This window comes from Anomaloglossus baeobatrachus, chromosome 2, assembly GCF_048569485.1.
Source record: "Anomaloglossus baeobatrachus isolate aAnoBae1 chromosome 2, aAnoBae1.hap1, whole genome shotgun sequence".
Classification (NCBI taxonomy): domain Eukaryota; kingdom Metazoa; phylum Chordata; class Amphibia; order Anura; family Aromobatidae; genus Anomaloglossus; species Anomaloglossus baeobatrachus.
Window position 1 is genome coordinate 32303268 of NC_134354.1, and position 288358 is coordinate 32591625.

Sequence of the window (288358 nt, forward strand, 5' to 3'; positions counted from 1 at the left end):
CAGGACCGGTGGCCATCCTCCGGGGATCAGGGGTCCCCCTGGACGTGGGGTCTCTGAAGTGACAGCCGGGTGCGAGACACCGTACCCGTTCCCGCTCGGGTAACCTGGACCTGGACTGGGGTAAAGAGGTGCTGCCCGTTTCTTAGGGGCAGCATCAAGGATCAGGTTATTTGGGTGGGGGAGCGGATGACTACGAACCCGTCCGTTTTAATAAAAATGTTTCAAACGTTAAAGCACCGTGCCTCTCGTAAAGGAGGACTTGAAAGCATACTTACGTTGAAATGTTTAAATGTTAATTTATCTTTTGCAGTTTGAAAAATAAAACCGGTGATGGACGGGCAGCCCGCGGACGGTCTGCATTTTACCAAGGGGGAGTGTGACGCCCTGGACTAGCCAGGTAGTCACATACCAACATACACACACCCACCCTAGACAGTTACAACAGTCAATCAAAAATCCTTGTTGCCTCCCTCCAGGGCCTAATGTCCACACCAGGTGGGGCGGAGCCCCACCCACCGAGGAGTTCACAGGCCTGGAGGCGGGAAAAGTGTCAGATCAGTTTTGGAGGTGAAAGTGAGAGGAGTAAAATGTCTGCGTGTGATTGGGTAGGAGCCCAGGCACTGACAGCAAGGTTGGCAGACGGTGGTGGCCGTCTGCAGGAGTTGGTGGAACTCTGTGAAGCCGTGAGGACCGGGGTCGGGCGTTGGCCCGCCGGTACCGAACCGGGGAGCGGAGTGAAGCTAAGCACACAGCCAGGGCCATTGGACCCCGACCAGGCTTGGAACCGCCGTCAATAGTCAAATCCGTGTGTGACAGGAACCCCAGGGGTTCCCCAACAACCAAGTCCCGACAGAAGGCAACAGTCCACACCGTAAGGATATACGGCCAGTGCCTGTGGGCAAAACGGGCTCCTACGGCACCTATACGCTGGGGAGCGGACTACTGGTGAGCAGCCACAGGAGTCAGAACTTTCTAAAGGTGCAGGGAAAGACAGCCACCATCAGCCGTCCGGGTAGAGCACAACAACAACACTGCAGCTGGCTGCGGGACCCGTCCATCCGGCCGCTTTGGTTTACCAGCGACTCTCAGTGATTGTCTGAGTGAGTACATCAGTGCCGTCCGGCACCGCGCCGCGCAGTCCCTGCACCCCAGCCATCCAGCCTCCCCGTTACACCACCGGGCCCCAGGATCACCAACCCCCCTACCCACGGAGGGGACAACATCCCAGCTGCACCCTACCATCTCTCCCGGGCATCCCGTTACCAGCAGTGGTGGTGCCATCATCACCACGTCTTGTGGGTGGCGTCACGGACAATTTCCCTAAACATACCACCCCTTTTCACTCACGGGCGAGGAGCGCCGCTCGAGTCCCCGGGTCCGGCCCACCACTTGAGCCACCGAGCAGCAGCAGCAGAAGCCCCGGACCCAAGCGTGGCGAGCGCGTCCCCTCCGCCCGCGACATATCCGTCCCCGTCGGTTGTGCGTCACGGGCAAATCGCTGCCCGTGGCGCACAACATCGCTTACACCAGTCACACAGACTTACCTTCCCTGCGACGTCGCTGTGGCCAGCAAACCGCCTCCTTTCTAAGGGGGCGGTTCGTTCGGCGTCACAGCGACGTCACACGGCAGCCGTCCAATAGAAGCAGAGGAGCAGAGATGAGCGGGGCAGAATATCCCGCCCATCTCCTTCCTTCCTCATTGCCGGTGGGCGCAGATAAGGAGATGTTCGTCGTTCCTGCGGTGTCTCACGTAGCGATGTGTGATGCCGCAGGAACGATGAACAACCAGCGGCATGCACCATCAACGATATTATGAAATGAAATGGAGCGATGTGTCAACGATCAACGATTTTTGACGGTTTTGCGATCGTTGATCGGCGTTCCTAGGTGTCACATGCCTCTATGTCGCTAACGACGCCGGATGTGCGTCATTAACGACGTGACCCCGACGATATATAGTTAGCGATGTCGCAGCGTGTAAAGCACCCTTTATTGGACTGAGTGAGTACGCAGTGACCCTCTCCTTCCCAACGGCGTTCCCTTCTCACCATCACCGAGCCCCGGGGCATTCCCCCTACCCACGGAGGGGTTAAACACCTGGCTGCCATCCCATCTCCCAACAGCAGCTGTGGTATTCCGCCTTAACACATATCGTGGGTGGCGTCATGAACTCTAAACATCAAAATCCCCTATAAATACCCCCTTTTATTTCGAGTGTCCACGCGACCCCTCCCAGGTCCGGAGACCCCTCGAGCCACCGTGGCTCCTGATCCAAGCAGCAGCCCGGCCGCTGACGCTGGGGCGGTATCCTTATAGGTCCCGCCATTGTGCCCCTTCCTTTTCTCCCAGGGATTAGGTCTGGTTGTTAGCGCAGAACGTCAAGCTCCGGGTTGAGTCAGCCAAGTTCACGCCTCGTTATCTGGACCCCTAAAAGGTCCTGGAGCAGCTCAACCTGGTAGTTTATCGTCTCGCCATTCCTGCGAATCTCCACACATCTGACACTTTCCATGTGTCTATTCTGAAGCCAGTCTGGCTCACTAGGTTCTCTGGAGACTTTCCGTCCCGCTCCGACTCCCCTGGTGGGGATCGGTCCGTACGTGCGGTGGTTGGATCCAAAAAAGTCCGGGGGAGGATGTTTTACCTGGTGGACTGGGCTGGCTTGGGTCCGGAGTACAGGACCTGGGTGCCGGCTGAGGAGGTTTCGGCTCCCGACTTGGTGGTGGCGTTCAAGCATTGGAGTGGGGAGGGCGGTAGACGAGTGGGTACTGTTACATTTCGGGGTTCTCCTAAACCTCGAACCACCCCTGATCCATCTTCATCCCCTGCTGTGGTGATAGCTGACTCCTACACCACCTGTCCGCCGTTCCAAGCGCTTGGCTGCTAGGCGTCAGGTGTCCAGGATCTTCGTGCATTCAGAGGCTAAGTCCCTGTATAGCACTACCGTGCATGCACGAGCTCCCGCTGCCTCTCCTGGCTCTAAGTGCGGGATTCACGATACTGCGCATGCGTGTGACGTCACCAGTGACATGGCGGCCACTGATTGGCCGTCGCTGATGTCATGGGTGACGCGGCGGCCACTGATTGGTCATCGATGACGTAATTGGTGACGTGGCGGTCCCGCATTGGCCGGCGCCATTGCCATCTGGTGCCATCTGGTGCTTGGCTTGGGGTAGGGCTTATGCGGGCTTTACACGCTACAATATCGTTAATGAATTATCGTTGGGGTCACGTTGTTTGTGACGAACATCCGGCTTCATTAACGATATCGCAGCGTGTAACAGTTATGTGCAACCTTAAACGATCGCAAAAGCGGCCAATATCGTTTGCCGCGGAGAGGTCGTTCTAAAACAAAAAATCGTTTTCCTCTCATTAGGGATGTTGTTCATCGTTCCTGCGGCAGCACACATCGCTATGTGTAACACCGCAGGAGCGACGAACATCTCCTTACCTGCCTCCATCGGCAATGCGGAAAGAAGGAGGTGGGCGGGTTGTTTACGTCCCGCTCATCTCCGCCCCTCCGCTTCTATTGGCCACCTGCCGTGTGACGTCGCTGTGACGCCGCACGACCCAGCCAGAGCGACGTCGCAGGGCAGGTAAGTCCGTGTGACGGGGGTAAGCGAGGTTGTGCGACACGGGCAGCGATATGGCTGTGTCGCTCAACCGACGGGGGCGGTTACGATCGCTTGCAATCTCGCTAGCGAGATCGCAGCGTGTAAAGCCCGCTTTAGTCTTTAAAAGATCCTGGACAACGCACATCGCTGGGCGTGCATCATTTTGGCTCTGAAGCTATAGCAGAGCAGTGCAGCCATATTGCGGCCACAGCACCATTTTGGGGTGAATTCTCATACAATAACCACGTAAACGAGGTCTCAGCAAAATCTCTTTTTTCATTGTTTATGGTCAGTAGCTTAAAGGGAACCTGTCAGCAGAAATTTTGCCCTAAACCTAAAAGATTCCCCTTCTACAGCTCCTGGGCTGCATTCTAGCAAGCTTCCTATTGTTATTGTGCCCCCTTTTAGACCAAAATAAATACTTTATAAAGTGGTACCTTTTCGTATGCAAATCTTGTTAATCGTACACGGGGGTTCTGCGCAAGCGCTGGCCCCACGTCACCACTTTCCCATCTTGGTAAGAGGTGACGTGGGTTCATCTGGCCAGCGCTTGCGCAGAACGGTGGAGGCAGAGGGGAAAGCGTGGGCACGAGATTATGGGCGGGTACTTGCTGATGAAAATCACAGCGTCGCCCATAATCTCACGCCTGCGCAACACGTCACCAGCGGTCACACTGTGCACAGTCCCGCTAGACTGGCACGGCGCATACATGAGACCTTGGGAGCACTGGACGGCATCATGAGGTATGAAATTGAGCGATGGGGGACGGCGTAAAGCAGCAGGAGGCAGAATAACGGGCACCAGACAGCCCACCCCCGTGTACAATTAACAAGATTTGCATACGAAAAGGTACCACTTTATAAAGTATTTATTTTGGTCTAAAAGGGGGCACAATAACAACAGGAACCTTGCTAAAATGCAGCCCAGGAGCTGCAGAAGGGGAATATTTTAGGTTTAGTGCAAAATTTCTGCTGACAGGTTCCCTTTAACATCCCTTTTCCGGTGTCGACCACTTCTGGTATCCCTGCTGCCGATGCTTTCACTAGGACTTTCTCCAATACCTGGGAACACACAAAAACAGGTCTTAAGAAATGTTTCGAGAGGCTGAAGAAACAAGCAGACAAAAGGCACAGAGATTCTCCACTTTTCTGTCTTCTCAAAATACATTCTTTTTAAGATTCCGTCTTATAACTTGGGTCCACGCTACATCGGTCCCTTCAAGGTCATCTGTTGGATTAATGCTGTGTCCTACAAGTTGAAGCTTACTGCATGCCCAACTCCTTCTATGTGTCCCTCCTCAAGCCAGTCATCATGAGCAACCTCTCCGAGGACCCTTGTTCCACGCCTACTCCTGTCAGCTCTGAAGATTGCTTTGAGGTGAAGAACATTCTGGCCATTAAGATTGACTGGAAAGAATTTAGTCCTGAAGAGAGGTTGTGGGAACCCGAAGAGAACGTTCATACCCTTCTTCTCCTGAAGAGATTCTTGTTGGGCCTAGAGAAGAGGGGGTGAAAAGATGGGGATATTGTAATGTCAGCGTCACTGCACTGCTCCGCTCCCTGCACCAGGCAGGGATGCTAACATACTCCCTACTGTATCTCGTTTGTTCATACCTCTGCTCCTCCTGTGGTCGTCTTGCTCCAGGGTCTGTCGCGCAGCTCTCCTGACAACTTCCTTAGGGCATAAGTGTGCATGTGTAACGCCGCTTAAAGGGGGCAGCATGCTCACTCAGAAAGTGTTCCCCAGCCTGTGACTGGGAGGCAATGACTATTTACGGCATCTTTCCCTATTAGAAGGTGCCTGAGCAATTCGGTTCTAGGATTCCTATTCCTGTCAGTGCTGTAGTCTGTATCCCGTCCTGTTTGACTCTGGTTCTGTCCTGCAGGTTCTGCCTGTCTCCTGTTCTTGAAATTGACCCACCTGCCTCCTGGACCTGCACCCATCCTGCCTCTACTTACCTGTACTGTCAGTCTCCAGTTCCTAAATCTGTCCAGTCTGTTGGTGTACCTGCACCCGTCCTTTCCATCCAGCCTATCTTCTGAACGAACGCCATTCTTTCAGCCTCCACTGCCTGCACCTTCTTGCCTGACCTCCGTATCTGCATCCCTGAGCTTGGGTCAGCTTCTGAATTAACGGGGACTGCCCTGGATTGGTACCTGGTGTCTACTGGCAACCCAGTCCATCCTCACTAACATAGGCTCTGTGGAAAACCCGGTAGGGATTTAGTCAAGCCCCTCCAGGGTAAACCTGGTCCGTGGTGCAGTGGATCCACACCCGCTAGTGTGACAGTCATCATTCATCATTATATTCATCAGATTTTAGCAATTACGTATGCATTCAGGCAAGTTTGTGAAGCTAGGTCAATTTTGCTGAAGTCCCTAGGGGTGTGATTTTATTATCCTCTCTATGAAAAACTGGAATAAAAAAAGCTAAATATTTACCTGATGTGACATTGGTTACCCAAAATTTAAAAAAAGAGGGTGTGACCAAAAAACATGCAAGTTCTTTATATTGTGGCTGAAATATATGCCAGTTTATGGCTATCATAGATTTCATTTTCTGGAGAGCCCAAAAAATGGACCACATTATGTTATGATGGATCACCTTATTCCAGTGAGCTTCTACGCGATCAATTCCTAAATCCACCCTCATCTTCCCCTGACAGAACAAAGTACTAAACCAGTGTAGATGCTTGTTGTTACATTTATTGCGTGGACCGGAAGGAAATGTCTTTTACTGTAGTCCCATCTTCTCTTGTGGTAATGATTGGAAGACTGGACCAGGGAAGGTGGCGTCCATACTGCTTAACCACTACTGTTGAAACTGCTGAGATCTTCTTAATGGACGGCATCCTATGAAAATGAGTTGCAAACGTTACTGCAGGCTAAAAATAAGGCACGAGAAAAAGATTTTGTTGTTGTTAAGCCCACCTAATACAAGAAACTTGTCTTCAGCTGCCGCTGCCCCATGGGTTACAAAGAGACGCAATGGCCAAAAATAATAAAGATGCGGAAGTGAGTGGAGCTGGAGTAACCCTTTAAATTAGTCTTTAAAATGCTTTTTTAAGTCCACAAAATCCAATTTAATGTCAAGATCAATTTTTTTTAGCCTCCTCTGAACAACGTCCTAGGTTCGAAGAACTCAGTTACTTCTTCTGAATCTGAGACATTGCATGAGAATGACTTTACAAAGGATTTTTGTAGCCTGGGAGTTTTCACTAGCTTCATAAGTTGGGAAAAAAATGAGTATTCCATAACCTATATGGAACATACCTGCTTAGTGTCTTCTCCTGCGCCTCGTTCTTCTTCTACGTCTACTTCTTTTGGATGGAGAACTCTTGAATCTGTAGGAGTAGTCCGAACCACAGCTGCTTCTGTTCCTTCTGACTCTTGACATGGCGCGGCGGGTAAATCTTTCCATGCACATTTTTAGTTGAGCTGGATCTTCAGATGGTAACTGATCCAGAGTGAGATGAAACTGAGAACTTTGACTGGAACCTTCTATAACCTGTTCTCACAGAGCCTTCTGTGACGTCACCTAGAACTCAGTGACATCACCTAGAATCCAATGACATAATCTATAACACAAACTAGAAACATTTCCGGCACTTCCTAATCTCATAATGTGAACTTGTGCATACTGAACATGACATACAATATTCAAAATAGCAGTTGCACTCAAGTAAAGGGAAGGAGAAAAAACAAGAATATAGATGGTGAACATTGGAATATGTATATGCATTACTGCTAAGAAAAGAAGAAAACATTTTTTTGAAAAATAGTTACTTAGCAAGTAAAGATGGCCAAATTTACTTGTGCCCAAATACCACGTCAAGGTGTAACGCTCAGCTGGTGCCTACTCTTATTTTTATGCCTCTCTTATCCAAACTGACCTTTTATATGGGCTAGAATAGAACCTGCAAAAGGAAAAGTAAAACACCTGAAATAACTGGGAGGAGTACGCAGACAAAGGACATAAAAATTAGAGTAGGACCCAGATACTCCAACATATATATATATATATATATATATATATATACATCATCCTACCTGCGTCCACTAGAAAGGAGGAAGGAAGGAGGTGGGCGGCATGTTCCGGCCGCTCATCTCCTCCCCTCCTCTTATATTGGGCGGCCGTTTTGTGACGCCGCCATGACGTCGCTGAACAGGTATGTGCGTGTGACGCTGCCGTAGCGATATTGTTCGCTACGGCAGCGATCACCATATATCACACAAACGACGGGGGCGGGTGCTATCGCTCGCGACATCACTAGCAATCGCTAGCAATGTCACAGCGTGTAAAGCACCCTTAACAGTGTAGTGTCATTGACTCTCACTAGGGCCTGTGTCATTAAATTATTACATAGTTACATAAGTTAAAAAAAGCCCTCGGTCCATCTAGTTTACCCTTCTTCCACCAATTATACATTTTGTCATTAAGTCATTTATAACCGTCAGTCCTGATATAAAAGCTGTTGTAGTATCTGCCATTACTCTCTCTTGTGGTCGGCATTTCACAGTCTGACTGCTCTAACTGTGAAGAACCCTTTCTTATTTAGCTGCCGGAATATCTTTTCTTCCACTCGCAGTGAGTGCCCCCTGGTCCTTAGTATTGTCTTTGGAAGAAATAAGTCATTTGCCAGTCCTTTTATATTGACCACACATGTATTTATACATATAAATGGGATCTCTTCTGAGACGTCTTTTTTCTAACCTAAACAAATCCAACTTTTTCCACCTGTCATCATATGTGAGGCCTTCCATTCCTTGTAGTAGTCTAGTTGCCCGCCTTTGAACCGATTCTAACTTCCAAATGTCCTTTTCAAAATGTGGAGCCCAAAACTGAATTCCATATTCTAGATGTGACCTTACAAGTGATTTATAGAGGGGTAACACTACGTTGGGATCCCGGGATCTAATCTCTTTTTATACACCCTAAAATCTTCTTTGCTTTAGCAGCTGCTGCCTGACATTGAGCGCTGCTGCTCAGCTTATTTGTAATAAGAATATCCAAGTCCTTCTCCTGTTCTGTATTGCCAAGTTTACTTCCATTTAATGTATACGCAGTTATAGGATTACTCCGTCCTAGGTGCATTACTTTACATTTATCAACATTAAATCTCATTTGCCAAGTATCTGCCCATTCTGACATCTTATCCAGATCTTTGTGTAATATTGTACTATCAAGGTCAGTTTTTAATATCCTACATAGTTTGGTGTCATCAGCAAAGACTGACACTTTACTAGCAATCCCATCCAAAAGGTCATTAATCAAGAGATTAAAAAGGATCGGTCCTATCACAGATCCCTGCAGCAACCCACTGCTCCCAGTACAGATCCCTGCGGTCCCCAGTGCTCCCAGTACAGATCCCTGCGGTCCCCAGTGCTCCCAGTACAGATCCCTGCGGTCCCCAGTGCTCCCAGTACAGATCCCTGCGGCACCCCACTGCTGACTATAGCCCATTTAGAGAATGTACCATCCATGACTAATCTTTGTTTCCTATCTTTTAGCCAATTCTGTACCCAGTTGCATATACTTTCCCCTAGTCCCGGCTTCTTGAGCTTTAGTATACGGCTATTATGTGGTACAATATCAAATGCCTTTGCAAAGTTACAATAAGTCCCATCATCATCTGCATTACCAATATCCAGATTTGCACTTACCTCCTCATAGAACCCCAACAGGTTGATTAGACACGACTTATCTTTCATGAATCCATGCTGGTTATCAGTTATTATATTACTAGAAGGTGGCCCGATTCTACGCATCGGGTATTCTATAATTTACGTATTGTGTAGTTCATGTATGATTTTTGTTATATATGTTGTTGTGTGTAGTTACCAAGTGTTTGTGTAGGTGTGTAGGGGCTGTACATGTTCTGGGTGTTGTCTGGGTGTGGGGGGGTGAGGGCGGTGTTGTATGTGTGTTGCGTGTGTTGCGTTGTTTGTGGAGCGCTGTGTGTCTGTAGCGTTGTGTGTGTGTGTGTTGCGCGGTTTGTGTGGGTGTGGTGTGTTTTGGGGGAGGTATGTTTTGTGCAATGTGTGTGTTGTGCGGTATGTGCGTATATTTATGTATGCCGCGGTGTTTGTGTGTTGGGTGTGTGCGGCGTTGTCTGTGTGTGTGGGTGTCTGTGTATGGCGGTGTTTGTGGTTCCCAGTGTGTGTGTGGTATGTTGTGTGTGTGTGTTTGGGGGAGGTGTGCACCTCCCATCGTGCTCCATCCCCCATGCTGCGCACCCCCATCATGCTCCATCCCCCATGCTGCGCACCCCCCATCATGCCCCATCCCCCATGCTGCGCACCCCCCATCATGCCCCATCCCCCATACTGCGCACCCCCCATCGTGCTCCATCCCCCATGCTGCCCATCCCCCATCGTGCTCCATCCCCGATGCTGTGCACCCCCATCGTGCTCCATCCCCCATGCTGCGCACCCCCCATCGTGCTCCATCCCCCATGCTGCGCACTCCCCATCGTGCTCCATCCCCCATGCTGCGCACTCCCCATCGTGCTCCATCCCCCATGCTGCGCACTCCCCATCGTGCTCCATCCCCCATGCTGCGCACTCCCCATCGTGCTCCATCCCCCATGCTGCGCACTCCCCATCGTGCTACATTCCCCATGCTGCGCACTCCCCATCGTGCTACATCCCCAATGCTGCGCACCCCCCATCGTGCTACATCCCCCATGCTATAATAGTTCTCATATTATACTCAGAGAGGAGTATAATAGGAGGACTATAATAGGAGGAGTAGTCCTGGGGGGAGAGGAGTATAATGCCGGCTCCCTGCACATGTGTACCGGGAGCCGGTGTACGCTGGTAACTATGATACACATCGGGTAACTAAGGGACCTTAGTTACCCGATGTGTATAATGGTTACCAGCGTTCACCGGCTCCGTCACGATCCCAGCAGCGCAAGGTTATGTCTGGCAATGCGTGCGGAGGGCCGGGGCGAGCGGCCAATCCATGCGGAGGGCGGGGCCAGGCCGAGGCGAGCGACCAATTCGTGGGAGGGCGGAGCCGAGGCGAGCGGCCAATCCGTGCGGGGGGGCGGGGCCATGGCGAGCCCAGCGGCCAATCAGCTTTGTGTCACCGTCAGGACACAATTTTGGAGACAGACAGACAGACAGAATAAGGCAATTCTATATATAGATTTTCTGCAATATATTTTTGCATGTCATCCCTTAAAATGCCCTCAAAAACTTTGCACACCACTGATGTCAGACTTACTGGACAGTAGTTGCCTGGATCCACCCTCTTACTTTTCTTAAATATCGGTACCACATCAGCAATCCTCCAATCCTGAGGCACCAATCCTCTTACAAGCGAGTCTAAAAAGATGAGAACAGCGGTCTGTCGATTATTTAGCTCAGTTCCCTCAGTATCCGTGGATGAATACCATCTGGCCCGGGAGATTTGTCAATGTTTAATTTACTCAGACGCAGGCGCAATTCTTCTTGTGATAAATTAATTATATCAGGTAGTGAACTTTGATCTTTGCCTTGTTGAATGATCCCTGGAACAGTCAGTTTCTTGGTGAACGCGGATGATCAGATTTTTTTTTTATTATTCTGGATAGAGTTCATCTATATTTTGAACTTTCTGAGTTTACCTTCCAGATATGTAAAAGGAAACACACCCTTCTTATAGCTTAACAAATAACAACATACGGTAATTGATAGTTAGCCGGTGTTTGCCAAGTCCTCGAATGATATGAATATAATTTCAAGTGAGAATTACTACATGTCAGCTTAGATGGCGTCATTATTAATCCAAGGTAACATATCCCAGCATCTGAACTTGGCCTACAAAGGCAATTAAGTACTTAATGACCATTGTTCAGTTAGCTTACGTGGAGGTACAGGTGTAACTCAGAGATCTTGCAAAAACAAGTCATACAAGTATCACTTATGTAAGTGACACCCACTGAGTGACTAGTAATAATCCAGGTCACAAAAATACAGATATTTTTCTTTTTTTTATGGATGGACAGTTACCAGCAGTTCCACCCCAATTTTTACTGAAACTATCCCTCTTTTTGGCCCAGGACACTTTATATTTGCCAGAACTGCTGCTAAAGAAATTCTCACTCCACTACAATGGCCAGTATCGGAATAGACTCAGATTCCAGTTGTTCAACCCCTTTAGATGCCACAATTAAAATTAAAGCGGTTTAGACAGGCCCCAATGACACCCCAACAGCGATCCACTGCAGCTGCGAGCAAATGACATCTTTACACTCCTATTAGGTCCTGCCAAATTCATGGGGTTAAAATTCTTACCTATGACTGTCTGTCCTCTGTCTCTAACATCATGTCCTCCCTCTATTTGAAAGTGAATCTCTCCAAAACTGAACTTCTTGTGTTTCCTCCATCTACTTACCATGAGTACCCGGAAGCATGCTCACTGTTTTGGGGTCATATCTGACATAGAACGTTTCTTTATTCCCTGTATCCAACCACTCTCTCATGTCATCTGTAGCTTCAAAGAATGTCCCCAGAATGTGACCTTTCCTCACCTCACTCTTATTCATTGTCATCTGAACAACTGCAATTCAAGAGATGATCAGTAAAGATAATTTCCAACCCGTCTTAAATTTAGCAGCTGGGGTATTTCTGTCCAGCTGCTACACAAATGCCTCCACCTTGTACCAGCCATTGCACTGGTTACCCATCCACTACAGAGTATAATATAAATTTATCTCTCTCACCCACAAAGCTCTCCACAGTTTTGTACCACCCTACATCTCCTCCCTCGTTTCTGTCTATAACACTACCTGCTCTCTCCATTCTGCAACTGATTTAATCATAATCCAAACCTCCCACTTCCATCTCCAAGACTTCTTCCGTGCTGTGCCAGTTTTCTGGAATGCGCAACCTAGAACAATCCAATTAGTAGCCTCCATATTTTTAAGCTTGCTATAAAAACACATCTCTTTAGACAATCCTATGACTCTAAAATGCCCATGCAGCTGTGTGAGTACACTAGAAACATGACCCTTTACTTCATAGTAGATAAAGAAGAAGGGTGTAACACTTGTCACTACCTTACAGCGTCGCATGAAAGGAAGGGTAATCAGGAGAGCCGGGGTCTGGTAACAGGAGGTCACTTATAATCAAAAGGGGTAAAAAGAGACGTAGTCAGGGCACAATCCGAGGGTCACAATACCAGAAGAGCACGTAGTAGTAAAAGGGAACAAGCAAAGACGTAGTCAGATAAAGGTCCAGGGTCCAAGACAGGAAAGCACGACAGGAATAGAAAGCAGGCAGAGGGAAGTCCAATAACAGCCCGAGGTCAGAATACTAAGATCAGCATACTAGCAGACCCACAAACTATGGCATCACAGCAGAGCCAGAGGATACAACTGGAAGAGTTCTGGAGGAGCATGTGTAGTGCCCCTGAACACCTCAGGGTGCTACAAGGTTCTGCATCCCCACAAGGATGCAGGGCCTACCCCTGTTGGTACCCAGAACCCCAGTGCCGGTACCAACAAGAACCCAGGTAATCCCAATTTTCCCCAACAAATCCCCCATACAATGGTACCCAGCTAGGGTGGGGCCAATGGATGGCCGGCTAGAGGTGGAGCCAATCCAGTCCACTAGTTGACCAGGTGGGAGGGGCAGACTGGAGAGTAGTCAGAAAGTGTCAGACAGTGAAGGTGAAAGGAGTGACTGAGCAACGTCCTGACTCGGGTTGATGGTGACCTGGTACCCAGGAGAGGTGGTTGCCGGTGGAGTATGGTGGAGTACTCCTGGAACTACGCACCGACGGGGTAGAGGACCCTAGGACAGGAAAGAGCTTCAAGCCGACCTGTTAACACCTGCACAGCAAAGGGGACCATCAAGGACCTTGCTGACCCTAAAGAATCCAAAGACTCAGTAGCAAAGGAAGAACCGGGGACAGGACCAGAGACTCCAACCCCACAGGGTTCACGCTACCGTCAGGCGGACAGAAGTGGACAAACCACAGGGCAGGGACCCCCAGTGTTCTATACCATGGGGATTCACTTACCAGAGACAGGTGCAGGGGAAGAGGGTACCAGAGAACCAGACTGGCACTGGGACGAAGGGGACCTGGAGGCGAAACCAGCCAGCCTTGGGCAACCAGTTAACACCCGAAAAGTGAGTAAACCAGTTGCACTGAATACCTGTCTGGACTCCTTCTTCCGACGTCCACCGCACTATACACCCACTGGGGCAATAGCCTACTTGCGGAGGGACTACCATAATAGCTGCTCATACCATCAGCCCCAGTAAGGACATTCTGCAGCGGCGGCTCCCTACACATAGCCGCAACACCGCAAGTGGCGTCACAAATAACTTTATTCACAAATCCTCTGTAAATATCCCCATTACAAAAAGGGCCCAGGGCACGGAAGTGGGTAATGGCCACCATCGTGACATTCCCTGTAGAGACACTACCCAGAACCGAATACCCCATATCCTGGGTGCTACACATAATCCGTTAAGAAGCCCGAGCAATTACCCAGAAGATGGAACAGCTGACTAACCAGCACTTCCCAGAACCAACCTGGACTGCAGTATAGTGACCAAGATGCTAGTTCATTACCAAGGACGGCGCCGGAGATCATCTCCAAAGGCAAGATGCTCTGCACACGGAATGGACACACTGTCAGATCTGTAAGCGCCGCAGACCATCTCCTGGTCTGTGAGATTTTCTGCACAGAGAATCGTGACAAAGGGCCTCCTATCGTTAGGTGGAGCCTAAGGCCGAGTTAGAAACAGCATTTAAGCTGACATTACTTCCATGTCCTCTTTTGTAATGATGAATGGCTTTCTATCCAACGAATCATACAGGAGCTGCAGAGAATGCCTAAAACTCATTTTATGTTCTCCTTAATGTGGGTGACGTGTGGCTGTCTACTCTTAGAGGAAACAACGGATGAAGTTGAATAATATATTTCTCTCTTACAAACCCCATATTACTCCTCCCGTGCCACTGCATCATACGTTGTGGCCACCCTTGGTCTGGCCGCCTTTTCCCTCTAGTAGATTCACTTCACCTGAGATGATCGACGTCTATTCATCCATTATTCACACTAATGAGTTTCTGTAAACAACAACCCAAAAAAAAACACATTAAAAACCAAAAATATTGTAAAAATAATTCTTCTAATCTGCGATGATATCATGTTGTAGACTAATTATTAAAATATATCCATGATACTGCAGTTTGTGACAATCCTTCACACACTCCTCTACACAAAACCTGCATGAAATTCCCTTGAACAGTTTGAACAAAAAGTGCCCAGATCAGAAAGGAAACTTAGGAACCATTCTTTTATCACTGTATTTTTTCACTCTACCTGTTTTTATTAGCCGTTTGAAGAAGATATGCTACTCTACATATTGTCAGTTCAAATTAGCAGTAAAAAAACCCCACTACTGACCATGGCAATGAGCACGTCTCCATTACACCACAATCTGGAGCGTCCAATCTCTCATTCTACTTATCCTCTCCCTCTTAGAATCTCACGTACTTTGTTCCCCTCTTCCACTTCATTCTCTTCAATCGAAGAACTTTCATCTCTCTGGGTCATCCTCCGGTACTTCATGTTCAGACATCACCCTCTGGCATACCCAAAAGATCCTATTTCCATCTGCCCCACTCTCCACACTGGCCCCTTCACGCAGATTTTTGCTCAAAACTCACACTGATTGTCATGGCTGCATCAGACGTTCACACTAAAGATTTTATTACTCCACACTATGGTTTCTCTGGTGTTTCTGAGTTACACAAGCTGGCTCGGGCATCGACCAGCTGTGTGCTCATTCATGGTCAGGTTAGCAAGAGTTAACCTCTGCTACCCTGCTGGTTACCTCTGGGTTCACATGTTGTTTGAAACCTATCACATTTGCTCCCTGCCTTTTTAAGATGGTGGAATCTGACTTCCCATGGCCACTATAGTTTATTGCTGGGTTGGTCTGTGTGCTGTTGTGCCCCAGTCCTGCTGTTGATTGTATTGCGTGGTGCTTGGAGTTGTTGTAGAATTCTCTCTTCATCTTGTTTCCTCCCTGTTTTTATTTTCCTCCTTACCTCTTATAGTCTTACATCTGTGTGACCGTGCACCGTGATAGAGTTTTGCTTTCTCCTGCGTGTTTTTGTTGGTTTTATCACAGTCTTTTCCTGGCCCTCCCCTGAGGTAAGATCAGGGCTGGTCCGAAGCAGGGCCAGGAAGGTGGCTCAGACATCCTTTCCTTCAGAAGTAACTCTGAGATCAGGGATAGCTAAGGTTCCCCTAGCCTAAGGGCCAGCCTAGGGGCCCCTGTCCCCAGCTTTCTTCATGACAACCATGACAGCCCTGACTAGGTTCACCGCAGTCTTCCACCTTCCCTTATCGGAAGAGTATCCTTCACCTTGATAGGTACCTCGAACCGCCGACTGACTTGGCTCCATTGGGCTTCCAGAAGAGGTGGTCAGGTTCTTTCAAATCAATGTGTTCCTTTGTGTCAGCCTATTGGATAAAATCTAAAATTCTGTCCATTACTGATTTCTATTCCTCCGATCCTTTTCTTCATCGGTACTGTCTTTTTCAACTCCAACACACATAGTCCAGCCTAGGCTACTCTCTAACCTGTATTTTATAATGATATATCTAACTCCACCATCTTCTGTACCCCACTCTCTATGACCCAAGCTTTCTGGCCATGCCGTTACTCCACACACAACACCCATACATCCACCGACGGGAAGTGCCTTGAGAATCTAAAGAGTCAACAAGTAAGTGACACCTGGACCATGGTCAGCACAAGTCTGTAGAAATGGAAAAGTAAGTTATCTGGTGTTAGGAAGTGGCCGGTCAGAGAAACAAAATACACACGTACGGTGTGTATGTTTACAGTGGGTACAAAAAGTATTCATACCCCTTTACATTTTTCACTCTTTGTTTTATTGCAGCTATTTGGTAAATTTCAAAAAAGTTCTTTTTTTTCTCATTAATGTACACTGTGAACCCCATCCTCCATCTTGTCAGAAAAAAACTGAAATGTAGACATTTTTGCAAATTTATTAAGCAAGAAAAACTGAAATATCACATGGTCATAAGTATTCAGACCCTTTACTCAGTATTGAGTTGAAGCACCCTCCTTTTGAGCTAGTAAAGTCATGAGTCTTCTTGGGATCCTGGTTTTGGGGATCCTCGACCATTCTTCCTTGTATATCCTCTCCAGTTCCATCAGGTTAGATGGTGAACGTTGGTGGACGCCATTTTATGGTCTCTCCAGAGATGCTCAATTGGGTTTAGGTCAGGGCTCTGGCTGGGCCGGTCAAGAAAGGTCACAGAGTTGTTCTGAAGCCACTCTGTTATTATTTTAGCTGTGTGCTTAGGGTTATTGTCTTGTTGGAAGGTGAACCTTCTGCCAAGTCTGAGGTCCAGAGCACTCTGGAAGAGGTTTTCTTCCAGGATATCTTTGTACTTGGCCGCATTCATGTTTACTTCAATTGCAACCAGTCGTCCTGTCCCTGCCCCCATAGCATGATGTTGCCACCACCATGTGTCACTTTTGGGATTGTATTGGGCAGGTGATGAGCAGTGCCTGGTTTTCTCCACACATACCACTTAGAATTATCACCAAAATGTTCTATCTTCATCTCATCAGACCAGAGATTCTTATTTCTCATAGTCTGGGAGTCCTTCATGTGTTTTTTGCAAACTCTATGCGGGCTTTCATATGTCTTGCACTGAGGAGAGGCTTCTGTCGGGCCACTCTGCCATAAAGGCCCAACTGGTGGAGGGCTGCAGTGATAGCTCACTTTGTGGCACTTTCTCCCATCTCCCTACGGCATCTATGGAGCTCAGCCACAGTGATCTTGGGGTTCTTCTTTACCTTTCTCACCAAGGCTCTTCTCCCACGATTGCTCAGTTTGGCTGGACAGCCAGGTCTAGGAAGAGTTCTGGTAGTCCCAAACTTCTTCCATTTAAGGTTTATGGAGGCCACTGTGCTCTTAGGAACCTTGAGTACTGCAGAAATTCTTTTGTAACCTTGGCCAGATCTGTGCCTTGCAACAATTCTGTCTCTGAGGTCCTTGGGCAGTTCCTTTGACCTCATGATTCTCATTTGGTGTGACATGCACTGTGAGCTGTGAGGTCTTATATAGACAGGTGTGCGCCTTTCCAAATCAAGTCCTATCAGTTTAATTAAGTACAGGTGGACACCAATAAAGGAGCAGAACCATCTCAAGGAGGATCACAAGGAAATGGACAGCATGTGATTTAAATATGAGTGTCTGAGCAAAGGGTGTGAATACTTATGACCATGTGATATTTCAGTTTTTCTTGTTTAATAAATTTGCAAAAATTTCTACATTTCTGTTTTTTTCTAACAAGATGGGGATGGTGTGCAGAGTGTACATTAATGAGAGAAAACATGAAAGTTTTTGAATTTACCAAATGGCTGCAATGAAACAAAGAGTGAAAAATGTAAAGGGGTCCGAATACTTTCCATACCCACTGTAAGTAGGTCTCTGGAGGGGTGAAACCAAAGATAAAGAAAATAAACCAATAAAATTACATAAATCATATAATATACATATTTGGTTATTATTTACATTATCTATTACAGAAGCATGTAATTTATTGTTGATGTAAAAAGCTTCATTAAAAGGAACCTGTCACCTGTAAAACACTATTAACCTGCAGATATAAGGTTAATCCGCAGGTTAATAGCATTTGAATCCTACACATTTAACCCTTCTGCTGGGTAGAAATGAACTTTAATCCTTCCAGCAGTGCTCGGGTTTCAGTCACAGGTGTGGCGCCGGCGTGGGTTAAGTCACCACTCCGTGTATGGAGAGCGGCAGTAGTGACCACATTGCCCGCAGTGACTGACAGCCACATTAGGGGAAGCTGTCAGTCGCTACAGTTACAACCACTTCTCTCCATTCACAGAATTGTGACTGAACGCACGTTGGCGTTGCCCCCGAAACTAAAACTGGAACGTTGCCAGGAGGATTAAAGTTAATTTCCTCCCAACATTGAGGTTCAATGTGCAGGATTCAAACGCTATTAACCTGCAGATTAACTCTATATCTGCAGGTTAATAGCATTTTTACAGGTGACAGATTCCCTTTAAATACATTTTTGGTTCTATTTGGTTGGGTTGGTTCTCTGACTATCAAGCAGTGTGACACAGTTTCTTGGGATGGAGAGCCTAGACTGGCCCTCAGGCTAGGGACCCTAAGCTGTCCCTTATTGCAGAGGTACTTCAGATGGTGAAGAGGTCTGGACTACCAGCGTAGCCCTAACTCTTGAAAAGCCCTGGCCTAACACTCCGGGGAAAGTTGAGACAGGAATGATGAATCCCACAAAAACAGGCAGACAGGGGACAACCAAAGCTCAAACTCAGAGCAAGTACATACAGGGGAAAGGACAATACATGCCCAGAGAGAAATAAAGTACAGAGAGGAAATAAACAAACAACAAGGATGTTTCCACCACACACCAAATAGCATAGAACTGTTCACCAATAACTGGATCATCACACACAAAGACCGGTATCGCTGGAGCAAAGCTAGAGCTATAATCAGCATATAGGACCAAGTTCCACCATGTTTAAAAGGGCGGAGGCGGCTGTGATAGGTTTTTAGCGACCTGTGACCCCAATAGCAATTTACAAGCCAGCAGGAATTAACTCCTGCAAGACTGATCACAAGTGAGCACAAAACAGGTCGCCGCCTGGCTCTGACTGAGCAATTTAAACGGAGAGCAGCGATGCCCGTCAGACCAATCAGCCCCCTAGGTGATTGTTATAAAAGTGTTCATATATACAGTATTTTGGAATGCTATATATAAGAGCTCACTGGTGGTGGCCGCAGCTTATAGGGGTCAAATCTGGTGACAGGTTCCCTTTAAAAGCACCAGGTGATGTGTCAGACTCTGCAGTGTGAACAGGGTCTAAAGTCCCCATGACACATGGTGAGTGTAGAGGAGAACACCTCATGGCACTGATAAGTAATGCTGTGATTTCAATTTTTCCAGAAAGCTGAATTACTGTAAATGTTTTAATATCAAGTAGCAGAACTGAATAAGTTAAAGTAACAGTCTGAACTAGATAAGTACACTGCCTTGAAAAAGTATTCATACCCTGTGAACTTTTCCACATTTTTAAATGTTACACCACAAACGTAAATGTATTTTATGGGGATTTTATGTGATATACCAATGCTAAGTAGCAAGTATGTGTGATGTGTAAAGGAAATGAAACATGGTTTTCTAAATATTTTAAAAATATGAATCTAAAAATTGTAACGTGCATTGGTATTCAGTCCCCTGTAAGGCTGGTTTCACACTACGTCTTTTTAACATCCGTTGAAAACGTTATTTTAGCGGAAGTACGGATCCAGTGCAAATGCGTTTTCATTTCAATGCATTTGCAATGGACTCGCGTTAACATGCGTTCACCTGCGTTTGCGTGCGTTATAGTGCGGATCCGGTGACCTGCAGTTTTTTAACATGTTTCAAAAACGCTACTTGTAGCGTTTTTGAGCTGCGTCAAAATACTGCAAGTCACCGGATCCTGACTAAACAGCACGCGAACGCAGGTGAACGCTGGCGTGCTGATAGACAGGATCCTGCTTTTGTACTGAGCATGCCCAGAAAGTACTGAGCATGCCCAGAACCAGTCTCGCGTGATCTGTCTCTCTCCTCCTCCCTCCCTCACCCTCTCTCTCTCTATCTATGTCTTTCCCCCTTCCTCCCCTTCCTCTCTCTCCCACCTGAGAGCTGCGGACACTCGTAACCAAGGTAAATATCGCGTAACCACTTCTCTTAGTTACCCGATGTTTACGTTGGTTACGTGTGCAGGGAGCCCGGCTCCTAGCAGCTGCAGACACTCGTAACCAAGATAAATATCGGGTATCCAAGCCCGATGTTTACCTTGGTTACCAGCGTCTGCAGCTGTCAGAAGCCGGCTCCCAGTCTAGTTCCCCTCACTCCCGATCACATGACTCCAATGCCCGCCCCTAAACATCCAGTGCAGGATCCTGCAAAATAACATATGCGTTTGCATACGTTATTTGCTGTAAAAGCAGGATCCGTATTTCCGCTAAAATAACGTTAAGGACGGATGTTAAATAAACGTAGTGTGAAACCAGCCTAATCTGATACCCCTAAGTAAAATCCTGAGTGATCAATTGCCTCCAGAAATTACATAATTAGTAAATTGAGTCCACCTGTGTGTGATTTCTTCTCGGTATAACTACAGCTGTTCTGTGAAGGCCTCAGAGGTTTGTGTGAGAACATCAGGGACCAAACTGCATCATGAAAACCAAGGAACACACCAGACAGGTCAGGGATAAAGTTGTGGAGAAAAGTAAAGCAGGGTTAGGTTATAAAACTATGGCCCAAGCTCTAAACATCTCACAGAGCCCTGTTTAATCCATCATCCAAAAATAGAAGGCGTATGGCACAACTGAAAATCTACCAAGATGGCTGTCCACCTAAACTGACATCCCAAGAAGGAGATCATTAATTAGAAAGCAGCCAAGATGCCCATGGTCACTGGAGGAGCCACAGATATCACAGGTCAGGGAGTAGAATCTGTCCAGAGGACAATAATTAATTGTATACTCCAAAAATCTGGCCTTAGTGTGAGAGTAGCAAGAAAAAAGACATTTACGAAAGCAAAAAGCCATAAGAAGTCCCACTTGTAGTTTATAAAAAGCCATGTAGGAGACACAGCGAGTATGTGGAAGAATGAGCTATGTGTTGTGGAAAACTAACCCCGCACATCACCCTGAAAACACAATGCCCACTGTCACACATGGTGCAGGCAGCATCCTGCTGTTGGGAGGCTTTTCTTCAGCAGGGGCAGGGAAGCTGGTCAGAGGTGATGGGAAAATGAATGGAGCTAAATACAGGGCAATCCTGGAGGAAAACGTATTAATGGCTGCAAAAGACTTGAGAAAGAGGCATAAGTTCACCTTCCAGCAGGACAACGACCCTAAACTTTGCTAGGTAACTACCGAGTTCTGTGCCACAACTCTGATGTGTAACCACCAAGCTCCGTGCCTCAGCTCTGATGTGCAACCACCAAGCTCCGTGCCTCAACTCTGATGTGTAACCACCAAGCTCCGTGCCTCAACTCTGATGTGCAACCACCAAGCTCTGTGACTCAACTCTGATGTGTAACCACCAAGCTCCGTGACTCAACTCTGATGTGTAACCACCAAGCTCTGTGCCTCAACTCTGATGTGTAACCACCAAGCTCCGTGCCTCAACTCTGATGTGCAACCACCAAGCTCTGTGACTCAACTCTGATGTGTAACCACCAAGCTCCGTGCCTCAACTCTGATGTGTAACCACCAAGCTCCGTGACTCAACTCTGATGTGTAACCACCAAGCTCTGCGCCACAACTCTGATGTGTAACCACCAAGCTCTGTGCCTCAACTCTGATGTGTTTCCACCAAGCTCCGTGCCTCAACTTTGATGTGTAACCACCAAGCTCCATGCCTCAACTCTGATGTGTAACCACCAAGCTCCGTGACTCAACACTGATGTGTAACCACCAAGCTTCGTGCCTCAACTCTGATGTGTAACCACCAAGCTCCGTGACTCAACTCTGATGTGCAACCACCAAGCTCCGTACCTCAGCTCTAATGTGTAACCACCAAGCTCCGTGACTCAACTCTGATGTGTAACCACCAAGCTCCGTGACTCAACTCTGATGTGTAACCACCAAGCTGTTTTTATTGGACAGCACATAGACTCATAGTTTCATAGATCAATTCACGCATCTGTGGAAATCACACATCCTAGAATGAGATCTGTGACACTCAAAATATATCCAATTCTGATCCAATTTTGAGACTCGGAATAGGACATAATAAATCTGTGTGTTGTCTGAAAAAATATTGGGCAGCACACCGACACTTTACACAGTTGTGTGAATCTAGCCTTATTACGTATAGCACCGTTCCTTAGTATATAACATACTCTCTTGTTATGCACAGTGCCATCCCTTATTACGTAGCATCTTCTGCTTCTGCTTCATGCTGTCCCTTAGTACATAGTGTCCTCTCTTGTTATGCACAGCGCCATCCCTTATTACGTAGCATCTTCTATAGTTACTGTATGTATGATGCTGTCCCTTATTACATAGTGTCCTCTCTTGTTATGTATGTCTCCATCCCATTATTACATAGTATCACATCTTATTATGTATAGCATCTTCCCTTACATAGTATTTTCTCGTTATTTTTGTTGCTCTCAGCGTCCTCTCTTGTTAGATATAAAATAATTTGACTGCTGATGGAGCAACATCTGACCAGAATACCAGTCCATTGGCCTGCTCCATTCGAAAAAAGCTTTCCCATATTCCATCAGCAGTCATTTTATTTTATATCTAACAAAAGAGGACACAACATAATAAGAGAGGGTGGTACGAATAAAAAAAAATAAAATTACTCTGTAAGGAATTGTGCTTTACATAATAAGAGAGGGCACTATGTAATAAAGGACGGTGGGATAAATAACTAGTGAGGATGCTATGTAATAAGGAACGGTGCTATACATAGTAAGAGAGGAAATTATATATATATATATATATATATATATATATATATACTGTATATACCGTATATATAGTGTGTATGTATATATATATATATATATATATTTATATATACTGTATATACCGTATATATATATAGTGTGTATGTATGTGTATGTGTATATATATATATATATATATATATATAATATATATATATATATATACCCACACATAGTATATATAACTATTATTAAAGTGAAATGTATAGTGGGACTTACACATTGCTATATCTACAGCGGCATTAACTTCCTGGCTGAGCCATTTCAATACTATAGCCATCAAAATAAAATTTTTATTTCTATGCTTTGATGTTTTCACAATTTTCAAACCATTCCAGGGGACAAGCTGTACATACAAGTGACAATGCCAGTAAAATAATAAAAATGACTATAATTTTAAATGATAATGATAGTAATAGCAAATAATGATATTAAAAATATACAGTAATATTATTACTAAAAAATGTCATTCTCTCTCCATAGAACCCAGCAGCAGACAGTGACCTCTGCTGGTTACAAAGGGAATTACATGTGTAACTTAACTCAAAATCATGTGAAATGGGTCATTTGTTGGTGCTTTTTTTTCTATTTTTTAATGATTTAAATTTTTTTTTAATATTAACCTGTGCAACTGTTTTTGTATTTATCTTTAAAACAATCTTCAGTACATATGTGGAGCCCCATTACCTTCAGGTCGCCTCAGGGTCTTCAGGTACTTCACGTGTTGGGAATCTTCTGGCCACAGGTAGGTCAGGTTAACTTCAATGGGAATCGTGACGCCACTCTCGGTAATTGCGGTCAGGGGGTGACCGCCACTGCAGTTTAGGGAGCGCCTGGGGCTGATGGTAGATGCAGTCGGTTGTGGTGGCCTCCCGAGAGTGAGGCTGGCCCCAGGGCCCAGTGTAAGTGTGTAGTACCACAGGTCGCAGAAGAACTCACACACACAGGCAGCAATTTCTTTCAGGGTTTTTACTCACTTTCATATGGTAGCTGTGAGTCAACCCGGGCGATGCTATGATGAACCAGGTGGAACCAGGTATCTCTCCGGCTGATATAGGGGTGACTGCTGACTCGCCTTCCTAGCCCTTCTTGTTTGGGGTGACTCCTTACTTGTAGTACTGCGGGGATCACCCAGGGAAGTCGCAACTGCCGTTCTCCCCTTTCTGGCCCATTTTCTGGCAGCGTGGACCAAGGTTAAGATGGCTCCAGGCTCAATCCTCCTTATGGGCCCCCTCGTTGCTGCTGATGTGCGGACTCTGTGTGGTTCGGTGAGGTACATCCAGTACCCTCACCAGCAGGTTTGGCAGGCTGAATAGATGGGTTCCTGCTCTGGGGACCTGTTTCCCCATGCGGGCTTGGCCTACCGGTAGTCTCCTTACTCAGCCACCTCTTCACTAGGTGGATTTCAGGCAGCACCACTGGGTAGCCGCTCTCCCCCGCCAGCAGCCACTACAGGTGCAGGGTCTGACAGGGTCCTGCTCCTCTGCTCTACCCTTCAGACGCGGCTGCTCCTCTCCTACTCCTTTGACTGCCCAGGGGTTCCCTATAAGGTGTGTGTGTGTCCTGGTTACTAAGTGTCTGCGTGTCCACACCCTAATCAGCCTTTGGGGTTACCTGTTTTGTACTCACTCAGCCTGAGTGCAGTACTCAGTGGTGCCTGACCAGGTCAGGGGCGCCACATTCCCCCTTAGTTATCAACAGCACGTGTTTGGGCTGTAAAGACAAGAACATTTAAAGTGCAAACTTGTAAAACATTTAAAACAGTATAAAACATCATAAAACATTCAACCAGGTATCATACATCCCCACCCTCCACTCACAAGTCCTTAACCCACCCAAAACCCTCTGATCTTCTTTCTTGAGGTTGGTAGTTAAAGGGTAAGCTCCTTCACAGTTCAGCCGCGTCTTCGGCCACTTCTGGCAGGAATGTAGAGGCGGCGTTCTTGGTCAGGGTCGCTTCAAGCAGGGTACACACTTCTTTGTGGTGGAGAGCAAGGCCCCATAAACAGGCGTGCTCCCTTGTTGTAGGAGACCCAGGCCCCATAAACATGCATGCTCTTAGCTTTTGGATAGCAAGCGCCATCACAGGCGTGCTACCAGGTGGTGCAGAGCCAGGCCCCATAAACAGGCGTGCTCTGGTGTTGGTACCTCTTGAGGTAACTATACACACTGCGAGAGTTTGTGGCTATAGCCAGTTCATAGCCTTATGGTCCGGCTTGTGGTACGGCTGCTCCACTCCTACTCCTTTTACTGCCACTGCACAACTCTCTGTCTCCAGTCTCACTACCCACCACTAGCTGGGATGCGAGGGCTATGCCCCCTCCCTGGGTCTGCCCAGGGGTCCCCTCTAAGCTGTGTGTGTGTGTGATGGATACTAAGTGTCTGTGTGTCCACACCCTAGTCAGCCTTTGGGATTACCTGTTTTGTACTCACTCAACCTGAGTGCAGTACTCAGTGGTGCCTGACCAGGTCAGGGGCGCCACACATGCCATATTAGAGCTCATAACTCCATGTCACTCAATTAGCAATCTGGTGTTCTTTGACAGCTACATTTTACATTTCCTCTGAAATGGATTTTTGCATAGCCTGGGCTATAAAGAGGCTGATATCATTGAAGGGAGATCCACGGAACATGTTCCCATTTATACAGGTTCTTACAGTGCCCGACTTTGGTTCGTTCATGCCCAATATGGTTTTCCCTTATGATGTACTCAAGTAAAACGGCCATACAATGCACAAATAACATTACTCGGACAAGGAGATATCCTAATTCTACCCCGGGGATTTTTTCCCATAGATGTTAGCTCTCTCGGGGGCCTGCTCGGATCCGCGTTACTGCTGCGGCTCGAGTGGTGACCGGACCCGTGGTGACACGTACCCCCCCGCGTTGGGCTTCCGTTTCGCTCTATCTGGGCAGTTAATGGGACAAAGTCTGGAACCTTGTCCCCGGCAGGTTAATTGGAGAGGGGCTTGCAACCTTCCTCGCCCTAGGGTCCAGGCACCCCGACTGTGCACGGCCTCCGGACCGGATTCCCGCTGTCGCTACTTTTTAGAAGACCACCATCACTGATGAGGAGCAATACCCTGAAACAGCTGTCTGTGGATGGATACCTGGCCTTGGTATTTCCCTTGTCATATCTTTAAACTTGTCAAGAGCTGGATATTGACTAAAAGGGCCACTTAATATGGTGGTCTCCTAAAAAGAGCCACTCCTTGGCTAAGGCCTTCCTGGAGGGATATCTGGCTATTTTCCGTGTCGAGGCTCCTAACAGAGGCTCCATGGACCTTTTTGATGTGCATACTTCCCAGGGGGCAATGCACCTAGGATTTTATTGTGTTGAGCGACCTCGCTGGCTGACGGCAGTGTTTTCTCTGGCTGGTCTCCCAGAGATCAGTGATTGTTTTGTCTTGCTGGTCTACTAGGCATTGCTCCCACCTAGCTAGAATCCTACTCCACACTGATGAGAGGCAATACCCCGAAACAGCTGTCTGTGGATGGATACCTTGTCATATCTTTAAACTCATCAAGAGCTGGATATTGACTAAAAGGGCCACTTAATATGGTGGTTATGGTGGTCTCCTAAAAAGAGCCATTCCTTGGCTAGGGCCTTCCCGGAGGGATATCTGGCTATTTTCCATGTCGAGACTCCTAACAGAGGCTCCATGGACCTTTTTGATGAGTATAGAACTATTCATAAATACCTACTTTAGGGTACGGACGTATTTATATTGCATTCTCCTATAAATATGGCCACCAGGACTCAAGTCTGGTTTTTCTAATTCTTTCTCTATTTTTACGCCCACGGGCCACTATATTTACAGGTCTACTGCGTGTGTAGGCCAATCTGCAGATGCTGAGGAATAAATGATGAGGGCAGCTCAGGCTGAAGGTGGATGACATTGGTGTCTTTGCTTTGCCTGCGGCTGTTGTTTCTGCTCCTCATAGGTGGAGCATTAGGTACCAGCCCCTGCTTAATGCTCCTACACCAATTACAGTGCAAGCTTTCCAGAAAAGAGGGAAAACCACTGCATCGGCATCAGAGTTTTGTGACATGTAGTGATTTTATGTTTACTAGGGAAGGTTATTTACATGTTTCACTTGCCACGGTCTCAGGATAAATGTCACGCTGGGTACAGTGAAAATACAAAGCAAATGGCGAAAGGGAAGAGAAACCCTGTGTCTAGGTAAGGGGGAGATGGGGACCCCTGACCAAGCCTACCACTGGGCCCTGGCTTCCCTCACCACCTATGCACTGAGTCGGATACCTGACTCTGGGCAATCGGGTAGAGCTGGGTAAACTTCTGGGATTGTCGCATCTAATAGATGCTGCAATCTTGGGCTCTGCAGGCTTCTTTTTTTTAGGTTAGGGGGCCCAATAAGTGTGAGAATAGCAGCCCCCAGCTGTTGGGCTTTTTCTTGGCTGGGTATCAAAATGGGGGGAGCCACACGCCATTTTTTAAAATTATTTAATTAAATAATCTACAAAAAAGCCACATGTGGTTTCTCTTATTTTGATACACAGTCAAGATAAGCACATCGCTGGGGGCTGCAGCCTGTAGCCGTGGGCTTTATCTGTGCTGGTATCAATATTTTTTAAATGTATTTATTTATTTTACACCCAGTATAAGGATACAGACAGCATGTGTGATTTCAACCATTCACAGATGCTGTCATCGAGGGTGGGGGTGCGGTTCTGATTGCAGCCAATCAGAGACGCCGGTGGGTGGGGAAAGCTGTGACTATATATGAGAAATAATGAGCAGCCCCAGAAGTATCATTTCAGCTGCGGGAGCAGTTACAGCCACGCCAGAGACTTGGTACGTATGTCCTGTTTTAACCATTTTGCTGCCATTTTTTTTACAGTGATTTCTCTGGCCAATCACAGCCATGCCAATATTTGATATGGCTGTGATGGGGCAAGGAGAGGATGGTCTTTGCAACCCAAACATGTACCGAACCATTTCCGACTTTTCAGTCAAATGTTTGGTTTTCCAATGCTGACCCGATCCCGCCAAAGATTGTACAATTTTGAAATTTTCCAATCTTTTTCGATTAAGATCGCTCATCTCTAGTGATGACTTATGTGGTTGTGTTAGTGAGGACAGGCCTTCATGTGACACCCATGTCACGATATGAGAGGACTCAGGTGAGTATAGGTATAGAGAAATTGCCCTGGAGGAAACACAAAAAATATATATTAAATAAAAAAAACACATTTTTTACGGCTCCTTGAAAAAGAAAAGAAGTTTTATTTTTAAATTTATTACAAATCACGTCCACAATAGACAGTGGAAAAGAAATCCTGTGGACATCCAGTGCAAATTTCACCACCGCACATGACTTATTCCATGTGAAAACCCCTGGTGGAAAGGAGAGTTAAGGTGCCGGGAAGGGGCCGAGCGGAGCCGCTCTTCGGCCTCGTGGAGAGGCGTCGGATCAAACGTCAGAAAAAAATTTAGTGGAAACAAATTGCAGATTAGTGGTTGAGTGCAGTTCTCTTCTGAGATCATTATTTGTGGCCTGAAAGAAAAGATAACAGATCGGTTACAAAACTAAAAAATACTTCTATACAATACACACAAATTACTTCCATACAGTGCTAATTACTACTTCTATACAATACATATAATACTCCCATACGGTGCTAATTAATAATTCTATACAGTACACACACACACACACACACAATACTGCCATACGGTGCTAATTACTACCGTATACAATACACACAATACTGCCATACGGTGCTAAGTAACAATTCTATATAATCCTCACACAATACTGAAACACGGTGCTAAGTAATACTTTTATACCAGGCCTGCATAACATACGGCCCACGAGCTGCACGCAGCTTGACAAGGCGTTTGTTGCAGCCTGCGACATGATGAGCACGCTTGCTAACGTCATCACCAAGCTGCTTAAGCCAACACTGCAACACTTTACAATATTTAGCAATCCATAATGTACTTCATGGCTATTTTAATACTTAAACATATTCAAAACTTAGATTTGAGATTCTCAGGAAGAGTTAAGCCTGCTTTACACCAGGCAATCTATCGTGCGATAGATCGTCGGGGTCACGGTTTTTGTGACGCACATCCGGCATCGCTGGCGATGCCGGCCTGTGTGACACCTCCTAGCGACGCAGTATCGCTCACAAATCGTGAGTCGGGTACTGCTCGTTAGGTTCCATAATATCGTTTACTTTAGTCGCCCATCGTTTCCGTGGTAGCACACGTCGCTCCGTGTGACACCACGGGAACGATGAGCAGCTCACCTGCCTCCCGCGGCCGCCGCCGTCTCTATGTGGAAGGAAGGAGGTGGGCGGGATGTTTACGTCCCGCTCATCTCCGCCCCTCCGCTTCTATTGGCCGGCGCCCGTGTGACGTCGCTGTGACGCCGAACGTCCCTCCCACTCCAGGAAGTGGACGTTCGCCGCCCACAGCGAGGTCGCACGAGAGGTAAGTATGTGTGACGGGGTTTAGTAACTTTGTGCGACACGGGCAGCGATTTGCCCGTGACGCAAAAAGGACGGGGGCGGGTACGATCGATTGTGAAATCACACAATCGGTCGTACCGTGTAAAGCAGGCTTTAGTGAGTTTCTACTCCAAAAACTCAAGTTTAAACTATCATGCGTCACTTTGTGTGTTGACACTTTTCAATTCCTCTTAAAATACTCAAAACGTGGTTCTTGTGATGTATTACTGTACTGATGATGGTTCTAGTGCTGCATTTATGTACTAACGGTGATTCTTGCACTATACTTGTGTACTGATGGTGGTTCTGGTGCAGCATTTATGTACTAATGGTGATTCTTGCACTATACTTGTGTACTGATGGTGGTTCTGGTGCAGCATTTATGTACTAACGGTGATTCTTGCACTATACTTGTGTACAGATGGTGGTTCTGATGCAGCATTTGTGCACTGAAGGTGGTTATGATTCTGAACTCATGTACTGACAGTGTTTCTGGTGTTGCATTCATGTACTGAAGGCAGTTCGGGCATTGTATTCAAGTACCGATGATGGTTCTGACACTGCACTCATGTGCTGATGGTGGTTCTGCTTTTGTTCTCATTTAGCAATCAATAATGTGATTCATGGCTATGTTAATACTTAAAGATCCTCAAAAGTTAAAGATTTGAGATTATGAGAAGGATTTGGCAAGTTTCTGCTCCAAAAACTCAGTTTAAGATATCGTGTATTTAAACTTGTCAAATCCTTTTAACATACTCAAAACATGGTTCTTGTAATGCATTAATGCACTGATGGAGGATTTCATGAAGCATGTTTATAAGTTCCCCTTTGAAAAAATTTGAGGCCCTTGGGATTGGTTTAGTATGGCAATGTGGGCCTTGGAGCAAAAAAGGTTGTGCACCCCTGTTGTATACAGTACACACACGATACTGCCATACGGTGCTAATTAATACTTCCATACAATACACACAATACTGCCATACAATGATGATTAATATATCTATACAATACACACACAATACTGCCATACGGTGCTAATTAAAACTCCCATACAATATACACACAATACTGCCATACGGTGCTAATTAATACTTATATACAATACAGACACACATAACTGGCATATGGTGCTAATACTTCTATACAATGCACACAGAATACTGCCATATGGTGCTAATTAATACTTCTATACAATACACACAAAATATTGCCATATGGTGCCAATAAATACTTCTATACATTATACACCCAATAATGCCATACGGTGCTAATTAATACTTCTATACAATACACAGACAACTGTCATACAGTGCTAATGACTACTTCTATACAGTACACTCAATACTGCCTTATGTTGCTAATTGATACTTCCATACAATACACACAACACTGCCATACAATAATAATATATTTATACACTCACACAAACAATACGGCCATACAGTGCTAATTAAAACTTCTATACCATATACACACAATACTGCCATAAGGTGATAATTAATACTTCTATACAATACAGACACACATTACTATAATACGGTGCTAATACTTCTATACAATACACACAAAATACTGCCATATGGTGCTAATTAATACTTCTATACAATACAGACACACATTACTACCATACGGTACTAATTAATACTTCTATACTATACACACAAAATACTGCAATACGGTGCTAATTAATACTTCTATACAATACACACAAATACTGCCATACGGTGCTAATTAATACTTATATACTGTACATTATACACCCAAAAATGCCATATGGTGCTAATTAATACTTCTATACAATACACAGACAATTCTGCCATACGGTGCTAATGACTACTTCTATACGGTACACACAATACTGCCCTACGGTGTTATTTAATACTTCAATACAATACACACACACACTACTGCCATTTATGCAATGTGTAAACAAGAGCGCCATACAGTATCCATAATTATAATCCCATACAGTGTGTATAATACGGCCAATAATTTCCCATTTGCTATACCGTAATCATTCCCAGACTGTTATAAAGTAATACTGCCTTAAAATGCCTAATCGTAAAGAGGTAAATGGTAAACTTTGTGGTGGTCTTGGACAGTAAATGCACTTGACTGGGGCAATCAATGAGTTATATAGTAGTGGTTCTAGGAAGTGAAGGTTTATGTGCTCCACTTTTCTGGTGGCTTCTGGGAGCTAAGTCCTTGGAAACCTCTTAGGAGTTGAGGGGCCTTTGCAATTTCCCAGTTTGCTGCCCCCAAAAAACTGTCTCTATAGTTTTTGCTTCACTCTTATAGACACAACAGGGTACAGATATGATCAGTGACTCCAGGTTATCTGCATTGTCTATTGGGAGTCTGCGGTAGTCTGATCAACATCTTATAAGATGCTGTCTTCTCCCCATGCTTTACACTGCAGCTTTGCTTTCGCATGTCTGCCAACACAAGTCTAGATTGCTAATTAAAAGAGTTATAAAAGACAACATAAAAGCAATGCTGGTATAAGAGTCACCGAGCAATACCTGAGTAGTACAACAGAGACAGTTCTGGTCTCTAGGATTCTTCTTCCTCTTCTTCTTGTCCTTCATCTGCTTCGGCCTCCACCTGTTCCACCTGGAAGAATAGAAACATTCATTAACAATGGTGAACAGCATCGTAAATATAAAACTAGTGGGCTGCTGGGGGGGGATTATACTGGACATTATTAGTTTTACCTGCCCCTGTCAGCAGGGGGCAGTATAAGTCTCATGCACAATGCCAAAAACTACTCAGTGTGAGAACATAGAGGTGTGGTCAGTATTTGGCGGCGTATGGGCAATTGCTGGCGCTACGTTGGTGCATTCTGGCACTATACTAGATACTTATGACACTATTTGATCTCAATATGACACTATATTAGTATCTTAAGGCACTGTGTGGCACAATATGGCCCTATATCAGTATCTTATGGTACAATATGGCACAGCAGGGCACTATGTTAGCATCTAATGGAACTATGTAGCACATTTTGACACTGTATAAGCATCTTATGGCATATGGAAAAATATAGCACTTTCTGAGGCACTATATGGCACAATGTGGCACTATGCCAGCAGCTTATGGGTACTGGGAGAGCGTGATTGTATATTAAAGTGATATTCCCAAAATCAAAACTTGCTGATCGTTGGGGACTTGAACAATGGGGCCCAAACAATCCCAAAAACGAGTCTTTGGATCCTGGAAATTGTACTCAGCAGAGCCCTGTGCACACCCAATCTCTGCTCCATTTATTGCTGGAATTAGAGGAGCGATCTACTTGGTTTTCTCGGGCAGTCTCATAGTCAATGAATGGCATGAAGTTCGGGCGTGCACTCCTCCCCCCCCATACAAGACGGAGTCCGATTTCCAGAATCCAGACCCCTGATCTCAGAATCGCTGGGGAGCCCCCATGGTGATATCATCTGCAATTTGGGGAATGGCTTTCTATCCTTAGAATACCCCATTAAATCTCATACTTGTGGTCTTTTATAAAGCAGGTTCCGTTGTTATTGGTCTTATTTTACCTCCTCGACCTCTTCGACCACTTCTGCTTCTACTTTTTGTTCTCCTTCTGCTACTGTTGTTTCTGGTTCTTCCTGCAAAAGATTAAAAAAAAGCAAAAAGTTTAGTGGCGTTTCCAGATTTTGTAAAAACTGTCGTCTTCTCCCCAAAACAGCTCCTCCTTTCTTTATAGGTTGTAATTGGTATTGCAGCTCAGCTCATTTCCACTGATTTTCAGCCATGCCACGAAATGACCTGCAAACAACATTTCAGTAATCATCTCATTAGCACAGGAGAAAGTGATAATGAGGACAAGGCAGCTGATATCACTCAGCCATGTCGATTGAATTATAAGAGCAGACTGGTTGCTTTAAGAGGGGGTTGGTGCTTGAAATCATTGACATTTTCTGTTAACCATAGTTACATCCAAAAAGAGAGTGCAGTCATCATTGCCTTGTATCGAAAGGGCTTCACAGGCAAGGACATTGCTGCTTGTAAGATTTCCCTTACACCAACCATTTATTAGATCATCAAGAATTTCAAAGAGAAAGGTGAAATTCCTGTGAAGAAGACTTCAGAGCACCCAAGAAAGTCCAATAAGTGGTAGGAATGTCTATATAGAGGAATCAACTACCAGATTGGTTCAACGCCAGTGCAGAGCTTGCTAAGGAATAGGAATGTACAGAGAGGTGAAGTCTTTTGGAGGATGGCCTGGTGTCAAGAAGGTCAGCAAAGAAGCCACTGCTCTTCGAAATCATTGTCATCTTCTGATAACCATAGTTACATCCAAAAAGAGAGTGCAGTCATCATTTCCTTGTATCAAAAGGGCTTTACAGGCAAGGGCAATGCTGCTTTTAAGATTTCCCCTAGACCAACTATTTATTGGATCATCAAGAGTTTCAAAGAGAAGGGTTAAATTCCTGTGAAGAAGACTTTAGCACACTCAAGAAAGTCCAACAAGTGGTAGGACTGTCTCCAAAAGACTAGCAGATTGGTTCATCACCACTGCAGAGCTTGCTCGGGAATGGCAACAGGCAGGTGCCAGTGCATCTGTGTGGACAGGACAGAGAGGTGAAGTCTTTTGGAGGATGGCCTGGTGTCAAGAAGGTCAACAAAGAAGGCACTGCTCTTTGAAATCATTGTCATCTTCTGTTAACCATAGTTACATCCAAAAAGAGAGTGCAGTCATCATTTCCTTATATCAAAAGGGCTTTACAGGCAAGGACATTGCTTCTTGTAAGATTTCCCCTAGACCAACCATTCATTGTATTAACTCATCAAGCGTTTCAAAGAGAAAGGTTAAATTCCTGTAAAGAAGACTTCAGAGCATCCAAGAAAGTCCAATAAGTGGTAGGAATGTCTCTATAGAGGAATCAGCTACCAGATTGGTTCAACGCCAGTGCAGAGCTTGCTCAGGAATCGCAGCAGGCAGGTGTCAGTGCATCTGCATGTACAGAGAGGTGAAGTCTTTTGGAGGATGGCCTGGTGTCAAGAAGGTCAACAAAGAAGCCACTGCTCTTTGAAATCATTGTCATCTTCTGTTAACCATAGTTACATCCAAAAAGAGAGTGCAGTCATCATTTCCTTATATCAAAAGGGCTTTACAGGCAAGTACATTGCTGCTTGTAAGATTTCCCCTAGAACAACTATTTATTGGATCATCAAGAGTTTCAATAGAAAGGTTAAATGCCTGTAAAGAAGACTTCAGAGCATCCAAGAAAGTCCAACAAGTGGTAGGACTGTCTCCAAAAGACTACCAGATTGGTTCATCACCACTTGCTCAGAAAATGGCAACAGGCAGGTGTCAGTGCATCTGTATGGACAGAGAGGTGAAGTATTTTGGAGGATGGCCTGGTGTGAAGAAGGGCAGCAAAGAAGCCACTGCTCTCCAATACAAATATCAAGGACGGACTGACATTTTGCAGGCAGTGCAGGGATTGAACTGCAGAGGATGGGGGTAAAATTAGTTGTTTCTCAAAAAAGCCCCCTTTAAATTGTTTGCGACATCTGGAAGAATGATTATCCGGAGAAGAAAAGGTGATCACTACCATGAGTCCTGTGTCCTGCCAACAGTAAATCATCCTGAGATAAGTCATGTGTGGGGGGCGTCTCATCCATGGAGGGGCTCACTCAGAATATTACCATGAATAAAGAATGGAAACTAAACGTCCTCCAAGAGAATCTTCTCCCATTATCCAGGAGCAATTTGGTGATGAACAACGATTCTTTTTCCAGTATGGTGGAGACCATGTCACAAGGCAAAAGTTACAAGTAAGTGGCTCGGTGAGCAAAACAGTGACATTTTAGGTCCACGGCAAGGAAACTTCCCAGATCTCAATCCCATTGAAAACCTATGGTCATTCCTCAAAAACAAAGAGGACAAACAAAAACACAGAAATTGTGAAAAACTCCAAGTAGAAATGTATCATCAGGGCAGAATTGTTGAAAAATAAGGGTCAATGCTGTAGATACTGAGCAAATATTTTGCATAAACTTCATGAATTTGTTAATAAAAGTTTAAAAACTTATGAAAAGATATGTGCCCTTGTTGCGCTTTTATGTGTAGAAAAATGTGCACATAAAAATGGATGTTAAAAAAAGGAAAAAAAGCATCTGAAAAAACACGCATTTTTTATTGTGCCGTACCCCCACAGTCGCTGCCGGGTCACCGGCTGATCTTACAGCCAGGACATGGACCTTGCTGTCAGAAGCAGTGCCAGCGCCGCTCCTGGCAGTTTAATCCCCTGAATTCTGCGATTAGTGCATTTGCAGCATTTTGGAGGCAGGGAGCGGAATCGCTTACCTCTGCCTGGCAATAGGGTCCCTGTAATACGATCACAGGGACCCGATCACTGCCATGGTAACCCTGGGTCAGCAACATGATGACCCCGGGTTACTGAGGTACAGATCGCCTCACAGACCAGGGCACCAACGTCTCTAGGGTTCCCTGCAGCCATTTCCTCATCTCGCTGGTCTGCAGAGAACCCCGGTGACGTCACAAGGTGAACAGAGTTCATGGCGGCAGATCTGCAGGAAACCCCGATGCCGGAATGAACTCGATTCACCTTGTGACATCACCGGAGTTCCCTGCAGATGCCGAGATGAGGAAATGGCAGCAGGGAACCCCAGTGACGTCAAAAAAGCAGATAAAAACAGAAGCAATGTGGGCGTTACACATGAGTTTTTTCCTGCGTTTCTCACTGCCTCCATTGAAGTCAATTGGTGAAACAAGCAGAAAAAAAAACGCAGAAACAATTGACACGCTGCTCCTTTTTTCAGCAATAAAAAAGCAAGGAAAAAAGTAGCAACGTGGGCACCGCAAGTCAGGATTCTCATAATTTGCTGGAATGATTTTTCTTTGGTTTAATTGATTAAAAGAAACAGGGAAAAACGGCAGAAAAAATGCAAAAAAAAAAAACGCACCAAGGGCACAAGGCCTAATGCTGCTAATTATAATTAAGTAACCATAGAAATATTTGAGTAAAAGAAAAAACTAAAACCAATGAAGAAACAAACGATGTGAAAACAAAATTTGTGTCAGTCTCAAAACTTTAGGTCACAAATGTATATAAATTTATACACACATGGACAAAATTGTTGCAACCCACAATGGTCATTGGACTAACTGGGAAACTGACAAAAGTCATTTCAGATTTACTGAGTAAGAGCTGATGAGATCAGACTTTGTTTTTGAATTTTGGAAAAGAACTAACCTGGACAAAAGTGATGGTTCCCTTAACTTAATATTTTCTTCCCCGATCTTCAGAGGCAGCGATCCACGCCAAACGATTTTTGTGACTTCTGACAAATTCCAGTTTACTTTCAACAATGGCTTCCTCCTGGGTCATCTTCCTTGAAGTCCACTTTGGCCAAGACAGCGACGGATGGTGCAATCTGAACTTGTAATTCACTAAACAGACGTCATCCACATACCCAGGCAAAGTCTCTCGCCTGGGCAGAGACCTCCTTGGTTTGCGCATGTGTAACACCCAGGGATATGGGGTTTCGCCTCCAGGTCCCCTTCGTCCCAGTGCCAGTCTGGTTCTCTGGTACCTTTTTCCCCTGCACCTGTCTCTAGTAAGTGGGTCCCCGTGGTATGGAACACTGGGGATCCCCGGTCTGTGGTTTGTCCACCTCTGTCCGCCTGACGGTAGCGTGAACCCTGTGGGGTTGGAGTCTCTAGTCCTGTCCCCGGCTCTCTCTTTGCTACTGAGTCTTTGGATTCCTTAGGGTCAGCAAGGTCCTTGATGGTCCCCTTTGCTGTGTAGGTGTTAACAGGTCGGCTTGAAGCTCTTTCCTGTCCTAGGGTCCTGTACCCCGTCGGTGCGTAGTTCCGAGTGTACTCCACCGTACTCCACTGGCAACTACCTCTCCTGGGTACCAGGTCACCGTCAACCCGAGCCAGGGAGTCACTTCACTTCCACCTTTACACTTCCACAGTCACTACTCAACTGACTACTCTCCACAGTCTTCCCCTCCCACCTGGGCAACTAGTGGACTGGAGTGGCTCCACCTCTAGACAACCATCCATGGTCCCACCCTAGCTAGGTACCATTGTATGGGGGATTGTAGGGGAAAACTGGATTTACCTGGGTTTTTGTTGGCACCGGCACTAGGGTTCTGTGTCCCTAAGGGGGTAGGCCTTGCATCCTGGCGGGGATGCAGAACCTTGTAGCACCCTGATGGTCTCAGGGGCACTACACATGCGCACCTATGTATTCGTCTCTGCCTGTAGTAGAGTAGAGTGAAGTGCGCCTGCGCAAGCCGGTAATGTCTCTGTGCAGGAGCAAGATTTTGCTCAGCGATGTGGATGTTGCAAGAAGCATCATCCACATCAATCATCACAAGAGGACAGCGATCAGTGCGGAGAGGAGGGACAGCAATCAAGTACGCCCATCGGACCGGACCCAAAAATTTACATACAGCGCGGGAGATTTTCAAAAGGTATTTGTGGGTTCTACAAAGGCAGTCTGGGCAGTACATACACCTTTATGCAATGTAGCACAGGTGCTACTTAAGGTACTAGTTTTGGTTTATACCTCAAAAATCTGGTGACAGGTTCCCATTAACATGTCCCTAAAGTCAAATTTTTTTTCAATCTTTTCTAGAGTTATCATCATTCTTGTCCAGGTACATATTTAATAAAGTTAGTTCCATTCACCGAACACGCAGCAGAAACACAACTGTTGTGAATGTCAGTTATGCTTTTGCTGCTGTGAGGCTCCCTCTTGTGGCCAGGAATGGTTTGGACAGAGACCAGGTGTGTTGAGCAATGGGCGTTTCCATTGCTAACTCTCTGCTTATTTAAACCCTGGTCTGCTAGCAGGCTATGCCGGATGTCAGTTGTTCTTTGTTCACCAGCCTGCTTCATTCTGCTCCAGACCACATCTACCACAGATTATTGCTTGGCTCTTTATTTTTGTTTGGTTCTTTTTGTTCTTATCTGAGTTTGTCATTTGCTGTGGTTGTTTTCAGTTTATTTGCATGCAAGGATCTTCCCTCTCAGTTGCTTAGCTGGAAAGCTCCCTGCAGCTATGTTTGGAGTATTGCTCCTATATGTCCATGTGTTTGTTGCTTCTTGAATTTGTAATCATTCCTGCTTTCTGTTCATTGGTATGACAAGAGCGCCTGGTATAGGACGGAGTTCAGATCTAGTGATCTGAGGGCTTTTTGTACTATCAGGTTTTTGCAGGGTTTTTCTCTGGCCACCATCAGTCCCTTTTTTGTCATATTTAGTCAGTGGGGGCCTCACCATTTGCTAATCCTATCATCTATCTGTGTATTGTGTTTTCCTATAATACCGCAGTCTTTAAATGTGGGGGGCTTGCTATTCTTTATCTATTTTCTGAGGCAAAGAGTTATTCATCTTTCCTTTCTTTAGGATAGTTAGTTCTCCGGCTGGGTTCGCGGTGCACAGGATGTTAGTTCACCCCTCGGCTACTTCTAGTGTTGATGGTTAGTAAGGGGATGGCGGCCAGATCAGTTGCCAATGCTCTTGTCACCTTTTACCAATGATTTATGGTGGTCTTCCATGGTTCCGGATCATAACACACAGCGGTTGCGTTTTTGCACTTTGTCATTGCTTTCTGTGGTAAAAAAAAACTGCAAAAAAGCTGAAAAACTTTACATGCTGCAGTGCAGCAGTTTTCCAATTCAGTCAGGAAAAAAAAGCAATTGTGTGCATGAGATTTCTGAAATCATCCCTTTTGCTGGTACTGTAAAAAGCAGTTTTTAAGTTGCATTTCAAAAATGCTGCAAAAAGCAACGTGTGTACGTATTTTTAGTGTGTTTTACCTGCTTCTCTTCAGGAGGATTAGCGACTGGTTCTTCTTGATTTTCCTTTTCTTCAATTACAGCAGGGGTGTCACTAATCTAGACAGACAATATAGACCAGTCAGATAAAAAGTTACATATTAAAGGGAATCTGTCAGTAGGATCAACCCGTCTATATGGACATGGAGATTATAGTAACTTGATAATAAAATTATACCTTGTCAGGCCTTCGGGGGCATTGTAAAAACATCTGTAGGTTTATTGTTTGCCATCAAATGCTAAAGATATGACCAATTTCTCCTAAGATGCCTTAATGGTTTCCAATTGGAACAGGATGTGGCGTCACTATACACGTCTATAGCTCTTGACCACGGGATCACCACTTCTAAAACTTTTCATATGACTAATATGGACAAAGACCTTTTTGAAGTTCATTATTGAACTATTACATTTTGCTTTTATAATTTTTTATTTTCAAGGATCTCTTCTTCCTGCAGCTCCAGGGCACAGCTATGGGGGTGACTTGCACACCCTCGTATGCTAATTTGTTCCTGGGGCTGTGAGAAAGAGAGTTAGTCCAACATATGGATGGATTTCATGCATTGTTCTTGTGATCTAGGTATATTGACGACATTTTTTATATCACAGGGTTTCGGCACATTTCGTTTTTCTTTTTTTTGCAAAATTTCAACAATAATTGTTTAAACATTGAATTTTTTGGAAATACAGTAGAGACAAAGCCTATTTTGTTTAATATCCTCATTGAGAAAGATACCTAACCACAGATATCTTCCGTAAACCCACTGCTACTGATACATAGCTGCATGCAACCTCCTCTCATCACCTCAAGACCAAGAAGGCCATCCCAGAAGGACAATTTTTTAAGAATGAAAAGGATATGCTCGGACCATGCTAATTTTGAAAGACAGGCCATCATCCCAACTGATAACCTTAAGCAATGTGGTTATATGTCCCAAAGCAGTTTTCTCAAGCACTGCATACTGTCATGGCAATGTCGGGGTTTGAGGAATCTTAAAATATCTGCACGTTTCCTGTTAACTTCAATGATGGTTGTGTTCAGTGCAGGGAGATATGGGTGTCAATACAAAGACTAGTTGATCTCCAGTGGATTAGCAAGAGTTAATTCTCTGCTGACCTATACCCCAGTGATGTGGTTGCGTATAATTGCTATAAAGACGAAAGAGGGTGGTATGCCTTAAATGTGCAGCACCTAGACGTTGCACAGGATTGTGCATCTGACTGGGAGGCTGCCAACTAAGTTGATCTTTTTTTTGATAATGTATAGTATTTGAGTTAAATGGAGAACTGGGTCACTGGACTATAGGTGACCAGGACTTTGCATGTAAATAGTGGCGCTTATTACAGCGCCCTCTAGCAGAATTCGGAGATCACAGGAGATAAAACCCGTCTGGTGTGGTAGAAGTAACGAAGCGTGATCAGGAACGCTCTGTTGCCCACCCAGAGCCTACGTTGGGGGTTTGTTGGTGGCGGGTCCCCCACTTTGTTCTCTATGTGGTTGCTGATTTTTGCACAAATCAGGAGCGGTGCAAGGAACTTTGGCATCATGGCTCCTCAACAAAGTTTACAGTGAAAATGATGTTTATTATTGTCAATGTTTTATATGCAAAAGTTTATCATGTTGGTAACGTTCAAGATAATGCCTCCCATAAAGGGAAGAATTATGTTATAATGTTTACAGCATACAAAAATTTGCATGTCATAATACCACTGTATTTTTGTTTTTTTACAGCTCGAGAACGTGCTGGGATTTGCTGTGGGGGAGTGTGGTGCCCCTGAGGCTTCAGTCACCACAGAGCACCTCAGCCGCCAGAGGTGTGGTATTCCATCCTGGGTATGGAGGAAGTAATCTCCGGTTCACACAAAAACACAACACTCTCACTCAGCAACACCTCATCAGACATGGTAAGGGCGTGATTATACCCTAAGCCAAGATGGGGGGTGGAGTCTTTGAAGTGGGGACATTCAGTCAGTCATGGAGTGTGGAGAGAGATGGAAGAGAGAGGAGCAGTGGAGGAGCGAAGACCCGTGGCCTGGAGCTGGTACTGCTCGGCCCGGGCACAGACAGAAGGGGTCCTAGAGACCACGGGAGTGCCATAACCTCCCGTCGTCTTGTTCCACATATAATCTACAGGTGGAAGAACTTGGCCACAACACGGTGACTGGTCCCTAGGTTAGAGGAGAAGAACCTACAGTGCCTACAAGTAGTATTCAACCGCCTGCAGATTTAGCAGGTTTACACATTCGGTATTAACTTGGCATTGTGACATTTGGACTGTAGATCAGCCTGGAAGTGTGAAATGCACTGCAGCAAAAAAGAATGTTATTTCTTTTTTTATTTTTTTTTTAATTGTGAAAAGTTTATTCAGAGGGTCATTTATTATTCAACCCCTCAAACCACCAGAATTCTGTTTGGTTCCCCTAAAGTATTAAGAAGTATTTCAGGCACAAAGAACAATGAGCTTCACATGTTTGGATTAATTATCTCTTTTTCCAGCCTTTTCTGACTAATTAAGACCCTCCCCAAACTTGTGAACAGCACTCATACATGGTCAATATGGGAAAGACAAAGGAGCATTCCAAGGCCATCAGAGACAAGATCGTGGAGGGTCACAAGGCTGGCAAGGGGTACAAAACCCTTTCCAAGGAGTTGGGGCTACCTGTCTCCACTGTTGGGAGCATCATCCGGAAGTGGAAGGCTTATGGAACTACTGTTAGCCTTCCACGGCCTGGACAGCCTTTTTATAGTTTCCACCCGTGCCCAGGCCAGGCTTGTCCGAAGAGTCAAGGCTAACCCAAGGACAACAAGGAAGGAGCTCCGGGAAGATCTCATGGCAGTGGGGACATTGGTTTCAGTCAATACCATAAGTAACGTACTCCACCGCAATGGTCTCCGTTCCAGACGAGCCCGTAAGGTACCTTTACTTTCAAAGCGTCATGTCAAGGCTCGTCTACAGTTTACTCATGATCACTTGGAGGACTCAGAGACAGACTGGTTCAAGGTTCTCTGGTCTGATGAGACCAAGATCGAGATCTTTGGTGCCAACCACACATCTGACGTTTGGAAACTGGATGGCACTGCATACGACCCCAAGAATACCATCCCTACAGTCAAGCATGGTGGTGGCAGCATCATGCTGTGGGGCTGTTTCTCAGCCAAGGGGCCTGGCCATCTGGTCCGCATCCATGGGAAGATGGATAGCACGGCCTACCTGGAGATTTTGGCCAAGAACCTCCGCTCCTCCATCAAGGATCTTAAGATGGGTCGTCATTTCATCTTCCAACAAGACAACGACCCAAAGCACACAGCCAAGAAAACCAAGGCCTGGTTCAAGAGGGAAAAAATCAAGGTGTTGCAGTGGCCTAGTCAGTCTCCTGACCTTAACCCAATTGAAAACTTGTGGAAGGAGCTCAAGATTAAAGTCCACATGAGACACCCAAAGAACCTAGATAACTTGGAGAAGATCTGCATGGAGGAGTGGGCCAAGATAACTCCAGAGACCTGTGCCGGCCTGATCAGGTCTTATAAAAGACGATTATTAGCTGTAATTGCAAACAAGGGTTATTCCACAAAATATTAAACCTAGGGGTTGAATAATAATTGACCCACACTTTTATGTTGAAAATTTATTAAAATTTAACTGAGCAACATAACTTGTTGGTTTGTAAGATTTATGCATCTGTTAATAAATCCTGCTCTTGTTTGAAGTTTGCAGGCTCCAACTTATTTGCATCTTATCAAACCTGCTAAATCTGCAGGGGGTTGAATACTACTTGTAGGCACTGTACATACTTCACTAGTAAAACCAGCGGCTGAGGTGACTGCAAGCACCAAAGCCACATCCGCACACGATTTCGCTGGAAAGTGACCCAAAAGGACCAAGGGAGAGAGCTTTACACCGCCCAACAGGGCCCACGGGCACTGGCACAGGGTTCAGTGAGTGAGGGCGCAAGGCAGGAGGGAGAAGCAAGCGCAGGAAAACGACCAGGGAAGGTACACTTAAAAAAGGTGCACCGGACTCGACCTCCGAATTACCCGTGATCGGCTGGAGCCCATCACAGTGGAACCCAGCACTCCAAAGGCGGTCACTGGCATGTTGTGTTACCTTGGATCCTGCTACAGTGAGTAAAAAACCTTGACACTGCTTCCCTGTGTCGCTCCGTTATTCTCCTGCGCTTCCAGGTGAGCTATCCCCTCCATTACCTACTACTACCATCCCCATCCGCCCTGGGGCCCATCTCTACCTGTGGAGAGCTGCACCATCTAAGCTGCGTCCCCATCTGCCCCGGGGAGCCCCATTTCGCAGCGGCAGCACCTAACGTGCCGCATACCACAGGTGGCGTCACAAATAAACTGTCATTATCCCCTTCCTCTTCGCTAAACGACACCGGCGGGGTCATTTAACTGGGCCTCACCACCGCGGCGCACCAGGAGCAGAACCGCTGCCCGGTAACGAGTCACCCCAGGCTCCGGTGCGGGCGTATCAAATGCATCGAGGACCTGTGGTGGAACGCACACACACATTCGGTAATACCGTACTGCTCTAAGGACCTGGGACGCTGTGGATCAAGAGGATCTGTGGTAGAATGCATCGAGGCCCTGCTGTGGAACACATCGATGCGTTCCACCGCAGGTCATAGATTCGTTCCACTGCAGGTCTTCGCGTTTCATAGTGTCCCGAATGCCCCTGTTGGCCGAAACCAGTACGTTATCAATGGGTGTGTGTGTGATGTTATTACGATCTGATGTGTGTGTGAGTGTCGGACAGAAGCAGAGGACCACTGATGAGCATAGAAGGACCTGCTAGGAGCTCCTGCTGTGCATCGCAGGAGGACCTGGGTGCGACATAGATGTCCGGGGTCTGGTAAGCACGATTCTCCTGGGGGGTGTCTTCCTTTTTTTGGGGGGGGGATAAAGTTAAAAAAAAATATTGATACAAAGGTTTGTTTTGTTATGTAAAACTATTTTTCGCCCTATAAGATATTCAGAGGCAACAGAGAGAGGATCTACAAAGAAAACGCCTCCCTGGAGGCCCCAACCTGTCCTTACACTGCACATGTAGAGCCGGATTCATCATTGCATTTGCCCTTTTTTTTGTCTAATTTTGTTGGCGTTTTTCGCCCATTTTTTATGTCCACTTTTTTCTTCTTATATTATACGCTTTTTTATACGTTCACCTCATGTTTTATGTTTATCATTGTGGACAGAGTTCGGGGTCTTCCAAATGTTTTCCGCTGTCTCATTGTTATTATTATGATTATTATTATTATTATTTATTTATAGCGCACCATTGATTCCATGGTGCTGTACATGAGGAGGGGTTATATACAGAATACATACACAAGTTACAATAGACAGACTAGTACAGAGGGAAGAGGACCCTGCCCTTGCGAGCTTACATTCTATAGGATTTTGGGGAGGAGACTTTACCAAAAGTCTCAAAACTTGTGCGTAAATGTACGTTTATGTATTTTTTTGGGTGCAAATATTGCGACTTTTTAAGCGGAGAGTATAGATATTTGCTATATTTGCTACAAAGATTCACAAATAGGTTAAATATGAAAATAAAGAGCATTTTTGTTGTCACACAATTCTGCATATCAACTGTCTACACAAATATAGATTTTTTTTTTCAATTGACATTTGCATGGCTCATTTTTTTTTTTTTTTTTAATTTTGACTCCATTGTCCTCATAGATATAAAATAATTAAAATGTCCAGTTCTAGGTGCTGATGTAATATCCACATGCAGCCACATGGGGGCGAGCTTGGCTGTAGATACAGAAGACGTTGAGGTCATGTATGATACATAGTGAGCGGCGGTTTATCGCTGGCTGTCTGACCTCGCCATATTTAATCAGTCCCAAATAGACGACCCATTTCATACTGGAATGTGACATATTGGTCATGACTGCGGCTAATCAGGTCTAAGCTGATCTGATGGAGACACATGACAGCGGCCATCTGCTCGCACTGATACATGCATATTATATGACTTATACTGCTGTATATCCGGGCGGTGCTATTAGCGACGCTGCGCCCATCATACCGTGTGCTGTGTGCTCAGCCTTGTTTAATAGGATAATGGGAAAGCCGGGAGAATACACGTACATGTTTGCACTCAGCGAACAGCGGGGAGGGAATCTGCTTAAAGGACCGGTAAACCTTAGGTCGGCACTTTATAAAAAGATCTGGTCATATAATCCGGAGACATTTATACAGATACAGGCTGAAGGCATGGCCGCTATAATGGTGACGGTGTGCACTGTGCAGGATTTAAAGGGGATCATCCCAATTCGGAGGTGAAAGGCGCTGCCGGTACCAGCAAGTACTGGATCCCGCAGCGCTTGGGGAGCCCCACTCTGCTGAGGTTGCATTAGCCATATTTCCCCTATATGTACAGCGGACTGCATGTCATAAGGAGATTTTGCAGGCATCACCAACTGTCATGGCGGCGTCAGGATCTGTGGAAACTACAGATTCTGGCACTCTGATTGTTAACTTCGCTTTGGTCTGTGATCAGCACAGGGAGACTGAGGTGTTGACCCACCACAGACTTAGGAAGGCTAGCAAGACTTAATCTCTGCTGGTCTGCTTGTTAGTCTCTTTGATCACATGCTGTGGGGGAGCCAGTCACATTTGCTCCCCTGCTATATATGCTGGCTGGACTATTTCATTAATGCCAGCTATAGCTAGTCTATACTGGTATGGTGTTGTGATTAGCGATGAGTGATTCCGTGGAGGTTCGATTCACCGGCAGCAAATGAACTGAGCCTCCACTGGTTCGAGCTTGACCCAAACCCCGGAGCAAGCCACTGATTGGCAGTTTGAGTCTCCGTCCAAATACAGCCAGCCATACAGCCATAAGCAGATCACTTCCGGGGTAGGATGAGCAGGCTTTAGCAAAAAATTACACCTAATTGTGCTATTGTTACCCCCAGTGTGAGCTGTTCAAACACTGCAACCTGCTCGCACAGGGCTGAGCACCAAGTGTACCTAAGCACAGTGTTGCTCGCGCAAGTGAAGTTTGCATGTAAAGCATCCGAATGCTAAACCTTGATTTTTCAAGTTGGTGTTTGGTTCAAAAACCGAACCTCAGGTCCTCTCATCTTTAGTTGTGATCCAGACATACAGGTTGTTGTTGTGCATTATTGCTGTGAGTGGTTGTGGTGTTAACCCTTGTTGTCTTTTTGTTGTTGCCTTCCTGCTCTTGCTTTCCTCCATAATCTCTTATTGTTTATTTATGTGAGCTTGTAGTTTGTCTGAGTTTTCAGTTTTCCGCTGTCTGTCTTAATCTGTGTTTCCATCACACTCCTGCCCCTTTGCTTCCCTGAGGGGACAAGACAGGTTAGATCTGGTCAGGAGAATAGTAAGGAACGGGACTCTGGCATCTTCACCATCATTGGTAATCCAGATAGCCTAGAGTCCCCCAGTGCTTACACAGAGACTATCCTACAGTCACATTGTGACACTGGACGTACGTAGCAGGACCTGAAGTAAACCCGATACAGCCCTGGTGCCGGCTGTGTTATACTGCCCACAGCGACCGTTTTTGCCTTCTCTGTGTGTTGTCATCATAGAAGATTTGTACAAGCGATTGCAGGTTCAAGTGCTCTGGGAGGGCCAACAAAAACCTAAAATATTTTTCAAAATTTCAGTTTTCGGTATGGAAATAAAGGTGCGGCTGTAGAGGTGTATGACTGCCTTCTCTGTGGAGATCCGAGGGAGAGGAATTCTGCACTTTTGAGTATTTATATGCTTGTATTACGTTTGTATAATCTTGTGCCTATTTTTAAATATGGAGTTAGTGAAGAGAAGATGGACAAGTCTATACCCATGGTGCCCACAAGAGGGCACTAAGCTCAATCAGAAATTAACAGTGATACAAAGCTACGAACAGCCAAAATAATGCAAAATACAATATTTCAATTAAAGTGATAGTCCTGGGATGAAATATGACATTTCTATTTTAGATCACATAAAACATAACTTTTGTTAATTTATGGTGACCCCTGGTGTTACATATTTGTTAGAGGGCGCCATCACAAGTATGTAACACCAGGGGGCGCCATAACAAGTATGTAACACCAGGGGGCGCCATAACAAGAATGTAATTCCAGGGGGCGCCATAACAAGTAACACCAGGGGGCACCATATCAATAATGTAACACCAGGGGCACCATAACAAGTATGTAACGCCAGGGGGCACCATAACAGGTATGTAACATCAGGGGGCGCCATAACGAGTATGTAACACCAGGGGGCGCCATAACAAGTATGTAACACCAGGGGCACCATAACAAGTATGTAACGCCAGGGGGCACCATAACAGGTATGTAACATCAGGGGGCGCCATAACAAGTATGTAACACCAGAGGGCGCCATAACAAGTACCGTATATAACACCAGGGGGCGCCATAACAGGTATGTAACACCAGGGGCACCATAACAAGTATGTAACACCAGGGGGCGCCATAACAGGTATGTAACACCAGGGGCACCATAACAAGTATGTAACACCAGGGGGCACCATAACAGGTATGTAACATCAGGGGGCGCCATAACAAGTATGTAACACCAGGGGGCGCCATAACAAGTATGTAACACCAGGGGCACCATAACAAGTATGTAACACCAGAGGGCGCCATAACAAGTACCGTATATAACACCAGGGGGCGCCATAACAGGTATGTAACACCAGGGGCACCATAACAAGTATGTAACACCAGGGGGCGCCATAGCAGGTATGTAACATCAGGGGGCGCCATAACAAGTATGTAACACCAGGGGGCACCATAACAAGTATGTAAGAGAAGATACTACTGTAATATGTTTTTCCTTCTAAAGCTCCAACTTATTCGGCAGCATTTTACAATTCAGAGGGGATTTGTACAGACTGTATAAGACAATACAGAGTAACACATACAGTGACGAGCAAAAGGGTAACAATGTTTTGAACTTTTGCCTTTCAAGCTCCATATCTCACTATCCACTACAGCTCTGAGCATTACACGACCTTCATTTTGGCTATCTCATATATAAATGTGACTTGCAGCTATGTAGCATATGATTAGTCATGCAGAATCTTGTCATGTCACTGCATTGTTACTGTTTTGCTCCTTGTGGTGGAGTAAGCTTTTTCTTCCTGTATACTACAAATTACAACCTATTCTCACATTCTCTAATAGCTCATGTGTTATTAGGTTGATTTCCAAGTGAAAGGTTAGTGGTGCAAATCGAGGAGCCGCCATGAAGAAGATTTCTCAAGAAAAGAGCAACAGCATCATCCAGCTCATCGATAGTCTCTCGGACAAGAAAATTGCCAAACTGCATCATGTGAGGATGTGTGACAGTAGGATGAATACAAAATTAAGTCCGTCCATCCACTCAATAGCCAAGAGTTGACGTCCAGGCAAAATATCGGAGTCCACACGTCGCTAGTTCTGAAGACAAACCCGGCAGTGCAGGCGGCTCATCTGCTTCATAATAGTGAGATCACAGACGTCCATGCCAGCACCGAGCGACGCACGTAACACAAGTTTGGAATGGTGGCCCGAAATCCTCAACTTCAAAATTCTGAAAAGAAGCATCGGCTCGAGTGTGCCAAAAAGTATGAAAAGTCGAAGACTGGAAACGGGTGATTTGGAGCAATGAGATGAAAGTCAATAGATGGCTCTGATGGGTGTAAATTGATCTGGAAGAAACCAGGGAAAAAGGGGCGAACAGATGAGAAATTGAAGGAATTTTCAACTTTGGTGGAGGAAGCCTGATGATATGGGGATGTTTCACAGCCAAAGGCGTTTGACACTTGACCAGGAGGGATAATGTGACGCCCTGGCGCCGCCAGGTGGTCACACAAAATAGGCCCCCGCACAACACCATCCCTCACAGGGTTACACCAAAGCCGACAAAACCCTAGTCACCCCCCCAGGGTAGGAAAGGCACACCAGTGGGCGGGAGCAGGTGGATTGGGAACGCCCACCTAGGGGTCTAGAGAACCCGGGGCGGGAAAAAGAGCAATTAAGTTCAGTCTGAGTTGGAATTTGGAAGTCAAGTTGAGAAGAGTGAAGAGAGCAGGGTGGACATTGGAAGTGGAAGTCCAACTGCAAGCCAGAGAGGAATGGCGTCGGGGTTGGAGCCCCGGAGTACTGGCTAGGTGGCAGACGGTGGTCCGTGGCAGACAGTGGTCCATGTCTGACAGGAGACGGGAAGACGGCTGCCGGAGATCCGAGGTGGACCGGGACAGGGTAGGAGCCCGCCGGTACCGACACCGGAGAACCGACCCGGAAACCGTGCACAGAGGGGGTACCTGGACCCTGAAGCAAAGAATGGAACCACCGCCTTTGTTAATTAACCAGTTGAGGACAGGATTACAGGTCCTGTCACACCCAAAGTCCCAAAAGCAGACCGGCAGACCACCGCGGGGGACAGGGTATCCGAAAACACCCACTGAGATCCCAAGGGTCAGCGTCTGCGGGCAAGGCTCCCACTTGTAGTTCTGGGAGCGGGCTCCCGTGTTCCATACCGAGAAGCCCAAGGAGAACTAAAAAGTAGTCCAGAGGAAAGTGACACAGACCATCACCCCGGGTGAGGGACCAGAATACACCTGGCCGCGGCGGCCGGCCACTGGCAATTTGGTTTACCAAAGAGACTCTGTGTTTATTGACTCACCACATCAGTGCAACCTCATCCAGCACCACGACAACCAAACTGTTAGTTTACCGTTTCCCTGCAATACCACATAATACCATGGGCCCCGGGACTACATCTCCCCTACCCGTGGAGGGGATACCACCTCGCTGCCCCACACCATCGGTCCCAGGTACTGTCCCCAGAGGCAGCGGCAGTGCCACCATCACATCACCGCAACCCACGGTTGGCATCACAGACAATCCCCTGAAAATATCCCCTTTTCAATCGTGGGAGATGGACGGTTGCGCAAGCCCGGGATCCAGCTGCCACTCGAGCCACAGCCACCGCCCGGATCCGAGTGCCTCGAGCGGCCCCCCGGTTGTGATCTGTCCCCCACCCACGACAAATGATCTTAACGCCGAGCTACGTATATGTGAGTATCCAACAAGACAAGTTACTTCGCACACTAGAGTACTATCGGTATGAAATGGACGACAGTGTTCCAGCAGCACAACAACCAGAAGCATACGGCGAGATTAGAGAAGAAATGGTTCAATGACAATGAAGTACAGGAGCTGGATTGTCCCCCGCAGCCCTCAGACCTCAACCCAACCCAACACTTGGGGGGCAGAGGTGAAGAAAAACCTGTATACATCCCAAAGTGACCCAACCAGTATACACCAACACTGGGAACGTGCAGAAGAGACCTGGGATCAGATTTCGGTAAAGACATGCTTGAATCTGATGGAGAGCTCACAAGGATTCAGGCAGCACTGAAAGCCAAAAGGTGGATTTACAAAATACTAACAAAACTTAAATTTAGATTTCTAGGAGCAAAACAGTAACATTGCAGTGACATGACAATAATCTGCATAACTAATCATATGCTAAATAGCTGCAAGCCACATTTATGTAGGAGATAGCCAATATGAATAAGGTCTATAAAATGAAGGTCGTCTCACGCTCAAAGCTGTAGAGGATGGAGAGATATGGAGCCTGAAAATGAAAAGATCAAAACATTGTTACCCTTTTGCTCGTCAGTCTAATCGGGATCAGTGAGTTCGTAAAAGTCTAATGTAAATGTTAATGTTAATCCCTGCAGAAAAATACCAATCTCCTGATAGTAAAAATTGCCCTGGAGGTTGAACAACCTCACCCCCACTATGTCAAGTACTCCTGTAAATAATGGGAGAACAAAATACCAAAAAGAACACAAAAATACAAAAGTGCAAATGATCAAGTAAGACAGGGAGAAAATCCCTTTTCCTGCAGCAGAGCTTGCAGAGGGGGAACCCCCATGCTCACCACACAAGAGAAACCAAACTTCACCTGCAAGAAAACAGATACAAAGCAAAACAAGCACTCTAAGGTGTAAACCAGGAATCAAGGAAAAAGCTGACAAACTTATCTGCAGAAGTCTTGCACAGGGAAACAGGGAAGGACAGAACTCCAAGCCAGGTCCAGAGACTGAGGAAAATACAATTATAACCGGCACCAGCAAGGCTAAAAGTGCTTTCCTATGTACACCAGGCTTGTCTGCAATAGGACATCCTTAATTCCCAATTAACTCTGACACCTGTCTGAGTCACAGGCTCAAACTCAGCTCCACTACCATTCCTGGTTACAAGCGGGAGCTCCAAAACAGCACCCACACAGACGACATTCACAACAGGTCACCAACTCTCCCTTCCCTAGGCACAAAGTTTCCTTTCCTTTCCCTTTCACCATTCGCTTGGTACTTCCCCATACCTAGCGTGACAGTATGGCCAAAAAGTTCATCCTCTGTCTCATACTTAACGCAGAATTTGGCATAATGTAGCCGGGCTGTGATTATTTTTTTTTTTGTAGGAAAAGGCTTCCATCTTGCCCCCTTCCCCACCAGCGAGACATATGAAAAACACAAGAGATTGTTGTCACATACAGTACAGAGCCAGACATTCCTGCAGCTCCTTTAGTGTTGCTCTAGGACTTTAGAAAGCCTCCTGGACCAATTTTTGTCTTCAGTTTCCATCATTTTTAGAGGGAATGTCACTGTCAAGCCAAATTTAGGCCACTTCTTTGTGATGTCTTCACAGTTTTCCATGGTTGATTTAATGGTTTAGATTTTGTTAGACCCTTCTCCTGACTGATAACTTCCAATAATGAGATCCCTTTGCTGTGTTGTCAGCTGTTTACGGATCACGGCTTGTGCTGTAAAATGCAACTAAGAAGATATCAGGAAAATCCTCCTAGAACAGTTAATCAGAATCGCTGAGTACTGACTACCATGTAACATGAGTGTAAATGTGATTGGCTAAGTCTGAGCACAACCACATGCCCATTTATAAGAGGGTGTTCACACTTATGCAACCACATTATTTTAGCTTTAATTTTCCCCTGAAAATGATTTCAGTTTGTTTTTAAAGGATTTTTACAGATTATTGGCGGCATTAAAGGTGGAAAAAGTTCAAACTTGCTTCTTCTTGTTAGGATTTTTTTTTAAAATGACAAAAACCTGCCATTTTAACAGGGGTGTGTAGACTTCTTATATCCACTGTAATGTAACATAATAGAATAGAATTTACCTTTTTACTTGCAGGTGGAGCCAGACCGAGAAACACATAGATTTCATTCCCTTCTTTAGCATCAAAAAAAGACTCAAAGTCCTGAAATTACAAATAGACTGATTTTAAAAATTATGTACCGGAGATAATAAATCATAGATTCCACCAGCAGAATAGTGAGTGCAGCTCTGGAGTATAATACAGGATGTAACTGAGGATCAGTACAGGAAAAGTAATGTAATGTATGTACACAGTGACTACACCAGCAGAATAGTGAGTGCAGCTCTGGAGTATAATACAGGATGTAACTGAGGATCAGTACAGGAAAAGTAATGTATGCACACAGTGACTGCACCAGCAGAATAGTGAGTGCAGCTCTGGAGTATAATACAGGATGTAACTCAGGATCAGTACAGGATCAGTAATGTATGTACACAGTGACTGCACCAGCAGAAAAGTGAGTGCAGCTCTGGAGTATAATACAGGATGTAACTCAGGATCAGTACAGGATCAGTAATGTAATGTATGTACACAGTGACTGCACCAGCAGAATAGTGAGTGCAGCTCTGGAGTATAATACAGGATGTAACTCAGGATCAGTACAGGATCAGTAATGTAATGTATGTACACAGTGATTTCACCAGCAGAATAGCGAGTGCAGCTCTGGAGTATAATACAGGAGGTAACTCAGGATCAGTACAGGATCAGTAATGTATGTACACAGTGATTGCACCAGCAGAATAGTGAGTGCAGCTCTGGAGTATAATACAGAATGTAATTCATAATCAATAGTGTAATGCAGTAATTTATTAGAACAATGAGCAGTAAGCTTTTGTCTTACTTTTAACAATGGGTAAAAAACTAAATAAGGGACATGGCAAATTCACACGTTTCCATGTTTTACGAGGCAAAAATGAGCCCAAAAATTAACATGATGTTTTTCCTCACACAATAAAAATTTTAGGAAAAAAAGTGAATGTGCATGCATTTTATAATTCAAATTAATGGGAAACCTGTTGTTCTGAGATGGATTTTGGTGCAGAATCCACATTCAGATTGCAGTGTATAGCAGAATAAGGTGTGAACATAGGCAGAGGATGGACCAGGAATAGGACAAGAGGTACAAGAACCAGAACCAAGAGGAGAAACAAATGATGTCGCGGGAGAGCAACCAGGACCAGGCCCATGGAGGAGCACTATTTTTGACTGTAGGTGAGTCCTCGCCCCCCGGTTGAAATTTCTACCTCACAAAGGTTACTGCTATATTGGGGCCAAAAAGAGAGACATTGCACCAGTAAGGGGCACAAAAGGTGAACAATACTAGTGTATTGGAGCTGCCTTGGGGGAAATTCTGCTGTATTTGGGCACAAAGAGGACATAACCATTACTACTACATTGGGGGCACAAGAAGGGACATAGGTGCTGTATTGTAGTTTATTTTTGGATACTACGGTATTACTGTGGGGCAAAAGTAGGAGAATAAGGGGAACTGAAGTAGGGTGATCTAGAGATCGGCCATAGATGTATGTGTGTTACATTTTGCAGAGACGAGTCTGGAAGAAGTCAGAGCACCAGATGACGAAGGAGAGAGAAAATTACTTAAATTGGTAATATATATGGTCATCGTGTTGCAGTATTATTTATCCCCTGTATGCGGTATTATTGATATGTTAGTCTTGCTGTAGCGGGTTTTGTTAAGTAACATGTTGGTTGTTATATTCAGACACTATGTGGTGGTAATATATGGTCATGGTGTGTCAGTACTAATTTTACCCCTATATTGGTGTTTGGCCTTAGTATAGTGCTTTGCTCAGTAACAGTATAGCGATTAATATTTGTTTTCAGTAACTATATGAGTGATTCATTTATTACTTACTAAATTATTTTATTGCCTTGTTTTTCTGTTACATTTCTATATTGTATTTGTATTATTTTTTATGGGCGGCTCTATTGAGACTACTGGGGTCCCAGCAACTGAGCCACATGGTGGTTGTTGTGGAGGGTTCCTGGTCCAAATTATGCCCTGGGGCCCATAGGACCCTAGTTACGAAGCCAAGGTCAAGGTCAGAGTTATCCCCAAACAAGAAATACCATATTACACAGCGAGGTGGTGGGGCTGGAGTCCCCTTTAGATAGACCGCCAAACTGATGATATAGGAATCCTAAAAATTGTATGTGGCCAAGAGTGGAGTGGGCTAGTTATCCAAGAACCATAACCTTTAGAGCAGGGGCCTCAAACACGCGGCCCGTCAGGCTGCTTCGTGCGGCCCGAGGCCGAGGCCCGTGCCCCTGGTCACTATCGCGGCCGGTGCAGGGGCCGCAGCCACTGTCTGCACTTTGTTAGATGAGTGTTTTGCCGGCGCTGCGTTCTCAGAGGCAAGGACTGTGCGCGCGCAGCGCCGGCAAAACAACCATCTGATCTGACATAAATCGCTGCCAGTGGCTGTGGCCCCTGCACCGGCCGCGATAGTCACCGGGGGCACGGCCTGCAGACAGCAAGAAGCAGAGATGAGGAGCCGAGGGAGCGCGGGACAGGTGAGAAGAATGGTGTTTTTTTATTTTTTGTGTATGTGAAGGACGGCACATTAACCCCTTAGCGACCTATGACGTACTGGGTATGTTATGGCTCCCTGGTACTTAAGGACCCATGACATACCCTGTACGTCATAGCGAAATCGCAGCCCCGGTGGCTGCGATCGCCGTTTGCATTGCCAATAGCAAATACCTTAGATTCGGGGAGGAGGGGACCTCAGGAGGGGTGGTGTCTTCTCCCCGGACCTGCGGAGGTTGTGTTTGGCTGTGCGGCGTTCGTCAGCCAATCACAGCCACTGTAATGTTACAGCCATTGAAAATGGCTGTAACATTGAAATCCAGCCCTGATCAGTGCAGCTGTAGCACCGATCATTGGCTGGAGCTGGGTGACCTCAGTTTCACCCGCCCCCAGTTCTGATTGGAGAGACCGGCCTTGTGACCGATCTGTCCAATCACTGTGGATCTGGGGCCGGAGACCGCCCCCTCACCTTCACTCCGGCATCTGTGGGTGGAAGGAAGCCGAGAGCGATCGGTAAATTATAGCGCCCCCTTTCACCCGCCGCCACTGCCCCCCCCCGCCCATTACTACAGGATGGGGACATTACTATAGAATAGGGAAAAGGTGGGCACATGTCTATAGAATAGGGACCAGGTGGGCACATGTCTATAGGATAGGGACAAGGTGGGCACATGTCTATAGGATGGGGACAAGGTGGGCACATGACTATAGGATGGGGACAAGGTGGGCACATGTCTATAGAATGGGGACAAGGTGGGCACATGACTATAGGATGGGGACAAGGTGGGCACATGACTATAGGATGGGGACAAGGTGGGCACATGTCTATAGAATGGGGACAAGGTGGGCACATGACTATAGGATGGGGACAAGGTGGGCACATGATTATAGAATAGGGACAAGGTGGGCGCCTTACTGTAGAATAGGGACAAGGTGGGCACATGTCTATAGGATGGGGACAAGGTGGGCACATGTCTATAGGATGGGGACAAAGTGGGCACCTTACTATAGAATAGGGACAAGGGGGGCACATGTCTATAGGATGGGGACAAGGTGGGCACCTTACTATAGAATAGGGACAAGGTGGGCACATGTCTATAGGATGGGGACAAGGTGGGCACATGTCTATAGGATGGGGACAAGGTGGGCACCTTACTATAGAATAGGGACAAGGTGGGCACCTTACTATAGAATAGGGACAAGGTGGGCACATGTCTATAGGATGGGGACAAAGTGGGCACCTTACTATAGAATAGGGACAAGGGGGGCACATGTCTATAGGATGGGGACAAGGTGGGCACCTTACTAAAGAATAGGGACAAGGTGGGCACCTTACTATAGAATAGGGACAAGGTGGGCACCTTACTATAGAATAGGGACAAGGTGGGCACATGTCTATAGGATGGGGACAAGGTGGGCACATGTCTATAGGATGGGGACAAGGTGGGCACATGTCTATAGGATGGGGACAAGGTGGGCACATGTCTATAGAATAGGGACAAGGTGGGCACATGTCTATAGAATAGGGACAAGGTGGGAACATGTCTATAGGACGGGGACAAGGTGGGCACATGACTATAGGATAGGGACAAGGTGGGCACCTTACTATAGAATAGGGACAAGGTGGGCACATGTCTATAGGATGGGGACAAGGTAGGCACATGTCTATAGGATGGGGAGAAGGTGGGCACAAGTCTATAGAATAGGGACAAGGTGGGCACATTTCTATAGAATAGGGACAAGGTGGGAACATGTCTATAGAATAGGGACAAGGTGGGCACATGTCTATAGAATAGGGACAAGGTTGGCACATGTCTATAGAATAGGGACAAGGTGGGCACATGTCTATAGAATAGGGACAAGGTGGGCACATGACTATAGAATGGGGACAAGGTGGGCACATGTCTATAGGATGGGGACAAGGTGGGCACATTACTAAAAGATGGGGACATTACAAGGATGGGCATAATACTATTGGATGGGGACATTAGAATAGGGACAAGGCTGGGGTCATTACTATAGGATGGGGACAAGGTGGGCACATTACTATAGGATGGGGACAAGGTGGGCACATTACTATAGGATGGGGACATTACTAAAAGATGTTGGCCAAAATTTCTATATAGTGATAATTGTAACACTATTAGTTACAAGAAAGGGATAAAATGTAAAAAAACAAAACAAAATAAGGCATGACTGTTTTTACCATCAATTTTTTTTATATATATATTTAACCAAAGAATGTGCACATTTGTTATAATAAACAAGTGAAAAATGTTGAAAATCAGTGATCCCAAGGTGTGTAAAAAATATATATGGTACCAATAAAAATGTCACTTTGTCCCGCAAAGAATGCGGCCCCCCAAATTATTTTTTTCCTCTGTGCGGCCCATACACCCAGCCGAGTTTGAGACCCCTGCTTTAGATAGACCACCAGACTGATGATCTAAGAAAGCCCAATAATCTAATGTGGCCAAGAGTGGAGTGGGTTAGTCATAAAGAACCATAACCTTTAGATAGACCACCAGACTCATTTTCTAGGAAAGGCCAAAAATCTAATGTGGTGAAGAGTGGAGTGGGCTAGTCATAAAGAACCATAACCTTTAGATAGACCACCAGACTCATGATCTAGAAAAGGCCAAACATCTAATGTGGCCAAGAGTGGAGTGGGCTAGTCATAAAGAACCATAACCTTTTAGATAGACCACCAGACTCATGATCTAGAAAAGGCCAAACATCTAATGTGGCAAAGAGTGGAGTGGGCTAGTCATAAAGAACCATAACCTTTAGATAGACCATCAGACTCATTTTCTAGGAAAGGCCAAAAATCTAATGTGGTGAAGAGTGGAGTGGGCTAGCCATAAAGAACCATAACGCTAGACCATCAGACTCATTTTCTAGGAAAGGCCAAAAATCTAATGTGGTGAAGGGTGGAGTGGGCTAGTCATCCAAGAAAAATAAGTGTGTGAGAAGGACCACCAGAGGATCTCTTATGGGAACTTAGGCCTCTGAATTAAGCTCCTCTTACCCCACAATACTGCTCCTCATTGAAGATCTGGGGAGGGAGAGGGATCCCGTTTTTTGGCTTCTTCTCTCCGGGCACGTTCTGCCTCATCCATTGCCGGTTGTCATCATTACATGCGATATCTTTCTCTTCAAAGTCGATTCTGTTTGCCTCCAGAAATCCAACCACTTCTTGCTGTTTCTTCTTGATCTGTATTTGGGAAAACAGATTGAATTATTGTGGGTTCATACAAAAATGCCCAAAACACCAACTAATGAAATACATTTTGGGAAAAGGAGTAAAATAAGTTGATCAAGTATTCCCAGTATGGACAAAAAGTCTCTTAAAATAATTACTTAGTATCAGACTAGCTAAGCCTTCTGCATCAAGCAAAACCCAAGCGGCCAGTGCAGCCGATTCATGAAAAAGACTGCCGGCGTTTTCTTGAAGCGGCTAATAAAACCTGCCAGCTCTGTAGGCGGAACAAAGATGTTGGGTGCACAAACTTTTCAAAAACTCTTTAAAACTACCTCAAGAAACTTTTCAGGAATTTTTGGTGGAGTTACTTTTCTTTTACTCAGTGTATGTCCATATACAGTTAGGAAATAAGTATATGATCCTCTGAGAATTTTGCAGTTTTTCCCACCTACAAAGAATGGAGAGGTCTGTAATTTACATCGTAGGTAACTTCAACTGCCAAAAAGCCAGAAAATCACATTGTATAATTATTAAATAATTTGCATTTTATTGCATGAAATAAGTATTTGATACAATAGCAAAACAGAACTTAATATTTGGTAGAAACCTTTGTTTGCAGTTACAGAGGTCGGGCGTTTCCTGTAGTTCTTGACCAGGTTTGCACACACTGCAGCAGGGATTTTGGCGACTCCTCCATATAGATCTTCTCTAGATCTTTCAGGTCACTCCTCCATACAGATCTTCTCCAGATCTTTCAGGTCATTCCTCCATACAGATCTTCCCCAGATCTTTCAGGTCACTCTTCCATACAGATCTTCCCCAGATCTTTCAGGTCATTCCTCCATACAGATCTTCCCCAGATCTTTCAGGTCTCTCCTCCATACAGATCTTCCCCAGATCTTTCAGGTCACTCTTCCATATAGATCTTCTCCAGATCTTTCAGGTCACTCCTCTATACAGATCTTCTCCAGATCTTTCCAGTCACTCTTCCATACAGATCTTCTCCAGATCTTTCAGGTTTCGATTCTGTCACTGGACAACATTCAGCTCCTCCAAAGATTTTCTATTGGGTTCAGGTCTGGAGACTGGCTAGGCCACTCCAGGAGTTTAAGATGCTTTTTACGGAGCCGCTCCTTAGTTGTCCTGGCTGTGTGTTTTGGGCCATTGTCATGCTGGAAGACCCAACCATGACCCATCTTCAATGCCCATACTGAGGGAAGCAGGTTGTTGGCCACAATGTTGCGATACATGACCCCATCCATCCTCCCTTCAATACGGTGCAGTCATCGTGTCCCCTTTGCAGAAAAGCACCCCCAAAGTATGATGTTTCCACCCCCATGCTCATCCTTTTTCCTCCAAACATGGCGAGTGGAGTTGATGTTAAAAAGTTCTATTTTGGTCTCATCTGACCACATGACCTCCCATGCCTCCTCTGGATCATCCAGATGATCATTGGTGAACTTCAAACTGGCCTGGACATGAGCTGGTGGGAGCAGGGAGACCTTGCATGCCCTGCAGGATTTTAATCCATGATGGCGTAGTGTGTTACTAACGGTAATCTTTGGTCCCAGCTCTCTTCAGGTCGTTGACCAGGTCCTCCTGTGTAGTTCTGGGCTGATTCCTGACCTTTCTCAGAATCATCCTTATCCCACGAGGCGAGATGTTGCATGGAGCTGAGTAGGATTGACAATTATCTTGTGTTTCTTCCATTTTCTAATAATTGTGCCAACATTTGTTGCCTTTTCACCAAGCTGCTTGCCTATTGTTCTGTAGTTTATCCCAGCTTTTGCAGGTCTACAATTATGTCCTTGGTTTCCTTAGACAGCTCTTTGGTCTTGGCCATGATGGAGAGGTTGGAGTGTGATTGATTGTGTAGACAGGTGTCTCTTATACAGATAAAGTGTTCAAATAGGCGCAATTAATACCGGTAATGAGTGCAGAGTAGAAGCTTCTTAAAGAAAAAATAACAGGTCTGTGAGAGCCAGAATGCTTACTGGTTGGTTGCTGATCAAGTACTTACTGTGTTTCATGCACTAAAATGCAAATTAATTATTTAAAAATCTTATAACGGGATTTTCTGGATTTTGGCGGGATTCTGTCACAGTTGAAATGTACCTAATAGTGCACAGCAAGTCATTTTTAGATAAAAATGCATGTGTTTATTTCTTTTTACCATTTTCTGACAGCTTTATCAGGTGGTTTTCACCCAAAAAGACGTTGTGGTCACATATCCGAAAGCAGTTTTGAAAATTTTTAGGAACTGTTCTTTCTCCTGATGGAACAGTGCATAATTTGGAGAGATTTCCTTCAGGATCCACTTCATTCCAATGACATGCACTTTATTTTCCACCAGGAGTTTTTCAAAACCTCTTCAGGGGAAAAAATAGCTAAAAAAAGTAACTCATATGAGCAGAAAAATAGATGTCTCATAGAAATTAATTGGAAGATTTTTCCAAGTTCTTCAAATGTTTATTGAAGAGGATTTTGAGCAGGATCTGCTAAAAAAAAAAAAAACCCTTCAAATTTATTTCTATGGGAAATTCACTTTCCTGTTCATTTGAGTTTCTCAGCCTGACTTTTCAGATCCTGATGGAATCTTCTCCAAACTAAACACTGTCCGATCAAGAGGCAGCAAAAAAACAAACAAAACAGGTCCGTAAAAAAGTGCAAATGATGTATTTTTCAGGTGGACAAAGCCTCTGAGTTTTTCAACCGGAGAGCGCTTTAGTAAATGCTAACTTTTTGTCCAGAAGATACAACCTACAAAGTGAAGTATCCACATAGACAATATTAATAATATTAAGGTATTTAGAAAATATCTAGAAAACCAAAGTAAGTCACTAAATTTTGTCCTAAAGAGTGTTATTTAGGATTTCTTTTGTCACTTTCTGGATGCATTTTCAATGTTTTTGTGGCGCCCTGGCCTAGCCAGGTCGTCACAGATAATATACAAACACCCCACCCCACTAGACAGGCACACCAGCCAAACAAAAATCCTTGTTGCCTCCCTCCAGGGTCTGATGTCCACACCAGGTGGGGCGGGGCGGGGCGGGGCTAAGCGGTTGGCCCCACCCACCGAGGAGTTCACAGGCCTGGAGGCGGGAAGAGTTTGGAGTTTGAAGTGAGAGGAGTAAGCACTTGGGTGTCTGGGTTTGCGGCCCAGGCACTGACAGCAAGGTTGGCAGACGGTGGTGGCCGTCTGCAGGAGTGGTGGAGCAACGCGGAACCGTAGGACCGGGGACGGGCGATGGCCCACCGGTATCGACCGGGGAGCGAAGTGAAGCCAGCACACACAGGCAGGGCCATCGGACCCCGACCAGGCTTGGAGCCGCCGTCAATAGTCAGATCCGAATGTGACTGGAACCCCAGGGGTTTCACAACAGCAAAAGTCCCGATTGAAGGCAACCGCCCACACCGTGAGGGTATACAGCTACCGCCTAAGGCTAGAGACCCAAGGGTCAGCGTCTGCGGGCAAACGGGCTCCTCCAGTACCCATACACCGGGGAGCGGACTACCGTTGGGAATCCATAGTAGTCAGAAAGAGAACATCAAGGTGCAGGGAAAGACAGCCGCCATCACCTGTCCGGGGAGAAGTACTGCAGCCGGCTGCGGGACCCGTCCATCCAGCCGTTTGGTTTACCGAGGACTTTGTACCTTTCTTGCTGAGTGAGTACACCCATGCCATCCGGCACCGCGCCGCGCTGTCCCTGCACCTCACCAACCCTGCCTCCCCGTCACATCATCTGGCCCCGGGACCACCGAAACCTACCCACGGAGGGGGAAAACAACATCCCAGCTGCTCCCTGCCATTGCTCCCGGGATCCCCGTCACCAGCAGCGGTGGTGCCTATCTTCACCACGACCCGTGGGTGGCGTTACGGACTAAATTCCCCAAACCAACCACCCCTTTCACTCACGGGCGAGGAGTGCCGCTCGAGTCCCCGGATCCGGCCCACCGCTCGAGCCACCGAGCAGCCATCGCAGCAGCGCCGGACCCGAGCGTTAGCGAGTGCAGCGCAGTGGCGTCCTCCCCGCCCGCGACATTTTGACTACTGGTGTTTTTTTCTACTGTTTTCCTGGCATTTTTATGGAATCTTTTTTACTGGTGTTTTTTTTTTAACTCTATTTAACAATGAATAAACGGTTGGAATCTTTTTAAGTGGGAAAACAAAACATCAATGTGCCTAGAAAATGCCAGAATGGTCAGCTCAATTCTTTTATCCGCTTGACATCTTTCAAAACGTAAAGTGGATAAAAGACTCTCAAACAGGGCCGCCACTAGGAATTTCAGGGCCCCATACTGGCAACATTTTCAGGGCCCCTTTGGACTCCGCTCAGGCTCCACCCAGAGGTTCCCCACCCCTGATCTAGCTGAAGGAAGACCGGGGCTGGGGTCGGCGGGCCTGCGGGCGGCTACGGGCAGAGATCAGCACCCCCCCCCAGCAGAGATCAGCGGGTCCGGGCAGAAATCAGCGGCCCCCCCCAGCAGAGATCAGTGCCCCTGCCCCCAGCAGAGATAAGCAGGCCCAGGCAGAGATCAGCGGTTCCCCCCAGCAGAGATCAGCGGGCCTGGGCAGAGATCATCACCCCCCCCATCAGAGATCAGCAGACCCAGGCTGAGATCAGCGGCTTCCCCCCGCATCCCCCAGAAGAGGTAAGCAGGCCCGGGCAGAGATTAGCGCCCCCCCATCAGAGAAGAGCAGGCCCAGGCAGAGATCAGCGGTTCCCCCCAGCAGAAATCAGCCCCCCCCCCCATCAGAGATCAGCAGGCCCAGGCAGAGATCAGCGGCTCCCCCCATCAGAGATCAGCGGGCCCAGGCAGAGATCAGCAGCTCCTTCCAGCAAAGATCAGCGGGCCCAGGCAGAGATCAGCGGCTCCCCCCAGCAGAGATCAGCGGGCCTGGGCAGAGATCAGCGCCCCCCCCCCCCCAGCAGAGATCAGCAGACCCAGGCTGAGATCAGCGGCTTCCCCCCGCATCCCCCAGAAGAGGTAAGCAGGCCCGGGCAGAGATTAGCGCCCCCCCATCAGAGAAGAGCAGGCCCAGGCAGAGATCAGCGGTTCCCCGCAGCAGAAATCAGCCCCCCCCCCCATCAGAGATCAGCAGGCCCAGGCAGAGATCAGCGGCTCCCCCCATCAGAGATCAGCGGGCCCAGGCAGAGATCAGCAGCTCCTTCCAGCAAAGATCAGCGGGCCCAGGCAGAGATCAGCGGCTCCCCCCAGCAGAGATCAGCGGGCCCAGGCAGAGATCAGCGCCCCCCCCCCCCAGCAGAGATCAGCGGCTCCCCCCAGCAGAGATCAGTGGGCCCGGGCAGAGATCAGCGCCCCTCCCATCAGAGATCAGCGGCTCCCCCCAGCAGAGATCACCAGGCCCAGGCAGAGATCAGTGGCTACCCCCAGGCAGAGATCAGCGGGCCCGGGCAGAGATCAGCGTCCCCTCCCCCAGCAGAAATCAGAAGGCCCAGGCAGAGATCAGCGCCCCTCCCATCAGAGATCGGCGGCTGCCCCCAGCAGAGATCAGCGGCTGCCCCCAGCAGAGATCATCGCCGCCCCCCCCCCACCAGCAGAGATCAGCGGGCCCCGGCAGAGATCAGCGCCCCCCAGCAGAGATAAGCGGCCCCCCCGGCGATCATCTTCGGCTCACAGCGCTTACCTGTCCCTGCTGGCTGCCGCGTCCTCGCCACCTCAGCCGCTGTTGCAGGAGTGTAATGAGGTCTCAGAGTGATGACCTCACCACTCTGCTGCAAGGCCCAGCGATGACACGCCCTGCTCTGCTCCAATCACCCTGCCTCCACTCCAGCACATGGCTAATTTGCATGCGCCGCCCCTTCGCATAAAAATTAGTCATGTCCGGTAGTGAAGCGACACTGCCGGGCCCCTCTGCTGCTTCTGTGACTGGGGCCTGGTGAAGAGAAGGGGCCCGTACTGCCTGGGGCTTAATAAAGATAAGTATTTACCCTGGGCCTGGCCGGGCCCCCTCTCTTCACCGGGCCCCCTACACCAGGCACAGTAGTAATGCCCTGATGGCGGTCCTGCTCTCAAAACACTGAACCTATGAACTGTCGCGGGCGGAGGAGGGGACGCTGCGCTCTCCCACTGCCCGGGTCCGGCTGCCGCTGCTACTGCAGCCGCTGCTGCTCGGTGGCTCGAGCGATGGGCCGGATCCCGGGGAACCGAGCGGCGCTCCTCGCCCGTGAGTGAAAAGGGGTTTGGTTTTGGGGATTTATTGTCCGTGACGCCACCCACGGTTGTGGTGATTTTTGGTAACACCACCGCTGCTCTGTATGGGGATCCCGGGAGCGGTGACAGGGAGCAGCAGAGTTGTTAGTTCTCCCCTCCGTGGGTAGGGGTTGGTTGTCCCGGGGCCCAGTGATGGGGTGGAGGATGAGGGATGGCAGGCCAGGTGCGGGGCCTGGTGAGGTGCAGGGTCGCGGGGGGCAGCGCTGTGCCTCACGGCACGGTGGTACTCACTCAGCCTGAGACGGTTACACAGTTCTCGGTAAAACACACGGCTGGAAAGACGGTTCCCACGGACAGCTGCTGTTGCTTTTCCCCGGTAGTTAACGGTGACTGTCTCTTTCCCTGCACCTTGTGTAATGTTGGTAGCGATGGGTTCCCACCGGTAACTCGCTCCCCGACTTGGATATGGGCCGGAGGAGCCCCTCTTTGCCCGCAGGCGCTGGCCCTGAGAAACTGGTGCCTTGGCGGTGGCGGTGTCTCTCTCATACGGTTGGACTGTTGCCTTCAATCGGGACTTAGTTGTTTGGAAACCCGGAGGTCCCCTTCACTGACTGATTTGGCAAATTTACGGCGACTCCTAGCCTTGCCGGGATCCGAAAGGCCCCTGCCAATGGTGCTGGCTTCTCCTTGTGTACCGGTCCGGTACCGCCGGGTCACCACCCGTCCACGGTCCTCACGGCACCTCCGATAGGCCACTCCTGCAGACGGTCACCGCCGTCTGCTAACCTTGCTGTCTCCGTCCGGGCCACAGACCCGGACTAACTTCAGGCTCTTAAGCTGTCACTTTCCTCTTTCCACTTCCACTGTCAAAACTCAACTCCTCTCACTTCCTCCTCCAAACTCTAACTGCCTGTGTTTTCCTTCCTCCAGGACTGTGAACTCCTTGGTGGGTGGAGACCAACCGCCTGGCTCCACCCCCTGGTGTGGACATCAGCCCCTGGGGAAGGCAACAAGGATTTCTGGTCTAGCTTAGATGTGCCTAACCGGGGTGTAGGGTGTGGTGATGTCATTACCTGTGACCCCTGGCTTGGCCAGGGCGTCACAGAACAGCAAGGTCTTTTTACATAGCACTTTCTCATGCGGGTTTCAGAGCAGAATCCACCTGAAAAAAGTTATTGCATACAGTTAGGTCCAGAAATATTTGGACAGTGACACAATTTTGGCGAGTTGGGCTCTGCATGCCACCACATTGGATTTGAAATGAAACCTCTACAACAGAATTCAAGTGCAGATTGTAACGTTTAATTTGAAGGTTTGAACAAAAATATCTGATAGAAATTGTAGGAATTGTACACATTTCTTTACAAACACTCCACATTTTAGGAGGTCAAAAGTAATTGGACAAATAAACCAAACCCAAACAAAATATTTTTATTTTCAATATTTTGTTGCGAATCCTTTGGAGGCAATCACTGCCTTAAGTCTGGAACCCATGGACATCACCAAACGCTGGGTTTCCTCCTTCTTAATGCTTTGCCAGGCCTTTACAGCCGCAGCCTTCAGGTCTTGCTTGTTTGTGGGTCTTTCCGTCTTAAGTCTGGATTTGAGCAAGTGAAATGCATGCTCAATTGGGTTAAGATCTGGTGATTGACTTGGCCATTGCAGAATGTTCCACTTTTTTGCACTCATGAACTCCTGGGTAGCTTTGGCTGTATGCTTGGGGTCATTGTCCATCTGTACTATGAAGCGCCGTCCGATCAACTTTGCGGCATTTGGCTGAATCTGGGCTGAAAGTATATCCCGGTACACTTCAGAATTCATCCGGCTACTCTTGTCTGCTGTTATGTCATCAATAAACACAAGTGACCCAGTGCCATTGAAAGCCATGCATGCCCATGCCATCACGTTGCCTCCACCATGTTTTACAGAGGATGTGGTGTGCCTTGGATCATGTGCCGTTCCCTTTCTTCTCCAAACTTTTTTCTTCCCATCATTCTGGTACAGGTTGATCTTTGTCTCATCTGTCCATAGAATACTTTTCCAGAACTGAGCTGGCTTCATGAGGTGTTTTTCAGCAAATTTAACTCTGGCCTGTCTATTTTTGGAATTGATGAATGGTTTGCATCTAGATGTGAACCCTTTGTATTTACTTTCATGGAGTCTTCTCTTTACTGTTGACAAAGGCTAAGTTCACATTTCCGCTAAAATCTATCAGTCACAATCCGCTGCTCTTGTAAACAGCGGAATCCGTTTAGCGGATTCCGCTGCTCCCATAGACTTGTATGAGCAGCGGATTGTGACTGATGATGCTGCGTTGCACCCTCCGCCCGACTGATCAGTCATGGAACGACTGACCGCCGGGCGGGAGGAACGCAGCATGTAACGTTTTTTGAGTAGCGAGATCCGTCGGATTTCGCTGCGCATGCTCTCTGGCTCCCTGCACACGTCACCAGCTTTGGTTGGTTACCCGATATTTACCCTGGTTACGGTGCAAGGAGCCAGCGCTAAGCGGTGTAGGCCCGTAACCAAGGTAAATATCGGGTAACCAAGGTAAACATCGGGTGCTTTGCTGTTACCCGATATTTAGGCTGGTTACGTGTGCAGGGAGGCCGACACTTCCCCGCTCGGCCCCGCCCCCTCCCACACTCCGCACATGTATGTACACACACACACACACACACACCTGTCCCCAGCCATGCAGACAAGCACTGACACCTTCGTCTGGCCCCGCCCCCTGCTCGGCTCCGCCCCCCTCCCGCACTTTGCATGTGCACACACACACATACATACATACATACATGCACATACACACACTCACTCATACATACACTCACCTGTCCCCAGCCATGCAGACCGCAGCACTTCTACTGACATCCTCAGCGCCTGGCCCCGCCCCCCGCTCGGCTCCGCCCCCTCCCGCACTTTGCATGTGCACACACATACATACATACATACATACATACATACATACATACATGCACATACACACACTCACTCACACATACACTCACCTGTCCCCAGCCATGCAGACCGCAGCACTTCTACTGACATCCTCAGCGCCTGGCCCCGCCCCCCGCTCGGCTCCGCCCCCTCCCGCACTTTGCATGTGCACACACATACATACATACATACATACATACATACATACATGCACATACACACACTCACTCACACATACACTCACCTGTCCCCAGCCATGCAGACCGCAGCACTTCTACTGACATCCTCAGCACCTGGCCCCGCCCCCCGCTCAGCTCTGCCCCCGAACTCCGCCCCCCGCACACAACGGAATCCGACAAAGAATTCTGTTCTTTGTCATCCGTTGTACAGCGTTGAACAGCGCATCAGTCACATGCGTCAAGCGACGCATGTGACTGATACAAATCAACGGAAATGTGAACTTAGCCTTAGAGACAGATACACCTACTTCACTGAGAGTGTTCTGGACTTCAGTTGATGTTGTGAATGGGTTCTTCTTCACCAAAGAAAGTATGCGGCGATCATCCACCACTGTTGTCATCCGTGGACGCCCAGGCCTTTTTGAGTTCCCAAGCTCACCAGTCAATTCCTTTTTTCTCAGAATGTACCCGACTGTTGATTTTGCTACTCCAAGCATGTCTGCTATCTCTCTGATGGATTTTTTCTTTTTTTTCAGCCTCAGGATGTTCTGCTTCACCTCAATTGAGAGTTCCTTAGACCGCATGTTGTCTGGTCACAGCAACAGCTTCCAAATGCAAAACCACACACCTGTAATCAACCCCAGACCTTTTAACTACTTCATTGATTACAGGTTAACGAGGGAGACGCCTTCAGAGTTAATTAAAGCCCTTAGAGTCCCTTGTCCAATTACTTTTGGTCCCTTGAAAAAGAGGAGGTTATGCATTACAGAGCTATGATTCCTAAAACCCTTCTCCGATTTGGATGTGAAAACTCTCATATTGCAGCTGGGAGTGTGCACTTTCAGCCCATATTATATATATAATTGTATTTCTGAACATGTTTTTGTAAACAGCTAAAATAACAAAACTTGTGTCACTGTCCAAATATTTCTGGACCTAACTGTATGCTTCAAACTGCTACATTGAAAGAAAAAAACTCTAAAACTAACCCAGGGCCTCCACAATTTCAGATTCAACCCCACCAGTGAGAGCCAACACCACCACTTCCTTCTGCAGGATAGGTACAGGTTCCTTACAAGGTTCTCCCCCCGCGCCCCAGGAAACTCCTGGATAATGCATGTTTATAGACCCTGGACGATAAGTTATGAAAAAGTTAAACCTATTCAAAAATAATGACCACTAAGCTTGTCTCGACGTTGGACATTTCACCGACTTGAGGTAAAGGAGATTTTTATGATTCGTGATAATAATAACAGGGTGAGTATAGCTCCTTCCAAAAAAGCGTTGCCACTCCTCAAATGCTTATTTGATAGCGAGAAATTTCCTATTACCAATGTCATAATTACGTTCGTCCAGACAGAACTAAGGCACATGGAAACAGTTTACCAACAGATGGCGCTTGAGGCAATACAACTCCCACCCCACCTATGATGCATCCACGTCCATCGTGAAGGGTAGAGACACATCAGGCTGTATTAACATGGATGCTGACATGAAGTGTAGCACCGAGGGATATGGGGTACTTGGTTATGTACGTCCTGGGGATGTCACTATGGTGGCCGTTACCCGGTTCCGTGGCCTGGGCCCTTTTTGTAATGGGGATATTTACAGGGAATATTCGTGACACCACTTGCGGTGTTGCGGCTAAGTATAGGGAGCCGCCGCTGCAGAATGTCTCTACTGGGGCTGATGGTATGAGCAGCAAGTATGGTAGTCCTTCCGCAAGTAGGGTATTGCCCCAGTGGGTGTATGGTGCGGTGGACGTCGGAAGGAGTCCAGATAAGTATTCAGTGCAACTGGTTTACTCACTTTTAGGGTGTTAACTGGTTGCCCGAGGCCGGCTGGTTTCGCCTCCAGGTCCCCTTCGTCCCAATGCCAGTCTGGTTCTCTGGTACCTTCTTCCCCTGCACCTGTCTTTGGTAAGTGGGTCCCCATGGTATAGAATGTGACGCCCTGGGCAAGCAAGGGGTCACAGGTCACAACATCACATGCACCCCACATTCCCGGCAGGTACACCTAGGCTAACCTAAAATCCTTGTTGCCTTCCTCCAGGGGCTGATGTCCACACCAGGGTGTGGGCCAGGCGGTTGGCTCCGCCCACCGAGGAGTTCACAGCCCTGGAGGCGGGGAAACCAGGCAGATCAGAGAGAGTTGAAGTTGAAGTCAGACTAGAGTCTGAGTAGCAGATCAGTTTGAGGGAGTGAAGTAGAAGGAAGTGGTAAAGGAGGACAGTAAGAGTGGCGACAGAAAAGGAACAGTTAAGAAAGCCTGAAGTTGGTCCGGGTGTGTGCCCCGGACTGAGACAGCAAGGTCAGCAGACGGCGGTGATAGTCTGCAGGGGGACTGCTTGGAGGTTGCTGGAAGGACCGCGGACGGGTGGTGACCCGGCGGTACCGGAGCAGTATACGAAGAACAGTCAGCACCAGGGCAGGGGCCTTTCGGATCCCGGCAAGGCTAGGAGTCGCCATAATTTGCCAAATCCGTCAGTGAAGGGGACCTCTGTCTCCTAACAACCAAGTCCCGATTGAAGGCAACAGTCCGACCGTTAAGGGGAGACACCGCCACCGCCAAGGCACCAGTTTCCCAGGGCCAGCGCCTGCGGGCAAGAGAGGGGCTCCTCCGGCTCATGTCCAGGTCGGGGAGTGGGTAACCGGTGGGAACCCATCGCTACCAAAAAGACTTTACATAGGTGCAGGGAAGAGACTGTCACCGCTAACTGCAGGGAACATCAGCACCGTAACCGTCCGAGGGACCCGTCCAACCAGCCGTTGGTTTACCGAGAACTGTGTCGTGTTTACTGGCTGAGTGAGTACCTCCGTGCCGTGCGGCACAACGCTGCCCCTGTGCCCCTGCACCTCCACAGGCCCCATACCCGCCTGTCCACCATACCAACCCCATCACTGGGCCCCGGGACCAACAAACCCCCTACCCACGGAGGGGCAAATCAAAAACTGGCTGCTCCATAACATCACTCCCGGGCTCCCCAGACAGAGCAGCGGTGGTGTCCACTTAATCACCACAACCGTGGGTGGCGTCACGGACAATAAACTATCCCAAAACCCAATCCCCTTTCACTCACGGGCGAGGAGCGCTGCTCGAGTCCCCGGGATCCGGCCCATCGCTCGAGCCACCGAGCAGCAGCAGGCCGCAGCAGTAGCAGCGGCAGCCGGACCCAAGCAGTGGGAGAGCGCGGCGTCCCCTCCTCCGCCCGCGACAACTTGGCGTCACGAACAGGATCTTACCGCTCTGCCGTTGGGTAGAGGTGCGCCTTGTGACCGCCGGAGGTATCCGGCCGGAAAATTTCGGAAGTCGCCATCTTTGGCGCGAAAAGTTCCCGCTCGAGCGTCTTCTCGAGTAGTAGAGGCGCGAAGGCCAAAACCCCGCCCCGATAGAGGAGGGGCCGGAAAGAAGCTAAGGGGGACGGAAACAAGATGTCTGCGCCCGACGGAGCCGCTGGAGGAGCGGTGGTCGCAGCCGCATGTAACTAGCGCTGTAGCGTGCAGGGACGCCAGGACTCTGCTGAAACACGTTCCTGGACCCAGAAGCGAGATGTGCCAGAAGCTCCAGGCCCAAGTCCACTTCATGCTGGCGAAGTGGACGTCGGAGATGAAGGGCCTGGCCACAACCGTTTGGGCATCCGAAGTGGAGGTGGTCTCAGAGGAGCGGGTAAGCGACCCACGCCCCTATGTCCCCGAGGGATCGGTCGATACGGCTGAGGGGCCCAGCCTTCTGCCGTCCACCATGCTACCTCCCTCACTGCCCATGCCTGCGGCCAACGCCCCGACCGACCCGTTACCCCTGCCACCGGTAGCGGAGCCCGCAGCATCTGTGGGAGAGGGCCCAGACCTGCGGCCCCCGGGCCTTACCTTTACCACCGCCCTGGCACCCGTCCCGGCTTCCATCCCAGCCGCGACGGAGATGATGACGGCCCCGGCAGTCCGCCCGGCCGCAGCAGAGGCGATCCTCGATCAAACGCCAATACCGCAAGTCACGTTGACCGCTCCCAGGCACCGGGCCTCGGCTGACGCACGGGGGGGATGTAGCTGCCAAGCGGCAGAGCAGGCCACGTCACAGCGGGGTCCCTCATTACTGAAGGTGCCGGTCGTAGCCGACACGGAGGGACTCTGGCTGGGTCCGTCCCCTGCACATGCTGAACCGGAGCAAACAGAAAGTGCTCCCGGCTGGGAGCGGCGGCAACGGCAGCTGCGCAGGGAGATCGATGCCCGAGAGGGGTGTAGAGCGGATGTGCATGCCCGCATGAATATGGAGGAAGATCACCCGCAGCGAGCTACCATCGGGGTCCACAGCGGTGCACCATGTGAAGGTGGCACTAGAGCCCCGCGATTGAGGATGGACTGCTAAGCCGGCGGTCCTCCGTCTAAAAGTTGTCCCCGTTGGGACCACCAGTGTTTAAAAATGAAGAATTGATTACCGAACAGTCACCTGATTGTCTACCGTGATTGGAAACCGGCCGTTGCCGGCACCGTTGTCCCCGTGGGGACCCCTTAGTTGCATAGAGAACTTTCTATGGACAAGCCCGTGAACTTGCAGGGCAACCACAGACGCTAGTGGCTTGTAAATAAGTTGTGTTACCATTACCGTTTCCGCATTTACCGCCTCCGGAGAGGCAGGTTGGAGGGAGGGCCCACAGCAGAGCAGGCTGGGGCCCAGCCACCACAGGAACCGGTGGCTACCCTCTGGAGGGGAAGGACAGATCCTGCTCGGGTAACTGGTTCAGGACTGGGGTCAAGGAGTGCTGCCTGGGTTTTAGGGGCAGCATCAGGGCCAGGTTACTTGGGTGGGAGAGAGCGGAGACCGTAACCGTTAACAGTTTAAAACCGTAACGTTTAAGAAATGAACCTCCCGATGTGGGATGATGTTTTTCTACTTGTATATATGTTACCGTTTTTTATCTTTGCAGAAAAACAAAAGGAAAATAAAACCGGTGTTGGACGGGCAGCCCGAGGACTGTCTGCGTTTTGCAAAGGGGGAATGTGACGCCCTGGGCAAGCCAGGGGTCACAGGTCACAACATCACATGCACCCCACATTCCCGGCAGGTACACCTAGGCTAACCTAAAATCCTTGTTGCCTTCCTCCAGGGGCTGATGTCCACACCAGGGGGTGGGCCAGGCGGTTGGCTCCGCCCACCGAGGAGTTCACAGCCCTGGAGGCTGGGAAACCAGGCAGATCAGAGAGAGTTGAAGTTGAAGTCAGACTAGAGTCTGAGTAGCAGATCAGTTTGAGGGAGTGAAGTAGAAGGAAGTGGTAAAGGAGGACAGTAAGAGTGGCGACAGAAAAGGAACAGTTAAGAAAGCCTGAAGTTGGTCCGGGTGTGTGCCCCGGACTGAGACAGCAAGGTCAGCAGACGGCGGTGATAGTCTGCAGGGGGACTGCTTGGAGGTTGCTGGAAGGACCGCGGACGGGTGGTGACCCGGCGGTACCGGAGCAGTATACGAAGAACAGTCAGCACAAGGGCAGGGGCCTTTCGGATCCCGGCAAGTCTAGGAGTCGCCATAATTTGCCAAATCCGTCAGTGAAGGGGACCTCTGTCTCCTAACAACCAAGTCCCGATTGAAGGCAACAGTCCGACCGTTAAGGGGAGACACCGCCACCGCCAAGGCACCAGTTTCCCAGGGCCAGCGCCTGCGGGCAAGAGAGGGGCTCCTCCGGCTCATGTCCAGGTCGGGGAGCGAGTAACCGGTGGGAACCCATCGCTACCAAAAATACTTTACATAGGTGCAGGGAAGAGACTGTCACCGCTAACTGCAGGGAACATCAGCACCGTAACCGTCCGAGGGACCCGTCCAACCAGCCGTTGGTTTACTGAGAACTGTGTCGTGTTTACTGGCTGAGTGAGTACCTCCGTGCCGTGCGGCACAGCGCTGTCCCTGCGCCCCTGCACCTCCACAGGCCCCATACCCGCCTGTCCACCATACCAACCCCATCACTGGGCCCCGGGACCACCAAACCCCCTACCCACGGAGGGGCAAATCAACAACTGGCTGCTCCATACCATCACTCCCGGGCTCCCCAGACAGAGCAGCGGTGGTGTCCACTTAATCACTACAACCGTGGGTGGCGTCACGGACAATAAACTATCCCAAAACCCAATCCCCTTTCACTCACGGGCGAGGAGCGCCGCTCGAGTCCCCGGGATCCGGCCCATCGCTCGAGCCACCGAGCAGCAGCAGCAGGCCGCAGCAGCCGCAGCGTCAGCCGGACCCGAGCAGTGGGAGAGCGCGGCGTCCCCTCCTCTGCCCGCGACATAGAACACTGGGGGTCCCGGGTCTGTGGTTTGTCCACTTCTGTCCGCCTGACGGTAGCGTGAACCCTGTGGGGTTGGAGTCTCTGGTCTTGTCCCCGGCTCTCGCTTTGCTACTGAGTTTTCAGATTCTTTAGGGTCAGCAAGGTCCTTGATGGTCCCCTTTGCTGTGCAGGTGTTAACAGGTTGGCTTGAAGCTCTTTCCTGTCCTAGGGTCCTGTACCCTGTCAATGGTAGTTCCAGGAGTGCTCCACTGTACTTCACCGGCAACCACCTCTCCTGGGTACCAGGTCACCGTCAACCCGAGTCAGGATGTTGCTCAGTCACCTCTTTTCACTTCACTGTCAACTTTCAACTGAACTGCTCTCCACTGTGTCTGCTGCCTTTCACTGCAGACTCCTCTCTGTCTACTGTCTTCCTGTGTCTTGATCCTGGTGGGGATGCAGAACCTTGTAGCACCCTGATGGTCTCAGGGGCGCTACAGAAGCATTTTTTTAGACAGTCAAAAGCGTATAAAGCACCCTCAGATCAGTTAAAAAAGTTTGTACTGTTTTTCGTCATGTCAGTCACAGGTCTTGCAATGGGAGAAAACATTTTAATTAACTTCATGTACTAATTAGCAAACCCCAAGAAACATTACCGCGCCTTGAGGTTCTCAGAACAGTCCCATTTTAATATAGCCTGTAACCTAGAGGGATCCATCCTCAAACCAGAACCGGAAATAATATAACCCAAAACTCGAAGCTCTTGAACGGTGAATACAGTTTTCTAATTTTGTGCACACCTTGTTTTCTCTGAGAATTTTCAAAACCTGTTTAACATGTTTTAAATGTTACCCAAAATCCTGTGGAAAAATGAGAATATCATCCAAATAAATAACAAATTTCCCTAACAGGTGATCGAATACATAATTAATAAAGTGCTGAAAAAACACAGGTGCGTTGGTCAGGCCACAAGTCATCACCAGGTTCTCAAAGTGACCTTCCAGCGTGTTGAATGACGTCTTCCACTTATCCCCTGTTGAACACAAATCAGAATATAGGCCCCCGTAAGATCAAGTTTGGAGAACCATTTAGCACTAAAAATCTAATTGGTCAGGTCCGGAATGAGTTGCATAGGATACAGGTCAAAAACCATCATCTGTTAAGCTCACGGAAATCCAGACACAGACGCAGACCACCATCTTTCTTTTTGACAAAGAAGAAACCTGCAGCCACAGGGGACGAAGATGGACCAGTAGCCAAACTCTCCTAGAGAGCTTGTCTCTTGGGACTGGACAAATTGTACAGTTTGCACTTGGTCAGCTTGGTCCGAGGCTTCAACCTCACGGTGCAGTCTATATGGCGGCAGCTACTGACAACCCTTGACAGAGAATACATCGCCAAACTCCAAAAAAGGCTCCATAATACAAGTGGTTATCACTGAGCTACAGGTCCCTAAACAGTGTTTGAGGCGCCCACGGGATCTCGGGGGGTTACTCGTCACCGGGCCAGTGTCAATTCGGGTTGTCGTGTGACGCCCCTGACCTATTCAGGCTGTCACAGGGAACTGCACTTTATCCCTGAGGAACAAGTAAACTGTTCGTCGATTATGTTTGCCCCAGAGCCACTATCTAGAAAAACCGTAATGGGAACGTCCAATCCCCTAATTTTAACCCTGACAGGTAATAAACATTGAGACACCATGGTGGAGGAAATTAGTAGTCCCAGGTTGGAATTCTGCAACCCACCAGGGTCTAAAGGTTTTCACTATTGCCAAATTTCCTTAGACACCAAGGACAGATGCTAATAAAGTGTCCCTTTTTACTACAATAAAAACAGACTCCTCCCCATTTAGGAGTAGGGAAATCTCTCCTCTCCTGTGATGCCCTTCCAAGCAGCATGGGCTCAGGTGAGGCCTTGGGAGGTAAAGTAGGTACCGTAGCTCCTTCCCATAACGTCTTGGTATTATGAGACCTCAGACAGAACCGGCAATCAATACAGATTACAAGGGGCATGGCACACTCAAGAGAGGTGGGAGTCTCATTAATCACCAATGCCCCAGACACACCCTGAAAAAACAGTTTTTTGAGTGCAGGGTAGTTCCATTGAGCATCCATGGACTAGCGCCGGAATTCACTGCAATAATCCTCTGCCAGCCTATTCCTCTGGTGTAGTGAACAAATTTGACACTCAGCTAGAAATTCCGTATAGGTCTCATCGTAGATAAGACCCAGAGTAGAGAAAAATTGTCCACCGACACAAACACAGGTGGCTCAAGAGGCAAGGACAAGATCCAAGCTTGTGGATCCCCACTCAGGAGCAAAACCACAATTCCTACTCACTGCGCCTCACTAGCAGGAGAGTGGAAAAGCAGCTGAAAATACCATTTTCATGATTCCCTGAAGGAAACCAACCGGCTGCACTTCCCAGAAAACCTTTCCAGAAGGGGCAATTTGGGATCGACAACCAATGCTGATTGCACCGGAATGGTGTACTGTGCTTGTTGCTGTACTGCCATCTCTAACTCCACCACCTGGAGAGACGAGGACTAAAATTGTCTAAAAGTGCAGCAAGTGGGTCAAAATTTAAGTTTGGCAGATTATAATGACATAAAGTATAAGGGGATAACCAGGGACTGGGGCTCCTAGGCTGGCCCTCAGGCTAGGGTGCCTTAGCTGTCCCTTATGCCAGAGGTACTTCTGATGGTGAAAAGGTGTGGACCGCCAGCCTAGCCCTGCTCCCAGCCAGCCCTGCTCTAATACCCCCTCTCCCCTACCCCAGAGGAAGGCCAGTACAGGAGTGGTTAAACCCACACAAATAGACAAACGGGGAACCAAAACTCTAACTCACAACAATCACACACAGAGGTATTAGACAATACGTGATCAGGAGGAAATAAAGAGCAGGGAAAAAGTAACCAGATGACAAGAGAATTCCCACAAGACATCAAACAGCACTCAGTAGTTCACCAGCAACTGGATCACACCAGCACATGGACTGGTATCGCTTAAAGCTATAATTGGCACAAGAAGTCAGTTTCCACCATCGGGGAGAAGATGTGATAGATCTCATACCATGTGATCCTAGAGTTAACCAGCAGGCTATGAGAGATTAACCCCTGCCAGCCTGATCACTAATGAGCACACAGCTGGTCGATGCCCGGGCCTGCCTGTGCAACTCAGAAGCCCCAGAGAAACCAGTGTGGAGTGTCAGAGTCTGTGAAGTGAACAGCACCAGCGACTGCCATGACACTTGGCGAGTTTTGAGCCAAACGCTGTGTGACACCCAGGGAAGGGATTCAGCCGGTTATGGAGAACCGGTTGTTAAAATAGCAGCCGGCTCCCAGAACCGGCAAGAAACAGCTGCGGCGACCCGGTTCCCTGTATTCATTTGTGTTAGTGTCTCTTTAAGACACTGACACAAATGAATCCCCGTACCTCCGCGCAGCACTTCCGGGTACAGTGGAGCCTGTCTGCTCCCTGACCCGGCGTGCAGCGACGCGCTGACGCTGCAGAGGACACGGCAGTGTGTGGAGGTAGCTCCTCATACTGCCGTCTGTCAGCGTCAGCATGCAGAGATGAGCCGCGGAGGAGGACGGAGGACAGAGGAGAAGCTGCCGGTGCTTTCAGCAGGTAAGAGCTCAGTGAGCCGAAGATGCAGGGAGAGGAGCCGCATAAGATGGCAGCTATATGTGGCTATATGGGGAGAGGGGCCACATAAGATGGGAGCTATATGGGGTGAGGCCACATAAGATGGGAGCTATATGGGGAGAGGCCACATAAGATGGGAGCGCTATATGGGGAGAGGGGCCACATAAGGTGGGAGCTATATGGGGAGAGGCCACATAAGGTGGGAGCGCTATATGGGGAGAGGGGCCACATAAGGTGGGAGCTATATGGGGAGAGGCCACATAAGGTGGGAGCGCTATATGGGGAGAGGGGCCACATAAGATGGGAGCTATGTGGGGAGAGGCCACATAAGGTGGGAGCGCTATATGGGGAGAGGGGCCACATAAGATGGAAGCTATAGAGCTATATGGGGAGAGGGGCCACATAAGATGGGAGCTATATGGAGAGAGGGGCCACATAAGATGGGAGCTATATGGAAAAAGGAGCCATATGGGACAGGATCTGCAGGAGAAAAGGAGCACATGGGATGAGATCACATGGGATCTGCAGGGCAAAGAAGCCATGATAGGATGGGATCTGCAGGGGAAAGAGGCCATAATGGGATGGGATCTGCAAGGGAAAGAGGCCATAATGGGATGGGATCTGCAAGGGAAAGAGGCCATAATGGGATGGGATCTGCAGGGGAAAGAGGCCATAATGGGATGGGATCTGCAGGGGAAAGAGGCCATGATGGGATGGGATCTGCAGGGGAAAGAGGCCATAATGGGATGGGTTCTGCAAGGGAAAGAGGCCATAATGGGATGGGATGTGAAGGGGAAAGAGGCCATGATGGGATGGGATCTGCAAGGGAAATAGGCCATGATGGGATGGGATCTGCAGGGTAAAGAGGCCATGATGGGATGGGATCTGCAGGGGAAAGAGGCCATAATGGAATCGGATCTGCAGGGGAAAGAGGCCATGATAGGATGGGATCTGCAGGGGAAAGAGGCTATGATGGGATGGTATCTGCAAGGGAAAGAGGCCATGATGGGATGGGATCTGCAGGGGAAAGAGGCCATGATGGGATGGGATCTGCAGGGGAAAGAGGCCATGTTGGGATGGGATCTGCAGGGGAAAGAGGCCATACTGGGATGGGATCTGCAGGGGAAAGAGGCCATGATGGGATGGGATCTGCAGGGGAAAGAGGCCATGATGGGATGGGATCTGCAGGGGAAAGAGGCCATGATGGGATGGGATCTGCAGGGGAAAGAGGCCATACTGGGATGGTATCTGTAGGGGGAAAGAGGCCATGATGGGATGGTATCTGCAAGGGAAAGAGGCCATGAGAGCAACTGGTACTGGACAGGAGAGTGACGGTATAGGAGGGGGAGGAGATTTTACTTTAAATTACTTGTATTTTTTGGTTGAGGAAACTGCGTGAAAATGGGTGTGGCTAACAAAATGGGTGTGGTTACAGAATGGGTGTGTTTTTCAAATAGGCGGGGTTTACAGAGAACCTGTTGTTAAAAATTTGAATCCCACCCCTGGTGACACCCATTCACACCTGAGGCCTTGTAACACTAATTTCTCACATGACACTGTGGAGGTAAAATGGCTAATTGGGCACAATTTGTCCATTTTCACATAGAAGTGTACTCACTTTTGTTGCCAGCGGTTTACACATTAATGGCTGCGTGTTGAGTTATTTAGAGGACACCAAATTTACACAGTTATGCAAGCTGCACACTGACTACTGTCAGATCTTCAGTGCTGTCTCATGAAAATATATAATCAAATATTTACAAAAATGTGAGGGGTGTACTCTTTTTTGTGGTATACTGTATATGTATGGGGAAAAAGAACTCATTATCGGTGCAAAAATCAACATTATTTGTGGGGACTTCTACAGAGGATCGCTAAAGCAAAAGGATTGTCCGACCTCCTATAGCTTCATTTGTTGGGACTCAGTTGTCAGATTGGCTTTGAGTAGTGGCATCTTTAGTGTTGAAGATCCGAGGCAGAGTACATGTACAGGACCTTTGGTTTGGTGCACCCAATCTCTGGGCAAGTGCAACCTTTATCTATATGTAGTGCACCTGAGACTGGTTGCTATAGTGTATATCATTATATCCTTCCTGGGCAGGAAGAGGTTAACCCGGTAAGTTTACACACACCTCACATAGCTCATCTAAACACAGTCAGGAAGTGACTCAGCCAGTTCCTAGCAGACACAGGCACTGGGGGAACTCCAGGTGACCATAACAACGATCTGGATCTTTGCAAAGGTGGGGGGGCAGGAGTAGGAGTAAGTTACAAAGTAGACAGGAAGTCAAGGTCAGTTCCAGTCAGACAGAGACAGAGCAGACACACTGTAGAGCAGCTCCCTGAGGGGTTGCTGCCAGACACCCCTCAGGGAGGCAGAACAGAGCCGTCTGGGATGTAATACCGCACCGACCTCTGCAGGATTCTCCTGCAGAGGGGAGCCAGCCAGACTGGGGCTAGTAACACCTAGAGGGACGGGACCTGGTACCAGTAATCGAGGGCTCAAGGCGGACGGTCGCCAGGAAGAGTACGGTGAAGTACTCACGGGACTGAGCACAGGCGGGCTACAGAGCCATAGTTCAGGAAGATGCTTCAAGCTCACCTGATAAATATATGCCCGGTGAGGGGACCATCAAGGACCTCACCGACGTTAGTGTCCGGGGCACAGCAGCAAAGAGGGAACCTGGGAACGGGGACAGAGGTTCAACTCAGGAGAGGTTCAAGCTGCCTGCCATACGGGCCAAGACAGAGAGTAAGAGAGAGAGCAGGAGGGGATCCCAAGACACTTCAGGCCACGGGGACTCACCAAGTACAGAGTTGTGCACGGAGGAGAAAGCCCATCGATTACCACACCGGACCGGACCTCTGACCTGCCCGGGATCGTCCGGAGTCTCTGATGGCGAGGACCAGCACCTGGGGCGCGATACAATCTTAACCAGAGAATAAAAGCATCTGGAACCTGCACCCAGTGACTCTGTGAATAAATGCCACTGCCCTGCGCTCCAGCGCTCCCGTGGACTGCCGCCCAGTTCTCACCAACCTCCCGCAGTAATCCCGCTCCGCCTGTGGGGAGCTATACCATCCTGGCTGCTCCCAACACCTGCCCCAGAGTGAGACTCTGCAGCGGCGGCTAATCCCTGGCCGCACACCACGGGTGGCGCTGCGAAGCATCCCCCATTCCCATCCAACACCGCTCCTGGGAGAGGAAAAGTCACAGAAAGGGTCTGCGGTAGAGGAGGCCGAGACCCATTCACCATTGCAATCGACAACATGCTTCCCAGGGACCCGTCACTCTCCTTCCATTCCCATTTACACTGGACACCTGTTTGTTTGTCTTTTCATGTAGCCGACAGGGCCACGGAGCCGGGTCAGGACAGTCACAGCAACCCCAAGAAACCTCTGGCCCGGTCATGAGTACCCTAAGGCCCCGTGGGGCGCTACATGTATAGGCGTCAACATGATGCCCATACAGTAAGTTACATAGAACAGGTAGCTGTGGGCCCAAATCATGTCTTCGTCTTGTAGGCCACAGGCAGCACAATGGATTGAGGGGCACAATACTTGCCTTGCTCCGGGTGCTGGTAGCCCATTAAGGTGCTAAGAACACGATACCTCAGCTCATCCTAATCCTCCTGCTTCATAAAAATTAATCACCTAAGACTTACACAGAAGGAGAGAGTGAGATATGTCCAACCCTTTTGGCTACAACAGGGGGCAACGTTCTAGAGTCCATATGCTTCTATCTAAAAAGATATATAAAATATTCCAAGTTTTATTACTTTATTTTATTTTACCCTGCTTTATAACAAGTTGTCTGGAAGTTTCCAAGCAATTCCTTCAATATCTCCGTCAGCTCCACAAGAACTGTCTTTGAGTAGCTGATACATACGAGGCTCAAATTCATCAGAGATCAGCTGTCAAGCAGGGATATATAAGGAAACAGCGTCCCTTCCCCCATGTGGCCGGTCGCTCTCTCTCTCCCCTGTTCGCTCGCTTTTTTCATTTACAACTCTAGTGTTTTCTGCACATTTTACAGTAAATATTACAGGCATTAAAAAAAAAGTACACCCGATCCACTGTATATAGAGACACATTATCCTATCAGCCAGTACCTGGGGCGAACATGATCCCCCAGTGGATTAAATTACACAAGAGCCACTCGATCTGCAAACTCAAGTGAGCAGAAGGCCAAGTTCCTGCAATGTACAGTAGTTATTATTACATGTGTTTTAGGCATTTTGAGTGTTTTTAATATTGATATATTGATATATAAAGCAAAAACATATCTCTTTCTATACACACACACATTATATTTTTTATATATATATATATATATATATACATACATACATATAAATATATATATATATATATTTTTATTTTTTTTATTGGAGCGGTGTATACTTTTAATATTTTTTTTCCTTAAATATTTAAAAATGTATTTTAAAAAGCCCTGGATTTGAATAAAAAACAAAAAAAGATAATTGTGTTAAACAGGCCTCAATATAAAATATAACTTGCTACTCTATTAACCTTTTATTTTCTTTATTATTTTACTCACTTTAATTATATTATTATTACATTATTATTATTATTATCCTTTTGTTTTTAGATGGATTTCTTTTCTATATTTCTTATTGTAACTTTTACATAGTTTTGTATATTTATTGATTTTTTTTACATATTTTTTATGCTAACTTTTATATAGATTTGTATAGATATTTTATATTATATCTTTTATACATTTAGTTTATCTTTTACATATTTTTGCAGTTGTTTCTAGGTATTATATGTTTTTGTTGAATTTTTTGTATACTGTTTATGCATACTTATTGTCATTGTGTTTAGGTATTTATATAGTTTTGTATATTTATTGTACATCATTTTTTTTTATATCTTTTATACAGTTTTGTATATTTAGTTTATTTTTTATATATTTTTGTAGTTGTTTTTAGGTATTTATATATTTTTGTTGAATATTTTGTATATTGTATATGCATAGTTTTTGTAGTTATTTTTAATTCTTTCTTTGTTGAATCTTTTTGTATACTGCTTATGCATAGTTGTTGTAGTTATTTTAAAGTATTTACGTAGCTTTGTTGAATCTTTTGTATACAGTTTGTGCATAGTTATTGTAGTTGTATTTAGTTATTTATAATGTTGTTGAATGTTTTCTATACTTTTTATGCATAGTTATTGTAGTTGTATTTAGTTATTCATATTGTTGAATGTTTTCTATACTTTTTATGCATAGTTATTGTAGTTGTATTTAGTTATTTATATTGTTGAATGTTTTCTATACTTTTTATGCATTGTTATTGTAGTTGTATTTAGTTATTTATATTGTTGAATGTTTTCTATACTTTTTATGCATAGTTATTGTAGTTGTATTTAGCTATTTATATTGTTGAATGTTTTCTATACTTTTTATGCATAGTTATTGTAGTTGTATTTAGCTATTTATATTGTTGAATGTTTTCTATACTTTTTATGCATAGTTATTGTAGTTGTATTTAGTTATTTATATTGTTGAATGTTTTCTATACTTTTTATGCATAGTTATTGTAGTTGTATTTAGGCATTTATATTTTAGTTGAATCTTTTGTATACTGTTTGTGCTGTATGTTATGTATAGTTATAGTTTCTTTATCTGAACCTACACAACTTATAAAGGAAAAACAATGGAGATGGCACTTACCGCAGTTGATCCAGCTACAGTGGCGACAAATACCTTGATGACCATTTTGTCTGGAGATTTCTGAGGACCCTGTTAATATGTAACAAGGATCCTGAGTGTCTTTCACTGACAGAATCCCAGGGCAGTGTGTGTAAACCTAACCCTCTCCAGCCTGTACACATTGCAACCTGATCATTGGCTCAGGGATATTTTGGGAGCGATTGGTTCTCGCAAGGCATCTGTTGTGTGGGCAGGCTAGCAACTGCATCTAAGCACGTTAGGTTGGCCACCGTCCCTAGAAGGTAAGGTAAGACAATACACCAATCAGAAGGTCTTTGAAGCGTGCAATTGATTTATGATGACCTGATACTTGTAAATGAATTATATGAAAAAAAATAGGAATTTACACAAAGCGAAAACTTCATTTACTCCCAAGAATTACCTCCAAATCAGTGAACGTGGAACCTACGCTGAACGAATTACATGAATAGCCATACCAATCTCATTCCTCCAAGATCACTTCTAATATTCTTAAGCAAAAGGTGATTTTTTTTTTTACCCTTAGCTGCTGCAGAACCTCTTAGGCTACGTTCCCACAAAAAGCTTTCGATATTGCAGAATTAGTAGGCCATGTGCATACGTTGAGTATTTGGTGAGTTTTTAACTTCAAGATTTGTAATCCACAACCAGGAGTGGAATAATTAAGTATAATAGAAATATGGGCACCACTTCTGTATTATTTACCCACGCCTGGTTTTGACTCAAAAATTCAGAGGTAAAACACACGCCAAATACTGGTTGCCTAAGATTGTGAGCCCACAATGAAGTCTTGGTGAGATTGAATGTTGTAGGCCATGTGCACATGTTGAGTGTTTGATGAGTTTTTTACCTCAGTATTTGTAAGCCAATACTAGGAGTGGAACAATCAGAGGGAAAGTGTAATAGAAACACGCACACCACTTCTTCATTAATTTCATGATCACTATGGGATACTGGGGAACCGGGGCTCCTAAGTTGTCCCCCAAGCTAGGGGACCCTATGCTATCCCTAATCTCAAAGATACTCCTAATGGTGGAGATGCCCAAGTCTCCCTCCTGGCACTGTTCCTGAAAAGTAATGATCTGATTCCCCCTTTCCCTCTCCCAGTGAGGGACTGGACAGGAGTGTGTATAAACCCACAGATAAAGACAGACAAGGGAAAAAACAAAACCCTGTCACACAGCACGCACACAAAAAGGTAAAGACAATAAGAGATTCAGGAGGAAAAAAACAAGAGCAGTAAGGAAGTACTGTATAATACAACAGGGGTAAACTCCACAACCGCTCCAAGCGACGGGCACAACTTTCACCAGAGAGTCTAGGACACCACACTTCAGAGACCAACATGAAATAAACTATAGCTGACATGGGTAGAAGGATTCCACCAGCATAAATAGGAGGGGAGCAGACCTGATAGGTCTCCCACAACATGTGACCAAAGGAGTAAACAGACTAGCAGAGATTAACTCTTGCTAACCTGCCTATAAATCAGCACACTGATTGACACTCGAGTCTACCTGTTTTGATCCCAGACACCAGAGAAACCATTGGACGGAGTGTCAGAATCTGCAATCTCAACAGAACCCAATGCTGCCATGACAGTGGCCAAAGTTTGTGCAAAACCGTGTGCGATAATTATTTACCCACTCCTGGTTTTGGCTTACACATACTGAGGTAAAAAACGGACCAAATACTCAATATGTTGCTCAAACTCACCATAGACTCGTTGTAGGCACACAGCCTTAGGCCACGTGCACACGTTGAACATTTGGTACATTTTGTACCTCAGAATTTGTGAGCCAAAATGAGGAGCTGGTAAAAAATACAGAAATGGTGCCCATGTTTCTATTATACTTTCCTCTGATTGTTCCACTACTGGTTTTGGCTATAAATACTGAGGTAAAAAAACACCAAGTACTCAACTTGTGCACGTGGCCATAAAAAAAACAGCAATGTCATACAAATCAATATTTGAATAGAATCATCTAACCCTGTCGAATAATAGTCAGATAATGAGTCTCTGTGGTGTGTGAGCCGTGTGAGTTACAGCACAATGTATTCCTCATAAAGGCCATTACGACATTCACAAGGCCGTCCTGTCAGCCACAGACCCAATTGTTACTTTTTGGTCTTACTGACCTTCATCAGATATGCCGGGACCAAGGACCGTCGGGGGGCCACTCGCCATCTGGAGAATGATGTATTCTGCGAGCCCCGGCCCGAAATCCGGGAACCACAGGGCTCAGGGCAGAAGCCGCACTTTCCTGGATGCCAGACGTTTTAATCCACACTTGCACCCAGCGGTCACTGGGGGTGGGGGCTTGGTCATCATGATGTATAGGACGCGTCCGCACAGTACGTTGTGCATGGCCACATCCTATTACACAGCGCACCTTTGTGCAGAGGATTCCTGGCTGTTCATATTAACATTATAAATATATATATATATATATATATATATATATACACTGTATATATATTAATATAATAAATAAGATGATGTCACAGTATATAGATAATACATACAGTGATGTCACGGTACAGGGATAATACACACAGTGGTGTCACAGTATAGAGATAATACACAGTGATGTCACAGTACAGGGGTAAAACACACAGTGATGTCACAGTACAGCGATAAGGCTACTTTCACACATCCGGCTTGAGCTCTGCGGCTCAATCCGGCTGTGAAAGCTATGCAACGGATGCGGTGAACACACCGCATCCTTTGCATAAGTTTTTCCTTTGCGGCCAGTCCGGTTTTTGCCGCTTGCGGCATGCTACTGAGCATGCGCAGTGGCAAAAACCGCATGCGGCGGCCGGATGCGGTTATTGCCGCATCGCGCCGCATCCGGCCGCCATAGGCATGCATTGAAAAATGCGCCGCATCGGGCGAATGCGGCGCGATGCGGGTTTTTTTGCCGCACGAAAAAACGTGCCAGGCAACGTTCCATCCGGCCGCCGCATCGGCTAAATCTGCCGCATGCGGCAAAAACCGGACCGAACGGGAGCCCATGCGGCACAATGCGGCACTAATTAAAGTCTATGCAGGAAAATCGCAACCGGCAGCAAAAAAAAACGGTTGCGATTTTCCTGCAAAGTGCCGGAGTGTGCCGCATTGCAAAAACCGGAGGTGTGAAAGTAGCCTAACACACACAGTGATGTCCTAGTACTGGGGTAATACACACAGTGATGTCACAGTACAGGGGTAATACACACAGTGATGTCACAGCGCAGACATAATGCACTCAGTGATGTCACAGTACAGGGATAATGCACACAGTGATGTCACAGTACAGGGATAATGCACACAGTGATGTCACAGTACAGGGATAATGCACACAGTGATGTCACAGTACAGGGATAATACACACAGTGATGTCACAGTACAGGGATAATGCACACAGTGATGTCACAGTACAGGGATAATGCACACAGTGATGTCACAGTACAGGGATAATGCACACAGTGATGTCACAGTACAGGGATAATACACACAGTGATGTCACAGTACAGGGATAATACACACAGTGATGTCACAGTACAGGGATAATGCACACAGTGATGTCACAGTACAGGGATAATACACACAGTGATGTCACAGTACAGGGATAACACATACAGTGATGTCACAGTACAGGGATAATACACACAGTGATGTCACAGTACAGGGATAATACACACAGTGATGTCACAGTACAGGGATAATACACACAGTGATATCACAGTACAGCGATAATACACATAGTGATGTCACAGTACAAGGATAATACACACAGTGATGTCACAGTATAGAGATAATACACACAGTGATGTCACAGTACAGGGATAATACACACAGCAAAGTCACAGTACTTCAGTCCTGGTGTGTGCCCCTGCTCTCCAGAAACTTGAATGGAAAGGTAGTGGAAACAGCAAAATAATAAGCACATTATCCAAAACCATTAAAGTGATTGTCCACTAATATAAAATTAGTCTCTTAATGGGCCCAAGGAGGTGAAATGAAAAATAAATTATATTCACCTCCCTCATTGCACACTGTGTGCCCCCTCGCCGGTCTTCTTGGCATGAACATCCGGTGAAGGTGATCATGTGACCCCTGATTGGCTGCAGCCTCCACATTCCATCATAGTGGGAGAAGTGAGCTGGGACAGAATATGAAGGCCGCAGCAGTCATTTGTTGCTTCCCTCCAGATGGGAGCGAACTGGCAAGAGACACAATAATGAGTGTGGAGGAGCAGATTATGGAAATTAGTATACTTTTGTTTTCCGTTCTTCTACCTCCATAACCGCTCTAGACCACTATGTATAATGAACATTAAAAATAACCCCTTCTGAACAAATAAAATTATAGATCCTAAGAAATAACTATTATATTACTCTTGACCTCGGGAAATAAAACAATAATACTTTAACTAACCTCTAAACAAATTTGTAAGTACAAAGTTGGCAAAATGTACAGCGGGTGAAATAAAGCAAGGCTGGCACCACCGGAGTGCATGAGGCAGATGGCATGGCCATGACGGACAGACAGAGTCACTAGCAAGGCTGAGACCACTGGAGTGGCTGAGGCAGATGGCATGGCCATGGCGGACAGGCAGAGTCACTAGCAAGGCTGGGACCACCGGAGTGGCTGAGGCAGATGGCATGGCCATGACGGACAGGCAGAGTCACTAGCAAGGCTGGGACCACTGGAGTGGCTGAGGCAGATGGCACAGCCAGGACGGACACGGTCAGAGTCACTAGAACCAACCGGACATGATGGACATGTACCGCCCCAGCGTCAGCAGCCAAGACTGCTCGGATCCGGATCCGCGGTGGCTCGAGGGGTCTCCGGACTGCTGTTGGGAGCGCCCGGTGGCGATGGGACGGCAGCCAGGTGTTTAACCCCTCCGTGGGTAGGGGGAATGCCCCGGGGCTCGGTGATGGTAGTGAGGGGATACCATTGGGGAGGAAAGGGTCACTGCATACTCACTCAGTCCAATAACGCTGACACCGACAACTTGTAAACCGAAATTCTGAGCACCGCTGCAGCTGGGAGGAGCACTCCTGGATCCCGTGCCCGATGGTGTTGCTTGTTAGCCTGTGACCTTTCCCTTGGCACCTTTCGTTACTGGTTGGCCCCTGTAGTATAGAACTAGTCGGGTCCCGCTCACCCGTATGGCTAAGGGAGTTCACGCTTGGGATTTTCTGGACTGTATATTGGGAAAGTCCTATCCCCCTCGTTGCGCTAGTACCCCGATTTTGGAGCTGGTGGAGAACACATCTTGAAGGCTCCGTCCTCGTCGAGTGAATTACCAGGACGCTTCAAGCTACTTCCCGGCCTAGGGTCCACGTACCCCGCTGTGCCTTGGCCCCTGCCTGGAGATGGCACAAGGCCGCCGGCTGCCCTCCTCGACAGTCCGTGCCCCTTGTCACGATCCCCTGCGACCGGGGTTCCAGCTCCTACCAGGCCCAGACCAACGTCTGCCACCTAGTATTAGCAAGGAGCCCAGCTCCTGTCCTCCTCCAACTGACTTGTGACCTCTCCTCACGAGAGTCACCACTCAACTGACTGCTCCTGACACTCCTGACCCTCCCTAACCAACCCCCCAAGTGGGCGGCCCTATTCCCTTCAAGCTACCCATTGGTGTGTGTGGTGGGTGTGGTGGAAAGTGTTTCTAGGGTTTCGATTGGCTTGTTCTTAGCAACACCAAAGGTCAGGGACCCGTAACCAAGGAAGATGTGGATACTGTTCAGAAGGGCAGGTTGCACAATACCCTGTGACGACCTGATAGGTCACGGTGTCACAGGCAGGTAGCAGGTACAGGCAGGCCAGGACTGGAACCAGGTACAGGCAGGACAGGACTGGAACCAGGTGCCACCAGGACTACTGAGTTGGGACCAGGTACAGGACGGACAAGGGTGACCTGACAACTAGCTGGCTAGGGTATGGAACACTAGCTAAACAAGGCGTTGATTAGGCACCTCCCATAGTTGGAGAGTGCCTTAAGTACCCAGTGGCTCTCAGCGGCTGAGAGGCACTTCCTAAGAGTGACGCGCTAGCGCTTTAAGAGAGGGGCAGCGGTGAGCGCAAATGCCATAGGAGCACTCCCGGAGGAAGGGTCCCATGAGGGGAAAGCAGGAGGCACTCACAAGGAGTGCCGCAGATACACCAGGTATCATGGTGGTGAGTAACGTGTGTTCCTGCTGGGAAGAGAGCAAGGGGTGCAAGGATGCCAAAGCTACACTATCAAACCAATTGAAAGTTTCCTTTTGTTGGCATACTGTATGTTTAGTTCAACAACTGCAATCCTGTCTATTAGTGTTCAGGTGCTAGGTTTGTGTGCTGTTAATAAAGTTAGAACACAAAAAAAGTAGAGAGGGTGTAACAGAAAGAACATGTGACTGTAATCGGTCTAGTTCCTGTGTCTATATGAGAGGCTACCTGCAGATACAGACATACACAGAAATGATTAATTGCTGATTTATGAAGCTGATTATATTTGTTCCTGGTTGTTCTTGAATAAAACCCACAGTTACTGTGCTGCACGCTTGGAGAGTATCGTTGATCATCTGCTGCCAACACCTCGGCTGTGTCTTGTTGAAATGTCCTCCCTCGTTTCATCTTTATCATCCTGGTAGATGGCAGCAGGTTTTATCAAGAATGTCTCTGTACATTTGTCCATTCATCCTTCCTCCAATTATATGAAATTTGCCAGTGCCATATGCAGAAAAACAACCCCACTCCATGATTTTTCCCACCTCCAAACTTGACTGTTGTATGGTGTTTTGGGGGTGATTTGCCTTTTGGTCTCCAAACATGGTGTGTATTATGGCATCCAAACAGTTCAATTTTGGTGTCATCTGACAAGAGTATATTCTTCCAGTATTTCACAGGCCTGTCTAAATGTTGCTCAGTAAACCTCAACCCCTTCACCCCCAGCCTGTTTTCACGTTCATGGCCAGGACAATTGTTCAATTCTGACCAGAGTCACTTTATGAGTTAATAACTCTGGAACACTTCAACGGATCCCAGTGATTCAGAGATAGTTTTTTAGTGACATAATTTACATTGCATTTTCAGAAGGGTAATGTCAAGATGTGACTGCACCTGTTGCACTAGATGTTAGAAGGCAACCGTCAAATGGCGTACCGATGTCCCGAAGGGTAACGTAGAGACTAGGAATAGGAGCACCCAGTGCTTTTTTTGCGGTGGTACGCACCGGTACGGCGTACCGGAAAATCTGAAGAGCGTCTCTGGCTCTGTCCACATGGCTAATTTATAAACTATACAAATTAGCCATGTGGAGAGGAGGCACAAGCTAGAGGCGTCTCTAGGGGGAGCTGGCGGGGCGCTGGCGGGCTGCCTGATGCGGCGGTGTGGAAGTCTGCCGGGGTGGGAGCCGCTATTCTCTGAGCGTGGCTGTCATGTTGACAGCCGCACTTATAGAATCTGCAAAGTGCGGCTCCCACTGCTCAATTGTCCTTGCATTTGTCAGATGCGAGGACAATTGAAGCGGTGATCCCTGGCGCTGACTTCCGAGTCAGCGCGGCGGATTTCATGTGATCAGGTCAGCTGATCAGACTGCTGACCCGGAAGCCAGCGCCGCAGCACGGAGGTGGCAGAGAAACGTTGATAAGTGCTCCACTGTGGAGCTGAAGAGGACACGGAGGAGGAACATTATGGGGTAAGAGGGGAGTATTTATGAAACAGTATGGGGGAGAGAGCGTGGGGGAGTGAACTATCTGTGGACACACTATGGGGGGGAGAGAGGGTGGGGGAGGGAACTATCTGTGGACACACTATGGGGGACAGAGGGTGGGGAATGGGAACCATCTGTGGACACACTTTGGGGGGACAGAGGGTGGTGAGGGGGCAATATGTATAAACACAGTATGGGTGGGGGAGGGAACTATCTGTGCACAGAGTATGGTGGGAAGAAAGGATGGGGAGGGGGAAGTATCTTTGGACACAGTATGGGGAGAGAGAGGATGAGGTTTCATGCATGGGGTGAGAGAGGATGAGGTTTCATGCATGGGGACAGAGAGGATGAGGTTTCATGCATGGGGACAGAGAGGATGAGGTTTCATGCATGGGGACAGAGAGGTTGAGGGGTGATGCATGGAGACAGAGAGGATGAGGGGTGATTCATGGGGACTGAGAGGATGAGGGGTGATGCATGGGGACAGAGAGGATGAGGGGTGATCCATGGGGACAGAGAGGATGAGGGGTGATGCATGGGGACACAGAGGGTGTGGAGCGAACTAGAAAGACATTTTTGAGGACACAGAATAAAAAGTGACATGGTATGAGGAGCAAATGGACAGGATGGGGAGTGAGGTGGAAAAGTATATGGACACACAGGAGGTAGTGAGGAGACAGTAAGGGATGAGAAGAATGTGAGGGGCAGAGAATATAGACTGGGTATTGGAGGGGGTTGGTATGGAAAGGGGGCAGAATGGGAGGACAGTGTTAGGTTATAGCAAGGAGGGGGAGTGTGATGAGGGCACAGTATAAATACTGGGCAGTATAAGGGGACACAGTGTAAAGGACACTGTAAACAGTAGGCTCAGTTTGGAATGAGAGGGAATATGGAGGGCATGTACCATAAGAGGGACAGTGTGGGTCATATTTTGTGCAGAGAATACTCCAGAGAGCAATAGAGAAGGGTGTTCAATTGCCGCGCCAACAGATCACTCATTCAGATGATGAAGACCAATGTCACTTTATTTTCATACAGGTCTACGCGTTTCTGGAGCACCTGCTCCCTTCCTCAGGACCGTCAGGTTAAAAATAACATCAAATCAAATCAAAGAGATTGCAATTGAACACCCTTCTCTATTGCTCTCTGATGTCTGCCACTGGGTGGCTGCAGCCGTGGATCTTGTTTTACATGCACTTATAGTAGTTGTGACTGTCACAACTACATCAGGTGAGTGAGTTTACTCCCCCTTCCCCACCCCACATATATCGGGGTAAGACCCTATTTGCGCTTTTTTTGTCCACAGCCTCCTTCTATATGTGCAGAGAATACTGTGAGGGGCTATTATTTATCATAGGGCACAGTGTAGGGCAGATATTTTTAAGTAGACGTATTATAATCATTCTGCTACTTTTAGGGGCATCGTGTCGGGATGTGCTGCAGAAGACCGGAGAAGATAGAAATCTGCAGAGATGAGATGTGAATGTGAAAAGTCATCATTGTGTCAGGACAAGATGAAGAATAGAAAGAAATGACTAGAGACAAGATCATCTACTGTATAAGGTACCTGAATGTAAATGTTTATTTGTGATACTGACAATGTCTTATCATTAGGCCTTGGTCCCATCATTAGGTCTTGGTTGGTTGCGCATTGCTTCTGATGTGAGCACAATGGGACCACTACTGATCAGCTGATTATGGTGTAGGTGGCCGGAAATACTTATTTCTGGATCTACTCCTCTGATGGTGTCCTCAGCCGGGTACTGCACATCCACCTCATTGATTGTAACAGGAGACTGCTGCCACTATCAGAATACGGAGCAGATTCAGAACTGAGCACTTCCGACACCTAGAGTAGGGAATTGGCGGGGTTGCCAGGTGCCGGACCCCGACCAGTCAGACATTGGTGACCTATCCAAAGGAAAGGTCATTAATGTTAAAGTAGTGGTGAAGCTGCCATACAGTCTGCAGGAGAAATGGGCAACGTCAGTCTCAAGGTGCAAAAGAGTGCATGACGTCACCTTTCCCCCATTTATTCACTTCTGCAAGTTCATCGACAAGCAGGCCCAGATGAGGAACGACCCCAGCCTCGACTTCCTAGAGTTCAACACTTCGGCAGCTGCAACAACATCATCATCAAGGTATGAAGGTGCCATACACAAATGCAGAGACATTAAGAACACTGTAAGTGTTAGGAAGACTGAGCTACCATCACCTGCAGCACCCACAGGTAAACAGTACATCTCATCACGAGATAAGTCTTTCAATCAAGAATGTCCCATCCATAAAAAACGCATTCACTGAACAAGTGCAGAGGGTTTAGATCCAAAACCCTACAGGAGCGCAAGAAAGTCCTCACAGAGCTTGGGATCTGTTTCAAATGCTGCGCATCACTTGAGCACATGGCCAAGGACTGTAAATGCATTGTCAAGTGTGAGGAGTGTCATAGTGAAAAACACGTTTCAGCCATGCACCCAACCCAGCTAGCTAGAGACACACCGGCTGCAGTCACCACCACTCCCACTCCAAGTCATGGCGGGGAGCCCAAGAATCAGACTGACACCACCACAGCCGTCTCCTGCTCATGCTCAGAGGTATGTGGAGAGGGCCAAATGCAGAAATGTTGTGCCCGAATATGCCTCATCAAGGTTTATCCCGAGGGACATCCAGAAAAGGCAATGAAGGTGTATGCCATCATAGACGACCAAGGCAACCGGTCCCCGGCAGAAACCAAATTCTTTGAAGCCTTCGGAATTAATGGACCATCAGAACCCTACACCTTGAACACCTGCTCGGGTTGCATAGAGACCAGCGGCAGAAGAGCCCAGGGATTCATTGCTTCTCCTATCAATGGGAAGACTGAAATACCTCTACCAACGCTCTTTGAATGTGACGAAATACCCAGCCAAAGTAATGAAATTCCTAACCCAGAAGCTGCATTTCATCAACCACACCTAAGACGCCTCGCTAGTGTTATCCCACCTCTAGACAATAACGCAGAGATTCTACTCCTGCTCGGCAGAGACAATCTAAGGGTACACAAGGTGCGACAGTAGTGTAATGGGCCTGACTGCACCATACGCCCAGAGACTGGACTTGGGATGGGTAGTCATAGGAAATGTGTGCGCTGATCTTCAGAAATTGATTCCTTCAAGACTTACATGCATGGAGATGGGAGCACAACCTGCCTAAAGCCATGTCCTCATCACTATGGAGTGAAAGAGAAGTCTCCAGACACAATACAGCTACCTGACATCGCTTCTTCTCTGCATATCGACAACTTGGGAAGATCAGTCTTTCTCACAACCAAGGACGACGATAAAGTAGCCTTGTCAGTAGAGGACAGAGAATTCATCTGAATAATGGACTGTGAGTTTTCTAAAGACAAAACCAGCCATTGGGTCTCTCCATTACCCTTCCGATCTACCAGAGTAGGACTCCCAAACAACCGAGCTCAAGCTCAGACCAGATTTAACTCTCTTCAGCGTTCTATGAACAGCAAACCTGAAATGAGAGAACATATTGTTGCCTTTATGGACAAAATATTCCGCAACAACCACGCAGAACCTGCTCCATTCTTGAAGAAGAACGAAGAGTGCTGGTATCTGCCTTCATTCGGTGTATACCACCCACGAAAACCGAATCAAATCAGGGTTGTCTTCGACTCCAGCGCCAAACATGAAGGCGTATCCCTTAACGATGTTCTCCTCACAGGTCCTAACCTAACAAACAACTTGGTAGAAGTATTGCTGAGGTTCAGAAAAGAGCTTGTCGCCATCACTGCCGATATTGAACAGATGTTCCACTGTTTCCTAGTCAGAGAGGACCACCGGAACTTCCTCAGATTTCTGTGGTACAAGGACAATGACACCAATAAAGAGATGGTGGAATATCGTATGAGAGTCCACGTATTTGGAAACAGCTCTTCACCCGCAGTTGCAACCTATGGCCTCCGGAGAACCGCATTAGAGGGAGAGTCTGAGTATGGAACAGACGCCAGAGACTTTGTTGAGAAAGACTTTTATGTAGATGATGGGCTCAAATCACTACCCACCGAGGAAGAAGCCATTGATCTGCTCAAAAGGACCCAAGGCATGCTGTCCCAGGCACAACTCAGGTTACACAAAATTGCTTCAAACAGCCTAACCGTAATGAGAGCCTTTGAGTCGGGTGATCACGCCCCTGGGTTCAAGGACATTGACTTGGGGCTAGACAGTCCACCCGTGCAGAGGAGCCTGGGCATCAGATGGGATCTTGCAGCCGACTCCTTCGGATTTCAAGTAAGTTGCTAAGACAAGCCATTCACAAAACGTGGTGTCCTTTCTATAGTGAACAGCTTATTCGACCCGCTGGGATTTGTGGCGCCTATCACTATACAAGGCAAATCCTTGCTGAGACAATTCTCTGAAACCGTCAAGGACTGGGATACCCCACTTCCTTCCGACAAACAGCAAAAATGTGAAGCTTGGAAACAGTTGTTGTGTGGGTTGAACAACATTCACATCCCAAGATGTTATATCAAAATCTCCCTCACTTCTAGCATAAAGAAGGAACTCCACATCTTCTCAGACGCCACCACAGAAGCCATAGCAGCGGTTGCATACCTGAAAGACCAGACCACAGAAAGGACTGACTGGCCTATGGGACTGATTACTAGGATACTGCCTAGCCAGGACAGAAATGTTCGGAAGGTGGAGCTAAAGGTCATCAGTAAAGGTGAGACGAAGACCTTTGCAAGGCCAATCCACGAACTTGTTCTGCTGTTGCCCATAGAGAGCGTCCCTACGGGATGAATGCTACCGGACCTGAAGTTTGAGCCATCTTTCTTGTTTTGGACTTGTTTAGGGACATTATACTGTGTGTGGGGAATGTAGTGTGGGGACATCATACTGTATGTGGGAGGAGTACACTGTGGGGACATCATACTGTGTGTGGGAGGGTTATACTGTGGGGACATCATACTGTGTGTGGGGAATGTAGTGTGGGGACATCATACTGTGTGTGGGAAATGTAGCGTGGGGACATCATACTGTATGTGGGAGGAGTACACTGTGGGGACATCATACTGTGTGTGGGAGGGTTATACTGTGGGGACATCATACTGTGTGTGGGAGGGTTATACTGTGGGGACATTATACTGTGTGTGGGGAATGTACTGTTGGGACATCATACTGTGTGTGGGGAATGTACTGTGGGGACATTATACTGTGTGTGGGGAATGTAGTGTGGGGACATCATACTGTGTGGCGGGTAAGTACTATGGAGACATAATACTGTGTGTGGGAGGGTTATACTGTGGGGACATTATACTGTGTGTGGGGAATGTAGTGTGGGAACATCATACTGTGTGTGGGGAATGTAGTGTGGGGACATCATACTGTGTGTGGGGAATGTAGTGTGGGGACATCATACTGTGTGTGGGAGGAGTACACTGTGGGGACATCATACTGTGTGTGGGAGGGTTATACTGTGGGGACATTATACTGTGTGTGGGGAATGTACTGTTGGGACATCATACTGTGTGTGGGGAATGTACTGTGGGGACATTATACTGTGTGTGGGGAATGTAGTGTGGGGACATCATACTCTGTGGCGGGTAAGTACTATGGAGACATAATACTGTGTGTGGGAGGGTTATACTGTGGGGACATTATACTGTGTGTGGGGAATGTAGTGTGGGGACATCATACTGTGTGTGGGGAATGTAGTGTGGGGACATCATACTGTGTGTGGGAGGAGTACACTGTGGGGACATCATACTGTGTGTGGAAGGGTTATACTGTGGAGACATTATACTGTGTGTGGGGAATGTACTGTTGGGACATCATACTGTGTGTGGGGAATGTACTGTGGGGACATTATACTGTGTGTGGGGAATGTAGTGTGGGGACATCATACTGTGTGGCGGGTAAGTACTATGGAGACATAATACTGTGTGTGGGAGGGTTATACTGTGGGGACATTATACTGTGTGTGGGGAATGTAGTGTGGGGACATCATACTGTGTGTGGGGAATGTAGTGTGGGGACATCATACTGTGTGTGGGGAATGTAGTGTGGGGACATCATACTGTGTGTGGGAGGAGTACACTGTGGGGACATCATACTGTGTGTGGGAGGGTTATACTGTGGGGACATTATACTGTGTGTGGGGAATGTACTGTTGGGACATCATACTGTGTGTGGGGAATGTACTGTGGGGACATTATACTGTGTGTGGGGAATGTAGTGTGGGGACATCATACTGTGTGGCGGGTAAGTACTATGGAGACATAATACTGTGTGTGGGAGGGTTATACTGTGGGGACATTATACTGAGTGTGGGGAATGTAGTGTGGGGACATCATACTGTGTGTGGGGAATGTAGTGTGGGGACATCATTCTGTATGTGGGAGGAGTACACTGTGGGGACATCATACTGTGTGTGGGAGGGTTATACTGTGGGGACATCATACTGTGTGTGGGGAATGTAGTGTGGGGACATCATTCTGTATGTGGGAGGAGTACACTGTGGGGACATCATACTGTGTGTGGGAGGGTTATACTGTGGGGACATTATACTGTGTGTGGGGAATGTAGTGTGGGGACATCATACTGTGTGTGGGAGGAGTACACTGTGGGGACATTATACTGTGTGTGGGGAATGTAGTGTGGGGACATCATACTGTGTGTGGGGAATGTAGTGTGGGGACATCATACTGTGTGGCGGGTAAGTACTATGGAGACATAATACTGTGTTGGGAGGGGAATACTATGTGGACATCATACTGTGTAGGTGGAATGCAATTTGGGGCAATATTACTGTGTCATACATAAGCTTTACAGGTCTGTCCCTTGAAAGGCACTTTAAAAGGAGGTAAAGCCTCAAAATGGGCATCTATCAGTTGTCTTCTGGGTGTGAAATATGGGACCCAAATGTTCAGAGATATGAGGATATACATTGTAATGAACATATCGTAATTTACCACATCTGATTAGTGCATGATTAACTCCTTCCTGTAATAGGAAACATTGGTACGTCCTCGTCCAGTGCAAATGTATAGAGTAAGTTTTGGAGCGGAGGCGCTATGCACACAGCAGGTGACGGCTGTGCTATACAGCCAGCACATGCCGCTAACAGCAGTTTAACCACTTTAATGCTGCCATCAATCTCTGTCAGTAGCATTTAAATTACACGATTGCTTGGTGCAGTCATTCTGGTGCCTACCAATGGCTGGGTGGCAGCCATCTTGGTGCACCTCTGATGCCGGCTGTTGGGCTTCAAAGGGAATCATTTGTGGGGTTGCATTGTTTTCACTATTTTCACCTCATTTGGATTTTTTTACCATTATTTAGTACATGATAAGGCAAAATCACAAGATAACAAGTCCGCCTATGTCGAAAGAAAAATAAAAAAAAAGTCTCTTGGAAAAAGAGGAGGAAAGACTGAAAACTCAAAAATTAAAAAGTGAAGGGGTTAAAAAATGAATGCCCCCATCCGTGGTGGGAGATCAGACCGGGGGGGAATCCTCACATTCCTACATCTGTCAGGTCTGCATTGTGATCATTCATTTTACATTTTATAGAAAAAATTGATTTAAATTTCTCCCCCGACCCCGGCAGATCCGGCATCTCCTCATGTGGCAAATTATCTGGTCACAAGATGGAGGCCTGCCTTCAGGAACTACACCTCCCAGCATGCACCACAGATGCTTAGGTTTCCTGTCTCCATAGCAACAGGATACAGGTTGTTTTTTTTTTTTTCTCCAGCGAAACATCTGTTGGAAACTGTTGGAAGGAAGTGAGGTGAGCGCAGGTAACAGAGGATGGGGGTTGTGGTGTCTGCATCAGCTACGGAAGCGAGGGGTGCACACCCCGGGGTCAGCAGGGGCGCAGGACTCCAGTCTGGGGTCCAGAACTATGTAATATGGTGACTTTTTCTATGGTAAGAAGGCGGTTGAGACCCCAACTATATAACAGGAATTGGCACTGATGTAGCAGAGCCGAGTCTGACATTTAGTCGATATTGATGTAGCAGAGCCAAATTTGATGTTCACTCCATAATGACATATTAGAGCCAAGTTTGACATTTAGTCCATACTGATGTAGCAGAGCCAAGTTTGACATTTGGTCCTTAGTGATGTAGCAGAGCCAAGTTTGACATTTGGTCCTTAGTGATGTAGCAGAGCCAAGTTTGACATTTAGTCCATACTGACATATTAGATGCCAAGTTTGACATTTAGTCCATACTGATGTAGCAGAGACAAGTTTGACATTTGGTCCTTAGTGATGTAGCAGAGCCAAGTTTGACATTTAGGCCATACTGATGGAGGAGAGCCAAGTTTGACATTTAGTCGATATTTATGTAGCAGAGCCAAATTTGATGTTCACTCCATAATGACATATTAGAGCCAAGTTTGACATTTAGTCCATACTGATGTAGCAGAGCCAAGTTTGACATTTAGTCCTTAGTGATGTAGCAGAGCCAAGTTTGACATTTAGTCCATACTGATGTAGCAGAGCCAAGTTTGACATTTAGTCCATACTGATGTAGCAGAGCCAAGTTTGACATTTAGTTCATACTGATGTAGCAGAGCCAAGTTTGACATTTGGTCCTTAGTGATGTAGCAGAGCCAAGTTTGACATTTAGTCCATACTGATGTAGCAGAGCCAAATTTGACATTTAGTTGATATTGATGTAGCAGAGAGGAGGTTGATGTTCACTCCATACTAACATATTAGAACCAAGTTTAACATTTAGTCCATACTCATGTAGCAGAGCCAAGTTTGACATTTAGTCGCTATGGATGTAGCAGGGCGAAATTTGATGTTCACTCCATAGTGACATATTAGAGCCAAGTTTGACTTTATTCCATATTGATGTAGCAGAGCCGAGTTCAACATATAGCCAATAGTTATGTAGCAGAGTCGAGTTTGACATATATCCCATAGGGATATATAGCAAAGTTGAGTTTGACACTTCATCCATATCAATGTAGCAGGGCCGAGTTTGATATTCACTCAATACTGACATATTAAAGTCAAGTTTGACGTTTAATCCATAATGATGTAGCAGAGCCGAGTTTGATATTTAGCACAATCTGTGATTTACTATAACTAATCTTCCTATTATCCAAAATCGAAAACTTCCCTATAATATTAAAAAATTAATTTAGCTACACCTCACCTTAAATGCAGTAGAGTTGAGTTTGTCACCTACAGTAGACTAGATGTACTGTCCAGGGGTTGTACACTACAATAACATAACTTATGGATGTATAATTGTGAATGAAGGGTAGATGTATCGTGTAAGATGTAGCAGTGTCAACTTTGTTAGATGTAGCAGTATTGAGTTTGTCACATACAATTTACCCGGCTTTCTAATCTCAAGAGGATATTGTGTTATCACTGCAAATTGGGCTCAGATAAAATGCTGTTTTGGCTGTCTCTCCCAGGAATATAGGATGGATATGAGGTCTGTGTGTCTCTCCCAGTAATATAGGCTGGATGTGAGGTCTGTGTATCTCTCCCAGTAATATAGGCTGGATGTGAGATCTGTGTGTCTCTCCCAGTAATATAGGCTGGATGTGAGGTCTGTGTGTCTCTCCCAGTAATATAGGCTGTATGTAAGCTCTGTGTCTCTCCCAGTAATATAGGCTGGATGTGAGCTCTGTGTCTCTCCCAGTAATATAGGCTGGATGTAAGCTCTGTGTCTCTCCCAGTAATATAGGCTGGATGTAAGCTCTGTGTCTCTCCCAGTAATATAGGCTGGATGTAAGCTCTGTGTCTCTCCCAGTAATATAGGCTGGATGTGAGCTCTGTGTCTCTCCCAGTAATATAGGCTGGATGTAAGCTCTGTGTCTCTCCCAGTAATATAGGCTGGATGTAAGCTCTGTGTCTCTCCCAGTAATATAGGCTGGATGTGAGCTCTGTGTGTCTCTCCCAGTAATATAGGCTGGATGTGAGCTCTGTGTGTCTCTCCCAGTAATATAGGCTGGATGTGAGGTCTGCCTGTCTCTGCCGGTAATATAGGCTGGATGTAAGCTCTGTGTCTCTCGCAGTAATATAGGCTGGATTTGAGCTTTGCATGTCTCTCCCAGTAATATAGGCTGGATGTGAGCTCTTTGTGTCTCTCCCTATAATATAGGCTGTATGTGAGCTCTTTGTGTCTCTCCCAGTAATATAGGCTGGATGTGAGCTCTGTCTGTCTCTCCCAGTAATATAGGCTGGATGTAAGCTCTGTGTGTCTCTCCCAGTAATATAGGCTGGATATGAGGTCTGTCTGTCTCTCCCAGTAATATAGGCTGGATGTGAGGTCTGTGTGTCTATCCTAGTAATATAGGCTGGATGTGAGGTATCTGTATCTCTTCCGGTAATATAGGCTGGATGTGAGCTCTTTGTGTCTCTCCCAGTAATATAGGCTGTATGTAAGCTCTGTGTGTCTCTTAGTAATATAGGCTGGATGTGAGCTCTTTGTGTCTCTCCCAGTAATATAGACTGGATGTGAGCTCTGTGTGTGTCTCTCCCAGTAATATAGGCTGGATGTGAGGTATCTGTATCTCTTCCGGTAATATAGGCTGGATGTGAGGTCTGTGTGTCTCTCCCAGTAATATAGACTGGATGTGAGCTCTGTGTGTCTCTCTCAGTAATATAGGCTGGATGTGAGCTCTTTGTGTCTCTCCCAGTAATATAGGCTGTATGTAAGCTCTGTGTGTCTCCCAGTAATATAGACTGGATGTGAGCTCTGTGTGTGTCTCTCTCAGTCATATAGGCTGGATGTGAGGTATCTGTATCTCTTCCGGTAATATAGGCTGGATGTGAGGTCTGTGTGTCTCTCCCAGTAATATAGACTGGATGTGAGCTCTGTGTGTCTCTCTCAGTAATATAGGCTGGATGTGAGCTCTTTGTGTCTCTCCCAGTAATATAGGCTGTATGTAAGCTCTGTGTGTCTCCCAGTAATATAGGCTGGATGTGAGCTCTGTGTGTCTCTATCAGTAATATAGGCTGGATGTGAGCTCTGTGTGTCTCTCTCAGTAATATAGGCTGGATGTGAGGTCTCTGTATCTCTCCCAGTAATATAGACTGGATGTGAGGTCTGTGTGTCTCTCCCAGTAATATAGGCTGGATGTGAGCTGTGTGTATCTCTCCCAGTAATATAGGCTGGATGTGAGCTCTGTGTGTCTCTCCCAGTAATATAGGCTGGATGTGAGCTTTGTGTGTCTCTCTCAGTAATATAGGCTGGATGTGAGGTCTGTGTGTCTCTCCCAGTAATATAGGCTGGATGTGAGGTCTGTGTGTGTCTCTCAGTAATATAGGCTGGATGTGAGGTCTGTGTGTCCCTCCCAGTGATATAGGCTGGATGTGAGCTCTGTGTGTCTCTCTCAGTAATATAGGCTGGATGTGAGGTCTGTATGTCCCTCCCAGTGATATAGGCTGGATGTGAGGTCTGCGTTTCTCTCCTAGTAAGATACAACATAAATGTGGTATAGAGCATATATGTGGGTCCCACCACTGGGGGATGTTCTGTCACACTTTGCGGTCAGTGTAGATGGCGCGCTTGCACAGCTCTCTCATTTTCTTTACACGAGGTTCCGTAAATTGCTGATCTGCATCTAGTAAATTTGTCTGCAAGACAGAAAATGAAATCTTTGCCAGCCATGACTGTCCATTACAGTAAATATGTTTGCTGTTCCAGCAAACCTCGCCATCTTTGAAGTGGGGAAGAAAAGCACAAATTTGCAAAAAGTCAGAAAGTGTTCCACAAATGTGCTGTGTGCCATAATGTGCAACTTTTCATAAAAGTGGTATAAAGCCAACATTGAGATGTACTTTTTTTTTTATTTATTTATTTTTTAATCAGGATGTCTGGATCTGGAGACTCTTCTGATCCAACACAACCGACCCGGATTGTTTCGGCAAAAAAAAGTCAGATTTTTTTTTCGCATCTTTAGTCCAATCCAGGATGAATTTTGACATTTCAGATGAAAACAGAGAAAGGAGGCAGGAACCTTCTACAGATTCTGAGCACAGGTCTTTCAGCAATATCGATAACCCAAGCCACAGTCCCAGAAGTGACAGCGGCAGCACAAGTCGCAGCGATAGGAGCAAAAAAAGTGGCAATGACCGATCCCCCAGCGATAGGAGCAAGACCAGTGACAACGACCGATCCCCCAGCGACAGGAGCAAGACAAGCAGCAGTGACCGATCCCCCAGCGACAGGAGCAAGACAAGTGGAAGCGATCGATCCCCCAGTGACGGGAGCAAGACCAGCAACAACGACCGATCCCCCAGCGACAGGAGCAAGACCAGCGACAACGACCGATCTCCCAGCGAAAAATCTGAGACGTTAAGATGTCTAAATAAGGCACAAAAAACTACAGAAAAGACAGCCGAAATAAAGAAAAAGAAATATCAGACATTTCCTAAGATTGGTAAGAAATTCAAACCTCTACAATAAATGTATATAATTTGTGACGAATGATATACATCTATAAATATGAAATTGTAGCAGACTGGCTATTTTATGCATTTCTAGCAAAATGAAAAATAAATGGTGTGATGCCCCGAACTTTGATATTGATAACCTATCCTTAGCATAACTCATCAATATCAGCATCAAAACTGATCAGATGTACAGTCATATGACAAAGTTTGGGCACCCCTATTAATGTTAACGTTTTTTCTTTATAACAATTTGGGGTTTTGCTATTTCAGTTTCATATATCTAATAACTGATGGACTGAGTAATATTTCTGGATTGAAATGAGGTTTATTGTACTAACAGAAAATGTGCAATCCGCATTTTAACACAATTTGACCGGTGCAAAAGTATGGGCACCTCAACATAAAAGTGACATTAATATTTTGTAGATCCTCCTTTTGCAAAAATCACAGCCTCTAGTCGCTTCCTGTAGCTTTTAATGAGTTCCTGGATCCTGGATGAAGGTATATTTGACCATTCCTGTTTACAAAACAATTGCAGTTCAGTTAAGTTTGATGGTCGCCGAGCATGGACAGCCCGCTTCACATCATCCCACAGATGTTCAATGATATTCAGGTCTGGGGACTGGGATGGCCATTCCAGAACATTGTAATTGTTCCTCTGCATGAATGCCTGAGTAGATTTGGAGCAGTGTTTTGGATCATTGTCTTGCTGAAATATCCATCCCCTGCGTAACTTCAACTTCGTCACTGATTCTTGCACATTATTGTCAAGAATCTGCTGATACTGAGTTGAATCCATGCGACCCTCAACTTTAAGAAGATTCCCGGTGCCAGCATTGGCCACACAGCCCCAAAGCATGATGGAACCTCCACCAAATTTTATTGTGGGTAGCAAGTACTTTTCTTGGAATGCCGTGTTATTTTGCCTCCATGCATAATGCCTTTTTGTATGACCAAACAACTGAATCTTTGTTTCATCAGTCCACAGGACCTTCTTCCAAAATGTAACTGGCTTGTCCATATGTGCTTTTGCATACCTCAGGCGACTGTGTTTGTGGCGTGCTTGCAGAAACGGCTTCTTTCGCATCACTCTCCCATACAGCTTCTCCTTGTGCAACGTGTGCTGTATTGTTGACCGATGCACAGTGACAACATCTGCAGCAAGATGATGCTGCAGGTCTTTGGAGGTGGTCTGTGGATTGTCCTTGACTGTTCTCACCATTCTTCTTCTCTGCCTTTCTGATATTTTTCTTGGCCTGCCACTTCTGGGCTTAACAAGAACTGTACCTGTGTTCTTCCATTTCCTTACTATGTTCCTCACAGTGGAAACTGACAGTTTAACTCTCTGAGACAACTTTTTGTCTCCTTCCCCTGAACAACTATGTTGAACAATCTTTGTTTTCAGATCATTTGAGAGTTGTTTTGAGGAGCCCATGATGCCACTCTTCATAGAAGATTCACATAGGAGAACAACTTGTAAGTGGCCACCTTAAATACCTTTTCTCATGATTAAATACACCTGCCTATGAAGTTCAAAGCTCAATGAGGTTACAAAACCAATTTAGTGTTTTAGTAAGTCAGTAAAAAGTAGTTAGGAGTGTTCAAATCAAGAAATTGATAAGGGTGCCCATACTTTTGCACCGGTCAACTTTTGTTTAAATGCGGACTGCACATTTTCTGTTAGTACAATAAACCTCATTTCAATCCAGAAATATTACTGAGTCCATCAGTTATTAGATATATGAAACTGAAATAGCTGTTGCAAAAACCCAAATTGTTATAAAGAAAAAAGGTTAACATTAATAGGGGGTGCCCAAACTTTTTCATATGACTGTATAGTACGTCACAAAAGTGAGTACACCACTCACATTTTTGAATATATTTTATTATATCTTTTCATGGGACAACACTGAAGATCTGACCCTGTGATACAATGTACAGTGTCAGTGTGCAGCTTGTATAACAGGGTAAATTTGGTGTCCTTTAAATAACTCAACACAGAGCCATTAATGTCTAAACCACTGGCAACAAAAGTGAGTACACCCCTAAGTGAAAATAGCCAAATTGTGCCCAATTAGCCATTTTCCCTCTCCGATGTCATGTGACTCATTAGTGTTACAAGGTCTCATGTTTGTATGGGGAGCAGGTGTGTTATATTTGGTGTTCTCTCTCACACACTCTCATACTGGTCACTGGAAGATCAGCATGGCTCCTCATGGCAAAGAATTCTCTGAGGATCTAAATATAAGAATTGTTGCTCCACATAAAGATGGCCGAGGCTATAAGAAGATTTCCAACACCCTGACACTGAGCTGCAGCACGGTGGCCAAGACCATACAGTGGTATAACATGACAGGGTCCACTTAGAACAGGCCTGACCATGGTTGACCACAAAAGCTGAGAGCACAAGCTCAGCATCATATCCAGAGGTTATTTTTTGTTTTGTGTTTTTAAATAGATGTTTGAGTGCTGCCGGCATTCCTGCAGAGGTTACAGGGATGAAGGAAGGGTCTGCCAGTCAATGCTCAGATCGTACACTGCACAGTGCAACAAATTGTTATACAAGGCTGTTGTCCCAGAAGGAAGTCTTTTCTAAAGATGATGCACAAGGAAGCTGTTGTAATCACTCTGGGATAGCGGGATCTGAGGCCCCTAAGCTGTCCCTTAAGCTAGGGGGTCCTATGTTATCGCTATTATTAGGAATACCCCAATTGTGGGGATGCCTCAGTCTCCTTCCTGGCTCTGCTCCTGACCAGTCAGGATCTGTTTCCTCCTCCCCCTAGGGAGGCACGAGACAGGAGTACGAAAGTAACAGATATAGACAGACAAGGAAAAAAACAAAACTCTGTCATACAGCGCGCACACACGTAGGTAAAGGCAAGAAGTGCCACCCTAGGTACAGGGAAGTACCACGCGAACAGCGAAAGGGAATTCAAACCCAGTTTCTATGAAAAGGGAGACGGTGACCACTGACCGACCCTACTGCTGGTCCCTGGGGTCCCTCACCACCCTAGATAGGTTCCGCACCTATGCGCCGAGTCGGATACCTGACCCTAGGTATCCCTAGTGCTGGACCCTAAATAGGGAATGGATGGGATGAGCTCTTGGTCAACCCCACTAAACAACGATAGAAGACACAAGGAGGACACACAGGGCGAAAATGCATGAACTACTTATCCACAGATGACACAAGTAGACATTCAGCAAAGATTTCAGCAACAATACCACAGAGGAGTACAAGCCACCTGCTTGACACCAAGGCTTGAATGAACTGAAAAATATCACCAGCATTAGTCCAATAAGAAGGTAGTATTTAAGCACCAAGAGAATGATGATGATCATAAGCTCTGTGGAGGCGAGCTCCTGCTGGGTCCAAAAGGAGAAGAGATGAAAATCCAACAGGAAAGCTACCTATACCAACGAATAATGACATGTCCTGTGATTTGATGACCAAAATAAACTTATTTGGTTCATTTGGTGTCAAACTTGTGTGGCGGCAGCCAGGTGAGAGCACAAAGACAAGTGTATCCTGCCTTCAGCCAAGCATGGTGGTGGCAGTGTCATGGTTTGGGGAGGCATGAGTGCTGCTGGCTGTGGGGAACTACTCTCACAAGGAGACTGTAGGAAAGCGAGGTACAGGGGCTCCTATACTGTCCCTCATGGTAGGGGTCCTAAGGCTATCCCTAACCTCAGGGGTACCCCTATTAGTAGAGATGCCTGAATCTCGTGCCTGGCTATGCTCCTTACCACAACTAATATTTTTCCCCCATCCCACCCGGGAAGGAAGTGGCAGGAATGAGGTGGAAACTCAGATAAAGACAGACAGGTGAAAACCAAACTCTGACACACTGCGCACACACACAGGAACAAACAATGAGAGACTGAGGAGAAAAGCAAAAGCAGGAAGGTTGCAACAAAATGACAACATGGGTTAACTCCACAACTGCACACAGCAACAAGTACTACAACTACCAGTTAGTCTAGATCACAACACCTCACCAGACAAGCTTACATAAACTATAGCTGTCATAGAAGGAAGGATCTAGCCAGCATACATAGAAGGGGAGCAGATGTGATTGGCTCCCTCACAACATATGATCAAAGGAGACTAATAAGCTGACTGGCAAAGAATAACTCTTCCTAGCCTGCCTTTGAACTACCAATCTTTTGGTTGATGCCTAAAACTCCTGTGCTGATCACAGACATCATAGAAATTATCAGGTGGAGTGTCAGAATCTGTAGTCTGAACAGATCCCACCGCTGCTATGATAGTCGGCGATGTTTGTAAAAACATCCGTGTGACAGCTACAGTTCATTGAGGGAATCATGAATGCCATCATGTACTGTGACATATTAAACCAGAGCAAAATCCCCTCCCCTCTTATTCCAACATGATAACGACGTCAAACACACCGCCAAGACCACCACTGCTTTGCTAAGGAAACTGAGGGAAAAGGAGCTAGACCGGCCAAGCGACTCCAGACCTAAACCTTATTGAGCATCTGTGCTGCATCCTCAAACGTAAAGTGGAGGAGTGCAAGGTCTGTAACATCCACCAGCTCTGTGATATCGTCATGGAGAATGGAAGAGGATCCAGCTGCTCCTGTGAAGCTCTACTGACCTCCATGCCCAAGAGAGTTGGGACTGTGCTTGAAAATAATGGTGGCCACACAAAATAGTCACACCAAGGGCACAATTTGGCCATTTGCACTTAGGGGTGCACTCACTTTTGTTGCCAGCAGTTTAGACATTAATGGCTGTGTGTTAAGTGATTTAGGGGCACCAAATTTACACCGTTATATAAGCTGGACACTGACTACTACACCTTGTATAACAGGATCAGATCTTCAGGGCTGTCCCATGAGAGGATATAATAAACTGTTTACAAAACTGTGAGGGGTGTACTCACTTTTGTAATATATTGTAATCAGCTTTTGTAGCAACCGAGTGTACAAAGCCAAAACACCACAGCGCCATACACCTGGTAGTGGCTGCTCTCAGTACTGCAGCTTAGCTCCCATTCATTTCAATGTGGTCTGAGGTGTAGATGAAGATGAAGGGGGAAATGTAGTATTTTATGGCGGCCTTCTAGATTCATTGTTTCTGGAAGCTCCAGAACAGCAGATCCAATATATGATGTCCATAAACTGTAATAGCCCCTTTATATCTTTATGGTCATAACAAAGCCCCATTCACGCCACCGGTAGGGGTCTCTGCAGTTGGACCCCCAGCAATGAACAAGTTACCACTCATCTTATGCATGGTGTTATCTTCTTAAGGTAGGAATAACCCTTTAAGTCTTCTTGGTTCTCCTACATGCCAGTTAATTACACTTTTTTTGCTCATCCAGTAATCCAAAACCCAAAATGTTGGATAATGAAGTACTTGTGAAATCCAGTTAAAGGCACATAAAAATAAATTAAAAGCCCCAAATTGGAGTTTTCTTCTGACATTCCCCCCTAAGTAAGAGCTGAGGAGCTAGGTCTTCGTGCTCTGCGGGGGTGGAGCATGAGACATGAGGAACATGAAAGGATAACTTCCTGTCTCAGGTCCCGCCCCTGCTTAACACCACGTATCAGGTTTTTTTCCTCGATTGCTCCTTTATTCTACTAATTAAACCCTTGTTTTGTGATTTGCAGACAAAGGATTTTCCTGGAGGAAGTCACCGCCATGGAAGCGGTTATCCCTGAAGCCGCAACACCCGCTAATCACCATGCATAATGCAGGGGGCGATGTCTCAAGACACGTCCTATCAGCACAAGTTCACAAAATTAAGGAGCTGAAGGACCAACTGTGCGACGTCCAGCGCATCCTGGGGGGAGTAAACCGCGAAAACCGGCTACTGACCCGTCTCCAGCACCGGCACATGAAGGCGCTAGACAAGTACGAAAGCTCAGAGAGCGGTATACACCATCTGATATCCCAGCACAGTAATGAAGTCAGGATGCTGAGGGAGAACCTGAGATCCTCAAAGGAGAGCGAGCAGGGGCTATCCCTGAAGCTGAGAATGGCGGAAAGTGAACTGCTGAAGGTGAAGGATAACCTACTGAGGTTACAAAGACTCTCCGAGGACAAGAACCTCGCAGAAAGAGAGGAGCTCAGTAAGAAGTTATCCGGGCTTCTGATTAAGAAGGAAATCGATAGCACCAAAGTGAAGGTAAATCCCTACCCTGAAAGTGAACCTGTCCCTGGGATAGTCAGCTATAGGTTAGGGGCTAGTTATGTAAAATTAAAGGGGTTGTCCAGAGTATGAAAAAAGTGTCCATCTTCCTCAAACATCACCACTCTGTCCACAGGTTGCAAGTGGTATTACAGCTTTGCGCTAGTCACTTGTCTACCTGTAGACAAGTGTGGTGCTGTTTTTGAAGAAGGCAAAACAAAGTGGCCAGAGTGAAAATCTCAAGATTATGGTTTTTGTTTTTAAATAAAAATCATTAAATGAAAAAAAAAATACTAAAACAAGTATTAAAAAAAAATACCTGATTTAAACAATAGGTTATTTTCTGATGATGGCTTCCCATTAAAGGGGTTTCCTCCCAAAACGGAAACTGTCCATATACAGTATCTTCACATCTTTGTGAATTCTTCAGTCGTCCCTTTTGGAGGAGTAAGTAAAGTAAGTGCGGCAGCACCTCAGATAGCAATAATCACATACCCCCATTCACAGTGAACAATGCCCCACTAAAGTGACAGCAGCCATACGCACTTATACATTCTTGACATGTTCCCCCTATATACTGAACAATGGCGCAAATGTCATGGCAAGTGAGGAGATCATCCAGGACCTCACTGACCGTAAAGTTTGGGACACAGTAGCAATGGGAGAACCGGGGAACAGGACCATCCCCACAGGGTTCAAGCTACCTGTTATTCGGACTAAGACTGAACGAGAACCAGGAGGGGACCCCCATACACTTCAAGCCACAGGGACCCACCAACCAGAGACAGGTGCAGGGGAAAGAAGCCACCAGGTTACCAATTCGGCACTGGGACTAAGGGGACCAGCAGTGAGAACCAGCCATCCTCAGGTTACCAGCCATAACAACGCTGTGAGTAAAGGAACCAGTTACACTGCAATCCCTTGTGTGGCCTACCTTCTTTCCGAGCCCAATAACATAATCTATCCCCTGGGGCGTGGCCCTACTTGCGGAGGGCCCAACATCCAGGCTGCCACCAACACCAGTCCCAGTAGTGAGAGACTGTGCAATGGTGCTTCCACTTAAATAGCCGCAACCCACAAGTGGCGTCAAGACAAAAACTTTTATTTCATCTCCCCTGTAAATAACCCCCTTTTTGGAGCGACCCCAGGGCCACGGAACCAGTCAACGGCCACCCAGTGACATCCCCGTAAATATACAGCCCGGAACCGAGTACCCCATAGCCCTGGGGTGATACAATAGTGTCGTGGGCGGGGAGGACGCCGCTGCGCTCGCTAACACTCGGGTCCAGCGCTGCTGCGATGGCTGCTCGGTGGCTCGAGCGGTGGGCCGGATCCGGGGGCTCGAGCGGCGCTCCTCGCCCGTGAGTGAAAGGGGGTAGTTTGGTTTGGGGACTTGGTCCATGACGCCACCCACGGGTTGTGGTGAGGTTGGACACCACCGCTGCTGGTGACGGGGATCCCGGGAGCGATGGTAGGGAGCAGCTGGGATGTTGTTTTCCCCCTCTGTGGGTAGGGGTTGGTGGTCCCGGGGCCCGGTGAGGTGATGGGAAGGCAGGGTTGGCAAGGTGCAGGGTCGCCTGGACTGCGCAGCACGGTGCCGGATGGCACGGTTGTACTCACTCAGCCACAAATGTACGCAAGTCTCTGGTAAACCAAACGGCTGGATGGACGGTCCCGCAGTCGGCTGCTGTGACTTCTCCCGGACGGTTGGTGGTGGCTGCCTTTCCCTGCACCTTTGTGTATGTTCGGTCCCGATGGATTCCCACTGGTAATCCGCTCCCCAGCATGTATATGTGCTGGAGGAGCCCTTTTGCCCGCAGGCTCTGGCCCTTGGAACTCTAGCTGTGGCGGTAGCTGTATTTCCTTTTTGCTGGTCGGACGGTTGCCTTCAATCGGGTTTTGGCTGTTCGGAAACACCTGGGGTTCCGGTCACTGACGGATTTGACCTCTAATTGTGACTCCAAGCCTGGTTGGGGTCCGCAGGCCCTGCCTGTGTGTGCTGGCTTCACTTCGCTCCCCGGTTTGGTACCGGCGGGCCACCGCCCGTCCCCGGTCCTACGGTTCCGCGTTGATTCGCCTCTCCTGCAGACGGCCACCACCGTCTGCCAACCTTGCTCTTGGTGCCCGGGCCACACACCCGGACACGGTCAGTTTACTCCTCCACTTTTACTCTACTCCTTACTCCTTCACTTCCCTAACTGATCTGCCTTCCTTTTCCCACCTCCAGGACTGTGAACTCCTCAGTGGGTGGGGCCAACCGCCTGGCTCCACCCCACCTGGTGTGGACATCAGCCCCTGGAGGGAGGCAACAAGGATTTTGTGTCTGGCTGATGTGCCTGTCTCAGGTTGGGGGGTGTGTGTTGTAGTACCTGTGACGACCTGGCTAGTCCAGGGCGCCACAATAGCCATATACAAAGTCGCCACCATGTGTGTGTCACATGACCCCTATACGCAGTGCAGCACATACAGCCCCAGACACCAAAAGGGCAGCTACATGCCCCCTATGCAAACTGGCAGCCTTGTATTGCCTCTCAAATGACCCCATACATATTTTCCACATACCCCCTATAAATAATGCAGCACGTGCCCTCCCAATGTGCTAACCACTGAAAAAACTGTCAGATACATAACCGCCATGCAAAACAGCAGTCACATTCTCCCAGAAAGGGCCAGCCACAAGTCTCACATAACTGCCTGCCCTTCCCGCCGTAATATGTACCAACTCTGTAAGTGCTAACCTCACAGACCTGCATCGGGCCCTGCTGCTACCCCCATTAAGGTGAAACATATCCTTCCCTTGACATGTTGAATACTTACTTCTCTGGTTTTCTTCCATGAGATCAATAGAAGATTACCTATACAGTATCATGTAGTTTTGTATAGTTGAAACCAGACGTTTCCCTCCACTCTCTATAAAGACACATCTGCAGTTTTTTCCCTCCACTCTCTATAAAGACACATCTGCAGGCTTTTCCCTCCGCTCTCTATAAAGACACATCTGCAGGTTTTTCCCTCCGGTCTCTATACAGACACATCTGCAGGTTTTTCCCTCCTCTTTCTATATAGACACATCTGCAGGTTTTTCTCACTATCTGACATGAAATCAGAATAAACCTTTCCCGTTTTAGGGGTACTTTGCACGCTGCGACATCGCTAGCTGATGCTAGCGATGCCGAGCGCGATAGTACCCGCCCCCGTCGCACATGCGATATCTTGTGATAGCTGCCGTAGCGAACATTATCGCTACGGCAGCTTCACACGCACTTACCTGCCCTGCGACATCGCTCTGGCCGGCGACCCGCCTCCTTCCTAAGGGGGCGGGTTGTGCGGTGGCATAGAGACGCCACACGACAGGCGGCCAATAGAAGCGGAGGGGCGGAGAAAAGCGGGATGTAAACATCCCGCCCACCTCCTTCTTCCGCATAGCCGGTGGAGGCAGGTAGGAGATGTTCCTCGCTCCTGCGGCTTCACACACAGCGATGTGTGCTGCCGCAAGAACGAGGAACAACATCCTATCTCCTATTGGTGCGACATTATGAAAATGTCCGACGCTACACAGATCACCGATTTACGACGCTTTTGCGATCGTTTATTTGCACATCTAGGCTTTACACGTTGCGACGTCGCTACCGGCGCCGGATGTGCGTCACTTTCAATTTGACCCCAACGATATTGCAGTAGCGATGTCGCAACGTGCAAAGTAACCCTTAGGTGAATTAGGAACCAAAATTGTTTATATTTGCCAAATGCCAGAATAATGAGGGAGAGAGAGAATGTTTTAAGGCATTGTTTTTCCAAAAATAGGACCGGGTCTTATATTACTTTCGTTTCCAATAAAAGGGGACACACTGTCGATGGTATGTTGGCCCATTCCTTCATGCAGATCTTCTCTAGAGCAGTGATGTTTTGGGCCTGTCACTGGACAACATGAACTTTCAACTCCCTCCAAAGGTTTTCTATGGGGTTGAGATCTGGAGACTGGCTAGGCCATTTCAGGACCTTCATATGCTTCTTATGAAGCCACTCCTTCATTGCCCTGGCAGTGTACTTGGGATCATTATCATGCTGAAAAACGTTTCATCTTCAATGCCCTTGCTGATGGAAGGAGGTTTGCACTCAATATCTCACGATACATGGCCCCATTCATTCTTTCATGTACACGGATCAGTTGTCCAGGTCCTTTTGCAGAGAAAAAGCCCCAAAACATGATTTTGCAACCCCCATGCTTCACAGTAGGTATGATGTTCTTTGGATACAACTCAGCATTATGTCTTCTCTAAACATGACGAGTTTTGTTTCTACCAAATAGTTCTACTTTGGTTTCATCAGACTATATGACATTCTCCCAATACTCTTCTGGATAATCCAAATGCTCTCTAGCAAACTTCATACGGGCCCGGACATGTACCGGCTTAATCAGGGGAACACGTCTAGCACTGCAGGATCTGAGTCCCTGGCGGCATAGTATGTTACTGATGGTAGCCTTTGTTATGGTGGTCCCAGCTCTATGCAGGTCATTCACTAGGTCACCCCGTGTGGTTCTGGGATTTTTGCTCACGGTTCTTGTGATCATTTTGAACCCACGGGGTGAGATCTTGTGCGGAGCCCCAGATCGAGAGAAATTATCAGTGGTCTTGTATGTCTTCCATTTTCTTATTATTGCTCCCACAGTTGATTTCATCACACCAAGCTGCTTGCCTATTGCAGATTCAGTCTTCCCACCCTGGTGCAGGGCTACAATTTTGTTTCTGGGGTCCTTCGACAGCTCTTTGGTCTTCACCATAGTGGAGTTTGGAGTGTAACTGTTTGAGGTTGTGGACAGGTGTCTTTTATACTGATAACAAGTTCAAATAGGTGCCATTACTACAGGTAATGAGTGGAGGACAGAGGAGCCTCTTAAAGAAGAAGTTACAGGTCTCTGAGAGCCAGAAATCTTGCATGTTTTTAGGTGACTACTTATTTTCCAGCATAATTTGTAAAACAAATCTTGCCAAATCAGACAAGGGGTTTGTTTGTTTTTTTTCATTTTGTCTCTCATAGTTGTGGTCTACCTATGATGTCAATTACAGGCCTCTCTCATCTTTTTAAGTGGGAGAACTTGTACAATTGTTGGCTGACTACATACTTTTTTCCCCCACTGTATATCAGTACATAGCTCGAGTCCGTCTGAGCATCCAACTGCTCGTTATGAGTACCGAGCACCCGAGCATAGTAGTGCTCGCTCATCACTAGTTACAAGTACTGAGCACCCGAGAATGGTAGTGCTCGCTCATCCCTAGTGACAAGTTCTGAGCACCCGATCATAGTAGTGCTCACTCATCACTAGTTATGAGTACTGAGCACCCGAGCATGGTAGTGCTCGCTCATCACTAGTTACGAGTACTGAGCACCCGAGCATGGTAGTGCCCGCTCATCACTAGTTACGAGTACTGAGCACCCGAGCATGGTAGTGCCCGCTCATCACTAGTTACGAGTACTGAGCACCCGAGCATGGTAGTGCTCGCTCATCACTAATAATAGGTGATTGCATTTGTAAGGAAGTAGACTGTTGATGTCACAGTCCTTTCCCCTGAAGACACCAATCACATTGCTGTATTGTCATGTGAATTGTGTCGTATGCCTTTGTAAATAATGTGGTATGTGAATTGTTATGTAATGCAAAATGTTGTATATCTTGTTTCATTATGAAGCTAATGTGATGTGATATGTAGCAATGTAACATATTGTAATGTTTTCATGTATGACATTGTGCACTGTCCTGTTAGAGTGGTTGTGTTCTGCCCAGCACATACAGTGAGCAGGGTCAGAGACAGTTAAAAGTTAGGACTAGCCCACAATGGGAGGAGTTAGCTGATAGGGAAAGAGACAGTTTCTTCAAGATAGTTAAGACATTGTGTGACTGAAACGGATGTATAGTCTGTAGGTCATCAAGGCCGCATGAAATGGGAAGCCTGTGGCAAAAGACTGCATGAGGAGACCGTATTGGAGATCCTGAGGTTATGATTAGAGATACTGAGAAGAGGACAACATCTGAGGTTAAAGACCGACATTCTAATAAAATGGCCCCAGTCAGAAGGGTCCTCAGGATGAGACATTAGCGACAATGCCCCAAACCTAAAAGGTAATGGGGCTAAGATGGACTGATTCGTGAATCTAGTTAACTTTCCCTGGTGGAATCTCCCCAAGCGTCTGAGAGAACAAGGCTCTACTCAGACACTATTGTCTACCCACTACCTCCTCCTCTACGAAGAGAAGAGATAAGGATTACAAAGCATCTGGGAGCACCAAGCTCTTCTCTGGCCATGGTGACAAACCCCCTATTTCTTCCTCTACGAGGAGAACAGACATGGAACCGCAGAAAGGGAAAGTGTTATGAATTGGACTGGATCTTGGCTGGGTTGTGCTGGGAACTCAGAGGACCAGTAAGGTCAGAAAAAATCCAGATGGAACTGCAAATATGTCTGAATATGTGTAAGACTGAAACATACTGGAAAATGTATGCCCACTATCTCATGTGTAAAATTCTTATGGAAGAACAGTTAGGTAACGTTCTTCTAACGGTTTTCTTGTTAAAATGAGTCAATATCCAGAACTGGCTGGCCAAAGCCACCAGCAACATGCACCCTACACCAGTGTGCAGCCCACACGACACAAGTCCACACTCCCAGCTGGGAACATGCTTTTCATGTAGCATGCCAGTTCATCTGGAATCATTTCCTGGTCCACAACGACCGCCCCGTGCCACTCTATACTTGGCGTCATCAGCAGAATCAAACCTTGCTGTTGGAAGATCTTAGTGTTGCAGGAAAGACTACATTACTTTGAAGACACTAAATGTTGCATGGTCGAAGATGGCGATGAGGATAGGGTCTAAGATGGTGGATGATGATGCAACTCCAAATGAGAACCCCGCCCATTGTTTTTGTGTTGGAGAAGCAAAAGAGTGCAAAGATCTGTCCACCCATTGAGAAGCTACACCCACTGAAGGGAGTGCAACTCCTGGAAATGCCAGCCCATATCGACAAGAGTCCGCCTCCGTCAGACAAAGTGGAAGGAGAAGGTCCACCCATTGCCGTTTGACAGCAAGGAATGGGCAGACCCCTGGCCGCCAAGGGATGAGTGGAACAACACCATTTTGTGGGAGAAAGTCAAAGAGGAAGGAGAGTGGCATGGCGGAGCGCAGGTCCATGATAGAGAGGGAGCTGATAATGGCTCGACAGGGTTCACAGATAGAAAGTGCATAGGTGCGCAGCATTGATGGCCCTTATGGAGGTGGGGGTATGACCTGGCAGCCTGGCAGAGAAGGTATCCCAAGTCTAATTTGGAAACTGAGGCCTACACCCCAGCGTGGGCCAGGGGCAGTGGGTGGGCCAAATGAGTGAAGGCCTTGCTGGCTCAATGGCTTGTGAGAGCCTCAAGAACCCTGTAGGAGGTCCAAACCCCAGAATAAGTCCAGAAACCATCATAGACCCCAACCCCAAAGAAAACATCGAAACTTAAGGACACTCTACGCCATCAGCAGTTTCGACCACAGTACCTAGCCCCATGCCTAAGAACACGTCAACCTCAAAGTGGTGCTCCTCATCACTTGGGCAAAATGGGTGGTGGAAATGATACTGCGGAAGAAGAAAAGGGAGAGTGGGTGCAACTGAGCCACCCCAGGTGAGGAGAGATGGTTAAACAGGTGACCAAGGCTTTGGTTTGTTATTTCAATCAGGAGAGGACCTACGGTTTCCTGATGGAGGAGAGCACCGGAGACCTGGCCTACATTAACACTAAAGGCTGCTTTTCACGCAGCGACATCGCTAGCGATATCACTGGTGAAGGCAACCGCCCCCGTCAGTTGTGCGCCACAGGCAAATCGCTGCCCGTGGCGCACAACATCGCTAGTACCCGTCACACAGACTTACCTGCCTAGCGACGTTGCTGTGGCCGGCCTGTGGAGGTCCTTTCTAAGGGGGGCGGTTCGTGCGACGTCACAGCGACATCACACGGCAGCCGTCCAATAGAAGCGGAGGGGCGGAGAGCAGTCGAAAGAAAGTGATGCCCACCTCGTTGCCGGAGGACGCAGGTAAGGTGTTGTTCCTCGTTCCTGGGGTGTCACACATAGCGATGTGTGCTGCCTCAGGAACGACGAACAACCTGTGTCCTGCAACAGCAACGATATTTGGGATTAAAACGACGTGTCAACGATCAACAATTAGGTGAGTAATTTTGATCGTTAGCGGTCGTTCGTACGTTTCACACGCAATGACGTCGCTAACGAGGCCGGATGTGCGTCACGAATTTCGTGACCCCCAACGATATCTCGTTAGCGATGTCGTTGCGTATAAAGCCCCCTTAACTCCCTCTGTCAACGACCGAGTCTGCAAGTCAACGAGTGGGTCCAGTTCATTAAGGAAGATGGACCGCGGGGGCTGGTATGCATTGGCAGTCATTCGACTGTGAGAGACGATGAATGACCTGCACTTACCACCTCAACTTCAGCGAAAGGTGATTTCACCACGGCCCTTGATACCCAAGCCCTGTTGTCTGTGAGGTTAGAATCAGCAGGGAGACGGCCCCGTGTCTCCAAGAGGCCTCTGAGGAGAGTGTGATTGCAGGACTCTTGGAGACTACAGCCCATACGGCTGAAATCTACGTGTCCCAGGGTCCTCACTCGACCATGTACATTTGGAGAGCGGAGGCCAAAAGACCTGGGTCTGAGCACAGCCGGGCAAGTACCTGTTCAAACTTGAAAACAGAGTTGGATGACTGAGGTCCTCGTTGTGCCTGTTGAAACCTTGACAGGGACAATTCCAGAGTCTTTGAATGGTCTTCAATCTGGGACTTTTTGTTGTTGGCCACAGCCAGCCAAGATTTTTTCCCCCTTCACCCAAGTTTATTTGCTCACGTTCTGCATCCTCCTGCTGAATTGAGGGACTTTGAGCCACGAGAGGGTTATACACCCTTCACCATGGTCTTTGCCCAACCAACCATGGACTTTGCCCCAACCTCATTATGGATGTTGCCCTATCTAACCCTGGACTTTGCCCCTCATGGACTGTGTTCTTATCATAAGGACTAATGTTCGAGGGAGGGGGGATGGACGACCCAATGTTCCATGACAGCTTGAAGACAAATGGAATATACTCTTAGACTGAGAGGGCTACTGTTATGTTGGCCCAAGGATGCCTTGTTAAAATGAACTTGAACTCTTTGCTTCCAGGATCCTAAACCAGTAGCATCAGGTCTATGCTGACCACAAGGGAGAAGAGGACATCACCTACCCTTTGGAAAAGAACAGAGACTGCTGTTATTAAAGTTTTGTGTGACGCTGCATTGGTGTCTTCCAGGTCATCAAATGGTCGAGAACTATTATTAAAGAAGAGAGGAACGTAAGGAGGTGGACTATTGCTGTTGCGTTCTTTTCCCTATTGTCATATGAATTGTGCCCTGCATTGCATTATTGTAAGCATAGTGGCTCAGTGGTTAACATGGCAGTCTTGCAGCACTGGGTTCCTGGGTTAAAATTCCACCAAGGACAACATCTGTAAGGAGTTTGTATGGTTTTCCCCATGTTTGTGTGGGTTTCGTCTGGGTTTTCTGGTTTTCTCCCACACTTCAAAGACATACAGATAAGGAATTTAGATTATGAGCCCCAGTGGGGACAGTGTTGCAGAATATATTGGAGCTCTATAAAAATGTAGATTCTTATTATTAATTCAAAGTGTGATATGTCTTGTTTCGTTATGAAGGTAATGGAACATGTGATGGAACATGTTTTCATGTATGTTATTGCGCACTGTCCTGTTAGTGGGGTTGAGTTCTGCCCAACATAGACACTGATCAAGGTCAGTGACAGTTAAGTATTGGGACTAGCCCACAAGGGGAGGAGTTAGCAGATAGGGAAAGAACGGTTTCTTCTAGAAAGGGAGTTCAGATCCAGTTTGTGACAGAAAGGGACGTATAGTCTGTAGGTCATCAGGACCACATGCCGTGGTGACCTATGGCAGAAGACTGAGACAGGAAACTGTATTGGAAATAGCGTATCCTGAGGTTATGATCGAGGTATTCATCAGAACACAACATTGAGGCTAGACCGACCTTCTAACAAGTGGACACCCAGTAAGAAGGATCCTAAGAACAGGACTTTAGCGACAAGGCCACAAGCCTAAAAGGTAATGGGCTGAGATGGACTGGTACATGAATTAAGTTGACTTTCCCCTGGCGGAGTCTCCCCAAGCATCCGAGACCACAAGGCTCATCTCTAGCACTATTGGCTATACCCTTACTCCCTCCTCTACGAGGACAAGAGACATGGATTCCGAAGCATCTGGGAGCACAAGGCTCTACTCTGGCCATGGTGGCATAACCTCCTACTACCTCCTCTATAAGAAGAATATAGTGGAGCCGTGGTAAAGGAAAGTGACTGTCACGGATTGGACTGTTGAGCTAGGCTGGATAGTGATGGTCACAGGACTAGTAAGAACAGAAAAAATCTAGATGGAAGAGTAAATGTGTCTGAATATACTGTGTACAACTGAAACGTGCTGGAAGATGTGTGCCCGCTTTCTCATGTATAAAGTTGTTATAGAAGAACCATTAAGTAAAGTTCTGTTTTTTTTTAATTGAACACTAGTTCTCGCTGGCTTTCATGTGAAAAAAGTCATTATCTGGTCCTGGCCAGCCAAAGCCAATGGCAACATATGTCCTACATGACACAAGTCCACACACCCAGCCAGGACCATGTCTTTCATGTAGCTTGCCTGGGTATCTGGAGTCAATCCCTCACCCACGACTACCGCCTCGCGACACCCTACACGTGCATGAATAGAAACTCTTCAGCTCCATTCATTTATTCCTCCTCTTCTTGCAGGTACTGGAGAAACAACTCAACCTCACGTCGCGATTCTACGACCGACAGCTAACTCTAGAAAGTAAGAAGGCGTCCGAGGCGCGGGACATGGCGAGGAAACTGCAGGAGCAAATTCTACTGCTACAGCAGATGATGAAGGTGATGAAGAGAGCTGGGGGTCCCACTCCAGACCTTATACAGTAGAGCGTCAGGCCGGATAACACAGACCCTAAAATGTCGTCACATTATGCCCCTGTGGTCCCCTAGGGGTTGTTTTTTCCCCTCCCTACAGCAATGCCTTATACTAGTCATCAGTTATAATTATGCCACCATTGTGCCTTCATGCATAAATACCCCTTATTGTGCCTTCTTATAATAATGCCCCTTAGGCCCTGTGCGCACTTGCCATTTTTTCCCGTGGATTTCCTGCGGTTTTGCTGCATGTTTCGCTGCATGTTATATTCATAACATCTCTGCAGTGAATCACCAGCAAAACCTATGGGAAAAAAAATGCTGTGCACACTATGCGGATTTTGACAGCTGTATGTTTTGCTACGGGATTCCCGCAGCAAAAACAATTGCATGTCACTTCTTTTCCGCACGTCGCTGCGGCATTGCACTCCATTCACTGCAATGTAATCGTGAAATCCCGCAGGGAATAACGCAGGCAGCACATTCTGTGCGGTTCATTGCGTTTTCCTGCGTTATTTCTTCCGGTATTTTGCGTTTTCGGGACATAATGTTCATCACTGTCCTGCGGTTTGCAGGGAAGTGATGTCATTATGACAGGAAGAGGAAGCGGAGCAGAGTAAACACACACAGATCACACTCACAGACATAGAACACACACATATCACGCTCACACACAGACACATGCAATACACATACAAATCAAACGGACATATAAAAAAAAAAACCACGTGCTCTCCGCCGTATTTTTACCTTCCAGCCGAGGTAAACACACAGCAGTGGCCTGCTATTCTCAGGCTGGTGAGGGCAAGGGCCATGGTTAATGCCCCCCCCCCTTCCCGCAGCCGAGAATATCAGCCCGCAGCTGCTCCGGGTCTGTCGCATCCATTATGCAGCAGTCCCGGAGTGTCCCCGGCTCTTCCAGATGCCGTGATGTGGTGGCTATCCAGGTAATAACGAGTGGACGAGCGGATCGCTGCCATTTAAGTCCAGGCTTGATCATGGCAGCGTCTATGAGACAGCTGACATGATCAACCCATAAGTAAAGTGAAAAAACACACACAACGAAAAATCCTTTATTTTAAATAAAACACAAAAGCCCGTTTCACCCCTTTATTAACCCCCCCCCCCTCCCGAAACACACAGCTCCGGCATAATCCACGTCCTGCGATGCTTGCATCCAGCCGTGACTGACACTGCACTGAATGCAGCCTCGCAGCGAGACAGCAGAGAGGTAATTACCGGTCATTTCCCATGGCCGGTAATGTGAACAACACATTACCGCTCGGGAGAAATGCAGTGATCTGTCATCTATCTATCTATCTATCAACTATCCCTCTATCTATCCCTCTATCTATCTATCCCTCTATCTATCCCTCTATCTATCTATCTATCAACTATCCCTCTATCTATATATCTATCTATCCCTCTATCTATCTATCCCTCTATCTATCTATCTCTCTATCCCTCTATCTATCTATCTATCTATCCCTCTATCTATCTATCTATCCCTCTATCTATCTATATCTATCTATCTATCTATCTATCCCTCTATCTATCTATCTATCTATCTATCTATCTATCTCTCTATCCCTCTATCTATCTATCTATCCCTCTATCTATCTATCTATCTATCTATCCTATCTATATCTATCTCTCTATCCCTCTATCTCTCTATCTAATCTATATCTATCTATATCTATCCCTCTATCTCTCTATCTAATCTATATCTATCTATATCTATCCCTCTATCTATCTATCTAATCTATATCTATCTATCTCAGAAGGAACTTTTTTTCTTTCTTTTTTTTTTCAATGTGCTTTATTGCATTGAATGCATTAAAACATCTGTACCAACCCGCGTGCGGAAAAACCGCGGCAATACCGCGAACAATACCACGGTAAAACTGCGGCATACCGCATGCGGTATTCGGGTGCAGTTTGCCGCAGTTTTTTACCGCGGGTGCGGTAATCTTTCAGACCCTGCGGAATTTTCTTAAGAAAATTCCGTTTTCCAATGCGCACAGGGCCTTATTGTGCCTCCTTATATTAATGCCCCTTATTGTGTCTCGACTTAAGGGGGCTTTACACGCTGCGACATCGCTAATGCGGAGTCGTTGGGGTCACGGAATTTGTGACGCACATCCGGCCGCATTAGCGATGTTGCTGCGTGTGACACCGATGAGCGATTTTGCATCGTTGCAAAAACGTGCAAAATCGCTCATCGGTGACATGGGGGTCCATTCTCGATTATCGTTACTGCAGCAGTAACGATGTAGTTCGTCGCTCCTGCGGCAGCACACATCGCTATGTGTGACGCCGCAGGAACGAGGAAGCTCTCCTTACCTGCGTCCCGGCCGCTATGAGGAAGGAAGGAGGTGGGCGGGATGTTACATCCCGCTCATCTCCGCCCCTCCGCTGCTATTGGGCGGCCGCTCAGTGACGTCGCTGTGACGCCGCACGGACCGCCCCCTTAGAAAGGAGGCGGTTCGCCGGTCACAGCGACGTTGCTGGGCAGGTAAGTATGTGTGACGGGTCTGGGCAATGTTGTGCGGCACGGGCAGCGATTTGCCCGTGTCGCGCAACAGATGGGGGCGGGTACCCACACTAGCGATATCGGGACCGATATCGCAGTGTGTAAAGTAGCCTTTAGAGTATAAATAAACTAATATTCACCTTCCCCATTCCCACGGCAAGTGGTGATGTGCTCCTCCTCACTACAGCCCCCAACAAGGCTTCTTACAGGCTACAGGCCGGTTGCTGCCTATGGCTGGTCTTCTATGGCCTCCAACCCAGCAGCAATCACATCTATATTACTAAACTCCCTGCCTAACCAGCCATGCATAATGTTATTCCCTTAACTCAATGTGTAAAAAAAGTATTTATAAGCTCTGCTGTTTCTATGCTAAATAGGGCCTTAGTCGATGGGGCGTTAGGTTCCCCAGACATGTCGGCCCTCTTTCCAATATTGCAATACCCCTTCTGACCAGCAGGGGCCACAAAGATCCTCTTCCTGCATTCCTCTGTTATATCACATCCATCCATTATGTTATGCCTGTGGTTAGCTGCTACCTGGTAGAGAGGAACAACATATGGGGTATTCTCGGTACTAATGCCATACACACAACTATTACCATAGATATTGCTAACCTGATATTTATTTCCGTCAATGTTGGTGGCTTCTTTAGTCCTTCTCCAGCTGTAAGTGACATTAGCTCAGCCACACGGCCTAATGAGATAAAAAAAGGTAGCATACATCCACTGACTATCAAAGGCTCCAACTGTTCTTCCCTTTTATGTTAAGCTGCGTCTCTGCCATCTCTGACTGGCTCCTCTGTATATGCACAAGCCCATTTCCAGCTAGGTCAGTGCGTGAAACCAGACGGCGGCTCCCTTTAATTCCCATTATCCCGCCATGTAATGTAGAGATGTATCATAATAAAAAATATAATAACTTTTAATTCGCATTTCCCTTTAAGGAGAAGGAGAGAGAACTGCATATAAAAAACATCTATGCCCATCGATTGCCAAGGAACCTATGGAAATACAGTGGCCTGAATGGTAACGGAGGTAGGTGTGAGTGATGAACGGTCATTGCAGATCTGTACTGTGCTCAGTACTCATAACTAGTGATGAGTGAGCACTTCCATGCTCGGGTGCTCAGTACTCGTAACCAGTGATGAGTGAGCACTACCATGCTCGGGTGCTCAGTACTCGTAACCAGTGATGAGTGAGCACTACCATGCTCGGGTGCTCAGTACTCGTAACCAGTGATGAGTGAGCACTACCATGCTCAGGTGATCAGTACTGGTAACTAGTGATGAGCGGGCACTACCATGCTCAGGTGCTGAGTACTCGTAACTAGTGATGAGCGGGCACTACCATGCTCAGGTGATCAGTACTGGTAACTAGTGATGAGCGGGCACTACCATGCTCAGGTGCTCAGTACTCGTAACTAGTGATGAGCGGGCAGTACCATGCTCAGGTGCCCTGTACTCATAACTAGTGATGAGCGAGCACTACCATGCTCAGGTGCTCTGTACTCATAACTAGTGATGAGCGAGCACTACCATGCTCAGGTGCTCTGTACTCATAACTAGTGATGAGCGAGCACTACCATGCTCGGGTGCTCTGTACTCATAACTAGTGATGAGCGGGCACTACCATGCTCGGGTGCTCAGTACTCGTAACTAGTGATGAGCGGGCACTACCATGCTCGGGTGCTCAGTACTCGTAACTAGTGATGAGCGGGCACTACCATGCTCGGGTGCTCAGTACTCATAACTAGTGATGAGCGAGCACTACCATGCTCAGGTGCTCTGTACTCATAACTAGTGATGAGCGAGCACTACCATGCTCAGGTGCTCTGTACTCATAACTAGTGATGAGCGACCACTACCATGCTCGGGTGCTCAGTACTCGTAACTAGTGATGAGTGGGCACTACCATGCTCGGGTGCTCTGTACTCATAACTAGTGATGAGCGAGCACTACCATGCTCAGGTTCTCTGTACTCATAACTAGTGATGAGCGAGCACTACCATGCTCGGGTGCTCAGTACTCGTAACTAGTGATGAGCGGGCACTACCATGCTCAGGTGCTCAGTACTCATAACTAGTTATGAGTGAGCACTACCATGCTCGGGTGCTCAGTACTCATAACTAGTGATGAGCGAGCACTACCATGCTCGGGTGCTCAGTACTTGTAACTAGTGGTGAGTGAGCACTACCATGCTCGGGTGCTCGGTACTCATAACTAATCATGAGTGAGCACTACCATGCTCGGGTGCTCAGTACTCATAATTAGTGATGAGCGGGCACTACCATGCTCAAGTGCTCAGTACTCGTAACTAGTGATAAGTGGGCACTACCATGCTCAGGTGCTCAGTACTTGTAACTAGTGATAAGTAGGCACTACCATGCTCAAGTGCTCAGTACTCGTAACTAGTGATGAGCGAGCACTACCATGATCAGGTGCTCTGTACTCGTAACTAGTGATGAGCGGGCACTACCATGCTCGGGTGCTCAGTACTCGTAACTAGTGATGAGCGGACACTACCATGCTCAGGTGCTCAGTACTCATAACTAGTGATGAGCGGGCACTACCATGCTCGGGTGCTCTGTACTCGTAACTAGTGATGAGCGGGCACTACCATGCTCGGGTGCTCTGTACTCGTAACTAGTGATGAGCGGGCACTACCATGCTCGGGTGCTCTGTACTCGTAACTAGTGATGAGCGGGCACTACCATGCTCAGGTGCTCGGTACTCGTAACTAGTGATGAGCGGGCACTACAATGCGCGTGTGCTCAGTACTCTTATCGAGCAGTTGGATGATCAGATTGGCTTGACTCGAGTACCCAACTATAGTGGAAGTCAATGGGGGACTCGAGCATTTTTCCCCAATTGACTTCCATTATAGTAGGCACACGAGTTGCACCCATCCAAGCATCCAACTGCTCATTACGAGTACTAAGCACCCGAGCATGGTAGTGCCCGGTCATTGCTAATTATAACCTATGGGGCAGCTCATATATCTGTCTTTTTAAGTGGACCGAGAGTCTGTGCAACACACACGGAGATATGTTGTCATGCACGGTCTTAGGGAAGGTCCGGCGCACGGTGATACACACAACAAACAAGGAGTTCACTACAACATATAAGGGGTGCATCGGGGACATATTAACAACAATGGGCCATGGAGTTAGGCGGGCTTTGCACGTTGCGACATCGCAAGCCGATGCTGCGATGTCGCACGCGATAGTCCCCGCCCCCGTCGCAGGTACGATATCGTGTGATAGCTGGCGTAGCGAAAATTATCGCTACGCCAGCTTCACACGCACTCACCCGCCCTGCGACCGTCGCTGTGGCCGGCGACCCGCCTCCTTCCTAAGGGGACGGGTCGTGCGGCGTCATAGCGACGTCACACGGCAGGCGGCCAATAGCAGCGGAGGGGCGGAGATGAGCAGGATGTAAACATCCTGCCCACCTCCTTCCTTCCTCATATCCTACGGAAGCCGCGGTGACGCCGGTAGGAGATGTTCCTTGCTCCTGCGGCTTCACACACAGCGATGTGTGCTACTGCAGGAACGAGGAACAACATCAGACCGTCGCGTCAGCGTAATTATGGATTACGCCGACGCTGCACCGATGATACGATTACGACGCTTTTGCGCTCGTTAATCGTATCATCTAGGCTTTACACACTACGATGTCGCATGCGATGCCGGATGTGCGTCACTTTCAATTTGACCCCACCGACATCGCACCTGCAATGTCGTAGTGTGCAAAGCCGCCTTTAGGGACAGGAATGATGGGATACCTCCTACACTCATCTGCAACTGCACCTGCCACTAATAGCAAGCCCTATACAGGTTCTGCACCTGTTGCAAAGCAGGATACTTGAAACCCTATGAAGCCCTGCGATAACCCTTGCTAGTGAGCTGGCAGGTGAGGATCACTAATCCCACCGCTGCACTAATACAAATGGAAGCACCTGAGGCCAGGAATCAGAAGCTGCTGGAAAGGAAAACTGACATTAACCCTAGAAGCACCAAAATAAAGGAAAATATGTTTAATATGAAGAGTCCCAGATGGCAAAGAGAGACTCTGGCCTAGATCCTGTCCCAAAACTCTAAATGCAGAGAGACGGCCGTGACACTTGTCCATTTTTTTTTTAGCAGCACGGATCACAAGGGCCAATACAGGTCTGTGGGTCCATGAAAAGCATGTACAGCACACGGATGGCATCGGTATATACACCGTGTGCTGTACGTGTTTAACATTGCAATCTATAGGAGATTTCTTTATCCATACTGGAAATAAAAACTGATGACAACCGATGGTAAAAAAGGACACATGAATGACCCACTGATGACACTGACCCAAAACACTGATGACTCTTGTACCATTTTTTCACTTACTTGTTTTATATTGACGTGTGAAGGGGGCCTAAGAGTAGGAAGTACAGCTCTGGAGCACTACTGCTGCTAGGGTCAGAGATCACTGACTTGTGTTATTTGGCTTTGCAGGATTGACTTTCACTAGGAGCACGCAGACTGAGGGCGAGATGATTACACCAAGACAGCCAGGTGTCCTCGAAGCTGAAGAATACATCGATCTCCAAGACAAGGTACATAACATACCACAAGCATAACTTAATGACAAAACGTTCTGCACATTTACACTAAGCTACATCTACTACGGTATATACTCTTTATTTCTTACCATTTCCAAGACATCTGCTGGCAAATTTCCCATGTATTCCTCTGGTGGTCACGTGGCTTCTGACATTTTCCTCCAATTGCGATGTCTGCTGCTGACTTCGCGTTTCTTAAATGGCCCTTTAAACCTTAGTCCATATTCCCCAAGCAATGCCCAGCTGACTCAGGACACTAGACGGATTCTCACCCTTGCTCCTTGTCTGAAAACAAACATTTATAGTTCTGGTTTGTCCAAATATTCAGTGTTTTCTTCCAATTACAAATCTGGAATTTTGTTTGCCGCCTGCCCTGACCATTCCTCCAACTTCTATCTGACTATGTATTGTTTGAGCTCCACCAGCCCTGACCTCAGCTTGTCCGACTATACTTCAGAGATGTTGCAGTGGAGTCCTGATCCCTGTACAACAATGATGGTTTTAAACAAATTGTGGCCCTGGGCAAAATTCAAAGTGGGGCCTCAGATTTTGATTCTGAAATATCATAAATATTATATAAATATATAAATAACAGCACTACGGGCAATTCAGTGCATTGAGGTGAGTTTTGACCAGTCAGTAAACGACCGCTGATCAGAAAAATGTACCAATTGGCAATCATTTACAGGTAACCTGTAATGTAAAAAAAAAATACAATTAATCTGGAGATATGAGATGAATCCGCAGGTTAATAGTGTTCTGAACCTGCCCAGCGCCTGCACTGAGAATCCCGCTGCTGGGAGGAAATTAACTGTATTCCTCTTGGCAGCGTTCTACTTCCAGTCATAGGGGAGAAACCGGTCTGTGGCCTAAAGCTAGATTAACACAGCAATAATGTCACTGTGGTTATGGAGAAAACAGGGAACAGGGGCTCCTAGACTGGCCCTCAGGCTAGAGGGGCCCTAGCTATTGCTGATGTAAGAGTTACTTCTAATGGTGAGGATGACTGAGGCGCCTTCTTGGCCCTGCTCCTGACCAGCCCTGAATTTATACCCCCAATCCCAGGGGAGGGCCAGGACAGGAGTTTGATTAAGCCCACAGAAATAGACAAACAGGGAAAACCAAAACGCTATCACACAGCACGCTCACACAAAGGTATAAGGCAATAAGAGGGAAAATAAGAGCAGGGAGGAAACAACAAGACAACGGGATAACTCCATAACAACTCCAAGCACCACACAATATAATCACTAGCAGGACTGGGGCAGAACAGCACACAGACCTATACAGCAATAGACTATAGTCGGCATGGGAAGACAGATTCCACCATCTTAAATAGGAAGCGAGAAAATGTGATAGGCTTCCAACAACATGTGATCCCAGAAGTAATCAGCAGTCTAGCAGAGGTTAACTCTTGCTAGTCTGAATATGAATGATCCCTTAGCTGAAGGTCGCCCGAGCCTGCCTGTGCACCTCAGAATCACCAGAGAAACTATAGGGTGGAGTGTCAGGATCTGTAGTGTGAACAGCGTCTGATGCAACCGTCACAATTGGTGAGTTTTGTGCAAAACTCCTAGTGACAAATTCTCAACCTGTCTTGGGGTTTCTAGCCCAGTTCAGAGGATTTACAGCTTCAATTGGCTAACAAATCAAATAGTATTGGGATACTCACGGAAAAATTTAACAAGTGAAAAACACAAATCCCTATAAAATTAATCTTTAATAATAATTATTAAAATCGCCCAGGTGTAAAAACCGCAAACGCAAGCATAAAAAGGGTAAACAATGCAGGGTGAGGGGTAGCTAGATACAAGTGATACAAGTGGGCAGAAGTCAAGAAATAATCACAGACACCGAAAAGGGCTGTGGACAATAATAGCCCTAGTAATTCTCTAGATCGGACTCCTGCCTACCAACGGAGGACCATGAGTTTTGAACCGACACCCATCTCTAGTTCAGAAAATACCATTCAATGCTTGAAAAAATCCACTCCATAATAGAATTAGAACCATGAAAAACAGGAGCTTTATAGGCAAAATAGGTATTTTTATTGAGCACAAGATTAAAAACAGCATATAATAAACACCAATTGTGAAAAAATATTAAAAGTACTATAGATGTTAATCAGGGAAGACACCCACAAGCATGTGAGAGACAGGGGTCAGGAAAAAATCACCAAGGAAAGTAATAGGTAGCCCAAACAATTATTATTATTTTTTTTTTATTATTATTTATTATTATTATTATAGCGCCATCAATTCCATGGAGCTCTACAATCAGGGATCATAACAATGGTACAGCCATTTGTGGTAGAACTGCCATTCAGACATCCACAATCAATAGAGGCACACGTTGGCTTAATAAATATTCATAATATCTTACCCATGATTACATGTACAAAACCCCTCCAACGCGCGTTTCGCGTCACATAGTGTCAGCTTCTTCAGGGCAGGTTCACGGAGGGTATGACACCCTAACTTAGCTGGGCGCCCCCGTTCCACATCAGCTAACCCTCACTCACCCTTCAATCACCCTACCATGCGCAAATAATTAAGAGCCAATAAATGACAAATCATAATCAAATGACATTCATAGGACTATTGATGCATGCTTGCCATAATAGTAATCAGGAAAATACAGTAAAAATAGTCATACCTTCCTGATCAGGGACAAATATCACCTGACACAATAGCATACAATTAATGCTTAAAGATGACAGTAACATATAAATAACTGATTACATTGATTACTAGTTCCACACATAATACATTTAAATAAGATGCATTACTGTGATCCAGCAATCCCCAAGCCCACATTACCATAAGCTGGGGCTAATGCAAAAAGATGTGCAGATAGGCCCATAACATCTAGGCACATACAATACAGCTGGCCCATAAGCAGACCCATAACCTTGTCCTGTTAAATAACTCTAAGGTGTAATCAGCCCATAGTGAAACACTTCCCTTAAGTTGGTGCAATATGCACGGCCTCACGTGTTTCCACGCCCGTTTTCGGAACATCAGGAGGCCTAGGGGAAAAGGTTCAGGTGTCATCCATGGTATTGCAGTCTTGAATTGTAACTCCATCACAGAGGCCGAAGTGGAACATAAACTACGGACCTGCGATCTGCATGTTCTGAGTGCAGCACTAAAGACTCTACACTGCGGTAGACTAAAGAGGACTGGGGGCCCTGGGCAAATGCCCAGTCTGCCCCTCATAACGCCCGCCCTGCTGTACAGGGGTGGAGAGTGAACACCAGGAGGTCTCACGGGTTATAACTTAAGCTTAGCCCAAGTGTGGCGCCCCTGAGGCTTCAGGTGCCACAGGGTATTACACCTCCTTTAAGGGGTAATATCCATCCCGAGTTAGGAGGGGGTTAACTGCCGGTGCCTTCACAAAACCACACACATAAAACAGTAAGGTGCTTTCCCACAGGGGGGTGGACTAGGGCAGACAGGGAAGTTAGCCATCACGAAGCAAGGGACTTCCCCAGTCGCTAGGACAACCAATGGGGGCAGCACCACTTGGGGTAAGGAGTAGGCGCAACCATCTCACGAGAGCGGACTTTCCCGGGCACAGCTTGGGATAACATCTCGCACAGACAACAGGAGTTGAGTGTTTCTCTTTCTTCATGGAGCCCGTGGCTTGGATATGGAGACTCAGACCAGGTTCCGGATAGTAGATGGGGGACACTTCACTAGGAAGACTTCCACGGGCACTGGCGGTGACCGCCGACTATCCGGAATCGGCTGGAGCCCATCGTGGCAAAGACTGGTACTCTGGGACAGCGCCTGAACTATCAGTGAGTAAAAGACCTGGAGCCGCAGCCCCTGTCTCTGCCTCTCCTTTACCGGTGCCCAGGGCTGCGGCGCCGACGGGGACGACCACCACCCCCGTCCGTCCTCAGTCACCTTCCTTGGGGTAACCCTGCTCCGCCTGTGGGGAGCGACACCATCCCGGCTGCGACCTTCACCATCGGCCCCGGAGAGCAGCATGGGTGGCGGCCCATCTCTGGCCGAGGACCACAGGTGGCGTCACGATCTAAAAAGACTTTCATCACTGTTACTACCACCCTCATCCTCCATACTTCCTCCCGTCCACCGCCTTTCCTCCCTCCTGTACGCCTCGGGGTCATGAAACCGAGCCAGGCCAGCCTGTGACGACGCAGAGGATCTGTGACCCCCGGCCCGGCGACGAGTCGGGTGAAACCCCCTCGACCCCAGAGTGTTACACAAGCAATTTGTAACCAAAGGAGTCCACTATTTCCACATGAGTCTCATGCTCTCATGTCACCTTTTTCATAGGATATGCAGGGATTTCTTAATCCCTTTCCTGATTTTGCTGAAAATGTTAGAGTCCTATCGTGTATTGCCCCCTCTAACATCAATGTTCACCACTCTTTTGTGATAGTTGTGGATGAGGCTCTTTATTTTCTCAGATGGTAAAGCTGCCCATTCATCTTTGCAAAAAGCCGCCAGCTCCTGTAAATTCTTGGGCTTTCTTGCATGATCTGCACGCTTGAGTTCTCCCAAGAGTCACTCATTGATATTGAAGTCAGGAGACTGAGATGGCCACTCCAGAACCTTCACTTTGTTCTGCTGTAGCCAATGACATGTCAACTTGGCCTTGTGTTTTGGATTGTTGTCATGTTGGAATGTCCAAGTACGAACATTGCGCAGCTTCCGGGCTGATGAGTGCAAATTTGCCTCCAGTATTTGCTGATAACATGCTGCATTCATCTTTCCTTCAACTTTGACCAAGTTTCCTGTGCCTTTGTAGCTCACACATCCCTACATCATCAGTGATCCACCTCCATGCTTTACAGTAGGAATGGTATTCCTTTCATCATAGGCCTTGTTGACAACTCTCCAAATGTAACATTTATGGTTGTATGTAACATTTATGGTTGTGGCCAAAAAGTTTGATTTTGGTCTCAACACTCCAAATTACCTTGTTCCAGACGTTTGGAGGTTTGCCTCTGTGCTGTTTGGCGTATTTTAGGTGAGATACTTGGTGACATTTGCGTAGTAATGGCTTTCTTCTGGCGACTCAACTATGCAGCCCATTTTTCTTCAAGTGCCTCCTTATTGTGCATCTTGAAACAGCCGAACCGCTAGTTTTCAATGACTTTTGTATTTCAGCTGATGTTATTTGTGGGTTTTATTTGCATCCTGTCATGATTCGCCTCCCTATCCACATGGCTAGGGGGCGGAGCCTTCTCTAGGGCCTCACTTCCGGCCCCTGGATGCCTTAAAAGCTGACACTTCCAGTAAACCAGCACCGGCTATAAGCTTAGCTCTGCTTTGCCTGTGATTGCTTGTCCTGTGAGTGATATCCTGATCTGTCTGTTCCTGTGGCCCCGTGCCCTTGTCTGTGTTCTGTCCCCTGGTCGTCCCTCCTGTCCTGTGTCCCCCCTCCTATTTCCCCACTCGGTTGCTTCCTCTGGTACTGACCTTAGCCTGACTTTGACTTCGCTGCTGCTCGCTCCTCCGGTCCTGCTTCTGCCCGTACGGTGTTTGACCCAGCCTGTCTGACTATTCCTCACATACCCTGCAGTTCTGCCTCTCAGCTGTGCTGATTAGGCAGTGCATGAGAACGCTGTGCATTTCCTTCCTGGTTCTCATTGCTCTGTGTAGTGTCGTCTGCTGCAGAGCTCTGGCTCCCCCTGGTGGCAGCATTACAGTATAGCCGGCCCCAATAGGCTTTATCTCCCATAGGAAAAAAAAAAAGCCATTTAATTCTTGGTAGTGGGATCCAACTTTGCAGGATAACAGACTGTAATGGATCCACTCAGTACTTTGTGCAAGCAAGTAGCAAACCTTACACAGCTGGTGCAGGATTTGGCAGCAGAGCATCGCACCCTGGTAGCTTCACACAACATTCTGCAGAGTGAGGTTTCTACTTCTGCGAAGGCCACCTCAGTGGCAGTTATCTCACAAACCGTAGGACAGCATAGTCCCACTGATGTCCAACTGACCTCCCCCGAACCCACGGTGATGCTCCCCGATAAATTCTCGGGGGAGAAAAACCTATTTCGGACATTTAGGGAGAGTTGCAGGCTTCTTTTCACTCTCCGGCCTCGGTCCTCGGGGAATGAGACCCAGCGGGTGGGGATCATCATGTCGTTACTTAGAGGGGGTCCCCAGACCTGGGCGTTTTCCCTATCCCCTTCGGCCCCGGAACGGCATTCGGTTGACCTCTTCTTTGACTCCCTCGGGGTGATATATGACGAACCAGACCGTGTACGGGTGGCTGAGGACAGGATCATGTGTCTCACTCAGGGAAACCACACTGCTGAGCTATATTGTTCTGAGTTTCAGCAGTGGTCCACTGAGGTACGGTGGAATGATTCTGCACTCAGGTGCCAATTCCGGAGAGGTCTTTCGGACTCCCTGAAAGACGCTTTGGCTCTGCACCCTCCTCCCAGCACCTTGGATGATGCGATGACGGAGGCAGTTCGTATGGACCGCAGATTACGGGAAAGAAGGGGAACCATGCGTGAGATTCTGCCCCCTCTACCTAGGGCACCTTCTTTGCCGGCTATGGAACAGATGGAAGTTGGAGCCATCAGTCCAGATGAGAAGGAGAGGAGAAGACGCCAGGATCTCAAGCTGTGCTTCTATTGTGGACACCATGGACACTGGAGGAAAGACTGCCCGGCTTGCCCCTCCGCTAAACAGTCGTCGGGAAACTTCTAAGTCTGGGTAACGGTCGAGGAGGTTGCCCAGACTATCAGGTACCTTTCCTCTCCTCCAATAAGATACTTCTGAATGTCGACCTCCGGGTCAAGGAGTCGGTCTGGTCTGCTACTGCCTTTGTTGACTGTGGGTCCGCTATGAACTTCATTGACTCTGAGGTGGTCACTGCCTTGTCGTCCGAGTTAGAGGCTGAGGTCAGGGAGGCCCAGTCCTCAGCGCCATCTTCCGCTCCAGATACTAAACTGTTTGTCCCTTTGCACCTCCGGTTACGAGTACTTCAAGAGTTCCATGAGTCCGTACTTAGTGGCCATCCTGGAGTTACAGTCACTCGCAGGGCTGTTGCTCGACTGTTTTGGTGGCCGTCTCTTCACTCAGATGTTGCTCGGTTTGTGTCTGACTGTGCTACATGTGCCCGTGCTAAGGTATGTCGTAACCGGCCGGCCGGGGAACTGGTTCCATTACCTGTTCCTGAAAGACCATGGACCCACTTGTCCATGGATTTCATTACAGACCTCCCTGTCTCAAATGGTATGACTGTGATCTGGGTGGTGGTGGATCATTTTAGTAAACAGGCACATTTTGTTCCCCTCTCCGGTCTACCTTCTGCTGCGGCCCTTGCCAACCACTTTATTGACCAGGTGGTTCGGTTACATGGGTTGCCCCTGAATATTGTGTCTGACAGGGGGGTACAATTCATTTCTTGGTTTTGGAGGGCCTTGTGCAGGCGGTTGGGAATTGAGTTGTCCTTCTCGTCCGCCTATCATCCCAAGTCCATCAGTCCAATGGGCAGATGGAAAGAACGAATCAGACCCTTGAGCAAATCCTGCGGTGCTTGGTTTCTGCTCAGCAGGAGGATTGGTGTACGTTTTTGCCCCTTGCGGAGTTTGCATTCAATAGCAGAGTCCATCAGTCTACGGGAACTTCTCCCTTCTTCTGTAATTACGGGTTTCACCCTCACTTCGGGACCTTCTCTAGAGTGGATTCGGGGTGTCCAGGGGCCGACTCCATCGTTCAGCATCTGGGGGAGGTGTGGAAGGAGGTACGGCGGTGCATCGTGACGGCTCAACGGTCCCAGAAACGCCAAGCGGACAAACGCCGTTCTCTGGGACCCCCCTTTCAGGTGGGGGACAAAGTGTGGCTGTCCACTCGGAATATCAGGCTCAGGGTTCCGTCTGCTAAGTTGGGTCCTAAGTTTATAGGGCCCTATGAGATCATCGAAGTGATGAACCCGGTGGCCTTTCGGTTGCAACTGCCTAAGACCTTGCGTATTCCCAATGTATTTCATACCTCGTTGCTTAAGCCATTTGTCTCTTCGGTGGTGGATTCTCAGACCCCTCCGGCTCCCGATACTGGTGGACGGTGAGGAGGAGTACGAAATTCAGCGTATTATCGACTCTTGTTTGGTTCGTAGTTCCCTCCAGTATCTGATTCATTGGAAGGGTTAAGGTCCGGAGGACCGGTCCTGGGTGCCGGCTCGCTTCGTGCGGGCCGATCGGTTAATTGCGGCTTTCCACCGTAAGTATCCTGGGAAGCCTGGGGGTCCGGTGGCCCCCCCATGAGGAGGGGGTACTGTCATGATTCGCCTCCCTATCCACATGGCTAGGGGGCGGAGCCTTCTCTAGGGCCTCACTTCCGGCCCCTGGATGCCTTAAAAGCTGACACTTCCAGTGAACCAGCGCCGGCTATAAGCTTAGCTCTGCTTTGCCTGTGATTGCTGGTCCTGTGAGTGATATCCTGATCTGTCTGTTCCTGTGCCCCCGTGCCCTTGTCTGTGTTCTGTCCCCTGGTCGTCCCTCCTGTCCTGTGTCCCCCCTCCTATTTCCCCACTCGGTTGCTTCCTCTGGTACTGACCTTAGCCTGACTTTGACTTCACTTCTGCTCGCTCCTCTGGTCCTGCTTCTGCCCGTACGGTGTTTGACCCAGCCTGTCTGACTATTCCTCACATACCCTGCAGTTCTGCCTCTCAGCTGTGCTGATTAGGCAGTGCATGAGAACGCTGTGCATTTCCTTCCTGGTTCTCATTGCTCTGTGTAGTGTCGTCTGCTGCAGAGCTCTGGCTCCCCCTGGTGGCAGCATTACACATCCCAAACAATTTTCCTGGCAGTTGTGGCCGAAATGTTTGTTGGTCTACTTAATCGTGGTTTGTTTTTTACAGAGCCCCTGATTTTCCATTTGTTAATCACAGTTTGAACACTGCTGACTGGCATTATCAATTCTTTGGATATCTTTTTGTATCCCTTTTCTGTTTTATACAGTTCAACTATCTTTTCTTGTAGATCTGTTTACAATTCTTTTGCTTTCCCCGTGACTCACAATCTAGAAACGTTAATGGCTGGATGAAAGATGCAAGAGTCTGTCTCGATCCCAGAAACTCACTCAGCTTTTATGCAGACACACTGATTACAAGCAAATAGGTCACAGGTGATGAAGTTGCCTTTATTAGCCATTCAAACCCATTTTGTCAACTGCTGTGCATGTTGTCAGGCCAAAATCACCAGGGTATGGGAACTTTTGATCAGGGTCATTTGTATGTTTTTGGTTGTCATTATGACTTAAAACGAGAAAACACAGTAGTTTGACAATAAATGGCTTCACCCGACCATAACCATGAGCGGAAAAAAAGATTTTGTGTTCTCATTCATATTCTCTGGAAAAAAAAAGGCCAAAAAAGCAAAAAATCTGCCGGGGTGTGTAAATGTGGCGCCCCTGAGGCTTCCGTCGCCACAGGTCATTGCACCCCATCAAGCGGTGTGATGCCCCATTCTGGGAGAGGAAGAGAGTGAACTCCGGTCCCCTGGTAAATTCACACTACACCCATTGCTAGGGACACACAGGACCAGGGAAAGTGGCAGGCAACCCTCCCATGCTGCATGCTGAGAGGGGCTGTAAGACCCATCCCTGCTCCCATAGGGTGGTAGCTTAGCAACTGGGGAGGTGGGAGGAGCCACCAGAGAGCAGATAGAGAAAGGAAGGTCAAGTTAGTTTCAGTTTACCTCAGGGAGTGAGAGAAGCAGCATGTAGTTGGAGGAGAAGAACGAGAGAAAGGAGGGAGGAGGAGGCCTGCTGAGGCAGGCAAGGAGGAGAAAGAAGAGAAGGAAAGAAAGGGTCGCAGGGCCGCGGGTAGTCCTGTATGGTACCACGAGCAGTCCTTGTTGGGTACCGCTGCCGAGGGCCCAGAGGCGCTACGGGTAGCTGCAGGCTGCGGTGGCCCGTTCCACAGTGACATCGGTGGAGTGATCAGCTGCGACAGGGGACGGTCCCTAGAAACTGGAGGAGCGAAAAGACAGTCTCCAGACAGTAAAAACCGAGGCCCAGGGAATTGCAAGCTCCCAGGGCCAGAACCCAGAGCAGACCTTCAGAAAAGGGGTAATCAGCCGACAGGTGACCCCCCAGCCTGGAGGCTGTAATGGAGGCCAAGCCAAGTCCATCTACCTAAGGCAAGGCTAGTGAAGACAGCAGAGAAGGAGACACTAAAGAGAGGGAACCGGATTTCACACTCTGAATCACCCAGAAGACGGAGGTCCCTGACAGCGGTCCCAGCAGTCCAAGGGTTCTGCCTGCCCTGACAAGAACTGTGAGTAAAAGAACTTGAACTGCACCTCTGAAGTTGCCTCAGTTATTTCATCTGCATAGACACTTACAAGCACCAACCGTGCCCCGGGCATTGCTCCACCTGTGGGGAGCAGTACTACCATTGCTGCTATAACATCATCCCGGAGGCCTCACACAGCAGCGGCGGCTTATTAGCCGCATACCACAGGTGGCGTCACGAACACAAACTTTAACTTAAGCCACATATTCTACTGACACCCACCAGGGCCACGGAGCCGGGCCCAGCCACCACTGACTACCACCGGACTAATCCGGCCCGGCACCGGGTGTCCCATAGCCCTGGGGTGGGCGAGTCAACTTTGGCGTCACGAACAGGATTTCGTGCCCGGTCTAACCGGGTACTGTGCGCCTGAAGAACCGTGTGACAGACTGTGTACTTTACTGAGAAACCGCCGCCATTAGCGCAGCTGAGAGCGGGAAGAAGGGGGGCGTGAAAGAAGAAAGGGCGCGAAGAGAAGCCCCGCCCCCTTGTCCAAGAAAAGCGCGCGAAGCGGTGCCCGCCATAGAAAGCGGAAGAAAAAGAAATGGCGACTAGATAAGCTGGCAGGCTGGCAGAGAGAGTCTAAATGCCAGACCAGCAGATAAAGAAAATGTACCTTATCGCAGCGAAGGTGATGCAGCAGATCCGGCAAGCGACGCGCGGAGCAGCGACCGCCAGAACACCGGAGATGCTACTGAGGGGTGAGTCATTTAATGCCCCTGCCGGTGCGGGTGCCCCAACCCCCGCTGCCATGCCCGCGGTCCCTGGAGAGACGCCCGGCACGGCGACGCCGATCCAGGCCGCAGCCACGCCAGGTGCGGCCCGCCAAGATTTTGCCTCCGGAGCGGCGCCCATCCACACCGCAGCAGCGACTCCAATACAGGCCGCCGCCATGCCAGGCGCGGCCCGCCAAGACCAGCAGACGCAGACTGTGCTGACCGCTGTCTACCTGCTGCCAGGTGGGGAGCCAGAGAAGAATCCCTACATGTAAAGAAGTAAGAAGCAGCTGAACTGTACATAGCCCCTAATTCTTTTTGAAGAAGTCCCTCGTGTTTTGCCCCTTATTCTTTTCGAAGATGACACCCTTTCCTGCTGTACTGCCCCTGATGCTTTTTGAAGACGTCACCCCCCATGCTATGTGTTACCGGGCCACTGAACTGGAATGTGGGCCCCGGTGGAAGTGTATGTGTTGTGTCCTACCAGGCCATTGGACTTAGTGGCTGGTATGTTGTTTATGTGTCCTATGTAACCAGGCCATTGGACTTAATGGCTGGTTGATTTGTCCCATTAGTGTTAATTGAAAGAAACGAACTGCCGGGCTACTGGACTTGTAGCCGAAAATGTACATAGTTGCACCCGTTGTGCCCCCTACCAGAATTATGGGGGAAGTGCCCAAACCGTGCAATGAACTGGAAGTGCACATATAGTTTCTTTATAAGAAGTTTGCAACGTTAAAGAATTTGTGCCTCCCATAAAGGGAAGAAATGTTTTATTGTTTTATGTTTTTGCATACCAAAAATGTTTTGCAGTTTCTCCATATGTTTTTGTTGTTTTTCAGCCCGAGGACGTGCTGGGATTTGCTGTGGGGGAGTGTGGCGCCCCTGAGGCTTCCGTCGCCACAGGTCATTGCACCCCATCAAGCGGTGTGATGCCCCATTCTGGGAGAGGAAGAGAGTGAACTCCGGTCCCCTGGTAAATTCACACTACACCCATTGCTAGGGACACACAGGACCAGGGAAAGTGGCAGGCAACCCTCCCATGCTGCATGCTGAGAGGGGCTGTAAGACCCATCCCTGCTCCCATAGGGTGGTAGCTTAGCAACTGGGGAGGTGGGAGGAGCCACCAGAGAGCAGATAGAGAAAGGAAGGTCAAGTTAGTTTCAGTTTACCTCAGGGAGTGAGAGAAGCAGCATGTAGTTGGAGGAGAAGAACGAGAGAAAGGAGGGAGGAGGAGGCCTGCTGAGGCAGGCAAGGAGGAGAAAGAAGAGAAGGAAAGAAAGGGTCGCAGGGCCGCGGGTAGTCCTGTATGGTACCACGAGCAGTCCTTGTTGGGTACCGCTGCCGAGGGCCCAGAGGCGCTACGGGTAGCTGCAGGCTGCGGTGGCCCGTTCCACAGTGACATCGGTGGAGTGATCAGCTGCGACAGGGGACGGTCCCTAGAAACTGGAGGAGCGAAAAGACAGTCTCCAGACAGTAAAAACCGAGGCCCAGGGAATTGCAAGCTCCCAGGGCCAGAACCCAGAGCAGACCTTCAGAAAAGGGGTAATCAGCCGACAGGTGACCCCCCAGCCTGGAGGCTGTAATGGAGGCCAAGCCAAGTCCATCTACCTAAGGCAAGGCTAGTGAAGACAGCAGAGAAGGAGACACTAAAGAGAGGGAACCGGATTTCACACTCTGAATCACCCAGAAGACGGAGGTCCCTGACAGCGGTCCCAGCAGTCCAAGGGTTCTGCCTGCCCTGACAAGAACTGTGAGTAAAAGAACTTGAACTGCACCTCTGAAGTTGCCTCAGTTATTTCATCTGCATAGACACTTACAAGCACCAACCGTGCCCCGGGCATTGCTCCACCTGTGGGGAGCAGTACTACCATTGCTGCTATAACATCATCCCGGAGGCCTCACACAGCAGCGGCGGCTTATTAGCCGCATACCACAGGTGGCGTCACGAACACAAACTTTAACTTAAGCCACATATTCTACTGACACCCACCAGGGCCACGGAGCCGGGCCCAGCCACCACTGACTACCACCGGACTAATCCGGCCCGGCACCGGGTGTCCCATAGCCCTGGGGTGGGCGAGTCATAAACTTTTGAGCACAACTGTAAATTCCCAGAAATTGCTGTCAGTTGTACTGTGACCCCAGCCTTTTCTAGAATTTTGAAATTCACCATTCAGAGTACATCCTCCACGCCTTCTATTGACTTTTAAAGGGACCAATCCTAAAGAATCTCAGAATTGTCAACTAAGGCCCTAGAGGCTTTAAAAAAAAAAAAAAAAACTGTAGAAGGAATTTGCTTCAGCCCCAGTCCTGATTCCTGCTGTCAATTCACCCTGAAAATGTATCTACGGTGGGACTCAGAGCTGTCATCACAAAAAATGCCTTTGGGAAAGGTCCGACCTTTTTTTTTTTTCTTTTTTCTGAGAAAACCTGCAATTCTGACTAGTAAAACTAATCTAGCACTGGCTAGGAATTGCCACCAACCTGCAGCTCAAAAATTGGAGACATATTTTGGGAGTAATAATCACAAACTCCGCAAAAAGTCACCGTAGTGAACTTACCAATCAAAAATCCCCAGTTAAGTGCAAGCATGAAACACCCAAACAAAATGGGGGATAGTGACCATAACAAGTATGTTAATATAAAATGCCAGATTTTATTAAAGAAATATATTAAAAACAAATCATATTATTTTATATAAATAACAATTCATAGACAAAGATATTCCCTTTTTTGTTAGCAGCAGAAAAACAGGTACTTAAAGTGCATAGTGCAAATACCGACCATTAAATACAACCAGATAATTTTTAAATATGTAAAATTATGCCATATGGAATGTTGGCCCACTGGTATAATGTTTTAAGGTTCTTAGTAAGACCTGGACCTACATAGTTAATATAATTATAGATAGTAATAAATAAACTGTATATAAAATGTATAGAAAGGTCCGATACCTTGATATATCGTATGGTGGTCCTGTTTGCTGCGAACCCCGACGCGCGTTTCGTGCGTAAATCTTCCTCAGGGCGAGCTCATATTTTGGGAGTAACCCATCTCCCGGTAATCATTTACACCGATTATATCTGGCTCAATGATCTCTTACAATCTGACTTTAAAGTACATTTCCTTCCTACAGAGAAAGACGGCAACAAAGACCAGTTCTTCATTGGGGACGTCATAACCAATGTGTTTGGTCATTGCGGCATTCAGTCTCTGGACATCCGCAGAGACCAGTAGTCTATGCTGTCTCAAAAGACATTTTAGCAGCCTGCACCGTCTATAGAAAAATATAACCTCCTGGTCCAGACCTGCCGGTCTTCTTTTTCCAGTGATAGCTGGTCTGTAGGTCCACAGGTGTGATAAGAATATAAACTTATTTTCTGCTTTCCCATCAACTCAACCAAGTATAAGGCCATCAGACTGAAGCTACAGTCTATCGTCCTATTTGAGCTCAGCCACAAGGTGGGGAAAAGTGGGAGGATAACATAGTGAAATACAGAATTATAGCCTTTTTCTGCAAAAATCAGCGACTTTACCTCTTGACATGTCAATGTCTACTACTTCAGGACTTAAAAATAGAAGAAATAATAATAGGATATTTTATATGGCTGCCACCATTGGTCTTTAGTTCTTTATCCTAGAGTTCATGAATTCTTAAGCACAAAGCATCGACATACCACTGATGCAACCTATGCAGGGGCCCAAGGTGTAAGGGAGCAACTTCCTTTTACAGGGCAGTATTGGTCATTGCATCTCCATAAGCTATTGGACTGCAAAGGGCCCATATAATGTTCCTACACAGAAAACCCTAATGCATGCAGTAAGATATGTACAAAACAAAAAAAGAAAAGTTCCCTCTGTACAGAAGTCTTCAGGAGCCAAGGAGAGCCGGAAGGGTGATCTTATGGTTATATCACTGAGGAGGAAGGTCCTGGCAGGGCAGTACCTAGATATTCCTTATCAGAATGTCAAATTCTTCACAAGGTCTGTGATATCTGTTTTCCAATAATACTCTCGACACCGATGTAACAGAATACTATCACGGCAGGGGAGAGAGGCTATACCAGCCGTATAGGACAATACACAGGAAGGGGGAGGCAATGCCTTATAGCTAGGGAAGAGGGGACGTAATGACCCCTGACAACAACCTGCAGCTCAGCCTCACTGCCGTCACCAACTCTATACAGGTTCTGCCCTGTCTTACCTGAGAAATGGGTCCTAAATAAGGTTGGAGGGCATGAGTGCTAAGTCAACACCACTAACACTAAAGGAAGAAACAAGGGAACAATACAGGGGAAACACAACTGCAATCACTAGAGCCCTGGTAGATAGCAAAAGTCAAAATACTAATCTGAGCAGCAGCAATCAAAAGTCTGGAGCAACAGAAGACGACCTGTCCAGAGTTCAGCAAGCAACAAACTATAAACTGCACCCAAACCACCCCAGGGTGAGGTTAATAAAGGAAGTCAGAGTCTGGCATCTGAGAGGAAAAACTAACTCCCAGGCTCATAGGGTCCGCAGCGGCAGAAACAGAGAATTGTTAGATAAGAATACGTGCTGCCAATCTCTGGGATTTTCTAGCACTCACTGCCACTGAATTGTCAGCCAGCCGTGACACATCCGTGACAAATACATCATCAGTGTTGACGCAGTCTCTTTTTGATGAAGTCATAATTTTTACATGTATTTATTATATACTTACTCAGATAGAACTTTTTGGGTATAAACCAAGACTGGGTTGACAAATTTTTACTGTAGCCGATATATCTTTCCTCAGCAATTTCACTGTAGAATTCTTGCTTCAAAAAGTCACTTTTATAACACTGTAGGGATACAAATTGCATTACAAAATAATTACATGTGATATTTAATTACCTAAGCCGCTGCTAAAGGCAGACCAAAAGCTATTACATTTGTTATCACACACAAGTCGCATTGGGGGGATGCATTATTTTCATGGATGTCCATTATCCAAAAAACTAGAACCAAGTCAGCAAAAGTAATGGGATTTTTTTAATTCAGTACCCTCAAAATACATTAAGTCCATTCAAAATAACCTTGACACCTGAAATGTTTTTTTTGTAGACCTATGTTATAAGAGAGAGGGAGATGGTAAAGCAAGAGATGTAAAAGAAAGGGAGGAGAAGTGGTGACAAAAATGGGGGCTGCTGTGATGCTAGTCACTACTTATGGGTAGTATAGACGGAAGGGTAGTCAGACAAACCGGAGTCATGTAACAGGAGGACACGTCAGGACACAGGGAGTAAACAGAAGCACAGTAAAGTCACAGGCCAAGGGTCAGAAGTCCAGGAGAGTACGTATGGATTCAGGGAGCAGACAGAGACATGGTCAGGTAACGGTCCAAGGTCAGAAGCCGGGTGGTAACGACAACAACAGGGAACGGGCAGAGAGGAGTCAAATAACGGTCTGGGGTCAAAAAACTTAGATCAGAACACAAGCACAAGCCAAGAGCACAACTGCAGAACCAGAGAGTACAACTGGCGAGGTTTTGGGAGAGCATGCTCAGTAATGAAACAGAGCAATTACCAGGAAGATGGAACACCTGAGTAATCAGCACCTCCCAGAACCTGCATGGAATCCTGTGCTGTCAAACAACCTGTCAGCTAGTGTTCAACGAAACACAGCAGAGCATCTCCAAATGCATGATGCTCTGCACAAAGGAAACATGTCACTGCCGACTCTGTAGTGCAGGAAGGTGCAACGGAGCATCACCTGTCTGCAAGATGCTCTCCACAAAGAAAAAATGTGACTTCCGGCTTTGTAGTGCAGCGAGCAGCCCCTGTGTGCATGATGCTCCGCACAGAGGAATCGCGACACCTGCCATGAGAGGAGTGCCAGGTGCTTGTGGCCTGATGTATAAGGCATGATGCATCCAGATGATGTCTCCTCCTGGATGTGTGGCGCCCTGGCCTATCAGGTCGTCACAGGGTATTGTGCAATCTGCCCTTGTGCACTGTATCCACTCATCTTTGGTTACGGGTCCCTGACCTTTGGTGTTGCTAAGAACAAGCTAATCAAAACCCTAGGAACACTCTGCACCACACCCACCAGACACACCAGTGGACAGCCTGAAGTGAATAGGGCTGGCCACTTGGGGGTTGGTTAAGGGGAGGTCAGGAGTGTTAGGAGACAGTCAGTTGAGGAAAGACTCTCAAGAGGAGAGGTCAGGAGCTGGGATCCTTGTTTACTAGGTGGCATACGTTGGTCTGGGCATGGTAGGAGTTGGAACCCCAGTCACAGGGAATCGTAACAAGGGGCACGGACTGTCGAGGAGAACAGCCGGCGGCCTTGTGCCATCACCAGGCAGGGGCCAGGGCATGATGGGGTACGGGACCCCAGGCGAGGAAGTAGCTTCAGGCGTCCTGGTAATTCACCCGACGAGGATGGAGCCTTCAAGATCCGTTCTCCACCCGCTCCAAAATCGGGGTACTAGCGCAACGAGGGTGATAGGACTTTCCCACTGCATAGTCCAGAAAATCCCAAGCGTGAACCCTGAGAGCAAGCTCCTTCCGTTAGTCATACGGATGAGCGGACCCGTTTAGTTTTAAGCTGAAAGGGACCAACTACAGAAAGAGGTGCCAAGGACAAGGTCACAGGCTAACAAGCAACACCAACGGGCACGGGATCCTGGCGTGTTCCCTCCCTGCTGCAGTGGCATCAAGAACTTTGGTTTACCACGGTTCGCGGCAGCGTTATTGGACTGAGTACATAATTAACCCTTACCGGCCCAACAGCACCTTCCTGACACCATCACCGAGTCCCAGGGCATCCCCCCTACCTGTGGACGCCTGGCTGCCCACATCATCGCCACCGGGTAATCCCAGCCGCAGCGGTGGTACTTTACCCTTACCACACACCACGGGAGGCGTCACGAACTTTCCACACCGTCCCTTGTACATAGCCCACCCTTTATTTGAGTGGCTGCACGACCCCCGGGTCTGTACGTCCCTCAAGCCACCGCGGATCCGGATCCGAGCAGCCCGGCTGCTGACGCAGGGGCGGCACAGATGTTCAGGTTATGAAAGTGGTGTACAGGGTGCTGCACTTTATGGGGTACCTTCAGCTCTGTCCCTTCTTGAATTATAAAGAGGACGTAGTAACACCTGACTCACCTCTTACAGGATATTCTATACATGTCTGATAGGTGTGGGTGACAGAGTTGGGAAACTGGACCTATGTCCAAACATAGGAGACCCTCGACCTCCATCCCGCCTGTTGAAGAGGATGCTGCGGGAGAATGAATGGCGGGAAGGCTGTGCATGTTCTCTCCATTTACATCTACTGGAAAAAGGAGACTTGCATCTATAAGACATTTACAGTATGCCCGAAATCTCTAAGATCGGAATACCCCTTTAGAGGCGTCACTTTATGAATTACATTGGGGCAATGTGACAAGCTAATGTCAGCTCGCTCACTATATTATATCGTTTTCCATCTTAGCCGCAGTCTAAGTTTATATCGTATCAAACGTAAATATTGTTACAGAGCTCTGAATCAGAACATGAGAGCGCTAGAGAGGAAGACGGTAATTCTCAGATGAGCGGTGAAGGTGAGTGAGTGTCAGAGAAAAGTCCGGTCACCTCTCCTCCAGATCCGGCCAGCAATGAAGCCTACAGGAGAACTCCAATGTCACACGTCTATTTTAGTCAATACTTGTAATCTGTTATAAATATGAATTCTGCATCTTTTCTTAGAACTGTGTGTTGTGCCGACCCTCAGTTATGTCTCCTGGATATTTATTTTACGGCTACATGGTGACAGGTGTCACATAACAGCAATTCTTAGACAAGTTGCGCAATCAAGAAAATTTGTGCAACTTACCATTAAAATCATAGTCAGTCTGTCTCCCCCTCTCTGTTTGTCTGTCTCCCTCTCTGTCTGTCCCACTCTCTGTGTGTCTGTGTGTCTTTGTGCATCTCTGTCTCTGTGTGTCTTTGTGCATCTCTGTGTGTCTGTGTGTCTCAGTCTCTGTGTGTGTCTGGCTCTGTGTGTCTCTGTCTCTGTGTGTCTCTGTGTCTGTGCCTTTGCGTGTCTGTTTCTGTGTGTCTCTGTCTCTGTTGTGTGTCTCTGTGTTTGTCTGTCTCTACCGATATCATATTACCTCACACATAAGCTTCTTACACTAACAATTTCCTTTGTTGCCTATAGCAACCAATCACAGCTCCTATTAATAGCATGTAGCTCCCAGCTCCATTGACTTTAATGTAAGCAGGTTTTTTGGAGAGTAACTGTAAAGTGTGGGGTAAATTTTCCTGTCAAAACATAGTCTTCGACATTCCCTGAGTCAAATGCGGTGTCTGTGCAAAATTTTGTGATTCTAAATGCTAGCTGTAGTACCCGTCATTCTTTTACTAGCTGTAGTACCCGGCATTGCCCAGGATAGTAACTAAGTATCTCTGTCTCTCTCCCACTCTCCCTCTATCTTACTCTCTCTCTGTCTGTCTCTCTGTTTCTCTCTCTGTCTCTCTCTTTATCCATCTCTCTTTGTCTGTCTCTTTATCCATCTCGCTGTCTCTCTCTTTCTCTGTCTGTTTCTCTGCCTGTCTCTCTCTGTTGATTTCTATCTCTCTGTCTGTCTGTCTCTCTATCCATCTCTCTCTGTCTCTTTGTTTCTCTCTGTCTGTCTCTCTCCCTGTCTGCCACTCTCTCTCTGTCTGTATCTCTCAGTCTCTCTCTGTCTGTCTTCGTCTGTCTGTCTTTCCCTATCCGTCTCTCTGTCTTTCTTTCTTTGTCTCTCTCCCTGTCTGCCTCTCTGTCTCTCTCTGTGTGTGTCTCTCTGTCTGTCTGTCTCTGTCTCTCTCTGCCTGTCTTTATCTTTCTCTGTCTGTCTCTCGCTGTCTGTCTTTGTCTCTGTCTGTCTGTCCCTATCCGTCTCTCTGTCTCTCTTTCTTTGTCTCTCTCCCTGTCTGCCTCTGTCTCTCTCTCTCTCTCTGTCTTGCTCCTTGTTTGCCTGTCTCTGTCTGTCTGTCTCTCTTTTTCTCAACCGACATCATATTACCTCACACATAAGCTTCGTATACTAAGAATGTCCTTTGTTGCCTATAGCAAGCAATCACAGCTCCTATTAATGACCTGTAGCTCCCAGCTCCATTGACTTTATTGGAGGCAGGTTTTTTGGCGAATAACTGTAAAGCGCAGGGTTAAATTTTCCCCTCAAACATAGTCTGTGTCGTTCCCTGAGTCAGATGGGGTGTCTGTGCAAAATGTTGTGATTGTAAATGACGGTGCGGATTCCTTTAATCATACACACACACACAAACATGCATATATACAAACACACATACACACACGCTAAGCTTTATATATTAGATTGGGAACTAGAAATGTTTGCCTCATATTATACTAAATTTTTATATTTTGTTTTATTTTTCAGATTGTCCGACACAAGACGTCTTGCAGGACGAGAAAAGTATTGGCCTTTTGGACATAGATGGAGACAATTACAAAGAGCAAGACAAAGAAAGCTCAACAGAGAGACCAAACCAGCTGATATTAGAGGAAGATTTGGGACTGGGGGACGCAAGACCTAATGGGCAGAACCATCCAGATAATTTGTGTAATGAAGAGGAACTGCGCTCTGGGATAGGAAATAAGACAGTGTCCGGTCATAGAAGATCTTTGCTCCCGAGGCTCAGTAGACATTACATATTCACTGCCGCCACAGAGAACCTCCACCAAGGCCTCCCGGCAGCCGGGCCGATCTCTGGATTATACAAAGTCCAAAGCTGCAAAACCTTAAAGCTTCAACCCGATTCCGCTCTTAGTTATGAAGAATTTTCACTGCCAGAAATTGAGACCGGCAATGGGAACAAGACGACGGCAAATCGTCCAGAAGTTTCTTTGAGCCAAAGGAAGAAAAACTTGATGGAGGAACTTTTTGGACCTGGATACGACATCCAGAATAGTTTTTCAAGTGATTTTGTTAATTCTGAGAAAGAGTTCAATTTATAGAGTTAGGAAAGTAACCAGAATAGCAAGTGTGAACTAACCGGCCGTGGTGAGAATGCGTCCCATAGCGGCTTGTAGTTATGTGTAATAAAATGTAACCCAACCCTGATTATCAGCACCGTCCTCTTATGTAGAAACACCATATGCAGTGGGGAAAATTAGTATTTGATATACTGCCGATTTTGCAAGTTTCCATGCCTAAAAGAATGGAGAGGTCTGTAATTTTTATCGTAGGTAACTTCAACTGTGACAGGCAGAATAAAAAAAAAAATCTAGAAAATTACATTATATGATTTTCAAATAATTAATTTGCATTTTATTGCATGAAATAAGTATTTCATCACTGATAAACCAGCAAGAATTTTGGCTCTCATACTCTACACTCATTAACTATTAATTGCACCTGTTTGAAATTGTTACCTGTATAATAGACACCTGTCCACACACTCAATAAGGCTACTTTCACACATCCGGTTTGAGCTCTGCGGCTCAATCCGGCTGTGAAAACTATGCAACGGATGCGGCGAAAACACCGCATCCTTTGCATAAGTTTTTACATGCGGCCCGTCCGTTTTTTTCCGGTTGCGGCATGCTACTGAGCATGCGCAGTGGAAAAAAACGCATGCGGCGGCCGGATGCGTTTTTTTCCGCATCGCGCCGCATCCGGCCTCCATAGGTATGCATTTAAAAATGCGCCGCAGCGGCCGGATGCGGCGCGATGCGGTGTTTTTTGCCGGAGCAAAAAACGTTGCAGGGAACGTTCGATCCGGCCGCGGCATCGGCTAAATTTGACGCATGCGGCAAAAACCGGACCGAACGCAAGCCCCTGCAGCACAATACGGCACTAATGTAAGTCTATGCAAAAAAAAACCACAACCGGCGTTACAAAAGCCGGTTGCGGTTTTTCTGCAGAACACCGTATTGTGCCGCAGAGCAAAAATCCGGATGTGTGAAAGTACCCTTAATCACACTCCAACCTCTCCACCAAGACCAAACAGCTGTCTAAGTACACCAGGGACAAAACTGTAGACCTGCAGAAGGCTCCGATGGGTTACTGGAGAATTGGCAAGCAGCTTGGTGAGAAGGCAACAACTGTGCAATCTTTAGAAAATGGAAGAAACACAAGATGACTGTCAATTTTACTCAGTCTGTGGCTCCATACAAGATTTTGCCTCTTGGTGTAAGGATGATTCTGAGAAAGGTCATGAATCAACTCAGAACTACACGGGAGAACCTGGTCAATGACCTAAAAAGATCTGGGACCACTGTATCAAAGATTACAGTTAGTAACACACTATGCCATCATGGATTCAAATCCTGCAGGATACGCAAGGTCCCCCTGCTTACACAAGCACATGTCCAGGCCTGTTTGAAGTTCACCAATGACCATCTGGACGATCCAGAGGAGGCATGGTAGAAGGTTATGTGGTCAGATAAAACCAAAATAAAACTAATTGGTATCAACTCCACTCGCCATGTTTAGAGAAAAAAGGCAGAGTACAACCCCATGAAAACCATCCCAACTGTGAACCATGGGGGTGGAAACATCATACTTTCGGGGTGGACGAGACGATACCTAAGGCTACTTTCACACATCCGGTTTGAGCCGTGCGGCTCAATCCGGCTGTGAAACCTATGCAACGGATGCGGTGAAAACACCGCATCCTTTGCATAAGTTTTTACATGCGGCCGGTCCGTTTTTTTCCGGTTGCGGCATGCTACTGAGCATGCGCAGTGGAAAAAAACGCATGCGGCGGCCGGATGCGTTTTTTTTCCGCATCACGCCGCATCCGGCCTCCATAGGTATGCATTTAAAAATGCGCCGCAGCGGCTGGATGCGGCGCGATGCGGTGTTTTTTGCCGGAGCAAAAAACGTTGCAGGGAACGTTCGATCCGGCCGCGGCATCGGCTAAATTTGACGCATGCGGCAAAAACCGGACCGAACGCAAGCCCCTGCAGCACAATACGGCACTAATGTAAGTCTATGCAAAAAAAACCACAACCGGCGTTACAAAAGCCGGTTGCGGTTTTTCTGCAGAACACCGTATTGTGCCGCAGAGCAAAAATCCGGATGTGTGAAAGTACCCTTAATCGCACTCCAACCTCTCCACCAAGACCAAACAGCTGTCTAAGTACACCAGGGACAAAACTGTAGACCTGCAGAAGGCTCCGATGGGTTACTGGAGAATTGGCAAGCAGCTTGGTGAGAAGGCAACAACTGTGCAATCTTTAGAAAATGGAAGAAACACAAGATGACTGTCAATTTTACTCAGTCTGTGGCTCCATACAAGATTTTGCCTCTTGGTGTAAGGATGATTCTGAGAAAGGTCATGAATCAACTCAGAACTACACGGGAGGACCTGGTCAATGACCTAAAAAGATCTGGGACCACTGTATCAAAGATTACAGTTAGTAACACACTATGCCATCATGGATTCAAATCCTGCAGGATACGCAAGGTCCCCCTGCTTACACAAGCACATGTCCAGGCCTGTTTGAAGTTCACCAATGACCATCTGGACGATCCAGAGGAGGCATGGTAGAAGGTTATGTGGTCAGATAAAACCAAAATAAAACTAATTGGTATCAACTCCACTCGCCATGTTTAGAGAAAAAAGGCAGAGTACAACCCCATGAAAACCATCCCAACTGTGAACCATGGGGGTGGAAACATCATACTTTCGGGGTGGACGAGACGATACCTAAGGCTACTTTCACACATCCGGTTTGAGCCGTGCGGCTCAATCCGGCTGTGAAACCTATGCAACGGATGCGGTGAAAACACCGCATCCTTTGCATAAGTTTTTACATGCGGCCGGTCCGTTTTTTTCCGGTTGCGGCATGCTACTGAGCATGCGCAGTGGAAGAAACCGCATGCGGCGGCCAGATGCATTTTTTTCCGCATCGCGCCGCATCCGGTGTCCATAGACATGCATTGAAAATGCGCCGCAGCGGCCGGATGCGGCGCGATGCGGTTTTTTTTGCCGGACAAAAAAAACGTTGCAAGACACGTTGCCTCCGGCCGCCGCTTTGATAAATTTTGCCGCATCCGGAAAAAAACGGATGCAACGCAAAGCCATCAGGTACAATCCGGTAACAATGCAAATCTATGGGGATAAAACGGATGCGGTACCGGATCCGTTTTACCCGTTTTTTTTCCGGATTGTACCTGATGGGAAAAAACTGATGTGTGAAAGTAGCCTAACACTCTCTAATATTGAATCCTTAGGATGTGTCAAAATAGACCTCAATCTGAATAAGGGCAGAGAGTGGCCGGGTCCTCTTTACACTGAGCTGGGCATTTCATCTTTAGTGGCTCCCATGGCTGTGTGTCCATAGTTGGGACCCAACTATGGACTGTTTTAAAACATGGTAAGGTTTTAATACTAGGGAGTGGTAGGTATCATCCTGATTTGGTTACACGTTGTCGCGGTGGGATGGCTTTACGCTTTTTTCATCAAAAATAGTATTTATTAAGTACCCTATGTTTATTTATATGCACTAATACTTTTCCTTATTTACAGCAGGGTATATGTCCATGTTATTATTATCTTGGGTTTTTCCAGAAATAGACAAGTAGCTGAATATGCGGCTCAGACATCTATAGCAAAAACCCTTTGCATGTATCTATGGAGCAAATAACAGAGACATATTTACAGCACCCCAAATCCAGGACCATCCAGGGAGGCATAAAAAAGAGGAAAGTCAACCGCTGCATGTACAGTACAGTAAATGTCAGAATCTACAGTCGATGAACTGTACTGTAAAGCTGGAGGTGTAACAATAACTTACTGGTCTTCAATGAATGGAAACCTGACAGGCATAATACATCGTAACGCAAGGGTTGTTTCAGTATGTCATGTCAATGATAAGAGGCTAGCTATCATAGCGTGTGATGAGATAATCGGGGGACTGGGGCCCCTAAACTGAACTCAGGCTAAGGGGACCCTAGCTGTCCCTGAACCCAGAGATACGTTTGATGGTGACGATGTCTGTGCCGCCTTCCTTGCCCTATTCTTGTACAGACCTGATCTAATACCCTCTCTCCCTCACCCCAGGGGAGGGCCAGGACAGGAGTGGTAGAACCCACAGATAAGGAAACCAAAATTCAATCACACAGCACGCTCACACACAGGTATTAGAAAAAAAAAGTCATAAGGAGAAAATTAAGAGCAGGGAGGCAACAATGAGACGACGAGAGAACTCCACAACAACTCCACGCACAAAGCAATACAATCACCTCATGACTGGGATACAACAGCACACAGATCGGAGCAGCTAAAGCTATAGTCGGCATAGGGAGACAGGCTCCTCCATCTTAAAAAGGCAGGGAGTGACTATGATAGGTCTTTCACAACATGTGATGCAAGAGGTATCCAGCACGTTAGCAGAAATGAACTCCTGCAAGCCCGATCACTAATGAAAACACAGCTATTCGACACCCGAGCCTGTCTGTGTAACTCAGAAGCGTCGGAGAAAGCATAGTGAGGAGTGTCAGACTCGGTAGTGTGAACAGCGTCAGATGCCTCCATGACACTCAGCGAGTTTAGAGCCAAACTCTGTGTAACACTAGCATTTATAAGTCACCTGGTAAGATATAAAAAAAGTGCAGGAAAATAAAGTAAAAATGAAATCACCTTTTTACCCACATAAAGTCAGTGAAGAAAGTGGAATATAAAAAAAAATCTGTAAGGCCCGATTCAGCTGTCCATTTTTCACGCTTTCATCGCTGTGCTCGGGTATGCTCAGTGCACTGGCAGTAACAACAGCATGATTGGATGTAGTGTGCACAAAAAAAAGGAAAAACCCTGCCCACCTGCCCGAGGAAGTGTCCTGTTTATGGCTGCCTTTATGTAGGCAGAGACCTGAACTGCCCAATTAGTGACTTCCACTGGGGTTCAGGTAAAGCGCGGGTCAAAAATCGAAAATTATCAAAAGTCCGGCTGAGCCCGCCGACCCGAACTTCAACGGGTCTACTCATCGCTATTTGGAAGCCCTGATTATATTTTTTTTCATAGTATAAAAATGTGCACACGGAGCAAAACCAAATGTAAATCGATCATTGTATTGTTTTGCATATAAGAAAAAAACCTGATGTGTAAATTCTGCCTAACTCTAATGATAAAATTAGCACATTACCAGGAATTGAGATTCAGAATGGGGGCCAGGATGGGGACATTATACCAGGATGGGGGACATATATTATTGGAAGGGGGTCAGGATAGGGGACATACTGGCATGGGGGGTCATTATACCAGAAAAGAGTGACATTATACCAGGAAGGAGCCGAGAACAGAGCCATATTATCAGTTAAGAGAGACATTATACCAGGAAGAAGCCCAGGATGGAAGACATAATACCAGGAAAGGGAGACATTATACCATGAGGGATCCCAGGATGGAGGACATTATACCAGAAATGGGAGATATTATACAGGAAGGAGCCCAGGATAGAGGGCATTATACCAGAAAAGGCATACATTATACAGGAAGGGGCCTATGATGAAGAACATTATACTAGAAAGGGGCCCAGGATGGAGGACAATATAACAGGATGGGGAGACATTATACTAGGAAGGGGCCCAGGGTGCAGGAAAGTGAGATATTATGTCAGCAAAGATCCCAGGATGGAGGACATTATACCAAACAATGGAGACATAATACCAGGAAGGGGTTCAGGATGGAGGAAATTATGGCAGTAAAGGGAGACATATGTGACACCCTGGCAAAACCAGGGTGTCACAGAGCCTGCAAAAATCCAGCAAAGTGCAGGCCATTCTCCTCCTTGGTAACCTGATCCACACCAGTGCAGCAGGACAGACACCCCCTCCCCCCCCAAGTGTAAGAGCTAAACTGAACAGGAGTAGAGGGGCTGGAGCAGAGTGTGTGGGGAGAGGGAGAGGAGAGGAGTCCGGAGTTGTAGCTCCCGGGCTGCTACAGAAGCGTGCTCCAAAAGGGCCGGGACAGGCTGTTAGTGAGGAAGGGACGTAAGGTGACCGGGGCAGGGTAGTGGACCGCCGGTATCGAAAGAGATCCCGGATCACTGCAGGGGAGTGGACTCCCTGTTCCCGACTGAGGAGGTAAGAAAGAGAAAGGGTGGAGAAAGAGGCACCTGGCTGCAGGGAAAGAACAGGGGCTGCTCCTCCATACCGAAGGCTGTGGACTCCAGCAGTTTCTAGTTTACCAGAGACTCTGTGAGTACAGCAGTGCCATCCGGCACCACGCCGCGCTGCCCCTGCAACCCTGCACCCCGGCCATCCAGCCTCTCCGTTCCACCACCAGGCCCCGGGATCACCAACCCCTACCCACGGAGGGGGAACCAACATCCTAGCTGCTCCCTGCCATCGCTCCCGGGATCCCCGTCACCAGCAGCGGTGGTGCTCATTATCACCACGACCCGTTGGTGGCGTCACGAACTATCTCCCCAAACAAACCATCCCTTTTCACTCGTAGGCGAGGAGCGCTGCTCGAGTCCCCGGGTCCGGCCCACTGCTCAAGCCACCGAGCAGCAGCAGCCGCGAACCCGAGCGTAGCGAGCGCGGCCCCTCCTCCCGCGACACATACCAGGAAGAGGCCCAGGATGGAGACATTATACCAGGATGGGGGACAGTATTACTGAAAAGGGCCCAGGATGGGGGACATTACACCACCATAATATCCAGGATGGCGGACATTATACCAAGAAGGGGCCCAAGATGGGGGTGTGACGCCCAGGCCTGTCAGATTGTCACAGGGTATTGTGAAATCTGTCCTTCAGCACAGTATCCACCCTCCTTGGTTACGGGTCCTGGTCCTTTGGTGTTGCCAACAGCTGAGTCAATCAAAACCCTAGGAACACTTTGCACTGTACCCACCAGACACACCATTGGGGGGCCTGAAGGGAATAGGGCCGCCCACATGGGGGGTTGGTAGGGGAAAGTGAGAAAGTGACAATAGAGCAGTTAAAGTCACTCTCGGGAGGAGAGGTCACAGGTGGAGCAGTGCTCCTGAGTACTAGGTGGCAGACGGTCTGGGCCTTGTAGAAGCTGGAACCCTGGTCACAGGGGATAGTGTCAGGGGGCACAGACTGCCGAGGAGGGCGGCCGGCGGCCTTGAGCTATCACCGGGCAGGGGCCAGGGCACGACGGGGTACGTGGACCCTAGGCCGGGAAGTAGATTTATGTGTTCTGGTAATTTCCCCGACGGGGGTGAAGACTTCAAGTGTCATCCCCAACCTGCTCTAAAATCGGGGTACTAGCACACCGATGGGATAGGACTTTCCCAATACAGTCCAAAGAAATCCTACGCGTGAAACCTGAGAGCAAGCTCACTCGGTTAGCTACACGGGTGAGCGGGACTCGAAAAGTTTCAGACTTGAGGCTCCAAAGAAGAAACACTTGTGCCAAGGAAAAGGGTCACAGACTAACTGCAACACCAAGGACACGGACCCAAACGTGCTCCCTCCCAGCTGCAGTGGTGCTCAGAACTCTGGTTTACAAGCTGTCGGTGTGATTATTTCTGGACTGTACACTGAAAAACCCTTCTACCCCAAACACCACCCCTACCTCACCATCAGCGGGCTCCCGGGGCAAAACCCCCTACCCACGGAGGGGTTAAACATCCTTGCTGCCATACCACCGAGACCAGGCGCCCCCAACAGCAGCGGTGGTACCCTAACTTACCACACACCGTGGGTGGTGTCAAGAACTTCAAATCCCCCTTGTACATAGCCCCCCTTTCATCCAGTGGCCGTGCGACCCCCTGGTCCGGAGACCCCTCGAGCCACCGCGGATCCAGATCCGAGCAGCAGCCTGGCTGCTGTCACGGGGGCGGCACACCTCGATTTCTGATGTCACGAACAGGATACGAGCAGGACCCACTTACCTGGGTGACGTGCGCCTTGAAAACCGAAGACCGCGAGTCAAAATTCTGTTTCCCGCCAAGTCCGCCATTTTCTGCCTAAGCCCCGCCCCTCGTCTTCCTAGTGAGGTCGGAACCGGAAATTCCCAGAGGCCCACAGTTAGCAAGAGAGTGCTGCAAAAAGACCGAGGGGGCGAGCCAGAATGTGTTACTAGCGGAAGTGGAGCAGGGACGCCTGGACTCTGTGACAATGTTCCTGGAAGACACAGTGGCAAGATGGCGGTGCGAGACTGGTCTCCCGAGCGTGCTGTCACTGGGACCGCGGCATGGATAGAGGAAGAAACAGAGCAGCTGTGCTGGAGGACGCAAATGCAGTTCCTCTTCATTCTGAACCACTGGAGGGAAGAGATGAGAAGCCTGGCGGTGGCGGTGCGAGCCCATGAGCTCGAAATCCCACGTGAAGAGAGGGTAAGCGGTTACCCAGTCCCTATTGATTGCACAAATCCGGCCAAAGAGGCTGAGGGATCTGGACCGTCCCTTCTCGCGGTGAGCGCTCCACTACCAACTACCCCGTCCTCGGCGGACGCCGAGCTGCCCACACCAACCCCGGCAGCGGAACCTTCAGTCTATTTATCAGAGTCTCCGGCTGCAGAGATCCAGACCAAGGCCCTCATTCCAGCCACGGCTGTGGTCGCCCAGACACCAGCCGCATCACTGGGCCCATCCTCAGAGGCGGATCACCCGGGCCGTGCAACAACGGCAGCGGAACCAAGATGTCTACCAGTTCCGTTACTGCGCGTTATCCCGACGGCTGTTGGGGCCGCAGAAGTTTACCTAAAATATGTGCCCGAAACCGAAGAGCAGCTCAGCACCGACCCCCGCGATAGAGGGATGCATGGGCGCCGGTTGCTGCGATTCCATCTGAAGGTGGTAACCAAAGAGCGACGATGGAGAAGAATCGCTGCAAGGAGCTTGTAAGTGGAAGTGCCGTCTGGGTCCGGGACCCATGGAATGTCGGCCTGGCGCAACGCTGTACCCTGGAGGGGCCGATGGCGCAAATGGATCGCGATTGCCCGTTGTAGTGATGCAGCGGCCAAGAGTGTTAAAAAAAAATGTTACAGTACCAGTAGTTGCGATGCCATAGATTTGTTAGGTATTGGTGTTTTCATTTGCTATTTTCCATAGTTTGTTATTTTTCATATAGAAAATTTTAGTGAATAAGTGCCTTATCAACCAGTTTTAATGAAACTAGTGAAAGTTACCTGATTTACAATAAAATTGCTAACAATGTACAATCGATACATGGACTCCGTTAAACGTTTTAAGTGTATTAAGTAAAAAAGGACCACGGTCACAGGACTGGCGTGACCAACACAAACTTGTGTCTTGTATAATAGTTGCACCTCCTGTGCCAACCAGAGTGGTCTAAAATACAACACCCAGGACCTTAACCCGGTCACGGACCCATCTTAGGTTTCCAGGGGGAACAGGTTGTTTGAGTGGCGGGTTGTTGGGAACCGGGACGTTGGGACTGGACTGTCGCAGGAAGGGGCTGCAACGGAGTAGGTTGAGCCTCCGTTACCACAGAAACCGGTAGCGTCCCACCGTTGGGCGACGAACTCTTAACAAACTTTAGCAACGTTTAAGTGCATTTCCTCCCCTGTGAGGGATGGAACCTGTTTAATAAAAGTGTGTTAATATGGTATCTTTTTCCCTTTTCTACAGTTAAAAGCAAAACAAAAATAAACCTCTGGTGTCCTGTAGCTCGGGGACGAGCTACGTTTAACCAAGGGGGAATCTGACGCCCTGGCCTATCAGGTCATCACAGGGTATTGTGCAATCTGCCCTTCAGCACAGTATCCACCCTCCTTGGTTACGGGTCCTGGTCCTTTGGTATTGCCAACAGCTGAGCCAATCAAAACCCTAGGAACACTTTGCACTGTTTCCACGAGACACATCATTGGGGGGCCTGAAGGGAATAGGGCCACCCACATGGGGAGTTGGTAGGGGAAAGTGAGAAAGTGACAGTAGAGCAGTGGAAAGTGTAGAGAAGTGAAGTGACTCTCTGGAGGAGAAGTCACAGGTGGAGCAGGGCTCCTGAGTACTAGGTAGCAGACGTTGGTCTGGGCCTGGTAGGAACTGGAACCCCGGTCGCAGGGGATAGTGTCTGGGGGCACGGACTACCGAGAGGGCGGCCGGCAGCCTTGAGCTATCACCGGGCAGGGGCCAGAGCACGACGGGGTACGTGGACCCTAGGCCGGGAAGTAGCTTTATGCATCCTGGTAATTTTCCCAACGGGGGTGAAGACTTCAAGTGTCATCCCCAACCCGCTCCAAAATCGGGGTACTAGCGCACCGATGGGATAGGACTTTCCCAATACAGTCCAAAGAAATCCTACGTGTGAACCCTGAGAGCAAGCTCACTTCGTTAGCCACACGGGTGAGCGGGACCTGAAAAGTTTCAGACTTGAGGGTCCAAAGAAGAAACACTGGTGCCAAGGAAAAGGGTCACAGACTAACTGCAACACCAAGGACACGGACCCAAGCGTGCTCCCTCCCAGCTGCAGCGGTGCTCAGAACTCTGGTTTACAAGCTGTCGGTGTGATTATTTCTGGACTGAGTGCGTACACTGAAAAACCCTTCTCCTACCCCAAACGGCACCCCTACCTCACCATCAGTGGGCTCCCGGGGCAAAAAAACCCTACCCACAGAGGGGTTAAACATCCTTGCTGCCATACCACCACCACTGGGCATCCCCAACAGCAGCAGTAATACCCTAACTTACCACACACCGTGGGTGGCGTCACGAACTTCAAATTACCCTTGCACATAGCCCCCCTTTTGAGTGGCCACGCGACCCCCGGGTCCGGAGACTCCTCGGAGCCACCGCGGATCCGGATCCGAGCAGCAGCCCGGCTGCTGGCACGGGGGCAGCACAGGGGTACATTCATACAGAAATGGGCTAGGATGGAAAACATTAGTACAAGAAGGGGGCAGGATGGGGGACATTATTCCAGGAAAGGGGCACAGGATGGGATACATTACAGGATGGAGCCAGGACATTATTACAGGATGGGGACATTGTTACATGAGAGTGTGAACACGTATGTCCTCACAGAATCTGGAACACTACAAGGGCTCATACACCTGACGCACTTGCCGGTGGGGGCCAGGTCCAAATATTGCATCGGGACCGATTATGCTCTAGTTTAAAAGGGTCATTGGCACAATCAATCTCACACTTGGTTTCCGAGCCTACATTTTGTTTCTTTGGGATTTGGCAGTGCTATCCTCACCCTGTAATATTGTATTTTTGAGCATTATATAGCACAACATAGATGCACCATGCAAGAGGCATAACCCAACTAAGGCTGGTTTTGTGTGCAGCCGTTCTAGAGTCACGGAGTCATCCTCTCTAGGACCCCCCCCGCCTTCTTCCCCGCCATTCATTGTCTTCTACGCTTCATGAACTGATAGACTCCCGTCTTTGGGCAGTGAGTAATTAACGAGATGGATCCAGCGTTTTTTAACTCCATCCTTGAGGCCCCAAATCAACCCGATGTGGTTTGTGCTCTGCAATGTAAGAATTACTGTATTGTACAATTAGAGTACATGAGGCCTCGTCCGCCGTCCATCATGTTATCACCGGGAGCGAGCCTTTGTAATTATGGCGGGGAGATAATTGGGCTCAGATTCGGCATTCCCCGCATCGTTCTATTTTTAGCTCTAATCGCCCCTGTTGTCAGGAGAGAAGATCATTTCTTGGATTTTCGGGTACCGGTGTGTGAGGCAGCAGCAGGGCGGCATTAAGGATGATTTTCGAGCCTGAGCTGCTGTAATCTCTTCACTGCGGTTGCACCAAGTCTGTTTAGATCAGAGCCATTTCCAGCTCAGCCTGTTAGTTCCCCATCACCGGCTGCAGGAGACGGCACATCCGTAACACCAGACTGTTTCCCTGCTGCAGTGCAGAACCCCCCCCCCCTGCACATCATCATCATCATTATCCTTCATGATTGCCAAAACAGGACTGGAATCAACGTAAAAGACTATTTTCCCAAAAATGCAAAAATATTCTTAATATTCTTGGCATTCATGATTTTTTATTTTTCGTTTGACTTTACCGCATTCTAAGAGCCATAACTAATTTTTTTCCTTTTCTGTATGAGGGTTTGTTTTTTTGCAGGATGAGTTATAGCCGGTACAACATTCTGGTGTGGCAATAACCTGCTAATCACCCGTGGGACACTCACTAATCCTTAGCAATGGGTTCTGCAGTGTCTCGTTGGAATGCACCACCGCTAACTGTCGGAGATGGACGAAAACAACACCTATCTTCGGCAATCCCGTAGAGAATGAATGGAGTGGTGGCCCTTCATTCCAACAGGCACTTCAGGACCATGAGCTTGGGATTGGTGGGGGGGCGCCAGTGGTTGGCCCCCCAGCTAGCTTCACGTTCTCACCTATACTTTGCAGCCTTGTAGCTTGTCTTCCCTAGCCTAAGGCAAGCTCCAGCACAGGCTTACCGTCTAGACATGCTGTCCAGATGAGCATGCATAACCTCACAGCAAACATTACTGTGCACGACTGAGCTTTGCCAGTGGTTTGTTCTAACTGTAGTTTGGTTTAAGAAGGGAGAGACTTGTATTAATTCACTGTTATATTCCTGTCTTGTGTAATCACTAGCAATGAGTGAGCATGCTCGGCACTCAATCGAGCATTAGGTGTCACGCTAGGTACGGTGAAGTACCAAGCGCATAACGAAAGAGAAGGGAAACCTTGTGTCTAGGGATAGGGAAGGTGAAGATCCCTGACCAAACCTACCGCTGGGCCCTGAGGTCCCTCACCACCCTAGACAGGTTCCGCACCTATGCGCCGAGCTAGATACCTGACCCTAGGTATGCCTAGTGCTGAGCCCTAAATGAGGAACGGGTGGGATGAGCTCTTTGTCAACCCCACTAAACAACTATAGCAGACACAGGGGGAAAAGCATGAACTACTTATCATTATATGACTCAGTGTAGCTTTCAGCAACAATACCACAAAGGAGTACAAGCCACCTGCTTGCAACCTCAGCTTGAAGGAACTGAAACTATCACCAACACCAGTCCAAAAGAAGGTAGGGGTAATTAAACATCAACAGCTGGGTGGAAGGCAAGCTCCTGCTGGGTCCAATAGAGAGAGAGATGAATCCAGCAGGAAAGATACCTATACACATGAATACTGACAGCAGGAACAATGGTAAGTCAGGGAGCATTTTGTGCAGCCAAACGCTGTGACCTTCTAGGGCCAGAAATCACATGACTGTCTGTCACACGTGATATACCCGTGACATTGGGGTGCTCGAAATGCTCGATACGCGATTGAGTATTCTGTTTCTCAGACACCATGATTAAATACAGGCCTCACATGTTTCCCAGCTTTTTATCAGCCAGTAAACATGAGGGGATTGCCTGCCAATCATGGTAATACCGTAGCCATGTTGGGTACTAGCATTACTGTGATTGATCAGCCACAGAGAGTCATCGGGTCTATAGAAGACCCAAAGACGCCATGTTTACCGCACTCTACCCAGAAAAAGTGTAGGGACTAGGGAGAGATTCTGCTGGAGAAGGGACAGTGTGTTGTAGAGTGACTCTACCTGCTGATACAACAGTAAACAGTTATTTTCAGGGCTAATTGAAAAAGATTCTATTCTCTAATAATACTGTTCTTATTCTGCATTTACTGGAGGGCAAGCTTCTGGAGTAGGGATAGTGTATTGGAAGCCTGTAGGCAGGGATTCTAGCCTTACACAGCATGCTGGTGATACCTAAAAAATGTAATCTCTAATAGAGCCACTCTAAGGCTATGTGCGCACGTTGCATACAGTCACTGCAGAAATTTCTGCAGCGATCTGAAGAGCACATGTGCGCTTTAAATCGCTGCAGAAATGTCCGTAGTGAAAGCCGATTCCATGCGCTCTGCCTGCAGCTCCTCCCATAGACAGAGCAGGAGCTGCCGGCAAAGCGCAGGAAAGAAGTGACATGTCACTTCTTTTTACGCAGCGCTTCGGCAGTAGCCGAAGCGCTGCGCTCTAAAACGCCTCGTGCGCACGGCCCCTGCACAATCTCCATAGACTGTGCAGCGGACGCAGGACGCATGCAGTTACGCTGCGCTGCAAAGTGCAGCGTAACTGCATGTATTTACGCAACGTGCGCACATAGCCTTAGCTGCATTTAGTGTAGGGCAAGTTGCTGGAGTAGGGATGGTGTATTACAGGACTGTATGCAGGGATTCTAGCTTTATACAGCGTGATGCTGCTAGCTAACAAATCTATTCTCTTTAAATAACACTCTTAGTTTGCAATTAGGGTGAGGGTGAGATTCTGGAGTAGGGATCATGTATTACGGGCCTGTAGGCAGAGGGATTCTAGCCTTACACAATGTGCTGCTGCTGCTAGATACAAAATCTATTCCATTCTCTTTAAATTCTGCTCTTAGTTTGCAAGTAGTGTCAGGTGAGATTCTGGATTGGGATTATGTACTACGGACCTGTAGGCAGGGATTCTAGCCTTACACAGCATGCTGCTGCTAGCTAAAAAGTTTCATCTATCCACTAATAATACAACTCTTAGCTGCATTTAGTGTAGAGCAAGCTTCTGGTGTAGGGATAGTGTATTATAGGTCTTTAGGCAGGGATTGTAGCCTTACACAGCATTCTGCTAACTGAAAAGTCTATTCTCTTTAAATACATGGCGGCAGGAGGATCTGTGAAAACTACAGATTTTGGCGTTCTGCCTGCTAACTTCTCTGAGGTCTGTGATCAGTGCAGGGAGATGCGGGTGTTGACCTACAGACTTACATTAGGCAGGCTAACAAGAGTTAATCTCTGGTGGGCTGCTTGTTAGTCTCTTTGATTACATGCTGTGTGGGAGCCAATTACATTCTCTCCCCTCCTATATATGCTGGCTGGACTATTTCATTAATGCTAGCTATAGTTTACCTATACTGGTTTGGTGACATGTTCTGATCCTGGCTTACTGGTGGTTGTTGTGTACTATTGCTGTAAGTGTAGTGCCCCTGAACCCCTCAGGGCACTACTAGGTACTGCATCCTGAACCAGATGCAGGGCCTACCCCCAGGGACCTGGAAACCCAGTGCCAGTACCACCAACACACACTTTAACATCCCCAGTTCCCCACTGCCCATTAGGGTTGACGGACTAGTCCAGGACCCAATGGATGGCCGCTTAGAGGTGGACCCAGCCCAGTCCTCTAGAAGGCAGCCCGGTGGGAGGGGATAAAACAGACACAGACAGACACTCAAGAGTGGAGTCCTGTAGTGACAGTGTAAGGGGACGGACGTGTCCCAGACGGGGTTGTGTAATGGTGACCCAGGTAGCAAGGTGAGTGGTTGCCAGGGACGGTACAGCCAGGTACCTCTGGAACCAGAGCACGGACGGGGCACAGGGCCATATGCCAGGCAACAGCTTCACGCGACTTGACAAACACCTGCACAGTGAGGGGACCTTCACGGACCTCACTGACCCAAAGAATCCGGGGGCACCAGCAGTAAAGATTGAACCAGGGACCGGAATAGAACACCGATAGGGTTCGCACTGCCCACCGTACGGACAAGAGACTGCCAAAAGACAGTAAGGAACCCACAAACACTCCAAGCTACGGGTTCCCAACCACAAGTGAGAGGTGTCGGGGAAAGAGACTACCAGGTCACCACACCGGCACAGGGACAAAAGGGACCAGGGGTCTGAACCAGTCGTCCTCGAGGCCACCATTCTACCTGGCAGTGAGTAAACAAAAGTTGCATTGCATCCCCACGGTGTGGTCTTCCTTCTTTCTGCGACGGACCCCTCCATCCATTCCCTGGGGCCCCAGCCCTACTTGCGCAGGGCCTACCATCTCGGCTGCCACCACCACCAACCCCAGAGGCAATACTCTGTGCGGTTCCATCACCATAACCGCAACTCGCAAGTGGCATCACAATATAAACTCTTTCACTCCCTTGTATATATTACCCTTTTAAAAAGCGTCCCCAGGGTCACGGAACCGGGCATCGGCCATTATACAACCGTGACACAGCATCCCCGTACATATACGGCCCGGGACCGAGTACCCCATAGCCCTGGACGACACAGCTTTTTCCTGGCGCTGTGAGCGGGATATGGACTGGATCCATTAAATTGGGTGACATACGGCTTATGGACTGTTTTGTGTGCAAACTACCGCCATTTTTATGAAAAAGCAACTGCGGTGAAAAAGGCGCGAAAGAGGATCCAGCCCACAATTCCTGCAAGCGCGGGCGGAAGAAGGTAGTGGGCCCACGAGTATCGGGCATCGATGGCAGAGATTGCACCAGGACCCTCCCAGACCGCTACAACCCGAATGCTGGCACCCTTCGTTGACCGGACCACACCACCGTCCGACCCGGCCAGATCAGACCCGGCCGCATCCCCTTCCCCGGAGGAGAAGGACCAAGATGTTCTGTCCTCAGCAGCTAGACCAGACCAGGTCACATCACCTTCTCCAGCTGAGAAGGACCAGGATGCATCGTCTTTCCCGGCCGAGACCGTTCAGGCTGCACCTTCATCGGGAGCCGCGGAGGAGGACACTGCCTCCGCCGACGATCACCAGGTACTGTTCCAAGCTGCTGTCGGGGACCCGGCAGCGAGCTGCCTGGTTGCAGAAGTAGAAATCCCTGAACTGGGCAATGAGGGAGCAGCAATCGCCACCTGGGAATGGATCCAGATGCCCTACACAGTTCCGTGGAAGCTGAACCAGGCCACCAAGTTTTGTGTTTTTTCTGTTTTAGGAAAAATGTTAGAAAATGTTGCATAATACTTGAAAGTTAATATAAAAATAGACCACAGTCACAGGACTGGTTGTGACAAGAACTGATATTGTAAATAGTTGCACCAATTGTGCCCAAGCCAGAGTACAATCCTGCCAGACTCAATAACACCACCACTAGGAGAGGAAAAGGTCGCAGGAAGGGTCTGCGGTAGAGTCGGTCGAGACCCGGTCACAATGGAAACCGGTGACCTTCCTCCTAGAGGGTTTTGGGACCAGGACCTTTGGGTGGTGGGTGACGGGGGAGTGCTCAAAAGTTCGCAACAGTTCAAGCAATATGTCCCCTGCGTGGGAAACATGTTAATGTTTTAATGCTTTGTAAAAAAAAAATGTTTAACCTGTATAATGCGGGCTTCACACGAGACGATTTATCGTGCGATCGCACCCGCCCCCGTCCTTTGTGCGTCACGGGCAATTAGTTGCCCGTGGTGCAAAAAGTCGTTAACCCCCCGTCACACGTACTTACCTCCCAGACGACCTTGCTGTGGGCAGCGAACATTGTCTTCCTGAAGGGGGATGGACGTTCGGAGTCACAGCGACGTCACACAGCGGCCGGCCAATAGAAGCGGAGGGGAGGAGATGAGCGGGACGTAACATCCCGCCCACCTCCTTCCTTCCGCATTGCCGGTGGGACGCAGGTAAGCAGCAGTTCGTCGTTCCCGGGGTGTCATACGGAGCGACGTGTGCTGCCTCGGGAACGATGATCAACCGGCGCGCAGAAGGAGGAACGAGTTTTTGAAAATGAGCGACGTGTCAACGAGCAACGATAAGGTGAGTATTTTTGCTCGTTAACAGTCGCTCGTAGTTGTCACACGGTACGATATGTCAGACGATGTCGGATGTGCGTCACTACCGACGTGACCCCGAAGAAATATCGCCAGATATATCGTACCGTGTGACGCCGGCATTACTCTCTTGCAGCCCGAGGACATGCTGTGTTTAACCAAGAGGGAATGTAGCTCCCCTGAACCCCTCAGTGCACTACTAGGTACTGCATCCTGAACCAGATGCAGGGCTTACCCCCAGGAACCTGGAAAAGCAGTGCCAGTACCACCAACACACACTTAACATCCCCAGTTCCCCACTCCCCATTAAGGATGACTGACTAATCCGGGAACCAATGGATGGCCGCTTAGAGGTGGAGCCAGTCCAGTCTACTAGAAGGCAGCCCGGTGGGAGGGGATAAAACAGACACAGACAGACACTCAAGGGTGGAGTCCCGTAGTGACAGTGTAAGGGGACGGACATGTCCCAGATGGTGTCGTGTAACAGTGACCCAGGTAGCAAGGAGAGTGGTTGCCAGGGACGGTACAGCCAGGTACCTCTGGAACCAGAGCACGGACGGGGCACAGGGCCATATGCCAGGCAACAGCTTCACGCGACTTGACAAACACCTGCACAGTGAGGGGACCTTCACGGACCTCACTGACCCAAAGAATCCAGGGGTACCAGCAGTCAAGATTGAACCAGGGACCGGAATAGAACACCGACCCTACAGGGTTCGCACTGCCCACCGTACGGACAAGAGACTGCAAAAAGACAGTAAGGGACCCACAAACTCTCCAGGCTACGGGGTCCCAACCACAAGTGAGAGGTGTCGGGGAAAGAGACTACCAGGTCACCACACCGGAACTGGGACAAAAGGGACCAGGGGTCTGAACCAGTCGTCCTCGAGGCCACCATTCCACCTGGCAGTGAGTAAACAAAAGTTGCATTGCATCCGCATGGTGTGGTCTCCCTTCTTTCTGCGACGGACCCCTCCATCCATTCCCTGGGGCCCCAGCCCTACTTGCGGAGCGCCTACCATCTCAGCTCCCACCACCACCAGCCCCAGGGGCAATAGACTGTGCAGCATCGGTTCCATCACCATAACCGCAACCCGCAAGTGGCGTCACAATACAAACTCTGTCACTCCCCTGTAAATACACCCTTTTAAAAAGCGTCCCCAGGGTCACAGAACCGGACATCGGCCATTATACAACTGTGACACAGCATCCCCATACATATAAGTCAGATTTGTCATTCGCACATTGCAGTTTATTTGTCAGTGTTTTATTTGTCAAAGGTTTGTGACAAATAAAATGCAGCATGTTCATTCTATCTGCGTTTTTGTCAACATGTGTCAAAAAAACGCCGCAAAAACGGTGTGAAAAACGCACCGAAAACGCACCTAAAATTACATGCGTTTTTTGTGACATTTCCAGGCTCTCTCTGACAAGGTGCAGTTTTGGCTGCAGTTTGTGAACACAAAAAGATGCAGCGTGCGCATGTAGCCTTATTCTTTGTTCCTGTGAGTTTGCAGCGTGTCTGAGTTTTGATTTTCCCCTCTTTTTTTCTGTATGTCTGTTGCTGGCGGTATTGCCATTCATCCTGCCCATGTTGGCTAGGCTTTGCACTGCCTGCATATCCTTTGCCAGTTTGAGAGTCAAGAACTAAAGCCCCGTCACACATAGCAATGTGGTTAGCGAGATCACTAAAACGTCACAGGTTTTGTGACGCAACAGCGACCTCGCTAGCGACACAGAGTGTGACAATAGAGCAGCGACCGACCCCCGCTGCGATATCACCGATCGTACCTGAATGTCCTGGTTCATTTTTTGATCGTTGGTGTCCCGCTGGGCAGCATGCATCGCGCTGTGTTTTTGCTTTGTCTTTTCAACGCCCGTCAGAATAGTTGCTGTGTGACAGGGTCCCAACGACCGCCGAGGATCACCGTATCGTTCCTGCGTCGTTACTTAGATCTGCCTGTTTGACAGCTCACTAGCGACTGTGCCGCCCCGCGACAGCCGACAGGCTGCTCGGATCCGCAGTGGCTCGAGGGGTCTCCGGACCCGAGGCGGGGTCGCGTGGCCGCTCGAAATGAAAAAGGGGAAAAAAGGGTATTTACAAAAGGGGGGTGAAAAGGATTGGATAGTGTTCGTGCCGCCACCCACGGGTCGTGGTAAAGCGGGATACCACCGCTGCAGCGTTTGAGAGGGAGCGCCCGGGAGCAATGGGATGGCAGCTTGTGATGTTAACCCCTCCGTGGGCAGGGGGATGGTGTCCCGGGGCTCGGTGATGGATGGCTGGGGACCTGTCGGGAGTAAAGGGGCACAACGTATTCACACAGGCCAGAGATACTGACACAGACACCGGGTAAACCAAAGTCCTGAATACCTTGCAACCTTTGGGTGAGCACGCTGGGTCCGTGCCCTTTTGGCGTTGCTGGTTGGTCTGAAGCCTTGTCCCTTGGCACTGTGTTTACTCTGTGTGGATCCCTTTTGCTTGAAACTACTTGGGTCCCGCTCACCTGCGTGGCTAGCAGGGTGAGATTGCTCTCAGGGTTCGCACTTGGGATTTTCTGGACGGATTTGGGAAGTTCTATCCCCTCATTGTGCTAGTACCCCGATTTTGGAGCGGGTGGAGAATGGTTTGTGAAGATTCCGTCCTCGTCGGGTGAATTACTGGGCTGCATAAAGCTCCTTCCCAGCCTAGGGTCCGCGTACCCCGCCGTGCCCTGGCCCCTGCCTGGTTGTAGCACAAGGCCGCCGATCTGCCCACCGTGGCAGTACCGTGCCCCCTGTCACTACCCGCTGCGACTGGGGTTCCAGCTCCTTCCCGGCCAGGCCAACGTATGGCACCTGGGACGGGTAAAGGAGCCCAGCTCCGCAGCGTGACCTTTGCCTGTCACGGCTCACTGACTACTCTCTGACTACTCCTGACACTTCTGGCCCTCCTTCTTCCATCCCATCTGGGTGGCCCTATTCCCCTCAGGCTGCCCAATGGGTGTCTGGTGGGTGTGGTGCAGAGTGTTCCTCAGGATTTGTGTATACCTGTTCTTAGCAACACCAAAGGGACAGGACCTGTAACCAAGGAGGAGCGGGTACCATGCAAAAGGGCAGGTTGCACGGCACCCTTGTGGTGACCTGATAGGCCAGGGTATCACATGACCATATAGCGACGTACCAGCGATCCTGACCAGGTCGTATCATTGTCGGGATTGCTAGAACGTCACTACGCGTAATGGGACCCTTAGACCTGGTTCCCCGTAAACCTTCCTCAGAAAAGGTCTCACAGGAGCATCTGGATGAACCAATGGCGGTGGAATGGTGTCTCCCCTCATACTAGGCTGCTTGCGGTTCACTGTGGGATGGGGGCATGCTTTTACTGTGGTCTTTCGGGTCACTACATAGGGGCTTGTCCAACTATCATCAAAAGTGTACCATTTGTAAAAAAGCCGCATTCTCCTGGTCATATTGAGGATGGCGACCAGTGTGTCTATGTTTCCTCCATTTCCCCCTCTTTGCAGGTTAAGAATTTTCAGGGCCAAAGAAAGGATATCCTTCCCGCTTTTTGGAGATGAGCGAACCTAACAATCGATGTTCAGAAACCGACTACCAAAAAAAACAAAGTTCGGATTTGGAGCTCGAGCGAGTTCTGAATGCAAACAACTGAAGTGAGCAATGCTGTGCTTGGGTATGATTGATGCTCAGCCCTCTGTGATCAGATGTAGTATGCACACAACCCCCCCCCCGAAAAATCCAGTCCACCCTCCCCCGGAAGTGTTCTGCTTATGGCTGGCAGCGTGAGGGTGGAGCCACGAGCTGCCCAATTACAGACTTCCATTGAGGTTCAGATCAAGTCAGGGTCAAAAAACGAACTTTTTTAATGTTCGACTGTACAGTATATCCTAAGCTGAACTTCCAAAGGTTCACTCATCTCTTACCCTAAGTGTAAGGTTAAAGTTGTTTTTTTGCATATACTCCAACGCATTATTCCATCTGAAAAAACGTTCCCCCTGGTCATGTGGAGGATGACGGTCTGGGTGTATATATTTCCTCTGTCATCATGGCGAGACTGGTTACTGGTCACTGGTTACCTGTGCTGGGTCATATCGCACCCGCAAATCTAAGGCTATGTGTCCACGGTAGAATGTACCTGCGGATTTTTCTGCCTGAAAATCCGCGACTTTCGCGGCAAATCCGCACCCGCGGATTTGCCGCGGATTTACCGCGGATTTGCCGCGGATTTTGATGCGGATTTTTTTTTTTTTTTTTCCCCATTCAAAACCAAAAATCCGCACCAAATCTGCACCAAACAATTGACATGCTGCAGATTTTTCCGGATCAAAATCCGCGGCAAATCCGCAGCGGAAAAATCCGCAGCATGGACACAGCATTTCCAAAATGCCATTGAAATGGCTTTGAAGTGCCGCTGCTGCAGATTTTCGGGAAATCCGCGGCAAATCCGCGGCAAAATCCGCGCAAAATCCGCAGCGTGGGCACATAGCCTAAGAAGACAAAAGCTCCTACTTAAAGAGTACACTAAAGTAGTGAATAATGAAAAACTTCCAACACACCAAAATATCAGAGATGTTACAATACAACGATTGAAATCAAGACACCCACCCATCCGAACTGCAATCACCTTGCATGAACAAAACTTCAATTTAGAGGAGAAATGTCGAGAACTTTGGGTCAATCTAGTAGAAGGTGATCCCCAAATGTTCCCTAATTTACAAAACCCTCCACCAGGCTTCAATCTACCAAGGAAAACATGGGTTACTCTAAATCGTATCAAAACAAACTTTGGCGTCTGTGCAGATTTTATGTATAAGTGGGGAAAATATGACTCTCCGACCTGTGACTGTGGAGCAGATCGTCAAACTATCCAGCACATTGTTGAGGAGCCCCCTGAGATCCTATCATGGTGACAAGAAGGATTTCTATATTGTAAATGATAACGCTATTGCATATATAGAAAATCTTGATATTCAAATTTGATTGTTATCCTTTTGATATTTTTCAATCACTGTCTATTGTCTGGTGTTTATTTTTATATGATGGTAAGATATACGTTCATACGATTAAATAAATGGCGAGACTCTGACATCCTTTACATATCTTGGTGCATTGACATCACTTTGTTGGTCTGCCAGTGTCTGCCGGTGACTTGCCAGGATCTATGATGAATATTTTAATAGTACTTGTGGGGGGGACTGTGGGCATTATATTATATAGGGACTACTGTGGAGCCCATCATACTGTATATATTGGATTGTGGGCATATCATACTGGGTATAGTGGAACTGTGGAGCCATTATAATGTATATAGGAGAGCTATGGGGGCATCACCCTTTGTATAAGAAAGCTGTGGCCCCATCATAATGTGTATAGGGGAGCTGTGGACTCATCATAATGTGTATAGGGGAGCTGTGGTCACATTATACTGTGCATATGGGGGCTGCTGGCCCTCCACACTTTACACAGGGGAGCTGTGGGTTGATCATACTGTGTATAGGGGAGCTATTGGCTCATTATACTGTGTGTAGGAGAGCTGTGGGCCCACCATACTTTGTATAGGGGGGCTGTGGGCTTATCCGACTGTTTATAGGGAGCTGTGGGGCATCATAATGTATATAGTGAAGCTGTGGATCCATCATACTGTGTATGGAGAAGCTGTAGGGTCATCATACTGTGTATAGAGAACTGTGGGGAATCATATGGTATATATTCGATCTGTTGGCACATCATAATTTGCATGGGGGAACTGTGGATCCATCATACTGTGTATGGGGGGAACTGTGGGGGCATCATAATGTATATAGGGAGCTGTGAGTCCATCAAACTGTGTGTGTGGGAGCTGTGGGGACATCATACGGTATATACTGGAGCTGTGGACCCATCATACAGTGTATGGGGTTTTGTAGGGTCATCCTACTGTATATTTGGAGCTATGGGGAATCATACTGTATATAGTAGAACTGTTGGCCCATCATATTGTACATGGGGGAACTGTGTAGTCATCATACTGCATAGGGAAGCTGTATAACGGCATCATCCTGTGTATAGGAGCAGTGGGTACATCATATTGTGTATAGGCCAGCTGTACATGGGGGACTAAGGGAACATTATTACTGTACGTGGGTGACTCAGGTGACATTACTACTGTAAATTTGGGGACTCGAGAAATAATTATTGTAAATTACTCAAGAGACATTATTACTGTGAAAGGAGGTACTAAGAGGACAGTATCACTGGTAATAGGGGGGACTCTTGAGATAGTATTACTGTACATATGAGGGACTTGAGGGGATATTATTAAATGATAAGTGGGCACTTAAAAAGCACTTATGTGTTTTTATTGTAGGGGCAGGTATTGTGCACATTATTACTTTCTGGAGAACAAAATGTTGACAGAATTTTACTATTTCCCAGGGCACTTACACAGGGCATTAATATTTTCTTGAGGTCAGTCTTACCATCTAGAGAGCACAAAGGAGGCATTTTACTTTGTATGAGCACGGTGGTGGCATTATTATGTGGGGCACTAAGGAAAGCGATCTTTTTGTGACACACAGCAGATGCAGTAACACGGATACAGGTACAGGTTGGGGTTCGAAGGGGACGGTGCTAGAAATATGAAAGATTATATGTGATTTCTTGTAAACTCCACTGAAGAGTCTTGGCTGAAGAAGCTGTCATGGTGGTCTGGGCCTGCAGTAAATGACGAAAACAGAAAAAACGTCAGCAGCAGGTCACTATATATTACTATGCTGCAATCTCTTACATGTTCTGCAGGACTGGTATCTACAGCTATATGGTCACCGTATTCAGGTATTATCGGTGTTGGTCTTTGTGTAGAGATTTATTTAACAGGGCGGTCACCTGCTGAGATTCCCCTATACTCACAAATAAACTGCGCCACCGTAGCTGTAAACATGATTACCTGGTTGGGGGCCTATTCAGGTGTTTTGCCCCCCTCTGAACTGAACCCCTAGCTACGTCTCTGGTAAATTGTACTAATATGTGCCTGAATATCTGCAAATTTCAGTACATTAAAAGTAAAAAAAAAGCTGACTTTTTTCTTTTATAAAGTTGTTAAAAATATTGATGCAAAAACAATTTCAACATTTTTTAACAAATAAAAAAGTTGCAATTATTTTGTTGTTTTTTGCGGGTTTTTTTTTACCTGCAATTAACCCATAATTGATAAAACATAAAAAAATGACCTCATATACTGATGTTTGCTTAAGAATACAATTTTTTTTGCGTTCATGACTTTACACGTGGGAAGTGGAAAAAAGGATTTTGGCCGACTCAAATATATTTTGGTACAATTTACAGGATTATATATTTATAGCTTTTAAATACTTGTGGGCAATGTGCTGCACATATGTGTTTAATGTACAGTTTCTTGAAGAAGTATTCATACCCCATGAACATTTCTCCATTTTTTCATATTATACTGGTAAACTTAAATGTATTTTATTGGGATTTTATGTGAATTACCAACAACACCAAGTAACAATTATTTGTGAATTGTAAAAGAAATTATACCTGGTATTCTAAATCTGAAAATTGTGACGTGCATTTGTATTCAGCCCCCATAAGTCAATACTTTGTAGGATCACCTTTGTCTGCAGTTTCTGCGGTGAGTCTTGTGGGTCTGTCTCTCCAGCTTTGCACATGACATTTTTCTTCTTCTTTGTGCTCTCGCTCAGTAAGATTGCATGGAGACGTCTGTGATCAGTAATTTTCAAGTCTTCTCATAGATTCTCAATGGGATTTAGGTCTGGACTGTGACATTCACACACATGGATATGCTTTGATCTAAAATTGTAGCTCTGGCAGAATATTTAGGGTCTGTCACGATAGTAATGAAGTGACAGGGGATCGGCACTCCTAAACTGTCCCTCAGGCTAGGTGACCCCCTAACTGTCACTTATCCCAGAGGTATGCCTGATGGTGGCAAGGTCTGGACTGCTAGTGTAACCCCAAATCCTGAGAAGCTGGGACTGGAGTGAATAAATCCCCACACAAACAGACAGAAAGGGGGTACTAAAGCTCTCAAAGGAAGAAAGGTAGCCAAACAGAGAAGAAGGGGCATTTTGGTCTTCTAAATGCAAGTGCTTAGCTACAACAATTTTATTACCACTCCCAACTACAAAAGGCAGCATAAAAGGCCTCCCGAAGCTGCCAACAAAGCCCGAGAGGACACATTCAGACTTGCTTCTCTTCGAACAGCTATTGGTGCTGATTATGAGAGTTGGAACCCCACTAATCTGATAACCTGCTCTATGAAGGTTTACGTGTTTCATCATTTAGATAGGTAGGTTAAATTCACGAATGCAATATATTTCTCAAATGCAAATACAGTAATATGTAATATATATTGCAATCACAAACTAAATTCACATGTCATCTATAAAACATCAAGACGTAAACATATCTCTAAACAGAAAGCCTTATGAAATGCATCTAAAGCATATTTAATTCCTGCTCTACCAATATAACGCTGCTATTTATTAACATAATACATTATATGGAGGGAGAACAAGTTGTGCGAGTTATGTTGAGATATCAGGAGAACGCTTGTATTCAGTGAAGAGAAGCAAAACGTTCACCGGCATCTCCACTGATCAACCCAAGCATGCACATACAACTCGTCCTCCCTTATTACATCCTCCCTCTCCCATCTACAAAACTTATCCTGTGCTGCAGCTATTCTGTAGAATTTACTTCCACAAGACTTGAGAACTCATTCTTTAGGTGTTACACAATATAACTATAGTTTAAGGTCCATGCATATCCTATGCTGCATCTTTAAATCATCATCACACTTGCTGAAGACCACCGGCTGCTCATGTTTCCCGTGAGGAAGCACTAGTCATGGCCAAAGCTTCCAAAATTACAGTGGCCACATAATTTAACTATGCAACTGCTTCCTCGACTGCATTCTCTTTTGTTCAAGTGCCAAAAAAGTTCAGCACAACAGCAGATATATGGTCACCTAGGTAAATCATAAGCCTAAAACATATAGGGTTTTCACAGGTACACATGGGTTGTGGAGGGGGCAACATTATAGACTTTTATATGACATTTTATTATATATTGTAACGCCGTTACCGACATCCCCGCACTGTCCTGCCCTCCTCTCCCAGTAGGAACCTCGACACACTCGTCCTCCCGGTCACTTAGTGGTGTCTGCTCCGGTCCCTGCCACTGGCTTCCAGGACTTGCGCACGCTGCACAGACCTTCTGGGAGCACTCTTAGGGCACATGCACACCTTTCTTAAAGGCCCAGCGCACCCTAACCCAGAAGTGTCTCAGCCTATGACTGAGAGGCCCCAGGAATTATATAAGGGAAACGTGATCTATTCCTAGAAATGCGTTGCTAAGGTTATTTACATATGTGCTGCTGCTGTGTTACTTACATCTGTCTATTTCTTAGTCCCGGCTGCTACTGCTGCATCATACCATATCAGTCAAGCCTACTGTACCGGTCACTTCTGCTTCATACCACATCAAGAAGCCTGCTGTACTGGCCGATGTTGCATCTCTCCATACCGGCCGAGCCTGCTGCATCAGCCTTCCCAGCAGCACCTACCTCATCAGAGACTCAGTGTCCAAACCCCTGGTGTCAGCTGTTGCAGCACTGAGTCTCCCTGATGGGAACCTGGATTCTACCTGCAGCCAAGTCCACTCTCACCATCAGAGGCTCTAGTGAAAACCTAGTGTGAGATCTAATCATGTATTCTGTGTGTTGTGGCCCACTAGGTGCACTCCCCATTTGCAACTCATGAGCATTACAGTATAGCTCTTTTCTAAAGACATCAGTCTCAACAAACCGTTCTATAAGCTGGAACCACGTTTTATTGGCCCATTCGAGGTGCTCCAACAGATCAATGCAGTGTCCTACAAGTTACTTGAAGCTTCCGGCCTCCTTGCGTATCCCTAACTCACTCAATGTGTCTCTCCTAAAACCTGTCATCCTGAGCCACTACTTCAGGAATCCTGGTACCTTGCCTTCACCGGTCAGTGCTGAAGATGTCTTTGAGGTAAAATCCATCCTTGCCGTAAAAAGGGTTTTGGTCCTAAGGAGAGATCATGGTAGCCCAAGGAGAATATTAATGTCTCCTACAGAGTATCAGCTCTTATAGGCAGGGTCCTCTCTTCTGCAAAATATAAGCCCCTACAGGACTATACACACACCATACACTTACACATCAGTGCTTTATCTTGGGTCAAGTCTGACCAGATTGCATCAGTTTAGTTTAGTTCGCATTTTGGGGGTGATAGACTCCCTTTTAAACAGCATAAAGAATTAATTCTTCTAGGTACTTACACACAGTTTTTGAAGAAACTCGGCAGGAGGTTGTTCCACACATCTTGAAGAACTGACCCCAGATCTTCTGTATATGAGGCTTGTACAAATGCTGTCTTTTCATATGATCCTAGACAGACTGGATGATATGAGATCAGGGCTCTGCAGGGGCCGGATCAGGGCTCTGTGGGGGCCGGATCATCACTTCCAGGACTCCTTGTTTTTAATTACATTGGTTGGATGTTTGGGTCGTTCTCCTGCAGAATAAATTTTGAACCAATCAGATGCCTCAATGATGGTATTGTCACAACACTCATCGCCGGGGATGAGGCGGCAAGTGTGAGGGATGGCTCATCACAAGGGTGGGGTGAACCCACAGGACCACAAGGGGGACCCGGACCCACCAAGGAAAGGGAAGGTTGGCATCCAGGGTCTGGGGCTAGGACAGCAGGGCAGCGGTACAGGCAGGTTCAGACAGGACTGGCACAGGAACACAGTACAGTAACAGTTCAGGAACAGGTCAGGATCAGGACACAGGAACGTACCAGAAACTCAGGCAAGACAGATCAGGGATATTGGCTGGTCAAGGCCACGGTGACGGACAGGACAGGATAACCGACTCAGTAACAGGACAGACACAAGTCATCAGGCAGAGCTCCAGGCATCGGGTATCAGAAACCGGACATTGGGTAAGGCTCTAGATATCGGACCGAGGTCATGAGACACCGGACATCGGACCGAGGTCATCAGACACCGGACATCGAGTAAGGCTCCAGACATCGGACCAAGATCATCAGACACCGGACATCGGATAAGGCTCCAGACATCGGGCAGAGGTCATCAGACACCAGACATCGGGTAAGGCTTCAGACATCAGACCAAGATCATCAGACACCGGACATCGGGTAAGGCTCCAGACATCGGGCAGAGGTCATCAGACACCGGACATTGGGTAAGGCTTCAGACATCCGACCAAGATCATCAGACACCGGAAATCGGGTAAGGCTCCAGACATCGGGCAGAGGTCATCAGACACCGGACATCGGGTGAGGCTTCAGACATCCGACCAAGATCATCAGACACCGGACATCGGGTAAGGCTCCAGACATCAGGCAAAGGTCATCAGACACCAGACATTGGGTAAGGCTCCAGTCATCAGGCAGAGGTTATCGAAGGTCATCAGACATGGGATATCAGGTAAGGCTCCAGTCATCAGGCAGAGGTCATCAGATACCGAACATCAGGCACAGCAGGCATAGACAGCAGCAGGGCGGCACATGCACAATAAGCACAGACCGCAGCAAGGCAGTGCTAGAAAAGTTGGCTTGGACTGCAACAGGGTGGTGCAGGCAGGTGGACTTGGATCGAACAGGGTGGTGCAGGCACAGCAGGCCTGGACCACAATAGGGCGGTGCAGGTACAGTGGGCCTGGACCGCTACAGGGTGGTGCAGGCACAGCAGGAACTCTGGACTTCAGGCTTAAAACACAAACAGGTCTTTATTCACAAGAGGGTTACAGGAACAGGACACAGCAGGGTTTCAGGTACAGAAAATAGCAGGAATTTAGGAACAGGATACAGACTGGTACCAGGGGAACACATGGGCAGGACAGGTCCAGGGCAGACATACCAGAACTAAAACAGTCAGGACTGGAGCTGGGTATGGGTAGACCAGAGCAACATGGCAGGACCAAAACAGAGCTAGGTTACTGAACCTAAGGCAGTTGCTTGGGCACACCCATCAGGGAAGGGGAACTTTTATACCAGATGTCTCCCAGCCATAGGCTGGGGACACCAATTCAAGGTGCGCACACCGACCCAATATAAGCGGGGAAGGTGAGCGTGCACGCACCCTAGGCTTTAACTGGGAACCTAGCAGGACAAGCTCAAGGCCTGGGACCGAGGGACTGAATACACTTGGATGGCCGTACAGGACAGCAGAGGACCAAACAACATGTGAGTGGCAGAGCAGCAGAGCAGGGAACCACGCAAGCAACCAAAAGGAAACTGCAATGGTATCCCAGCTGGGTAGGGGGGAGGTGAGTGCAGGGACACCGGTGCTAGGATGCACCAAGGCGCCGGAATAGGAATGGAACCAAAACGCTGACATTACAGGTATTGGATGATGGATAATTATTATCTGTCTGAAATGTTGTGAACCGTAGGCGCAGTGGTCGACTAAGAAAACTTATTGCAGTATTTGAAAGACACATCATATTACTACCTATTGATATCGGTAGATGTCCAGCGGTGGCATCAGCTCAGAACTAACAGCAACCAGTGGGACCATCTACACCCATCTACTGTTTGGAGAAGTCTGACCAGGACCATACCTTCACCATGGAAAAAAGACCAAGTGACTCAACTATATATGAAAACAGGAACTTGGGGTCAGGAAATGGCAGCAGGTGCCCTGGACTGACGAGTCAACATGTGAAATATTTGGTTGTAATAGAAGGCAGTTTTTTGCTGAAGGGCAGAAGAGTGGTATAATTATGAGGGTCTGCAGGAACAGTGGAGCACGGTGGAAGGACTGACAAGTTTGTGGCTGCATTTCAGAAAACTGAGATGGGGTTTTGGTAAGGATTAATGGTGTCACAAAGAAATACAGGCAAATTCCCATCAAGGAAGATGAACAAGGAGGCATTTTTTGGCTTTTGGGTTGGACTCGATGGACTTAAGTCTATCTTCAACCGTAAACACTATGAAACTATGCCAAAAGGTTATTAATAATCTGTCCATACACATAAAATAGCTGGGTATGTAGGCATCCTCAATACGCAGAGAAGAAGAAGCCCCTTCCAGACACTTCTGGTGGTGCCTTGTCCTCCTTGAGAACGAAAAGTTCGATCATTGAAATTCAACATGTTACATTTTTCTTAGCTCCCAAAATCACCTTTGGGCAGAATTTGGTACCAACCACCTCACAATAGGTAGACAGCTGGTTCTGACAAAATAAGTAGGTACAGCTAACTTTTTTTCTTTAGTAAATGGTTACCTTTACACCACCAACAAAAGTGAGTGACAGCCATTTGTAGACCATCGACCCTTGTCATGAAGTCCTGTTAAACTTTGAATCAAGTGCATTAAAGGGAATTAGTTGCGAAGACAGTTCCACATCACTTACCTGTCCTGCTTCAGACATGCTCCATGCACCTCCTTTCCTCTGTCTGCTGTCATCCTAGGCTTTTAAAGGCCGGCTCAGGCAGCTTTACTCAACCTCAGAATTCAGGTGGTTAGTACATACTTCTACACTATACTTACATTTAAGCATAGACATAAGACAATATTGACCCTGCTGTCCACATACTCACTCACCTGTCCTGGCTTCAGACGTGCTCCATGCACCTTCTCTCCTCAACAGCAACCTCTGTCTGCTGTCATTACCCTAGGCTTTTAAAGGCCATCTCAGGCAGCTGCACTGCACCGGAGTATTCAGGTGGTTAGTACATGATTCTACCATATACGAGGGGCTGGTGATAAGTCTTTGGCTTTACCCAGAAAGAAACGAGATAGGATGATGAAACTTTACATTTATTCCACATACTCTCCACTGATAACAACACACTTCTTACATCGGTATTCCAAGTTCTCTAAGCCTAGTAAAAAGAAGGATTTTGGTTGTGCCAGAAACCAGGCATCTGTAGCAACCATGGCATCAGAAATGGTGTGACATTTGGTACCCTTGAGGTGTTTCTTCAGGTTTGGAAACAGATGATAGTTGGAGGGAACTAGATCTGGCGAATAAGGTGGGTGGTCACCAGCTGGAAGCCCAGCTCTGCCAGTTTTGTTGTGGTCGCTTGTGCAGTGTGAGCGGAGGCGGCGTCTTGCAGGAACAAGATTCCTTTGGACAGCTTGCCGCACCTTTTGGCCTTCAGAGCTGCCTTCAATTGGTCCAAAAGTTCAATGTAATACCTTGCATTGATGGTGGAACCCTTTTGAAGGTAGTCCACAAGCAGCATGCCCTCCTTATCCCAGAACACAGATGCCATCACCTTAGTGGCTGATTTTTGCACCCTGAACTTCTTTGGACGATGAGAACCACTGTGCCCCCACTTTTGACTGCTCCTTGGTTTCAGGGTCATACAAATGAATCCAGGTCTCATCCATAGTGACCAGTTGATCCAGGAAGTTCTTATCAGTCCAGAAACGCTGACAAATGAACCGGGAAGTTTTCACTCGCATGCTTCTCTAATCTGTTGTCAAACATTTGGGGACCCACTTTGCAGAAGCTTCCTCATGTCCAAATGTTTATGAATAATGACACAAACACGTGCACGGGAAATCCCCATGATGTCCGCTATTGCTTTAGCTGAAATTCGTGGATTCTCCAGTATGAGGTTGTGCACAGCATCGACGATCTCCAGAACAGCAACCACTCTCGGTCGTCCAGGACGTTCCTCATCATTGGTGCTGAAATGGCCGTTTTAAATTTGGCAACCCTGTTCTTAACTCCTTCACGGACTTTCCTTGCAGAAACAAGAATTTTATCACTTCTCTGCTCTCAGTTGCTATGAATATCGCATTAGACTCCGACATTTTATTTTCTCGCATAGAACACTGTTGCCATAAGCAACAAACACAAAATTTTGAAAACATATATTAGACACATAATGTTTTCATGTGATGTAACTATAGAAACAAAAAAGATCACAAAGCCCAAGACTTATCAGCAGCCCCTCATATTTACATTTAAGAATATCCATAATACAATACCGACCCTACTGTTCAGACGTGCTCCATGCACCTTCTTTCCTCAGCAGTCAGCTCTGTGCTGTCATCACCCTAGGCCTTTAATACTAGAAGTCTCAGGAATTTTGAGCTCCATAAGGTTTCAATGGTAGAAATGTCAAATGACCCCTCTCTGGGACTTCTAGTGTTAAAGACCGTCTCAGGCAGTTGCAATCCACCTGAGTATTCCGGTAGTTAGTACATGCTTTACCATATACTTAAATTTAAGCATAGCCATAGGACAATACCAACCCTGCCATTCCAAAGTGCTCTCTACGCACTCACCTGTCCTATTTTCAGACAAGCTCCATGCACTCTCTTTGTTCAACAGCCAGCTCCGTCTGCTGTCATCACCCTAGACTTTTAAAGGCCGGCTCAGGCAGCTGCACTCCACTTCAGTATTCAGGTGGTTAGTACATGATTCTACCATATACTTACATTTAAGCATAGCCATAAAACAATACCGACCCTGCTGTTCCAATGTGCTGTCCACACACCTGTCCAGTCTTCAGACATGCTCCGTGCACCTTCTTTCCTCAACAGCCAGCTCTGTCTGCTGTCATCACCCTAGGCCTTTAAAGGGCATCTCAGGCAGTATTCCAGTAGTTAGTACATGCTGCTACCATATACTTACATTTAAGCATAGCCATAGAACAATACTGACCCTACTATTCCAAGGAGCTGTCCACACACTCACCTGTGCTTTCTTCAGACGTGCTCCATGCACCTTCTTTCTTCAACAGCCAGCTCTGTCTGCTGTCATCACCCTAGGCTTTTGAAAGGTCGGCTCAGGCAGCTGCACTGCACCTGAGTATTCAAGTTGTTAGTACATGCTTCTACCATATACTTACATTTAAGCATAGCCATAAGACAATACTAACCCTGTTATTGAAAGATGATGTTCAAACACTTGGCTCTGCTGCATCAATGTATCTTTGTATAAATACGACTCTACAAATCTAAATTTCTTTCTGACACTCAACTATGCTATAACGAGGCACCTATCCACATCCTCTGCTCTGCTGACAATTGCTGATCCGTGGGCCATCCAACATATCCAGTTCACTGTCCGGCTTATCAAACTCTGCTGCATCAAAGCCTCTGGTCTGTGCTGCTCATCCTGACCTACAGCTTAGTGATTCCACCTCACCAAGTGAACCCATAACAATTATCTGAGACCTCTTCCCAAAACTAAGTCTTTTCTGCAGCAAGTAAAGGAATCCTTAAGACTGTTTGGCCCAGTTCAGCCTGTGCTCAGCAGACTGCGGCTTTGGAGTATCCACTACTGTTCTACTAATGCTCTGTGCAGGAACTTGGCAGCAAATGTGTAGCGCCACCGCAGGAGATATAAAGCATTACACATTTCCCATTCAAATCAACAGGAGGCCAGAGTCCTCCAGGAAGGGAGATGACCTTTGTAGTTAATTTGGTTTATAGATAAAGATCATGAAATAGGGACCCCTCCCACTTATTAATTCAGAATTTTCTATTAAGTCTTTGGAATATTACATTTTTTTTTAAACCAGACAACCCCTTTAAGCCTGCACATATCAAACATTGCTAACCAGAGTCTGTTCATTACGGTCTTAAACTCCCTTGTGATTAAGGGGATTAAAATGGAAAAAAAAAAAGTACAACATCCCAATTTCTGCGGAAATGATTCTATAATGAAATTCAGTGGAATTTTATAATTTAGAAACAAAGTATCCCACATCCTGGAAATTATCATAAAGAATTGCCGTCGTGGCACAAATACGACATTCTAAATGTCTGGCAGATGTTCTAAAAAAAAAGGTAATATAATAACAAAATAAAATGTAAAAAAAAGGGTAAAATAATAACATAATAAGATGTAAAAAAAAAAAGGGTAACATAACATAATAACATGTAAAAAAAAAAAATGTAAAATAGGTAAATAGGTAAAATAAAAAATAAAAATAAATAGGTAAGATAACATAATAAAAAATAGGTAAAATAATAAAATCAATTGTAAAAAAAACTCGGTAAAATAACAAAAAAAGGTAAAATAATAACAAAATATGTAAAAAAAACCTAGGTAAATAAATAACATAATAAAAATAGGTAAAATATTACCAAAATACAACATAAAAACAAATAGGTAAGATGATAACAATAAAAAAATTAATAAAATATAAAAATAGGTAAAATTAGAACAAAATACATTTGAAAAAAGTAAAATAAAATAAAAAATAGGTAAAATAATAAAATAAAATATAAAAACAAATAGGTAAAATAATAACATAATAAAAAATAGGTAGAATAATAAAATCAATTGTAAGAAAAAACTCAGTAAAATAACAATAAAAAAAGTAAAATAATAAAATAAAATGTAAAACAAAATAGGTAAAATAATAACAAAAAGTAGGTAAAATAATAACAAAATACAATATAAAAACAAATAGGTAAAATATATTGTTTTATATTGTATTATATTTATTTTGTTCTAATTTTACCTATTTTTTATTTTATTAATTTTTTTATTATGCTATTATAACATAACAAAATTAATAAAATTAAAAATAGGCAAAATTAGAACAAAATAAATTTGAAAACAATAAAATAAAATAAAAAAATAGGTAAAATAATAAAATAAAATATTAAAAAAAGTAATAGTAAAATAATAACATAACAAAAAATAAGTAAAACAAAATCAAAATAAAATGTAAACACAAATAGGTAAAATAACATAAAAAGGGTAAAATAATAGAATAAAATGTAAAAAAAATAAATAGGTAAAATAATAAAATAAAATGTAAAAAAAAATAGGTAAAATAATAACAATAAAATCTAAAAAAAAATACAGTAAAGCATAATAAAATGAAAAAGCATAATAATAAGAATACATTTTTATTTTCTGGTCTCTTGAGCTTCTTTCTCAGCAATAATTTAACAGCCTCCATGAAAATTTCCACTTGCAGATTCCACACCGACACATAAAATATGGGTCACTCCATGAGAACATCCGATGTGCGTTGTCTTTTGTTCTGAATCATTCTCCCCTGTTGTCTGTTGTCAGATAGGGAGCAGCAGCTGGCGGCAAAACGCAAAATCAACATTTTATTCACTGGCCTTTTTTAACTCTGTTGTAGTCACAAATTTTTTTAGTAGGGCACCGCCGCCCAAACCTTTGCCATAATTAGGGTAGAACCATAAACACGAACATAATTCTAATCATCTGCTATCTACGCCGGGGATCACAGGAAAACTTCATTTTGTTGAAGGATTTTGATTTCAATATTCTTATTTTTTTTTTTTGTCAAAAACTGATCAGAATTTTTTATATTAGTCCACTGGGTATTTTATTTTTTTTTTTATTATATTTCTTTTTATATTTGCACATTTTTTTTACTTATTTTTTGATTGTTTTTTCTTAAATTATTTTTATACATTTTTTCCTTGTTCTAGTTTTATTATTTAGTAGGTTTTCATACCATAATATTTTTAAATTATTTATATGTTTAATTTATTTATATGTTTATTGTTCTAATATTTTACAAATTTATTTTGTACATGATTTTCTTGTGGTTAGATTTTTTTTTAGAGTATATTAATATATTTGGAGTCTTTGTGCATCAGTATGTTATATCAGTAGCTTACTGTAAAATATAATAAAAATATTAAAAGCAAAATCGAAAAAATATTTTTGCCGCATTCTGAAGCTAATGCAGGAAAAAAAATTAAAAATAAAAAATAAATATATATAAAAATAAAAAGATTTTATTTTAATTATAATATGCAGCCAATACACATGTTAACAATAATAAACAAAAATAAGCAAATAAATATTTTATTTTATTAGTTATAGCCTGCAGCCAATGCCTAAATAAATACAAAAAAATATACAAAAATGATAAAATAATATAAATAATTATAAATATTACTTTAGTTATAATCTGCAGCTGATGCAGTTGAATACAATTTTTTTAAAAAAAACCATAAAAATATGATATATATCATTTGCGCTACAACTTTCAGCCAATGCAGTTATATACAAAATATAAAAATAAATTAAAAGACACAAAAATAGTAAAAAAAATAAAATATAGATTATTTTAGTTAGAAACTGCAGCCAATGCAGTTAAATAAAAAAAAGCCTAAAAAATATTAAAATACGGAAAATAATAAAAAATAAATTAATATATAGATTTTAGTTATAATCTAAAGACAAGAAAAAATGTAAAACCTAAAAATAAAATAAATCTTAGTATAGATATAATCTGCAGTCGACGCAGTTAAATACAAAAAATATCGAAAAAAATAAAATAAAATATACAAAAATAATAAAAAAATAAAAGGTAGATATTATTTTGGAAATAATCTACAGTCGAAGCAGTTAAATAGAAAATAATGGCAAAAAAATAAATATAGAAAACCCCCAAAAAATATATATTATGTTGGTCATAATTTGCAGGTGATGCGGTTAGATACAAAAAATAAAATAAAATATACAGAAGTATAAAAAATAATAAATATATATATATATATATATATATATATATATATATATATATATATATATATAAAATAACCAAATAAAATATATTTAGGACACACTCAGGCAATAAAATAGATCAATGTTTTTGGTTATAAACTGAAGTTAAATACAAGACGAAATGGCAAAAAATAATATAAAAATATACACATTTATATTATTTTGGTTATAGTCTGCAGGTGATGCAGTATAAGACAAAAAATAAATAAAATATGCAGAAATAATAAAAAATAAAATATATTATTTTGTTACAATCTGCAGGAAATGCAGTTAAAAAACTGGCAAAACAATAAATGAAATATAATATTCAAAAATAATAAAAAATATAAAATAGATATATATTATTTTGGTTATAATCTGCAGGTGATGCAGTTAAATACAAAAAAATAAATGAACTGTGCAGAAATTAAAAATAAAATATATTATTTTGTTATAATCAGCAGTTAAATACAAAAAAAATAACAAAAATAATAAATAAAATAGATATATATTATTTTGGTTATAATCTGCAAGTGATACAGTAAAATACAAAAAAAAAGAAATGTGCAGAAATAATAAACAATAACATAAATTATTTTAGTTATACAGCAGTTAAATACAAAAAAGGCAACAAATACAAGAATAATAAAATATATATAGATTATAACCAAAATAATATATATATATATATATATATATATATATATATATATATATATATATAAAATATATATATATATATATATAAAATATATATATATATATATATATATATATATATATATATATATATATATATATATATAAAAATATATATATAAAAATATATATATAAAAATATATATATAAATATATATATATATATATATATATACATATATATATATATATTGGTTATAATCTGCAGGTGATGCAGTTAAATGCATAAAATAAATAAGATATGCAGGAATAATAAAAAATGAAATATATTAAAAAATAAATTATATTATTTTGGTTATAATCTGCAGGGAATGCAGTTAAATTAAAAAACTGGCAAAAAAATAAATAAAATATCCAAAAATAATAAAAAAATAAAATAACATTACTTTGGTTGCAGTCTGCAGGTGATGCCGTTAAATACAAAAAAATAAACGAATTGTGCAAAAATAAAATATATTATTTTGTTATAACCAGCAGTTAAATACAAAAATAAAATGGCAAAAAAAAATACAAAAATAATAAAATATATTATTTTGGTTATAATCTGCAGGTGATGCAGTTAATGCAAAAATAAATAAATAAAATGTGCATAAATAATAAAAATAAAATATATTATTTTGGTTATAATCAGTAGTTAAATACAAAAAATACAAAAATAATAAAATATATTATTTTGGTTATAATCTGCAGGTGATGCAATTAATGCAAAAAAAATAAATAAAATGTGCAGAAATAATAATAAAATATATTATTTTGGTTATAATCAGTAGTTAAATACAAAAAATACAAGAATAATAAAATATATATTATTTTGGTTATAATCTGCTGGGGATGCAGTTAAAGACAAAAGATAAGTAAAATATGCAGAAATAATAAAAAATAAAATATATTATTTTGGTTATAATCAGTAGTTAAATATAAAAAATACAATAATAATAAAATATATATTATTTAGGTTATAATCTGCAGGTGATGCAGTGAATGCAAAAAAAATAAATAAAATGTGCAGAAATAATAATAAAATATATTATTTTGGTTAAAATCAGTAGTTAAATACAAAAAATACAAGAATAATAAAATATATATTATTTTGGTTATAATCTGCTGGGGATGCAGTTAAAGACAAAAGATAAGTAAAATATGCAGAAATAATAAAAAATAAAATATATTATTTTGGTTGTAATCTGCAGGAAATGCAGTTAAATTAAAAAACTGGCAAAAAAATAAATAAAATAAAATATCCAAAAATAATAAAAAAATAAAATAACATTATTTTGGTTGTAATCTGCAGGCAATACAGTTAAGAACAAAATGTAAGTTTATAAAAAAAAAGTACAAAATAGTAATTTAAAAAATGTCTAAAAACAAACAATGAAATGTAGAATGGATGTATACAAGCATATGTGCCCAGACAGATGTAATCCAGGTTTAGACAGCCTTCCTTCTTTTACTGACGTTGGTTTGGGAGGAGTGAGGATGTGTTTATCTGCAAAGCTGCAAAAATAATTTCGGATGGCAGAGTGTAAATACTGCATGGGCAGAGCAAAGCCTTGTGGCGCTGCCTAGAAAATGCAAAAAAAAAAAAAAAATAAAAAAAAAAAATCCAGAAACACGAGCAAACATCTGCTGTGTTACAGAAAGGTTTCCCTGCGCTGCCCGTGCTGTTGTGTGCCTTCCTAATGAGCGTGCTCAGCCTCTGCAGCCATTGATTGGCGGATCTGTCCTGTGTGGAGCTGCCTCTTGGCATTCAGCCATTGAGCCTTAAAATGGACGTTTGGAAATAGAATCCATGCAGGAAGACGATCACAAATATCACGTAGACATAAAGAAATGCCGGAGCCGGGCTGGAAATGAGAAAAAGAATTCTGCATTTTTCTATGCATTTCTATTGTCCCTGCAATATAACTGCTGGTCGGTGCCGGCAGCTGCGGGGACGTCATAATATGGATCCTATACACAGCCATGTCTCTCCTTCCCCAAATCCGTACATAACATAAGGACTGACCCACTGACATTACCCCCCAGCCCTATGATCCCCGGCTCTGCCTTTGTGTGCAGCCTCTGATTACATTTGCAGGTTTCAGCATTTATTTTTTAATTATTTTTGCTTTTTTTTTCTTCTATTTTTTTTTTATTTTTTTTAATCTTTTTGTTGTTTTTTTTAAGATCCAGATTGTCCGGCTGATAGAAAGCGATCACTCATCCTCCAGCCATAGCGCACAACCAAGGGACAGGCGAAGATTAAACAGTGAACGGAGGGGAGGAGGACGAGGACGAGGACGAGGAGGAGGAGGAGGGGGGGGGGGATAGGGAATTTTAACAGACTGTCATAAAGTGAATTCAGTGATTTTTTTTTCTGTTTTTTTTTTTTTTGCACTGAGCGTTTCATAAAAAAATGAAATCTGCATTTGTGAGATGCAGATTTTTTTTTTTCTTTCATGATCAATTCGGTATAATGTTAAATTAAGAAAGAAAGACAGAAATAAAAATCTGCAAGAATGGGAGAAAATAATCCCGTGTGTGCACATCAGATATAATAAAGACGGTGCCCACAATGAAACAACTCATACATATACACTACGGTTCAAACGTTTAGGGTCACTTAGATATTTCCTTATTTTTGAAAGAAAAGCACATTTTTTTTCAATGAAGCTAACATTAAATTATACAGAAATCCCCTCTATACATTGTTAATTTGGTAAATTACTATTCTAGCTGCAAACATCTGGTTTTAAATACAATATCTACATAGGTGTATAGAGACCCATTTCCAACATCCACCACTCCAGTGTTCTAATGGTACATCGTGTTTGCTGTGTTAGAAGGCTAATGGTTGTTTAGAAATCCCTTGAAAACCCTTGTGCAAGAATGTTAGCACAGATGAAAACAGTTTTGCTGATTAGAGAAGCTATAAAACTGACCTTCCTTTGCGCTAGTTGAGAATCTGGAGCATTACATTTTGTGGGTTCAATTAAACTCTCAAAATGGCCAGAAAAAGAGAACTTTCATGTGAAACTCGACAGTCTATTCTTGTTCTTAGAAATGAAGGATATCCCATGCAAGAAAATGCCAAGAAACTGAAGATTTCCTACAACGGTGTGTACTACTCCCTTCAGAGGAGAGCACAAACAGGCTGTAACCAGAGTAGAAAGAGAAGTGGGAGGCCGCGCTGCACAACTGAGCAACAAGACAAGTACATTACAGTCTCTAGTGTGAGAAATCGACTCCTCACAGGTCCTCAACTGGCAGCTTCATTAAATAGCACCCGCAAAATGCCAGTGTCAGCGTCTACAGTGAAGAGGCGACTCCGGGATGCCGGCCTTCAGGGCAGAGTGGCAAAGAAAAAGCCATATCTGAGACTGGCTAATAAAAGGAAAAGATTAATATGGGCAAAAGAACACACACATTGGACAGAGGAAGATTGGAAAAAAGTGTTATGGACAGACGAATTGTAGTTTGAGGTGTTTGGATCACACAGAAGAACAATTGTGAGATGCAGAACTACTGAAAAGATGCAGGAAGAGAGCCTGACGCCATCTGTCAAGCATGGTGGAGGTAATGTGATTCTTAGGTTGCTTTGGTGCTGGTAAAGTGGGAGATTTGTACAATGCAAAAGGGATTTTGAATAATGAAGGCTATCACTCCATTTTGCAATGCCATGCCATACCCTGTGGACAGCGCTTGATTGGAGCCAATTTCATACTACAATAGGACAATGACCCAAAGCACACCTCCAAATTATGCATGGACTATTTAGGGAAGAAGCAGCAGCTGGTATCTATCTGTAAGGGAGTGGCCAGCCCGGTCTCCAGATCTCAACCCTATAAAGCTGTTGTGGGAGCAGTTTCATCATATGGTGCCAAAAAGTGCCCATCAAGCCAATCCAACTTGTCGGAGGGGGGAAGCATGGGGTGAAATATCTCCAGATTACCTCCGCAAATTAACACCTAGAATGCCAAAGCTCTACAAAGCTGGAATTGCTGCAAAGGAGCATTCTGTGCCGAAAGCCAAGTGTGAAGAGAAAATTATTATTTCAAGTAACAATCATTATTTCTAACCTCGTCACTGTCTGGACGATATTCTCTATTCATTATGCAACTCATTTGTTAAATAAAAGTAGGAATTTTCATGGAAAAGACAAAATTGTCTGGGTGACCCCAAACTTTTGAACTGTAGTGTATATATATAATATAAAAATCCAGATGAGTTGTTTCATTGTGGTCACCGTCTTTATTATATCTTTTGAACTGTAGTGTATTTTACATTTTTAAGATAACAAAAAAGGAAAATGGGCAAATGCAAAAATTTGGGCACTTTGCATGGTTAGTGTCTAGTAGCACCCCCTTTGGCAAATATCACAGCTTTTAAATGCTTTTTGTAGCAGCCAAGAGTCTTGAAATTCTTGTTTGAGGGATTTTTGTCCATTCTTCCTTTGGGATGTCTTCCAGTTCTGTGAGATTCCTGGCTCATCTTGCATGCAGACCTTTTGAGGTCTAGCCATAGCCATTTTCAACGATGTTCAGATCAGGGGACTGTGAGGGCCATTGTAAATTCTTCAGCTTGCGCCTTTTGAGGTGGTCTATTGTGGATTTTGACGTGTGTTTAGGATGATTATCCATTTGTGGAAGCCATAATACTGCCACTATGTACAAGAATAGAACTACTATAATACTGCCCCCAATGTACAAGTATATAACTACTATAATACTGCCCCCTATGTATAAGAATATATCTACTATAATACTGCCCCCTATGTATAAGAATATATCTACTATAATACTGCCCCCAATGTTCAAGGATATAACTACTATAATACTGCCCCTTATGTACAAGAATATATCTACTATAATACAGCCCCTATGTACAAGAATATAACTACTATAATACTGTCCCTATGTACAAGAATATAACTACTATAATACTGCCTCCTATGTACAAGAATATAACTACTATAATACTGCCCCCTATGTACAAGAATATAACTACTATAATACTGCCCCTATGTACAAGAATACAACTACTATAATACTGCTCCTATGTACAAGAATATAGCTACTATAATACTGCCCCTATGTACAAGAATATAACTACTATAATACTGCCCCTATGTACAAGAATATAACTACTATAATACTGCCCCTATGTACAAGAATATAGCTACTATAATACTGCCCCTATGTACAAGAATATAACTACTATAATACTGCCCCTATGTACAAGAATATAACTACTATAATACTGCACCTATGTACAAGAATATAACTACTATAATACTGCCCCTATGTACAAGAATATAACTACTATAATACTGTCCCCTATGTAGACGTTTAGGAAGATTAATTTCTTTATCTGTTTTCTTTTTTGTTTTAGTTAAATCCAGCCTATATTATACCATATAGAAAAGATGATGCCTTGCTAGGTACGGGGAAGTACAAAGCGCACAGCGAAAGGGAAGGGAGACCCTGTGTCTAGGGAAGGGGGAGATGGTAACCCCTGACCGAACCTATCGCTGGCCCCTGGGGTCTCTCACCACCCTATATAGCAGGGGTCCCCAAACTACGGCCCGCGGGCCACATCCGGTCCCCGGAGGCCATTTACCCGGCCCGTGTCACAATTTCCTTGTGTTATTTCAATTGTAAGCGCACAGGCGCTTACAATTGAAATAACCCGCCGAGCGCTACACGGGAAGTCTCGTTGCTGTGTAGACGCTCGGCGCTCGTCGTCCAGACCTAGAATGATCACGTCATGACGCACGACGTGCTCATCTAGGCCTTACAGCCGAAGACAGAGGAGCCGGGACCACAGCGCGGGAGCGGCTGCAGTGCTACGTAAAGTCTATTTTCACTTTTTTTTACTGGGCATGGAGGAGGATCAGAGAGCTGGATCTATATGGGGGATTGATGGGACCTATATGGGGAAGAGCTGGACATATAGGAGGGAGACTGCATGGGACCTATGTGGGGGAAGAGCATGGGACCTATATGGGGGAGACTGCATGGGACCTATATGGGGGAAGAGCATGGGACCTATATGGGGGAGACTGCATGGGACCTATATGGGGGAAGAGCATGGGACCTATATGAGGGAGACTGCATGGAACCTAGATGGGGGAGAATGCATGGAACCTAGATGGGGGAGACTGCATGGGACCTATATGAGGGAGACTGCATGGGACCTATATGAGGGAGACTGCACGGGACCTATATGAGGGAGACTGCATGGGACCTATATGGGGGAGACTGCATGGGACCTATATGAGGGAGACTGCATGGGACCTATATGAGGGAGACTGCATGGGACCTAGATGGGGGAGACTGCATGGGACCTAGATGGGGGAGACTGCATGGGACCTATATGAGGGAGACTGCATGGGACCTACAGTATATGAGGGAGACTGCATGGGACCTAGATGGGGGAGACTGCATGGGACCTATATGGGGGAGACTGCATGGAACCTAGATGGGGGAGACTGCATGGGACCTAGATGGGGGAGACTGCATGGGACCTAGATGGGGGAGACTGCATGGGACCTAGATGGGGGAGACTGCATGGGACCTAGATGGGGGAGACTGCATGGGACCTAGATGGGGGAGACTGCATGGGACCTATATGGGGGAGACTGCATGGGACCTAGATGGGGGAGACTGCATGGGACCTAGATGGGGGAGACTGCATGGGACCTAGATGGGGGAGACTGCATGGGACCTAGATGGGGGAGACTGCATGGGACCTAGATGGGGGAGACTGCATGGGACCTATATGGGGGGGGCTGCATGGGACCTAGATGGGGGAGACTGCATGGGACCTAGATGGGGGAGACTGCATGGGACCTATATGGGGGAGACTGCATGGGACCTATATGGGGGAGACTGCATGGGACCTAGATGGGGGGAGACTGCATGGGACCTATATGGGGGAGACTGCATGGAACCTAGATGGGGGAGACTGCATGGGACCTAGATGGGGGAGACTGCATGGGACCTAGATGGGGGAGACTGCATGGGACCTAGATGGGGGAGACTGCATGGGACCTAGATGGGGGAGACTGCATGGGACCTAGATGGGGGAGACTGCATGGGACCTATATGGGGGAGACTGCATGGGACCTATATGGGGGAGACTGCATGGGACCTATATGGGGGGGGCTGCATGGGACCTATATGAGGGAGAGAGCATGGGACCTATATGAGGGAAAGAGCTGGACCTATATGGGGGCAGAGTGCTGGACCTATTTGCGGGAAGAGAGAAGCACATTTCAGAGGTGCACTGTGCTGTATTTGGGGAGTACAGTGTATGTAAGTGTTATAGTGTAGGGCTGTATATATATTTATTGGTATTTTACTAATGGCAATTTGGAATCCCTAGGAAACAATGACGTCAAAAAAGAGAAAAATTGACTCGGAGTGTAGGATATTCAATTATTTTCGATTATTTTGAATGTTGTATTTGTTCCCTTTTTGTTTTACTTTAAAATGAGATACGTGTAGTGTGCATAGGGATTTTCATAGTTTTTCTCATAGTCCGGCCCTCCAACGGTCTAAGGGACCGTGAACTGGCCCCCTGTGGAAAACGTTTGGGGACCCCTGCTATATAGCTTCTGCACCTATGCGCTGAGCCGGATACCTGATCCTAGATATCCCTAGTGCTGGGCCCTAAATAGGGAACGGATGGGATGAGCTCTACGTCACCCCACTAAACAACAATAAAAGACATAAGGGGGACACACAGGGTGAAAGGGATGAACTACTTATCCACAGATGACACAGGTAGAAGTTCAGCAGAGTTTTCAGCAATGATACCACAGAGGAGTACAAGACACCTGCTTGCAACCAGGGCTTGAAGGAACTAAAAATATCACCAGCACCAGTCCAAGGGAGATAGGGGTATATAATAAAAAAAAGGAATACTGAAAATCAACACCAGGGTGGGAGTCGAGCTCCTGTTGGGTCCAAAAGGGGAGAGGTGAATCCAGCAGGAAAGCTACCTATACCAATGAATACTGACAGCAGGAACAATAGAAAGTCAGGGAGCATTCTGTGCAGCCAAACACCATGACCTTCTATAGACAGAAACCACATGACTGTGTCACCCGTGGCACACCTGTGACAAGTGAAATTAACAGACCACACTAGATTTAGTTATTTTGCTTTATTTAGGATGTAATATAATATTAAGACACATAATGACCTGAAGCTACACAGAGCCATGAAATCACACACAGGACGGACAAGCACAATAACTCATCACATTGTATAGAAATGAATAAATAGATCCTGGACTTCCCACAGGCTGTAAAAAAATGGATGGATGGTTAAAGGGAGTCGGGCTGGTTAGGATACTGCCTTCTCTGCACGTCTCAGCTGATGGGGTACAGCATGATGGCCACGACCTTGTTACACACCACAAGCCAACACGTAATCCCTACACCACCTGAAATGACAAATTCAAGTAAGGTGAATGGCCTGTAGAGAGTCTACACAGTATACAAGTGGCTGACTATTCCACTACACAGGAGTAGGCACACCCAAATGTGCCAGGTTATGGAGTGCTGCTTCCACACAATCCTGTATAATACTTCCATACAATACTATATAATACTTCCATACAATGCTGTATAATACTTCCATACAATACTATATAATACTTCCATACAATGCTGTATAATACTTCCATACAATACTATATAATACTTCCATACAATGCTGTATAATACTTCCATACAATACTATATAATACTTCCATACAATGCTGCATAATACTTCCATACAATGCTGTATAATACTGCCATACAATGCTGTATAATACTTCCATACAATGATGCTGTATAATACTTCCATACAATACTATATAATACTTCCATACAATGCTGTATAATACTTCCATATAATACTGCATAATACTTCCATACAATCCTGTATAATACTTCCATACAATCCTGTATAATACTTCCATACAATGCTGTATAATACTTCTATACAATGCTGTATAATACTTCCATACAATCCTGTATAATACTTCCATACAATGCTGTATAATACTTCCATACAATGCTGTATAATACTTCCATACAATCCTGTATAATACTTCCATACAATGCTGTATAATACTTCCATACAATGCTGTATAATACTTCCATACAATAGAACATACGGTATATAAATGAAATGCCATATATTAATACTTACATACATTGCAATGCAATAATACTTCCATACAATGCCCCAAAATACTACTTCTATACAATGCAACATAATAATACTTAAATACAATGCCCCATAATACTTCTATACAACATCACATAATACTTCCATACAATGCTCCTGTATAATACGTCTATACAATGCAATATAATAATAAAATACAATGCCCCATATTACTTCTATACAACACCACTTCCATACAATGCCCCATAATAGTGCTTCCATACAACACCATATAATATTTCCATACAATGCCATAAAATCATACAGTGCCTCAAAATAATAGTTCCATACAATGCCCTATAAGATCTTAAAGAGGTGGGTTCAGACAATTCTGCTTCTTTCTCCTCCTGGACTGACATTTTATTCTCAAAATTCTCTACTCCTGGGTAAAATCTGTCTGCAGTGAATACAGAGTTTTATATTACGGAGAAAGGAGATGGCTAATGCTACTGAGAAGATTCCATTGTAGAAGGGAGGGGCAGAGATGAGGGAGGAGCGAGAGGCAGAGGGAGGAGCCAGAGGCAGAGGGAGGAGCCAGAGGGAGGAGCCAGAGGCAGAGCGAGGAGCCAGAGGGAGGGAAGGAGCCAGAGGGAGAAGCCAGAGGGAGGAGCCAGTGGTAGAGGGAGAAGCCAGAGGGAGGAGCCAGTGGCAGAGCGAGGAGCCAGAGGGAGGGAAGGAGCCAGAGGGAGAAGCCAAAGGGAGGAGCCAGTGACAGGGCGAGAAGCTAGGGGCAGAGGGACGAGCCAGAGGCAGGAGCCAGTGGCAGAGCGTGGAGCCAGTGGCAGAACGAGGAGACAGAGGGCAGAGCCAGAGGGAGGGGGAGGAGCCAGAGGGAGGAGCCAGAGGGAGAAGCCAGTGGTAGAGGGAGGCGCCAGTGACAGGGTGAGAAGCTAGGGGCAGAGGGAGGAGCTAGAGGCAGGAGCTAGAGGCAGAGGGAGGAACCAGTGACAGAGAGAGGAGCCAGAGGCAGAGCGGGTGGCAGAGCGAGGAGCCAGTGGCAGAGCAAGGAGCAAGAGGCAGAGCGAGGAGCCAGTGGCAGAGCGAGGAGCCAGAGGGCGGAGCCAGAGGGAGGGGGAGGTGCCAGATAGAGGAGCCAGTGGTAGAGGGAGGAGCCAGTGACAGGGCGAGAAGCTAGGGGCAGAGGGAGGAGCTAGAGGCAGAGGGAGGAACCAGTGACAGAGAGAGGAGCCAGAGGCAGAGCGGGTGGCAGAGCGAGGAGTGGGTGGCAGAGCGAGGAGCAAGAGGCAAAGCGAGGAGCAAGAGGCAGAGCGGGTGGCAGAGCGAGGAGCCAGTGGCGGAGCAAGGAGTTAGAGGCAGAGCGAGGAGCTGGAGGCAGAGGGAGGAGCTAAAGCGGTTACAGACTGCTGCTGCTGGCGATACAGTGGCTTTGTCAGCAGAGTGGCGGCTTCTCTGAGGGAGCCGGCTGTCAGTCAGCATGATGTCAGCAGTGACGCTCGTCTACAGAGCAGAGTGGATGAGAAGCTGCTACTCTAGTCATGTGACGGCAGAATCGCCGGCAGGAGCGGTCTGTGACCCCTCTATGGGAAGAACAGCGCTGAGCACAGCAATCAGACAGGCAGCAACTTACACCATTTTCAGGTCGATACGATCTTTTGGTCACGTCTTATTTTATGTTTTGCAGCGTTGCAGTGGCCAAAAAAACTTAATTCTGGCGTTTCGATTTTTCTCTTATTACGCCTTTACTGATTGGATTAAACAAGTTAATATATTGGTCTTACGGACATAATTAAAAAATCTGTTTATTTTTTTATTTCTTATTTTTAAAGGCAGAAAAGGGGGGTGATTTAAACTTTTATATATTTTTTTACTTATAAACTTTTTATTATATTTGTTAGAGCCCTCAGGGGACTCGAGCTTCCAATCATCCAATCGATTATACTAAAACACAGCAATACCAGAGTACTGCTGCATGTAGCAAAAATCACAGTCTCCTATGAACGCCAGCCAGAAGCTGGCATTCACAGGAGTACCACCATGACAAGAACAGGGGACATCAGAGGACCACCCGATGGGGAGGCTAGAATACCGCGGCCCCCACTAACGCAGTGTACTTTCCGCTGTCAGAAATTGACAGCAGCAATTAACAGGACAGAGCAGGAGCGGCTGTAAGAGGCAGATGATGGCCGACTATCACAGCCATCATCTGCCAGCAAAGACGTGGGCCCAGTTTCTGAGCCTGCATCAAACTCAGTGTGCTGGCATATGATGTAACTATACGTGATATGCCAGAGAAAGGGTTAAATAGCTTATACTCAACCAAACTACCCCCCTCGGCGCCTCCTGCCGGCCGTGTCCCCCACCCTTCTCATCTTATCTTCTTTTGTGCTCAGCATACGGCCAACAAAGCAAATAAGGGACCACAGTGATTGGCCGCAGCTGTCAAAAGGTGTTGACCGAAAAAACATAATTCTGGCACTTTCCTCACATATAAGTTAATTAATTTTAGACTTGACAGATCAGACTTTTATGACCAAAACATCTCAAGCATGCGTACATCTCCATAGTGTAGAGGTATGTGCAGATTGGGAACATGGCCTCATCCAGAGGAATCCATCATTCACAATATGTGAAATCACAGCTCACCTTCTCCTCCTGTACAAGGGCTGATAACACCTCTATACACAGTAAATAACACAGGATCCACCATTCTCAATAGATGTCACAGCTCACCTCCTCCTCCTACTGTACAATGACTGATAACACCTCTATATACAGTAGATAACACAGGATCCACCATTCACTATAGGTAATGTCACAACTCCCCTCCTCCCCCTCCTGTACAGTGACTGATAGCATCTCTATAAACAGTAGATATCACAGGATTCACCATTCTCAATAGGTGATGTCCCAGCTCACCTCCTCCTCCTACTGTACAGTGACTGATAGCATCTCTATATACAGTAGATATCACAGGATTCACCATTCTCAATAGGTGATGTCACAGCTCACCTCCCCTTCTGTACAGTGACTGATAACACCTCTATATACAGTAGATATCACAGGATCCACCATTCACAATAGGTGATATCACAGCTCACCACCTCCTCCTCCTGTACAATGACTAATAACACCTCTATATACAATAGATAACACACGATCAACCATTCACAATAGGGGATATCACAGCTCACCACCTCCTCCTCCTGTACAGTGACTGATAACACCTCTATATACAATAGATAACACACGATCAACCAATCACAATAGGGGATGTCACAGCTCACCACCTCCTCCTCCTGTACAGTGACTGATAACACCTCTATATACAATAGATAACGCACGATCAACCAATCACAATAGGGGATGTCACAGCTCACCTCCTCCTTCCTCTGTACAATGACATAGCTTTATAAACACCTCTGATTTACACAGTAAATACTGTGCATTTTTGGTGACACACTTCCTTTAAGAATTTATGTGGATCTAAAGGATCAGGCGGAGCCGTGTGTGGTTCACTGGAACAAATTTTTATTTTTATTGCAGCCACAAACCAATCTTCTCAACCGCAGAGTTGGCTTTATATATTAGGAATCCTGGTGCCAAGAGTTATACTACCCGAGTATTACAGATCAGGCAGAGTACAGGGCGACACATGCGACATTACAGTGATGTAACAGTGTGGGGCAGAATTTGCAAAACTGCCTGAAAGAAAATGGTTTTTATTTCCCTTATAAACCAATCACGTCACAGCTTTTAAAGGGAATCTGTCACCAGGTTTTTGCCTCTTAATCTGAGAGCAGTATAACGTAGAGACAGAGACCCTGATTTCAGCGATGTGTCACTTACTGAGATGCTTAGTGTAGTTTTGATAAAATCACTGATTAATCATCAGGAGATTATCATTACAGGACTACTTGGTGAGCTGCAGGTAGTCCAGCATATCCATTAGCTCTGTATAACTGCTAGATCTGCAGCAGAGAAAACATTGATTTCATCAAAATGACAGCAACAGCTCAGTAAGTGACACATCGCAGGAATCAGGGTGTCTGTCTCTACAATATGCTGTTGTCAGATGGGGGAGCAGACACCTGGTGACAGATTCACTTTAATTATTCAAATCAAAAAGCTCCACATATCACAGCTACAATAACTACGGTCAGGGTTATAAATATTAAAGTGGATGAGAGAAAACAACGTGAGTGTAGCTCTCTGAAGAGCACAACCACCCATTACATCAGTGACCACTAGTGATGAGCGGGCACTACCATGCTCAGGTGCTCAGCACTCGTAACTAGTGATGAGCGGGCACTACCATGCTCATGTGCTCAGTACTCGTAACTAGTGATGAGCGGGCACTATCATGCTCGGGGGCTTAGTACTCGTAACTAGTGATGAACGGGCACTACCATGCTCAGGTGCTCAGTACTCGTAACTAGTGATGAGCGGGCACTATCATGCTTGGGGGCTTAGCATTCGTAACTAGTGATGAGCGGGCACTACCATGCTCAGGTGCTCAGCACTCGTAACTAGTGATGAGCGGGCACTACCATGCTCGGGTGCTCAGTACTCGTAACTAGTGATGAGCGGGCACTACCATGCTCGGGTGCTCTGTACTCGTAACTAGTGATGAGCGGGCACTACCATGCTCGGGTGCTCAGTACTGGTAACTAGTGATGAGTGGGCACTATCATGCTTGGGGGCTTAGTACTCGTAACTAGTGATGAGCAAGCACTACCATGCTCGGGTGCTCTGTACTCGTAACTAGTGATGAGCGGGCACTACCATGCTCGGGTGCTCAGTACTGGTAACTAGTGATGAGCGGGCACTACCATGCTCGGGTGCTCAGTACTGGTAACTAGTGATGAGCGGGCACTACCATGCTCGGGTGCTCAGTACTGGTAACTAGTGATGAGTGGGCACTACCATGCTCGGGTGCTTAGTACTCGTAACTAGTGATGAGCAGGCACTATCATGCTCGGGGGCTTAGTACTCGTAACTAGTGATGAGTGGGCACTACCATGCTCGGGTGCTCGGTACTCGTAACTAGTGATGAGTGGGCACTACCATGCTCGGGTGCTCAGTACTGGTAACTAGTGATGAGTGGGCACTACCATGCTCGGGTGCTCAGTACTGGTAACTAGTGATGAGTGGGCACTACCATGCTCGGGTGCTCAGTTCTGGTAACTAGTGATGAGTGGGCACTACCATGCTCGGTACTCATAATGAACAGTTGAATGCTTGGATCGGTGCGACTTATGTACCGAGTATAATGTAAAACAATGGGGAACTTGAGCAATTTTCCCAAAGAGCTTCTGGAAAAATGCTCGAGTTCCCATTGGCTTCCATCATACTTAATATACAAGTGAAGCTCGTCTGAGCATCCAACTGCTCGTTGTGACTACCGAGCGCCTGAGCATGGCAGTGCCCACTCATCACTAGGGACCATATGTATGTGACAGGGTACAACAGTTCCAGGTTTTCCAAGAGTATTGTCCATATGTTCTTAACATTGTACGACTGGAACAATTCATAATTCTTCTCAGGATCAGTACAGGATATGTAATGTATGTACCCAGTGAATCCACCAGCAGAATAGTGAGTGCAGCTCTGGGGTATAAAACAGGAGGTAACTCAGGATCAGTAATGTAATGTATGTACACAGTGACTCCACCAGCAGAATAGTGAGTGCAGCTCTGGGGTATAAAACAGGAGGTAACTCAGGATCAGTAATGTAATGTATGTACACAGTGACTGCACCAGCAGAATAGTGAGTGCAGCTCTGGAGTATAATACAGGATGTAACTCAGGATCAGTAATGTAATGTATGTACACAGTGACTGCACCAGCAGAATAGTGAGTGCAGCTCTGGAGTATAATACAGGAGGTACCTCAGGATCAGTACAGGATCAGTAATGTAATGTATGTACACAGTGACTGCACCAGCAGAATAGTGAGTGCAGCTCTGGGGTATAATACAGGATGTTATTCAGGATCAGTACAGGATCAGTAATGTAATGTATGTACACAGTGACTGCACCAGCAGAATAGTGAGTGCAGCTCTGGAGTATAATACAGAATGTAACTCAGGATCAGTACAGGATATATAATGTAATGTATGTACCCAGTGACTCCACCAGCAGAATAGTGAGTGCAGCTCTGGGGTATAAAACAGGAGGTAACTCAGGATCAGTAATGTAATGTATGTACACAGTGACTCCACCAGCAGAATAGTGAGTGCAGCTCTGGGATATAAAACAGGAGGTAACTCAGGATCAGTAATGTAATGTATGTACACAGTGACTGCACCAGCAGAATAGTGAGTGCAGCTCTGGAGTATAATACAGGAGGTACCTCAGGATCAGTACAGGATCAGTAATGTAATGTATGTACACAGTGACTGCACCAGCAGAATAGTGAGTGCAGCTCTGGAGTATAATACAGAATATAACTCAGGATCAGTACTGGATCAGTAATGTAATGTATGTACACAGTGACTGCACCAGCAGAATAGTGAGTGCAGCTCTGGAGTATAATACAGAATATAACTCAGGATCAGTACAGGATCAGTAATGAAATGTATGTACACAGTGACTGCACCAGCAGAATAGTGAGTGCAGCTCTGGAGTATAATACAGAATATAACTCAGGATCAGTACAGGATCAGTAATGTAATGTATGGACACAGTGACTGCACCAGCAGAATAGTGAGTGCAGCTCTGGAGTATAATACAGGAGGTAACTCAGGATCAGTACAGGATCAGTAATGTAATGTATGGACACAGTGACTGCACCAGCAGAATAGTGAGTGCAGCTCTGGAGTATAATACAGAATATAACTCAGGATCAGTACAGGATCAGTAATGAAATGTATGTACACAGTGACTGCACCAGCAGAATAGTGAGTGCAGCTCTGGAGTATAATACAGGAGGTAACTCAGGATCAGTACTGGATCAGTAATGAAATGTATGTACACAGTGACTGCACCAGCAGAATAGTGAGTGCAGCTCTGGAGTATAATACAGGAGGTAACTCAGGATCAGTACAGGATCAGTAATGTAATGTATGTACACAGTGACTGCACCAGCAGAATAGTGAGTGCAGCTCTGGAGTATAATACAAGATATAACTCAGGATCAGTAATGTATGTACACAGTGACTGCACCAGCAGAATAGTGAGTGCAGCTCTGGAGTATAATACAGGATTACTGTATTAATGACTTCTTGTAGCCGTGTATTAGTGGTTACAGGAGTAAGTGTTGATACTTACTCAATGTGTTGGAGCCGTTACCTGCAACACCAGTGGGAAATGCTACCAGGCGTTCCAGGGGTGCGATCCATTTACTCGGCAGCACGGTCACCGGCTCGGAGTAGTATTTCCATATAAGAGAGATCATTAAAGCAGCCTAGAAAAAAAAAGAAAAAGTGTGAGCACAATGCCATTTCTTTTTGCTTACGTGAATGACCCTGTACATCAGACGCTGACGGCCGCTCACTCAGAGATGTTACTTGTCTCGGACGTATATTTGGTGTCCTCTAAATAACTCAACAAATTAATGTCTAAATCGCTGGAGAAAAAGAAGTGAGTACACCCCCAAGTGAAAATGGCCAAATTGTGCCCAGTGTGAATATTTAGTGTGGCTGCCATTATTGTCCAGCACTGACTTACGGTAACTCTCTTGGACAAGGAGGTCACTAGATCTTCACAGGAGCCGCTGGATCCTTTTCTGTCCTCCATAACATCACGAAGCTGGTGGATGTTACAGACCTTGCGCTCCTCCACCTTCTGTATCTCTTTAGCTGGGTCCCTACCTAAATGTCTCTAGAGATACGCTTTGACGCTGGCTGCTGGGCTCACATAAAACTGGCCTTTTTTATGCGCCGTGTCTCAATTTTTACATTTATTTCCTTAGCAGGAATACATGTCTATATTCAATGTTTGCATAGCTTAGTGTCTCAGAGTGCAGCTGTATATTTGTTGGAGTATATCTCTCTCCGATCTTGGCTGGTCACACATGAGTTTACACTCTCACCTCTGCTGCATCCAGCAGACTGACTCACCAGCCGCATGCGCTGAACCCATGTCCTGGGAGTTTAGCAAAACACTGCAGGTGCACCCCTAATTAAAACCTGCGGAGCTGAGATTAACCCTGTTCTTCCCAGCTATGCTACATAACCCCCTCCTCTGCCCAAAGCCAAGGACTGGGCACCATCTGCCAAACCACAGTGCCAAAAGCGGGGTGACTCTACCAAAAGTGATTACTGTCTCCTCCCCTCAGAACTCCATTCACCCATTTCACGCGTTTTCACCCACATACTATATGCAATGCTCTGCCGCCTGCACATCATACACACAGCCTCTGCCGCCTGCACATAACACATACGGGCTCTGCCGCCTGCACATCACACACATGGCCTCTGCCGCATGCACATCACACACACAGCCTCTGCCGCCTGCACATCACACACACAGCCTCTGCCGCCTGCACATCACACACACAGCCTCTGCCGCCTGCACATCACACACACAGCCTCTGCCGCCTGCACATCACACACAGCCTCTGCACATCACACACACAGCCTCTGCTGCCTGCACATCACACACACGGCCTCTGCCGCCTGCACATCACACACACGGCCTCTGCCGCATGCACATCACACACACGGCCTCTGCCGCATGCACATCACACACACGGCCTCTGCCGCCTGCACATCACACACACAGGCTCTGCCGCATGCACATCACACACACAGCCTCTGCCGCCTGCACATAACACATACGGGCTCTGCCGCCTGCACATCACACACATGGCCTCTGCCGCCTGCACATCACACACACAGCCTCTGCCGCCTGCACATCACACACACAGCCTCTGCCGCCTGCACATCACACACACAGCCTCTGCCGCCTGCACATCACACACACAGCCTCTGCCGCCTGCACATCACACACACAGCCTCTGCCGCCTGCACATCACACACACAGCCTCTGCACATCACACACACAGCCTCTGCCGCCTGCACATCACACACACGGCCTCTGCCGCCTGCACATCACACACACTGCCTCTGCCGCATGCACATCACACACACTGCCTCTGCCGCATGCACATCACACACACAGCCTCTGCCGCCTGCACATCACACACACAGGCTCTGCCGCATGCACATCACACACACAGCCTCTGCCGCCTGCACATCACACACACAGGCTCTGCCGCCTGCACATAACACACAGCCTCTGTCGCATGCACATCACACACACAGCCTCTGCCGCCTGCACATCACACACACAGCCTCTGCCGCCTGCACATAACACATACGGGTTCTGCTGCCTGCACATCACACACATGGCCTCAGCCGCCTGCACATCACACACACAGCCTCTGCCGCATGCACATCACACACACAGCCTCTGCCGCCTGCACATCACACACACAGCCTCTGCCGCCTGCACATCACACACACAGCCTCTGCCGCCTGCACATCACACACACAGCCTCTGCACATCACACACACAGCCTCTGCCGCCTGCACATCACACACAGCGTCTGCTGCCTGCACATCACACACACGGCCTCTGCCGCCTGCACATAACACACACGGCCTCTGCCGCATGCACATCACACACACAGCCTCTGCCGCCTGCACATCACACACACAGCCTCTGCCGCCTGCACATCACACACACCGGCTCTGCCGCCTGCACATCACACACACAGCCTCTGCACATCACACACACAGCCTCTGCTGCCTGCACATTACATACACGGCCTCTGCCGCCTGCACATCACACACACGGCCTCTGCCGCATGCACATCACACACACAGCCTCTGCCGCCTGCACATCACACACACAGGCTCTGCCGCCTGCACATCACACACACAGCCTCTGCCGCCTGCACATCACACACACAGCCTCTGCCGCCTGCACATCACACACACAGCCTCTGCCGCCTGCACATCACACACACAGCCTCTGCCGCCTGCACATAACACATACGGGCTCTGCTGCCTGCACATCACACACATGGCCTCTGCCGCCTGCACATCACACACACGGCCTCTGCCGCATGCACATCACACACACAGCCTCTGCCGCCTGCACATCACACACACAGGCTCTGCCGCCTGCTCATCACACACACAGCCTCTGCCGCCTGCACATCACACACACAGCCTCTGCCGCCTGCACATCACACACACAGCCTCTGCCGCCTGCACATCACACACACAGCCTCTGCCGCCTGCACATCACACATACGACCTCTGCCGCCTGCACATCACACACACAGCCTCTGCCGCCTGCACATCACACACACGGCCTCTGCCGCCTGTACATCACACATATGGGCTCTGCCGCCTGCACATCACACACACAGCCTCTGCCACCTACACATCACACATACGGGCCTCTGCTGCCTGCACATCATGTACATACCCTTACAGTCACCGGCCATACCTGAGGGTCCGTGAGAGGATGAGGAACGGCGCTGCAGGCTGGTTACACTAAGCAGGAGCTGCACCAGCAAATGCCACAGTCCATTGGTTCTGGGACTTGGTCAGTCTCACCATCTTTTCTTCTATCCATTCTCGATCCAGAAATTCTTGCCCACATAGCTCTATACCAGGCCCAGAGACACAACACACATGGGCAACCATCACCATGCCACAATACATACTGAGTAGTGCACACCCTACTCAGGTCCAGCACTGCACTGGTCTCTGTTGTTTGCAAGCAGCTCTGGAGTCATGTCAACAGTGCTGCAGGCAATCACTGAGCTCAGCGGCTTTACCCATGGTTGCACCGCTGTCCCGACCTGTGCACTCTTCAATGCTGCAAGTTGAGGTAGATTTACTTCTGTCGCATCGGAGAACCGCTGGGAACACGGGAGGTGGCCGAATCCGACCACCTTTAGAGCATGGCTTAGGCTGCTTTCACACATCCGGTTTTTGCCGTGCGGCACAACCCGGTAAAAAACGGAAAGAACGGATCCAGCGTGTGTTGCTGCCGGATCCGTTCTTTCCCCCATAGACTTGTATTAGCGCCGGATTGTGCCGCATGGCCTTGCGTTGCATCCGGCGTAAATAGCTGATCCGGATGGAACGCTGCTTGCAGTGTTTTATGTCTCCGTCGAAAAACCGTATGGCGCCGGATCCGGCGCCGTGAGTTACCATGAAAGCCTATGGGCGCCGGATCCGTCATCATCCGGCATATGACGGAATCCAACCAATCCAATTTTTTTTTTTCAACTGAGCATGCTCAGTAGCACAACGGATCTGTCAAAAAACGGAGGAAACGCATGGAAAAAACTGATGCAACGGATCCATTTTTTCGCCAGATTGTGCCGGACGGCAAAAAACAGATGTGTGAAAGCAGCCTTGCAAGCTTTATTGAAAACAGCTTGTAAGCACTTCTGATGATACAGCGGTGGCTGGTAACCTAGCAAATTAACACTCCCTCCAATCTTGAGGATCCTCTGTGTAACTGATCCCTTCATTTTATGCTGCACCTAGAGGTCACGTTTCCAAACACGAAAGCTCCAATTGTGATCTGAAAGGTGACGCTAAATAGGGGCACGCTCAGTTGTAAAATTAGATCGAATCCATTAAAAAAAAAAAAAAAGAGCGTAAAAACGCATATTATTGCCTTTGCTATACAGCAGACTGCTTTTCCATGCTGCACAGACTTGTTTTAGGCCCCAAGAAACATGAAAAAGTTGCAACAAAGAAAGAAAATTATCAATGTGCTGTCGCTTATCCAAGTCGTTACACCTTTATTAATATGTACATAAGGTCTGACCCCAAAAAATGTGGACGATTCGGGTACAAGCAGTGACTCGCAGCTCTACACCCGGACACCCCCGACAGCCATGAAGAGGGTGCACTCATTACAAGGCGGAAACGTGTTAGCATTAACCCTCGATGTGCCGTCAGGCGAAAGGGATTTTCTGGGCATGGAATCACCGCATGATACAAATAACGAGAGGCAGCTCTCTACATTTCTGCAGCCTACAGGGGAGCTTTTCATTTTTCCCTGCAAGCCAATGCAAAAAAAAAAATGTGTAAGGAGCCGGAGCAGGTCCGCGCTTCTCCCCGGAATGTAAGGACATGACATCTCGGCTTGTGATTTGCACAAACCAGCAATAATAGAAGAGGTAAAAAAAAAAAAAATCATAATCCGAAATGCTGTTTTGTAAGTCAGATCTTGCCAAGGGCAAAAATTTCAGCCGTCCCAATGCTTTTTATGCATGAATTCTTTAACGTCAGGGAGGGGCAGCTGCCCGGGCATGAGTTACAGCTACAGGGAATCCACCAAACCTCCTCTACAGAAGTGTACTCTGGGTGTGGTGAGAAGGACAAGCCAAAGATTGTCAAACACCGAGCGCTGCGAATGCTGAAGATGGCACACGCGGGCACATCACACCGGGTGCAAAAAAGTGGCACCGCGAAGACGGGAGCGTAAGATGCAAGCAAGTTCCTGCAGGAGAAGGCGGAAACGAACGGCTACACCGTCATAAAAAACAAGTCCATCCCCAAAAATTAAAACATTAAAACATATTTTTTTCCAAAAACAATCTATAAAAAAACCAAAAAGATCAGGACATATTCATCCTCCTCCTCTTTAGGCCCTGTCACACACACAGATAAATCTGCGGCAGATCTGTGGTTGCAGTGAAATTGTGGACAATCAGTGGCAGGTTTGTGGCTGTGTACAAATGGAACAATATGTCCATGATTTCACTGCAGCCACAGATCTGCCAAAGATTTATCTCTGTGTGTGACGGGGCCTTTTGTCTGCACTCCATTTGTACAAAGCTGTTCCCCATCCCTCCACTCTTCATTCCTCTCCTAAATACCAAACAGGAGATGGATTTGTGGATCGCCCCTGTCCAACACTCAGATGTGTTTGTCTTCCTCTATGAGTTCTCGCAATACCTTCATCATCTAAAGCAGGGCTGTCAAACTCGGCTGGGCAAGCAGGCCGCACGTACAACAAAATGTAACGTAATGGGCCGCGTTGTTTGTGGGCTGAGATGACACTTTTACTTTATTTATTTTTTATTGTATTCATCAAATGGGTTATGGCAGTTGTAGAGCTTGGGTCATTACAGACGTGGTGATATGAAACGTGTACTTTTTTGTTTACTTTAATTTTTACATAAAACAATGTTTCTAGTTGCAAAATAATTTTCTGGTTTTATTTCATGCTTTATATTGATTGATTTATTTACATTTTTACTAAATGTTTTCCCTTTTTTGTCCTCCAACTGGCCTATAATGGTGTCTTACATTTGGCCCTATATAGTAATTTTGGGCTAATTTACCCCATTCTGTAATAATGTCCCTTATGTTGAAACGTCCCCATTCTGGTCCCCTTCTTGTAGTAATGTCTCCCATCCTGGTCCTCATCTTGTAGGAATTTCCCTTATCTTGTAGTAATGTCCCCCATCCTGGTCCCTTTCTTGTAGTAATGTCCCCCATCCTGGTTTCCATTTTGTAGGAATTTCCCTTATCTTGTAGTAATGTCACCCATCCTGGTCCCCTTCTTATAGTAATATCCCCATCTTGTAGAGATGTTTCCCTTCCTGGTCCCCATCTTGTAGTAATGTCCTCCATCTTGTAGTAATGTCCCCATTCCTAGTCCTCATCTTATAGTAATGTCCCTGTTCCTGGTCCCCATCTTGTAGTAATGTCCCCCATCCTGATCCTCATCTTGTAATAATTTCCCTCATTCTGGTCCCCATCTTGTAGGAATTTCCCTTATCTTGTAGCAATGTCCTTCATCCTGGTTCCCATCTTGGAGTAATGTCTCCATCCTGGTTCCCATCTTGTAGTAATGTCCTACTTCCTGGTCCCCATCTTGTAGAGATGTCCCCCTTCCTGGTCTCCATCTTGTAGTAATGTGCTCATCTTGTAGTAATGTCTCCGTTTCTGGTCCTCATCTTGTAGTAATGTCCCCCATTCTGGTCCTCGTCTTGTAGTAATGTCTCCCATCCTGGTCCCCATTTTGTAGTAATGTCTCCCATTGTGGTCCCCACCTTTTAGTAATGTCCCCCATTCTTGTCCTCATCTTGTAGTAATGTCCCCATCCTGGACCCATCTTGTAGTAATGTCCCCCATCCTGGTCCTCATCTTGTAGTAATGCCCCATCCTGTACTAATGTTCCCCATCCTGGTCCCCTTCTTGTAATAATGTCCCCCATCTTGGTCCCCATATTATAGTAATGTACCCATCCTGGTTCCCATCTTGTATTAATGTACCCATCCTGGTCCTTATCTTATAATAATATCCCCCTTCTATCCTGTTGCTGTTTACATACACATAACACCCATCCTCCCCATCCCCCTCGCTTCTTCTTACCTGAGGAGCTTTTAATAAGGATGGGTGCAAAAATATTCAGAACCAGCAGGAAGGAGGGGCACTGAGAAGCTTTCAATAAGGCTTAAGGCTGGGTGGGCAGATATTCAGCAGGAAGAATGTAAGTTGTCAATAAGGCTAATTGTGTCGAGATTCATAAACAGAGGGGAGTATGGACAATGAGGAGCTATCAATCAGATAGGCAGTGATTCAGCAGTAGTAGGAAAGTGCGGTACTGAGGGTCTGTCAACCAGGCTATGTGGGCTGAGTTTCAGCAGCAGCAGGAAGGAAGGACATTGAGGAGAAGTTGGATATTGAGTAGCTTATACCGCAAAATTTGGCAACAACTCGGTATTGTCGTATCCATAGCATGGGATAGGTCTAAATAGATAAAAACAAATGAATTTATATTATACTATATAAAACACACTATGAAGAAAAAGACATGGATCACACATCCCAAAAATACAATGATCTGAAGCCGTTAAGCAAAAAATGAAAGAAGGGTGCTGGTGCTGTGTGGTGGCCGCTGTTGTCGTGGTTTCGTGTCAGTGGGGCAGTGGGACCTGGGGCCACGGGGCTTCACTTTGCAGCATGGGTGCTGTGAGGCACCAAGTCACCTGCCCTGCTGGCGCTTTGTCGCTGCGGCGGTGGTTAGTGCACAGTGCTGCACTATAAGGTTTAGAATATGGACCCACTCAGAGGTTTGCCGTGACGTGGCAGTGGCTTAATACAATCTGATCAGAATGGTAACAAAGAACCTTATGTTCTATTATTTAATTTTTTGCCTAACGGCTTTAGATCATTGTATTTTGAAATGTGCGGTCCATGTCTTTTTCTTCATAGTGTGGTATATATATATATATATATTATATATTCTTCATAGTGTGGTATGTGTATATATATATATATATATATATATATATATATATATATATATATATATGAACATTTAAAAAAACACATTTATTTTCCCCAATAAGATGGTTAATAAAAAATTAAAGACAATAAAAAAGCAAAAAAAAAGACAACCCACACCCTTTATACAGCAGTATCTTTTTCTGTGTAGTCAGATCCCATAGTTTTGCTCATTGCTGTCCATTGTTGCTTATATTAGCAACGAGTAGCAGACAGACAGTTGGAAGAGAATCTGACTACAGAATCCCGGGTTTATTTGTAGTCTGTTACCATGGAGACACAGTTAAACAAAGGAATTTTTCATCAAGAACAATTTCAAACTTGCATCATTTTTTTTCTTGTAAAGGTTGGGACAAATATAGAAAAAGGTGTAATGGAGGAAGTAAAAAGAAGCCACAAGTAAAAGTGAAGTGATTATATGGCTGTCAGCTTTGCTGAATGATTCACGTTCAGGTAGAGAGGATGAGAAAACAGCACTAATCCTCTGTTATTATAAGCAGCGGTGAGAACCGACGGTGACATGTCATCCCTCCGGGGATTATGTAGTGATGTCATCACATACACAGATCTCACTGACATGGAATTATTGATGACGTGTGCCATCGATCCCAAAGATGAGGGGCTTGTATTACCATGTGTTCACGGGGATCACACAGTTACAATATTACTACATTTACAAAGGGTCTCGACTTCTCAGCAGAGGTGATGACTGGAGGCCTCTGATTGATTTCCATTGTCACAATGCCTTTATACTTAGTCTCGCAAATTATGACTTACACACAACTATTTTTTGTTTAATAGCCAATAGTGATGAACGAGCACAAGAATACTGAGGTGCTCGGTACATGAGTCGAGTCCTGTCTGAGCGTCCAACTGCTTGTTACAAGTACTGAGCACCCGAGCATGGTAGTGCCCGCTCATCACTAGTTACCAGTACAGAGCACCCGAGCATGGTAGTGCCCACTCATCACTAGTTACGAGTACTGAGCACCCGAGCATGGTAGTGCCCGCTCATCACTAGTTACCAGTACAGAGCACCCGAGCATGGTAGTGCCCACTCATCACTAGTTACGAGTACTGAGCACCCGAGCATGGTAGTGCCCGCTCATCACTAGTTACCAGTACAGAGTACCCGAGCATGGCAGTGCCCGCTCATCACTAGTTACGAGTACTGAGCACCCGAGCATGGTAGTGCCCACTCATCACTAGTTACGAGTACTGAGCACCCGAGCATGGTAGTGCCCGCTCATCACTAGTTACGAGTACTGAGCACCCGAGCATGGTAGTACCCGCTCATCACTAGTTACGAGTACTGAGCACCCGAGCATGGTAGTGCCCGCTCATCACTAGTTACGAGTACTGAGCACCCGAGCATGGTAGTGCCCGCTCATCACTAGTTACGAGTACTGAGCACCCGAGCATGGTAGTACCCGCTCATCACTAGTTACGAGTACTGAGCACCCGAGCATGGTAGTGCCCGCTCATCACTAGTTACGAGTACAGAGCACCCGAGCATGGTAGTGCTCGCTCATCACTAGTTACGAGTACTGAGCTCCTGAGCATGGTAGTGCCCACTCATCACTAGTTACGAGTACTGAGCACCTGAGCATGGTAGTGCCCACTCATCACTAGTTACCAGTGCTGAGCACCTGAGCATGGTAGTGCCCGCTCATCACTAGTTACGAGTACTGAGCACCCGAGCATGGTAGTGCCCACTCATCACTAGTTACGAGTACTGAGCACCCGAGCATGGTAGTGCCCACTCATCACTAGTTACCAGTGCTGAGCACCCGAGCATGGTAGTGCCCACTCATCACTAGTTACGAGTACTGAGCACCCGAGCATGGTAGTGCCCACTCATCACTAGTTACCAGTACTGAGCACCCGAGCATGGTAGTGCCCACTCATCACTAGTTACCAGTGCTGAGCACCTGAGCATGGTAGTGCCCGCTCATCACTAGTCACGAGTACTGAGCACCCGAGCATGGTAGTGCCCGCTCATCACTAGTCACGAGTACTGAGCACCTGAGCATGGTAGTGCCCGCTCATCACTAGTTACGAGTACTGAGCACCTGAGCATGGTAGTGCCCGCTCATCACTAGTTACGAGTACAGAGCACCCGAGCATGGTAGTGCCCGCTCATCACTAGTTACGAGTACAGAGCACCCGAGCATGGTAGTGCCTGCTCATCATTAGTTACAAGTACTGAGCACCCGAGCATGGTAGTGCCCGCTCTTCACTAGTTACCAGTACTGAGCACCCGAGCATGGTAGTGCCCACTCATCACTAGTTACCAGTACTGAGCACCCGAGCATGGTAGTGCCCACTCATCACTAGTTACCAGTACTGAGCACCCGAGCATGGTAGTGCCCACTCATCACTAAGGGGAAAAGCAAAAACCGGGACGGCACCACCCAAAAAGGGGATCTCCTAAGTACACAGTACAACGGGGCAGAAAACAGAAAAGACGTACCTAATAGATGGGATCACCACATATGAAGTATCAAAAAATTATCAATATTTTATTATAAATAGAACACACATGGAAACATATTTGGTCCATTACCCCTTCCTGCCCTGCCCTGGACGAGTCTTTAACATTTTTTTACCTTGCTGTGCCTTGCTGAGGTTTGGTATGTTTACTTGTGGGATTTTCCTCAGTTGCTCCCTGGGCTTCCTTTTTCTACTTTAGCCCGGTTGCATGAAACATGCTGGAATGCCTGCTGGGTTTTCTGTTTGGGGTTTTGTGAATTTTACAACCCAATCTCATCCATATATCTTGGCTTCTTCACTTTGCCATGGGTGAGCCTGTTCATTTTATATGAATACCTGTGGGATCCCCGCTGCAGGCCTCTAATCTAACTTAATTTGTGGAATTTCCTCTTTGTGGCATAAATATAGGGTTATTACAGGGCCTGTGAATATTGACCATAGTTCATTGGTTTTGGACCAAAAATATTTTTCAATGTGGGTATCACTCAAGTGCATCAGTGCTTTTAAATGATTTTAGATGTCTGTATTTGTCTGTGTATTTGTCTGTATATCTGTATTTTTTCCACCATATGTCATGTGTTTCCATGTGTGTTCTATTTATAATAAGATATTGATGATTTTTTGATACTTCATATGTGGTGATCCCATCTATTAGGTAAGTTTTTTCTGTTTTCTGCCCACTCATCACTAGTTACGAGTACCGAGCATGGTAGTGCTCACTCATCACTAATAGCCAGTTCTTCCACCAAATCAGGGGCACAGTGTCTCATCATATGCTAATACACCCAACTATTTCAGGATGTGTTAGTGTGATGAAACCAGATTTTGTGTTGGGGCGCTACATCAGTGACATTTTGTGTTATGGTCTAGTGATGAGAGGAGCTTGAAGGCCATTGTTTCCCTCTTGAACATAAATAGAATTGGTCTAAGGCCCTGTGCGCACTAGAAAATGGAATTTTCTTAAGAAAATTCCGCACCCTCTGAAAGATTACTGCACTTGCGGCAAAAAAAATGCCGCAAACCGCACCCGAAAACTGCATGCGGTTTTACCGCAGATTTGCCCGCAGTAGTGCCGCGTTTTTTCCGCGGGTTGGTACATGTGTTTTTATGCATTCAATGCAATACATTGGGGGAAAAAAAAAAAAAGTGTGTTGTAATTTCCTTTAGATAGATAGATAGAGGGATAGATAGATAGATAGATACATAATAGATAGAATCATAGATAGATGGATGGATAGAGGGATACATAATAGATAGATATAATCATAGATAGATAGATAGATAGATGGATACATAATAGATAGATAGATGTATGGCTAGAGGGATAGATAGATAGATAGATAGATAGATAGGGATAGATAGATAGGGATAGATAGATGGATGGATAGATAGATAGATGGATAGATAGATCGAGGGATAGATAGATGGATAGATAGAGGGATAGATAGATAGAGAGCTAGATAGATAGATATTACAGCTTTATTTAAGATGTTTGTGTTCTCCCCCCCCCCCCACCCCCCACAGTGTTTCCCATACAGCAGTGACCCTGCGGGTCCTTGTATCTGAGTTATCGCAGGGTCACTGCCGGTCGGTTATGTCACTCTATTACCGCTGGTGAGGTCCTGAACTTCTCACGAGCGGTAATGTGTTGACATCACCGACCGTGAGAAATGTCCTGGAGTTACCCCTGCAGCCTCGTTCTCGGAATGAGGTTGCATTGAGTACTATGTGTCAGACGCAGCTGGATCACTATGCAAGCGTCGTGGGACTTCTGTGGATTACGCTGGAGCTGTGTGTTTGGGGGGATTAATAAAGTGGAGAAAGAGGGGGCTTTTTGTGTTTTATTTCAAATAAAGGTTTTTTGGTGTGTGTGTGTGTGTGTGTTTATTTACTTTCACTACAGATTAATCATGAGGGGTGTCTCATAGACACCTGCCATGATTAACCTAGAACTTAGTGGCAGCTATGGGCTGCCATTAACTTCTTATTACCCAGTTTGCCACCGCATCACGGCAGCGGGAAGAGTCGGTAACACTCCGGGACTGTTGCATAACGGATGCGACATTCTCGGGTCAGCTGCTATTCTTACCTGTGGGAGGAGGGGGGGGCAATAACAATGGCCCTCACCCTCCCCAGCCGGAGAATACAGGGGCGACGCTGTGTGTTTACCTCGGCTTAACGGTAAAAATCCGGCGGAGCCCACATTTTTTTTTTTTTCGTTTTAATTTTTAATATGTACGTTTGATTTCTATGTGCATTCTATATGTCTGTCTGTGTGTGTGTGATGTGTATGTATTTACTCTCTGCTCCGCTTCCTCTTCCTGTCATAATGACATCACTTCCTTGCAAAACGCAGGCAGTGATGAACATTATGTCCCGAAAAACATGAAATACAGTGGGAATAACGCAGGAAAACGCAATGAAATGCACAGAATTTGCTACTTACGTTATTCCCTGTGGTATTTCATGATTACATTACAGTCAATGGAGGGAAATTCCGCAGCTACCTGCGGAAAAGAAGTGACATGCACATTCTTTTTCTGAAAAAATTCTGCAGAAAGAATGTTCTTGAGAAAAAAATACACAGAGTGAGCACAGTTGTTTGTTTTTTTTCGATAGGTTTTGCTGAGGAATGTCTGCAGAAAGGTTACAATCATTTTCTTGAGAAATTTCTGCAGCAAAATTGCAAAAAAATTGCGGGTAAAAACGCAGTGTGTGAACAAGGACTAAAGCCTGCTTTACACGGTACGACCGATTGTGCGATTTCACAATCGATCGTACCCGCCCCCGTCCTTTTTGCGTCACGGGCAAATCGCTGCCCGTGTCGCACAAAGGTAGTAACCCCCGTCACACATACTTACCTCTCGTGCGACCTCGCTGTGGGCGGCGAACGTCCACTTCCTGGAGTGGGAGGGACGTTCGGCGTCACAGCGACGTCACACGGCCGCCGGCCAATAGAAGCGGAGGGGCGGAGATGAGCGGGACGTAAACATCCCGCCCACCTCCTTCCTTCCACATAGAGACGGCGGCGGCCGCGGGAGGCAGGTGAGCTGCTCATCGTTCCCGTGGTGTCACACGGAGCGAGGGGTGCTACCACGGAAACGATGGTCAACTAAAGTAACCGATATTATGGAACCTAACGAGCAGTACCCGACTCACGATTTGTGAGCGATACTGCGTTGCTAGGAGGTGTCACACAGGCCGGCATCGCCAGCGATGCCGGATGTGCGTCACAAAAACCGTGACCCCGACGATCTATCGCACGATACATTGTCTGGTGTAAAGCAGCCTTAAGATTCATCTATGAGACCTATAAGGACAAGCTGCCTTTTTTGATAATTTACATTACAAGAGATCACACCAGAAGACTGAAAACTACGATTTACAAAAAATTTACTGTCACTTGTAACCTGGTGAGGTGGGAGTCACCACCGAATCTAATATATAAAGCTGAGTGTATGTGTGTATATATGTGTGTGTATGTACAGTACAGACCAAAAGTTTGGACACACCTTCTCATCTCTAGAACAACTGTTAAGAGGAGACTTTGTGCAGCAGGCCTTCATGGTAAAATAGCTGCTAGGAAACCACTGCTAAGGACAGGCAACAAGCAGAAGAGACTTGTTTGGGCTAAAGAACACAAGGAATGGACATTAGACCAGTGGAAATCTGTGCTTTGGTCTGATGAGTCCAAATTTGAGATCTTTGGATCCAACCACCATGTCTTTGCAGAAAAGGTGAACGGATGGACTCTACATGGCTGGTTCCCACTGTGAAGCATGGAGGAGGAGGTGTGATGGTGTGGGGGGTGCTTTGCTGGTGACACTGTTGGGGATTTATTCAAAATTGAAGGCATACAGAACCAGCATGGCTACCACAGCATCTTGCAGCGGTGTGCTATTCCATCCGGTTTGCGTTTTAGTTGGACCATCATTTATTTTTCAACAGAACAATGACCCCAAACACACCTCCAGGCTGTGTAAGGGCTATCTGACTAAGAAGGAGAGTGATGGGATGCTACACCAGATGACCTGGCCTCCACAGTCACCAGACCTGAACCCAATCGAGATGGTTTGGGGTGAGCTGGACCGCAGAGTGAAGGCAAAAGGGCCAACAAGTGCTAAGCATCTCTGGGAACTCCTTCAAGACTGTTGGAAAACCATTTCCAGTGACTACCTCTTGAAGCTCATCAAGAGAATGCCAAGAGTGTGCAAAGCAGTAATCAAAGCAAAAGGTGGCTACTTTGAAGAACCTAGAATATAAGACATATTTTCAGTTGTTTCACATTTTTTTTAAGTATTTCATTCCACATGTTTTAATTCATAGTTTTGATGCCTTCAATGTAAATCTACAATTTTCAGAGTATAAAGAAAACTCTTTTGTACCAAGCAAGAAAGCTACTTGCATATCACTGGTTAGACCCTCTACCACCAACATTACCAGAGCTCAAAAACAAATTAAATAACGTCATAAGATTGGAAAGGGGAGTTTATTTAAAAAGAAAAACATTGAAAAAGTTTTACAACATTTGGCGGCCATGGATGGAGTTGCCGGGCCTCCCCTCTAGTGCACTGGTTCAGGATGCAATGCTGGACCGGTTAGGCTGGTTTCACACTACGTCTTTTTAACATCCGCTGAAAACGTTTTTTTAGCGGAAGTACGGATCCTGCTTTTACAGCAAATAACGTATGCAAACGCATATGTTATTTTGCAGGATCCTGCACTGGATGTTTAGGGGCGGGCATTGGAGTCATGTGATCGGGAGTGAGGGGAACTAGACTGGGAGGAGGCTTCTGACAGCTGCAGACGCTGGTAACCAAGGTAAACATCGGCCTTGGATACCCGATATTTATCTTGGTTACGAGTGTCTGCAGCTGCTAGGAGCCGGGCTGCCTGCACGCGTAACCAACGTAAACATCGGGTAACTAAGATAAGTGGTTACGCGATATTTACCTTGGTTACGAGTGTCCGCAGCTCTCAGGTGGGGGAGAGGGAGGGAGGGAGGAAGGGGGAAAGACAGAGATAGAGAGGGTGAGGGAGGGAGGAGGAGAGAGAGACAGATCACGCGAGACTGGTTCTGGGCATGCTCAGTACTTTCTGGGCATGCTCAGTACAAAAGCAGGATCCTGTCTATCAGCACGCCAGCGTTCACCTGCGTTTGCGTGCGTTATAGTGCGGATCCGGTGACTTGCAGTATTTTGACGCAGCTCAAAAACGCTACAAGTAGCGTTTTTGAAACATGTTAAAAAACTGCAAGTCACCGGATCCGCACTATAACGCACGCAAACGCAGGTGAACGCAGGTGGACGCGAGTCCATTGCAAATGCATTGAAATGAAAACGCATTTGCACTGGATCCGTACTTCCGCTAAAATAACGTTTTCAACGGATGTTAAAAAGACGTAGTGTGAAACCAGCCTTACTGTTGTGCCTGCAGTGATGGCATGTGTGAGGAAGGGAATTAAAACTAGTTTTTTCTGTGGCGAAGTGGACTTTGAATGAAGAGGTGAGAGAGGACTGGAACGGTTTCATGAATGACTGCACGGAGAGGGAGGGGCGGGAGAGTATAGCAATATGATGTGGAGCGACACGGCTGATGGAGGAGGTACTTCTGTTAGTCTGAGGCATTATTGCATAATTTAAGTTTTGTTTATTTGTAGAGCCACGAGGTTTGTAGGCTCAAGCTATATAATATAATTATGATTTGAGAACTCTATTATTATATTTACATACATGCAGAGAAAGAACCTGATTTATAAATCACATGTGTTTATCTGTTGTTTATTGTTATCAGTTATATGAAAAGTGAAATACTCTCTGTATCGATCCCTAATGATTTAATAAAAAAAGATCGGATTTAAAAAAAATAAAGAAAACTTTGAATGAGAAGGTGTGTCCAAACTTTTGGTCTGTACTGTATGTGTGTGTGTATGTCCGCAAAAGGAATCCGCACCATCGCATTTACAATCACGAAACTTTGCACAGACGACCAATGTGACTCAGGGAACGTCATAGACTATCTTTTGACAGGAAAATTTAACCCCGCGCTTTACAGTTACTCTACAAAAAACCCTGCCTCCATTAAAGTCAATGGAGCTGCGAGCTATAGGTTATTAATAGCTGTTGTGAGTGGTTGCTATAGGAACAAAATAAATTGTTAGTATAAAAAGCTTATGTGTGAGGTAATAAGATGTCAGTGGGGAGATGGATAGAGACAGAAATAGAGAGAGAGAGAGAGAGAGACACAGACAGCCAAAGAGACAGAAGCAGACAGAGAGACAGAGACAGGGAAAGATAGAGACAGACAGAGACAGGCAGACAGGGAAAGGGACAGACAGAGTGACAGACCTGGAAAGAGACAGACCTGGAAAGAGACAGACCTGGAAAGAGACAGACCTGGAAAGAGACAGACCTGGAAAGAGACAGACCTGGAAAGAGACAGACCTGGAAAGAGACAGACCTGGAAAGAGACAGACCTGGAAAGAGACAGACCTGGAAAGAGACAGACCTGGAAAGAGACAGACAGAGAAAGAGACAAAGAGACAGAGACAGGGAAAGAGACAGACAGACGGGGAAAAAGACAGATGGGGAAAGAGACAGACCTGGAAGGAGACAGACGGGGAAAGAGACACACAGAGACAGACACACAGACAGAAAGAACTATCCCGGGCAACGCTCGGGTACTACAGCTAGTCCCATATAAAAGTGTATTCTTAAAGGACACCACCTACGTATTAGTTGAACAGTTTTCTTGATGGTCAATTCTATCTATAATCCAGAGAGGATATCCTTTCACTGTCTGATCTTACAATTATACAGCAACTGTCACGGCTGTCTCTGTTACTAGAGACTTGTGACATGATCTGGGCCAGAGTCTCTCTTTGTCATCTGAGACTCTTCACACAAAACGTAATTCCCTTTCCTTTGGTTCTAAAAGGGTTAATGGCAGTTTTGCTTTCCAGCAAAATCTGACTCCTGGCCTCAGGTGCTTCCAGTTGGTGACCACTCCCATCCCCTATATATGGTCACATCTCCCAGTAGAGGGCACCGGTTATTCTGATCCATTCTGTAGCTACCACTGCTGTTCAGTCCTCTACTATTATTAGACTCATGAACATTAATATTAGCTAAGGAGAGGCCTTTAGTTGCTTAGACGTTACCTTGGGTTCCTTTATGAGGAACTTTTTTGGTCAATCACTTCTAGGGAAGGTAATAAAGGGTCCTGAATTTAGTTCATTTGAACACAATCTCTGACAAACTCTTTAGATAAGGTTTTGTAAACTTTATCAGCCTGATGATCATTAACAACTCATCTTCTGATGTCCTCAGAATGTCCTTTGCTCATGCCATGATACACTTCCACAAACATGTTGTTGTGAAGATCAGACTTTGATAAATCCCTGTTCTTTCATTAAAACAGGTCACCCACTCACACATGATTGTCACCCCATTGATTGAGAACACTACTTTAATTTCATCTTCAAATTATCTAACAATCTTAGAGGTTCACATACTACTTTTGCCATTCACAGACATGATATTGGATAATTTTCCTTAATAAAAAGATGACCGTTTAATATTTTTGACTCCTTTCTTTCATTTGGTTCTCTTTATCTACTTTTAGTACTTACTATGAAAATCTGATTTTGAAATTGGTATTGGTGCCTGCCCTTTCTGTCTCTGCTTCTGGTGCCAGATGGTGCCGTATTCTTGTTGTGGGCGGCATGAGGTGACAATCCTAGTTGTGTGTCCTCTGGGACTTGTAGTTCCACCTGAGCTGGGAGATTGACAGTTAAATTCTTCAGTGTTTGCCCTCTGCTGTGTAGAGTGGGCTAGGCTGCAATAGGTTGCAAGCTATTTAAGCTCCTGATGTCCTGCTGTCCACTGCCAGTTACGGTATAATGATTAGTTTTAGTGAACTTCTGTGTATCTTCCTTCTATTCCCAGTCCACATTCCTGATTCCTACTCTCCTGCCTTTACAATTTTGTCCCTGCATCGACCTCCTGGTTTTGACCCAGATACCAGACCATTCTTTCTGCCACCCCGCAGCACCGCCCAGCAGCTGACACTATGGCCCCAGCACAGAGGCCAATGTGTAAGTCCAGATTCTAGTAAAATAGGGGTAGAGCAATACCTGGGATCAGATAAAACAGAGTGGCTCGCACCAAGTCTGTCCGTGATGGCCATTGTAGTGCATGAGACAACCACTCACAAACCCACGATCCACTTAATAGTTTATCAGTTTTATTCAGAAATATGGAAAATTTGAAATGGTTCAAACTTCCAAGTACTATTGTATCCTCTCTTTCCTTTTGTCACCTGATATTTTAATTTGTCATCTTCATAATAAGGAGTATGGATCAGGTTTTCATTGAAAGTATTAAATGGAAAATCTTTATTTGTCTGAAAAAAAATTGTCTGAAAAATCTCACCAAGTTTAAAAAATGTACAATAAATCACTTGGGATAAGCCCTGGGCACAGAAACATTGTATACAGTTTTGTTGAGTATGTTTTACCATTGTCCTGCTGAAATGTACCAGGTCTTTCCTGAAACAGACATTGTCTGGATGGAGCAGATGTTCTTCCATCATCTCTATATAACGCTTTGTACTGATAGCACCCTTCACCTGCCCCTGCCATAGGCACTAATGCCCCCCCGAACATCAGAGATGGGGGAACTGCACTGATAACAAGCTGGGTGGTCATTCTCCTCTGGAGTCTGCAGGACGAAACGTCTGTGGTTTCCATAAAGAATTTCATATTTTTATTCATCCGACCACAGAACAGTTTTCTATTTTGCCTCAGTCCATTATAAATCAGCTTTGGCCCAGGGAAAAAGGCAGCGTTTCTGGACTGTGCTGCTATTTGTCTTTTTCTATGTATGATAGAGCATTAACTTGCATTTGTGAAATGGATGGCGAACTGTGTTTACAGTCAATGATTTCTGAGCCTAGGCAGTGATTTGCTTCACCGATTTATGCCTGTGTTTAATGCAGTGCCGCCTGAGGACTCGTAGATCACTAGCATCCAATATTGAGCATCGGCCTTGTCCCTTGTGTACATGGATTTCTCCATAATCTCTGAATCTTTTGATAATATTATGTCCTGTAGATAGATGGTTATTCAGTCTTTGTAATTTTATATTGAAGAACATATTTCTGTAATTGTCGCACAACTTTTAGACGCAGTTGTTCGCAGATTGGTGACCTCTGACCATCTTTGCTTCTGAGAGACTCTGCCTCTCTGCCATGCTCTTTTCATGCAGTTTGTAACGTAGTTGAAAATTGACCCTGCTGCTTTTTTGCTTTAGAACCACTTACTTTTCCAGCCTTTTATTAACCCTGTTGTAAGTTTTCCGAAATGTGTTGTTGCTATTAGTTATATTAGTTAATTTTTTCAGTTGAAATGGAAAAATGTCCAATATTCAACCTCAGATCTGTTCTGTTCTGTTTTGTTGTGAACATATGGATGATGTGAGAAATTTCCAAATCATTGTTTTGTTTTTTTAATTTAAAACAGTATCCCAACATTTACTATTCCATAAAAAAATGGTGTGCATAGAGCCTACATACCGTGTGCTCAGCCAATCACCTTAGCCCGTAAATGGCTGAATGATCAATAATTTCAATGGACATTGGGAAGGACCAGGAAGCAACGACTAGTAGGAAGAAAGTGTGAGAATGGGAAAAGTGAGATCAATATTTTTCACCCGTGTGCTACTTAAATAATAATGTGTCGGACTGAGCTTCCTGCTGTGCTGCCCCTTTTAATTCAGCCAGATCTGCAATTGTCTCGTTAGTGCAGCAACCAGGTCCATACTGCAATGTAAATAAAGCAGGCCAGCTATAATGTGACTGTAGCAGAGCAAGAGATAGGGGCTCCTATGCTGTCCCTCACGCTAGAGGTCACAAGGCTATCCCAGACCTGCGGGTTATCCCTAATGGTGGAGGTGCTTGAGTCTTGTGCTTGGCTATGCTCCTGACCAAAAGTAATCTGATTCACCCCTACTACCAGGGAAGAAAGGGGCAGGAGTGAAATGGAAACACAGATAAAGACAGGGGAAAACTAAAACTCAGACACACTGCACACACACTGGAACAAACGATGAGAAACTCAAGGAAAAAATAAGAGCAGGAAGGTAGCGACAAAAAGACAATAAGGGTTATCTCCACAACCGCACACAAGTACTACAACCACCAGTTAGTCTAGATCTCAACACCTCACCAGACCAGTTTAGATAAACTATAGCTGGCATAGAAGGAAGGATCTAGCCAGCATATAAAGGAGGGGGGCAGATGTGATTGGCTCCCCCACACCACAACATGTGATGAAAGAAGACTCACAAGCAGACCAGCAGAGATTAACTCTTGCTAGCCTGCCCATGAACTACCAATCTGTTGGGCGATGCCCAAGTCTGCCTATGCTGATCACAAACATCAGAGATGTTATCAGGCAGAGTGTCAGTATCTGTTGGCTGAACAGATCCGGATACCGCCATGACAGTCGGCGATGTTTGTAAAAAAACCTCCGTATGACAGCAGCATGATGTTGGGGCTGAGATCTTGATTCCAGTGATGTGTCACTTACTGGGCTGTGTTTTGATGTTTCAATTGTTTTATCAGCAAGAGATTATCACTACAGGACTAGGTGCCTCCTACCTCCTAGTCCAACCCCACCAATCAGTGGTGTGGGCGGGGTTATACACAGTCCATCATTCTGAGCTCTGCCAAATCTGCAGCAGAGAAAATTGTGATTCTATCACATTTGCTGCACCCAATAAAGTGCTACATCGCTGGAATCTGGGTCTTTGCCCCTACATCATGCTGCTGTCAGATTACATAGCAAAAACCTGCTGACAGAATCCCTTTCAAACACATGATAATATTAAGATTTGTTTTTCACATGAACTTAAGGGGTACTTTGCACGTTGCGACATCGCTAGCATCGGCCTGCGATGCCGAGCGCGATAGTCCCCGCCCCCGTCGCACATGCGATATCTTGTGATAGCTGCCGTAGCGAACATTATCGCTACGGCAGCTTCACACGCACTTACCTGCCCTGCGACGTCGCTCTGGCCGGCGAACCGCCTCCTTCCTAAGGGGGCGGGTTGTGCGGCGTCCCAGCGACATCACACGGCAGGCGGCCAATAGACGTGGAGGGGCGAAGATGAGCGGGACGTAAACATCCCGCCCACCTCCTTCCTTCCGCATAGCCGGTGGACGCAGGTAAGGAGAAGTTCCTCGCTCCTGCAGCTTCACACACAGCGATGTGCGCTGCCGCAGGAACAACATCGTATCTCCTATTGGGGCGACATTATGAAAATGACCGACGCTACATAGATCACCGATTTATGACCCTTTTGCGATCGTTTATCGGCGCATCTAGGCTTTACACGTTGCGACGTTGTTACCGGCGCCGGATGTGCGTCACTTTCGATTTGACCCCGACGATATTGCAGTAGCGATGTCGCAGCGTGCAAAGTACCCATAACTCTCGTCAACAGATGAGATATAATAAATTACAATTGAACCTAATGGTGGAGGTTGTGAACGTCATTTATTTAGGTTACTATTCTCAGCGCGGAGTACAAGCCTCTGATAAACAGGAGGTTGATTTTAGACTACCACAGGCCCCTAACAGACACTGCCCTAATTAGTCAGAAGTAAAATTAAACAAAGTCAAGGCCGAAAGTATTGGCACCCTTGAAATTGTTCCAGAAAATGAAGTATTTGTAACGCCGACATTCCCTGCACTAAATGGCAGAGACGCAAACGTACTCACCGCACCACTCCTCCTCCCGGCTGTGCCTGCCACTGCCGCCAGGCCCTGCGCTCTCCATGTGGGTTCCCTGGCTGCACGCTCAGATCTTGATCGCTCCACGCCGCTTCTTAAAGGGGAAACGGCGCACATCTGATCTGTTCCCAGCCTATCGCTGGGGAGTACCATGTACGCTACAAAATTAATCCTCAGGCCTGTGTACCTCATGACTACTAGCTCGTTGTCTGGTCCCTGGTTCCTGTTCCAGATTTGGTACTCTCCTGTATTTCCAATCCGTTCCTGATTTCATTTGTGATTCGTTGATGAGTCTCACTTTCAGTCTGAGTTTCTGATTCTGTTCCTGTGCTCCGGTACCAGCCTGTGTTCTTGTATCCGTTCCTATGTCCCGATTCCAGCCTGAGTTTATGATTTCATTCCTGATTCGTTCCTGGTTCCAGCCAGACTTTGTTCCTGATCCATTCCTGGTTCCCGGTTCCATCCTGAGTTCCTGATTCCTTTCTTGATCCATTCCTGGTTCCTTGTTCGAGCCCGAGTTCCTGATTCGTTCCTGGTTCCCAGTTCCTGCCTGAGTTCATGTGTCTGTTTCTGTGTTCCGGTACCAACCTATGTTCCTGTATCCATTCCTGTATACCTGTCGCGGGTGTGCCACGGGTGACAGTCATGTGGTTTCAGGCCATAAAAGGTCATGGCGTTTGGCTGCACAGAATGTTTCCTGACTTTCCATTGTTTCTGCTATCAGTATTCATTGGTATAGCTAACTTGCCTGCTGGATTCATCTCTCCCCCTTTTGGACCCAACAGGAGCTTGATTTCCACCCAGCTGCTGATCATCAGCATTCTCTTGGTGCTAATATATCCACTCCTTCCTTTGGATTGGTGCTGGTGATATTGTTTAGTTTATCCTTGTCCTGGGTGCAAGCAGGTGGCTTGTACTCCTCTGTGGTATCGTATCTGAAAACTTTGCTGAACGTCTACCTATGTCATCTGTAGATAAGTAGTTCATGCTTTTCTCCTGTGTGTTCTCCTTGTGTCCTCAATAGTATATATTGGGGTTGATGAAGAGCTCATCTCATCTGTTCCCTATTTAGGGTCGAGCACTAGGAATACCTAGGGTCAGGTATCCGGCTCGGTGCATAGATGAGGAACCTATTTGGGTGGTGAGGGACCCCAGGGACCAGCAGTAGGTTTGGTCAGAGGTCACCATCTTCCCATTCCCTAGACACAGGGTTTCACTTCTCTTCCCTTTTACGTACCTAGCATGACAATACCAGTACCTGCGTGTGTACCTGTGTCCACGTTCCTGCCTATGCACAGCTTTGCGTTCCTCCACAAGGCATGGTCACCGTAGCACCTTCTAAGTAGGTATTTATAAGCACTACTTATTTTATATTGTTCTATGTGAATTGTTCCAATTCCTTTGCACTGTTGGCAGCACTTTAATGCACATAGATAGCGTTCATCATTAAGATTAATGCTATCTCTTGAGTGACCTGCTGATATTATATGGTCTGTAGTGAGCATTATATATGGAAGGGCACTAATTATTATTTATACTAATGAATTTACTAAGTAGCCTGCATTTACAGTACATTGTATATTGCTGATACTGAGCTGTGGATACCAATATTAGGTTATGTGCCATTAATGATGGTGGCTGTTCCGACATCGGAGTTTCTCTGTATTTAAAATTAGGACTTTAAATAATTCTAATAAAGTTCTCTAAATCATTTGAGGTCCAGCGTTACTATATTTCTTGGGGCTTTCCTATAGTTATATTGGGTTTTGATGTCCCTGCCCAATCCTGAACCCGTTCCCGATTCAGTGCTGCCTGTTCCCCGTACCAGCTTCTACCAAACTGGTTGTCCTAATCCTGCCCCGGCTAAGGCTCTACTCCATCTAACCGGTATCCGGTAAATGATCAGGGCACTCCTTTGGAGAGGAACCTGCAGCACAACCCTAACCTCACAACAAGAGGCTCTGTAGAAGACCAGGTAGCCACTTAGTCACACCCCGACAGGGTAATCCCGAAATCCGTGGTTCAGTGGCTCCACATCCCCGTCCAGGCAGGATTGGTCATTATCAATCCGCCATAACAGTATTTTTCCCAGAAAATGATTGCCATTACACTTATTATATTATACACACGTTTATTTCCTTTGTGTGTATTGAAATAACACAAAAAAAACGAGAAAAAAAGGCAAATTGGACAGAATTTCACACAAAACTCCAAAAATTGTCCAGATAAAATTGTTGTCCCCCTCAACTTAATATTTGGTTGTGCCCTTTACCCTTTGGAATAAATCCCTGCAATCAATCTCTTCCTATAACCGTCCACAAGCTTCTTCCTCCTCTCACCTGGAATCTCGGGCTCTTCTTTATTAACTGCTCCAGGTCTCTCATATTTGAAGGCGTCTTCTTTTCCAACAGCAATTGTCAGATCTCTCCACAGGAGTCAATGGGATTTAGATCCGGTCTCATTGCTGCCACTTCAGAGCTCACCAGTGCTTTGTTTCTATCCATTTCTGGGGGCTTCTTGAAGTGTTTGAATTGTCTTGTGGGAAGACCCATGACCTAGGACGCACGCCCAGCTATCTGACACTGGGCATTACATTGCCACTCAAAATTCTTTGGAAAGCATCAGATCTCATGATGCTTTGTTCAAAGTCAAGGCCCCCAGCGCTGGAGGCAGCAAAACAACCTGAAAACATCTTTGAACCTCCACCATATTTGACTGTAGGCGCTGTGTTCTTTTCTTTGTAGACCTCATTCTGGTTTTGGTAAACAGTAGAATAATGTGCTTTACCAAAAAGCTCTATCTTGGTCTCATCTGTCCACAAGACACTTTCCCCAAAAGATTTTGGTTACTCGTGTACATTTTGACAAACTGCACTTTAGATTTTTGTCTTTCTGCCCACAGTGGGGATTTCCTGAGTCTCCTCCATATCGTTTCATTTCATTCACATGTGGACTGATAGTTCGCACTGACCCTGATCCTGCAGGACAGCTTGAATTTCTTTGGAACTTGATTGGGCTGGCTAATCCACCAGAGTGTCTTGCGTTGTAACCTTTTAGCAATTTTTCTCTGCTGTGCACGTCCAGGGAGATTAGCTACAGTGCCATGGGTTGTAAAGTCCTTGATTAGGAACATTAAAGGGAACCTGTCAACAGTTTTTTCAGTATTGACCCAAAAGTATCGCTTTCTGCAGCTCCTGGGCTGCTTTCTATGAAGGTGCACCTTGTTTTTGACTCCCCTTGCAGACCCCAGAAATAAATGTATAAAATCTGACCACCACGTATGCAAATGACCTCTTCTGTTCGGATGGATGTCCTCTTTTTTGGGCTCCTGTCCCCCATCCTGCCGGAGTTTCTGTGTCTTGCGCCTCCGTTATCATCCATGTAGCGCACTTCGCTCTGCCCCATTGCAGGCAGAGCCGAAAACATAAGTGCGCTTGTGCAAGCCCGTGAGCTCTCTTCGCAGACACGAGACTGTGAGTGAGCTCACGGGCTCGCGCAAGCACACCTATGTTTTTCGGCTTTGCCCACAATGGGGCAGCGCGAAGTGCGCCTGCGTGAGCAGGGAATGACTGTGCAGGAGTGAGATTCAGCCAAGCTACGTGGATGATGATGGAGTCGTCAGACTCCTCAATCATCAAAGGAGGACGGCAAACAGTGGCAGATGGGGGGGGCAGGAGCCGAATAGGTCATTTACATAGGTCAGATTTTATAAAGGTATTTCTGGGGTTTGCAAGGACAGTCAGTGAACAAGGTGAACCTTCATAGAATGCAGCCCAGGAGCTGCAGAAGGTGATACTTCTGATTTAATACTAAAAGAACTGATGACAGGTTCCCTTTAAGATCTCTGGAGATGGCCTTGAATCTTGACATTGTTAATATTTTTCAACAATTTTGGTACTCACGTTCTCAGACAGTTGTCTTCTCTTTCTGTTCTCTTTGCTTAGTGTGGCACACACAGACACACAATGCAAAAATTGAGTCAACTTCTCCCCTTTTTATCTGGTTTCAGGTGTGATTTCCATATTGCCCACACCTGTCACTTGCCATAGGTGAGTTTAAACGACCATCACTTGCTTGAAACAAAGTTGTTTACCCACAATTTTGGAAAGGTGCTAACATTTTTTCCAGGCAATTTTTGCAGTTCTGTGTGAAATTATGTCCAATATGCCTTTTTTTCCCTCTGGTTCTTTTGTGTTGTGTTTTTATTTTAGTTAGCCATTAAAAGGTATCACAACTACAAAATTTTAATTTTGTTTCTCTCACTGAGAGCAATCAATCATTTAACAAAACATGTGTAATTGCAATAATTTTCAGGGAGAAACAATTCATTTTTTGGTACAATTTCAAGAGTGCCAACCCTTTCGGCCATGAATGCAATTGCACAAAAAAATTTAATACTTAATATGTCTCTTATGTCTACTTTAGTATGCAGTCTGAATGAAATATATGGCTTAGAACGAAGCAGCACTTTCTGGATTTCGGGAACCTCTTTTTTTATCAACATTTTTTTTCCAGGTATTGTTAGCTTACAGTGGCATTGAGGAGCCAAAACATAAGAAACACACCTGAAAAAGCTCCCATTTTAGAAACTGGACCCATCTAGGGGTGTAGGGAGGATTTGGATCCCATAGATGAAGTAAAAGTATTTGGCTTTTGGAGTCCAAGGTTTACGGGAGTCTTTTTGGTCCCAAACCTTGAAGCACCGGTACTGTAGATGTCCCCTCCCTTTTAGGGACCCCATTTTGGAACTTACAAGTGAACATGTTCCTGTGAATGATCCCAAACATTGACTAAAATACTGGAAACGCCCGACGTCTCCCACAGAAAGATTTCAGCTCCTGCGTTGCCGTTTAGTGGAGTATGATGAGGGTGTGAATTGCTTTCATTTGAGGGTTTTATCACCTCTGGAGGAAGTGTTATATAAATTGCTCAGTTTGTTTCCTCCATTCGACAGAATTCTTGAAATCATTTTCCCTAAGACGTATGTTGTGGTGTCACGTTGTAAAGTCGGTATCCTGCTGGGTCGGTTTGCAAACTTCATTAGCGGAGGGTGTCGTAACGCAGGTCTTCACCAGAAAGGCGCAGACTCCAAAAAAACATACTGATAGGGAATTTAGATTGTGAGCCCCAATGGGGACAGTGTTGCCAATGTATGTAAAGTGCTGTGGAATTAACTGCACTATATAAATGAATAAATAAATTATATATATATATATATATATATATATATATATATATATATATATTGAAATAAAGGTTGTAGACCAGCTCACCTGTCTGAGCTCAAGCCCCGGCGTCCTTGTTCTACTTATTGCACGGACCCGAAGTGGGAGACTTCCAAGATATGTAGAACAAGCTGAAGATGGATCCAGCAAGGCAAAATGACTCCAAAGGGCAACAAAAGTTTTTTGTTTTTTTTTGTTTTTTTTCTCTGACTTTATTATCTAAGAATAAAAAATTCCAGAGCTCTTGACAAGTTGTTAAGCGCAAGGTATATGCAGTATGGACTACGCGTTTCAGCGGACGCAGCCGCCTTCTTCACGGTCCCAAGACAAAACTTTTTTTATTCTTAGATAATAAAGTCAGGAAAAAAAACAAAAAAAAACAAAAAAAAAAACTTTTGTTGCCCTTTGGAGTCATTCTGCCTTGCTGGATCCATCATCTTCAGCTTGTTCTACATATACATTATATATATATATATATATATATATTATATATATATATATATATTTTCCTCGTTTGTGGTGCTGCACTGTGGTGTTCGACTGTGCAGCAAACACCGGTACCTGTAGCACAGCAAATAATGGCAATGTGTGGTAAGATTGTGTTTTCCGTGTGTAGGGGCAGTGTCACACACACAAGAGTTTTGCACAAACTTCACCACATGTCATGGTGCCGTCGGCCTCTGTTCAGATTGCAGATTCTGACACTCTGCCCGATGGTTTCTCTGGATTCAACCCAGTCAGACTCAGGCGTCGACCTGCTGTGTGCTAATTCATAGGCAGGCTAAAGGGAGTTAATCTCTGCTAGTCTGCTCGTTAGGCTTCTTTGATCACATGTGGTGGGGATACATATCAAATCTACTTCCCTCCTATTTATGCTGGATGAAATCTTCTACCCATACCAGCTATAGTTTCTATATTGGTCTGTGAAGTGTGGTGTCTCAGATTCTCTGGGGAGAATTGTGCTATTTGCTTGGTGCGGTTGTGTAAGTTCATCCCTGTTGTTTTGTAGCTTCCTTCAAACTCTTGTGTTTCCTCCTGAACCTCATATTGCCTTTACCTGTGTGTGTGCATGTGGTGTGAAAGAGTTTTGGTTTCCATTGCCTGTTTATATCTGTGAGTTTCATTACACTCCTGTCCCATGCCTCCCTGGGGGAAGGGAAACAGATTAAGACTGATCAGGAGCAGGGCCAGAAAGGAAACTCAGGGATCTCCACCATTAGGCTATGTGCGCACACTGCGTTTTTTTGACGCTGTGTTTTTGGCCGCTAAAACCGCACAAAAACGCACCCGCGGCAAAAAAACGAAGCAAAAACGCACGCGTTTTGCCGCGATTTGGTGCGGTTTTTTTCTGCGTTTTGCTGCGTTTTTGCGCAGGTCTGATGTCATTTCCTTCATCAATGTGTTCTTCATTCTCCACTAGTGTATGCAGAAGAGCAGACAGCTGCAGAACTACAAGGCTCAGCATACTCCATCCAATAGTGTATGCAGGAGAGCAGACAGCAGCTGCAGAACTACAAGGCTCAGCATGCTCCATCCAGGACTGTATGCTTGAGGGAGAGTCAGGGGGAGCAGACCTACAAGGCTCAGCATCCTCCATCCAATAGTGTATGCAGGAGAGCAGACAGCAGCTGTCGAACTACAAGGCTCAGCATCCTCCTTCCAGGACTGTATGCAGGATTTCTTTGCCCCCCCCAAACAAAAAAAATGACGTGGGCTTCGCCATATTTTTGTATGCTAGCCGGGTACAGCGGGCAGGTACGGGCTGCCCCCAACCCCCAGCTGCCTATTTGTACCCGGCTGGGAACCAAAAATATAGGGAAGCCCTTTTTTTTTTTAAATTATTTCATGAATTTCATGAAATAATTTAAAAAAAAAAATGACGTGAGCTTCGCCCAATTTTTGAGTCCAGCCGGGTACAACTAGGCAGCTGGGGATTGGAATCCACAGTGCAGGGTGCCCATGCTTTCTGGGCACCCCCGCTGTGAATTGCAGTCCCGCAGCCACCCCAGAAAATGGCGCTTTCATAGAAGCGCCATCTTCTGGCGCTGTATCCAACTCTTCCAGCTGCCCTGAAGCCGGGTGGCTAGCTAGGTAATAATGGAGTTAGGGCTAGCTGTATATTATCAGCTAGCCCTAAGCCCGAAATTCATGGTGTCACGCCAATATTAGACATGACCACCATGAATTTCTAGTAAAGATAAAAAAAAAACACAACACAGAAAAATATTTTTATTAGAAATAAAACACAACACAATTAGTGACTCCATCTTTATTGAAATAAAGAACCCCCCTCCGCAGTAATCCTGGGTTAGGGTCCCGCGCCGTCCAATCCGGATCCAATATCATCTGATCGGTTTGCTGGAAGGCAAAGCGATCAGATGATGTGTCAGGATCAAGTGCCTGAATCACATCACACATCAGCTGATTGTATAAAAGCCGAATATACAATCAGCTGATGTATCGGTGCAAAAAAAAATAAAAAAAATAATAATCACTTATGTGCTGATTACCGGCAGCTCCTGCAGCGATGGGGCGGGAGTCTGATCCTGTCCGATCGCTGCAGCAGCTGCCGGTAATCAGGGATGAAGTCTCCTCCTGACGCATCCGCTGATACCGGCCGGGCGCCCGCGTCACCGCGATACTTACGATCACCTGATGCGTCAGGTGACTGCATCAGGTGATCCATCGCCAGGTCCTGCATCCATCGGAGGTTTCCCGGCCGTCTGCACACAGCCGGAGCGGCGATACCGGGAGAGGAGATGGGAGCGGGCATGGCACCGGGAGTCTGCAGACAGGTGAGTATAACTTTTTTTTTTTCTACTGTTAACTTTTGTTTTCGCAGCCGCTTCCACCTCCTGCCTGTACATGGCGCCGCACGGCAGCATACATGCACAGGACGGGAGGTGGAAGCGGCGGTGACGGTACCGGGAGGATTCACGCTTCTGTGTTTACTGACAGAAGGAATCCTCTTCCTGTACACGTCACTTTACTACCCACCTCCTGCGTTTATAGCTGCGTTTTTGGTCTTCAAAACGCACCAAAACGCAGCTATTTGCGTTTCTCATTGCGTCTTTCAACATCCCATTGAACTCAATGGATGAAAAGCGCAGTGAAAAACGCGGGAATAATTGACATGCTGCGTTTTTGTGGCACCACAAGAACGCAGCTGAAAAAAAACAGATGTGTGTGGACAGCAAAAAATAAAACTCAGACTTTGCTGGGGAAGCAAAGTCCTGCAGTTTTGAGGCCAAAAACGCACCCGAAAAACGCGCAAAAACGCCGCGAAAAACGCACTGTGCGCACATAGCCTTAGGATTATCCCTGAGCTGAGAATATGGATAGCATAGGGTTCCTTAGCTTCAGAGACAGCTTAGGAGCCCCAGTTCCATGCAATCCCAGAGTCATCATGACAGGCAGCCTATCTTCTGAAACCCCTGGAGATTGCTGCTGTCGTGTATGTGTTCCGGTACGTAAGAGCAGAAACTCTGCCCCTTCCAGAAACCTCTTGTGCTGACTTATCTTCCTTAAGAACAAAAGGATCGGGTATATTGAAGTCCAACATAACTGACCCTCCTGTGAAGAAAGGATTGGGCTGCCGCCTTATACATCAGATAGTCCTGTAATGTATATGGCCACATTTATTCTGTCCATTCCCTCTGTAATTAATGGACTCCAGTTGTACAAACACCAGAAAGTTCTAGGGTCTGCAGTATTCGGACTGTACAAGGCTGAATAAAGCCCCTACTATTTTATATAGGTAACATTTTATATCCTACCCTCCAACAGGGAATGTCTCAGCAGGTTTTTGCTACCTCATCTGAGAGCAGCATGATGTAAACAAAGAGATCCTGAATCCAATCATGAATCACTTAAGCTGGGTTCACACTAAGCGACAACGACGTCGCTGTTACGTCACCATTTTCGGTGACGTAACAGCGACCTTGTAAGTCGCTGTTATGATCGCTGCTTAGCTGTCAAACACAGCGACGCAGCAGCGATCATAACGTCGCTGTGCTACATGTGCAGAGAGCAGGGAACCGCGCTTAGCGCTGGCTCCTTGCTCTCCTAGGTACAGTACACATCGGGTTAATTACCCGATGTGTGCTGCAGCTACATGTCACAGTGCAGAGAGCAGGGAGCCGCGCACACTGCTTAGCGCTGGCTCCTTGCTCTCCTTGCTACAGTATACATCGGGTTAATTACCCGATGTGTACTGCAGCCACATGTCACAGTGCAGAGAGCAGGGAGCCGCGCGCACTGCTTAGCGCTGGCTCCTCGCTCTCCTTGCTACAGTATACATCGGGTTAATTACCCGATGTGTACTGCAGCCACATGTCACAGTGCAGGAGCCGGCACTGGCAGCAAGAGCGGAGGCTGGTAACGAAGGTAAATATCGGGTAACCAGGGAAAGGTCTTCCCTTGGTTACCCGATGTTTATGCTGGTTACAGCTTACCGCAGCTGCTCCTGCCCCCTGCTCGCTTCATTTCGTCGCTCTCTCGCTGTCACACACAGCGATGTGTGTGTCACAGCGGGAGAGTGATGACCAAAAAATGAAGCTGGACATTCAGCAACGACCGGCGACCTCACAGCAGGGGCCAGGTCGTTGCTGGATGTCACACACAGCGACAGCGACGGGACGTCGCTGCAACGTCACAGAAAATGGTGACGTAGCAGCGACGTCGTTGTCGTTGTCGCTGTGTGTGACACCAGCTTTAGATTATTGGGTGCAGCCATTCTGATACAATCAGAATTGTTAGATTTACGAGTAGGTAAGTAGACTGTAGGTAAACGATACCCAAAGCGGGGACTTGGTGGATCCAACAATGCATCTATAGGGGGGCACACAAATTGCTCTGTGTTAAGATATAGAGTGACTCTAATGCTGGGTTTACACACTGAGACTTTCTAGCGATCCAACCTGCGATCTCAACCTAGCCGGGATCGCTACAAAGTCTCTGGTGAGCTGTCAAACAGGCAGACCTGGCCAACGACCTAACAGCGATCCGGACCTGCAGAGCGACTAGCTGGTCGTTGGGGGCGTGTCAAAAAGCAGGTGAACTTCACCCGACTTCATTTAATGCCGCGCGGCTCTGTCTGTGTGCCGTGTAAATAAATAAATAATAAAAAAATCCGGCATGCGGTCCCCCCCTATTTTAATACCAGCCAGATAAAGCCATACGGCTGCAGGCTGGTATTCTCAGGATGGGGAGCCCCACGTTATGGAGAGCCCCCCAGCCTAACAATATCAGCCAGCAGACGCCCAGAATTGCCGCATTCATTAGATGCGACAGATCTGGGACTGTACCCGGCTCTTCCCGATTTGCCCTGGTGCGTTGGCAAATCGGGGTAATAAGGAGTTATTGGCAACCCATAGCTGCCAATAAGTCCAAGATTAATCATGTCAGGCGTCTGAGACACCTTCCATGATTAATCTGTAAATTACAGTTAAAAAACACACACACCCGAAAAATCCTTTATTAGAAATAAAAAACACAAACACATTCCCTCATTACCAATTTATTACCCACAACAAAGCCCTCCTTGTCCGGCGTAATCCACAGTCCTCCAGCGTCGCATCCAGCTCTGCTGCATGCAGGTGACAGGAGCAGCAGAAGACACAGCCGCTCCTGTCACCTGCACGCAGCTAATGAAGAGAGCCGTGTGATCGGCTGAGCTGTCACTGAGGTTACCTGGATCCAGCGGTGGATGCAGCGGTGGCCGCGGGTAACCTCAGTGACAGTTCAGCTGATCCCGTTAATCAGCTCATTTGCTGGTGATTTCCCCCCCTCTCTCATACTCACCGATCCCCGATCACCGGCGCTGCACGGCGTTCACACTGCTCCGGCGGCTTTTCCTTTTTTGAAAAAGCCGGCCGCTCATTAAACAATCTCGTATTCCCTGCTTTCCCCGCCCACCGGCAAATGTGATTGGTTCCAGTCATACACGCCCACCACGCTGAGTGACAGCTGTGTCACTGCACCCAATCACAGCAGCCGGTGGGCGTGTCATACTGTGCAGTAAAATAAATAAATAAATAATTAAAAAATCCGGCGTGCGGTTCCCCCTATTTTAATACCAGCCAGATAAAGCCATACGGCTGCAGGCTGGTATTCTCAGGATGGGGAGCCCCACGTTATGGGGAGCCCCCCAGCCTAACAATATCAGTCAGCAGCCGCCCAGAATTGCAGCATACATTAGATGTGACAGTTCTGGGACTGTACCCGGCTCTTCCCGATTTGCCCTGGTGCGTTGGCAAATCGGGGTAATAAGGACTTATTGGCAGCCCATAGCTGCCAATAAGTCCTAGATTAATCATGTCAGGCGTCTCCCCGAGATTCCTTCCATGATTAATCTGTAAGTGACAGTAAATAAACACACACCCGAAAAATCCTTTATTAGAAATAAAAAACACTAACAAATTCCCTCATTACCAATTTATTACCCACAACAAAGCCCTCCTTGTCCGGTGTAATCCACGGTCCTCCAACGTCGCATCCAGCTCTGCTGCATGCAGGTGACAGGAGCAGCAGAAGACACAGCCGCTCCTGTCACCTGCACGCAGCTAATGAAGAGAGCCGTGTGATCGGCTGAGCTGTCACTGAGGTTACCTGGATCCAGCGGTGGATGCAGCGGTGGCCGCAGGTAACCTCAGTGACAGCTCAGCTGATCGCGCTACTCACCTCATTTGCTGCGTGGAGCTGACCGGAGCGGCGGTGAGTAGCGCGATCAGCTGAGCTGTCACTGAGGTTACCCGCGGCCACCGCTGCATCCAGGTAACCTCAGTGACAGCTCAGCCGATCACACGGCTCTCTTCATTAGCTGCGTGCAGGTGACAGGAGCGGCTGTGTCTTCTGCTGCTCCTGTCACCTGCATGCAGCAGAGCTGGATGCGACGTTGGAGGACCGTGGATTACGCCGGACAAGGAGGGCTTTGTTGTGGGTAATAAATTGGTAATGGAGGGAATTTGTTAGTGTTTTTTATTTCTAATAAAGGATTTTTCGGGTGTGTGTTTTTTAACTGTAATTTACAGATTAATCATGGAAGGTATCTCGGGGAGACGCCTGACATGATTAATCTAGGACTTATTGGCAGCTATGGGCTGCCAATAACTCCTTATTACCCCGATTTGCCAACGCACCAGGGCAAATCGGGAAGAGCCGGGTACAGTCCCAGAACTGTCGCATCTAATGTATGCGGCAATTCTGGGCGGCTGCTGGCTGATATTGTTAGGCTGGGGGGCTCCCCATAACGTGGAGCTCCCCATCCTGAGAATACCAGCCTTTAGCCGTATGGCTTTATCTGGCTGGTATTAAAATTGGGGGAACCGCACGCCGGATTTTTTAATTATTTATTTATTTTACTGCACAGTATAGACACGCCCACCGGCTGCTGTGATTGGGTGCAGTGACACAGCTGTCACTCAGCGTGTGGGCGTGTCTCACTGCAACCAATCATATTTGCCGGTGGGCGGGGAAAAGCAGGGAATACGAGATTGTTTAATGTGTTGAGGAGAGCCATAAGATGAAATACTTAATTAACCTCTTGACAAGGCATTGTGGGAAATATGTCGATTTGCCTTACATAATTCAGGTTTCAGATCATATACATGACACAGATATAAAGGTGGCTGTCATTGCCTGTTTCTCCACACCTTGCCTGGAATGCAAGGAATGTCCAGGTGTAAGAAGATACCATATAAGAGAAGACCAACCCAAAGATCAGATGACATTACAGACCAAACCATCCAGCATGGATCCACCAGATGACGTCCCTCCCATCACCATCACCATGGATCCATCCAATGATGTCATAGACCCGCCTACAATGACGCCTACCAATCAGCTCATGGACTAATACATTGTTCGACCCACTGACCAATGAACACATCCGGACATGCCCCTTTGCAAGGTTATATCAGAGCAAGCTCAGTTGTAATAAAGCAGAGCATGGGCTGACTTCTGTCGAGGAAAGATGAATATCCGACTGTGTCTGATCTCATTTTTCAAGCATGCACTCGACCCACACCAATTAGACCAGGCAGTAGGCAACTAGTGATCTCTGGTTAAGAGTTCACCTTAAATGTGCGGCCGGCTTTTTCAAAAAAGGAAAAGCCGCTGGAGCAGAGTGAATGCCGTGCAGCGCCGGGGATCGGGGATCGGTGAGTATGAGAGAGGGGGGGACACTTCAGTCACTCGGGGGATTAGCGGTCACCGGTGAATCCTTCACCGGTGACTGCTAATCAGGACGCTACACAGACAGAGCCGCGGAGTCGCTGTAAAGTCCCCTTTACACACTGAAACTTGCTAGCGATGCATGCTGCACACCGGGAAACAAAGGACCTAGGAATGGTCCTGAACGATTTGTAGCGATCACAACTTCACAGCAGGGGCCAGGTCGCTGATAGGTTTCACACACTGCAATGTCGCTAGGGAGGTCGCTGTAACGTCACAAAACCGGTGACGTTACAGCGATGTCGTTTGCGATGTTGCAGTGTGTAAACCCAGCTTTAAGGTCCAGTCACAGTAAGCAACTTACCAGCGATCCCAACAACGATACAACCTCCTAGCAACGTACCAGCGATCCCTAGAAGGTTGCTGGTGAGATGTTACACTGCGACACTCCAGCGATCCCACTAGCAACCTGACCTGGCAGGGATCACTGGAGCGTGGCTACACGAGTTGCTGGTGAGCTCACCAGCAACCAGTGACCAGCCCCCAGCGCCGCGTGGAAGCGATGCTGCGCTTGGTAACTAAGGTAAATATCGGGTAACCAACCCGATATTTACCTTGGTTACCAGCGCACACCGCTTAGCGCTGGCTCCCTGCTCTCCTAGCTACAGTACACATGGGGTTAATTACCCAATGTGTACTGCAGCTACATGTGCACAGAGCAGGAGCCGGCACTGACAGCTGAGAGCGGCGGAGGCTGGTAACGAAGGTAAATATCGGGTAACCAAGGTAAGGGCTTCTTGGTTACCCGATGTTTACTGTGGTTGCCAGTGTCCGCAGAAGCCGGCTCCTGCTGCCTGCACATTTAGTTGTTGCTGTCTCGCTGTCACACACAGCGATCTGTGCTTCACAGCGGGACAGCAACAACTAAAAAATGGCCCAGGACATTCAGCAACAACCGCTGAATTGTTTATTGTTTTCTATCAGCTGTGGCTGATAGAAAACAATAAATTCTACAAAAATTAATCCAATACTGTGGCCTCCTTAGCGCTCTATCAGACCGTGCTTCTATACTTTACTATGATCTTGTCCCTGACATCTTTAAAAAGCTCTTTGGTCTTGCAAAACCTGGTGACCGATTCCCTTTAACTCGCTGACCACATATCTAATAGCGGTTGTTTAGAATTAGAAAATTAGAATTACAAAAACAGCGCCGCCCCTGGCTACAGGTTGTGCTAGGTATTACAGTAATCACTTCAGAGTTGATTTGCAATGCCAGAAGCAACCAGGAGACAAAGATGGCGCTGTTTCTGGAAGAAGGCACTCACGTCTTTCTAGTCAAGGACAGTCAAATTACACCATTTTCGGTAAGTAATACGAGTATAAGTCACACATTAGTCACTTCTCATGTCCGGACGATTTTATTGCTTCTCGTGAGATGTACAGTATTCTTCTAAGTGCAATGACATTGGTAATATTATGCTCCATAGTACGAGACTGTCTGTGCCACCGTTCTGCCTCCGATATAACGCGCTACCATGCGCATGAGGCTTTGGGTTGAAAGGCATTTCCCAAGGGGTGCCCAGACTTTTGCAATTAAATACGTATATCGATAGCCAATAATACATGTTCTGAAATTAGGATAATCATCAAGGTCACACTGAAATATTAGTGATTGCCAGTAAAGGGGTTTGCATGACAGCTGTCCCCGCTGACACATGTATGGAAACGACTGCTGTCGGCCATAGTGCGACTAGGATACCTGGTCTGTAGGAAGATGCAGCCGTGTGAGGAATGTCGGCACGGGACACAAATGCTGTGGATTTTCCTTTCGAACAGGTAGACGTAAAATCTATGGATGAATACTATGGCAGCAAAGTTGATGAGATGTCTCACAAGCTGCAGAAATTGGCCTGTGATGCCGGTAGTTACCTTTGCAGCATGTAAGGCTATGTTCACACGTTGCATTTTTGCTGCAGCCAAAACCTGCTCTCTTGGCAGTAAAAAAGCTGCTTCCAAAAAGCAGGTATTGCTGTGTTTTTGTTACATTTTTGCTGAGTTTTTGTTGCTTTTTTACTGTTTTTGTTGCCTTTTTACTGTTTTTGTTGCAATTTTGCTGTCTTTTTGTTATATTTTTGTTGTTTTTGTTGCAGTTTTGCTGAGTTTTTGTTGCTTTTTGCTGTATCTTTGATGTGTTTTTGTTGACCTTTTACTGTTATTGTTGCAGTTTTGCTGCTTTTTTGTTGCATTTTTGCTGTGTTTTTTTCTGTTTTTGTTGCATTTTTACTGTGTATTTGTTGCATTTTTGCTCTGTTTTTGTCGCATTTTTGCTGCGGTTTTTGTATGTCAATTGTCTACAGTACAAGTTTAATAAAGTTCAGTCTCATTCAGCAAAAAAAGCCGCAAAAAGCAGCAGTTGCTCATTGCTTTCAATGGTGAAAAAGCCCTGAAAGAATTGACATGCATATCAAAAACTCAACAAAAACACTGCGGTTTTCCTTTTTTTATCAAGTGTGTTTGTGCATGAGATTTCTGGACTCTCCTAGCTTTTGCTGGTACTGTAAAAAGCAGCTTTCAATTTGCATAAAATTCATGAAAAAAATGTAGCAAAAAAGCATTGTGTGAACATAGTCTAAGGAAGAAAACTAATTTGCTACTTATTTATTCCACTGACTTGGTGAAAATGGAAATCTGCAATCAAGTCAAAATTACAGTATTTGTATCCGTGGCAGAATGTGGCACAGAAAGGAGACATTTCGGGCACTCCCCCTTTACTGGCTCCTTGACTTAATGGGCTGTGTCACCACATGAATGCTGCAGTCAATCACAGGCATCAGCGGTCACCTATGTGACAAATCTGATGCATGTGGGCATAAACTAAGGAGCCATGAAAAATCTCTGCTTTTCTGCATTGGTATAATTTCCTAATCTGTGATTAGATTACACAATGCAAAGTGCATACATTACTGAATAAATCTCTTAGACCTCATGAGGCAGGTGTACTTACTTTTTAAAGCCATGTCAGTATGGCAGTTTAATCTTTTATAGAAGTGTAATCTCAATCTTCCCTCAACTAGCCAAAGTGACAGCGCTAGTGTCCATCTTCCCTTTTGCTGACTCTCCACCAATCAAGCCTGATGGACATCTCCTCACTGTCCCTCCTCCCTGCTGCTGTTAAATCTCTACATATAGTCTGATTGGCAGCTCCTCAGTATCCTTCCTCCCTGCTGCTGAATTTCTGCCCACATAGCCTGATTGACATATCTACAGTGTCTTACCTGTTTCTGAGGCCACCCCACCTAGACTGATTGACATTTTCTCACAGTTCCTCCTCCCTGCTGCTTTTAAATCTGTACACACAGTCTGATTGGCAGCTCCTCAGTGTCTTTCCTTCCTGCTACTGTATATCTAGCACATAGGCTGATTGACATCTCTTCAGTGTCCTTCTACCTATTTCTGAGTCTCCCCCCACCTTGACTGACATTTTCTTACTGTCCCTCCTCCCTGATGCTGTTGAATCTCTACCCACATAGCCTGATTAACAACTCTTCAGTGTCCTTCTACCTATTTCTGAGTCTTCCTTTACCTAGACTGCCATTTTCTCACTGTCCCTCCTCCCTGCTGCCTACAGTCTGATTGGCAGCTCCTCAGTATCCCTCCTCCCTGCAGTTGCTGCTGAATCTCTGCCAACATAGGCTGATTGACATCTCTTCAGTATTCTTCTACCTGTTTCCAAGTCTCCCCCAACCTAGCCTGATTGACATATTCTCACTGTCCCTCCTCCCTGCTGCTGTTAAATCTCTACACACACAGTCTGATTGGCAGCTACTCAGTGTCCCTTCTCCCTGTTGATGAATCTCCACTGATCAAGCCTGAAGGACAGCTCCTCAGTGCTCCTCCTCCCTGCAGCTGCTGAATCTATGCCCACATTGCCTGACTGAAAGCTCCTTAGTTCCCCCTCCTCCCTGCTACTGAAATCTCAAACATCTTAATTCATGCTGCAGTTGTCAAACAGGTAGGACTCATAAAATGCTCATTTTAATATAAGGCTGGTACAGCCATTCTGATGGGGGGATTGAAAAGTAATTATACCAGCCTCATCAGGCCCAAACTCTGAGGCTGAGTGATTATGGTGACATCATGCCGCCGGCTGTTAGGTGCGGTATGGGAGACCTTGTGGGGATCCAGAGCAGTAAACACACAAGAACTGTCATTATCACAGCCAGGCAGCTTTTATTTGTTTATTTGGCTCCACACAAGGTCTCCATAACACCTAACAGAAGACAGGAGGAGACGTCATCAGTCTCATTGCTGGCAGCCGGAGGATTCAGTTCTAGAAGTTCAAGCATTTATATGTCAACATAAAAGGACAATGGGCCAAAACTGACAAAGAAGGGAATTTTGTTACTTACCGTAAATTCCTTTTCTTCTAGCTCTTATTGGGAGACCCAGACGATTGGGGTATAGCTACTGCCCTCCGGAGGCCACACAAAGCACTACACTAAAAAGTGCAAGGCCCCTCCCCTTCTGGCTATACCCCCCCCGTGGTATCACGGGTTCTCCAGTTTTAGTGCCAAAGCAAGAAGGAGGAAGCCAATAACTGGTTTAAACAAATTAACTCCGAATAACGTCGGAGAACTGAAAAACCGTTCAACATGAACAACATGTTTACCCGCAAACAACAAAAAAAAAATCCCGAAGGACAACAGGGCGGGTGCTGGGTCTCCCAATAAGAGCTAGAAGAAAAGGAATTTACGGTAAGTAACAAAATTCCCTTCTTCTTCAGCGCTCTATTGGGAGACCCAGACGATTGGGACGTCCAAAAGCTGTCCCTGGGTGGGTAAAGAAATACCTCATGTTAGAGCTGCAAAACAGCCCTCCCCTACGGGGATGTCACTGCCGCCTGCAGGACTCTTCTACCTAAGCTGGCATCCGCCGAAGCATAGGTATGCACCTGATAATGTTTGGTGAAAGTGTGCAGACTCGACCAGGTAGCTGCCTGGCACACCTGTTGAGCCGAAGCCTGGTGACGCAATGCCCAGGATGCACCCACGGCTCTGGTTGAGTGGGCTTTCAGCCCTGAAGGAACCGGCAGCCCAGCAGAACGGTAGGCTTCCAGAATTGGTTCTTTGATCCATCGAGCCAGGGTGGCTTTAGAAGCCTGCGACCCCTTGCGCTGGCCAGCGACAAGGACAAAAAGTGCATCTGAACAGCGGATAGGCGCCGTGCGAGAAATATAGATTCTGAGTGCTCTCACCAGATCTAGCAAACGTAAGTCTTTCTCATACCGGTGAACCGGCTGAGGACAAAAGGAAGGCAAGGATATATCCTGATTAAGATGAAACGAGGATACGGCCTTAGGGAGAAACTCCGGAATGGGGCGCAGCACTACCTTGTCCTGGTGGAACACCAGGAAGGGAGCCTTGGATGACAGAGCTGCCAGCTCAGACACTCGCCGAAGCGATGTGATCGCAACAAGAAACGCCACTTTCTGTGACAGGCGAGAAAAGGAAACGTCCTTTAGAGGCTCGAAGGGCGGCTTTTGCAGAGCAACTAGTACTCTGTTCAGATCCCATGGATCTAACGGCCGCTTGTACGGGGGCACAATATGACAGACCCCCTGTAGGAACGTGCGCACCTTAGGAAGACGTGCTAGACGCTTCTGAAAAAACACGGATAGTGCCGAGACTTGCCCTTTAAGGGAGCTGAGCGACAATCCCTTTTCCAACCCCGATTGCAGGAAGGAAAGAAAGGTGGGCAATGCAAATGGCCAAGGGGATACTCTCTGTGCAGAGCACCAGGATAAGAAAATCTTCCACGTTCTGTGGTAGATCTTAGCAGACGTTGACTTCCTAGCTTGTCTCATTGTGGCTACGACTCCTTGAGATAATCCTGCGGACGCTAGGATCCAGGACTCAATGGCCACACAGTCAGGTTCAGGGCCGCAGAATTCTGATGGAAAAACGGCCCTTGGGACAGTAAGTCTGGTCGGTCTGGCAGTGACCATGGTCGACCAACCGTGAGATGCCACAGATCCGGATACCACGATCTCCTCGGCCAGTCTGGGGCGACGAGTATGACGCGGCTGCAATCGGATCTGATCTTGCGTAACACTCTGGGCAAGAGTGCCAGAGGTGGGAAGACGTATGGGAGCCGGAACTGCGACCAATCTTGAACTAATGCGTCTGCCGCCAGAGCTCTTTGATCGCGCGACCTCGCCATGAATGCCGGGACCTTGTTGTTGTGCCGGGACGCCATTAGGTCGACGTCCGGCACTCCCCATCGGCGACAGATTTCCTGAAACACGTCCGGGTGAAGGGACCACTCCCCTGCGTCCATGCCCTGGCGACTGAGGAAGTCTGCTTCCCAATTTTCTACGCCTGGGATGTGAACCGCGGATATGGTGGATGCTGTGTCCTCCACCCACATTAGAATGCGCCGGACTTCTTGGAACGCTTGCCGACTGCGCGTCCCTCCTTGGTGGTTGATGTATGCCACCGCTGTGGAGTTGTCCGACTGGATTCGGATCTGCTTTCCTTCCAGCCACTGTTGGAAGGCCAGTAGGGCAAGATACACTGCCCTGATTTCCAGAACATTGATCTGAAGGGTGGACTCCTGCGGAGTCCACGTCCCCTGGGCCCTGTGGTGGAGAAACACTGCTCCCCACCCTGACAGACTCGCATCTGTCGTGACCACTGCCCAGGATGGGGGCAGGAAGGATCTTCCCTGAGACAATGAGGTGGGAAGGAGCCACCATTGTAGAGAGTCCTTGGCCGTCTGGGAAAGAGAGACTTTCCTGTCCAGGGACGTTGACTTCCCGTCCCATTGGCGGAGAATGTCCCATTGAAGTGGGCGCAGATGAAACTGCGCAAAGGGAACAGCTTCCATGGCTGCCACCATCTTCCCGAGGAAGTGCATGAGGCGCCGTAAGGGGTGCGACTGGCCTTGAAGGAGGGATTGCACCCCTGTCTGTAGGGACCGCTGCTTGTTCAGCGGAAGCTTCACTCTCGCTGCTCGAGTATGAAACTCCATGCCAAGATACGTTAGCGACTGTGACGGTGACAGATTCGACTTTGGAAAGTTGATGATCCATCCGAACGTCTGTAGAGTCTCCAGCGTAGCATGTAGACTGAGTTGGCATGCCTCTTGAGAGGGTGCCTTGACAAGTAGATCGTCTAGGTAAGGGATCACCGAGTGTCCCTGAGAGTGCAAGACTGCTACCACCGCCGCCATGACCTTGGTGAAGACCCGGGGGGCTGTCGCCAGACCGAATGGCAGAGCTACGAACTGAAGATGGTCGTTTCCTATCACAAAACGTAGAAAACGTTGATGTTCTGTAGCAATTGGCACGTGGAGATAAGCATCTTTGATGTCTATTGAGGCAAGGAAGTCTCCTTGAGACATTGAGGCAACGACAGAGCGGAGGGTTTCCATCCGGAACCGTCTGGCGTGCACATGTTTGTTGAGCAGCTTTAGATCCAGAACAGGACGGAACGAGCCGTCCTTTTTTGGAACCACAAAGAGATTGGAGTAAAACCCTCGCCCTTGTTCCTGAGGCGGTACAGGAACCACTACTCCTTCCGCTCTTAGGGAGTCCACCGCCTGCAGCAGGGCATCTGCTCGGTCTGGATGTGGGGAGGTTCTGAAGAACCGAGCTGGAGGACGAGAACTGAACTCGATTCTGTACCCGCGAGACAAAATGTTTGTCACCCACCGGTCTTTGACCTGTGACATCCAAATGTCGGAAAAGCGGGAGAGCCTGCCCCCGACCGGAGATGCGGAGGGGGGGGGCTGGAAGTCATGAGGTAGCCGCTTTGGAAGCGGTTCCTCCATTTGCTTTCTTGGGGCGTGCGTGAGCCCGCCAGGAATCTGAGACTCTTTGCGTCCTCTGAGTCCCTTTGGACGAGGAGAATTGTGTCTTGCCCGAACCTCGAAAGGACTGAAACCTCTGCTGCCATTTTTTCTGCTGAGGTTTGCTTGATCTGGGCTGGGGTAAGGAAGAGTCTTTACCCTTGGACTGTTTAATGATGTCAGCCAATGGCTCGCCAAACAGTCTTTCTCTAGATAAAGGCAAGCTGGTTAAACATTTTTTGGAACCAGCATCTGCTTTCCAGTCCTTTAACCACAAGGCTCTGCGCAAAACTACCGAATTGGCGGACGCCATTGAGGTGCGGCTGGTAGATTCTAGGACCGCATTGATAGCGTAAGACGCAAACGCAGACATCTGCGAGGTAAGGGACGCCACTTGCGGCACCGCTGGATGTATGATAGCATCCACTTTTGCTAAACCAGCTGAAATAGCTTGGAGTGCCCATACGGCTGCGAATGCTGGAGCAAACGACGCGCCGATAGCTTCATAGACAGATTTTAACCAAAGGTCCATCTGTCTGTCATTGGCATCCTTAAGTGAAGCGCCATCCTCCACTGCAACTATGGATCTAGCTGCAAGTTTGGAAATCGGGGGGTCTACTTTTGGACACTGGGTCCAGCGCTTGACCACATCAGGGGGGAAAGGAAAACGTGTATCCTTAGAACGTTTAGAGAAACGCCTTTCTGGATGAGCGTCGTGTTTCTGGATTGACTCTCTGAAGTCAGAGTGATCCAAGAAAGCACTCAATTTACGCTTGGGATAGAGGAAACGAAACTTCTCCTGCTCTGCAGCTGCCTCCTCTGCAGAAGGAGCTGGGGGAGAAATATCCAACAGTCTATTGATGGCTGAGATAAGCTCGTTTACCATGGCGTCCCCATCCGGGGTATCCAGATTGAGAGGGGTTCCAGGATAAGACTCCTGATCACTCTCTTCAGACGCATCACAGGGCGACTGATTGCGCTGAGACCCTGAGCAGTGTGATGACGTTGAGGGTCTTTCCCAGTGAGCTCGCTTAGGGTGGCTGGGGCTATCATCTGAGTCATAATACTCAGCCTGGGAAGCCGGGGACCCCCTTGCAGTCTGGATTAATTCCAACTGAGGGGGATTAGAGGACAGAGACCTCGCCGTGTCCATAGACTGAGCCCCAGTCATGGATTGCAAAGTTTCAAGGATTTTTGCCATAGTCACAGACATTCCATCAGCAAAAACTGCAAAGTCTGTCCCTGACACCGGGGCAGGACTTACAAGCGTCTCAGCCTGGGTCACTACCCCTCCGGACTCCGGCTGGCGAAGCAGCACCGGATCTGAGCATTGCACACAATGGGGGTCTTTGGAACCTGCTGGTAGAGCAGCCCCACATGCAGCACACGCAGTGTACACAGCCCTAGCCTTGGCAGCCTTGCGTTTTGTGGATGACATGTTGCTGCCTCCTCAGAGCGATCTGGGGTATCCAGCCAGGAAGCGACCTCACAGTGCAAGAAATAAATAAATATATATATCTGGTGACACAGTACACCAATGCACACTGAGGCACTAGAGGGGCCAGCTGAAATGCCGCTTACCGCCCGCTTAAGAGCGGGTGTGTGGTCTCCAAAAGCCCCCTAGTCCAGGTCTCCCAGAGCCTTGCGTCCTTCCTCTAGCCAGACTGCATGTAATGGCTGCCGGCGTCCTGGGAGAGGAGGGGGGGGCGGGCCCTGGGCGTTCCTGACTAAGAGCGGGAAGCCTGCTTCCCTCTGTGCCTAGTGAGAGGGCTGGAGCATGTAAATCAGGCTCCAGCCCTCGTCTCTGCTGCGAAACAGCGTCTCTCCCCTACCCTGATTGACAGGGTGGGGGCGGGAACGAAGCGGAGCTAGGCCGCAAAAGCCGGGGACTGGATTTATAAACGCCGCCGCCGTAAAAGCGCGGTCGGCGTGTCCCCGGCGCACTACAAGTCACAGCAGCGCCGCCGGTCCAGTGGGGGTCAGCGCTGCGTTCCCACAACACAAAAGTCCCCCAGTAAACTGCAGGAACACCAACTCAATCGTTACGGTCCCCGGCGCACTACAACACCCAGCCAGCCCGGAGTGTGTCTGTGCCTGCCGGGGACACAGAGTACCTGTATGATGCAGGGCCATGTCCCTGATTGTACTCCTGCTCCATATCCATCAGGTGCTATGGGTCTGTGGATGGAGCCCGGCGTCAGAGCTTAGAGGCCGGCAGGATCCCACTTCCACAGAGCCCTACAAGGGGATGTGGAAGGAAAACAGCATGTGGGGCTCCAGCCCCTGTACCAGCAATAGGTACCTCAACCTTACAACACCATCCACGGGTGAGAAGGGAGCATGCTGGGGGCCCTATATGGGCCCTCTTTTCTTCCATCCGAAATAGTCAGCAGCTACTGCTGACTAAAATCTGTGGAGCCATGCGTGGATGTCTGACCTCCTTCGCACAAAGCTTGAAAACTGGAGAACCCGTGATACCACGGGGGGGTATAGCCAGAAGGGGAGGGGCCTTGCACTTTTTAGTGTAGTGCTTTGTGTGGCCTCCGGAGGGCAGTAGCTATACCCCAATCGTCTGGGTCTCCCAATAGAGCGCTGAAGAAAAGACAAACACTGATGTCCTCCATGTGGCTGAACATGAGCTACATAGACCCAGAGGAGCAGGAATGTGCTGTGTGTGCTGTGTATGGGAGACATCAAAGCAGCCAGTCTCCAGCCACCAGCTCAGACACAACTGATCTCCACCCACCAGCTCAGACACAACTGATCTCCACCCACCAGCTCAGACACAACTGATCTCCACCCACCAGCTCAGACACAACTGATCTCCACCCACCAGCTCAGACACAACTGATCTCCACCCACCAGCTCAGACACAACTGATCTCCACCCACCAGCTCAGACACAACTGATCTCCACCCACCAGCTCAGACACAACTGATCTCCATCCATCAGTTCAGAGGCAACTGATCTCCGCACACCAGTTCAGGGTACTTTCACACTAGCGTTCAGCGCAGTCAGTCACTATGGAGAATAGCGCAGTTCGTTAACGCACTGCGCTATTCTCCATAGACTTGTATGGACGACGCACTGTAACGCAAGTGTCAGCGTTGCATCCGCTGGATGACGCAGCGTCGTTATTTTGACGCTGCGCCGGGCGGAAGGATCGCAGTATGTAACTTTTTTTGAGCGACGGAATGCTCATTTTTATTTTTTTTAAAATCACAGAAACTTTATTTACTTTCTCGGTGGCCGAACGTTCAGCTGAGCGCCCGGCCGGCATGTGAGAGCTCTCAGCTGAGCGCCCCCGGCATGTGAGAGCGCTCAGCTGAGTGCCCGACAGCCGTCTGTTGAGAGCGGTCAGCTGAGCGCCCGGCCGCCGGGTGATCAGCTGATCGTTCACAATAGTCTGCTGCCGGTAAAACTGTAAAGTAGAAAAAAAAATTAAAAAAAATAAAAAAAAAAAAAAAAAAAAAAAGCTTTCCGTTGTTTTGTACAATCCGTTGCATCCGTGTGCCATTTTATGCAACGCATCCGTTGCATCCGTCACACAACGCAATGCAACGGATGCCGTTCAACGCAAATGTGAAAGTAGCCTCAGAGATAACTGATCTCCACCCACCAGTTCAGAAACAACTGATATATCATCCCACCAGCTCAGACAAAACTGATCTCAACCCACCAGCTCAGACACAATGGATCTCCACCCCCTAGCTCAGACACAATAGATCTCCACCCACTAGCTGAGACACAACTGATCTCCACCCCCTAGCTTAGACACAACTGATCTCTACACACCAGCTCAGAGATAACTGATAATTACAGATAGCAGCGGGGAAACTGGTGAAAAATGCAGCATGGCACCTCTGGAAAACCTTGGAAAGACGTATTTCTTTTTAAGAATGGTAATTTGACATTTGGAAATGAAGTGCACCTACCTGCAATACATAAAACACAATGCTGACCACCCACTTGATCTTCGCTAGCTGAGCCGTCCTGGCCTTTACTGTGGGAAAGAAACAAGAAGAGGGAGAATCAAGGAAACATTAAAAAAAAAATAATTTAAAAGGTTTATCCAACTTTTAAAATGGCAGCAAATGTTATATAATGACAAGATCAATGATACTCTCCTTGTTTTGTCCCCTGATCCAGCACTGATGACATGGCGGTCCTACTGGCCTTTATAAGTGGTCGGCAAGTGAATGCAGTGGCTCTCCTCGTGGGCGATCGTGTGGCCGTGCCCAATAGCCCTCAATATACTAGTGGCCACGGCCGGGTACTGCACATCCACCTTCTATCTGCCAGGTCGATGGCAGCGACAACAGCTGATCGGTGGAGGGAACCGTGAGTCGGACCACGTCCGATCAGACAGTGATGACCTATCCTAAGGAAAAGCCATCAATGTATAAGTAGTGGACAACCCCTTTAACCTCAGCAGTTAAACCCTCCATTTCATGGAAAAGGGTCATCTCATCAAACCACTCCGCTAAAGACGGAGACTGAGTCAACTTCCAACATTTCAGACGGACTATCCACTCGTATATTACATGCAAAAGTGGTCAGCAATAAAATAAGTGAGGTGGGCTCGATCACGTGGTAGTCTTAAAAACTTTCAACAGATCGGGGTAGAGTCAGCAGGAACCTGGAACACATTAATTGGCCAATAGATCGAGACCGGTATGTGTAAGGAGGCCTTTATACCCTATGTAAGCGGCATCTCTAAACACTACTGTGTCCATGTGGCACTAGGGATGTTATAGTATTATAGAAACCTGGCACTTGGGTCAGAATCATTTGGAAAAATAGAGGCGTTTTACCTCACATAAAGAGTTAGATGACCAACTGCACAATACTCACCTTACCGGTTCCCTGCTAGCGGATCCTTTGTCCCCAGCTGGTCTCCAAAAATGACTCAGGGGGTGACCACTGCATCCAATAACTACATAAGGCCCGCAGCCGGAATGACTCATCAGAACCCTATGATTGGGTAGGAGGTGCCAATGGAAAGACAAAAAGTATCGCCCACATATCGCATAGATGCCACGATCATTATTGACGGTGGTTTATAAGGGGTTATTGAGTAATGATGGTCATACACATTGGATAAAAGTAGGAGATGGCTGCACAACCATTGACTCAACCTTTAGGCTGGAATCACACTTTTGAGGGACTCATGCGAGTCTGGCATCGCATCACGCGGCATGGCCGCACACTCTCCTGATAGGAGCGGGTCGGCGGCATGTACTTCTAGCTGAGACGCTCCTGTCCGGAGGGCAGCAAGCCGTGGCCGGTGATGCGATGCGAGACGTGCGCGAGTCTCTCGCAAATGTGACTCCAGTCTTAAGCCTGCTTTACATGGTACGATCGATTGTGCGATTTCACAATCGATCGTACCCGCCCCTGTCCTTTCTGCGTCACGGGCAAATCGCTGCCCGTGTCGCACAAAGTCAGTAACCCCCGTCACACATACTTACCTCTCGTGCGACCTCGCTGTGGGCGGCGAACGTCCACTTCCTGAAGTGGGAGGGACGTTTGGCGTCACAGCGACGTCACACGGCCGCCGGCCAATAGAAGCGGAGGGGCGGAGATGAGCAGGATGTAAACATCCCGCCCACCTCCTTCCTTCCACATAGAGCCGGCGGCGGCCGCGGGAGGCAGGTGAGCTGGTCATCGTTCCCGTGGTGTCACACGGAGCGGCGTGTGCTACCACGGAAACGATGATCAACCAAATTAAACGATATTATGGAACCTAACGAGCAGTACCCGACTCACGATTTGTGAGCTACACTGCGTCGCTAGGAGGTGTCACACAGGCCGGCATCGCCAGCGATGCCGGATGTGCGTCACAAAAACCGTGACCCCGACGATCTATCGCACGATAGATTGTCTGGTGTAAAGCAGCCTTTAGATCCAATTCTGTGAGCTGCAGATTCAGCTCCACTGCTGGTGTCATAAATTAGGGTACAAAGAGGTAAATGGGTTTTTCGTCTATGGGAACACACATGGCACCAGAAAATGTTGATAATGTTTAATTCACAGAATAAATAAATTAATAGTCATCCCCATTTTGGCCCAGAAATCAGACCATGACAACCGCATGCGCCATAAATTTCTCCCCAATGATGGACCTTCCTGTACATCCTTCATATGCTGCAGATGTTGGCTGCGTTATACAGCCGCCATCTGTCTCTAACAGTGGCGATCATATAAAGGAAAAGAATCAAATCATGTTAAGAAAAAAATATTTAAAGAAAAACATTAGAATTGACATCTTTCACTCACTGCATATCTCCCCCCAACACAAAAAAAGCATCACAAACAGATAGAAAAATGTGAAAGTATCCCAAACCTGTAGCAATAAAAAGCTAAATCGTTATACAAAAAAAATCCATCAGAAAAATGTGTTGCCCCAAAAAGATTACAAAAAAAGAAATTTTGCACAGACACTCCATGTGACTCAGGGAACGTCATAGACTATGTTTGGACGGGAAAATTTAACCCCACTCTTTACAGTTACTCTCCAAAAAAAACTGCTTACATTAAAATCAATGGAGCTGGAAGCCACAGGTTATTAATAGTGATTGGTTACTAAAGGAACGAAAGACATTCAGGAGTATAAGAAGCTTATGTGTGAGGTAATATGATGTAGGTGGGGAGACAAATAGAGACAGACAGACAGACATAGGCACAGACAGAGTAAGAGGCAGACAGGGAAAGAGACAGCGAGACAGAGACAGACAGGGAAAGAGACAGGGACAGAGACAGGAAAAGAGACAGACCGAGACAGGGAAATAGACAGAGAGACAAACAGGAAAAGAGACAGACGGGGAAAGAGACAGACAGACAGACACAGAGATAGAAACAGACAGAGAGAGACAGACAGGCACAGAAATAGAGAGAGACAGACACAGAGATAGAGAAAGTCAGAGAAACTGATACAGAGACAGAGAGAGAGATAGCGACAGAAAGACATGAATAGAGACAGAGACACACATCGAGAGAGACAGAGACGCAGATAGGGAAAGAGACGGACAGGGAAAGAGACAGACACACAGAGACAGACACTGGGAGAGAGACAGTTGCTATCCCGGGCAACGCCTGGGTACTACAGCTAGTATATATATATACACATTTAGTGTGTCACCGTAATCATAGTGACTCATAGAATTACATTACTGGGTTATTTTTATGCACTATCAAGGTCTTAAAACATGAATAAATAGATAAAATAGTCATTGCCGAGGTTTCCCCCCATTTGGAATTTATTTTTACCATTTTCCTAGACATTATATAGTAAATTAATGGTGTCAGTCAAAACAACAACTCTAAAAGTGGAATAAGTAAATAAATAAAAAAACAAAAGCAGGCCGTATCAAGAATGGGTTAATATGCCACATTACATGTCTATGAAAATAAAAAGAGAACCACGGCTCACCTCCATTATTTGCTCTCCCCATGACTCTGGCCCGGGGCAGGTAGTACACTGCTCACATGATGATCCCTGCTGATCCCTGGCACCTTCTCCAGACTGCCGGGCACAACCCTTGTTTACCAGGACAATCAGATTTATTTACAGGGTATTCAGACATGACAAAGCCCCTTTATGATTTAAAGACCCCGAAATTAAATAAACAGGTATGGAGGAGGGTCCGGCCATTCACATGGAAAAGAGCGAGCTGGGGGGTCTACGTCCTGCCCTCTGCACAATGTATGTAAATCTGGTGTCCAATAGTCAAGAAACCATGCCCAGAACAAAGAGGACCGAGAAGACGTCTCCAATTAAAGAAATGTTATTCTTTCTTGAAGCTTCCGGCCTTATTTTGTGTAGAACCGATGATTAACCCGGAATATCTGACATCTCCAATGTTATGTTTTATGTATAGACGACATATATTTATAAATTCCTTCTATGACGATCGATAGTTTTACTTCGTTCGAGCTTTGCGTTGGGAGAGATTCAACTGTTCCTGCCGTTCTCTACGACTTTTGGCTTTTTTGTATTTATATCCATTGTGTTTGAACATTACAATTGATTGGAAAAAAGAAAAAAAAAATACAAGGAAATGAAAAATCCCATAAAGATATAAAATACCATTCAGATGTCATAGGTCTGTTTAGTTAATAATATCGCGAGTTGAAAGATCTTATGTTTTGTCTTCCATTTCTACTGTTAGTCTCAGTGTTCTGCCGGTGACACCGCTGCATCAATTATTATGTCCGATGATGTTTAAATCATTTCACCAGGAAACGTAATGATCGTGATTTAGGTATTTGTGATTTTTGCATTTCCTTCCCCATAGAGTTCTATAGTTCTATGATCCTTCCACGGCCATACCGTTTTATGTCATACTAGCTGTAGTACCCGGCATTGCCCGGGATAGTGACTGTCTCTCTCCCAGTCTCTGTCTGTTTGTCTCTGTCTGTCTTTGTGTATTTGTCTCTGTCTCTTTCCCAGTCTGTCTGTCCCTATCTCTTTCCTTGTCTCTGTCTCTTTCCCTGTCTTTTTTCTTGTCTCTGTCGCTTTTCATGTTTTTGTCTCTTTCCCTTTTTTGTCTCATTCCCTGTCTGTGTCTCTCTGTCTGTCTCTTTCCCTGTCTGCCTATCTCTTTCCCTGTCTGTCTGTGTCTGTCTGCCTCTATCTCTTTGACTGTCTGTCTCTCTGTCTCTGTCCCTGTCTCTCTGCCTCTGTCTGTCTCTCTGCCTCTGTCTGTCTCTCTCCCTGTCTTGTCTCTCTCTTTCTCTGTCTCTTTCCCTGTCTGTCTCTCTCCCTGTCTGTCTCTCTCCCTGTCTGTCTCTCTCCCTGTCTGTCTCTCTCCCTGTCTGTCTCTCTCCCTGTCTGTCTCTCTCCCTGTCTGTCTCTCTCCCTGTCTGTCTCTCTCCCTGTCTGTCTCTCTCCCTGTCTGTCTCTCTCCCTGTCTGTCTCTCTCCCTGTCTGTCTCTCTCCCTGTCTGTCTCTCTCCCTGTCTGTCTCTCTCCCTGTCTGTCTCTCTCCCTGTCTGTCTCTCTCCCTGTCTGTCTCTCTCCCTGTCTGTCTCTCTCCCTGTCTGTCTCTTTCCCTGTCTGTCTCTTTCCCTGTCTGTCTCTTTCCCTGTCTGTCTCTTTCCCTGTCTGTCTCTTTCCCTGTCTGTCTCTTTCCCTGTCTGTCTCTTTCCCTGTCTGTCTCTTTCCCTGTCTGTCTCTCTCCCTGTCTGTCTCTCTCCCTGTCTGTCTCTCTCCCTGTCTGTCTCTCTCCCTGTCTGTCTCTCTCCCTGTCTGTCTCTCTCCCTGTCTGTCTCTCTCCCTGTCTGTCTCTCTCCCTGTCTGTCTCTCTCCCTGTCTGTCTCTCTCCCTGTCTGTCTCTCTCCCTGTCTGTCTCTCTCTTTCCCGGTCTGTCTCTCTTTCCCTGGGGAGATAAGGTATGCACACCAGTGACTATGTAAGGGGAATACATGAAATAGCAGAAACTGCTGTGTGAATACTGACTTGGTTTTTGCACCCAGTTCGGACTTAGAATGGTGTTCCAAACGTTATTCCTTATTTGTCTCTCTTTCCCTGTCTGTCTCTGTCCCTGTCTCTCTCTTTCTCTGTCTGTCTCTCTCCCTGTCTGTCTCTCGCTTTCTGTCTCTTTCCCTGTCTCTCTCTGTCTCTCTCTCCGTCTGTCTCTTTGACTGTCTGTCTGTCTCTATCCGTCTCCCTACCGACATCTTATTACCTCACACATAAGCTTCTTATACTAACAATTTTTGTTTCTATAGCAATCAATCACAGCTGCTATTAATAACCTATAGCTCTCAGCTCCATTGACCTTAATGAAGGCAGGATTGTTTTTGAGTAACTGTAAAGCACAGGGTTAAATTTTTCCGTCAAAACATAATCTGTGACGTTCCCTGAGTCACATGGAGGGTCTGTGCAAAATTTCGTGATTGTAAATGTGACGGTGCGGATTCCTTTAGCAGACATACATACATACATACACACACACATATATACACTCAGCTTTATATATTAGATTGTTCCACCACAATGCTGCATGCAAAATTACACGGAACAAAAATATAACCTCAACACTTTTCTTTTTGCTCCATTTTCATCAGCTGAACTCAAAGATCCAAGACTTTTTCTAAATAGAGATAAAATCCAGCGCAATTCCAAAAAATTAAAAGTTGCCAATTTTAATTCAAATTCATGTTAAAAATTCCAGCAGATAAGCAGCAAATAATAAAGAATTGTTCTGATAGAACAACGCATTTCGATGCTAGTGATGGGAACATGACTAAGACCTAGTGCCGAAACGCGTTGTTTTATCAGAACAATTCTTTGTTATTTGCTGCTTATCTGCTGGAATTTTAAACACGAATTTGAATTAAAATTGGGAACTTTTCATTTCCTCGGATTGCGCTGGACTTTTCCTCTATTTGGATGGCTGGTAGCCCTGCTAGTCCGTGCGCAGAATCTCCATTGGAATCAGCTAGCAGCTGAACTTCTTTTCTGTTTTGTTTCAAGACTTTTTCTATGTACAAAAATTTCTCTCAAATATTGTTCACAAAGTTGTCTGTATTAGTGATCACTTCTCCTCTGCAGAAACAATTCATCCACCTCACAGGTGTGACATAGCAAGATTAAACAGTATGATTATTGCACAGGTGCGCCTTAGGCTGGCCACAATAAAAGGCCACTCTAAAATGTGACATTTTACAGTATTGGGGGGGGTCATAAAACCAGTCAGTATGTGGTATGGCCATATGCTTCACACAGTCCCACGTCTCCTTCACATAGAGGTGATCAGGTTGGTGATTGTGGCTGTGGATTGTTGGTCCACTCCTGTTTAATGGCTGAGAAGTTACTGGATATTGGCAGGACATTGTCCTCGCTGTCATATACGCCGATCCAGAGCCCCAAGCACGCTCAATGGGTGACCTGTCCGGTGAGTATGCGGACATGCAAGGACTGGGATGTTTTCAGCTTCCAGGAATGGTGCACAGATCCCTGCACCATGAGGCCGCGCATTATCAGCTGCAACATGAGGAGATGATCGTAGATGAGGCACAGCAATGGCCTCAGGATCTCCTCATGGAATCTCTGTGCATCCAAAATGGCCACAATAAAAAGCCCCTGTGTTCACTGTCCATAACATACACCTGCCCAGACCATAACCCACCACCACCATGGGCCACTCCATTCACAACGGAGACATCAGCAAACCGCTCACCCACACGACTCCGTACAGTCTGCTATCTGCCCTGTACAGTGACAACTGGGATTCATCCGTGAAGAGAAACCTCTCCAACCTGCCAGACACCATCGAATGGGAGCATTTGCCCACACAAGTCGGTTATGATGACGCTCTGCAGTCAGGTGGAGACCCCCGATGAGGACAACGCTCTGCAGTCAGATGGAGACACCCGATGAGGACAACGCTCTGCAGTCAGCTGGAGACCCCCGATGAGGACAACGCTCTGCAGTCAGATGGAGACACCCGATGAGGACAACGCTCTGCAGTCAGCTGGAGACCCCCGATGAGGACAACGCTCTGCAGTCAGCTGGAGACACCCGATGAGGACAACGCTCTGCAGTCAGCTGGAGACCCCCGATGAGGACAACGCTCTGCAGTCAGGGGGAGACCCCCGATGAGGACAGCGCTCTGCAGTCAGGGGGAGATCCCCCATGAGGACAACGCTCTCCAGTCAAGTGGAGACCCCCGAGGAGGACAACGCTCTGCAGTCAGGGGGAGACCCCCATGAGGACAACGCTCTCCAGTCAAGTGGAGACCCCCGAGGAGGACAACGCTCTGCAGTCAGCTGGAGACACCCGAGGAGGACAACGCTCTGCAGTCAGGTGGAGACCCCCGATGAGGACAACGCTCTGCAGTCAGGTGGAGACCCCCGATGAGGACAACGCTCTGCAGTCAGCTGGAGACACCCGAGGAGGACAACGCTCTGCAGTCCAGTGGAGACCCCCGATGAGGACAACGCTCTGCAGTCAGGTGGAGACCCCCCATGAGGACAACGCTCTGCAGTCAGGTGGAGACCCCCCATGAGGACAACGCTCTGCAGTCAGGTGGAGACCCCCGATGAGGACAACGCTCTGCAGTCAGGTGGAGACCACCCATGAGGACAACACTCTGCAGTCAGGTGGAGACCCCCCATGAGGACAACGCTCTGCAGTCAGGTGGAGACCCCCGATGAGGACAATGAGCAGCAGAGGAGCTTCCCTGAGACTATGTCTGACAGTTTGTGTAGAAATTCTTTGGTTTTGCACCGATTGTTGCAGCCGCTGTCCGGGGGGCCGGTCTCAGACGATCTTGGAAATGAAGATTCTGGATGTGGAGGTCCTGGGCTGGTTCGGTCACACGTGGTCTGTGGTTCTGACACTGGTTGGATGTTCTGCCAAATTCTCTGGAACGCCTTTGGAGACGACTTATGGTAAATAAATGAACATTCAGTTCACGAGCAACAGCTCTGGTGACATTCCTGCAGTCATCAGCTGCACGCTCCATAAAAACTGGCGACATCTGTGGAATTGTGCTGTGTGATTAAACCCGCACATTTTAGAGAGGCCTTTTATTGTGGCCAGCCTAAGGCACACCTGTGCAATAATCATGCTGGCCAGACTAAGACACACCTGTGCTCTAATCATGCTGTCTAATCACAATCTTTATAAGCTGCGCCTGTGAGGTGGATGGATTCTTATCTCCACGGAGGAGAAGTGATCACTAACACAGATTTACACAAATTTGGCAACAATATTTGAAGAAAAAAAAAAGTTTAAAGGCCGCTTTACACACTGCAATATCGGTACCGATATCGCTAGCATGCGTTCCCGCCCCCATCTGTTGTGCCACACGGGCAAATCGCTGCCCATGCCGCACAACATCGCCCAGACCCGTCACACGTACTTACCTGCCCGGCGACATCGCTGTGACCGGCGAACCGCCTCCTTTCTAAGAGGGCGGTTCGTTCAGCGTCACAGCGACGTCACAGCTGCGTCACTAAACCGCCGCCCAATAGAAGCGGAGGGGCGGAGATGAGCGGGATGTAACATCCCGCCCACCTCCTTCCTTCCGCATTGTGGCCAGGACGCAGGTAAGGAGAGCTTCCTCGTTCCTGCGGTGTCACACGGAGCGATGTGTGCTGCCGCCGGAACGAGGAACAACTTCGTTACTGCTGCAGTAACGTTATTTGAGAATGGACCCCCATGTCACTGATGAGCGATTTTGTACGTTTTTGCGACGATGCAAAATCGCTCATAGGTGTCACACGCAACGGCATCGCTAATGCGGCCGGATGTGCGTCACCAAATCCGTGACCCCAACGACTTCGCATTAGCAATGTCGCAGCATGTAAAGTCCCCTTTAGATCTTAGCTCAAGAAAAATGGAGCAAAAACAAAAGTGTGGTGTTTATATTATTGCTCAGTGTATGTTGTTGCATTAACATAAAGAGGTTTTTTGGAACGTAAATCGGATCTGTAAGCAGATTTCAAAATATAATCTGCAGACAATTATTATACAGATCTCTTAGGCATGATGAGGCGGGTGTACTTCCTTTGAAAATCCATGTTGGAATGGTAGCAGAAACTGTTTTTGCAATTTTTACTGCCTGGGTATCGTAGATCAGTTCCCACTGAAGTGTTTGCTGCTAAAACTCGAGAACGGCTAGTACACCGTCTATGGAGATATTCTGGCTTCTTACACTGTGAAATTCCAGTGGATAGGGGTCCAGGAGTCAGCTGATTACTGGAGATCTTGTTTATCGGATCCCTATCTGTCTGACATTGATGACTTATCATAAGAAAAGCTCATCAGTATCAAAGTCCAGGACAAACCCCTTCAAGGGTAGTCTTCGTATCCATCTTCAGGAGCCCCCTGCTCCCCTACCATCTGACTTCCTGCTTGCCGAGCACGGGGAAGTAGTGCACTCCGGATTAATGCATTGCTGGACCGAACTGTGGCTCTCCCATTCTGCCAGCACCGGCTGCTTTGTATCTGAAGCTGGCTACATTTTATGATCCGCTCAACTTCAGAGCAGCACTTACAAGCTGTAAAGCACAGAGCTTGTAAGCATGCATTCCTTGCCTAGGAAACTGGCCACCTCTGATGGACTGCAGAGGTGGTTGGTAAGAATTAAAAATCCTTTTCAATTTACCCCTTGATAATTATGAGACAGCCCCTTTAAAGACAAAAGTTGAAATCCGACCTCCTGATGGATGGTGGTCCGGTCCTACCAGAATCAACAATAATCTCTGCGGCCCCTGATGTTTCTCTCCTGATGGCGCCAAGTGAAAGGATTAATAGAAGTCCATGCGGCTTTTCCGGCTCGGTTACATAAATAAAGGTCTATTATCAGAAGGCCGGTGCCAGACGCAATCACAGGAACATTTGCCAGTAGTTTATTGGGCTAATGACACCTTAATTAGCAAATCCCCTAATAAGATGGCAAATAATGGCCATTTGCCCTTCACTAACAGGAGTTGTCGCTTTTGAGTGATGCGACCATATGGCTAATTAGGGTCCATAGATGTCATGGAGGACGGTCCGTTACTCAGAACTTCCTTAAAAAGTGGTTCTGCAGCAGCTGAGGTGTCTATTATCCAATGTGCATGGCTATGTGTCCTATCAGACGCCGGCCCAGAGCTCTGTGACTTGTAATATTCCTGTAATTTATTTTCAGAAATGTTATTTTGGGAAATATTCACAGGGGCGCAAAGTCCCACCGTTACTTATGTCTTTACCTTTGGCTAAATATTAAGTGATGTTTGAGTAATGAATAAATTGTAATCTAATATATAAAGCTGAGTGTGTGTGTGTGTGTGTGTGTGTGTGTGTGTGTGTGTGTGTCCGCAAAAGGAATCCGCACCGTCGCATTTACAATCACGAAATTTTGCACGGACTCCTCATGTGACTCAGGGAATGCCATAGACTATGTTTTCACGGGAAAATGTAACCCCGCGCTTTACAGTTACTCTCCAAAAAAACTGCCTCCACTAAAGTCAATGAAGCTGTGAGCTAAAGGTCATTAATAGCAGTTGTGATTGGTTGCTAAAGGAACGAAGGACATTGTTAGTATAAGAAGCTTCTGTATGAGGTAATAAGATGTCGATGGAGAGACTGATAGAGAGAGACAGAAAGATACAGACAGACAGACATAGGCACAGACAGAGTAAGAGGCAGACAGGGAAAGGGGCAGAGAGACAGGGAAAGAGACAGGCAGAGAGACAGGGAAAGAGACAGAGAGACAGGGAAAAAGACAGAGACAGGGAAAGAGACAGACAAGGAAAGAGACAAAGAAAGAGATAGAGACAGACAGGGAAAGAGACAGACAGGGAAAGAAAGAGACCTAAAATGAGAGACGGGGAAAGAGACTGACAGACACAGAGATAGAGAGACAGACAGACACAGAAAGACACAGAGATAGAGAGAGACAGACAGATACAGAGATGGAGACAGACAGACAGAGACAGATAGCAGACAGAGAGACAGAGACACAGAGACAGACACACAGAGACAGACAGACATAGACTGGGAGAGAGACAGAGAGACAGTTACTAGGCAACGCCCGGGCACTACAGCTAGTATAATATAAAATTATACACAATTATCAGGTCCAATGGGAGATATTTAGTCATGAAACAACTAGTCTATAGCTAGAAAATGGCCTTACTGTCTGATCGTGGAAAACAGACATTTTCTTGTCTGTATTATGGCTGTAAGTCTTGGCCCATGAAGACACGTCATCTGAGCCGGAAGAAACATTCTCTCACCAAGTTTTTCCCAGTGCACGCAACGAAAAAGCAAGCCAAGCAACTGGAGGGGTTCACCGGGCCCATAGGTCGAGCATGCGCACGTCCACTCCATTCATTGCCACTAGGACTGCTAAGTACTGCGCTACGTTTTCTCCAACAATACCTTATATGAGTGGCTCACAGGTCGAACATGCGCACCTCCACTACAATTCGTTGTCAATAGGACTACTGAGTACTATGCTCTGTTTCCCCGACAACCCCATATACGAGTGGTGCACAGATCGCGCATGCGCACCTCCACTCCATTCATTATCAACAGAACTGCTGATCACTGCACTCCACTTTCTCCAACAGGCCCTTATACGAGTGCCGCACAGTTTGAGCATGCACACTTCCACTCCATTCATTATCAATAGGACTGCTGAGTACTGCGCTCTGCTTTCTCTGACAGTCCGTTATACGAGTGGTGCACAGATCGCACATGCGCACCTCCATTCATTATCAAAAGGAGTGCTGACCACTGCACTCCAACAGTCCCTTATACGAGTTGCACATAGGTCGAGCATACGCACCTCTGCTCCATTCACTGTCAATAGAACTGCTGATCACTGCACTCCGCTTTCTCCGCCAGTCCCTTATATGAGTGCCGCACAGTTCGAGCATGTGCACCTATTCATTATTAATAGGACTGCTGAGTACAGCGCTTTACTTCCTCTGACAGTCCCATATACAAAAAGTGGCGGACAAGCCGAGCATGTACAGCTCTGCTCCATTTAAGTAAAAGCGCTGAGCACCGTTCTCAGGGGGGGATTTTATTTTTCATTGTAAAACGTAAAAAAGTAACAGCACGTGCAGATAGAGAAGTCTAAAAAACTACATCAAATGTATCATTGAGCCGGAGCCCGGTGATAAATTGGGTCTAAATGGAAGTAATTCTCCCATTAGACATACAGATAGGTAATTTAGATTGTGATCCCCAATGGGGACAGTGTTCCTGATGCATGTAAAGCGCTGTGGAATATGTTAGCGCTATATAAAAATAAAGATTTATTTATTTAAGTAATTCTCCCATTGCATTATGGTACATTCACAAAGTTTTAATAGAGATTTTGCCACAATAAATGGAAAAACTGAGCAGGAAAATTCCAAAAAACTTCACCCTGTCCAGATCATGTGCTGCAGAGTGAATTTACCATAGAAAACGCATCTGATTGTGGCAAAAATCAGTGCAATTCGCATCATTATGTGCATTGCCCGGAGCTGTAGCATTAGAGGGTGCAGGAACAGCAGTGACATCAGGGCCTCTGCTACCTGGGAGGTCTACGCTGACCCATAACAAGGTGTGACGTGCTATAATTGTAATGCAATGTGGGCCAACCCACTGTGCATATGTATACCACGGTATTATAATGTACAGCGAGAAGTCATTGCACACAATGGCCCACGTTTATGCATCACTGCAGATTTTGCATTCTTGATTGACCAGAGTCTAATCCTGTAGCATAACTATGGAGTCAATAGATAAGCACAAACAATATAAGAGGGGCTCTCCTATAGCAGCGTACCCTGCCCCCCACTGACAGAGGAGGACCCTATGCAAGAACAGTATATGTATATATCCAACAGTCAGAATTTTAAGTTTCGCCTGCTTTGGAGGTGATCGGCCCACTGAGCCCTTGGCTGCGGTAATATGCCCCCCCCCTCCTCCTTCCCCCCGCTGATACCCCTCCAGCACAAAGGAAGAGTAGTGGTGGCGACTCATGGCTCTCTCCATAGAAGTCTATGGGAGTTATAGGAATGTTGGGTTCTTGTACATTTCCCATTATCCATGCTGCCGCCAGATGCACGTAATTCTGTAAAAACTATATTAAAGTTACAATCAAGAGCAAAAGAAAAAAGTGCAATAACTGAATCCACGTGTATCCTAATGGGAAACTATAAGTGTGATGCACCAGTAGGCGGCATTAATGATGACACCCTGGTGTAGACTCCTCGTGGTATTACCGTGTGTCTTTAGTTTGTCCGTCATCTTGTTGATTTTGCGCTCCAGTCTGGCATATCTTGCAAACTCATCCATCATACTGATACTGGAGAGCTCCTGCCGCATACTCTGAATATCGGCCCTCATCTGCTGCTCCTGATCCACATCCTTCTGCAGCAGCCGGGACACCTACAATGGACAAAGCAGATGGAGCACAGTCCAGTTTATCAGATGACTCAACGCACTGTTTTCATAGGGCATCCTCGGTAATCATAACTAGTGATGAGCGGGCACTACCATGCTCAGTATTTGTAACTAGTGATGAGCGGGCACTACCATGCTCGGGTGCTCGATACTGGTAACTAGTGATGAGCGGGCACTACCATGCTCGGATGCTCAGTACTCGTAACTAGTGATGAGTGGGCACTACCATGCTCAGGTGCTCAGTACTTGTAACTAGTGATGAGCGGGCACTACCATGCTCAGTTCTCGTAACTAGTGATGAGTGGGCACTACCATGCTCAAGTGCTCAGTACTTGTAACTAGTGATGAGCGGGCACTACCATGCTCGGGTGCTCAGTACTTGTAACTAGTGATGAGCGGGCACTACCATGCTCAGGTGCTCAGTACTAGTAACTAGTGATGAGCGGGCACTGCCATGCTTGGGTGCTTGGTACTCGTAACTAATGATGAGTGGGCACTGCCATGCTCAGGTGCTCAGTACTTGTAACTAGTGATGAGCGGGCACTGCCATGCTTGGTACTCGTAACTAATGATGAGCGGGCACTGCCATGCTCAGGTGCTCAGTACTTGTAACTAGTGATGAGCGGGCACTACCATGCTCGGATGCTCGATACTGGTAACTAGTGATGAGCGGGCACTGCCATGCTTGGGTGCTTGGTACTCGTAACTAATGATGAGCGGGCACTGCCATGCTCAGGTGCTCAGTACTTGTAACTAGTGATGAGTGGGCACTACCATGCTCGGGTGCTAGATACTGGTAACTAGTGATGAGTGGGCACTACCATGCTCGGATGCTCAGTACTCGTAACTAGTGATGAGCGGGCACTACCATGCTCGGGTGCTCGGCACTAGTAATGAGCGGTTGGACGCTTAGATGGGTGTGACTAGTGCATAATGGAAGTGAATGGGGAACTCAAACAATTTTCAAGGAAAGCATCAGGACAAATGCTTGGTTCCACAGTGACTTCCATTATACTTGGTGGATGAGTGGTGCCCATCGAGCTGCTCGATTTGTGTACAGACCACCTGAGCATGGTAGTGCGCGCTCATCACTAGTTCTGGCCCATTTATATGTCTGATGAACCCTACTGATCGCTCAGAAGCCTCCTACTTGTGCACAAAGTGGTGAAAGGGCTTAAAAAAAACTATGGCTTTGTACAGTTTTCACAAGAGTGATTCTACCTTTTGTCCTCCACCGATTACCAAGATATGCGCCTTTTCAGATTTTGTCAATTAGGAAGATAACGGAGTCGCTCATGATAATGGTGATACTTGTCTGCTCCATTCTGAGCCTACAGGACTGATGGAAGTGGCCGAGCACGAGCGCTTTATACCGCACGACCTCCGATGGTCCCGTAGACTGGCAAACTGCTCCACACTGGATCCCTGTTGTAGTTACTGCAGCGTCACACATTAATCGCTTATCTTTTCTTTTTTATTAACCCCTTTTATCCAATTGTCTCAATGTGCTACAATGCAATTCCTGTGGGTCAAATGCCACCTTCACCTCCGCTGCATCATCATAATCTGTGCATAAAGCAGCGAATATTTCCTGAAGGTCAGTGTCATATACTCACTGTAGACACCAAAGTGTACAGGAGACAAGAATCCCACAAGTCATATACACACAACTGCAGACTAGGTATATACTGTACACGGCAGGCACTGAGGATATAGGTGACTGGCAGTGTATAGATCTGCCTGGCACGGAGTGAACTGACATGGCTGGCACAATGTATAGATCTAAGGGTATCCTCAGCTCACCTGTTTCTCGGGCTGCCAGTCCTTGCGGGTGCCAAGGATCCACCGGCAAGTTTTTTTTTACAATGTATAGATCTGCCTGGTACAATGTATAGATCTGCCTGGCACTAAGTGTACAGACATGGCTGGCACAATGTATAGATCTGCATGGCACAATGTATAGATCTGCCTGGCACTGAGTGTACTGACATGGCTGGCACAATGTATAGATCTGCCTGGCACTGAGTGTACTGACATGGCTGGCACAATGTATAGATCTGCATGGCACAATGTATAGATCTGCCTGGCACTGAGTGTACTGACATGGATGGCCCAATGTATAGATCTGCATGGCACAATGTATAGATCTGCCTGGCACTGAGTGTACTGACATGGCTGGCACAATGTATAGATCTGCCTGGCACTGAGTGTACTGACATGGCTGGCACAATGTATAGATCTGCATGGCACAATGTATAGATCTGCCTGGCACTGAGTGTACTGACATGGCTGGCACAATGTATAGATCTGCCTGGCACTGAGTGTACTGACATGGCTGGCACAATGTATAGATCTGCATGGCACAATGTATAGATCTGCCTGGCACTGAGTGTACTGACATGGATGGCCCAATGTATAGATCTGCCTGGCATTAAGTGTACAGACATGAATAGCACAATGTATAGATCTGCCTGGCACTGAGAATATAGGTATAACTGGCACAATGGTCTATATATACCTGGCACTAAGTGTACTGACATGGATGGCACAATATATAGATCTGCCTGGCACTGAGTGTAGTGACATGGCTGACAGTGTAGTGACATGGCTGGCACACTGTATAGATCTGCCTGGCACACTGTATAGATCTGCCTGGCACTGAGTCTACAGACATGGCTGGCACACTGTATAGATCTGCCTGGCACACTGTATAGATCTGCATGGCACTGAGAATCTAGGTATGACTGGCAGAGTAGTGGCATGGCTGGCAAAATGAAAATATCTGCAGTGTAGTGACATGGCTGGCACACTATAGATCTGCCTGGCACTGAGTGTAGTGACATGGCTGGCACAATGTATAGATCTGCAGTGTATTTACATGGCTGGCACACTGTATAGATCTGTCTGGCATTGAGAATCTAGGCATGTCTGGCAGTGTAGTGATATGGCTGGCACACTATAGATCTGCCTGGCACTGAGTGTAGTGACATGGCTGGCACACTGTATAGATCTGCCTGGCACTGAGTGTAGTGACATGGCTGGCACACTGTATAGATCTGCAGTGTATTTACATGGCTGGCACACTGTATAGATCTGCCTGGCACTGAGTGTAGTGACATGGCTGGCACACTGTATAGATCTGCAGTGTATTTACATGGCTGGCACACTGTATAGATCTGCCTGGCACTGAGTGTAGTGACATGGCTGGCACACTGTATAGATCTGCAGTGTAGTGACATGGCTGGCACACTGTATAGATCTGCAGTGTAGTGACATGGCTGGCACACTGTATAGATCTGCAGTGTAGTGACATGGCTGGCACACTATAGATCTGCCTGGCACTGAGTGTAGTGACATGGCTGGCACACTGTATAGATCTGCCTGGCACAGAGTGTAGTGACATGGCTGGCACACTGTATAGATCTGCAGTGTATTTACATGGCTGGCACACTGTATAGATCTGCCTGGCACTGAGTGTAGTGACATGGCTGGCACACTGTATAGATCTGCAGTGTAGTGACATGGCTGGCACACTGTATAGATCTGCAGTGTAGTGACATGGCTGGCACACTGTATAGATCTGCCTGGCACTGAGTGTAGTGACATGGCTGGCACACTGTATAGATCTGCAGTTGAGGTGTAGTGACATGGCTGGCACACTGTATAGATCTGCAGTGTAGTGACATGGCTGGCACACTGTATAGATCTGCAGTGTAGTGACATGGCTGGCACACTGTATAGATCTGCAGTGTAGTGACATGGCTGGCACACTGTATAGCTCTGCAGTGTAGTGACATGGCTGGCACACTGTATAGCTCTGCAGTGTAGTGACATGGCTGGCACACTGTATAGATCTGCAGTGTAGTGACATGGCTGGCACACTGTATAGATCTGCAGTGTAGTGACATGGCTGGCACACTGTATAGATCTGCAGTGTAGCGACATGGCTGGCACACTGTATAGATCTGCCTGGCACTGAGTGTAGTGACATGGCTGGCACACTGTATAGATCTGCAGTTGAGGTGTAGTGACATGGCTGGCACACTGTATAGCTCTGCAGTGTAGTGACATGGCTGGCACACTGTATAGATCTGCAGTGTAGTGACATGGCTGGCACACTGTATAGATCTGCAGTGTAGCGACATGGCTGGCACACTGTATAGATCTGCCTGGCACTGAGTGTAGTGACATGGCTGGCACACTGTATAGCTCTGCAGTTGAGGTGTAGTGACATGGCTGGCACACTGTATAGCTCTGCAGTGTAGTGACATGGCTGGCAATGTATAGATCTGTCTGGCAGTGTAGTGACATGGCTGGCACACTATAGATCTGCCTGGCACTGAGTGCAGTGACATGGCTGGCACACTGTATAGATCTGCAGTGTATTTACATGGCTGGCAATGTATAGATCTGTCTGGCAGTGTAGTGACATGGCTGGCACGATGGTGGCACTGATCCTCTCTGTGTAATCCTCGGGGGGGGGCGGCAGCCTCCATATTTGTTGGGAGCCGCAGCCCTCTATATGTGCACAGCTCAGGGGTTATGTCAGGTGAGGGCAGAGACATGGCGGCGCTGGCAGCTCTTGGAGAAAAGCAGCCCCTGAATATTTTTTCTGCATTTATGTAACACATGGTGGGGGGGGGGGGGGGTGGAATGCGGGGGGAGGGGGGGTCCCTAAAATAAATAAATGCCCCCCCCCCGCCGGTGCATGTGCCCTCTGCCTCTGCGCATTACTTACTATTGAGGATAAGGAAGGCAGCTGGATTTTAAACAGATTGCACAGAAACACAGTGACCAGCACTAACAACCACGCACAGCTCTCCGCCATGTTTCCCGGGATCACACACAATAGCAATCACCAGGTCCCGCCTCCCCTCCTTATCCGCCCGGAGGAGGAGGCGGGAGCCATGGCCGCTGCCGGGCAGCACCGCTCCGCCGAGGCTCGGGCCCGGGGCACGGCTCATGTGCGGCCGCTTTTATTGTGTGCACGGGGTCTGAGCGCGGGGAGCGGGCATAGAACGCGCGGAGAAGCATCGAACGCGGGGCTCGTGACGTTCCATCCGCTCCGCCGCCGACCAATCAGCGCCCGGGATTCTATTTACCACCAGTGATTCAAACAAACCTAGAAATAAAAAAAAAAAACAATGGAGGGAAAAAATAGCTAAAGCCGATTTACTACCACCCCCCCTCCACCTACCCCCACCCCGCCCTCATACCCCTCCCCGAGCTGGGGGAGGGGGCAATTACTGCATGACTGACAGCTTAACCTACCCAGACAGGTGCCCGTGTTATGGTTTAAAAGGCGCTCTTTAGGCAATCCCAGCCAATCAGTGGGGGGTAACGGGGCGGGGCCATGCTGGATAGGCCCCTCCCACTTGCCCCCCCTTCAGCAGGTTGAATAGATAAAGAGGCGGAGGGATCCTATCCGGTTTGAACTAGTTCTCCTGGCGGTGGCATATTAACCGCTTGCGAGCGCGGTGCGTGCAGCTAGTTCTTTGTGAGGACTCCATCTGCAGGAGGAGAGCGGGGATTTCAGCGCTGCTCTCGGCCATTGCTTCTTTGCCGCCGCTGGAGACTTTCTAGTATTTTTTTTCCCACCGCTGAAAGCACAAGCCATCATCGCCATGCCCAAGAGAAAGGTGAGCGGATCACAGCGGCGGCGACCTCAAGGACGGACGCGGAGACGGCGCCTCTGCGCCTCCATCAACTCACGGCGCGTTTTACCGCCAAAAAGTGGCGCCATTGTTCTCCTTCCTTTTTTTAGGCGCCTTTTTTCTATATAATTTTAATGCCGTTTTTTATTTTTTTTTATATATATATTTGGATTTTTTTTTTTTCGTTTTTATAATTTCAATATTTTTTTTTTCCACGTTATTCGGTTGTCGCGGTTTGTGTAATGGCGGCGGTGGATGATGTGAGGTGGTGGGGGAGGGGTAATGGCGCGCAGCGGATCAGCTCCTGTCGCTGGGATTTTTTTTTTTCTCTTCCCGCCCGCCCCGCAGCCCTCGGTGGCGGGTTCTCCTCACAGCTCTCCTGAGCGCACTGGCTCGTCCAAGAAAGCGGGGAGGTCCCGGACGTTCTAGAACGTTCACGACGCGCTTTAGCCAATCGGAGAGCTGCGGGCGATGAAGTCTAGCCAATAAAAGAGCGGTAAATCGGTGACGTCACGGCCCATCAAGTTCCCCCGTGTGTGCTGTATGTCGCTGATGACCCTGTGGGGTGAGGAGGGGGGGAGCTGCTGTCTCCATAGATGAGGCATGTTCCACTCACCAGGTGGGGGAGGGCGGCCGGCACCATGGCTTTGGCTCTTGTTTGTTTATAAGGCAGCTTACATTCTTCCCCGCGCACACCCCCCTCCCTCCTCCTCCCATTTATTCTTTACTATGTATTTCATGTCCTCTGGGCTTGTCTGCTCAGCGCCATCTGCCGGCGGAGGAGTGTTCGGAGGACTGAACATGTAAGTCATGCTGCAGCCTGTGCTCACATCCTGAGCTGTGCAGACAGAACGGCTTACACTGCCACACAAGCAGCTTATCAGGCTTCTGCCTCCTTAAATTACTTTTTGCATCAATTTTTATTTTATTTCCTTTGCATTTTTGATGTCTTTGCCATTCAGGAGCCTGGGAAAGCTGTGTGACCTGATTGCTCTTATGTTAGACTTATGAGAAGGGCTCAATCTAACTCTTATTTATCCTTCAGGTTAACGCTGCTGATGCTGGAGATGCCAAGGATGAGCCCAAGAGGAGGTCGGCACGGTTGTCAGCTGTAAGTATGGCCCTATAGGTTTATTTTATTAGTGCAGTCCCTAAATATGAATGGCTAAAAAAAAGCAGCAATGAGCCCTTAACACAAAGCTGCAGTGGTGCTTGTTAAATAAAGTACTGCACTCAGGATGCATAAAAAAACTTGTTAAACTGTGTATGTCAAAGTCATAAAAACATTCCTCAGCACTTCACAACTGCAAAGTGGCTGCCATTATGGCAACTTGTAAATAGGAGAGCAGGGACACTTTTGCCCTATTAAAGGGAACCTCATCAGGATTTTGCTCCCCCATCTGAGAGCAGCATAATGTAGAGACAGACCCTGATTCCAGCGATTTGTCCCTTACTGAACTGTTTGATGTCATTTTGATAAAATCATGATTTTCTCTACTGCAGATCTAGCAATTATACAGAGCTCTTGGATATGCTGGACTACCTGTAGCATGCCAAGTAGTCCTGTAATAATGTACTGCTGATTAGTCATTTTATCAAATCTACACTAAGCAGCCTAGTAAGTGACACATTGGTGGAATCAGGGTCTCTGCCCCTATGTTATAATTCTCAGAATAAATGGCAAAAACCCATTGCATCATCTTTCTAGTCTTTTCTTCTATTTCACTAAAACTTTAATAAACCTGATGACTGACTTTAACCTGCTGGTTAATACTTGCAGGAGGAGGGTTAACTTAAAATAGGAAGGTATGTTGGAACTGTAAGGGCCTTTAAAAGAATCTTGTCTGTCTGCAGAAATATTTAACTTTTTTTTTAAAGTACTACTGCTTTAAATGTGATAATGTTCAAATAGTGCACATTTCAACATTTTTCTCATATTCCTCTTTAGGCATAACATGCATGTAGGCAGATAGGACTCCTTCCCACTTGCAAAAGCAAGGAGTTACTTTACTGAGCACTTTAAAAGGAAATCTGTCACAAGGTTACCACCTAATCTCAGAGCAGCATAATGGAGGGGCAGAGACCCTGATTCCAGCAGTCACTTACTGTGCTGTTTAGTGTAATTCTGATAAAATCAGTTTAATCAGCAGATTATCATTGCAGGACTACTTGGTGTGCTCCAGGTAGTCCAGCATATTCATGAGCTCTGCTACAGCCAAGAAAATGGTGATTTTATCAAATGACCGCAAACAGCTCAGTGCATGACACTGCTGGAATACAGGTCTCTACAGTATGCTGATATCAGATGGGGGATGCAAACATCTGGTGACAGATTCCCTTTAGGTTTTTGACTTTTCAGGTCTTCAGAGCTCTTATGAATCTGAATAACGTTATCTCTTGTCTTTGTAGAAACCAGCGCCACCAAAAGCCGAACCAAAGCCAAAAAAGGAAAAGGCAGCAGTAAAGGTATGTTGATATACTTTTGCTACCCTAGAAAATTCTTATACTTGCCCTTCTGGTCATACACCCGGCCTGTGATGTTAGCATCACTTATGCACTCAAGCTGCCTGAGTGCTGCATCACTCACTTCCTGTGGGAGTTGTGACCACTGCAGCCCATCTTGGCTGCAGTGCAATAACTGGATGATGTGATGCAGACATCACTGGGACTATGAATGGTCCAGGAGGGTTGGGATAAGCTGACATCAGGCTCTGTTTATGGTCTGTCCATGTAGCGGACAACCCCCTTTACATGATCTTCCAGACAGGGACATAAACAGAACATAACTTGTTAGCAGGCAGCAGATACTATAGATCCCATATTTATCCTTCCCATTTACTTCAAGGAGAAGTCGGAGGACAAAAAGGTTCCAGCAAAGGGAAAGAAAGGAGCTAAAGGCAAACAGACTGAAGAAGCTAACAAAGAAGAAGCTAAGGATGACCTGCCATCCGAAAATGGAGAGACAAAAAGTGACGAGGTGGGTGACTCTACACCTGTTACACTCCAGTGATACAAAGAGGGTTCGAAAGTGGCAACTGATGGTCTAGATATGTTATAATAGTGGGCGAACTACACAACTGGCATATCATCATGCAAAAACAAACATCTGTTTAGTGCTTGTTACATGCACATGCTTCATCCATGGGGAAATTGGGCTAATGCTGATTCTGTCTAAGGCCACATGCACATTGAGTTAGTTTTTGTACATTAGTATTTTTAGCCAAAATCAGAAGTGGAACAGGAAAAGTATAATAGAAAAACAGGCACCACTTGTTACCCAATCCTGGTTTTGGCTTACAAATACTGGGGTAGTCACCAAATGCCCAACATGTGCCTTAATTGTGGAGCCCATGACTGGTGGCAGGAGTTTCTGTACCCTATGGTGCCTCCATTGGCATCACCACTACTACACACTTGGTAAAGATCTAGAATCCTAAATTCCTAACAATATAACTACTGTACTTTGGAAATTGCAAATCTCTGCTCTACTGTTAACTGCAATAGGGCTGACTTCTAACAAAGCCAAAAGATTAGATTTTATTTCAAGTTTTAAATTTAAATCTTACCAGGTTTTTGCCACCTAATCTGAGCAGCATAATGTAGGGGCAGAGATCCTGATTCCAGCAATGACTTACTGGGCTGCATAGTGCAGTTTTGATGATTAAGGTTTAATCAGCAGTAGATTATCATTACAGGACTACTTGGCATGCTGCAGGTAGTCCAGCATATTCATGAGTTCCATAACTGCTAGATCTGAAGCAGAGAAAACATTGCTGTCATTTTGATAGTCAATGTTTTCTCTGCTGCAGACGTAACTATACAGAGCTCATGAATATGCTGGACTACCTGCAGCACACAAAGTCCTCTAATATACTGATAAAATAATGGTTTAATCAAAAATACACTAAGCAGCCCAGTAAGTAGCACATCCCTGGAATCTGGGTCTCTACATTATGCTGATCTCAGATGATTTGGCACTAAAGTGTTCAGTCGAAGCTCAGTGTGGATGAGTAGTCCACTGCATCTCCCCACCTTCTTTTCCCATATCTTGCATCCCTTTGACAGCTTGGGTACCAAAGAGGGTGACATGGCAAACTAAGTTGGGAAGGTGCACTTAAAGGGACTCTAGTCAGCACAGAATAACTGTTCAAACCACGCAGGTGCTTGGTGCATCATGGCGGCTAATCTCTTAAATCCTCAATCTTGTCTGTTTTCCTTAACCCTTCACCCTCTGACAGCTCTGGCTTCAGAGACAAAGATGGAAGGGATTAATGACTGGTGCTTGGTTTGATCAGTCATTCTCTGCTGATAACTTCATTTAGTGTTTTTTTTTGGTTTTTTTTTTCCTTCCTCCATCCAAAAAGTTAACTTTTTCCCCTTTTTGTTTTTATCCTAACTTTGCTTCTCTTCTTCCTCCTCAGGCCCCAGCATCCGATGGAGACAAGGAATCCAAATCGGAATAACCTACATCTGTTCAAGTCTTTTATCAGTGGTTCCTGTACCTCCCTTGTACAATTCAGAGGAATATTTTTATCAGCTATTTTGTAAATGCAAGTTTTTTAGTAGTTTAATTCTAGAAAACACACTTTTAAAATAGGAGGGAATCCCACCATGTCTTTTCTTTTAGTTGTGGTTTTAAGTATTTGACACGTTCTGCCCACCTATACTATAGTCACCAGTCTGCAAATTGTAAAGGAGCAAAGCTTCGATTCCCGTTTAGACGGTTAATATGTAAAAAACATTCTTTTTCCCTTTTTTTTTGACCCAATGTCTTCTGCTACTTTTAGCGGATTCCCTGACATGGTGTTGGGATGGTAAAGCCCAGTGTTCCTCTACTGGCTGATATAAATGGCATAATTTTGTTTTTTTTTAATTTGTCTTAACATTTTAACTGTTCTCTGTACCCATATTGTCTTGCGTACAATTTTTACAATCTAATAAAGAATCCCCTGGTGTTGGATTTCCCTCTAAAAAAAAATTGTGTACTTATCTGTGATGTTACCATTTTTTTTTCCTATATTTTTTTGGGGTAGTGGTATTTTATTTTTCATTTCAGTAACTATGTAAAAGTGCTGTGAATCTTTTTGAAAACCTTCGAGTGTGTAGTGAGTGTGATGTGAAGTACTGGGAAGTTATGAAAAAAAGAACTTTAAAATTTAAAAAAAGCGGTATAATTTGTCATCCACTTCACTCCCCCAGGCAGCAGCATTATCGTTGTTTTTTTTGTTTCACTTATTAAAAAAAACTTTCTACCATTTTCCCCTCCTTCTCAGAGAATGGGGTGGGAGTTAGCTAACAAGTTGAAGATACTGGTACGAGGGGGGTGCTCTGTTGGGTTTTTCTTTTTTTACAAGAACAACTTGTATTTTGAGACTTGGAGTTGTAAAAGCCGCTAGCTTTTTTTTTTTTTTTTCTTGGATTCTGATTTTTCTCACTTTCATGTTTTTATTCTTAGATTTCCATTCTACTAGAGTTTAAAGGTTAAAAAAATGTACAGATTGTTCATAGTGTCTGTGTACTGATCACCAAACCAATAAAACCTGGTTAAAAAAACTATAGCTACTTGTTGGATCATGAATTGACTCGCTGAAGTTTAGTGCATAATACAACAAATGTCTGGGGCTAGAGCTCATCTGATAAAAACTTAACGCGTTTAAACTTTTTTTAACCCCTTAACCTAATTCTGTATTCTAGTTCATAATGCAGGCTTGTGGCAAGCCTTCACTTTTCCCCACATGTCTGCTAATCAGACCTGTGCATGTAACAGGTGTGGGTGGATCTCTGATCCACCCCTGCCTGTTAACTCAAATCGTAGTTATCCCCACACTCCAGCGGGGGTTGTTCCCGCCACAATCAGCTGTCCCATGTGATCAAGGGGCACCAATGGGTTGTCATAACTGGGGGTCAGCGAAAGACTTCTGTTTATGACTCTTCCTGTGAATGCTAGCTGAGCAGCACTTTCCTTCCACCTGTTAAGAGGTCTGGGTCCAAATCTTCTCAAAGGCAGGTACTGCCAGTAGAGCAGGACTATGGCATCAGCCGCAACACTCTCTCTCTCTCTCTCTCTCTCTCTCTCTCTCTCTCTCTCTCTCTCTCTCTCTCTCTCTCTCTCTCTCTCTCTCTCTCTCTCTCTCTCTCTCTCTCTCTCTCTCTCTCTCTCTCTCTCTCTCTCTCTCTCTCTCTCTCTCTCTCGGCATCTTGCTAAGATAGCCACGACCCCACTTCCAGGCATGGACCATCCTTGAGTTCCACTCTAATGCACTTCTGATTTCAAGAGCATGCACTCTAGAGCTGTGCATTCATGGTGTGCAGGAAGAGGACCGAAGGTGACAGGCCACCTTCCCCTTACTAAGGTAATATAAACTTTGATGGGGAAGGGAGGAGTGCTTTTTGTGGGATATGCACTGTTGTGGTCTGGATTGCTTGCTGTATATTGAGCTATGTAAGATCTGGCCTGCTCAGATGCTTCAGTGTCCTGTCCCCCACCCACCAAGTTGCCCCTAGTCTATGCAAGTTGCCAGTTGAGTTCCTACAGTGGTTCCCTCACCCCCCCCCCCCCTTTAGTAATTTCCCACATTCTTAATATACCCTTGGGTTTCTTTTTGGGTATGGGTTTCTTGTTTGGGACCAGCACCCTTACAGGGAATGAGTATGGTAGGAAAATGGCTCGCAAATCAAAGCTGTGAGGTTTGTAGTAGCTAATTCCCAGATTAAACTCTGGCAATTGTATAGCCAACTGTCAGTGAGGCGTAGACCTTTCTTTGGGACATACAGGCACTTGTCTCCAGTATAGTCCTTTATGGCAGGGGCCCAGTCCAGCTTCCAATACGAGACTGCAGTGGGAGAGAGCAAAGTTTGGAGGAGGATGATCAGTCTCTCAACTTGGACTTTGCCCCCACTCCCCTTCCTCTTCAACATTCTAGTCATTAGAAGTTAGAGTAATTGAAAGTTGTGAGAAACATTTTGAAGGTGGAGGAAACTGACAAACCTTTTCCATACAAGACCGTGTTCAGGGGGTTAACTTTCCAAGGAAAGTCTCCTGGCTCATTGCTTCCGAGCCAGGAGTCTGAAATGGTGCAGAAAAGAAGCTGGTTGTCCCTTGATACTTCCTGATGAGTCTTCGATTTGAATCAGAGGAGGTTAAGAACTGGGATAATATCCCAAAGATGATCCAGTGCCCAAGAAAATAGCCATACCCTGTGAAGACTCATCAGAACTGAGAAACCCAATGGCCAGGAAGACTGATGATCGGATGAGAGCCTGGGAAGTCTCAGTGGCAATAATCAGCCAACGTAGTGGGCACATCAGTTGCCAGATCCATGTATCTCTGGATTGAGACTCTCCTTAAGAGGAAGACTTTAAGAGAAGTCACCCTGGAATCCCTCCTGTTACTAATGATGGCTATGGGGTTTATGGCCAATGTGTCTGATTAATCAGTCGAATTTGTGGCTAGAAACAATGCCCTCTCAAATGCAGCCTGGTGTGAGTTGGTTCAAGACCTTGACAAACTGTTCTATCCACGTTTCTGGTGTTGAGTATTCGTCCCATGCCGGAGAAAGCGTCTGATTAAAAATGAGGTTTATAGAGCGGCGAGCTTGCGTGCTCCAGCTCTGTCATAGATCCCATCTCGAGGAGACAAATATAAGCGGAAAAAAGTCAGTTACCCAAAAGGTGGCAAAAACATCTACGCCGGGACCTAATAGGTCATGATGCCACCAGAGTAAGCAGGAGGCTGTCATTTTCTAGGATTGCGGCAGATATCCACGAATTAGTGGGTTCTTGCGGTTTCAGAGGTGTTCAGGATAGTTTTCCCAGTTACCTCCTGAATTTTGCTACTGTCAGATTCAGTCCCTTGGCCTTTGTCCCACTTTTGGTCAGATGTTCAAATGTTAGTAGTTAAAATACGGTGGATCCCGTCCTTGTAACAGAACAGTACTGGGGTCACTAAAGCCTGCCGGGGCTTTCCGCACATAAATCTAACATCACAATCAGTGGGTGAGGTATAAAAAAACCCCAAAAACTAGAGATGGAGTCGAGGAGATCTGCAATCCCTTTTTAATAAACACATGCAGTGATATGCACAATAGATCTATTGGAGGCCTATTTTCAGGCCATCCATCCGTCTCATCAAAAATAATTTAAGGTTTGTAATAGAGAGGTCAAATCTTGCAGTTCCTGTGTTTCCTGTTCGGCTTGTTCTGATATTCACGAAATTGATAGCTGAAGTAGTAGCATACCTGAGGCAGAAGAACATGATTCTAGTTCCCTACCTAGACTACGACCTGCTGGCGGAGCACAGAAGAACTGTATCGTCATATGCAGATTACCAAAATACCACTAGTTCCTTAGGTTGGATTTTAAGTAAACAAAAGTCAGACTTTCAGCAAATCGCCATCAAGATATTTTTGGGAGTCCTGTTAGATTTCCACAGAGGATCAGCCTTCTGGAAGGAAAGTACAGGATCAGAGACAAGATCCTCTCCTTTCAAAGAAGACCACAATGTATAATCTGGAAGGCCATGAGTATCAAGGGTTTGATTAAGTCCCGTACTTCTGTGTTTCATTCCAGAGATCTTCAGAGGGTGATTGTCAGCCATGGACAAATGCCAATGATCTTTAGACAGAAGGATCTGTGCCCTATTCAGTCAGTCTCACTACATTGATGAACTGTCCTGGAGAACCTGCAGATGGGAGTCTCTTGGGTCTCCTACCCCTGTGTCGTACTAACCAGCAATGCAAGTCAGTTAGGCTGGTGGGGCCAGATAGGAGATCAATTTTCCAATGAAGATTGTCAGCAGTTTCAGATCAGCTCGTTGAATTTCAGAGAACTGAAAATGGTTTGGGAGGTGCTTCAGAAGAATCAGTCCCTCCTCAGGAACAGTCATGTGAAAGTTTTGTCAGGCAATGGCACAGCAGTACCTTTAATCCAACATTGGGGCAGTCCAAGGACACCCTCCGGTCCTTCACGGCAGGGATTTTTCAGTGGGTTGAAATCCTCAGTGATTTCCATCATAGTGGTCCACCTAAGGAACTGAGAATCAAGTGGTAGATTATTCCCGCAGGCGGCAAAATAGGCCATCAGAATGTCAACTCAACAAAGTATTTCCAGAGATGAGGTCATCCTCAGGTAGACATATTCGCTCCAGAGGGGAAGTAAAGTTGAAGAATTTCTCCACATTCAAGGGACAATCTGATCAGTGTGGTCTCAAATCTGAAATATGACTTTCTCTAGTCCCTTCCACGACAGCATAGGAGGTTGTCTCTCCACGCCCTAATTGGGACAGGAAGCACAAGAGGTTTAAAAGGACCCTCCCATAGCCAGTGTCTTTCCTGTCCCCATGGGGCATGGAGAGGTTTTCTTTTTCTCCTATGCTGTGGTGGCCAGCGAACTACAGTGTATATATATATTTTTTTTTTTTGTTCCTACCTTAAGCCGGGCAGTATCGGTCGGGCCTTCGCCACTCCTCCCCTACTGTTTCCTCACGCTGTGGGGGACCGCTGCTCCAGCCTTCCGGAACTCCTCTGGGGTGATGCAGGCTGTGTAGCTCCCCGGCCGGCGTCCTCCCTGAGCCGCCGGCCGCTTCCTGCATGCATGCTGTTGGCGATCCGGAAGTGCTACCGCGGGCGGGACTTCCGGTCTAACAAACTTCCGGTTGGGCACTTCCGGTCGCGGAGGCAGCGTGGAGGACACGCCGACGCTGACACGGCCTGTCAGGGACCGGATGCAGGAGGCGGGGAACGTTCCCGGTCACTGGGGGGGGGGGGGCAGGCCCTTGTGCATAAGGGCTGCCTTGAAGACTTCAGATTCACGGTAAGGATTGCTGCTGTGCTCCCTGACATGTCTTCCCCTGCAGCTGCATCTGCAGAGCCCAGTGTTCCCCCTGCCACAGTAAGTACAGAGGGGGGGGGTAGTCCCTCATGCATAGGTCTCAGATGGATATTTATGGCTCTTTCTGGTCTGTGTTTTCCAGGAGGACAAGGCCACTAAGAAATTTGACAAAAATGAAAAGTCAGAGAAGTCTGAGAAGTCAGAGAGGTCTGAGAGGTCCGATAAAGCGGATAAACCTGACCGCTATGAACGGACTGAAAAGATTAAAAAGTGTCCAGTCTGTGTAAAAAAAGCTACCTGCAGTCTGGGATAAGAAGCTTTGCCAACAGTGTACGGACCAGATTATTAGGGCTGAACAACCGTCCCTGGTAGACGAACTACGGTCCATGATGAAGCAGGAGATTCAGGCCTCACTAGCCTCCCTCCCTTCTCCTGGCCTCTTTTCCCCAAAGAAAAGGAAACTCCAGTCAGCCCCGTCTGATCATGAGGATGCTGATTCCGCCTCGGAGGGTCCCGATGAAGGTTCTTCCTCCGGGAGGTCTGACCAGTCCTTGCTTTTTTCCTCAGAAGATTTGGGGGATCTTATTGGGGCGGTTCGGAGTACTATGGGGTTAGAGGAAGTGCAGTCTCTTCCCTCTATCCAGGATGAAGAGGGGGTTAATGCCGCGCATCAGCCAAAATGAAGATGTAGCACGTTGATGTTATAAACGTATTCTTTTATTCCATCGGTCTACGCGTTTCGAGGATATAAGCTGAAGAAGAGGTATATCCTCGAAACGCGTAGACCGATGGAATAAAAGAATATGTTTATAACATCAACGTGCTACATCTTCATTTTGGCTGATGCGCGGCATTAACCCCCTCTTCACTCTGATTTGTATGCACATCCACGTGGGGCTGCAGCAGACGCCATCATCTTATTCTTGATCAGTGGTTGTGACTATCACAACCTTTTCAGGTGAGTGTATTTTTCCTGATCTACCTCACTGATCTGTTGGTATTACACTATCAGCGCTCCTTATTTTTCAGTTTATACTCTATCCAGGATGATATGTTTGCTGGCCTGAAAACCGTCAAACAATTAGGGTTTTCCGGTTCATGCCAATATTCTAGATATTGTCTCTCAGGAATGGGAATTTCCTGAGAAGCGTTTCCGGAGTGACCCCAGACGCCGGTTTCCTCTGGAAATTTCTGGGTTACATTGGGAGGTCCCCAAAGTAGATGTACAGGTGGCTAGGATAGCTAAACAAACTGCGCTTCCCTTTGAAGATACTTCCCAACTTAGAGATCAGATGGATAGGAAGGTAGAGGGCCTCATGAAGCGATCCTGGGAGGCATCGTCTTCTACCATTCAGGCCAACATTGCCTCCACTTGTGTATCCCGGTCCCTACTTAGGTGGTTAGACCAGTTGGAGGCTCATATTTCCCAGGGTACCCCTCGGGATGAGTTGCTGGAATCCCTTCCATTGCTTAGGAAGGCTACCAGTTTTTTGGCAGATACCTCGGTGGAATCAGTCCGCCTGGCGGCCAGGACCTCGGTTCTATCTAACTCTGCCAGACGTGCCCTCTGGCTTAAGGCCTGGAGTGGAGACTCCACCTCCAAAATGAGACTTTGCTCCCCTCCGTTTAAAGGGGATTTGGTGTTTGGGCCTGCCCTGGATGATATTCTGGACAAGGCGAATGATCGTAAGGCCTTGCCTGATCCTAGACCCCTCAGGAAGCGGTCCTTTCGTCCCTCGATGCCTTAGGCCTCCCAGCCCAGAGGGAAAGGGAAGGCGGGCCGGTGGAGCTATCCTAAGGGTAGAGGGAGAAACATCCTCATCCCTCCCCATCAACAACGTCCTCAGCAGGACAAACAGTGACTCGGCTCGGGTGGGGGGACGGCTCTCGGCGTTTCTTCCCCAGTGGCGGTCCATCACCTCCTGCCAATGGGTTCTGAAGATCGTCTCAGAGGGTCTCTTAATAGAATTCATCTCCCCCCCCCTCTTCCGGGTCTCCGAGTCATGGCTCTGGCGTCGCAGGGTTCCCAGGCTCTACTGTACGCCAAGATTCAGGAGCTACTGCACTCGGAGGTCGTTTCCCCAGTCCCGAGGCAGGAAGAAGGGATAGGCCACTACTCCCGTCTCTTCCTTGTCAGAAAGCCATCTGGCGACGTCCGGATTATCATCAATCTACGGCGTCTCAACCGGCAGGTTAGGTACCGGCGGTTCAAGATGGAGTCCGTGAAATCGGCTATTCCCCTGATAGGTCTGCACCACCAGATGGCCTCCATAGATCTGAAGGACGCCTACTTCCATGTGCCCATCCATCCGTGTCACAGGCAATACCTCAAGTTTGCGGTTCTACATGGGGAGGAAGTGCTTCATTTCCAATTCAATGTACTTCCCTTCGGGATCTCCTCGGCTCCAGGGATCTTTTCAAAGATCATGGCAGAGGTGGTCGCCTTCATACGATTGCAGGGTATCTGTCTGGTTCCATATTTGGACGACTTTCTTCTAGTGGCTCCCTCCGCTCAGACCCTCCGGAGCCATGTGGAGAAGTCTTTAGGAATCCTTCGGTCCTTGGGATGGATCCCCAATCTCAAAAAAATCACAGTTGCACCCCTCCTCCACTCGGCAGTTTCTCGGAGTGCTGCTGGACGCCGACAGGCAGGCATCCTTTCTCCCGGAGGGCCACAGGGTGGCCCTGCTAGCCAAAATCTCAAAGCGCCATCAGGCTCGCCCGACCCTTCGAGCGGCTATGTCGGCTCTGGGTTCTATGACGTCCTGCATTCCCTCAGTCAGGTGGGCTCAGGCCCATTCTCGGTGTCTCCAGGATCATATCCTGGCGCATTGGGACCGACTCCCGTCCTCCCTGAACAGACGGTTTCGCCTCTCGGGGACCGTCTCCTCATCCCTTTTCTGGTGGCTGCGGCCCAACAACCTTCAGGTGGGGGTTGCCTGGACTCAGACGCCCCTGGTTACACTGACAACTGATGCCAGCCTGCGGGGATGGGGTGCTATGGTGGCAAACTCCCCATTTCAGGGGGTCTGGAGTCCTTATGTCAGCTCCCAATCCTCCAATTACCGGGAGCTCAGGGCAGTCAGGGAAGCCCTCCTTGCGGCTCAGGATCTCGTCCGGGACTCTCACGTCCTGGTCTACTCGGACAATGTCACCACAGTGGCACATCTCCGCCATCAGGGCAGTACATGATCAGGCGCCCTGAAGTCTGTGTCCTCCCAGATCTTCCACTGGGCGGAACAGTCCCTGCTATCTCTTTCTGCAGTTCATCTAAAGGGCTACCTAAACCTTCAGGCAGATTTCCTGAGTCGTCGGGATGTTCATCCGGGGGAATGGAGTCTGGATCAAGTGGTGTTCTGCTCTCTGGTGGCAAGGTGGGGTACTCCAGAGGTGGACCTCTTTGCTTCGGCAGGAAATCGCAAGGTCGCAACATATTTCTCCCTGAACCCTCGGGACAAGGCATTGGGGTGGACGCCTTCTGCCACGTTTGGTCCTTTTGCATCGCCTACGCTTTCCCCCCCACTTCCTCTTCTCGCACGGACCCTGAGGAAGATCAGAGACGACGGAGCCACAACTATCCTGGTAGCCCCTCTGTGGCCTTGGAGGAGTTGGTACAGCCTGATCCTGACGCTCGGGATAGACGGCCCGGTCCTCCTGGGTTCCGACCCCAGTTTACTATCCCAGGGTCCGATTTTCCATCCGGATCCCCAGAAACTCAAATTGGCTGCCTGGCTTCTGAGGCCCGGGCACTGAGGGCCCAGGAACTTTCTGACAGGGTTGTGGCTACTCTACAGAAGAACCGTAAACCAGTGACTAATAGTATTTACAATAAAATCTGGATGAAATTTTCCTCCTGGTGTGGTTCTCGGCCTCCTGACCCACTCCGGCCTAACGTTGCACAGATTCTAGACTTCCTCCAGAGTGGATTAGACCTGGGCCTTCGGCCTAACACCCTGAAGGTTCAGGTCTCGGCACTCAGTGCAGTCTTTGACACGGCTCTGGCGGATCATCGCTGGATCCGCCGTTTCTTTGTGTCCGCTAGTAGACTCTGTCCGCGTCAGAGGATCCTGACGCCTCGCTGGGATCTCAATGTGGTCCTTACCGGACTGTCTCAGTCTCCCTTTGAGCCCCTGTCCTCCTGTAACATCCGTTCTCTTGGTCACAAGACTGCCTTTCTTGTGGCTATTACATCTGCTCGTAGAGTCGGGGAACTTCAAGCATTGTCTATTCGGGAGCCTTACCTGACCGTCAGAGATGACAGCATTGTCTTTCAGCTGGACCCTTCCTTCCTTCCCAAGGTGGTTTCGGATTTTCACCGTTCTCAGTCCATCATCCTGCCTTCCTTCTGTCAGCATCCTAGGACTCCGGGTGAGGAAGTGTTTCATTCTTTGGACGTTCGTCGGACGGTGTTGCACTACCTGGATATTGCTGCACCTTGGCGTCTTGATCATAACCTATTCATCCAGCCCTTTGGTCGAAATAAGGGCAGGAAGGTGGCTAAGAGTACCGTTGCCAACTGGATTGTGCGGGCCATTAGAGACGCCTACCTCGCTCAGCATCTCTCTCCGCCTACCGGATTCACGGCGCACTCCACCAGGGCTACCTCTGCCTCCTGGGCCGAACGGGCAGGGGCTTCTCCTGAGCAGATCTGCAAGGCGGCTACTTGGTCTTCCCTCCATACTTTCACGAAGCATTATCGTTTGGATCTGGATTCCAACAGAGATTTGGCTTTTGGCAGGAAGGTCCTGCAGGCTGTGGTCCCCCCCTAGGTATCAATTCGTTGGTATTCCTCCTATGCTGTCGTGGAAGGGACTAGAGCAGGGGTGGGCAATTAATTTTCCCATGGGGCCGCATGAGAAATTGGGATTGGTTTAGAGGGCCGGACTAATATAATTACCTCAGTTCTACCCAATATACTACATCACTACACCCCCTCCATATACTACACCTGTAATAAACTACACCATTACACCCCTATATACTACACCTGTATTATACTACACTCTCTCCATATACCTGTAATATACTACACCCCATATACACCTGTATTATACTACACCACTATATAATACACCTCCGATATACTACATCATTACACCCCTATATACTACACCTGTAATATAGTACACCTCCATATAGTACACCTGTAATATACTACACCCCATATACACCTGTATTATACTACACCACTATATAATACACCTCCGATATACTACATCATTACACCCCTATATACTACACCTGTAATATAGTACACCTCCATATAGTACACCTGTAATATACTACACCTCCATATAGTACACCTGTAATATACTACACCTCCATATAGCACCTGTAATATACTACACCTCCATATAGTACACCTGTAATATACTACACCTCCATATAGCACACCTGTAATATACTACACCTCCATATAGCACCTGTAATATACTACACCTCCATATAGCACACCTGTAATATACTACACCTCCATATAGCACACCTGTAATATACTACACCTCCATATAGCACACCTGTAATATACTACACCTCCATATAGCACACCTGTAATATACTACATCACTATACCCCCATATACTACACCACTAGCCTGCACCCCCATATCACACACACTACACCCCATACAGCCTGCACCCCCATATCACACACACTACACCCCCATATGTCACACACCATGCCCACATATCTCACCCTGCCTGTACACCAACTTACCCCTCTCAAACACTCTGCACCCCTTCACATCCTTCTGTCAGTCTGCAGCCCTCATATGCCACTCACCCTGCAACTCCATCTTCCCTCATATGCCACTCACCCTGCAGCCTCCCTCCCCCTCATGTCCCCTCTTTTCTCATTACCAGTCATCATGTGTCCACATCTCCTTCAGGATTCAGTATCTTTGCTTTCTGCCCGGCATCCTGTGTCTCCTCCCACACAGTCACATGGGCGTGACGTCATCGCAGGTCCTGCAAGATGAATTATTCCTCTGCTGTGCTGCTTCTTTCTCCTGCCCAGCGGGAACTTTTGAAATGACACACGCAGCGCAGTACTGACAACGTCAGAGCGCGCGCGTGTGTCACTGACAATTAGTGCCGGCAGGGAACAGAGGAAAGACTCCTGCGTTCCGCTGCCTGCACTGACTGTGCGGACCTGCACAGGATCTCTCCCTGCTCGGCACGCTGCAGCCCGGCTCCACTGCACCGGCTGAAGACGGGCGGGCCGGTCACAGAGAGCAGGCGGGCCGGATGTGGCCCGCGGGCCGCCCCTTGCCCAGGTCTGGACTAGAGAAATAAGAATTATTCTTACCGTTAATTCGGTTTCTAGGACCTTCCACGACAGCAGGTAATTCCCTCCCTTATCCTCGATATTCCTGGATGTGTTTGTACTTCTCATATGCTATGGGTTCTTTGTAAGACACTGGCTATGGGAGGTGGGAGGGTCCTTTTAAACCTCTTGTGCTTCCTGTCCCAATTAGGGCATGGAGAGACAACCTCCTATGCTGTCGTGGAAGGTCCTAGAAACCGAATTAACGGTAAGAATAATTCTTATTTCTCGTATGCCTTACCACTAGAGTTGAGCGGGGTCCGGCGGATCCGTTGCGGGTTGGAAAAGTCCGGATCCGATCCGGAATCCGGACCCATGTATGTGAATGGGGAGCGGATCCGGGACGAGAGAGAGATTTTTACAGTTCGGGTCCGCTCAACACTACTTACCACCTCTCCTGTTTATCCCCAGAATGCTGAGGAAGATTCAAGAGGACCACAGTAATCATGGCAGTCCCGTTTTTGCCAAAAATGTTAGTTCATGCTGTTAAAACAGCTGGACATGGAGGAACCTTTGATGCCTAAAAGTTGACCTACTGCTCCAGGGTCCATTGTTGCATCGGAATGTGCAGCAGTTACATCTTAGGGCCGTTTTACACATCCGGCATTTTGCCGGATTGACAGATCCGTCACGTACAGTGTTAATACTGTACAATGGCATCGCGGCAAGCTTTGGTCACATGACAGCATGTGACCGGAGGTTGCCGCGATGCCATTACCATGCCATTGCCATTGCCATTGAAACGGGCCTTAGGCAGATCCTAAAGGAGCAGGGTCAATCTGACCAGGTCATCACTACCAACCAAGTAAATAGAAAACCAGTCACACTGGCAATCTACACAAAGATCTGGAAGAAGTTCTGTTCCTTCTTTGGTGATGATACTCCTGAGTGGTGATTGATCCTTCTCGTCCAAATATTCAAAAGATCCTGGATTTCGAAAAGGCGGGATTTAACAAAGGTCTCTTGGGCCAAGTATATTGAAAGTCCAGGTCGCGGCTCTAGGCACCTTCTTAGATTCATCATTGGCTTCTCATCCACATGTGGCTGGTTCACTAAAGCAATATAGAAATTAAAGGGAACCTGTCACCAGAATTTTCGCTACTAAAAGAATCCCCTTCTGCAGCTCCTGGGCTGCATTCTAGAAAGGTTCATCTTGCTACTGGCCCCCCTTTCAGACCTAAATAACAACTTTATAAAATATTACCTTTTGCTATGGTAATAAGGTTTGCTGGCCCGGTGGGCGGGCTGTATTTCATGTTATCCCCCCTCCTGCCGCTGTTCGCCGTCCCCCAGTGTTCATTTACATAGATGAGGCCGCCGCCCTCATGTTCCGCAGTGCTCCGGGAGTCTCGCACATGCGCAGTGGCACTATCGCGGGACTGAGCACTGTTTTCAAATCGCGAGCGTCCGTGATGTTATTGCGCAGGCGCGAGATTATGGGCGGGTACTTGGATGACACTGGTGATGACATTCACAGTGCCGCCCATAATCTCGCGCCTGCGCAATAACATTACCAGCGTTCGCGATTTGACAACAGTGCTCAGTCCCACGATAGTGTCACTGCGCATGCGGGAGCCTTCAGGAGCACTGCGGAACATGAAGGTGGTGGCCTCATCTATGTAAATGAACACTGGGGGACAGCGAACAGCGGCAGGAGGGGATAACAGAAGAAATACACGAAAATACAGCCCGACCATGGGGCCAGCAAACCTCATTACCACAGCAAAAGGTAATATTTTATAAAGGTGTTATTTAGGTCTGAAAGGGGGGCCGGTAGTAAGAGGAACCTTTCTAGAATGCAGCCCAGGAGCTGCAGAAGGGGATTCTTTTAGTTTAATAGCGAAAATTCTGGTGACAGGTTCCCTTTAAGACCCACTCTGAAGAGTGTGTTTTCACCTTTGGACTTGGGCCTGGTCTGGAATGTTCTCTGCGGTCCTCCTTATGAGCTGGTAGACCAGATTGCGATAGACAAGCTCTTCTTTAAAGCAGTCTTATTGGTAGCCATCACAACAGTGAAGCGTATAGGCAAAATTCAGGCACTTTCTGTTAACCCCTCCACCTCCAAGCGATTTTTCCGTTTTACATTTTCTCTTTTTCCTCCCCTTCTTCCAAGAGCCATAACTTTTTTATTTTTTCCAGCAATATTGCTATATGAGGGCTTTTTTTTGCAGAACGAGTTGTACTTTTAAATGAAACTATTCGTTTTACCATATAGTATACTGGAAAGTGGGAAAAAAATTCCAAGTCCAATGAAATT

The 288358-nt window shown here is 46.8% G+C and overlaps 4 protein-coding genes and 1 long non-coding RNA gene across 12 annotated transcripts; 2 read left to right on the forward strand and 3 right to left on the reverse strand.

The window, feature by feature from the left end:
- Nucleotides 1–6295: 6295 nt before the first annotated feature.
- Nucleotides 6296–7127, reverse strand: LOC142281821 (uncharacterized). The gene is made up of 2 exons (XR_012743842.1): nt 6885–7127; nt 6296–6464 (listed from the first exon to the last, which is right to left on the reverse strand). It is a non-coding gene; the product is annotated as an uncharacterized LOC142281821 (long non-coding RNA).
- Nucleotides 7128–28413: 21286 nt separating this feature from the next.
- SH3BGR (SH3 domain binding glutamate rich protein) lies at nt 28414–83451 on the reverse strand. Of its 2 annotated transcripts, XM_075334973.1 has the most exons (7): nt 83312–83451; nt 58249–58434; nt 52691–52771; nt 39476–39553; nt 33205–33276; nt 32185–32275; nt 28414–28704 (listed from the first exon to the last, which is right to left on the reverse strand). In XM_075334973.1, exons 1-6 carry the CDS (start codon nt 83354–83356, stop codon nt 32216–32218), a joined length of 522 nt encoding a protein of 173 aa, XP_075191088.1. In that variant the 5' UTR covers nt 83357–83451; the 3' UTR covers nt 28414–28704; nt 32185–32215. The 2 variants fall into 2 exon arrangements, with proteins under 2 accessions (XP_075191088.1, XP_075191089.1); XM_075334974.1 differs by lacking the exon at nt 39476–39553.
- On the forward strand, nt 77485–148973 carry LCA5L (lebercilin LCA5 like). Of its 5 annotated transcripts, none has more exons than XM_075334969.1 (8): nt 77485–77595; nt 102853–103423; nt 109076–109593; nt 120455–120592; nt 124102–124192; nt 127650–127750; nt 146272–146335; nt 148160–148973. In XM_075334969.1, the coding sequence occupies exons 2-8, from the start codon at nt 102955–102957 to the stop codon at nt 148735–148737; spliced, it is 1959 nt and encodes a 652-aa protein (XP_075191084.1). In that variant the 5' UTR covers nt 77485–77595; nt 102853–102954; the 3' UTR covers nt 148738–148973. The 5 variants fall into 5 exon arrangements, with proteins under 5 accessions (XP_075191084.1, XP_075191085.1, XP_075191081.1 ...); XM_075334970.1 differs by lacking the exon at nt 77485–77595 and adding an exon at nt 92510–92577; XM_075334966.1 differs by lacking the exon at nt 77485–77595 and adding an exon at nt 98760–98798.
- A 45582-nt stretch (nt 148974–194555) lies between these two features.
- GET1 (guided entry of tail-anchored proteins factor 1) lies at nt 194556–269359 on the reverse strand. Of its 2 annotated transcripts, none has more exons than XM_075334972.1 (5): nt 269034–269359; nt 264115–264280; nt 250330–250397; nt 202876–202990; nt 194556–194852 (listed from the first exon to the last, which is right to left on the reverse strand). In XM_075334972.1, the coding sequence occupies exons 1-5, from the start codon at nt 269121–269123 to the stop codon at nt 194779–194781; spliced, it is 513 nt and encodes a 170-aa protein (XP_075191087.1). In that variant the 5' UTR covers nt 269124–269359; the 3' UTR covers nt 194556–194778. The 2 variants fall into 2 exon arrangements, with proteins under 2 accessions (XP_075191087.1, XP_075191086.1); XM_075334971.1 differs by having other exon boundaries at nt 202855–202990; nt 269034–269353.
- Nucleotides 269360–269710: 351 nt separating this feature from the next.
- On the forward strand, nt 269711–275507 carry HMGN1 (high mobility group nucleosome binding domain 1). 2 transcript variants are annotated; one of them, XM_075334975.1, is made up of 5 exons: nt 269711–269934; nt 270995–271060; nt 272359–272415; nt 272795–272926; nt 274371–275507. In XM_075334975.1, exons 1-5 carry the CDS (start codon nt 269920–269922, stop codon nt 274410–274412), a joined length of 312 nt encoding a protein of 103 aa, XP_075191090.1. In that variant the 5' UTR covers nt 269711–269919; the 3' UTR covers nt 274413–275507. The 2 variants fall into 2 exon arrangements, with proteins under 2 accessions (XP_075191090.1, XP_075191091.1); XM_075334976.1 differs by having other exon boundaries at nt 269713–269934; nt 272798–272926.
- The last annotated feature ends 12851 nt before the right edge of the window (nt 275508–288358 follow it).

Excerpts from the sequence above, each read along its gene's own strand:
- LCA5L (XM_075334969.1), top strand. The coding sequence starts at position 102,955 with ATGAATTTTGACATTTCAGATGAAAACAGAGAAAGGAGGCAGGAACCT. Across the intron at positions 109,594-120,454 it reads TCGATAGCACCAAAGTGAAG|GTACTGGAGAAACAACTCAA; the intron begins GTAAATCCCTAC and ends CTCTTCTTGCAG. Across the intron at positions 146,336-148,159 it reads TTCTCAGATGAGCGGTGAAG|ATTGTCCGACACAAGACGTC; the intron begins GTGAGTGAGTGT and ends TTTATTTTTCAG.
- GET1 (XM_075334971.1), bottom strand. The coding sequence starts at position 269,123 with ATGGCGGAGAGCTGTGCGTGGTTGTTAGTGCTGGTCACTGTGTTTCTG. Across the intron at positions 250,398-264,114 it reads GGACAAACTAAAGACACACG|TAAAGGCCAGGACGGCTCAG; the intron begins GTAATACCACGA and ends TCTTTCCCACAG. Across the intron at positions 202,991-250,329 it reads TTGTGTTTTATGTATTGCAG|GCTGCTTTAATGATCTCTCT; the intron begins GTAGGTGCACTT and ends TTTTTTTTCTAG.
- SH3BGR (XM_075334973.1), bottom strand. The coding sequence starts at position 83,356 with ATGGTCATCAAGGTATTTGTCGCCACTGTAGCTGGATCAACTGCG. Across the intron at positions 39,554-52,690 it reads CTCCACCTGCAAGTAAAAAG|ATTAGTGACACCCCTGCTGT; the intron begins GTAAATTCTATT and ends TTGTCTGTCTAG. Across the intron at positions 33,277-39,475 it reads ATCCTCCTGAAGAGAAGCAG|GAAGAACCAGAAACAACAGT; the intron begins GTAAAACACACT and ends AATCTTTTGCAG.
- HMGN1 (XM_075334975.1), top strand. Across the intron at positions 272,416-272,794 it reads AGGAAAAGGCAGCAGTAAAG|GAGAAGTCGGAGGACAAAAA; the intron begins GTATGTTGATAT and ends ATTTACTTCAAG. Across the intron at positions 272,927-274,370 it reads GAGAGACAAAAAGTGACGAG|GCCCCAGCATCCGATGGAGA; the intron begins GTGGGTGACTCT and ends CTTCCTCCTCAG.